Here is a 270,489-nt window from a genome sequence, read left to right as displayed (position 1 = left end):
CCCCAAGACCAGAATTACTCCTCAGAGATGCTCATCTGTCTCCATTGGTTATACACAACATTTAGGAAAACTACAAGCTAAAATAGCTGAAACAGGCTCATCATTGCTCACCATAGCCCACACTGGCTGCAGCTGCTGAGGTTGTGCTGCTGGTGGTGGCAGGGGTGGCTTCTGTGGGAGTGTCCTGGGGCTGCCCGTGCCAGGCACAGCTGTCTTCAACCACTGCAGGGCACAGCTCAGCCCCTCAGCTGTGGCTGCTGAACCCAGGTAAAGGAGATTTTAGGAGGGCTAAAGAGACCAGTCAGGCAAAGGGAAAAACAGCTTTGCAGAGGCCAAGGCCAGGGAAGGAGAATGGGAAGAATGTGCTCCAGGTGTTGGAGCAAAGCCCACTGCAGCCCATGGGGACCCACACTGGAGAAGGCTTTTGCTTGGATGGCTGCAGCTCATGAAGATTCCACACTGGAGCAGGTAAAACACATGAGAGGGAGGTAGGGGCAAAACCTTTTACATGGGCCATAGCCCCTCCCCACTCCTGCTGTGCTGTTTTGGGGGAAATAGAGGAGTTTGGAGTCTAGAGGGAGGCTGAATATGGGGAAAGGGGAAAGAAATTTGTTATTTCAATGTTTCTTTTTAATTATTTATATTCTAATATATTTGATTGTCAGTAAATGAAATTAGTTTTTCACATTAGAGTTTTGCCCATTATGGTAATTGCTTACCAATTTCCCCATCTTTGTCTTGATCTATCAACTTTTGCATCACAGCTCTTCAGTCATGACAAGGAGGAGTGAGAAAGAGCTTGAGTGGGGTCTGGCTGCTGGCTGAGGTTAACCCACCACACTCCCTAACCTTTAAAGGAATGATATCAAGTAATAAATGGGGAAGAGGATGCATATCAGCATCCATTTAATGAAAAGTATTTGCATATAATTTTTCTGAAAATAAAAACTCTGTGCCTAAGATTAAGGCAAGCACTGAATAATTTCACTATTATTTCTGATTCTACTGCAATCAGGAAATACAACAATTCTTTACTTCTGCTAAGGCATTATTTTCCATTAAACCCATTTGTGTGATATCCCACTGAACATGAGATGCCACAGGCCAAGGATGCAGTACAGGTGTGCACAGAATCACAAAGCCAGAAGACTGACTTTATCAGTTCCTTACTCGTTTAATTTTGTTGAAAAACATGATTCTGACTATTTGTACATATGCATGCTAGCAGAAGAAGAAATAAATGAGTTTGTGCTGTGGTTGGGCACATTCTACTTAGATTACATGCTGGCCTTGAGATCTGATGGTCTAAATAAGTAAGACTGAGCCAGTAGGACCCCTAATGTAACCACATACTTAAAAATGCTGAAAGGCCAAAACAAGACCCTAGCTACAGTCTAGGTCACTGCTGCTCTCCAGGTTTCCAAATCAGCTGTGTCTGTTTTCCCTTTAGCAATGATACATGCTCTTCTACCAATATCTGTACAAGATAAAAGGCAGAGAGTCTTTGGAACTGTGGTGTGTTAACAGATGCACAATTAATTTAGTCAGATTTCTTTTCCTTAACTTTTCTTGATAATCTTAATGAACATATTGCTGCTGCTACATTCCTCTGATTGCCTGTCTCATTAAGTATGTACTGAGTAACAAGTGACAGCACTAGCTAAGATGCTTTATGGCATAAACACACGAATATTTAAAGAAGCCTTTTTAAGTGCTCCAGAAATTATTTTCTTCACTTATTCACTTTTAATTAAAGATGCATCCACTTATAAGGACATTCATCATCATGTTACTGGCAAAGAAATCCCTCATTGTGAAAACTCTGCCCTTACTAATCAGTTCCTCCTGGGACAATTTGAGGAGAGGTAACTAGAAATGCATAGAAAATCAATTCCTCATAACGGGTAAAGTTTGATTTCAAAAATTTCATCACTCCATATTGGGTTTGTCCTGAAACTTTGTGTCCCTTTTCACCAAGAAAGAAAAAGAACAAAACTACCACATTACAAAGTGCCTCTAAAAAGGATGGACTTCAGTCCCTGGTATCTGATGTATGTGCTCCTGAGAGAACACACTGGTACAGCTTAAAGCAAAATTGCATGCTCCCAGAAAACATTTTTGTTGTAATGAACTAATATGCATTGATTAAAAAAACCAAAAAAATAATTCCATCCAATTCTCAAATTGATGCATCCAGTGGTAAATGAGGCTGTGGAGTGCTAGGATGGACAAGATGGGGCTGCATGTGTTCTGCCCCAGCACAGAGTCACTTTCTAGGGAAGGAAACTTTTCTTCCTGCAGACTCTTCTGTGGTGAGGATGGAGAATCAAAGGCCCTTTCTCCTCAGTGTTTCCATCAGCCAAGCTTTAGGTCAGCCCTTCTAATGCCTCATCTTCCTGGGATCAGTTTTGCTGTGAGAATGGAAACGGGACTGCTAACATTTGAAATATTTTATTTTTAAATACAGAATCTATCTGTAATGCCATAAGGGTTTGTAGGGGAAGCAAGAGCAGATAAAATGCTTTCCAAGACAGTCCACCAAAACATTTCACTCCATGCAAGGGCCAGTCTGATCTTAGCTATTTGTACTCAGCTCTTCTTCCAGCTGATGTTATACCGTGAAACCGAAGTTTGCAGATTTTATGTTGGTGAAGTTTGTTCCACTGACATTTTTCTTGTTAAGGTTATGCAAGGCCTGAGCTTTACAGTGCACACAAGAGCAAGCACCAGCATACAGCTGGAATCAGTAATGGTGCAGAGAGCCATAAAGGTTTATTGCCACCACGTCACTCGTGAGTTATGTAGGTCACCCCAAACAAGTGGCAAAACAACTTTTACAGCAACGTGCACTGTTATATTTCAGCCATGCCACCCAGAGTATATCTCAGCAGCATTACAGAAAAAAGTTTAGCAAGCTTTTAAAATAAAATGTTGTTATTGAAACTGCTTTTATGCGACCCTCCACCTGCAAAGTGAGTTGCCTTCTTTGCCCACAAATTCCAAAGATTTAGGGAACTCTTTTCCTGGCTTAAGCTATGCATATATTTAGTGCACATATTTACTGAAACTATAATGCTGTCTACTTCTTTTTATGTTTGCTACCTTATCTTTGTTGCACAGTTAAGCTTTTAAGATGTGTAATTATATATCCATGTTCATAATGACATAAAATCTTACTTTGATTCCTCACAAATCGAAATTACTTTTTCTGCCACACTGTTATTTGCAGTTAGGCTTTAAATTTTACTTGCTGCCTTGAGCTAAAATATATGTGAAAGGAGGTGTGAGGTCATCTACACAGGATATTAACATTTTTACAAAACAGGAACCATTTCTACCCATATCACACTATTCTTCCAGCCCTATGGTATTAATAAACCCTGCTTACACACTGTAGTTATATCAAAGCCTATTAAAATGCCAAGGATCACTTATTCAAACAGGGCTTTTATGGTTAATCAGGAAATTTAGCATTGATTATACTGCATCTGCTCTTAAATAAAGCAAATGAAATTTGCCCACTTAAGAGTCATAATCAATCCCTTTGGGACACCGAGGGGAATTAGCATATTTAATTACCCTGCAATGGATTCTTTTTTCACTCAATATTTAAGAAATATTGAATTACTGCAAGAGGTGACTACCTGTTTATGAACTGCACAGGAGACCTGGTGTGGCTGTGAGGAAGGGGACTGCTTTCCTTTCACACAGCTACAGGATGATGAATGCTCTCTTCTGCCTATTCAAAATCAGAAAGGCAGATATTTCACCTTAAGGAGAAGCTGTGGCACAGTCAGTCTGCACATCAGTGTGTGTGTTTCACCCTGTCAGCAGCTCAGCTGCTCTGTAGAAGTGGAGGGGGTTCATGGCACAGCTCTGAAATGTGGGAGTGTGTGGATTCAGCCCTTGGCACTGCTGCCTCTGGGTCTCCCTGCTCCTCCAGAGAGCTTTCTGTGCTGAGCCCTTGGTCATGGTCTTATTGCTCATTTTTCCCCCCCACAGAGGCTGATTAAAAATGAGGGAAACTGTCTTTTCCTCATCTACTCCCTGTAAAGAATTTCTTAAACAAGGAAAATGGATTGGAGTTTTCGCTGGTGATTATTTCTGGATTATTAATTACCTTTAATTACCATGTAACACCAAGATTAAAATGCATTCTAAAACTTGACACTTCAACCTTATTAGCTTACTACAAGAGTAGGGTAGCTTCTAACAATTCTATTTATCAAAGGTAAACCGCTTATTAAGACCTTCTAATTATTAAGGTAGTGTAATCAATCTTCAGTAAAATTCCATTAGAGAGAATAAGCCCTTGAGGAAACTGCTTGTGACTCTTATGAACTTGACCAAGTCTGAAATGTATAAGAAATCTTTTTTAACCACCGTGAGTTTCCTATATTCACATTTTCTACCTTGACTCTATAGAAATAAAGGCTTTTGGCTGATTGTTTATATGCCTCTGGAGTGCTTTAATCATCTTGTAAATGCTGATGTTCTTATTATTCATTCTTAAAAAAAAAAATTATTCCACAAGCAGATAATTCGATGGCAGGGAAGATAATTCATAAATGCATTAGAAAGCACAATCTTTCCCCCAATGCATTTGCTGTATCAATAGTTTAGAAATACTATTCTGCCTCTAATTTGCCTCTTTACTGCATCACCCGGGTATCATCCCCCTCACATTATCAATCTGATTGTGTATTCAGATATATACTATATTCAGTATACAGATGGACTTTTTTTACTTAGGTCATTCACAAATTCTGTAAAAGCCTTCAGCTCATCAGCATTTTGAGTTTTTCACGTGTTGTACCCTGTATGGTCTGTATTGCTGGACTGGAATTCTTTTCCATCTGCAGGTGTGTGCCTTACTTGCCAGATGGGATGGGAGGCAACCTGGGCTTGCAGCTTTGTCCCCTCCTCACCCTCAGAGCCATGCAGAGCTCTGACCTGCCTCCCAGGCTGCTGGGAGGTTCTCATTTGGTAGTCTTTCCTATGTGAAAAGAAAGCAGCAGAATTTAAAAAAAATATGTCTGGGAGAAGGAGCAGAAGTAACCTGTCCAGCCTAAAAAAGATGGAAATAATCAGAGTTAACACTGATTATCAGTGAGATCCCAGATGAACTGTGACCTTCAGATTCACTACTCTTTTAAAGCTTTAAAGCTACTCTTTTAAAGATTTGGTCATCATGGTGACATGTTATTTAACACTAAGATAAAATGTTTGCTTTTGATTTTTTTCTCTTCTATTATCCAGATCAGTCTGTTTTCTTTCACTTTACACCATCATTCACAGCCTGTCCTCATCCCTGCCTGCTAGCACTTACCAGAGCATTCTGCATTTTTCCATCTCACCAACTTTATGCCTTTCTAAACCTCATCAGAATTTTTTCACCTTCATATATGCCTTCTAATAACCTGACTCAATTTATTCCTTATAATTTATCCTACAAATGAATGTTTGTTTAGTCACCCTCAAACTAACCTCCCAACAGCTTCCTGGAATTTTTGGTACATACACTTCAGCATTGTTAAGAAAACAAATGTTTTGGAAAAAGTTGAATGTAAAATGATACAAAAGCATATTACTGTTTGTGCTTTCTACAGCAAATTAAATGTGGAAATTATCTTTATTTTAGTGATTCTTTTAATAGGATTTTACAGAATAAATCTCCTGCTTAAAGAAGAAATACAAAATGAAAATATTTTCTAATTCCCCACTGCAAGAACTTGTGTCTTATTTTCAGATGACTTAAAATACATCAGGATTTTATGCAAAAACATGTAGTGATCCTATTCACTTGCTTCCATCACAGAAGCCTATTAATAAAAACACTCATTAAGCGTTAGAAAAGGCTGTCACTAATGGGATTTGGATTGGTTTTTCAAGAGAAATTCAAGTTCTGTTTTATTCTGGATACCTTTGGCCTGTTAAGCCCCCGACATCTGGAAAAAATTCAAATATTTATTTGCTCCCTAAGTAAATAGTACTTAGGGAGGGTATTCTGAACATAATAATAAAATTTGGGGATACAAAAGGATATTTGTTCATGCCTATGTGTTTTTATAAAAGCTTATTTCTACTATAGAGCTGGGCTTATCTTCCTAGTGTAGATTTTTATTTATTCAGAAAACTATTTTTGTAGTAGTTTTTATTTGAATATAGTAAGTTCAAAGCAAATAATCTAAATAAGACACATATACATTAAAGACAACACAAGAATTTCCATTCTGAGATAATCATAAATATTTTGAGTCATCCTATATATTTTATAACTGCATTTTTACCTTCCATGGTATAGAATTTAGTTCCAGTGAAAGCCAGCAACATAATATTGCAGATCTCATTAAGCAGGATCTCTCAGTACTGCATGCAAATATCTGCTAGATTTCAGCAGAGCCTTGCTTGGTACTCCCACACCTATTGCTACAGCAAGAAGCAATTAAGAAATCAGATGTATTGAATGAGGATTGTTTGCAAGGTAAAAATAGGTAACCTTTTCACTTTTTTTTTTTTTTTTCCCCACAGCTTCACTATATTAAAAAGCATGTGCTATAAACAGGAGTGAAAAATTCTGGACATGTTACAAAATAAAGACCAACAGTTGTGGTATTTTATCCTTTTGCATCCTCTGTCTTTGCTTTATGAGCCCCAGCTGGTACCTGTGTTCTTTCCCACTGACAAAGTGATGTATTCCTTCCCCAGCATACAGACCTCTTCAGCTTTGCCATTCATATAAGTAAGGTTTTCTTATAAGCCATTTTCTGCCAAGTTAATACACCAAAGCTTTAAAGGTGGAATACAAGAGCTTTTTAAAATGTTTTAGGGTACCTTTTTTCATACTGTCAAGAGTTACTGCAATCCATTTAAGTCAAATGCTTCATATAAAAAGAAGCATTTACAGCAGTAGGGTTGTTACAGAAGCAGTTTATTTTCTATAATGGTTTTGGCCCAGCCCTTTAGTTTTCCAGCATTTAACTCATAGACAGAAGTCTTAACTTTCCCCCTGCAAAGCATAAGTGACAATTTCTCATGTAACAGTCCTGAAAGCTTGGATGACTATAAATACATATTCAGGCCTTGTTATTTGCTTCTGACTTGCTTGTAATGACTCAGTATTGTGAAAATGCAATTAAATGCTGTGACTTACCTCAAAGTAATGGAACATACAATTGCCATGTGGTTTAATTTGTCTGTGGAATATAGCCAGTGCTTGTAATGGGTGCTACTATTCAGAGACAAACGTGGATTTTACAAATCACAAAGTGCAGGTAATAACTGAGAACATCCATTTTCAGGAATCAGATCAAAGAAATATTATTGTTATTATCCAATCAATTACATTAGGTTTTGAGCTGCTCTGGCATGACAGGCAAGTGAGATCTAAATGCTGCCATTTAAACTGCAAGTGTATTGCTTTAATCCCTGAGGCCCTGGAGATGCACCTCCATCTGGGATGGACTGGGGATGCAAAGCCTTTTCCCTAAATTCTGACTTTCCTAGGAAGGATGAAGGCACAAAGGTCTATTTCTGGCACCTTGGCAGGAGGCAGAGCACAGCTCCCACAGCACAGCCCTAGCTTTTACCACTGCAGAAATGGGCCTGATTTGATAAAAACCTCAGGTAACAGATGGTTTTCATCCCTCTATTTATATACTAAGATTTGTGTAAGGCATTTGATGAAGTCTTCAGAAACAGCTGGAAAAGCCCTGCTGTTCTCTTGACCAAGCATTGAAAAATTAAGTATGAATATTCCTGGGCTAAAACACAAATGTTTACATTGGCTTCTGAACCAGCTACATTTTGGGAGACATTTTTAATCAAATTTCTCTCTAGATAACTCTATTCATTACTGCATCCTTTGGCATTAACCTATCCATTTCCTTTTAAAGGAATGATCATTTTACCTGTTTCAAAATGTAAAAGTTTGGGTTTAATTCTTTTTCCCCAAAGGCATGTCAATTCTGCTGTATTTATTTGTTACTTTAGTAAGCTCTGAGTATATACCAGATGGGAAATGACATATCTGCATGTCTATGCATAATTCTGACATCTTTAAGTCTTTTTATAAAAACACAAAGTTATATTTATAAGGGTCTTTAAAATGAAAATATATCACTTTAGGCAAAATGTTTACAGTTTGCTTATCCACATTACAACCATTTCAGAGATCCCAAAATATTTATTTTCAATATTGAACTTCTTTTTATGGTCGATCCACTCTCTTTCAAAGCTGTTCAGTTTACACAACTAGTAAATTACTTTTCCATAATTGCTGTAATTACAGTCCTCCTTGTGTTCACTCTTATCTCAGAACTGTGCTACAGTTCAACATTCTGGTAACAGAAGACCTCATGTTTATTTAGGAGGTAACATAGAACACTTTGCAAGCTAAAATTTCTTGTTGAGAAGCTCTCTATAATTAATGTAATGTGATATTACTGCAATTTTTAAGGCTGTAGCATCATACCAGTTGTAAAAAAAGTTTTTAAAGACAGCCTATGGTTCAATTAAACCTTGGAATGCTAAATTTTTTCCTAATAAAAATCAGGCTGAAATAATGGCTTTAAAAAGTGAAGAGAAAATATGCTAATAGTGGTGGGGGGGAAAAAGGCATCAATGTAGTCTAGGTCATTCCTACAAAATGGGAAATCCCCATCTCCTGCTTAACCATCTCTGGAGAGATTATCAATGTAATTACTCAGGAGTGCACATTGTCTACTTTAACAAGAAATTGTGCTTTATCCTTCTTGGGTAAGTTTCATTGCAAATGGTATTTCCTCATGTGCATAGACTTGTGCTCTAGTTCTCCCTAATATCTGTGCAAAGAGCAACTAAGTTGTTTAAAGCATACCCATGAGGAAATAACATTCATTACCCAAAACAGTAATAATCTGGAAGATGGAGAGGACTTCTTACTAAATTATAACCTTTTTTCTTGTGCATTTAATTATAGTTTTCATCTTCAGCTCCTTTAGCAATGCCTTCACCCGGTTTTGCTGTCAGCACCAATCATCCAAACCTGCTATTAGGGTTTTGAATTCCTTACTACAACACCTCAAAAACAGAAGGAAAAAGGATTGTCTGCAGTTCTGAGATGGGCTGAAGCTGCATTTCACAGATTTTTCTGCACTGTTGACCTGAATTCACAACTACTTTGCTATTTATTTTGTAGATACAATGAAATGAAAATACATTAAAAAAGGCATTAATTTCAGGATCCAGATTAAAGCTGACCTTGTGTAATAAACTGACACATTTATGGCAAGGAGCCACACAGAATTTGTGCATCATATTTCTCCATTCCTTCTTATTTTTATTGTCTGCTTTATTTTTTTCTTTTCTTTTTGTTAGTGTTATTCATTCAGGAGCATTCTTAAGGAGAGATTTTGCCATCTCTGTCAGCTTTCCTACCTAACCCTGCTTAGCAGCCCACTGTTCTAAATCCCATAAGAAAACTTTTTCTGGTATCTTTTCCCATTATTTTAATTGCTCTTTTTCTTACATATTTCTTAATTATTTCCAGTTCATAAACATAGTTAGGCCTTTAGAACATTTTGATTAAAGACTTTAAAATATTTTTACCCATAACATATAGGAAGATGAAGTGTACATAATATTTGCATCTTTCAGTACAGTGAGAAGTCTTTAATGAGATCACTTGAAAATTAAAATAAAACAAAATCACAATTACTTCATACTAAAGCATGAAACAATACAAATGACAGAAATGCAAAAGCAGAAATTTATACATAAATAATTTCTCCTTTTTAAAAGGAAACTTGCGAATTAATTATCTAACAATTACTAAAATTAGAATAATGAAATAGTATATATAGTGAACACTTAAAGTATTTGACAGTTTATTTTCTCTAAGGAGATGCATGTTTTTTCACCATTATGCTGCATGTAATCTAATGAAGGACTAAAAGCAAGCCCTTAAGATGGAGCAACAGGTAAGAGCTTTTACTACCTGGTAGTAAAAGGCTAGAAGGACATTCTACTCTTACCCCACACCTCATCTGCTTTCCCTGTTATGGGCACCCAGAGCTCTTAATTTGGCCCTACCATGCCTTACATGGTGATCCAAAGGGGCAATAAATCAAGACAATTCACTGAAATCAAAACTGATTAAAAACAAAAACAAAAACAAAAACCAAAAAACCAACAACAACAGAAAAAAGAAGAAAAAGAGGCAGGCATGATTATTTTATGCTTGGGCATTGGTCCTGTAGAGAAAAACACCTATCAGCATCCAAGTGAGTGCAAAGGAATCAGTGCAAATATGCATGTGGGGTCAAAGGGATGGAGAAGAAATAACCTTTTCAGCAATGGTGACCACAGTCATCTCATGTAAAGTTAGGATTTGCATTTCTACTTGAGTTGTCCAGTCCTTGAATGGGTGCTGCTCTGGCTGAGAATTTCAAACAACCTTTCCCCTCATGGTTTGTTTCCTACCAGGTTAGTAGGCTGAAGCTTAGGAAGCAGGTCAGCACAATAGAAGAGAGGGAACACATGGCTGGGAAGGAGTTCTCTTCTTCTGACAGCTTCCAGCTCTTAGTCTGGCTCATCAGGACTCTGTGCCTTAAGGATGTTACTTCAAAATGCACCTAAAGATTTAGTGATGAGGGTGAAATCAGCATTCCGCTTCTCGTCCTGAATGATTTCTTTCTGCTATGAGTTGATATAGTGGCATATGAGTTACACCAGGGGCCTATCCCAGTTGAAAACCATCCTAGTTTTGTGGCTGGGTGAACTCCCTGCTGGTCCTGGTCCCAGTCAGCTCTCCCCAGGCTGGCTGCCCCACTGCTGCTGGAAAAGGCGTGGCAGAATCCATGGCAGGGACAGAAATGTGACTGACCTGTTCATGGCAGCTGCCCAGAGTTTCCTATCTCTGTAGCATCAAACTAATCTCTTAACTCACAACCTGGCTGGTATTTCATTGACACCACTGATTACACTGATTACATTGACATCTTTTTCTCTCCCTGACCCTCTCCCACCATCATTCCCACCGTGCTGCTCTGTGCTGGCAGAGCTGTTTGTTCCTGTGGAGGATCTCACACTCAGGGCACAGTCATGGCACAGAGGTGCAGTCTCAGCTGGCTGCCCTGTGGGGCTGCCTCAGCTGGATTAAACAGGGTGGGTGCCAAATGTGAAAGCATGACCAGATAGTGATTCCCAAATGTAGCTTGCTCACACACCACCTTCACAGGGCTAGAAGTGTTTTCTGTCACACCTTCCCACTCTGTGCCAGGCCACATGCTTAGCAGACAACAAGGCACCAGCCCCAGCCTAGTAAAAATCTAGGGGAGTTTTCGTTATAAATGAGGAAAACTATTAAAAAGCATTGAGAAAACAGAGCATTTTAGGGCATTGTTTCATTATTTTTTGATGTTTCCTAGCTCACCACACGTTCCCTCCCTTGCCATGGTGCCAGAACAGAACATGGCTCACAGAGTGAGACAAACTGGAGAACAAACTCAGCTGAGCACACTTATTGCAAAAGCAGAAAAGAAAGAATATGTCCTTTGATAGAGATCAGCTCTCTGACCTCCAGTGCTGGGACTGGAACACAGGAAAGTGCAGGGAAGGCTGCCTGCCATCACTGTTTTCTGAAGCAGCATCCTTAGGTCAGCTAATAATCAGCCACACTATAGGCAGAATTTTGCCTAAAAAGCATGTAAAAATGCACATCTACTCCAGTGCTTGGTCAGCAGCTGCTCAGACCCATGAGATCTGTACTGTTTGCTTCCTATGCTCTTTGGATCACTGCTACAGATATCATGTACACAGGGAGCTTCTGCAGGGAAGAAAAGTAATTCAGCTGTCTCAGGTGAGAGCTTCCTAAATATAAAATTACCCACTGTGATTAGAAAGTTCAGATGGTCATAATAATTTCTCTGAGTGCACATAGAAATCTAGAAATTATGGCCTTAAAAACCAGGAATTGAATAAGCCTTTTCAGATTGAAAGTCAGTGATGTAGAGACAGAGTTTGAATAATTCTGGTAATTTTGAGATTCCTTAGCAGCAGAACAGAAACCCTAATCTGTGATGCTTAATCTCTTTTCAGGTTTATACTTGCAGGAATTGTACATATTGGAAATGAAATGGATTAAGATTGTCATTCACCATCTCTTCTTGCTGTGTGGTTCTTAAAATGTCAGTCTCTGTAGCAAGAGGAAAGATGGTATTCTGCTTGGAAATATCTATTCCATCTTTACAGATAACAGATGTGGCTGGGCCATCAGTGAAATCAGGCTACAGGACCAACTTGGGAGCTTAGGGAAATACAGAGAGCAAGCTTAGGCTCAAATCTGTGCTACCATTTTATATTGTAATTAGTACGTAAACCATATTTCAGACCCTAAACTAAATAAAACTCAAGTTGCATCTTAATTGCAGTAAAAACATGTGGAAAAGCATCCTATTGATATCTCTGTTTACTGTTCTTTTACCAATAAAGCTTTTTTTGATGTGGCCTGAATTTTCAACCCATGCAAACTCCTCTTTTCCAGCAAGATTTTGGGAATTGATAAATTGATAAATTGATAAATTGTGTTGATAAAACAAGGTGCCATTCTCACTGGGCAAACAATCTTCCACTTAGTGTTCAGTAGAAATAGTAGGAAGGGATGTGTGGATCATCATGGCATTCCTAAATGACAGCAATTCACCCCACAATTTGCTGAAATAGTAAGAAAATATTTGTATTAATCCAAGTGCTCGGTCTGACCATCCAGATGACTCCATGAATGCCGTGAAAATTTTCTAGTTTGCACATTAGAAAAACAGAATAAAACCTGTTGTTTTACTTGCCTGTGGTCAATTAAAGAAAAAAAAATGTGATTCCTAAAGACCTTCTTTTTTCATCCATCTCCATTTCTTTAACTCCCTAAAAGGTGGCACACAGTACTGGCCATGGTGATTAACTCTTTCTTTCAAACAATAGTTTTGTAGAAAGATGTTTTGGTTGGGATGGGGCCCATTCACATTCTTGTCACTTCTCTAAAATGTATGAAGGCATTTGCTCCATTTCCCCCAAATAAACAAACTACAGCTGCTGTTCTTCAAGCATCACCTTGCTGTCTCCACTGAAATACAGCTTTTTAACATAAGAACATCTTAACATTTTAAAATTTTTTTATTTAAAATGTTGTGTAATGCTTCAGGGAGCTCATTCAGCTCTCATAACCTTTCACTCACTAAATAAGAAATGTAAATTAAATACATCCATGCATATAAGGTGGAATAGCTAAACTCTGCACCTTTTCTCTTACCTCTCTCATAAACATTACATAAATTCTCCTATTTATTCTTGAATGAGGTCACCTATAATTGTTTTAATTTGATGAGCTTGTTTAAATACTTCAGAGAAATATGCAGTCATCCAATAGAAATCAAACAAAATATTTTTCTGTGTTACCTGTATCTGTTTGAATTAGAGGAATCTGACAGATAACCAAAGCTTTGAGTAGCTATGGAATTCAGACTTGAAGGAATTTCAATAGCTACCCACTTTCCACTGAAAATATTGATATTTCATAACTAATCTATTTGCCTTGAATCCTATATGTTCTGCAAGGTGTTCTATGGCAATATAATACTTATTTATTCTATTAATTTCAATGCAATTTCAGTATAAAGTAATGTAAAGCAGAGACTGCACATCCACTAACTACTAATCCAATACCATTTCTACTTTTTATTTTACACTTTATATTTTTACAAGGATTGAAAAGCAATTTGGTCCACAGGAAAAGGTAATTAGCTTTTTCATATTCGTTTTAGAGATCTTCAATGCTTGGAATAATACTTTTATGCCCAAAGGTCTTTCAGTCTACCCTGATAAATACTCTGAACTGGAGGGAAATTTTTCAGAAAATCTACCCTCTTCCCCTCAAAAAATCCTCTCCTGAAACACAGTAAGTCAGAGATGTGAGTGTCTTTTGTCTCTTTTGTAACAACTCATCACATATGTGTAGGATATATTGAGAGTCAGAAAAAGATGTCAGCAAATAAACTGAATTGGAATAGCAAAATAACACACAAGATAAATGAAGACTCATGTTAGGTGGAACTGTTTATTTTGTATGGTATTCCCAGCTCTCTCAAACTTGGGTGTAGATTTATGGACAGGCATTCAAAAATTTGGGCAAGAAAGGCTTCTAATAACACACAGGTTTTGTGACCATCTTAAAAGCTGAAAGATGTATTACCCTTCCTCATAAATGCTTATTATTTCCATGCATAAGAAATGCAATGTTTTCTAGTTTAAACATTTGTTTCAGAAGTCCACAGAGGTGAAAGTGTCAACAAAATAGAATGCTTTTAGAAGAATAAGTGATGAATTGTGGCAAATGCAAACACATTTCCTACAATGCTGATGATGTTTTACTACAAGAATCCTGTGTGCAATATGCTTTGCATATTTACTTAGAACAGTAAAGAAAACTAAGAGGTAAACAAAATTGGAAAAAACCAACAAACACCACCAATGAAACTGCATATACTGGCATCAGCTGGAAAGGACTGCATTCTTGCCACTTACAGAGCACTACAAAGCCACAGGATTACACCATTTGGACCATTTGGACCAAATAAGACAAGAAAAGGAAACGAAAAGAAAATTCAGAGTCAAATACTCCGTGAAAACTCATTTGTAACCTGTTGCTTCCCTCTGAGATGGTTACTCTCCAAAGAGTGCAAGTTACATTGGTCTGATGGTTTCTCTCTGTAAAGAGAAGTTGCCTTTGGTTGGACCCTTTGGCCTTTTCTTGGAAAACCAACAAAGCCCATTGGCAGAGAGGTATTTCCACATCAACCCTCTCAGGACTCATGCTTGGGTTTCACATTGCCAGATTTCAAACAAATGTGAATCCAACTGGAAATGTTATACAAGACTACCCTTACCCTATTCATTGGACTTTATTCAGTAATTCTGCTTTAGAATTCATGGCCTATATAACTAGATATTATTACTATAAAATTTCTTTTCAGTAAGGGAAGAAAATTCTTCCACATCTTGAAACTGACAGACTTGATGAGGAGCTTGGAGGTGCTTTTACATAAAGGAAAATAAGTACTTGCCTTCCCCATCTCTCACTAACAAGTCACTTGACAAATTCAGTAATTTCAGAATTATTTTTTTATAGATACATTTAGTATAAGTGGAATTAGATCTTCATGTATTTTTCACTGACATACTTCCATTAGCAAATTACTTGCATCAGTTAAAGTTCTGCCACACTGTCCTTCTTGATTTTGACCTGAGTAATTTATAATCCTTTTATAATGCTTTTATAGAAAAGTTTGATCACAATGGAAATTTCAGAGACTTCTTAAAATTATTTGCATGTTACCATAATTTTGTTTCTTTTAAATTTTTAAAATATTCATTTATATTTACACTCTTCAAAACACACATCAGTGAGACAACTAGCCTCTGTTTTTTTCTAGTAGTTGCATTTGAAAAAAATACACTTGTATTAATGAAAAATTGAAAGATACTGTAAGAATTTATTAATAGTATATGGAGAAGAAAATCAAACTAAATATTATGAGATGCCTCAAAACTGACTAATAATTTAAAAGTGGTTTATCTGGGTGCAGTCAACATACTAAAATGAGAATATCAGTCATGAATACTCGTAATAAAAGATTGCTGTATTCCTGAAATGTGGTTTTAGCCATTAGTGTAACTTGGAGCAGCCATCTCTTATTACTTCCATGGAAACACTTTCCTGACAGAAAGCCTTCCAGGAAAAAGTAAAAAGGAAACACAAATACTTCATTTTCTAATTTTTATGAAAAGCTAACCAAATAGTAAAAGCAGTACAAAGAGGAGAACCTGATGTAAAGGATGTTGTCAGCTCTGCAGATACCGGCAAAATTTCAACTGACAAAATATTATTGGATTAATTTTTAGTTTGTCATAAGAATGACATAAATCCTTTCTTGTGAGTGTACAAATGAAACACAAATCACAGACTGTAGCTATGTGTGGCCAGAAGTGTCACTCCTGTTCCTACAGTAGAGAGAGTCTATATCCCATTCATTTGCTTCTTTTCATCCATATACAAAAACAAGGAAGCTGAAGTATAACTAAAAGCCAGTGGATCTGGTCCTGCATGTTTTATTAAAAGAGCTAAATCTACTGGAAGACCTTTTAGTATAATTTCATCACAGAATCTTGTGAGTGCTCTGTTTTATTGTCTCATGCTCAGGATAACTTCTTGCCTTTTTGGCACTGTCCATTCTCCATGGTCCATAATTTGTTTTGGTGATGGTTTTCATCTTATTCTACAGTTGAATTAAGTGCAAGATGCTGCTATAACCTGTACACTGAGAGTGAAGACTGACCATCTCATTTTATAACATTACAGTGAGATGCATTTCTTAGCTGAAAAATTGGACTCTCTTCTGAGGTCAGCAAGAAATATCCAGCAGAACCAAAATTGCATTCTTTATTTTTCAAGCTGCTACTTTCTCCCTCACAGTTAAATGTATTTTAAGAGTTAACAAGACAAGACAGATAAAAAGGCTCTTTGCTGCTGCAAATTGAAGTCTGATATTATGAATGTGAGTTCCTATTGACATGGAAAGTTCTGGTGTCTAAATGAAAAATACATGTTATGGGAGTTTAAACTCCCATAGGTTAACTTGCAATATAAATGACATTAAGGGATGTTGAATGTTATATTACAGGGCAGGTGACACTGAGTAACACAGAGAAATAAGAAATATAAGAGCAGAGTTTTTCACATTACCTTGTAAACACATTGAAATTTCCCAAATGCATCAGAACACTTTTAGATTCCACTCTTGCAAAAAATGTTTGGCCATACCATCTCTGTCATAGCACTCAGCATCAAACTAGTTCTCTTGACTTTAGAAATGGTAAGATCTTCTGTTGATAAGGCAGAGATAATGGTTTTGGAAAAAAAAAATCTCCTAGCATTTCCTGTTTCTAATAAAACATTCTTTACAAGAAGAAATGGACGGTTGGTATATTACAAGCAAGGAATCCATAGGACCCTTATCAGAAAGAAATAATTACTTCCTGAATTTTGAAATTCTAATCTCTCTAATGGCTTCAAGTTTTTGCTCCACTGAATCTGGCACTGGTATGGGCTACTACCTAGGGATATTTATCACAGTCTTTTTGCCAAGTTATGAGAAATTTATAGCTCAGCCACTCTTCACCTTCTTCTATTAGCTTATCTTTAAAAAGTCTTTCCAAAACAAGTAATTTGTGCCCCTGTATATCTGTGTGGCTTCATTAGATAAAAGAAAAGAACATTTTGGTTACATTAAGAACATTAATATTGTATTAATATTACATATTATAGTAGAAATTATACATATATATTATAATATGAAATATTAATGCAAGATTATACATTTGAGCAGGTTTTGTCACATTGCTAATAATGTTTCGAGTTTTGGGCAGCATAGGATAATATTTGTATAGCTCAAAAAAGACATGAATAAGCAGTCAAAAAAGAAAGAAAATTCAATTATTTAGACTGAGAGTGTCTACGCATTTTAATTATTTAAATTAATTGAATTTTGGGTTGATTTTTCATCTTCAGGAAACGTAAATTTGTAACTTTCTCTGAAATTCAAGAACTAAAAAAGCATAGGGAACCTATCCCAAACTTCTCATTAGTGGAATCTGGCAGATTAGTTTTAATCAAAAATCACTTTTTGTTTGTGTGTTGTTCATTTACAACATTAGAGTTTATTTGTAAGGAGAAATTAAGGCTGGTTGCCAACACTACTTTGTTTCTGTATTTCAAAAAGAACTCTGTGATTCTAAATGGATAATATGCTACCTAAGACATTATGATAAACAGATTTACCCTCAGCAAGCAAGGGCTCAAAATTATGATACAAAGCAAATCAATGTCAGATTTGCTTTGAAGTTATTGTGGTAAGGGATTACCTTTTAATAATAAACTCAGCGAAGTATTTTCAGATATAACCAAGTATTTTGATAGTTACTTATAGAACAAATAAGCTCTGAGTTACACTTGTCTCTCCACTGCATTTGCCTGAATAATGGAGAACGTAATTTGACATTTGTTTCTAATATATAGTTTAGGGAATCTGAAATAGTTAGTAAATTAATTATCAGGAAACACATAATTCAAGATATTACATCATTTCAAGTTTATTTTCAGCATATGAAAACTGTTTCTTATTTATGCAGTTTTCTAAAGCAGATGCAGATCCCAAGATAAAATACTTGAAATGTATAAAATGGTGTCATGGTGCAATCAATAATTTCCTCAAGTATATGATTTTAAATGCAGTGGAATACAAGCAGAAACAAAATGCAAAAAATGGACAGAGATAAATTTTATTTCAACTAAAGCTGAAATAACTCAGTCCTCCTATGGCAAACATGCTAATTATTGCAGTTTTTTCCCTTAAATATAAGGGTGTTTGCCAAACCGAATTCAGATTATCTCAAGTTTATCAATACTGACCAAGAAAAGTGATGTCTTAACTGAATACATGTTTTTAGAAATAACATAATTTTCACCCTTCCTTGTGTAATACAGCATTGCCTCAATTAAGCACAGCCAAAGCAGTAAGTTCAAATCAATTCAAATTATATTTAGTCCAATTTGCTTTGGGTAAAATGTTCTTCATTTGGATTTGTAATCCTTAAAAATAAAAAAAGCACAACTTCATGGAGGTAGCTGCTTCAGGTAACTGAACTGTAAGAGAACATCCAGGTTCTGTAGTCTGGGTGTGTTCTTCATTCACAGTCTTATGCCAGAGAGACCTGCTGCCCCAAATCCCCCAAACCAGAAGGGAAACCAGACCAGGTAAGAGGCACAATATTCTCCAGCTGGTCCCTTGCCTGAGAAACAGGAGATCAGCACAGTGAAGTGCCTGAGGGATATCCCCACAGGTAAACAGGAATTCAGCCCTATATAAATGCAATTAATTGAGACATCAAATCCTCCACTGAAGGGAAAACTCTTTTGAGGTGCTAATATACATGGTAACCTAGGACAGAAATAGCAGCACTGGTTACTGCTCTCCTGCAAGCAAGGTGTCCTTTGAGAAGGCATAGCTGTGGACTTGGGAAAGTGCAAAATAATAGTCCCAGAACCACAGAGTATTTGAGCAATAAATAATGAACATATTTCCTGTTTCTAGAGATGTCTTATGTAATATCCCTGGGTTAATTCATAGCATTTTAAGGGCAGTGGCAAAACAGCTTCCCCAGCACTTCCCCTGAATCTAAACAGAGAGAAATTTGCTGTTCTCTGCAACTTCCAAACTGTGCTCATGTATACTAGACAGACACTTCCCTTTGATGTGAAATAATATGAAGGAGTTGGAGATGAGGAATGAAAATGGAACTAAAAAGTCATCATTTGGGTACAATGGTTTCATTATAAAATCTTTTAAACTTTTAAACTTCTTGACAATGCTGATCAGTCTCGCTATTTTCAAAAGGAGCTGTAGCATCTAAGTGCTGCAGTCAACACAGGGCCTGCTGAAAGTGCTGAGTATGTGACTCTCAAATCACTTCAAGTTTTGGGAAGCTTTTTCCTGAATATGGAGAAATCATGCAGAGAATTGTGTTTGTATGCCAAAGGCAGAATTCTAGAATGGCTGAATTTGATCCTGCATTTGTAGCTGTCATAGGACATGATGATGGGTGACAGGCACTAATTTCTTTTGTGCCTTGAAGAGAATGGCATAGTTAATCTTCATGTGTGATTTCCACAAGACATGTCAAAGCTCACAGTCCTAAGAGGTCTGCTGCTATCATTCAACTAAACATTTGCATTTTCAGAAATCCACAGTCCCTCTTTAGGAGCTACAGTCTTCAAGAGTCACTCTGAGTGAAGCCTTTAGCACCCTTCCAGGATGCACCCCCAAGTAACAAGCTGTCACTGGCAGGATCAGGCCAGATGAGCCCCAGCTCTTTTCATCCAGTAACAGGAGCACAATCCCTGTAGTGCCACAGGAGGGAATCTCTTTCTTCAGTGACACATCCTAAAGCAAACATAGAGGGCAATGGATGCTGTGAGTTGCTTGTAAGAATCCATACTGCCCAGGGGGAGCATAGAGATTTGGCAGGATAAGTAGAGTTTAAGCAGCAGGCAAGTGCTGGTGCTATTTGCATTCTGCAGGCAGTCCACAACTTCAGAGAGCTTCTCTCAGGCTGAATTCATTTCCATCTGAGGAATTACACACCCAGGTTCCCTATCCTTTATACTTCTGAGGTAAGAAAAGCAGTGGGAAATAACAAATACTGTTCCCCTCTTCTACACATTATTTATCTTACTGAAAGGTGATGTCCCTTTTATTTCAGGGGTGCTCCTATGTAATCTAAACCATCAGATCTTGGTATTGTATTTAAATTGTAGGCAGTGATTTTACTATTTCTGGAAAACAAGAGGAAAATATGGGATCATGGAGGTTACTGCTTACCAGGGATTTTAAAAATTATACTACTGTAATCTTTTAATTAGGCATTTTCAAGTTAAATTCATTTTTCATTTGTACAATTACATATCTTTAACCTGAACTGACATAATTGTTAACAGATGTTAAGTCTGTGTTTTTAATAGCACTGCAAATTCCTTCATGTTGCTGCCTATGTATTGTGGAGACTAATGGGCCTGAAGCACACTAAAGTTGTTTTCATAAAAAACATTAGATTTGCATCTGCAAGTCTTGTTCTCAGCCTCTGAGCAACCAGATTTGCAGTTTATCACATATCAGAGTACTCTATTCATTTTCCCTTCTATTTGTAAAAATAAGCTAAAGTAGGGAAAAATAATTCTGAACTAGGGATCCCATTTTTTCATATATAATCACAATGTGGCTTCACACCCTTAAAGCCATCCACCAAACCCTGACACTTCAACTTAGGGAATAGATATTGGTATATAATAGCTACTGTAGTAGAGACAGAGACTTAAAGAAACTAGTACTTCTGCAAACTCTGGAGGTAATAAAGTTGTTTTAAGAAGTAAGTAGGAAAGATGAAAGGCATTAGGTTAACATAATTTTCCTTATTTTCATTCTGATAGTTAGCAAAGGTGGTTTCACTTGAGGCATCATGATAACTCTGGCTCAGGAAGAAGAAAAGATGATTTTAGCCTAAAATTTTAAATACTTTTAAAGCATAGAGTAATTGAAAATAAGTCTTTATATTCCAGATTTGAGTTTTAGGCTGTCTTGACCATGAATTCTATCAGTTTTTTTATCAGCACAAGGTGAAAATTATGAACTTTTAGTGTTTGCATTCAAGTGTCCATTCTATGCTCATCAAACCAAAATTGATGAATTTCCACCAGAAATTCTGAATTTGGAGTAATGGCACCCCAGGGCTGCAGGAATGTTTTGCAGTGCCTCTCCATGGTGGAAATAATGGAACGTAAAGTTTTCTCCCAGGGTTGTTGTGAAAGGCTAACATATAAAAAATAGCACAGTATACTTTCATATAATGATTAAGGAAGAGGGTGGTAGAGAGAAGATATTCAAGTTTCAGGTAACTAAAGTTGCTAAAAACTCTGATTTAGCTCTTACTTACCATGATTAAGCCAGAACAAGACTTTTTCCTACTGAGCACTACAATAGACTGCCAGCCTTCACTCTGTACTATGCAAAGATAAATAAAAGGGAAAGATGGAGCAGATTCTCCTGGAAACTATACTGAAACACATGGAGAGCAAAGAGGTAATGGTGGCAGGCAGTATTGCTTTATGAAGTGGAAATCATGAAAAATTGGCAGCCTTCTATGATGAGGCTACAGCACTGGTGGATAGAGCAGAGGACTCATGCAAAGGGTTTGACACTGTCCTGCATGACATCCTTGTCTCCAGGTTGGAGAGACATGGGTCTCATGGATGGACCACTCAGTGGGAGAGCTGTGGTCAATGCCTCTCTGTCCATGTGGAGCCCAGTGATGAGTGGTGTCCCTCAGGGCTGATATTGTTCAATTTCTTTGTTGGTGACAGGGACAAGGGGAGTGAGTGCACCCCCAGCAAGTTTGCTGGTGACACCAAGCTGGTGTGTGTGACAATGCCAAGCTTGCAGCAGGGTGGTGTGGTCAGCATGCTGGAGGGAAGGGGTGTGCCATCCAGAGGGCTTTGACAAGCTTGAGAAGTGGGTCTGCATGAACTTCATTAAATTTAGCAAGGCCAAGTGCCAGGTTCAGCACCTGGACCGTGGCAGTCCCAGACACACCTATGGTTTAGCAGGGGAGTGATGACCCTGCAGAGAAGGACTTGGGTGTGCTGGTTGATGAACATCTCAACACAAGGCAGTGGAACCCTGGGCTGCATTAAAGGAGCATGGCCAGCATGGGAAGGCAGGGGATTCTGCCCCTTCACTCTGCTCTTCTGAGATCCACCTGGAGTGCTGCCAGCTCTGGTGTCCCCAACATAAGGACATGGAATGGGTGGAGCAAATCCAGAGGACCACGAAGTTCATAAGAAGACTGGAGCACCTTCCCTACAAGGAAAGGCTGAGTAAGTTGGGGCTGTTCAGCCTGGAGAAGAGAGGGTTGCTTTGAGACCTCATAAAATCCACAAGAAAATAGTAAAGTATTAATATTGCTATTATAGACTGATTTTTCTCTGAACCAAAGAGAACCTGAAGACATGGTTATTCTTGTAATTGAAGTAAAAAAAAGTCAAATCAGGGTGGCCTCTTGAAGCATTAAAAGGAAAATGTTTATCCTTGTGCTTGCACATGGAACAGAGGGCACAGAGACCTAAGGATTTTGTAAGCAGTAAATGAAACTGATTTTCATCACTAAAACTTTCCTAGGAGTAAGTAGTTAAGGTTTTATTGAGTAGTTTATCTGAAAATGATCTAGCTGCTGTAAGTGAGACAGCATGGTACACTCTGCCTCAGGAGAACTCCTAAGGTAAGTGTCTGAGTCATACTGATGGGAAGAAAGAAGGGATTCTTAAAGCACAACAAGAAGAAAGTTAATTAGTAATGCAGAGCCGTTGTAGTGACAATAAGAGAAATCATTTTAACACTGGCAGTAGAATCTTTTGCTGAAGCCTCACAGATATGATTTTCTCCTCTGGTGAAGCCTGGCAGGATGGTGGCAGTAAGAGGTGTCTGGCTCTCAGCTTTGAATCCTGCAGTGTGAACACACTGCATGCTGATCTGCCTTACTACACAGGAGAGCTTGTCAAATATCAAATGCACTCAGAGCAAAGACACTTGCTCTGCACTCTGAGCAGAAGGGTGGCTCTGGACATAAACTCTTGGCTCCTTTTCACAGACAGGGATGCAATCTGTGCTACTGCATAACTTCTAAAATGCTTTCCATAGTCTGAAGTGTTTTCCACAATTTCCTGCCTATTAAACCATGGAGGTAATGTCGAGGTGAGTCTGATTTGAATAATCTGTAGGAAAAGAAAAGACTTTTAATTTCTGCTATTATAAATAGCCATGCAGTGTCACACCTGCATTTTATACACTACTACACAGGCATTACACTTGGTCACTAACTACAGCAACAAAGCATATATCAATTATGTTAGATTTCCACAAATAAAAAAGCTCAAATATAGTAATTGCTATGATTAAAACAATTACCTGGATTTTTACTCTGCTGTTGTGCTGAACTACTTATATAAAGATTGTCATATTTGGCCCACAATCTTGCTAGATTTTCAGGTTTAGTATCACCTGTGTTTTTACAAGACAGAAGAAAGTTAACTCTAATGCTAGTAGTGAAAGAAATCCTCCAAAAAACAAATGGGTTATGGCCACTTTGCCATCCTGAACCTGTGATTAAGGCAGCTGTCAGAACGAGATGCACTTGCTTCCATGGAAATAAACTTTTTACAGCTGAAGCTGAATGAGGATACTGAGAGAAAGTGTGGTGTCCACTGAGCTGGGCTCATCCCAGAGCTGACATTCTTGCTTGAGAAAAAGACCAGTTAGAGAGAAATAAATGACCAGTCATAGGGAAAGCTAAGGTTAAGGAAAGTCAAAGAATCTAAAGATAGGAACAGGGACTTAAATACAAGTTAGTAAGGAAAAGAGGAGCAACAGTATTGCTAAAATTGAATGCTGTTCCCTAAGATACAAGGTTTTAAAATTTTTGTTACTGGGAATAATTTTATCCATCCCTCCGGTTCCGTGACAGAACGAACAGTGAGATGCCTGATTCTTATTGCTGTTAATTGGTAAAACTCCATGGAGAGAAGGATAATTTTGACAATATCTTTTGGGCTGTGAGACAGAGAAAATCCCCTTTTCCCCACTCCACAGAATCAGTCAGCTCCTCCCCGAGGCGATCTCCTTCCTCAGCAGTACAGTTCCTCTGCTCATGCTTTTTATCTTGCATTTGCTAACTTTGCTTGAGACAGGTGCAAAGGAGATTATGATGGGTAACTGGCAGGCAAAACATCAGAAGTAAGCTTTGCAAAATACACATTTTCAAAGTCAGTGTGGCAGGTGTACTTTTAAATACCTTTAAATAATTTATATAGATACCTGGAAGGAGCATTTTTTCATTACAGTTTTATAGTTATAGTATAATATTAAAGACTGTCTTCCTTTCCCAGGCAAAATTCTGAGTTGCAGATGATCTGCTAGAATGAGATGTGCTGCATTTGGCTTTTATCACACAATAATTTAGGCAACAAAATGCAAAAAGCCCGTAATGAAACGTTACACAAAAAGGACACAGACTTTAAGGTGACAAAACCAGGAAATATATAATGCACCATGTGTCATGCTGCTGCAGCTGCTTCACCTCTTACCAATTTTCACAGTCTATAAAATCTTGGAAAGCACCAGATGTTTAGGGGAAGTTGTTCCACTCTTCCTAGTTTTGAAAGTAGAGGCAAGATTTATTATTGCTATATATATGTGATTTCAGTCCTGACTTCTGTATTTATAAACTAGGTGAAACATGCAACACATCCTGTTGTCAAACAGCCCATTTCCTTTCCTCTGCTCCTCCTCACATGCAAATCTTGCCTGTTGCTGGACCACTGCTGTAACTACAGAACAGTATCAGGATATGTTGTACAAACCACAGAATTTACCTAGTTACTGACAAAAAAGTTTTCTCCTACTATCAACTTCTGTCACAACAACCTTGCAATGCACAGATTATGAACTAAGCAAAACCATTCTGCAATGCACAGATTATGAGCTAAGAAAAACTGTTGGTGTATGAATATGCACTAACATTTGGGATTCCTGCCTAGGCAGAGCCTGCTAATGCACAAAATTATCTTTTTTTTTCACTAGTGCATGGTTCCTAGTATTGGAGCAGGGATAAAAACTGCTCATGCGTAATTTCCAATCTTCCATAGCTCAGTGGTGCTGTAAAATGCTGCTGTTCGTTTTAATTCACTGAGTAGAAGTTTTGTTGTGTTTACCACTGAGGGAATTGCATGTATTATTAGAGAGCCTCTGACAGCTGTCAGAGACAGAGACAACTTGCCTTATTTCAGTCTTTCATAAAGGAAGGACCCTCACCTTCAGCAAAGCTGTCAGAGGCCTGAAAAATGGGATAAAACAGAATACCTCTTCCAAACACATGAAAATCTCTGTACCTCCTGTATTTCTGCATTTTCTTCCCCATAAAGTTACAGAGGGAAAGTTGTATATTTAGAAGAAGGAGGAAATAAGATGTATTTGTATTGTATGCTGGCTTGTCATCACTGACCTGCAGGGATAACTGCACAGTAGCCTGCCTGACAAGGTATTTAACAAATCAGCACTATGTTTAAACATAACATGCAAGCTTTCAGGCAGTTTTTATTTCTGAGAGCAAGAACAATCAAAACCAGAGAGACATTGACGAAGACAAGGGCTTTGCAGCAAAGACACTGAAAGTCTGAGCCTGTAAGCATTTCCACACTTTCTAACACGTCTCACCATGCCCAGGACTCTCACTGAATTTAAAGCACCAGAAAAGGAAATCTTCTCTTAACACCTCAAACCTTAACTTCCAGCTCTTGGTTTAAACATGTGCTTGCCTTAATAAGAACTCTGTTGTTTATTTTAGTTCAAATGTTTGGGGGATGTTTTTCTTACAAGCCTATTTTTTTTTTTCCAAATCAGAATTAGTGACTTGCTTTTTATCCAGTGACAGGGAAAGTAGCTTATGCAATGTCTTAACAGGTTAGCATTGTTTTCCCATCAGCTTCTACTTAGCTTTCTGATGATGATCAGATTCTCCTTTTTACTTCAGTAACCCCACGGGTACCCCTCCCTGCAGCACTGTTTCTGATGTCAGCTCCTTTAACCAGTGCAAGAGACTGGGAAGGCAAGTGTATCTGCATCATTTAGTTAATGTTGTTGTTTGCATGCTATTTTTATAGCAAGCTCAATGCTTGTTTTCACTTTTCATACTCTGATTCATTTTTCATCCTGTTTTCTTCTCCCTATCCATCTTGCACTGCTGAGTAAAGCAAAAATCCATGAATGAGTCAGAGTCGAATTTTCAAAGTCACATTGGTCAGTGGGGTTTGAAATTAAGCAGAATGAGATTGCTTATGTTTTATCTTTCCAAAAATAGAAAATAAATTTCCTTTCTTCAGCTGCAATAAAAAAAGTTTTATTCCATTTTGTCCAGCTGCATTCATTTTTCTGAAATCTAGTCTAGGCTATGACGTTCACTAGTGTCTAGGCTAACTAGCTGTTCCATTCCTTCCACATTATCATCAGCCTTGCCTAATTGTCATCCTATCCTATCATCAAAAACAACTAAAAAGTAATAGTTCTTGTTATATGTTACTCTTCTGGGAGGGTTTTTTTTTTGGGTTTTGGGGTTTTGTTTCTTTTTTTTTTTTTTTTTTTAATTGGTTTTTGTTTTGCTTTGTTTTGCTACAGGATGGCTGAATGTCTCTTTAAGGCACGTTTCTTTTTTTATTTGAGTGAAGAATTATGTGAATAAACTGTGGGAGCAGTTTTTCTTGTGTATATATTCTATGCTCCATTCTAACATTGGGTTGCATGTTTGGTACTTTCTATTCAGCATACTGGAAGGGAGATATTAGCGTACTTTAAGCAAGAATAAGGAATTAATAATTTCTCATATATGCAACTTCTAAAGCTTTTTGGCTATGTACTACCAGAATTAAGAGCAACAGCTGTTGTGATTTAGGTTGACTGAATGTTATACAATGTTATTATCTTCTCAGCTTGCAAGAGCCCAGTTTTCAGTTGTAATAATACTATTTCTGCCCTGTTAAGCTTGTTATCAAATCCTCTACCAAATCTTTCTCAACATTTCTCATAGCATGTAATAATTCAGCTCAGGAGCTGTAGCACCACACCATTCCTTTGGAAATATGAAATGTGAAATATGAGTGGCTTAGGGCAGGATGAGCAGTCATTTCTTGCTGCAAGCCATGAAAGTGAGCTGCATCTGCAGTTGCTTCACTCTGAATATTGACCAACAGTGTCTTCTAACCTCACAGAACCCTGTAAAGGTTTGAATGACCAGAGTTTCCTTCCACTGATATTTAAACTCTTCTTACCTATGAACAGATTCCACTCAGTATCCAAATCAGCCTGATTTGCTAGGCAGCCCTTCATTACATTGAGGCAATAGTTGTTGCAAGGTTTCACAGTGGGAAGTCCTCTGCAGTAAGGGCAGTACAACATCTTCATTAACGCCCGGATGCACCCTGGGGTGGGACTGACCTGCAGAGTTTGAGGCAGGGAAAGAAAAAGAAAAAGGAGGAAATCAATCTCCTGTTCTGTGAATTTTGGGATGGCTGAGATTATGCCTCTCAAGCAGTAAGTGCAGAAGGGGCAATTTGTGAAAAGAGCTCAACCCTCAGTAACACCCTCCTACAAAAGTAATCGATTCCTGCCAATTATCTTCATTTAGCACCGCAGCACTTTCAGGAATGCAGAAATCAACGCTCCCCTACTGACAGCAGGGCTTGCCTCCCCAGCCCTCCCACACAAAATCTCCTGGAGAAGCAAAGGGAAAACATCCAGCGAGTCAGCTGGGTAGTAGCAGACTGATCCTAGCGTGGAGGATCCTGAGGAGACTTCTCACTCTTCCTATGTAAGCTAGAACTGTCAGTCACACCAGCACTGGATTAAAATCTCCTCTTTATTGAAGCACAGTAAATCCAGGATAATCTCGACGGTTTCTATAAATTTATTCAGAAAGGGATATCATTCTGTTTTCAGACAAAAATGCCCTTCTTTCTTCTCAGACAAATTCATAAAGAGATCACAGAGGGTTTGTTTGAGGGTTGTTTTTTTTTTTTTTTGGGTGTGCTTTCAACATCTCAAGTGACAAAAAGCATTATAGACAATCTAATGCATTTCAGTTTTTCACATCTGCAAGATACATGTCTGCACATGTGAACTTCTGTACTTAGTTGTCTAATCTTAGAATTTAAAAGTCATATGTGCTAGTAAAATACACATTTTCATACACACTAGGGGCTCATCACATTAGCATCTTGTCATGGTGCAGTCAAGCACAAGTATCTCATGCTGGAGTGACAATCTAGAGCAATGACAAAGAGCTGCAGGTTCCTCAGTGATTTCAAAATTCCTGGACAGGAGATTGCAAAGCAATGGCACTCCTTTCACTCAGCTTGTCGGTTTATGAATTTACTGATATGAATTTCAAGGGATTAAATTATTTTTTCCATAATCATGGTAACTTGCGCTGAAAGCATGAATCTAACTTTGCGCTATAGTGATTGATGTCATTTGTATCATCAGGATTGTACTAAAATTGTGTTTCCTTTTTTTCACTCTGGAATTTTGTTTCTCCTTTTTGATGTTAAATCATTGATTTTTAGAGAATTATACAGCACATAGTCTTTACACAGAACATTTTAAAATTAAAATGGTTCTGAGATACAGCACATGCTTCTGAATATGCTCAGAAGGGATTTTTGCTTTCCTTTCCTAGGGAAATGCACTTTACTAGCAGAACACTGATGGCATGTGTGAAGGTATATTTATCCATCCTTTTCCAATAGCTTTTGAACTGTCAGCCAGTTTCAATCAAATTTAACTGATGGATTCAGGTCTCAGTACATTAAGATCCCACATGTTTTTTCTTTTAAATAGACAGCTGAGAGAAAAAGAGGAGAGAGGTTCTATTATTGCCTTTTCTGAGGAAAAGGGTGAAACATGAGGTCAGTTCCTCAGAGATATCAAAGAATCTGCATTAAAAATGATGCTATGGATGACCCATTGGTTAGAAAAATCACAAAGGGAAACTTCCACCTTATTGAACAGACTTTATTATTTTCACTGCTCAGATCTAGATTTTAGAGTCACTTATCCACTGCTGTACACCTCCAAACCTAGAACAGGTCAATTTTTACAAGAAGACTAACACCAAAGAAGGAAGCAAGCCGAATACTTATATTTATGGTTAACAACATAATCTTCAAATTTACATTGAAATAATTGCTTAAAGCCAGAGATATTTCCATCTGTAAGTACTGAGAGTTGTATCAGCCAGGTTCCTTTCATGCTTAAAGTTACGCTTCTTCCCAGTTCCAGTAGTCTCATTAATGCCAAGTTATCAGCACATAGTTGAGCCCTAAATTCAGCTGGAACCCACATGTTTTCCCATCCACACCTTCCCAAATTCACTTTGGTACTCGTGCTGACATATACCTATAAGATTTTGATCTCGCACAAAAACTTTCTGTCAATCTAACTCTTGAAAAGCATATCTAAAAGAGAGAAGGCAGTCCCTGTCTTTATATTATATATTACCTTTCTTATATTGTCTTTATATAAAGGAAATACCATCAATATTTATGTGAGTCTTATTTTATAACAAGAGCAATCTGAGAGGAAACTAGCTATCATACTTTAGTCTGCCAGAGATCCAGATCATGTCCCAGATGTGCTAGGACAGGACCCTAAAGGCCAGTTAGAGTAGCTATTTACACAGGCCCTGTGAATCTTCAATTCCTGTCACATTACACAACTAATTTAACAGAGCACTTCTGGTCACACTGCACTGTGAAGAAGTCAGGATAACTTCCAACTCAAAAAGAATGAGCAGGACCCAGGTGTCTGATGAGTGTCTAATGTCTCTCATACAATATGGTGGCATCATTAATAGTATTTTACAAGACAGAAAGGTGCTCTGCTTTTGTTAGGAGTGAAGTATTTTTGTTAAGAGAAGACTCCAAGAGGTGGGTCCAAGCAAAGAAGAGATGAAGAAGGTTTCTACAGAAGCCTCTGTCATGTTATTTATATATGCATGTGACTTCTCTATGTCAACTTCTGACAAAGACTAACACAAGAAGATCCTTGCTGATCAAGCTGGATGTTGCAGAAGTTGGTTTCAGAATATGCTGCACTGGTGACATAAAATACAAGCACAGATGAATTGCTGTGCCTGCTGGCTGACATTCACTTTGCTTACTGTTTGCACCTTCTGCCCAAGCTGGCCACATCCCATATACCACATCACAGACACACTCCTCTGGGTTCCACTTAGTGTCTGAGTGACTAAAACACACAATTATTATTTTGTGTGGTTGTTTTTCAGCTCAAAGTGTTTGGAATAATAGGAGCCAGTAATGCAGGCAATGGGAGTAAAAGGAAGCTGAATATAATGTGTGTTTTGAAGTGAGAGCAGAGGTTTCGTAGTGCTCAGACTATACTCTGCTCAGCATTGAAAGAAGGGAGGGGGCCACAAGACAAATAGCTCCATGCAGCTTTCTGGAGGCAGTGTCTGTCCTGAAAAAAGCATATTGCATGGAGAGACAGGTGAAGAGCTCCAAAACACATCTGAAAATTAATCTGTGACCCAGGCAAGGAATGAGTCCTGTTCTCAACCCTGCTCCATATTCATTGGTCACTTGCAGTATTGATGTGCCTTTAGGAATCCAAACTGTGGCTCAAGGAAATATTACCAACAGCACAGCTACTTTAGAAGTCTGAAGGCTAAAAGTTAAATACTGCATTACTGCAGTTAAGTGTTTTCTGAACCTAGTGAGCAGCTAGATTTCAGTTCTCAGCTTCAGCTGTTTTTTCTGTAGCTTGCTTTTCAAAGAATGCGGTTAGACATTCTTCTTCCCTCAATAACAGCTGAATTATCTCTCATGCAAAAAAAATAGTCAAATTCTGGTCTAAGATTCTGAAATCTTAGTAAGAACCTAAACATAAAAAAAATCCAGCTTAGAGTGTGAATACTTCAGAAAGCTGTGAGGTCATGAAATCTGGAAATTACCACAGAAAGCTGATTTCCAACCACCTTATTGCTGCTGGAAAATGTGAAGAAATGCACTTTGAAACCTCATTTCTCATTTATATATTAAAAAAAAAATATTCAGAATCTCTCAGACCTAAGTACTTTTCTGCAGACCAGCGAAAAAGCAGATATTAATTTCATTCAGAGGTATTCAAAACCACAAAACCTGCATTTCCTAAGGAGAACTGTTTCTCAGCTCAAGAGTTTCAATGTTTTTTCTGTAAGTAACATTTGTGGATGGGTACAGCTTGATTTCTTTTCTCTTTTTTTTTTTTTTTTTTTTGTCTTTTCAAGCACATTGCAATTGGCTCTACAATAATTGCAGCAGAGCAATTTGCATAGACTTCAAAGTTTAGAAATAACTGGTTCCTATGTAAATCATATAAATCAGTCAGATCACCCTGAATGACATAACTGGGGAAACTGCAACAGAGGAGTCATTAATTACAGTGTGCTGTCTCCCTGACTGACTAGGACAGCTTCATTTTAGTGTAAGCATACGTGGAATACAGCACATCAGAAAAGTGCCTTTCTGAGCTTTGATTGAGCCTAGTAGCTTCAGGACATGTTACATTACTGCATTTTATAACATTTTTCTGACAGCTTCAGCTTTACCTAAATGCATGTTTTTGCATACATGCAAAACCCCCTAAAAGCAATATTCTTAAGGGCTTCATTACTGAACACTTGTTTTCCCCCTTTGGAAAGTCTAGGAGGAATATTATTTCATCTAGAAGACAGATTTTACAATGGTGAACTTGCAAATATAAATAATTGAGGAGAGAACTTATTTGGGTAAAAGCCAGGAAATTTTACTCTCCTGTAACACTGCATTTGCAGACTGCTTTGTTCTGTATTTGACCTGTTTTTATAATCAAAATCCTTGGCTTTGTCAAGTATATGACCACAAATCTTTTTTTTTTTTTTTTTTTTTTTTTTTTTTTTTTCTGATACAAAAAAATCAGAGAATCTGATTAAACAGCTGGTTACCTTTAGAAGGATCAAATATGTTGAGACACAGTTTCTCTTTTATTTATAGGAGATTTCTTACCAAAGTAGCTGGTATACGTTGTCTGGTAATAAGGTAGAAGTGTTCTTCCAAAGTTATACTGAATGTACTTAAACTCACAGAGTAAGTGAATTTACACATACTTAAGTCCAGATCCTGTCATTTCTTGGTATAAAATAAAATTTGTCAAATATGAGCAAAATGAATCACTGCTGAGACCACATCAGGGGACATAAATATTTCCTTATGTTTGCTGTGCACCCAAAGGAACTGCTCCCATTTGAAACCACTGGGGAGCCTGTTCCAGTGCCCAGCCAGCCTCTGGGTGAAGAACCTTTTTCTAATATCCACCCCAAACCTCCTCTGACATAACTTGGGGTCATTCTCTCAGTCCTGTCACTGTCACCACAGAGCAGAGAAGAGTGCCTGCCTCTCCTCTTCCCCGCATGAGGAAGTTGTGACTGCAGAGAGGTCTCCCCTCAGTCTCCTCCAGGCTAAACAGACCAAGTGACCTCAGCCACTCCTCATGTGGCTTCCCCTCCAGGCTTTTCACTGTCCTTGTGTAATAAAATGCTTATGTATGTAGTCAGGTCAGATTTTTAACTTGCATACATTAGAATGTTTGAATGTAGATTCCTGTCCAAAAATCTTCCACATTTTAGTTCTAGCATTTCTATCAAATATTCCATTTAAAAATCAAAGGGGACATGAGGATTAGTTGTTCATGCTTGTGATTTTGGAAGAGAAGGAAGACGAAAAACCTTTAATTAAGAATTGCATTCAATGTGCTGGTGCTGAGGAAATTTCTCCTAAGCACAAAACCCATAATTTCTGATTGTTGGTCATAGCAGTGATGAAAGCAGGATCAGACTGAAATGTATCACAAAGCACACTTTATAGGACACACAATATTATTAGAAACCTTTGGATCACACATCCTAAGAGCTTTTTCTTCAATTTCATCTTTAATTTACTTCAGGACAATGACTAAACTTCAGCCCAATCAGTGGCTATTTTTTGCCATATACCTTTGACATTATCTTCTCTACATGTTACAATTACTCCCTATTGATTTTTTTGTTGTTTGTTTTTATTACTGAGAAAAGCAGGTAAAGCTTAGCTTGTAATGATGGTTTTGCTCCTTTTGCTCTTTCTTTTATTCATGGAAGATCTGTTCACTGTTGGATCCAAGTAATTAAATTTTCTTTTTGTCCATATTTTGGCTGTTTTCATGAACAGTGTGTTATTTCTGATTTAATTTAACAGTCAAGGTATCAAGAAAGTTCTTTTCAGTGATTTTCAGCTGAAATTATGTCTGTATGTATCCAATTAGAACTACACAGAAATATTAATAAGATTTTGAATGCTCTATTGAAGTAGAGCATTCTCATTGCTTCAGACTAGCTCATAGAAGCTGAGACCTCAGTTCAATGCTTTTATAGCACAATCTGATATAAAAATGGAAGTACTGCATCAGCCATATTCAGGAATTTATCTTAAAGAAGGTCAATTTGAGAATATTTGCTTATATCAACCAAATGTCTAGTCTAAAGGCAAAATTAGCTATATTTTTAACAATTTCATCCCAGATGACTGAAAGCTAAAAGAGCTGGTTTAATTACTGCAGCTTTGTACTAGTGGCTATGACTTTGTGCTTGAATTATATAAAACTAAAAATAAAAAACTACAGCCCTTTAAGCAGCTGCAAGACTACCACAGTCCTGGGATAGTATATCTCATTAATATGAGACGAAACATGGCCATTTTAATTTTAATATATTCACATCCCAGAAAATATTTTTCTAGCAAATGTTTAAGGTATAGTTCAAGATGCTCATTAAATAATTAGAAAAAAAATTAAGGCAATATAGTTGAACCCTAGATAAGTTTTATAATGTAACCAAAAAAATGACACATTTGCAATCTGGTAACAAACCGTGCAGCACTAAGAAAGGAGAGGAAATTTTAGCCATTGTTCTTGTCCAACTGAGATGTCCTTTTCCAGTACCCATGACTTTGAAATAATGAGAAATATGGCAACTACCTTTCTTTTTAAAGCCTATTAATATTTGAGGCATTTTTCTTATTTATTTTGTCATCTCGGTTGTGTATGTGCATAATTCTGGGAGGTGTACTAATATTGCCCCTCTGTTTGGCAGATGAAAAACCATGAAATATTCCAAGACATTTATAAAGGAAGTTAAGTATATAGACCTCTAAAAGTGAAACATCAGAATTTCTGGACACTGCCTATGGGTATCACTCTTATCTGTAATTTGCTTAAGTTATCACAACATGTAATTGTGAAAGTGGCCATATGAAAATAATGACTGGAAGTCTCTAAGAGATTGCAGCAGGAGGTTGAACATCAAATAATAAATATCTGTTGGAGAGGTGAGTTGTGGAATTTAATAATTTCCCTCCAGAAGTCAAAAGCAAAAAAAGACAAGGACAAAATATTCAGATGCTTACGTGGGTGAGACTGAAGCTCTATTTACAGAGGAAAAGTATAGCCTCTCCTATTTTTAGGAAAATAGGAAAATTACTTATCAGATGATCTGAATACAGAAAATCTAAATTTAGAAAACTACTTGAAAAGTGGCAGCCACAAGATATTTTTTGTAAAGCTTATTTTTTAAAATGTCAATTCACTTCTAAATGACACTTTAAAGATTTTTTTTTTTACCAAATAAAATGTTTGAACACCCAGAAATAAATATTAAAATGTTCTTAAATCCCGTTTTACCTATCAGAAACATAATTAAATTCGAACAAACTGGGTGGAAATGAAAATTTATTTGGCTTAAAATCATACAAGCTGATGAGGATTTACATCTCATGAGATATCACTGAGCTGAAAAATCTGCCCTACAAATTTTGTGGAAGAATATTTATTTTTCTCATCTGTTTTTAGAGTAATCCCACATTAAACAGAATTTGAGGTGCAGATTCCATCTGTTACTTTCCTAGCATTTCAAGGACAACACTAAGGTGAAAAATCGCTGAAATAATTTCTTGCATCCACTCCTAGAAGATGAAAAGTTTTCTATTGCACAGAAACAAAGAAGAAATCTCACAGCTGTTAGGCTTTCAAACCCCGCCATTTCTTCTGGAACCTGAACTTTAAGGCACTCTCTTAATAAAAAATAGCTATTCTGCTTTCTTCCTAGAGAAAAAATCTAAACTGCCTCTCACTTAAATGAGAGTGCACTCATTTCTTTCAGCCTCCTGCTCCATGTGTGGAAAAAAAAAAAACCTGCTGTAGAGAAGTAGGTTAAGTATTGCCCAGGTACAAATCATAAATAGAAAGGGAAGTCCTTGATAATCTGAAAATCAAACCCCCAGATAAGCAGAAGGAAAAACTCAGAGAGAAAGAGAACTGTCACAGCAGGAGATAATGATCAAATCGTGCACTTAGACGTTTTGTGCAGCAGTATCTGGATGAGAAAGTGATGTGAAGAATGGTCAAAGTCAGTCCTACTTGCAACACCCACGAAGCTGGAAACACAGACTATATACTGAGAGCATTCTTGCTGATTGCCTGTGATTCACCACGCCAACAAAAAAAGCACCTGAGAAGAAAAGCAGCTCTCTCAGAGAGAGAGCGAGTGGCAAAACTGCTCTGATCACTCACGAGTGCTCACAAGTGCCTCTCCTTCCCTGTCTACTGAGGTGTGAATTGTTTCACTGACTTCAAAAGGGCACGAATCAGAGGGGTGGAAAGGGCTGTGGGATGTCTTGTTTGTGCAGTGTCAGCAACAACACGCTCGTGAGAAAGAAATAAATGCATACATAATATTGGCAGTCTCGGTGATGATAAGTTATGCAATAATTCGAGGCGACAGGTGACGACAGATCGACCCAACTTGTTCCTCCTCCTTCCTGCTCTAAGAAACCTGGAGTTAAGATGCAAAACTCACCTTAAAGTTTACAGTAAGGTGGTCACTAAATAGTAATGTTACCAATGGTAATCTTCTAGTAAGGATATGTAGATTCTTTCCAGCTGTTTTCCTGTGTAACTGATGAATTGTCTGTGCAGCATATTCACAGTGACAAAAGGATAGGAACTGGGTTGATTAGAAGGGTATTTTTACTAGAGAAAGAGATCAAATTGTAGGAGTAATGAAGCAGGAAAGCCCAAGTTTTATGGCTTTGCCTACTTGTTAAGCCTCATTCCTATACTGAACATTTTTCAGGTAAATTCAAATGGCAAAATTTCATTATGAGCCCCAGGCTATTGGGAAAAAAAGCTAAGGAACATCCATATAAATAAAAAAAGATTTTTCATGTTGCTCATGTTCTTGGTCCTTCTCCATGAAAATCAAAAGACTAAATAGAGTGCTGAGTTTTCAAACAAATATCCACTCTGATTATTTGCAATAAGCTGGTCACACTGTGTCAGAGACAGGTTAGGTACAAAACACAGTCATTAAGGCACTAAGAAATGTAAAACCTACTTTCAAAGGGACTGTTTTCTGAAGGCCCCACAGCCCAGTACAAAGCAACATGTTAATTTTCTGGGACACAATAGAATATAATATTTTGCTTATTCTCCTTTTTAATGTCATGATGTGAGTTAAGCACAAGATGGGCTGCAACAGACAGGACAGTAAAAAGAATTCTGTGTGAATCATATGCAAGTACAGAGATTGAAAGGAAACATATTTAACTATTTTTTTGAGTTCTAAAGGGAAGAATGATGTCAGATCTTTAAGGTATCCCAGCAAGGATCTACAGATACATTTCTGGATTCCAGTAATAAACCACAATGTCTTGGTAATATATTCAGTGTAGCACAGAAACAGAACAATACTTTAAAAATAGTCCACCATCTGTTTATAAGATCCATAAATGCCCACCACATTACGTGGGCCCAAGTCATGTGAGATCACCCTATGGCTCCATGTCAACATTTCCTCCTTTATGGTCTTTCAAATACTCTTCTTAGGTTTTCAGGGAGCTACTTGTAACTATAAGTACCATATATAAAATATTTAACAGATGCTCAAGTGCATCTGGGATGAGGACTATGGTCTGGAATGACCTGTTTATGGGATGTGTGCTCAAATTTCTGCTGAGTATTGAACTTGTAGTTTTTAGAACTGCATAGCTGAGAGTAAATCTCCATCTCATCATTTTAGTTTCTTTAATTTCCCTTTTAATCCCTTCCTGAAAACTCCATACCTATAGACACAAAACATAAGAACAGAGGGATCCTCACTAGTGTCTGTGTGTCCTACTTCCAAGACACTGCAAGAGAAACATAAGGAGGTGATTCAAATGAGAATGGTTGGGGGAATTAGTGCTTCTAGGAAGAACAATCCTTCTCAGGATTTTGTCTTTGAGTTGTACACTGCAGAAAAACATGGTCCAAAGTACTAGCAATGGATGACTACAAAGTCAAGTATATAATTTCACAGAGAATGTTTTACATATTAAAGCAAACTTTTCCTGTGTAAATGCTTCAACTTTCTTCTTTCTTCATGCTCAGATCCACATAAACATAAGAAAACCTGAAATTGTGCATGAAAAAAACTAAAATTAGACACATTGTCTCTTCCCTGATAGCAGAAGCGTGAACTGGAGCAGCAAATTGCTTTTATGATATCTAGTATTATAATATTATACTTTAGATAATTAAGTTTTTGGGAAATAATTCCAATTGAAAGTAAAGACATTGTAGCATTGGTTCAAAAGAAGCAAGTACAAATAAAAGATAATTTGTCAAGTTTAAGCTGGTTATTTGTTCATGCCTGCAGGAAGCAGATCAAACCTAATCTATTAAGATATATCTGGCAATCAGATTTACTTTTTCTTTCATTTAGAGATTGTATGTGAAATTTGCTATTAAATCTTCATTTATCCTACCATGAATTTTAGGTTGATGTACAAACCAGAAATAATGTCTACAGCCATATGGAAATATTTTTAATATCTTGTTTCTCATAAATTCTCAATAGGTAATATGTTATTCAGATTACTTTTTCCTTTACCCAAAACTGAGTGAGAAAATTCATTTGTGTAAGGCTGACTAGTATCTAAGAGGCAGCAGATGTATAAATGAGAAAAATAAAAGAAGGTATTAAGGAAGTAAACAATATAGCCTAAGATTATTTCCTTTTGCTCAGAATTTTTGCCAGAGTAATTTAAACCCCAGCAATTTCAGTTATGTCAATGAACTAGTGTAACTGTATTGATTTACAGTTCTTACTTTCTCAAGTGAAGAAATCATTCTTTCATGTGTCATGTTTTAGATCTGCCACCAGCCCTTGAAAGTGCTGACCCTGTCTCATCCTCAGTGGGCAGGAGTGCTCTGCATAGGCACTGAAGCCCCTCTCCCAGATGCACACTTCCCAGCTGTTGGCTAAGATCATCTTGTCTTATCACTTTATTATCTGACACACCCTCAGCTTAAAGATTTTATATTGAGTGGATTTGGAAGGCATGGGAAGGAGTAATCATTTCCTCCATCCACTCCATGCCTCAGCCCAAAAGTGTAGTGCTCCCAGCTATTGTGGTCACGTTGTGACCGCGTGTCAGGATGAGGTATCTGTGCATAAAACCACCTGCTGTGCTTCCACCTTTTATTAGCTGGACTCTGGATCTGTCCTGCTTCCACAGATGCTCTGGGGATGCAGTCAATGGCCAATACCACTGCTCATCTGAGGTCCTGCTGCAGGCACTGCAGCTGTGCTCTCCATGGAGAACTCCTGAAATCTCAGCCTGAGACACAATGCCTGTGGGGCAAGGTTTGTAGCAGAACTGCCCTTGTGCCTGCTGGTGTCATCCTTCCCAACTGACTGTCAGTCTTTCTGAAAACAAATAGGGCAGCCTTGATTGTCCTGTTGACTGCACTGGTCCTGAGCACACCTGCAACTGGACAAAGGAAAGGATTTTTGTATTTCTCCCTCAGAACACCCAGTTCTCCTTTAAGAAAGTGAAAGAGGCTCTGCAGCTTGTAAAATAAGATGTCAGTCCTTGCTGGATGAAAGAACCCCACATTAATCTTGAACCTCAGAAGACCACACAGATTGGACTGAATGACAATTTGACCCATGTCTCTAAGTGAAAAATTACTGAATTTATTGCTGGCTAAGCCAGAAAATCCAGTAAAAGGAAAATATATATAATGCTTTTTAATGGCTACCTGGCAGTAAATTTGTATTTAAGCTATTCCATTGCCATTTGTCTTTATTTGATTAAGCCACCTGATTTATAAAACATGCTGGGATACAATTTATGTATAGCAATATAATCCACCTAGTGGTCTGGTTTCCAGAACCACAAGGATAAACACTCTCAGGCCATAAAGGCACTCTCAGTGCCAGATACCCATTTATAATGCCTGCAGAATGATGTCTCATCCTCACCATCTCCGGTATGGATGAGCTGTCAGCTTCTCTACCACAACCTCTTTCCAAACCTTTTAAAAATAAGGAAAGTCTGTTGTGTCTAAAACACAAAGGTATTTCACAAGATGGGAGAGATGTCCTCAGTGCAGCAATGTTATTCACCTCGAGTAAGAAGACAACAGGAATAGCACGGTGAAATCAGCGCTGCTTTAAAAAAGCTTTGGCAAATAACATTGGAACTAAAATGTACAAAAGAGTGTTGCAGAAATACTCCCTTGTAGAAGATGACTCCAGGAAATGGATTCTTACTATAATCAGCCTTTTACAACCCATATATCTAATTCCCATCCCTATCTCTTGTTCTACTTATAATATTCCTGACAGGCTGTGTGGACATACTTGTAAAATGGTGAGATGAGTGACATTGCTGCTGCTAGAGAGGGAACAAACATAACTGCTGGGCACCTATTATGATGAGAAAAAGTTAAAGAAATGAAAGAAAATGACAAAAGAAAACACATTTAGCCAAGGCTGAAATCCTGAAGCACAGGAATCAGCCTCTCTTCACACTCCTCTCCCTCACCCTACAGTTGTCAAGGACACTGAAAGACAAGCTGAACTAGAAAGAATTTCACTATAGTTGGATTTCTTAATTCACAGAAAAAGCATTAACAAAATGCTTTGCATATTATCACTCCAATTTAAATGTATATATTCCCTCTGCAGTAGTTGAAAATGTGAAAATTTTAACACTATTACTTATGGACATAGGTGCACAAGACAGAAAAGAAATTTCTTCAATATTACGGGTTTCACCATAACGATCTTGCTATAGTATCATTTAATGGCTAATCATGTGCTGCTGAATATGCAAGCAAACCCCTTATGCACTGCATTTTATTTGTTTATTTTTTGAATGCCTAAATACCAAGCAACAACTAGAGATGGTTATTAAAGGAAGCTATTTCATTATTTACTCATCTAATAAGCTGGGGTTTTTCTCTCTCTGTCTTGTAGGAGAAGTTTTAAAATGAGAATAATGTTCCAAGGAGAAAAGTTCACAATCTGAGCTAAGTAAGAGTTGGATATCTTACTTAGAGTACAGTCCAGTCTTGCAGAGGCTGGGTTTGTTTCATTTCATATTTATCTTTTATGTTCTGTAAATTATATAGTTTTATTTTCTTTTATTAAAAAGACAACAATACAGCATAAAAAAAAAAAAAAAAGGAGTTGCAGAGACGAAGCTTTGGTAAATATGGTGGGAAACAATGAAAATGAGACTAAATTCTGCAGATTTATTTTACTCATTGATTTGATCAAAACTAAAAAGTTAATTTTGCTCCCTTTATATGATTAATTGGAATCACCATCTGGTCAAGGGAGGAAATTGTTCTGCTGTACTCTGAGTTGGTGCAGCCTCTCCTCAAACCCTGTGTGCAGTTTTGGGCACCACAATAAAAGAAGAATATAAAGCTGTTAGAGAGTGTCTGAAGGAGGGCAACAAAGATGGTGAAGGGTCTGGAGGGGAAGCCACATGAGGAGTGGCTGAGGTCACTTGGTCTGTTTAGCCTGGAGGAGACTGAGGGGAGACCTCTCTGCAGTCACAACTTCCTCATGCGGGGAAGAGGAGAGGCAGGCACTCTTCTCTGCTCTGTGGTGACAGTGACAGGACTGAGAGAATGACCCCAAGTTATGTCAGAGGAGGTTTGGGGTGGATATTAGAAAAAGGTTCTTCACCCAGAGGGTGTTTGGGCACTGGAACAGGCTCCCCAGGGCAGTAGTCACAGCACCAGCCTGGCAGAGTTCAGGAAGTGTTTGGACAGTGCTCTCAGGCACCTGGTGTGACTCCTGGGGTGCTCCTATGTGAGACCATGGGCTGGATGTGATGGGCCTTGTGGGTCACTTCCAACTCCATATTCTATGATTCTAAATCTCTCACCAACTTTTTATGGAACTTTATTCCACTGAGTTGAGATTTTTGTCCTCAGTAAAATTACTATTTATGTAAGTTTCCTGTTTTGAGCAAGACTGTGTTTTCACTGTATTATACTAGCACAGAAGTAGATACTTCCCTGTTCTAAAGAATGATAAATACAATCCTTCATTTAAAATATGAATTCTGCCCCTTTTTACATGCTGCTTTTCAAACAGTAGCACTACACTAACAAACAGTCACATTTTCATGGCATCCTTAGATTGGAAAAAATGTATAAGAAAAAATGTATAAGAGTCCAACTATTAACACAGAACCACTGCAATTATTTTTCTCAATTGTTGGGTCTTCAAATTTGTACTTCTGATAAAAATATGGGGCATGGTCCACAAGACAAATTAAACTTGAACTAGTTGCAAGCTTTTACTAGTCAAAAATTTGCCAAACAGATCTGATTCAGAACCAAGAGGATCAAATACAAATATTCAATATGGATAATTGATAATATAAAATAGGGAATCAATGCAATTTTGACTGTTTAGTTAATGTTGCTGATACTTTGTATGTTCTTGAGCTTTCCCATATAGATTTCTATAGCAAAGCCCTTGCTAGTGTATCTTAAGTACTTTTTAGCTTCTTCTAGGTCCAGTAAAGTTACCTCTTTTCATATAAGCAGTAAGTTTACTCTACTTAGTCTACTTCTAGGGACAGTATAAGAAAGTATTTTATATCACTCAAGAAAAAAAGGAAAACCATTCAAACACTGATTTTTAAAATAATATCTAGAGAAATTTTGGTTTCACAATCTTCAAAAGCTTCTGTACTCAGAATTATTTGATATCACAGACTGTTCTGAATGGAAGAATCAAAATGTTGGGAAAATGTCAGCATGTGAAGTACAATAAATGAAAATTTTGTGGAGTGCTTATATTCATTCCTTATGTATGGTCACAAAAGAAAAGTGAAGACGGAGCTGCAGACATCAAAATCAAGTGCAGTCTATTCTGGGAACAATTTATAGTGTAAGTAAAAGTATAATTAAATAATGACTTCATTTCAGCAGGATCCCATGATAAGAATCAATAGTCAGGCCACTGATCTTGCATTAATTTGGCCTCACATTGTCACTAAATCTTGTCACAGCCACACTGTCATGATACCCTGAATTAACCTCGACTATAATCTTCCCTTTAAAGTAGAAGTTTTTTTCCTTCCCCTTTCCAAAGGCTTCAGTGGCTGCTTCCTGGGATTAATGGTATACAATAGAATTAACATGTACAAGACATGATATTCTGTTTTAAAATGTGGAACGTGTAACAAGCCTTGCCCAAAAGTATCTTCCACATAGAACTACTAAATGAAACTCTTACATGTTTAACTTATCTAAGTCTTTACTGGAAAACAATTTCCTCTTACTTTAAGCCTTGCATATTCCTTGGAAGTAAATACTGTCCTTTGATTTCAGTCATAAATCCACAAAAGTGTTATTAAAAAAAAATACAGAGAAGCAGACAAAATAAATGAAACATGAATAACATGCTGCAATATTACTTTCAAACTTGTGGGCCTGCTGTTGATGTGTATTTTTTTCATGTGCAAAGAACCTTCTGATCTTTTCTAAGTCAACGATCAGCACCTGCAATGCATTTTCCTTTTGCTTAGATGGTATTTGCTGCCTGAGACTTTCTGCTCCTGCAAATACAAAAGGCTTCCTACTCCTTACAACTCTGTACAGATTTAGTAAAAAATGAAATGCCTCAGAAATTTTTGTGGATACTATTTTATGGCTTTAAAACCATATGAATGTGAACATAAAGCAGCTCCCTGTCCAAATGATACAGTAGGATTTATGGAGAGGCATCGTTTTCACTTCAGGGTTTGTTAGGAAATGTGAAGCTGCAATGAATCCTTACCATTCTGGAAATACAAAATGTGCTCTTTCAATCTTGTCTAAAGATTTCATATTATGTAATTTCTTCTCTGGTGATACTTCATTAAATTGTACAGAAAACTCATTGTGTGCCCTCTCTGATAAAGTCGATACAATAACTGGATCTTTTATAAAAAGGATCAGTTTCAGATTCTTTGCTTTCCTGGAGGTTTAAAAGCACTCTGGCTTTTGAAGCTCAGTGTGTCCTTGCTGCCTTCTTGGTCCAATATGCAAGGAGGGTCTTATCCTGCACATTACAGCCACCTTTAGCCTGGTGCCAGAACTGTCCCCTCTGAGATACTGGATTGTTTTATGTCTTTGACTGAGCAATGGCATAGCCAGCTGACTACCAAAATGTGCTTTAGTTTTAAGACTCAGCACTGTCCCTGAAGCTCAGCATTCAGACTGTGAAGGTGGCAGCAACAGAGGCAAAGGGAAATTGAAGAGTTTTGTATTTAATTGCTCTTTTATGTTCCCATATCTACATGTTGTGGAAGTGCAAAACCTGCTGATGCAATTTTTCACATCATAATATCTATATCAAGGAACTCATGGGTTTTTTCTCAATGGCTTGGTTTGGATGGGACCTTTGGATGGGATCATCTCTTTCCAAACTCCCTGCCATGGGCAGGGCACCTTCCACTTCACTGGGTTGTTGAAAGCCCCATCCAGGCTTGCCTTGAACACTTTCAGTGAAGTTTTCTGGCAAGTTCTCTGTTCCAGTGACTCACCACCCTCACAGTAAAGCAGTTCTTTCTTAGGTGTAATCTAAACCTACCCTTCTTCAGTTTATAGCCAATTCCCTTGTACTATCACAGGCCCTTGGAAAAAGGCCCTTTCCAGCTTTTCTGTGGATCCCTTTTCAGTACTGGAAGGCTGCCCTGAGTTCTCTTGGAGCCTTCTTTCTCTAGAGTGAGCAACCTCAACTCTCTCAGCCTGTTCTTACATGGGAGATAGTCCAGGTCTCTGATCATCTACCTGGCCCCTCTTTGGACTTGCTAGAGCAGATCCACATCCTTCCTATGTTAGGACCCCCAAAGCTGGACACAGTACTCCAGGTGGGGTCTCACAAGAGCAGAGTAGAGAGGAAAAATTACCTCCCTTAAGCTGCTGATCTCTTGTCTTTGGTGAGAAGTGACAGGACCTGAGGAAATGGCATTAAACTCTCTTAGGGGAGGTTCAGGTTGGATATATGGAAAAGGTTTTTCATTTGATTCTTTTGATGCAGCCCAGAATGTGTTTGGTTTTCTGGGCTGTGAATGCACATTGCTGGCTCATGTTGATCTTCTTATCCACAAACACTCCATGTTCTTCTCAGCAGGGCAGTGTCTGCCCAGCCTGTATTTGTACTTGGGATTGCCCTAGCCCAGGTGCAGGACCTTTAACTTGGCCATATTGAACTTCATGAAGTTCACACAGGCTCACTTCTCACACCTGTCATTGTCCACCTGAATGGCATTCTTTCCCTACAGCATGCTGACTGCACCACTCAGTCTGGTGTTGTAACACAACCTTCTAATTACTAGTACTATATTCCTTGCTAATTATATGTTTTGCTTTCCTGGATTCAAGATCACTCAGATACGAGAGGAAGCAACAGCACAACCAGAAACTATACAGAATACACAACATTCTTCTTTTTTAAGAAAATCATTGCCAGACAAATCTGCACTTATTTCTGTCTTAATCTTCATTCATATGGATTAATGCTTGAGTTTTTATGACCAAAGAAAAGGTTTATCCTTGTTACTTATCTGGACAATGGTTCTATAAAATTCAGTTTTAGAGGTTCAATAAAAGAGTAATAGTGAGTAGTAAAGCTTAATCTACAGTATTATCTAACATCCATATAAAAACATAAGAGAGCTTTAGGGAGAGTTTGAGTTGACAAGTCAACTTTACAATCTGCTTTGTCCATTTTCTCATTGCCAGACATCCAGAAAAGGACAGGTTTTCTCAGTACTTAGCTGACATTCAGTTCTTGTAATAGACCAGACAGGGCAACTAAATAAAGCAAAACCAGATGACATTGACATAATGTTAATAAACTAGATTGCCTGCATTTTCATCTTCACAGCAATCAGGGTAACACTATGAAGAACCAAGCAAGAACACAATGGATTTACTGCCACTAAAGAGGTACCACAAGAGTATTCCAAAAGGTGCATTGAATCCCATTTTTTTTTTAGTTTTCACATTATTGTATGGTAGAGAAGATACAGATAGGGGGATATATTTGTACACAGAACTGCACTAAGACTTAAAGAAAAAATAATCCAAGTTCCATAGTGGCAAACTAGCTACATTTTTTTTCCCTGTAAGCTAATGAGATAAAGCTAATATCTACTTGTCCTTCATCCCATAATGCACTTATTATAAAACCACTATTCAAATTACAGTCACATCTTATTAGACAACAGATGGTCTTATCTAAATTGGTTGGTTAATTCAGGTTCATGATTTTGTATTAATAAAGCCACAACAATGAATCAAACCCTCCTAGAACTCTTCATGCCGTCAGCCATGTGTGTGGCAGACAGTGGCTGCTATTCAGCAAAAAAGCAGCAAACTTGCTGAAAGGCCACTTGTACCAAATGTGTTACTCCAGTTCATTATGAATCCTCATTATTGTGCCCTTTAAATGCATTTCTTCTACCACTGGTAGGTGCCAAACTCTATTTCCCCATTGCTATGTATGCACTAACTCCATGAAAAGCAAAAGAAGATAATTGTAATAGGAAAACCTGTGAAACTTCTGTTTTATAGAGAAGATTTATGCTCATAATAAGGATTTAATGTCAAACAAGCTTTACTAAATGTATATAATTCTTCTGCTATAAACTTTCAATTAACAAAATATTTTTAAGAAGATGAACAACAGACACCTAACTACAATAACTTTCCAATTGTCATATGTGTAAGTTTAAAGTTTTTGCAACATGCTTTTATTTTTAATCTGAGCATTTAAGTGAAATTGAGAACAGTAACTTATGTTTCATAAACTCTATTTTTAAATTCTCATCCTTATCTCCATTTTTGCTATTCTGCAGGTACAAGACTGAACTACTCACTGAAGACAAAATGGTGCAAATCCACCCATTTTCAGGAAGCATTAAGGAAGGACCTGATTTCCAGTGTCTCATAAGCTCTTATTCTTAAAATGCCTTTTTGATCAGGTTCTGAAATAGTTGCACTGGCCTCTTCACATACCTCTCACACACCTCTGGCTTGCATACCTCTGCCATCTAATTTGCAGTTTCCAATGCCTGGAAGCTATTTAAGGAGAGGTTTCCCTCTGAAGCAAATACAGTAGCTGGTAACCCATCACAACAGCAGATTTAAAAAAGCTGCAAGCCCACAACAGAAAACTGAAGGCAAACACTGCCAGACACTGAAAAATAAGATCAGCAATAAGCCTGGACTTCTCACACCTGAAGAAAAAAAAAAAAAAAAAAAGGCTTGTTCTTAATACTAGACAATATTTTATTTGTGCTTAGGGAGATCCCAGACAGTGATGAGATCTCACTGTGGAATTGTCAGCAGTTTCCTTTGGTGTCAATGGACTACTGCCTTGAGGGAGCCCTTTCCCTAGGATTAGCATGACCTGTTGCTGAAAGCTTGAGGTTGAACATAGGTAGAAGTTAATGGCAAGAGTGGTGATGCAACAGTCTTCATTGGGTCTGGAAAATAAAAAAGATGTGATTGAAATCACACCTTCAACATCCAGTAGTATTTCTTGATTCAGAGAAAAGCAACCTGTCAGCAATTGCAAAAATAATTGAGACATTCTAAGAGAAGAATTAGGAAAATGCCTAGCAGTTGGTCCACCCAGAACTTCTGAGGACTAGAAGTATTAGAATCCTAAGTGGCAATATCTTCCAAGCCATAAAACATAATAGCTATGATATACACACATACAAAAAATTACATCTCATAAGCATCCTGTGCAGAACAGAAACAGCTGTGATGAAAGGGGATGCAGGTTTTGAAACAGAACTGCAACCCTGCTGGTATCACTTCAGTGGTACAGGTGTAACAGGAAGTTCTCACACTCACAGAAGCAACAAAGAGTTTCCAAGAATTAAATTGACCCATGTCAATTTGAGAGGAAGACATCACCTGCCTCAAGGGCCAGACTGCCTGGTCCATTTGGAAATTTACCTTAGCTGTTAAAAAAGAGCTCTGCAGTTAAATAATTAAAGCAGAAGTCCCTCCTGAGTCAAATGGGAAGAGATCCTGAGAATTGAAAGAAGCAGTGTTATTTCTTAAACTCATGAAGATGCACATTCTAACCACCTACACCACCCCTACCACTTTTTTTTTTTTGTTCAGATTATTGGTTTTCATTGACATAATGATTTATTTAGATTAGATTTCAGAAGCGAAGTTGTCATGTGCATGAAAGAAAAAGGGATTTTGAGCCCGCATGGTACAATTTTTCACTTCCATTAGACAATGCATATGACATCTAATAAAGAAGATAAAAGGCACATCTCTTTGTTGAAGTGAAATACACTTACATTTCAAAGAAGAGAAAAAGGATTTGCAAATTTTGCACTTTGTCTGGAGGGTGCTACTGTATATATTTAGTTATCTCATTTAACAGGCCCAATATTTTTCAGTTCTCCGGCATGATAACAGTTTCCCTCTACTGTTATTTAATTTATATTTGATTTTCTTTACACTTGATGCCAAGTTTTGTGCTTTTTTGATTATCATCTGTAAATGATGAGGACAAGGTGGGTGTTAAGAGGAACAGACGATAAATTACAAACTATTCATAAAATTGCAACTCCTGATTTATGTGAAAAATTGAGATTGGTGTGTTGACCAAAGTTTAATAAGCAATCAACAAAGTAACTAAGAAATTTTAAGTTGAGTCTTTCACTAATTTTAACTGACTAGGATTGTAGTGAATCCTACTAAGTAGCATGGAACAGACTGCTTGCTCTCTCTGAAATCTAGGTAATCAAACTTAGGAATCCAAATTTGTGGTTAAAACCATCAGTCTTTTATAATAAAACAGGAAACTCATGAACAATCCCAACATTTTCCAGTAAGCAATTTTTATCCATTGGAAAAGACATTGACTGGTTTATAGAATTAAAAATAGGACTATCATTTAAAAGTGTGAGGAAATCAAAACAAAGAATGATGCATAGAAACTCCCCTGGACAACTGAGAAAACACTTTGTAGAAGTATCACACAAAGTTAGAGAAAGATTACTTCAGTCTAAATGATTCTCTGCTGTTTTATCCTGTAAGTGTACAGTGTCCAGTGCAATAGGCAAATGCAGCCTTAAAGAATCAACAGTCTGGAAAGCTTTTATGCTTTTAGGGTGCAATGAGCTGTAATATAAAACAGGCTACTGTAATGCACATAGGTAAAATGTTTTTGAGTGATACAATCATTTATGATGCCACAAACTTCATTAAAAAATCCCTGAAAAATGAGAGAAATAGAACAGTAGAAGAAGTGATTGCATAGACAGGGTAAGTATGGCAGTATGTAGCACTGTGGTTATGTCACAAGAAGGAAAAAAGTAGATTTCAGAGAGTGAAACTCTTCTAGAGCTGTAGGGGTGGTTAGTACAGCTGCAGTGCATGCAAGCTTCTGGAGTTGGCTGTTTTTTCTAGAACCTCTTTCATCTCCTTTTGTCCAAATCAAAGAACCCCACCCCTCTCACCCACCCAAGTCCCTGAAACCAAGGGGATCTCCTGTGAAAAGCCGTCCTCAGGTTCTCCAGCAGAGCCAAAACTTTCAAATGTTCTTTGTGACTGCTCTTTCCTTGCTGTTTTCACACATCTGGTGCACCCATAGAAGCTTTTGGGGTGAGGCATAGGGAGGTTAGTGGTCTTTATGCTTTAAGGTGGCAGATGGCCCCTTAGGCACCAGGCCTTCATCTACAAACATTCTGAGAATTCTTCTCAAACAGCTAAAACAAGTGTACAAAAACCCTTTCCTTGAGAACAAAGAAATTAAACTCACATGACAAAATTATTGCTCATAGCTTTCTTCATATTTTGAATCCACCCCCTGATGCCACAATATCTCCTACCAAGCTTCTCTTATCTTTCTCTTATGTTTCTTTGCTTTTGTTACATGATTTTCCTTCCCTTTTTAGAATTTCCTCATTCCTGCCAACACCTCATGCAAATAAGCCACTTAATCAACTTTCTTAACTTCAAAGAATTCATTTTTTTAAACATGTATTGCTCTTACATAAATGCAGTTTTCATAAATTGCAATTTAATTTTTCAATTCAATACTGGAAGTATCTGTGAAAACTCACTCAACATTCATCATAACATGATGTGATTATTAGTTTGAGGACAAAAGTAAAATCATTGATCCATAACATAATTTTTTTCCCCTTGTGTCTTTACAAGGCTATTGGCTGAAAAGCAATTAATCTTCAAATAAATGCATATAATTTAATACAAATCACATGATAATAAAAATAATAATGAAACATAAAATGAAAATCCTCTGCCATTTTTTCTTATTCTTGTATTCTACCCTGAAGTTCTATGATTTTATTATCCTTCCTCTTAAAGTAAAGATTTTAAAATAAAAGATGAAGTAATTGAATTCAATTAGGATTATTAGGATTAAAAATAAGGTAACAATGTGAAAATAATATGGAATGAGCTCTCTCTTTCCCTTTTTTATGAGTGTCTTAGTATGTCTGGCATGTCTTAGTTGATTCTTCTCCTTAACAAAAGAGGAGCATCAGCTTGACAAAATTCTCCAGACATTGACCATTTTAAACACTAATCCAGTGATCAACTTCTTTTTTTTCTCATTCTTATTCCATTCCTGGGGAAGAGTTATGTTGCACTGCAAAGAAAATATAACTGGCACTAAGTAATTCTGAGGGGTTTTGCCCTTCTGTCCCAGAAGACAGACCAATGAGCTCTCTTACACAGCAGGAATGTAAGTCTGACCTGCACTGCATGAAATTACACTTGCCTAAGCTTATTGGAGAAACCACCTGAAAATGACTTACAACTCAATTTCTTGGGATAAAATAGCAAAGAATTCTGGCATGGTGAAATGAAGCTTTCCTGCTTTGAAGTTTCTGGATAGCTTTTTTGCAATAGCCATAAAATAGAATAAAATAAACTACAGATCAAACTTCTCTGTAAAATAGAGATTTACAGATAGACGGTTGTTTTCTACTATTTCCAAATTGCAAATTATTAAATAGATACTTAGGATAATTTACTGAAAATACATTTTTTCAAGAAAATTTCTAAAGCTAAAGACCAAAACCTTTGGCCATCTAGCCCATGTTCTTGAGAATCCAGATTTTTTTCTCAGTCATAATCCACTTCATGACTCTCCTGCAGGAAGAAGTTTTGGGACATTTTTTTCTTTGCTGTTATTGGGAGGATATTTGCATGAATTTTGTTTGCAGACGAAAGCACCTATGAGGAAAAAAGAGACAAAAAGAATCCCCAATGACTTTGGGTATTTCCAAGACACAGACTGTTGGACCATGGGCCAGTGGATCATGTCACTGTTGTTAATAATGCCCTTTGCTTCGGCAAAAATAACCCAAATTGCTAGATTCAGGTAAATAATTTCACTTTCACCAAGTTTAGTGAAGATGATTAGAATGTGAAATGCCAAGGCTGTGAGGACAGCTCTGGAATATTAAAAAAGGTTGGTGTGATGTTCATGAATGCTCAGCTAAGCCACAGACAGCAGCATGTACGGGGGAAATAACTCTGAGGTGTTTTGATGGCATGATGTGTAAAATAACTAGATAACAGTAATCACTACCTTTTCCACATTAAATAAATCAGTGTTTTCAAGGCCATCTTTGTTTCCTTCTTATTTAACCATATTTTATTGGAATAGAATGCTAGCTATGCAGTTAAGATACTTGTTTATTTCATCAAAGTCTTTGTCCTTTTTATTCAAACTGACACATATGAAAAAGTTTAAATAGGAATCACAGGAAAAAATAATAATCAGCAGCTGCCCTCTGCAAAATAAAATATATACATTTGGATTAAAAAGTGTTTCTTCCCTACAGTGCAAAGCTACAAATGGCAAAGTCAGATTGAGTTGTAGAAAGAAAAGGCTGCTTTGCAAAGGAAACTCCAAATCCTGACCCAAGCTAAATAACAAATACTTCAAAGTGAAGGGGAAAAAAGGAAGCTTTATCAAATATTAACATTTGTTGCAGCAGCTTGGGTTTTCTTTATGTGACACTGAAACTAAGACTTGCCTGTGCACAGAATGCTTTTGTGTGGCTGGTACCTCATCACTGCCCCATCTGAATGATTCCCTGACACAGACATGGCCTTGTGCTCCAAAGCTGCCATCTCCTGAAAACAAAGCATTCACTTAAGGAGCATCATGCGCTGTGAAAATCAAATCAGATGTAAAAAAAGGTGTATATTTTTCATTGCCATGAACTGCCACCTGTAATGTGAGTTGCTGGGCTTGCATCACAGAACAAGGAAACCCTTGTTTTTTGGCAAAGCAAATGAGAGTGGTGGAAATAACAGCAAAGCAGCTATGCATGACAATATCACCTGCTTTTTGTGCTAATCATAGTAGAACTGCCAATTAAAACAGTGCAAAGTAATGTTTAGATGTTGATACTAATTAGTGGCAGAAGAACTGAAAAGTAACCTCTTGTTATAAAGGTCAGTGGTTGTCAATGATTGGTTCTCCTCTTCCAAGGATCAAAAGCTTCTTGACTCTAGTGCAGCATGGAGAATATTACATGGTGTTTTCAAGGAAGCAATTTCTCATACTTTCTTTTTTTTATTTTTTTTTTATTTTAATTTTAACCACAGAAGCAGTGAAATTCACTACTACACTGTATCTGGAAGGCTGAAATATGTTTACTTAGTAACAGATACTTAGATTCTGTAGTATCTCATCTTTGGTCATGCTTTATGACCTTAAGAAAGATTTTTTAAAAATTTGCTTCCTTTTCCTAGTCAGGGCTGCCCTTCCAAAACAGAATCAGATTATAAGAAAAGTTGTGCAATATTAAACATGGTACACTTAAGGGCATGTCACGACCTGACTCTTACAGGGCAAAATTCTATAAACAAATTCTACAAATACCTTGAAAGAAAAAAAATCCAATAGTTTCTAATTTGTTTGTTTCTACATAGAACAACCATTTCTATTCTTATTTTGTTTTTGAAAAATCCAACTCACCCTTCAGACGATTCCAAATCAGAATACAATCAGAACAAATTTCTATTGATCAAACCAAATGAATTGTCAGCTTACACATCTTTGACTGCAAGGCTGCCATGGAAAGGAGTAAAAAAATATTTTCTATACTTAATGGAGTTTAAATGACAATGAAGAAAAAGCTGAATAGGCTTCAATCAGAAGTAGCAATCCTAAGAGGGCCACCTGATGGTTACATTTAATATGCTAATGCTATTACAGTACATGAAATTTTCTATTCTTCCCATAAAGGTCTTGTTAACAGTAATTAAATGTGAAGACATTCAGTCCCGTGAAGAAAAGAGATATAGTGAATTTATTATCACTAGAATGAGTGGAAAACTTTTTTTAAATTAATATCTGAATAGCAAAAGATTGAATTCTCACTACTCAGGGACAACAAAGCTGATCTGTTAAACTGTGTACAATCATACCATCTTCATTAGAATTGAAATATAAACCACTGGTTTTGCTATGCAGCAGATGAGAGGAGTTGATGTTATTCAGCAGATGGCAGGAGTTCATATAACCCTCACCCCTTCCTACCCTCAGCATGTTTTACACCCAAGAGCAGTGAGTGACCTGTGCTACTGACTTTGGAGATGTGTGCCTCAGCCCCAGTGCTGGCCACCAGACAGTCCCTTGGCTGGGAGATCACCTGGGCAGTATGTCCCAAATGCTGAGAAAGCATTTCTTGAGCAGCCAAAAAGGGAACCCAGTGCAGAGTGCATGCTGCCAGGGAGGGTTGGTCTGCATGAGGTACAAGGAATGACTGTCCTCAGTGATACAACCCTGGATCTGCCTCTCAAACTGTGACAGTTTATGGTTTTCAGTCCTGGAGGGCCCTGGCATTCTGTCAAAATTACAAGCATCATATTCATGCAAACAGTTCTCCAGTTGTAGAAAGAACATTTCGATAACCTCTTGCAAGTATTTACTTTTTTTTTGTAGTAGTTGAAGTAAATACTTTACCAAGAGAAAGCACTGGAATTTCACAGCATGGTTTCTAATAAAGAATAATTGGATTCAGTCCATAAAACTAATTAAGATTGCCACAGCCTCTTTGGGATCCTAATGCTGGTTTTAATACTTGCTCATAGGATTTCAGAAAACATTCATTTTCAAAGACATTTATTTGCATATACAAATGTATATCAGCAAATTTAAACACAGAAAGAAAAAATGAGGTCCACTTATTACTTAAACTGGGTAGAAACTTAAAAGCAAATTCCTTCAGTTTAATATTTAATGAAGTCCTAAATCAAAACTGATGGGATAAGAATATAACTAGGAAAAAGATTGTCATGCCTTAAAGTCTTGGCCCCAGTTCCATAGCATCTACCATTGTACAGAAATACTTGCCAAATATTTGAAGCAAAACTCCAAGAAATTACAAAGTGCTAGATAAATACTGTAAGTCTTCAAGTTTGCTATGTATCAGCTCAAAGGCTCAAAATTTCAAATTCTGGTGATAGGTGACAATCTCATTAAATAATGGATACTGATGCACAGTTTTGAATGTAAAAAGAAGAAGGATATACCATGGGAAAACTCCTGAACATTAACAGTATATTTATATATTTCACTCCTCTAACTTTGGCCAAAGTGACACAGAGTTTCTATTCTGTGCAGATGGACAACAGGAGATTTTGGTCCACAGTTAAAAATGGGTCTGTTGCTAGCTTCCTCAAGCATTTCCAACTTCCAACATGGTAATAAATTGATTATACTTGGGAACAGGGAAAAATGAACCTATACTGGTACATTTTTGTGAATCAGTAGATAAATTTCATATAACACATCTTTTAATCTAACATGAACTAATGTGACTGGCATCAAAATACAATTTCTTCACCTGATTTTCGATTAGTAATGATAATCAAGATCCAATGAAACAGAAATGTCAGTGACGGCCATTGATCTTCTTCTAAAATTATCTGAAATACTCAGTAACTTTATTTACAAAATGAGATTAAATATAATTTGTGCAATGATAAGACAGAAACCTTCCTCCCCTTTTTTCCCACCCCATCTTATCTTTCAACATTAAACCTGGACAAAAAACTATGGCTTATGTAACTAGTGCACAATTTGCAACCAGAAAAGAAAATGAGACAAAATATTACCCAAGATTTTACTACATATGTTCCTTCCACTCCTGTAACAATTTCCTCAATTCAATTTCCTCATCTGTTTGCCAGACTTTTATGTCCTACACAAGCCACCATCAGTGCCACCTGACAGCACCTTTAACCAGGAACTCTCCAAATCTTGAGTGAAAGAAGGGGCACTGTGTCATATGTTAATGTTTTCAAAGAGAGAAGCTGAAGACCTGTTGAACATACTAAGTTTCCTGTAATGTATTTAAAGCAGTTTTTATTTCAGGTTGGTAGAGATTTGATGGGAAAAGACTTAGAAACACAAAAACAGCACTTTTAGGTTAGCTGATTAGGAGTTATGGAGCAAGGTAGGAAAGCTGTCTTATTTTAGAGTTGGAGTTAAAATATGACCATGTATAACACAAATTAATAATGATTAATAATGAAAAGCCCAGAGACTCTGATATGTCTCATAACGTTAAATGTCTTTGAGTTCATCTTTATTAAATATTTTGTCGTACTACTCCCATCTATGGAAAACTGAAAGGACTTTTAATCATCTTCAGTTTTAGCATTTCTATCACTGCAGAACTTGTTTCTGGAAAAATATCACAAAAATGGCATTCTGTACAAATCTGGACAGAGCTTTACAAGTGTTACTTCAAGAGTCCCTAAGCAGAAAATATGGAAACAACAGAATTATTCGTCTAGACTGATGCAGAAAATCCAGCACATGTTCTACAGATTCCCATTTTTCTAGGGCATTGAGAACTGCTCACTCTTCCTGGAAGACCCAAGCAAAATAATTATTTTTCTAATAGCAAGGAGACTGAAAAAGGAAGCAGTGCAATTTACAGTGCCAATTTCTGGAAATGTTAAGGTCTCCACACAGAGCCTAACAAGCTTTGCAGAGTTAGCTGATGGTGAATCTTGTGCCATTTTCATAATCAGTCTCACCCTGAATGTTGTCTTAACACTGCTGAGGAGGTGGATGATGGGAAAGCCAGAAAGTTATTTCTTATGTCTCAGCATCAAGTCTGGGAGGAAACGTACTCATGTACATTTTATACAAAACATGATAATTTAGAGGGTGCTAAACATGTTCTAAAAGAAATATTTTCTTCTGGCTCAAGTCACATATTTGCTGACATGGAGATCTAGCATTCCTGTTTGCTTCTAAATCCAGTATTTTGACTGTGTTCCAGTTCCAATGCTAACACAACATACTTTTAAGTGAAGATGAATGGAGCTAGAAGGGAAGGAGAACTACAATTTGCCTTTTTAAGTGAATCCAGGCTGCCATATATCTTGGAAAAATACTGACTTTGTTCTGTCTTGTGCCTCTGATCTTAGACCAAACTGATCCACACCACAGGAAATACCGACTATATGGACGATTCACTTACTAACAGCAAAAAGTAAAGCCTTTCTTCTCCTTCATAATTTGTTTCACAATCTCCAAGCCAATAAATGAGACAGTAATTCCTCTCCCCCTCCTATTTTTAATATTAAACAACAACTTTCTGACCCACATCCTACCCTCAAAAAAATTGACCTGTGATTATAACCCATTGGCTACTCAGAAGTACTATGTCACTCTCCACAAATTGTGATGCTTACGGTACCACTACGTAATATAAAAATTCAGGCCACATTTCATTTTTTTTTTCTCTCCCCAAAACCCAGGGAAATAGGAAATGCAAAAGAAAACTTCAGTCAGAATGATCAACATTTTGATGTTCTTAGAAAACTCTACTGATTGAAAATAAATTTGAAAAAACCCTGAAGCTGCTGAAGTCAATAACTCAAAATTTGTACAGGAGTTCTTCAGACATCAGAGAGATTTCTTAAACAGGTTTTCTTAAAAATACATGACTAGTTTAAAATAAACACCAAGAAATTTGAAAAATCCTCAAATTTGGAAATTGGACTAATGCAAATAGTGTGTGCTCAGAGAAACAACTACCTTTCATATTTGCAATAAAATGGGATTTCTCACAGGCTTCCTACACAGCATAATGTTCATTAAAATTTTCATTATTTGAAGTGCTAATAAAACTTCTGTTCAGTTAAATCACTCACTCAGACCAAGCTTCATCTGTGGTAAGTAAAATTTAAGTTTAATGTTCAGTTTTTCTTGAAAGGCAGTCCTGGCGACAGCAAATACCGAAAACCCACAAGATTTCACCTACAGCTGTGCAATTCTTGTAGCTAACAATAAAATAGATGGCTGAAGGTTTTATATTTTAAAAGTTCAATTCATATGGATAAGAAATTGTTGATTTTCCATATAACAGTCATCAAGCTAAGGCTGCTTGGCATTTCCAATGCTGGAGAGTTTCTGCCTTATCATCATATTGGTTTTATTTTTAAATTATAAGCTTAAGATTTATATCACCTTTTCCCCTTGGTTTTCATGTATATGGGCTCATTTAGCTACAGACCATAAAAGTGCTCTCAACTTACTGTGCTGTACATTGGTTTGGAAAGAAAAATATAGAACTTTTTCTTTGATGCATTCTTTGACTATTAATATCACAAATATCTGTTGGTGACATCCCTATCACTGATTCAGTCAAATCCTGTTGAGGTTACCCAATCCTTGACACTATAAATATATTTCTGGATTTAAAGATCCCCAAAAGCAGTCTTTTGTATATTTCTATTGCTTGTGTATAGTACCTGAAATCTGGGAGAGATTAGAAAAATATCTCTGGCTATCTTGGGGAAAATCTGTTTGGATTTGACTGAGCTGCAAACAGGGCAATGTTATCATTTATTCTACTCAGCAGTGGACTTGCTAAACTACTGGGATAGATTCTGTCTGAACAAAACATGTTCCAGTCTCATTGAGGCTTCTGTTGCCATATATCCATATGATTCATGTAACATATAAACTTTATCACAGAAAGACCCTGGATGTCTGAACCAAAACTCTGCTGTACTGTAATAAGGATTCATGTACACCATAATTTTAATGCATACTGAAGCCTTAAGATAATTGAAAATTACCTGAAAATTTAGTCACAAATCACATTCTGTTACTTTGGAAAAGGTAGATGGATATATGGTAATCCTATGGATAACAGACCCCACTTTTCTTTTAAGGGAAAGGGAGAACATAGTAAAACACCCATATATTAACATTGGATAAATAATTTGCTGACTTGCTGATGTGTATTGGTGCTCAGCTTTGAAAAGCTGATTTTTTTTTTCCTAAGCAGGTTTGAGACAAAAGCAAAATCAATCAATTTTGACAGTATCAGTTCTGAGCCAGATTCTGTTACCCTGGATGCAGGTGGAATGGTGCCTTTTTTAGCAAGTGGTGCAATTGATTTTAATGGTATTAGTTGCCAAATAAGAAGCTCTTCAGACTAAATGGGATATCAGAAGTCACCTTCCATAACTGAAAGACAACAAAAAAAAAAAAAAAAAAATAAAAATTGATGACTACTAGACATTTCATATATGCTGAAATACAAAATGGGGGTTTTTAAGAAAACATAAATGCCCTTGTGTAAAGACAAATATTTTTTTAAAGTAGCCTTCTAGTCATTTTGTTGCTTTATTTCTTTTGAGCACTTCAATAAAAATGGATGAAATGACTTTTCAAAAAGCTACCATAGGGAAAAAAAAAAAAAGGAAAATCCAAACCCTGCAATTCATAGTCTTAAATGAGGGTACACTGAAAATATACTTCATATGAATCAGCAGTTAAAAAAAAGTAAATTTACTTTGGCTGGGAAAGTCTCTATTTTTTTTCTTTCATTCCTTAAAGAGATGTTTCTTGCAGAGGAATTGCTGTCAATGGTGTTATTACCAAAAATAACATCTCTGTAAAGTGGCATCAGAGTGTGAACCAATTAGCACTATGAGATGTTGTGGAAGTTTAAAACCAAATGTGGCAATAACCATCTGGGTAGACAAAATATTCTTTCTACCTGCAGGTCCTTGAACATGGCAATAAACATATGGCAGAGAGAGCAGGGCTTGTTCAGTGCATTTCTAATAAAAATCTAGGTGACAGAAATATGCTATGATAGGTGTCATAGAAACTAGTATAATGACCTTTCACATCTGGATGCCTCATTTCTAATTAGGAATGAATAAGATATAACAAGGTCAGGTGACACTGTCTAACAGAGCATGTTATTTGTATATGGATGAGGCATTTTGATGAAAAACTTTCAAAGCATTTTTGCCAATTATCTTACCTAACTTCTTGTGACAGCAGACTGTGTCCCCTTGAAAGATTCCAGATGTGAAAGGTCAGAACTTTTATCCTGGAGTATGAAGCTTATTCTTTTTCCAGATCTTTGTAATCTCTGCATTAATGTCAAATGAAACCCAAATTTGTTCCCTCTTCTTTACAAACCTTTTGAAATGCTGCCTTCAAAACATGACACTTGTTCAAGCTGTTTACACCTCTCCAACAGCATGAGCACGTTTCACCAGCCATAACACCAGATGGCCAGATCCTGGCTCCCTTATTCTGAGCCTATTTGTGCAGTCAGTCTCACTGAAACAATATTTTATCATCATCAACTTCCTTAGCCTACCTCCTTAGTTTATAACCTCCCCAAAAAACTACAAGGACAAAAGGGCATTTCTAGACTTTGCAAACCACCTGAATGGTCTGACCCCCAAAAAGAGAAGCAAATTCTGCAATACCACACTGTAATAGAGGAGCTTAGCTCTACCTGCTGTGCCAAGCTCAAGCATGGCAGGGGAAACAGCTGCTTCTTTGCAAAACTGGACAGCCAGGAGGCCACCCCTGGCTGTAGGGAGCAGGTTTGGGCTGTCTGAGGCAGCACTCCTGCCCCACAGTGATGCTCCTGCAGTGGGAAGGGAAAGAGGAACATCTGTGACAGGTCCTGACTCTGGGCACCAGCAGGTGATGGTCAGTGGTGCCTGGTTTCACGTCATGCACGTTTTCTGGGGGTTTTGGGGACATTTTGGTGTTTGTTCTCTTGAGGGAACATAGGTGCTACCAGGCAAGTGCTGCACGAGCTGTTTCCTCTGAGTTGGTGTCACATGCAGCTGTCTGGATTTTATGGATCTCTTGCACTGGGAAGTTTCTGATCAATCTTCAGTTACTTTTTGCTGAGAGATGTCAATTTAAAAAATAGACAGAAAGAAAAGGGTAAAAAAGGAAGAAGGGGCAGAGAGATGGAAATGGTGCTTTGAGAAATGCACCAGCTTGCCTTAAAGGTCACTCAAACAAGGTCCTTTTTGACTGAGAATGATAATTCTTGCTCTTTCCAGGTACATGTAGATTTAAACAAATCAGAATATTGGCATGTTCAACTCTACCTTATCTCCCATTCTGATTCATTTCTCACATGCTTTTTTACAGTTTAAGATCAAACACAAGTCACCTTAATACACAGCTGAGAAGTAAATACATTCTGGCAGTGAAAGAAGTACCAAAAAAGGAGAAAGAGGATGTGATACATTGAAGCCCACAGCATGTCCAGGATAACATGCAAAGGTTCACAGCTTCAGTGAAATCATTCTAATGATACATACCAGGAATTCTTCAGGCCCTCCTGGCTACCAGGGCACTGCTGACCATATTCACCTGCCATGGACCACGGGGACTCTTCAGCTAGAAGATAAACTCGGGAGCTGGGAGCACAGTGCTGCCATCTCAGCTAAATAACCTTTTGTTATAAGTGTACCAGACAGCTTCAGGTGACACCACACCAGGAGAAACAGAGCAGGCAGCACTCCCATGGCAGCACTTACATTCCCACTTGAGGACTAACACCAAGGAAAATGCAATATATTAAGGAGCTCTCTGCACCACATTTACACATACCTACAAGATAGGAAGTGTAGAGCTGGGATATCTCTCTTTTTAGATATTTAGTTTTATGAGTGAGTTTATGCACAGAAATATTGAGCCACTAAGGCAGCTATTTTAAAATAGATTATGCTTTTTTTAGGAGTTCCTGCTTTTTTAAGATTTACAGTATGAAGTTAGGGCTTTGGAAAAAATACAGACTGATGCATCCTTGTTTCCTTTACATCCCTGACTGTCACATTTCTGCCTACCTCTTTTTACTTCATTCCTTTTGTTTTTTTACTGAGTAATAGCTGAAATTTGTTTCACAGATTTACAGGACCAGAGATTATAATCATGAGGACGGTGAAGTGTCTGGCATATTGCATTCACTGCAAAAATAATAATAACTGCAATAACTAGCATTCTTTGTTGAAATCCTATTTCATTTCAGGTTCTCAGTGCAAAACTGCATTTTGGATATTTGCTTTTAACACATCTCTATCTGCATTTCTTCTAAATTTTCAGATTTGAGATGCAATGATGCTGCTGACATGGTTATCCTGCAAATGAGCCTGCGAGTCTCAAAAGGTTTTCCTGCCCAGACTACATAAAAACAGATTAGTAAATAACTAGAAAAGGGCAGATAAGTTCACTGCCCCTGGCATTGGCAAATACATCCCTTTGGTACGTGCATGAAGGGGAATGTTATTTTTACACAGACTTGTGTTATGGGCATACAGCAGAAGGTGGAAATGCTGCAGGTCAGACTGGAGCCTCTGTCTGTGGTGAGCCCAAAGGTCGATCAGGAGTTAGCTAAAGTTCTCCCCTCTATGTCACCAAAGCTTTGACCTATTTCACTTTGTTCTGAGCAATGACAGTTACTTCAAGGATTAACCAACAAGGGAAGACTTCTAATTTCACACAGTCAGCACCCCGAGGAGGAGAGGTCATGATCCAGTCACTTTTCTCCTCCCAGCTCTACCATGCAGGGAAAAAGCATCCTCAGCTGGTCTCAGACCATCAGACTGTGATGAAGGTTTTCCTTCCAACAAAAACGAAACTCAAGAAACCAAGCATGACGTTTGCCTTAACTCTTTATTTTTCTATTATCTTCTGCCATACTACACTGCCTCACAATTAAATGATCAGGATCATGAAGAAGATACAAGATGGAGTTTAAAAAAGTCATTCAAAAGCTATAAATATAAATAGAGTCAATAACTGTTCTTTTCTGATGAAGAGAATAATGCAAAGGAAAAAGAAAAAGAAAAATGATAAATGAAGCCTGATGATTTCCTGCAGATTTTAAAAGAATGATGTTAAAAAAAAGTATTTATTTCTTGGTAGATGAAAAACCCACAGATTTTTCTGTGCTTCATAAGACCAGAACAGCAGGTTCTGTGACTCAAAGTGATTCACATAAATCTTTTTCTGTTCCTAATAATGGTTAAAGCTTTCAAAATGTCACAAAATTGTAGTTCTAGTCCTTGAGCTCCTGCAAGGTTCCACCCTCACTGCAATTGTTTTTAATTTGCTATTAGAGGCCTGTCTGTGTTGTTTCTGTCTATGTGGACCAAGAGGGTGATGCACAAGAAATAAAAAAAAAGAAGGAGATATTTGAAAATATCCAATGAAAAATTCTACAAAACCATTCAGAATATTCTAAATCAAAGTCATTTAGGAATCTAAAACCTATTAAATTTTGAGAGATTAAACTTCAGGACACCAGAATATTTTTGGAAATTTTATTCAATGCCCAAATGCACCAGGCTAGTGCTGGATTCCCCCACAGAGCTAGTGGTGAAACACAGCACAAGGAGCATGAAACTATAGTGGTGAGCTTGCCCTTCCTTTGGCTTTTGGAAGTTCTTAGAGACAGGGATTATAATGCTGCACACAGTGTGACCTGTGGCTGTAGTAAAAATCTAATCTGACTTACATTCAAGATTAATTTTAACCCAAACCTGTTATGTATTTTTAAAATTTTAATGATACTTAATTTTAAACATTTTAATCAGTATGTCTGACATGTTTCAAACTCCATTTTCCAACTAATACTATAAAAAGAGGAAAGGATACCGTATATGTAAAGAGTTAAGACACTTATTTGGGGTCACAATAAATATTTCAGAGTAATTTTTACTAATTTAATCCTTTCTTCCTCCTCCTGAATTTTGTTAGTGTGCTGCCCCTAGGTGACTGTCATCACCCATGACCCAGTCATGACCACATTTACTTCAGTAGATCAGAAGATGTTGAACAGAAACTGGTACACTGTAATGATATTTAGAGATATCAGACCACTGTAAAGGATATTTTTGATGTCACCCCCTGTGCTGCAGAAAGGCAGAGTACCAGATCTGTTTTAAATCTTCATTTGCATTTTATGTATAAAACCATTATTTTTACATAGTAATAAACTGTCAGCTGTGAGGACTAGCTTTTTATTTGTTTACAGAAATTATACCACATATTAAACAAGTTTATACTCATTTTTATTCCTAATGTTGATTGTCAGTTTTGCTACATACCAATTTTTTATTTCAGATTCCCTTCTTACATCATCTGACTGCATAATACTGTCATTGAAATCCACTGCTTCCCCATAACATACTTTTTACCTCAGTCAAATTTGACAACATCACTTCTTGTTTTCTCTAAAAATTTGCATTCAGTTTTCACTGCTGCAATAAGGAGTATCAGTCAAAATACCTCAAAGAACAGGCTACTGCTGTGGTTGTGAAATAGAAATGGCTATTCAGCCCTTAACCTGTCTGTAGAATGTGCTAAATGCAGATATTAGTGTAACTTCTGATCTTGATGTTTATGCACTGAGACCTGGATGGACAGCAGAATAGTCATAGCTTATCAGAATAAGTTCATAGAAATATTTACTGAATTTACTAAATACTACTACTACTACTACTACTACTACTACTACTACTACTACTACTACTACTAATTTGTAAATGTAGTGGTCTCTTTTCAAAAGTAAATTGCATTGGGCAAAGAATCCAAGTAACACTTCAGGCTTCAGGCTGGTGTTGGGATTATTTTACCCACCACACTGAAATCTTAATACAACATGGGTAGAGTAAAAAAAAGAAAGAAAAGCTCTGTTCTCTTTCCAGTATATGGGTCCCACTTCATACTTTGGAATGTCTTATTGATCAGTTAATTGTACTTCATGGGGATGGGGATTTGGTTGATTTATATCCTTTCAGTCAATTGAATATAGTGTTGTGAGTTTGCAAATTCACACAGAGCATTTGTAACTCTTGATTTCACCCCGAAAAAGACCTGGAGAATTCACCAGTGGTACAACACAACAGAGAGCAGCTGAACCTGTAAGAAACTGAAGAGCTCCCTGAGATGCAGAGCCTGAAAGGCTAAGGTTCAAATCCCACATGACCATCAGTTTTATGAAGTAAGGGGGTTTTTTGCCTCTGCCTAATGACTTTTTAATCTTCCTTAGATCCTTAGAGCAGCTACAAAGCTAAGAAGCAGTGAATGTATTGTAAATCTCTTATTCAGGCAGTGGACAGTGAAATTTTGGTGCCTCTGAGCTCAGATTTAGACACAGCAGGTATCTCTGTTGTTCTTCAAAGTTACAGTTGTTCTTCAAAGAAGCCAAAGATGCCAAAGAAGCCTTTCGGTTTCTATGCCTTACCTTGTGTTATTTCAACAAAATCTTTGTCAAAACCAGTTCTGTTAGAGGAAAAAGAGGAAAAATATTCACAAAAAAAAAAATTCTCATCGTGGAGACACAAAAATACCTTTAGATAGAAATACTTTGTGAAATGAGCAAAACAGCTTCTCTCACAAAGCATATTTACTGCATTTCATTAGATGCCATAGCCAGACTACATTCCTGAAGATCTCTTTGGCATTTTTCAAGTGTGGAACTCCACCACTGCATATGTTGAGTATATTTGGTCTTGCTGTTCCCAGTTTTACTTTTGTTAACAGCACAACATAGGAAAATTCTCTACTAAAGCTTAGTTTCCTTCACATTTCAATGTCAGATTTGAAGTTCCTATGATTCCCTTATTGTATTTCTTTACTTCCAGTTGGGGATCAGGAAACACTTGGTAATAATTATTTGCAAAAAATACCAGAGAGAGTAGCATACAGGAAAAAAAAATAGGAAGAAGAAAAAAAAAATAAAAGAAAGAAAAACACAAGGCATAGAGAAGGATGAAAAATTGATAATATGCCATCTAAAATGATCAAGTTGTCAAGGATGACACTGATATAAATTCCCTTGTTATTGCAGATGAACCAGTATAATACCAGGGGACTGAACATGAGCCAGATTTGATTTGTCAACTTGTTGCTATTATTTTGACAACATTTCAGCAAAATTGTCACATCTGTCGAAATTCTGTTAGAAAATTAGATGTAGCAAAGAACACCAAGCAGCCTTATTTTCTCCTGCTGGGTGTGCTGGGATTTTCCTTCGGTGAGTCATCAGCCGGCAACAATGAAGTGTCACAACAATCACAAAGACACCATCTGGTTAAGGGAGATGATCCAGGAGCAGACATCTACCTTCCCAAACATAAAATTCATCAGCATAAAAGAATATAAACATATACACACACAAGTGTGTGGCTTTGCATCTATCTATCTATCTATCTATCTATCTATCTATCTATCCATCTATCATCTATTTATCTGTCTATCTATCTATCTATCTATTTATCTATCTATCTATCTATCTATCTATCTATCTATCTATCTATCTATCTATCTATCTCAGCAATTCTTGCAATGCTATCAAAACACCAAGATAGCAGCAATTACCAAATTCCCTGTATGGATTTCTATCATCAGCTAAAGCCACAGATGATATTACTTGAACTTTGTATCATGAGAGCTCATGACATTTGGAAATATAGGATATGTTTTTCATCACATGGTGCCTGTCACACCTGGTGCAGGCAGAAATTAGGCTTTAATGATTAGAATGCTTCCATTTCTTTCCAAGTATTTTTAACAAATACAATGCACAGCTCTGCCTTGCCAAGAACACCTCCAGAGAGCAAACAGACTACAGGATGATTACTGCAATAGTACTTATCTAGATGACCTTTACATTTTTTTCCCTTTTCCCTTACTGTGTACGTGGAAGTTCCTGTCACATTTGAAAGTAAACTGTTAAGAAAATCTAGCTCTCCTTGCCAATCCTAGAAACAATAATGAATATCCAAAAATGTAATATTTTGATTGATGTGGTTCTACAGTGATAGAAAAACATTTCTGATGTATTTTCTAAATTCAAAATGACAAGGAATAAATTAGGAAAAAAAAAAAAAAACCAATGATAGTTTCCAAACATGTAAAGCTCAAGGAACCATTTGAATTGCAATTAATGAAAATATTGATGAGGAAAATAAAGAGGTAAAAATATAGATTACCAATATAGCTCCCTCAGTCTTGTTTAAAACAAATTTAATTATGTAATGAATGAATAGTAACACAAGTTTAGATAGAAGCTTAAAATTACTTTTCTTTCATTCATACAATACAGATCTTTTAAAAATAGCATAATAAAAAATAATGGTCATTAAGTGACAAATAGTGCATTGTTTCTAGTACGTACTCAATCTACTATCCATAATAAATTAGCAGAATGGACCTCCTGAAGTAATTCCAGAAGCACTGCAGGAATTTAGCTTCTCTGACTAAAGTATGTATTTCATATCTATTCTTTTGCCTTCTTCTGGAAGGTAAAATGTAGTTTAAGTGGCTTATGAAATGCACCTGTAGAGCCAAAAGCAGTTCCTCCAAAAACAAAAATTCCAGGAGGAGTGGTTTAATGACAATATAATAATTGTAAATATTTTATTAATTTAACCTCTGTGCTTTGTGCTTATATTTAATCAAAAGGCTTAGATATGAGCAAGACCAGGGCTAACGAACTTTTGCCTAAATATTTACTGTGTTTCCATTGAGATTGTCAAATGCAGCAGGAAATAAATGCTACTGTTTTCTGCTAAAATTGTCTAAAATATATGCCAGTTTTTCTATCTGTCTTTCATCTAGTATTCAAGTGATCTGTGGCACAGGAATGGAAAAATTATACTTGTCTTCACTTGGATATAAAGTGAAATATAAACATATGTGCTCACATGGATATATAGCATACAGGAGAACTTTATTGACCTACCCCCACCCCTGCAAAAAAAACCCCAAAAAACAACAAAACAAAAATCAAACCCAAACCTAAACCACTCGAAATCTCAACTTGTTGCAAAGGCAACAACATTTTCCTACTGTCTGTCCTACTTACACTGCAAATTGGTCAATTTCTCTGTTGTAACTTCTGATGAAACTTTTATTTTCCTGGATGGACACTCTGCCTGATATAACCTTATGCTGTGATACCAATTACTAACAAAATGCAATGCCACAACTAGTCCTTTTACATCTAGCATAATGAATTTCACTCATACAGACACTGATTACTATTACTGCAATTTGAATTTTGAGACTACATTTGATAGTTTTATTAAGATCAAATTAATTTTCCCAACATTAATTAAAAAAAAAGAAAGAAAAAAAATCCCCTTTGACTCTGAACACATGTACTATGAATTATTTACTATGAACATATAGCAAAATTGAAGCCTGTTTATGGTACCTAATGGTACCTAAAGCCCACTTGTTCTTGCTGAATTCTTTACAAAGGTTGCTACAGAAAATATTTATGATTGTGGTAAAGTTAGTCCTAAAAGAAAAAGATATTCACTGAAAATTAATTTAGCAGTATTTATTGTCAGTCAGATAGTGCACAGTAGGTCAGTTTCTGTCTCTTGCTCCCTGCCACATGTACACAAACATGCACTCATACAAACATGTTCTATTTTGAAAATTCAGCCCTAAAGAGTCTAGGTATAAAGAAGAAATAGTTGTAGATATGATGAAAAATGTAACAATTCCTTCACATATATGCAACAACTTCAACAATAGGCTACAACTTTAACAGTCACCTGCCATAAAGACCAGCAGCAAAGCCAAAAACCCATCAATGTGTAGTCTTTAAGTAAGCACATGAGAAATGAAGCACATTTAGAAAAAAAACAAATTTTAAAATAGAACACAAATCACGTTTTCAAATGCTTTCCATTGTTGGAGCTAGATGAGGCATAGCTGATGACAGAACTTAGTTTTCTGTATCCAGTCATCAGAACTATGGCATTACATCTGTCTCTTCATTGGGAGTGAAGATGAGTGTGGAATGAAAACAAAGCTTCAGATCAAAATGAAAAGAGAGGTGATATCACATAGATAAACTTGTCTTGGACATGTCAGTACTTGCTATTTCATTTCTCTGATATGAAGGATGGATGAAGTAAAACCAATTTTGGTTGTCAAGGGCTGCCACAAAATGAAGAGAAACAAGATAAACAACAAAAATATGTCAAAAATAGGTCTATCAATAACACTAACTTATTTTACACAGTAAAACCCCATCCAGCTTCCAATTTCACATAAATAAAATGCCATTTCATTTCTGGTGGTTACTGTACTTGCAGAAGATATGTACTGCTAACACCTTCTCAAACCATAAGAATTACTTATTTGAGTATCCTAACATTCAAATACTACATCTGTATGGTCTTGATATTTTTAACAACTTGTAGTAAAACATTCTTCAGCTAGGACCCAACTGATGGGTTTTTTGAAGAACCTGCACAAAGGTGCTGTTGAAGGCAATAGAAACTTTGGCAGCTCAGCATCTTTGAAAGCCTGTTCATATAATTTTATCACTCATTTAAATATAAGTCCTGTAAAAAGTAAGAAGGCTGTCCAGGCAAAGACTGTGCAGGCAAGACTGTCCATAAATAATTGGAACAAACCTATATAGGGTTTGGGAATTTATAGAAAATACATTTAAATTTAGCACACAATATGAAATATAGCCATAAATACCGAAGATAACCGTGAACTGAGCTGTAAGAATGACTGAAGTTGTGACAGAAGAAAAATTAAAGAGCCTGTAAGAGAAAAAATGGGAGTGTAGGGAAACAAATTAAACCCTTACTATGTGGAAAATCTGCTGAAACACTGTTTCTATAAAAATTTTAGTGTAATAAAATACTGTCCTTTACCTTCACAGTAAATCTTATTTTGGAAAAAGTATAAGCAAGTTGTTATTGCACGGGCCAAGATTCTCTTTAATTCTTGTTTCATCAATAATTGATTAAGTAATACTGAATTGCTTTATGAATTAGATCTATATGGAATGGGTCTTTAACATATGTAAAACGCCTTACAAGTTACAACAGAGAACACAATAAAAACTGAAATAACGAGTGTAGAAAAAAGTACGTGGTTTAGACAGACTTGCAATAAAACCAACTGAAATGGTAGGGACAGCTACATGCAATCCGACCTTCTACCTGCCTATATTATGTGTTCATACTGATTTTCTCAGCAGAAGGAGTATCAACAGCTCCCATCAGTACCCACCAAAGTGATTCTGCTAATTGTTGAATCCTTGCCCACAATGGTTTGATCCAGTCGAGTTGGTGGGAATGAGGCATTCTCCTTCTGTGACATGTTGCAGAAAACTAAGCAACTGTTTCAAATGTTTTGCTCTTCCTGTTTTGATGTTTTCTTCAGGAAATAAAAGTAAGTTTATCAAATCAACTGCTCTCAGAAGAGATACAGTACATGAGCATATATCAAGAGCAAATGCATGTGTGATAAAGGAGCTCAACCTAGAAACTCTCATGATTTAAAAAAATTAATTCATTCTTACAGAGAAAATAAGTGTCCCTTCAACATAGGAATATAACAAGAGATATGGCTAAAGGGATAAACCTTCTATTGTCCTTGAGAATCAGGAAGTAAAACTAGTTTATAGTGTAACTACTACAAGGGGAATAAATTCCGTGATTAAGAAGCATATGCTGAATCACTGATGCTGTTTGCTCTTTCTAAATTATAATGTGTGTATCCATCCCATGCTGCCTAAATAAATTAAATTAAGAAGTTCCCTTTCCATCTGAGTGAGCAAGAACAGTATTTTCTCTTTCTTTTCTACAAGGAGAATGACTGCTGCTCTAGAGACCAAATGAAGCAGGGCTGTTGGAAAAGTGTCCATTACTCCAATAAATACAATGTATTGGGCTGGTAGCTGCCTCATCTTTCATTAGGTCATGCAAGGAAATTCAAAAGGCAGAAAGGCAGCCCCTTCAAATTTGAAGGCATAAGAGCTCTCCATGATAGGATATTTGGAAAAGCTTTAGAAGCTTAAGGTAGCATAAAAAGCTATTAAGACCATCTTGTTCAACTGTTTTTCCAATTTTCTTGAAATAAGGTTGTCTGATAACTGTCACACTCCACCTAAATTGCAGGATCAAATATGAATCTTTAACATGTGAGCAGGCACAATGGCCTTGGATTTTTTTCTGCTTTATCACAAGCTACACTCTTATTTTCCTTCCACTCTCTTGATCAGACGTATGGAAAGAATATAAGGATTGATGTCATTCTTCAAGAAACACAATTTGGAATGGAAATAGTAAATTGGACAACACTAGCTTTAATGTGAACCTTGATTAAATCCTCTCTGTCCTTGCCTGCCTCCCTTTTCCCAGATATTATCTTTTTCACTCTTTGAATTTCTCCATTTTCAGCTAAAATATTCTCAACACTAAGTGGTTTAGGTACACTGTATCAATGTTTCCTTTTGCCAACAAAATTTCATGCAATAATCAAGTACAATTTAAAAGCATTTCTTGTTGACATTTAGTTCAAGAAAATACAATGACTCTTCTTAAAAAACATGTTAGAGGGAATGTTTAAATACAAAATATTATTTCAGGGTAGGGAGCTTAAAATGGAAATGAGGCTACTTCATGGGACAACAAAGTGGAAGCAATCCAAATTTCATTTTGCAAAATCAGTGTGCTGATACTGCACCAGAATTCAAAGTGTTAATTCAGGCACCTGAAACTGTTTAAATGCCAAATGAGAGAGTTGGACATGCACAGGTTTGACATATCAGGTGGGTATTAGGACATCTAAATCAACTGAGAGAAAAATCTCAAGAATCTTCTCTAGGCTAAACAGTATTTCAGATTAGCAATTTGTTTGGCTACATGTTTTAGGATTTAAAAGTATTTGAAAACATATCTTATTTTTTATTGCTGTGTTAGTATATTTCAGCCTAATGATAAAAATCTAGGCTGGGAAGGAAGTCATTATGGATCACAGCTCTCCCATCTCAGAGGCACCATATTCTTTGGAAAATATCTTAAAAAGGAATTCCACTTAAAAAACTCTTTAGATAGAGAAGTATCTTAAATGTGGAAAGATTTACTTTCTACTGAATTTCGATTGGACTGAGACCTTACCACGTTGTTGGGGAATGTTTGGAGCTCTTACTCAAATTTGGGATTTTTTTTTTCCCAGTAAATTAACTTTTCTGTTGGGAAATGCTGAGTTATCAAAACTGAAATCTTCTGCTTTAGGTGATTATACTGGATCTGGCTGGGATGGAGCTAAAATTCTTCACAGTGACCTCAGAGACATTGGGAGACTGGCTGTGCATCAGTTTGCCTGTGGCATGGGAAGTGATTGTGTTCTCAATCTTCATGTTTGGTCAGTTTTTCTTAATATTTCCATCACCTATGAAATTGTCTTTATCTTGACCCAAAAGCATTCCTGCTTTTGCTCTTCAAACTGTTGTCCCCATTCTGATTGAGGACTAGTGGATGAGTCACTGAGTGGGTGGTGACTTAATGGCCAAGGTTAACTTACCACACTGATAAAATGGTTATAGCAAGAACGTTTTGAGGGCAAAAATTAGGTTTTGTAGTAAAATAAAAACAAGGATTATGCCTTTTCCAGTCAGTTCTGACATTCTCTCTCTTGCTGGTGTATTTTTTTAGTTAATACATTCAGCTAAACACTCCTTAGTGCAGAGAAAACATAGCATAAATTAATTCTAATTCTCAGAAGCTAGTTATCTTAAATTGTGGAAGTAAAGGCTCAAATGCCTTTTCCAGGAAAGGGTTCATTACTTATCCAAGGTGGAATAGTTCCAATGGGAGAGGTTGCAATTTCCTTTCCTCCCTGGTTACGTTTTTCATTTGGAATGAAGAAGGTGCACATGGATTACAAATCAGTCTTTCTCATTCATATAAATTCACTGGTCACTAATCTAATGAGAATATAAGACTGGAGAAAGTTTTTCACATCTTGAAACTTTGACTTGGCAGAAAACTATTTGCTCTTCAGCTATACTCTGTTATCCTTCAGCAAAATATCTCCCAGTTCCATAGTGGGGATATTGAAACTTCATGGGATTCTTGAGAATGAAAGGTATTATAAAACAAAATAATTACATAATTACCTGAACATAAAATACTCTTACTCAATTCTTATTCAATTGAACTTTGAAAAGTGTAAAGGACAGAAATGTGGACGTCCTTGGACCTGGATGGTCCTTGCATTGAAAATTTAATTTTCTTTGAAGGTCTTTCTTTTCCCTCAATGTCTGTCTATTCAAAGTTAATTTAAGGCATACCCTGCTGAAATGCAATGGTACAAGTACTATCTCTAATGGTGTCTTTGAAAGTTATGAAATGCTGCATAGCCCTCAGCAGTCTTCAGTAAATCTATTTTAATGTTCCCTGTGAAATTTATCATGCTTCACTTTGTCTAAATAGGTATATGAAGAGCTGAAACATACATACACAGAACTGCTCAAAACTTTTGCGCCTCCTGCAATCAAAATGCTCAATGGTAATAATCCAGACAAGTATGTGGAGTTTGCTTGACATACCAAAGTAAACAATTTACACTAAAAATAAGTCAACAGAAGCAAGAAAATTTTTACTGGATGTCACAGAATAAAAACTTTTAGATTGGGAATTAAAACTCCACTAAAGAGACAAGCTTACACAGATGGGTACAACATTTTTTTTAGTAGTTAAATATAGGTAAGGCTTCTTAAGAAAGATGAATATTTCACAGAATCATAGAATATACTGAGCTGGATGGGACCTAAAATGATCATTGATTACTAAGTCTGTTTAAGGTAATTTATTTATATTAAAAGTAAGATGAATGTGTGTCTTTGGAGATTCACAGATACGCTATCCCCAATGTGACCATATTCATGCTTTGGTCATACAAGTGTTCAATCCTGAATATCATAATTGTTAAGAGTAGAAAAGATCTGAGCTGATATTTAATGAAAATCCAATCTGAAATGGGCAACAATTTAGAAGTGATATAGATAATATTTTGATCTACATAAACAAGCAGCTGACAGTCAGTCCTTGGATAGAGATGAAATAGTCAGAGCTTTATGGGTTTAATATTTACATAAAACATGCTGAAAAGACAGATTTTCTCTTGGGTTTGCATGCTGTCTCAACCTTTGCTGCAAGAAAAATTTTCAGACTCAAAGTTTTATCTGATTATGTGGACCCCACATTGTTCCACTTTATTTTTTCTCTTCTTAGGAGTTCTGTATTGTCCAGAAAGAAAAGAAATGCCACAATTTATATCAGATATTAGTACTGAAGTTTTAAGCAATACATAGAAATAATTTATCTTGATAAGGTATGTATTGCACAATACAAGTGAAATACTGTGGGAAGAACACTGAATAACATTTAAAGGATCTGAGAACAAGGCTTGTAACAATGGGGAATTCTCATTGCCAAAAATCTAATGTAGTGCTATAATTTCCTCATTAAAACATACAATTTGTATTAAAATATCAACTAGTTTGAAACAAAACTATAGAGATGCCTTAAGAAATATCTTTGATAAAGTTTAGATTTTATCAAGTGAGAAAGTTTATGATACTTGATGTTATTTTCTCATCACTTTTGTTGACCCACAAATACCTTTGCAGAGCTATTTAAGCAGGAAAGATAAACACTGCCCTTTTAAGTTGAAATCAAAGTACTGCAAAGTAACTAGCTGTGTTTCTGACTGCATGTTGTCCCATCCTTTTAGTACAAACAGTATCCTACTGTAGAGTATCTAAATGAGTCTTGGCTGGGAAAGGATGTCCAAGGGTCTGATGTGAAGGTAACTGAATGAAGCAACAGCTTTTGGGGCTCCTGATGAGTAAAGAGCATGTGTACTACAGCACCAGCTTCAAGACCCAAGGCATGTTTTATTCATACACCTGGACAGAAATGCAAAACAGCATCTGCTGCCTTGTCTCTGTCCTTTCCCTCTTCCTTCTGGACTTGTGGAAACAATAAGCTGCAGCTCCTGGGCTGACAGGGCAGGAATAATCTGGGCCTTTATTCAGTTTCTGCAAGGGAGAAAATGAAGGGAGAAGGATTATTTTTTCCCGCATTTCTCCAGTTGTGGCTGAGGGAAAAGCAGAGTTATGTCACGCAGTGCAGAAGAGATGCTCCTCTGAATCTGTTTGTAGAGGGCTCTGTTGAAGGCAGCTGTGAGTCTGTGGGTGTCTATGATGAAGCACCATCAGGAGGTTTTTGCCACCACCAGTGCTGATATGTACTTAGTAAAACTGCATGCACAGATAATGCCCTTGAATTGCTGTTCAAGATGCCAATGTTAATACAAATCTGGAACGTTTCTAAAGGGTAATAAAAATGTAAAATGAAATAATTCAGCAGACTTCAGGTGACATCTCTGTCCTGTGTAATTTACCACAGGAAATAAATCACTGAGACAGAAAACATATGCAGTGGCAAAACATGGGCACTTGTCACATCAGTTCAACATCAATCCATATCTATCTAATTAATTCAAGCTTATATCCACTTTCCTTCACTGCAAACTTTCTTTTTGTTGAAGAATTTTTATGGATTTTTCAGAGCCCATAAAAACCCTTATATTTTGAATAACAAAATTGATATACATCTTGTTTATCTAGGAACATGAGAATATCTTATAATTTCCTAAATATGTAAAAAATCTTAATGCTTTAGGCTATAAAGTTACCTATAAAATGATGTATGTAGTGTTTTAAGTACACCATGCTGTCTAGAGCATAGAGATACTACTGAGACAGCACTGGAGGATCATTCAAGTGAAAATTTGTTTCAGACTTCTATTGACTGTGAACACTTTTAGGCAGAGCTTTCTCCCTGATGGCTTTTTCATGATTTCCCCACAGAATTTTTTTCTTAATACATTGGGATAAGTAAATAAGCCATTTCATTTTTATTTTCCCTTCCATGAAATGCTTCCTAAGTAACTTGAGTAATGTTCAAAACCAATATTTGAGCAGCCACATAATGTAATTAAAATTTCATAAAATAGCTATAATCATCCTAGCTTGGTAATAAGCAACCTTATTTATCACACAAATTATTTCTTTGGATTTTCAACAAGCACTTTATTTAGCTAACTAAATAATTTTTTTCTGCAGGAGGCTCATGTTTTAAAACAGACCATTGAAGTCACAGCCAGAATGCCTTGCTGTACATACCCAGTATTTAATCACAGGAGGTTTCAGCTATGTGCACATTGAAGTCAGCCTGATTCATCCAGGAAAGTGTGCTTGACTGAGCTCCATTTTAAACCTGTCTGCCCAAACTGCTTTTTTTATCTTGAAGTGATACTAAGTGCACAGTGATCCAGTATAAAGGTAGAATGTTATGTGAATAGGATTTATTTTTTTTTTAGTAATGTGCAGAACTGTATCTTTAACACCATATGGACCTTTGCTACCAATAACAGTGACTTTGATATGTGCTATGTGCTGGAGAACCTTAGAGCTGAAGAGAAAGGCATTTTAACTTTTTTTTTATCACTCTTTACATAATCTCTATCTCCATACTGTCCCTACAGTATAGTTCTATTTGACACTGAATGATTTAAAGTGCAGTCCTACTTTAAATGTGCTTTAGAAAAAATATGGTGGTATAAAATAACCTATTTGTTATACCCCAAAGATTTCCAGATCAAATTTTCTTAGCTTGCTGACTAAAAAGTCCTTTTTTCCTATGCATCTGTTCTGCAAACCTTCCAGGAGTCTGGAAAGCAAATGATGCTGTTTCTTACATGCACAATACAATCTGAAAACCCCTCTGCTGGGCAAATGCTTCCTTCTGGTACAACTGTGAAAGACAAAGCATTGCTTTCAAATCCTGCCCTCATTTACCTCCCTCCAGGTAGCCTAGGGCCCACAGTGGGCATGGAAAGGTCCTTCTTAGTACCTTTCTTCTTGCTTGCTTGAAGCTATAACAGAGAGGATGCTGCATATTTAACTGTTGTAGTTATGCTGATGACATAAACAGTAGAAAACTGTCTCACTTTCTACTGCTGAACACACTCAGTTTCTGGTTTGGAAAGGAAAGATGATTTAAAAAATTGTCCATTTTTCAGAAGTATATCCAGAAAAAGGTGTTTGTAGAGTGAAACAGTCCCTGTACACTACCAGTTTTTAGGAAAGATGCAGAGTTAAATGTTATTCCACAGCTCAGTATTGCCACCAGGAAGATTTTCCTTTGTGAAAACACCAGTTGCAGCAGCTGATGATTTGTGACATTGTGCTGTAATCCAGGAGGAACTTGGAATATGACCAAAGGGCGTTACTAATATTCTGCATGACTAATTATTGAACCTTCCTCTGGGTTCAAACATCCCAGTGTTTGCACAGATGATGCCTTTGTTCATCCATCATTTAAAATGTCTTGTAGCTGGAAAGCCAACAACATTCATAAAAGACCATTCATAAAGCCTGCTGGTGGTGGGGGAGGTGGAGTGACAGTCTGCATTTTTCTGGTCTTTTAACTTCCTTGCTGCTGACTGTGATTACAAACACTGTGTAGCCACAGCCACTGGGAAAGTCATATATTTTAGATAGAGAAGTTCAAATGCATTACATTCAGGCAACAGTCAACAGACAAACCCAGTTCTGCTAAAGAAAACCAGCTCCTGTCAAGCTGGAACTTGTTGGCTCACACTAGCACTTTCACCAGGTCTTTACAAGTGGAAACTGGAAAGGAAGGAAATGGAGGAAGGAGGGAAGCATGTCCAAAATTTAACTTGATGTAGAGCTGGGATGCAGACTAGGTATGCAGAGCTGGAAGTTGCTGGGTTCTGTCCTCTAGCTTTATTTTCACTGATTACCATAGCATCGAGGATAAAAATAGGTTTGGAGGGACCTCTGGAAGGTAATCTGAAAAAAAAGGCTCTCTATGTAGAAGGAACTCTATCCATCCCAAGATGTAAGTTCTATGGAAGCTTGACTCTAGGACCAATGCCCATTGATCTCAGTGGTTCCTTCTCACTCTGAGCTCTGTGAATTGCCTATCTAGTAAACAAAAATTCCTAATATTTTCCAGGCCTTATGCAAATCTCTTGGAGAAAGGAGACTAGATTTAAGGATTGGTCTTAAATCTCATAAAAGCATTCATAATTTCAGCAGATACAATAATCCCTGTAGTTTGAAGTATGTCACTACTACAAAAGCATGGTATCAGGAAAAGTATCTGAAATTTCAGTATTTATTTTCACAGACTTTGCTTTGTAAAAAATATTGGACATCAAGCTCAAAGCTCCAAGATGAATATTGCCTTCAGAAGAAGAGGAGGCACTAAATTTCCTATCTTCTTTCACAGTACCTTTCTTCTACACTCAATTTCCTTTCCTTTTTCAGAAGCATTCTGATTAGCATTACTCTGCAGAAAATCAATAATTATTTCATAAGAATGAAGCTGACTTTGAATTTTAAATGGAAATTGAACCTTACAAACCTTTGATTCCTCAAATATGAATCTGTTCAATGGACCCCAAAATGGACTCCCAAAATGCCTGTTTCTTCCCCCATTTAAAGAATGATGTGCACAAAAACATAGAAGGAAATCACTGGAACTCCCACACTTGCAGAGTAGATGAGAATTATCCATGAGTAAGTTCTGGGAAAAGCCTAATGCTGTGTTCAACAATAGATAATTATTGAACTACATCCCTCCTGATGTTCTTTTCTGTTTCTTATTTGAATGACACAAAATTGTATGCAGAGTGCATAGTGTGTGTTCAATGCATATATACATGCCTGCATAAGTGCACAGGTGTCTGCACCCATCAGATGGGGAGTCTTTATGATTTCTGTGTTGAAATTCTCTTTCTGAAAAGAGAAAAGAATAGCCTGCTAAAAATAAAATACTGCTCAATGAAAGACAGATACTAGACACAGGATTTGTTGGTATCTGTGTATCTATCTCAAAATGTTTGCTAATTTTGGAAATGCAGGTGCTGACAGTAGGAGCTGAATGCATGATTTTCCCTGACTGCAGAAAAATGGATTTTAGGATTTAATTCCACCATCTGAAGATCAAACACAGTCAGTGGTGACCAGTCCTTGCTCCTGCACATAATCCCATTGGTCAAATGTCATTTATAAGACAAGGCAAAAAGCCCCACACCCATGTTTATTATGTTTTTAGTAACTGGATATTGTGAGGCAGAAATTACAGGTGAGTGAACTGCTTCATTAAAAGAACAGAAACAACATAGCCCCTCTTCATATTAACTATATGACCATAATGTGTTTCATGAAGCTTTTCCTTAATATTTTTTTTCCTTGAGAAGTATGATCTCATCTCTTGACATATGATCACAGAATCACACAATCATTTTGGTCAGAAAATACTTAAAATGTTGAGTCCAACCTTTGAGTGAATACCACCATATCAACTAGACCAGTGCACTAAGTGCCACATCGAGTCATTTCTTGAATACTTCCTGGGATGTGACTCCACTACCTCCCTGGATAGTATTTTCAAATATTTAGGAGCAAATAATTTTAGCTTCTAGAGCTCCAGGAAAGCTGTTTTTCCTGATGGAGAAAGTCAGGGTCATAATCTCAGCCTTGATGAGGCTAAGATTATGGTTCCATGCCCATTAATACCAAGTCTAACACTGTCCAGATCCCTCTGCAGAGCCTTCCTACCCTGCAGCACATCAACAATCAATACTCCCACCCAGCCTGGTGTCCATTGCAGACTGAGCCTCACTCAATCCCCTCATCCAGGTGGTCAGTAAAAATATTAAACACTGGCCCCAATGCAAAGCCCTGGGGAACACCACTTGGGATTGGCCACCAGCTGGATGTAACAGCATTCACCATCACTCTCTGGGCCCAGACAGCCAGCCAAATTTATATCCAGCAAAAAGTGCACCCATCCTCCAGTCAACTGGGGGCTCCCTGGTTACTCAGGACTGCAGATAAATGATGGAAAGTGGCCCAGTGAGTCCATCTGCCAGCTCCCTCAGTACACTCAGATGGATCCCATCCAGCTCCAGAGAATTTTGTGTGCCTGAGTGGTGTAGCAGGTTGCTGACCATGTTTCCTTGGATTACAGGGGTATCACTCTGCTCCTCACCCCTGTGTCCCAGCTCAGAGGGCTGGGTACCCTGAGAACAGCTGGGCTTACAATTAAAGACTGAGGCAAAGAAGGGCAAGTGCCCCAGCCTTTTCCTCATCCTCTGCCACTGCTTCCCCATCTCAGCTGGAACAGACAATCACCCAGTCCAGCTGCCTGACCACCTCAGGCTGCCTGAAAGTTAAAGAGCATCACTAAGGGCCTGGTCCAAATGTCTCTTAACCATTGGCAGGTTTGGGGCATCACCAGCTCTCCAGGAAGCCTCTCTGGTTCCAGGTCTGACCACCCTCTTGGTACATGCAAAGTGTTGCCTGTAAGAAGGAAAACCTCATGCACCAGGATACACTGGGGACTAAGAGCTGGAAAGCAGCTTTAAAAAGAAGCTTGTGGCCCAAGCTGGGTATGAGACAATAATGTGTTCCTGGGGCAAAGATGGCCAGCAGACTTGTGGGCTTCATAAGGAAAATCACTGCCAGCAGGACAAGGGACATGACTCTTCCCCTCTAATTCCACCACACCTGTCTACCCCAAATTTGATGAAAGCAAAAAAAAATTTAGTCAAGGGAAGAAAATATTGGCAACTACACTTTCCCTCTCAATTTTGATTGTAAACCAGTTTATTCTGTGCCTTACTCTTATCTATTTTTATATCCGACTGATATATTAGACACTGTTCTTATTTCTATCACATTTCCTAAACAAGCAAAATTTAAACTGTAATATTCAATGTATTACCTCTTTCACCTTCCTTACATATATATATAAATGTCCATCAGTTCCTCAAGCCCCTCCTCATCCTTTTGGTTCTGATTAAACTGTTTTCTTATGTGCTAAAATATGGGTGACAGCACCTAAGAAGTAAAGAAAAACCTTGGTAGAGAACCATGGAGTCATATGTGACTAGTGATACAATCATCAGTCTTTCAATAATTCTGATACAGAAATCTATGTGTGCACTTGAGCCCAAGTAACAAACACACACCTTTGTCTAACAATTTGACAGTTTCTGACCTGCAGATGTTAAAAACTATGTATGGGCCAATAAATCTGGCTATTAAAAAGAAAAAAAGCTGAAGTGAAGCTGGGATTTTATTACTTCACTGAATCAGATCACTAAAGCTGAGTTATAGCCCATAACAAACCAAAAGGATGAAATTATGAAATGCTGGTTCTTTGCCAAAAAAAATTAAAGCACTATGAGTTTATTTTTATCTCAGAAAGTCAATGCTCGTTCACTTAGCAGCTTTCCCAGATGCAATGAAAATTTAAATGGAAAGCTCTAGGCAGGATTATTAAATGATTTCCTCACTCTTTGATAGGGAAACATGTGGAACACAGATATCTTAATACAGAGTATGTGTAGATAATGCACCCACATAACCTCAGTGGGATAGAAATGGGCTAAAGTGAGGAGAAACAGATAGCTGTCTGCTGCAAGAAACTTGGTTTCTGTCTGTCATTCCAGCTTTTGAAAGAAAACAGAGGAAACTGTGTATGTAAATCCTGTCTATAGTTAGCTTCTGTTTTTTGAAAACAGACTAAAATCTGTCACTTGTCTTTCATGTTTTCAGTGGAACTTCTCCAGTGAGACTTTAATCTCTAAATCCTGCCAAATATCATAGGATCTTCAAACATATATGAAAAAATACACAGGATCAGACATGTAAAGAAATAAATTTTTCTTCTGATTGAATCTTACAGTCTCCTATTAGACAGAGTTTTACTGCACTGGTGCATGGGACACACTGTAGAAGGGAGAGCAGAGAGGAAACTACAGAAACTTCCCCTTGCAGTAACTCTTTTTAGCATCCCTCAAGCCTTAATTTGAAAAAGAAATTTCTCCTATATGGACTTCTGACTGCAGTGTTATCTAGCAGAATATGACTCACAAGTAGTAGAACAGACTTTCCAGCAATATTCTTTTTTAGACATGGCAAGTAACAGAGAACTTGGGCCCAAAAATCCTCTTCACTGTAAAGGGAACTGATAAACCAGCCAACCTGCTGGAAAGATCATATCATGCAGAACACTTTCAATTCATGCTCAAAATCAGGAAGGAAACTGTATCCCAACCTCAATCATAAGGTCCCAAGGTCCAAGTCCATGCACTCAAGCTAGAAAGTGTAGGAGTTTGCCATATTAACATGAGAATATAAATAATGAGCTGTGAACTACTTGGACAGTTCATGGGAATGATTTACAGCATTTTAGGAATGCCTGTTTTGTTAGTATTTTTACTAAAATTAATTTATAATGTCCTATAAATTAGTGAAACAGAAAATTTGAAAGCGGGAGAGGAGAGGAGAGGAGAGGAGAGGAGAGGAGAGGAGAGGAGAGGAGAGGAGAGGAGAGGAGAGGAGAGGAGAGGAGAGGAGAGGAGAGGAGAGGAGAGGAGAGGAGAGGAGAGGAGAGGAGAGGAGAGGAGAGGAGAGGAGAGGAGAGGAGAGGAGAGGAGAGGAGAGGAGAGGAGAGGAGAGGAGAGGAGAGGAGAGGAGAGGAGAGGAGAGGAGAGGAGAGGAGAGGAGAGGAGAGGAGAGGAGAGGAGAGGAGAGGAGAGGAGAGGAGAGGAGAGGAGAGGAGAGGAGAGGAGAGGAGAGGAGAGGAGAGGAGAGGGTTATCTTTATCTGTACAAGCATTATTTTCCTTGCAGTTCATGTGTGAACTGTAGTTTAGTGCTGTGCATGTCCCAATAGACATTGGTCCAAGGTACATTTTTAAAAAATACTTGTATGTCAAAGATTGAAAGCAACTGCACAGAACACATGTACCTTACTCCTTAATGCATCAGGCAACACAATTTAGAGGTAAAACACTTCCACTGAGAGGACAGCAAAATATTTTAGCAAATCTCACATGCTTTTACTATGCAGAAATTCTATTCCCTTGCTCAAAACTGAAGGCTTCATTTCCACATATAAGCTTCAGTCTTTTAAATTCTTAAAAAAAAAAATCACTACTAGAGAAATAAAAATAAATCTGTCAAAACAAGGGTAGAAAAGCAAAGATTTTTATTTCTTCTTTAATTGACAAGTCTCCAACACAGACATTTTCTGCTTCATTTATCTATGGCTGAGCTATAAAAAAGCATTTCAAAGTGCTTTCAGTGACCTGTAAGAACAGGATTGTAGAGTTTAATAGTCACAGCATTTCAGGACCACATAATACTCTGTCACCCAGCAGGGTAATGTCAGAAAGGGACAGTTGTGCTTATTCTTATGGAAGGTATAGCAACTGTGATAATTCCTCCTTAAAATGGTTTCAGTTCCCATGATTGCTTGATCCCTGGTCAAGATAGCTGGCAGAAACACTGTATTAGCCTCCTATATACTAGTACTCAATTCCAAAAGTTACCTTTTCACTAGGAGATACGTCTGTGAATAATTTTCAATAGGTTCCTAATCTCTATGTGTATTATTAAGTAAATAATACCAATATTCTGAGTACATTATGAAAATAATTTAGAAAATTTTAAATTTTGTGGTTCCTTCTGCATCTTAGCACAGGGGTTTTTGTGGGTCATTTTTTTGTTTGTCTCTTTGTTTAGAAACTAATTTTAAATTAATTTAAAAAATAAATATTTTTAATTAAAAACTTTCTGTTATAAAGCTGCTATTAACTCTGAAAGGAATTCATAGGGAGAATCAGAATAAAAACTGGGTGTTTTTTCTTTTGGCTTGGTTGCTTAATTTTTTTTCCCTACAACATTTGGCCTATAGATATAAGCTTAAAACTACCCAGTCCACAAAGCAGAGAAATGACCTTGAATATTTGGTGTTGCAAGCAGTAGTTAGCAAGTATGGTACAAATTGCAGAACTCAAGTATGGGCCATTCAATTTAAAACGTGTCTCTCTTTGGGAAAGAAAAGGACAGAGCAGATCCATTCCTCAGAATGACTTCTTCACTGCTTTTTGCTGGTTTGTGGTTTAACATTTCCATGCATCTTTAAAAACCACAGGCATAAGACTCAGGCAAACTAAACACACAAAACACACCAAAGTCGATGTTTTGTGATTTCCTGCTTGCTTTCAGGGTATTGGAATTAATTAAACCTGAAGCTTCTCTAAAGCAATCATCCCACCCCGAAGTTAAGTACTCTATTTTTGTATCTGTTTGCAATACTCCTCCCACCACATTTGCTTGTTACGTTTGCAATGAGCTAACCTGTCAGCCAGAAGACAGGTCATACTCCTGGTCTTTCAGAGGCCCAGAGCAGCAGAAAAATACAAACTATATGGGAACCCTCCTAAATTGTTCATGCATCAAAAGAGCAAAACTGCTGTCCCTGCAGTTCTTCACGCCCCATTTGCTATCCCCATTTCCACCTTACACCACCACACTCCCTGAAGGTGTCTCCTGCTCCTGAAAGCTGGTCAGCTGTGCCACAAGAGCAGAAAGGCAGCCACCTGAGCTCTCTGGTGTGTGAAATAAAACAGGGCTGGGGATTGATGCTCCACAAGGCTGGTGGCCTCAGCTATCGTCCCAGCCCACTGACAGGAGCTTCAGTCAGGATGAGTGTCTTTGAAGAACAGCCTGCAGCTGGGGAAACTGAGGGATGGAGCTAGGGAAGTCAGGAGGGAAATACAGGGAATACTGGAATAGGGTGTCTGCAGAAATACAGCCTTTATCCCACCCACTGCTCCTTTGCATTTTGGTGCTAGCCCATTGGGAACATTTAGGTGGTTGAACCACTGCAATTGCTATAAAGCACTTGTATTGATAAGATATATTAGAAAATGTTTATCTAGAGTCATGTATTGGGTATACACTACCAATGAGAACCTTTAATTTTCAGCACATGAATTTTAAACTCGATTTTCCTCCTAGAGTGTAGCCACAGTGGGGTTGTTCCTGTTTTTTTTTTTTGTTTGTTTGTTTTTTTTTTTTGGTGTGGGGGATTGTTTGCTTGTTGCTTGATATGTTTTCTTTATTTTTTTGGGGGGAGGTTGATTCTTAGTTTTATTTTTTAAGGAATCCTCAGATTTAAGAGAGTGGTGAGTGCAAAGAAATCTTTAGATGGGCAAGCAAAATTATTATAGCAGGGAATTTAACTAACCAAAGAGTGCAGTAAGGAGATGACAAAAGTTATTTAAATGACATCTCTTTCTCTAAAATACTGAATTAGGCATTGCAATATTCTGACTGTGATATGAGTTTATATAAACAAGCCTACAGAATAAATGTAGTATTTATAAAAAAGAGATAAAATAGTTTATAAAATTTAATTTAGCCCATGACTAAATCAGTTACTTTTTTCCTAGATTTGGAGAATTTCCTGCCTTCAGTCTGCATGTGCTAGAATTATTGTTCATAAGTAGTTTATGAAATAAATGAATTAGCTTGTTTTGTCCTCTTCCAAGGCCCTGTAAATTCTGTTGTTTGACAACTTGACTCTGATACAAAGTGCCTTTTCATGGGTATTAAAAATGCCCGGGGGAAAAAAAAAACCTAGGAGGGTAAAGGAATTCTAACCAAAAGATAACACTGTGAGAAGGTGTTGCCTGTAGAAATCCAATTTTTTAAAAGTAGGAAAATAGAAAGAAAAATGGAATTGAATTATGATTTTAAATCAGATGTGGAGAAAATGAGTTTGTTCATTCCAAGAAATGGTCAGCCTATGATCAGACTATCTAACAATTACAGGTTTATGTGCCAAAACTTCAAATAAGTTTCACAGCTTCCTTCCAAATTTTGAGGGTGAAAAAACCTCTCTGATTTGATGGAGTAACCCATTCCTGTAAAGCAGCTTCAGTCATGGAGCCCTTCCCTGTGCTTCACAGGATATAAGATTTTCTCATTTATATTTTCACCTTGTAGAAATAATTTGAAATTAGTCAGTACTATTTTCCTGAAGAAATAAACCATGCAATTGGTAAGATTGCATTGTTATCCCTTTATGAACACAAGAGTGATTGTACAGCTTACACTGATTTTCACATCTGAGCAATTCAAATATTGAGAAACATATTTCTCATCTATATGGACTATTGAGTTTATGCTTCCTTTTCCAAAGTTTTGATTTAATAAGCATGGTTTCTGAATTCTGTTATTGAATAATGGTAATTCAGAAATAACTCTTTTTTTGACTGGAGGACTTCTTGCTGCACTATATAGCAATGCACACAAAAATCTAAAATATTCAAGTTATAAAAATAGAACACAACACAGCTGAGCTGTATAGAATATTTTGAATCCACTGTCAACCAGCCAGAGTGGATACTGCCACTTCAGGAACAATGAGGGTTGGGACAAATTTGTGATGTTGAAAGGAACATATGATCACTTTTAATCTTGCATGTTCTTTTTCAATATTATGAAGCTGCATACACTCCTTTTTCATTATTCTATTTTTCCTAACAGTAAAAATTTTCAACAAAATTTTTCATCAAGAATAATGGAAATACTAAGTTTTTCTGCAAACTAACTACAAATTAGTTTCTAGTCCCACCGTGTTAACAGTGTATCAATTTATATTACACCAAATCCTGCAGTTGATTCTTATTTTTCTTTCTTTTAATTAATATTACTACTATGACTCTAACCATAAATCAGGACCCAATAAATCAAGCTGTAAATAAAAAAGACTGGGAGAAAAAAACAGGAGAAAAGTAATTATACAGATTGAAAATTATTGTAGGGGAATGGATACAAGCTGTTGTTAAAAACAAGAGAAACTAAAATGGTGAAGAATAACAGACAATAGAAATATGTAGCACATGAATAGCACAGATGATGACAGTTTTTGCTGTTTCTTTGTGGACATAATCTCAGCAAAATGACAGAAGAGGTTTGCTTTAGGATGCTCCTAATAAGAATCAAGATCAAGAACAATGATGGATGCTGGTTGTGAGACAGTTGTCTGTTTGACATGACCTGATGTGAAGTAGGGATAAGCTATGAAGTTAACAGAAAGCTTATTTTAATTTAATAAAAAGGGATATCCAATGGATAGCTGCAAAGGAAAATTGAGGAAATTGAGGAAAAATAATCCTTACAGCATTCTGAAAACATTAGCAATACTGCTGAGCAGAAACAAGACTGCATTGGTCAAGGCCAGTAAAGGATGGCACATGATGCTGGAATAAAAGTATGTCAATGCAAGAAAAAGAGGTTTATTTGGTAAAATGTACAATTAGTCTAAAATATTTGGGTGTAACCTGCAGGAAATTGCAAACAGAGGCTGACATCTGCAGTTCACACAACACCTAAAAGGAGAGATGCTGATGGAGAGATAGGTAATGCAGGTGAATTTAAGAACAGACAATGCTCTTACCTGGAGGTATCAGAAAAACAAGGTTTTAGCTTGAGTGGAAGGAAAGAGGATTGGTATTGATAGTAAATTACATGCCTTCCCAGTAGAAAAAGAAATGGTACATTAGATTGCTGTTAGATGAGATTACCCTGAGGTGTGGCAGAGTGGAAGGTGGGAATGGACAGACTCTACAGACCCTAGAGGACCTTCAGCTAAAACTAGTATATGGGAAGGGAAATAAAGGAGCAAAGAATAAGAAAAGAACAGAGATGTGGGAGCAGAGATTGAAAAGATTTCTAGAAGAAGAAGAAGAAAATAGAAGTGCTAAGAGTGAGGGAAAGATAGGAGGTAAAAACAAATCCTTATAGCATAATTCAGCTTGGAAAAATTCTATTGAGGGCTGCTTCATTAGAGTGGGAGAGAGGTTACAGGAAAGAACAAGGCAATTGCCATGCATGTACTCTGTGATCTTGCTTTACTGTCAGCATTAAGTGAGATTCAGCTGCTCAAAAATTAGACACCTAATTGTGAGCGACTTACCTTAGGCTCTCTTTCTAGATAATTTATCAGATCTATTTTAAGAGATAATGAATCACACTCTGGAAGGAGCTTCAATTGACTTGAAGTGGAACATAGACAAAGAGCAATTATAAGCACAAATTAAGGCAGAAATCCTACCACAAAGATCTATGCAAATCTAGCTTTGGGTTATTGCTCTCTCCTCTTCCATAATATTCCATGAGTTGGCTTTGACTATAATGTCTAAGGGAAGTGGACTAAGGAGTCTGAGTTTTTTTCCAGTATAAGAAAATTTTTTTTCACCAACTTAAGCACAGGTTTCAATAGCTACATTATTTTTTTCTATACCCTTGGTCCTAATATTTTTTTACCTGCCTTTCCTCTTCATATAAGGAGTGGCTGTAGGGCAGAGGGATGAAATACCTGTTGTGTGCAAGAAAAAATCTTTAATCCTCAAAAATGGTGATAATTAAAAAAGAGAATTTGTAACAATACCTACATTAAGCTATCACTCTATTTTATTTTAAAAACTATCTGATCACCTGGTGCTAGAAAATTCACCCAGGTCTGCTCTGTGTGTCTTGACCTGATCTATTTCGGACACCAAAGCACCCTTGCTGTTCACAGCACACTGAACAGTAGCTGTTGCAGCGCCTGCAAATTTTATGAGCACTTAAGGGGCTGTTTCCTACATTATTTTTTTATTACATACCATTTTTGTACAGAACTGCAATGATTTTAACTGCATAGCACTGATTTTCCTAGCACAGCACAAGTCTGACACCTGAGTACCATCATATCAGCACCGGTCCACTGCACAAAGCATCAACTGCTGTTATTAACTGGAACTGTCATACCTGTTTTGCTTTTATCTCTGCCTGATCTGCACCTGTCCAAAAAAAAAAAAGGAAAAAAAAAGGCTCTGAACATTGCCCCTGTTGCAAATGAAGGGCTAAGGTTCAGTATTCCTCTCACAGTTCTGCTGAAGCATTGGTCCATGTGACAATGAGAAGACATTCAAAAATTTGCAGCTTTTTTAAAGCTAGGGTATTTCTAACCAGTATGTGTGTACTCCAAAAATTTTGGGTTTTTGGTGTAATATATTCCTGTCACTTTGTTCATGACACCAGGTCTCTTCATTCAACAAAGCTTTGCTTTTTGCTTGTCTTAGAAAATCTAGAATTTTCAAAGCTAAATTAAACAAAAAGTTAATTTGCTTAAGGTTATGACAGTTTCCATACACCGTTGCAATTATTGAATCCAGTGAGCAAGAAACCATTGCCTTTGTATTTTTCCAGAATCCATAAAGTTTGGTCAGAAAGTGAATTGTGTGATTCTATAAAAACTTAACAGTGGTGTTAAGTTTCACTGATGCAACCACTCATTGATATAATTTTATTTTATCAAGTATTTGAAACCTCCTTACTTCTATGAAAATTTTGAGAGTACCAGTACTTTGAAGTGTGAAGGTTTTAAAAATGTAGCTGACATACATCTTCAAACCTCTGACTGAACTATGCAACCTTTACAGTTAAGAATGTCTTTCTCATTATGACTGTACTTTTTGGTAAAGATGTAGAGAATCTTGATTTTCAGCTTTTAAATTCCATATGCAGTTCTTTTTCATAGTGTTCTTCTAAGACAACTTTTTTCTTTTAGCAATATAAACCAAATTTCAGATTTTGTCTTCTGCATCTACAAATACATGTTCAATGACAGACAACAATATATTTCACATGGGTTTACATTATAAGAACTTCATTTTGAATGAAGAACTATCAAATTTTCTGCAGCTGATATGTAAATGAAAACAGCATTATTTTCTAAAATGTTGTAACAGCCTAGGTTTTACTGCCAGGGAAAGGAAATTGAGCATCTGAACCAAAGGATAGTGGAAAACAAATTCTTTCCTTCTATGGCTCTGATTTCAACAAGCTCTTGCCAAACTGACCTGTGGCTGATCTCAGCCTCACTGTACTGCAGGTGTGATGTGTATGCACACAAAAATCTGGCTGAAGGCCATTCAAGAACAGCTTTGTGCAGCAAGTTCCTCTTTGAGAGACTGAGGACACGTTGTGTAAACATCAAACTTGTAGCAGAAAACCACAGTTCTTCCAGAAGACTAAGGAAACTTAGTAGGTAAGCAATAAAAAAGCTGTTGATTATACTCAATGCCTGCTCACTGATGGCTGGCATACAAAATTAATTAGTAAGAACAAATCACATTGTTTTAAAGCAGGCTTTAGATGGTTTTTGTCCATACACACATTTTTATGACACATTTCTAATGAGAAACAGTAAGAGGCCCTGGTGAGCAGTTACCTCATCTTTACTTTCTAAGACCCTCCAAGCTGTAAGCAAAGACTGGACTGAAGAGGAGTTTCTGTCACAGCAATCTCAGTGTGATGTTAGAGTCACACATCTCCAGAGAACAAACCTTCATGACACCACGTAGAGGTGACTTTAGCTGTGTTTTTCTGCCAAATCATGAAATGCTTTGGGGAATACAGGTGGTCATGCACACAGGCAGCTGGGTGGAAGAAAAACAATGTTGATTCAATTGTTGAGTCAGCTTCTCTTGTGCCTTTCTAAAACACGCCCACGTGCTCAAAAAGGCAACAAGCCTCAGGGAAAGATTCCTTGGGATATTTTATTTTTTTTTATGATAGTAAATGAAGTGCAGTTTGAATCCTGAAGTCCTAGTGACTCACATATATGAGCACAGCACTGCAGCAGATTGACAGCTTGAATGTTCATTTGCAACTACCCCAAAGGACAATCAACTCTACAGCAAAAATATTATCTAAGGATAAGGACCGTTATTTAGGACATACCAAGCCATCTGTTCTTGTGAATTACTAACTAAAAAGTGACAACAAAAATAAAGCAGTTGATTTTTGCAAACAAGATTTGCAAAGATCAGAAATATTTTTAACTTTCTTTTGCCTGTTTGTTGTTTTCTACAGTTGCTGAATGGCACATTGGCCATGATATATTCTTTTGTCTCCAGGTTTTCTTCTCTCCTGTCCTTGCTTCTTGCCTCATATTTCTGAACAAAAGGTTACTTCTTTCCCAGTTTTGCACATTCAAGATTGTACAGCAATTTGATTTTCTGACTTTATCTATGCAGCATCTTTGCCATTAAAATGTTACCCTCAATTTCATAAAAAATACATATATTTCACCTGTCAGGTGTCAGCCTCTCAGCAGATGCCATCTTGCTCCATCACTAATGATGATTATACCAGAGGTCACTGTCAGAGACATACTGTCATTTCACTGATGTGATAAAAAATGTGCATAAAAGCTCTTCATTTATGCATTACAAATTCCCTCCTAATCTCACCAATTCCACTGTACAGTTATAAAAAAAAAGCATCAATAAATTTGTTGACTACAAAGTTAATTTGTCCTCATCAGCAGGGATTTCAGGCTGTGTATGTTCTATTGACAGTGAATTTTTGCAGAATGTGATATTTCACCCCTGTGAAATTCAGCAGGTAGCCTCATTTGCCTTCTAATTGCAGAGTATCAGTATCTGTTCAGTTTTTATCCTGAATCATATCTTTTCAGGCTCTTGTCCTTATCTGACCTTGATAAACTGATTGCATTTGTGAAGCCTACAATATGCTCTTTAGACTCCTTTTCAGATGAGTTATTGGTTGAGCAGTTGAATATAGTTGGTTAATCTTCCTGTGCCTTTGGGCAAGAAATCATCTCTGCTGAAAGCTGCTGTGATGAAACTCAGAAAATGTTCAGTTTTACTGGGGGAGGAAGAAAAGGCAGGGGATGGGGGATCTTTCAATGTCCTCCTATTAATTTTTATTTTGTGCCATTGCTGTATCTTCCAAAGAATTTAGAGTATATTGTTCCCTTCAGAATAGCAGCTTATAGGAATACATATGGTAAGTTCTTTACTAGATTTTTGTGTCCCAAAGGGAAAGAAACTGTAGCTGGCAGCTCATAATATTTATTCAAGTTATTGCTGAAGAAAGTTCTCTGAGTGGCAACTCTAGATGACAGAAAAGATATTTGACTATGGTAGCAGCTAACTTGCACACTTGACAATAATAAATTACTGGGTTTTATCTCTGATAAATTCAGATTCCTCTTTTTAAATCCATAGAAAATGCTGAGACTGGATTTTCACTGAACATTACTTTAAACAGTGTTAATATTTCTGAGAACAGGAAAGGGGATGAAGAGGCCAAACCCTGTGTCAGATTTCCACCAAAATGGTAATAGATGCCAATGGAGTGGGGGAAAAAACCAAACATGCCAGGAAACTGTACTGTGACCAGACTGTAACTTCACTGAGACACTGGAGTGGTTTTACCTCTTCTGTGTGTTGACAACACTTGTTTAGCTTGTCAGTAAAAAGTATTGTCAGATGGTAAGTGAATCAAACTCTTCTTTGTGCTTTGTCACTCAGGAGCTACGACTTATGGATGACATGTTGAATGTCTCTGTAAAACTCCTCAACCAGAGCAAGAATTATGGACATCACCCAGGATGCAGACAGCCCTCACTATGGTGCTACAAAGGCAGGTCTGTAAATTCCTGGCTGACTTGACAAACTGGGTTTGTTACTGTGGATTCACTGGGCATCTGGGAAAAAGAACACAGACAGTTTGTACTCACACCTTAGAGCACTGCAGGAAAAAAGCCTGCATCACCACCAACTAAAACAATGATGAAAAACAACCACTCTTTGAAATACAGTTCTTCAGCAGTTTCCTTCTTTGGAATTAATGTTGGAAAAGGATTTGTAGCAGCAGAGCACATGAGGGAGGTTCTCCTCTTCAGCAGAGGGAAGTATCTTCACAGAATGCTTTCTGTTGTTAGTTTGAAGAAAACCCACAAATGTCTTAGATATGAAGAAGAAAAAGAGAAAGAAGTGGACAATTAGCAGAGGGCAATGCCATAGCTCTGCCATGCTGCTAGGCTTAATCTGATACACAAGGGAAAAAAATGCATTAAGAAGGTGGTAATTGAGATAGATGGGTGATTCCTGCCATTCACAATGTAAAATGTTTCAGGAAAGAGACCCTGTCTCTGCCAGTATTGCCAATGTCTTATTGTAGCTAATTATTTTGTGCAAAAAAATTCCATAATCATAATTTTAATTATATATACATGTGCATTATCATTAATAATGTTTGAGGGGGGAAAAAATCCTACACTGCAACTGAAAAACACAATAATATCAATTGTAAGTTGACCTTTAGCAGGTAACAGCCTGATTCCTCTTCAGCAGGGCAGGTCCATCAGCTCCAGGTTTTTACTAATATTTCAGAAGCACAGCACTATCTTACAAGCAGCTCCAACATATTGGATGTTAAATTACTAGAGCTTGACTTTCACCAGAGACTCCCCCAAAGAAGACTGAGGTAGCTGGACTCACAGGACTACCAGGAAAGGGTGGAAGATGCAGAAGGTAAACAGAGAAGTAAGAGCAGAGGAAAGAAGATTTCAAGAGGAAAGGATCATTGCACACCTATAGCTGAGGGCCAATGCTTTATAGGAGTTTGTTCCTCAAGAATATCTGATTTGTGGAAAATCTAGTGATTATACAGATTAGAATTTATTGTGCTTTTTCCTAGATTGGTATGATAAAGACAAATATCCTTTTCTTTTTTTTTTTAATTGAATACACATGCTTTTCCCTCAGAACTTCAAAACATGTCACTACATTGTACCAGAGCTAATTTTCCTCAAAATGCTTTCAAGAAATTTTTTATTAATATTTTGTTGATGCTTCCTCTAATTAATTTAGATATATTTATGAATATCTGCAAATATTTTAGATCAGTAACTTTGAATACTTTTTTAAGGCTGCTGGTTACCTGCTCATACACAAGTGGTGGTAGCACATGTTTTCATTAGATGTAACTATGACCTTGCTGAAAAATGTATTTGGTAAAACACTGACTCCTGGGGAAAAGCAGCAGGACAAGAGTAAGATGAATTATCAGCCTGGTCATCTAGCAAAATACAGCAAAAAATCTTCCAACCTTACATTTAAATATTAAATATAATGACATTTAAAAAAACCAAAACCAGCCCAAAACACCAAAAAACCCTGCTCTCACACTCAGCAAAATACTAGAAAAATACCCAAAGTACCTTGCCTGTCCATACAGCCATCTTTTCCTTCATCAGTTGTGCTCTGCAGCTAAACAAACTTCACAGCCACGTAGGGGAAACAAACATCAGGGGAAAGCATGGAGATCTCAGTTAGCATGAAAGCAAGATGAAAAATGAAGCATTACAACAGCCAAAACAGACAACAAGAAGGTCTGTTGAGTGTCTGGCTTTCTGCTTGCAGAAAGACGTGGAAACTTTAATTATGATTCATGGAGTCATTATTTTTTCTATGCAGGAAAGTTAATGGAATAATGATTTTTAATCGCTGTGGGATGATTCCTGATGTGTCTAAACAGAAATAGTACTGATGATGTATAATGCATAAAGAGTGCTTCAAGAAAAGGAGTCTCACTGAAAGGAAAGGACACTTAAGGACTAAATGTTCAGGGATGCCTTTTACAGTTTCAGTTCAGGGCACAGGCACTCAGGACCCATCTCCCAGGATCACAACCAAAGTGCAGCTGAAAGGCCACTTTTGCTTCTGTCTGCTTTACACGAGCATAACAATTTGTACCAATTCTTTCCATGCTCTCTTTCCCCTCCATAAGTGAAATGTGGTGATTGTTGAAGGGCTTTCTGCCCTGGTGATGAAGACCATGTCATCAGGGGCAGCCCCTGCCTCGCTGCAGACTGCCTTTGGACTGAAGCACACTGGTGGCAGTGTACCAGTGAAATTCCACTAGGCTGATTCATTTCAGCAGTCATGTGTTCTTTCTCTTCTCATTCAATTAAAGTCGTTGCAGCTAATTAAAAGTACATGTTAGTTTTATTTCGATGTAGGATATAATATTTTCCAAAATGAGGTATGATTAAAATATATGAGACAGCTATGGAGCTTTGTAAAGAACAGCTCTACAGCCCACTTATATTTCCTTGTACTGTGGAATACAAAACTGAATCCTCTTCTAGATTATTTTTTTTCTTTTTTATTCTTTTGTGGAGCTTGTTATGTATATTATTTTGTACTGTTTGATCCAATAGTTTTAATTCCAGTCTTCCCTACTTCTGTCCTCTCCCTCCAAACTGTTTTTGGTTTGCTTTATGAAGCAAAACAGGCTGCTTGACACATTTGCCTGGTGCTTCTAGGGTTGATTAAACTTTTATCTATTTATTTCCCTTGAGTGTCAGTTTATTGTACCTCATTTCTGATGTCTCCAGTGTAGATACCTGCATCAGGTCTGGTGAATGGAAGGTCCAAAGCATCTCTGCAGAATCTCGTATTTTTCTGTTTGAGCCACTTACAACAGGATTATAAAGACAGCATGGGAAAGAAGAGGAAGGATTTTCAGTCCTTATTACAGCCACTGATGCAGAATCAGTGAAACCTGCACAGGATAAGCATAAGTACACTGAGACCAGCTTGCATCAAGGCTTGACCAGTGCAAGCAGGTTTGGAGTCTCAGAGATTGAGATAAGTATTATTGACATTACAGAAAAAAAACCCAAAACACAAACAAACCCAAAACAACCCTTCCTGGTTGCTTGAAGCACAGTTTTAAAATAGGCAGTAGTGAAAGACACAAAAAAAAAAAAAAATCCCAATTCTTAAACTCAGTTCAGTTTCACATGAAGAGCTGAGTTGCCACTGGCATTCCCTTGCTTTTGTAAACAAAGTTATGAAATTCCTTAGAATTGCCATTATGGCTCTAGAGAAATCTCACTGGTGGTGTCTGCCTTGAATTGCATTAGGTCTTCTGCTACTGGTGTGCAAAGGTGCTCAGCATGCTCTGTGACCCGATTTTGCTTCACCTCACCTTTTCTGTAAACGAAGTACTTAACATTTAATGGGGATAACGCATAAAAATTATGATTTAATCACATTGTACAGTCTGTTTATTTACAGTGACCTGAAGATAATCACCAAGCAGCAATCAATGAACTATTTAATTTCCAGAGAACCTCTGAACAAAGCCTGCTAGCTCACTTCTACTAATAAAATTATAATTTTGAGATTCAGCTGCTCTAGCTATTTTGTAGAACAAACTCCTAAAAATACTGCCTGTAGAACTGAAGATACAGCTGTTATGTCACTAAAGGTGACATAACACAATTGGGGTGATTTAAAAATATTTATTTATTTTGAACATTTCTAAGAACAGAAATTCCACAGCCTCCAGAAAACCCTTTCTGGAGCTGACCTCCATCATGGGAAAAAATTTCTAATGCATAAATAAAATTTACAGCTGGGTTTGTTGCCTTTTGCTCTACTTTAAGAAGAGTTTAGCACCCTCCTGCAGCCACCCATAGAGTATTAGCAGACAAGAAGAGAATCCCAGCAAAGCCCTCTCTTCTCCAGATTGAGCAAACAACTCTCTCTACATCACATCAACAAACATAGTGGGTGAAATAGACAAATAAAAAAGCTAATAAAATATTTATTTACTTTTGCACTCTTGGATTAAAAAGTGGCCAGCTGGAAAACTACCCAGTGAATAAATGACTGTGCCCAGAAAATAAATGACCCTGCACATTTTCAGAATCAAGTTTGCCTTCTAAGAAAAATGCATTTAAATTTTTAATAGTGAAGAGGAAAAACTTCAAAAATAAGTGTAAATTCTTTAGTGTCTACTCATCTGGTAAACTCAATACTGCTTTTAGATCAAGTCACTTTACTCCTTCTCATAGGTTGTACTTTATGTGAGGAATTGCAATAGTAAGTTTGTTTTTTTTTTCAGCTGGCAGTCTAAAGCATTTTTTATTTTTGTTTAAAGGCACTGTAAATTTTTTATTTTAAACTCCCAGATCGAGGCATTGATCATACCAGAGCTGGTTCAAAGGAGATAATGAAATTAAAAAAAAAAAAAAAAAAATTTTTGTTTGTTTGTTTCCTAGCTGGTTTTTTACCAGCCAGAGAAAGCTGTCAGGTGGTACACCTTTACTGGACTTTATAATTCAGCACTGCCAGGATCAAATATGATGTTTAATAAATGGATTGATGGCCAATTAGAAGCACTATGCACAGGCTAGGACTACTACCAGAAAGAATTTTGGTCTCCCATCATGTGCTCCTACATGAAGGAAATGAAACTTTGGTATCTCTCTTGGAGTTGTGTTATATCTGTTTAGGGGGCTAAATGATCTCTAGCATGAATAGCATCTCCTCAATGGACATACATCAACAAGAGAAGAGAAATAACTGATCATCCAAACTAAACTGCAGTGAAATGATTTCCTTAAAATATAGAGATTATAGAAAACACTATTAAGACTGAAATATAAGTATCTGACTGACTGAAAAGCACACAGGTGGACACAAGAAAACCATAGATCTAGAAAAAAAAAGTTGTTCAAGTAATTTAAGTGGAGAATTCTAAACTAAAAATTGAAAATTTTATTAGGTATTGCATAATTCATTTTGCTATCTATGAGTTAAAGTTTACAAGTTGAAACTTGCAAATAACAGCAGCCTTTATGGAAGGTTCCTTGATCTTTACTCATACAAAACTAGCATTGTCATTATTTAATCTGTGTATTATTTTGCTCTTTATGCATAACATATTCACTATCACAGAAGACTGTGCAAATGTTCACAAGAATAAATTGTTTTATAAACAGATTTCTGCTAGATTTCTTTGAAATCTGCTTGTCACAGTCAGGATTTGTCAACCCTTCACTTCCACTGAAAAACATATCAGTTGTTACCTTGTGATTGGAGAGGGAAGGGACATTTTAGTATGGAGACTCCTACTTGTTTTAAATGGTAAGACGTATTTTTTTCTGTGTGAGAGAGTGTTAAGGACAATCCTTAAATTTTGTTGTTTTTTCCAAAGACTAGTATTCTCAGGGGAGTACATTTTTCACTGTACTCCAGTGTAATTAGACCTTCCAGGTCATCAAGAGAATGCTTGTCTGTCCATAGGCATAGGAAGGAAATGATTCATGTCTTTAACACTGTCCTCTTTCTCTCCCTGCTTTTAGTGCTGCTCACTGAGTGCCTGAAATGCAATGACAGCAAGGAAAAGATCGATCCTATTAACACCAAGAGAGGCAAACAGAACAGAAAACCTTTTATCAGAGTAAAGAGATAGAGAATACAATGGGGAATCAACTCCAGCCCTTGTGGAACTGTATATATGAGCACTAACAGGGAGTGTCTGCCTAAGTTAAAAAAAATCAGTATTTTATATACATATATATAATTATCTGTAGATAAGACAACAAAGCAAACAAACCCAGCAGCGTTTCTCTAATTGATGCTATGCCTTCTTTGAAAGACATTCTCCTTTCCATAGGTTAATTAGCTCAGAGTGTGACACCCATGCTGCTCCTGGATCCAGGGAGCCAGGATTCATCATGCAATGCAGCTTAATATCTGCCTTTAGGGTTTCTTGCCTTACTCAAAGAACCAATCCAGACAATTTGCAGGGCAATCCCAATCCTAAAGTGTATTTATAATACACAAGAAAAGATATTTTGACTTTAACATATGGGAAAAATATTCTCAACTCATCTGGGAATATGATGGACCATCCAAGCAGATACAATAGAATGGCTAAACTATTTAAGGCATAGATTAGGTGACACTACCACGTCCAAGATGGCAACTGAATTGATTCTGGGTTCCCTTATCTCTCATATTTCCCAAATTTGGTTTAATAGAAAGAGCATAGCTCCAGAATTTTGTAGCTAAGTGCACTGTACAGACTCTCTGCTGACTGAATTATTTTTTCAAGGCAATAGAACTGAAAGAAGCAGCCAATGAAGATATTTGATTTTCATCCATGTTCTGTATGCCTCGGTATCTCTCACCTCTTGACCCGACCGATCCATGCTGCTAAGAAAATCCTACACTCAGTAATGAGGACTGCCAACTCCTTTTTCTGAAAGGTCAAACTCAGAAACGAATCCAACTCCTAGTTTTCGGAAATGCTGGAATAAAACATTCCTTTCACTCGACTTCAACCCCAGGGCACACCTGATCTGGAGAGAATAACTGCAGGTTAGGACTGGTGTAAGAGACTTCCAGCATTCATTATTCAAGGGATCTACCAATAGGCCCAAATAGGAATCCTCTTGTCTGAGCATTCAAAATTACTGAGCAAATCACTGTTTCAGTGATAACACCAGGTATTCATTTAAATGCTGCAGTTTAAAGCTGAACTTGCACCTGTACACTTCCTCTTTTGTGGGGTTTCTTCCTTTATGGATAGGGCAAAAATATATATATTTTGCCTGCAATGTAGATATATATTTCCATGCCCTAAGGTACAGAGATCTAGGAAGGAAATGTGTGAATTAGCCTGCCCTGAGATCCACGGCCTATGGACTAGGGGTAGAGAAAAAGAATCTTTGCACTAAACAGTGTCAACACAGGGACCATTATCTGCAGACACTATATTCTCCATTCTCCCTAGTACAGTTAGTGCCTATCATTTCATCCGGGTTTTAGCCTCAAGTTAGGCTACAGGTATTCTGCAATATAACACTTACAGCATTCTTGAAGATTTTGGGTCAGATTTGCCTGTTTGCAGTCATAGTCTTTCTTTTTGTAACTAAGCTGGCAGCAAAAGGCAAAATATACTGAGGGAAATATACTTTAAAAAATCTGCAGAGGTGTCAGAAGGAGAAATCTTATTCCCTTCATGCATCTAATTTCAGCTGAGATAGACAAGGACAGAATACAGAATTACTGCCTTTTTTCACAATACCAAACACACCACTTGAGGATAACCACTTGAACACAACTTGTTTCCCCTTAAGGAATTAATATAACCTTTAACCTTTAGAGTCTGCACACAGACACTCTCACACATAGCACTGTGTGAAACTTCACATATTGACAAATTAGAATGCTCTTTTTGGCAAGGCAGTGATATGTTAGGCTAAATCTAAAACTAGAGAAAACAGCCTTTGGTGTGTGACTGCAGGTATAATCTTCTAGTGTGTGACCAAGTCAAAACAACTCAATTTTATTGGCTTTCCAGCTCCATATTGATCTTTCAAATAAAGATACATGAAAGTAGAGCAAAGCCTTATTTATACTGGTAATTCTTAATGTAAGACAAAAACAGATGTTGGTTGAGGCTAGGGAGCAGTTGGAAAGTTTGTTTAAAAGTGTCCTTGTGGGACTCAGACCAAAGTACCACCAGCCTAGGGCAGCATGCACATACTGCACACATGCAAGCTAATGATCATATTCCCATGTGCACTTTCTGACCATCATTTATTCAGAGCTGAGAAACACTGTGTCACAAAAAGTTAAATTTCAGCAGTTAACTGGCTGTATGCTTTGTGAATTCTTTTAGGAGGAGGAAGGTGGTACAGTTGCACCACTTCTTAATGGGTTGCAATCCTGAGTACTAAAATGTACTGGATTTATACCAACAATTCTGGGGTTGTTTTTGTGATCTCTTTATTCATTGAGAAGTCAGAATTCCTTCAGACTGAAATATAAAGTAAATGGAGAAAATGTAAATAATTAATGACTTGAAACAGAAGTAGGCAGTATTTTTACAACCCCCCTGACACCAATTTTAAATAAAAGGAATGTTAATACTTGGGGGGAAAAAAGTTTCTAAGGTCCTATTAAATGTTTCAAGCCACAGATTTAAACATCTGGATAGAAGAGCTTATATTTGAGCATGGGAGGATTAGGTTAAACAAACCAGTCTCTGGGGACTTGAACAGTCAGCATACTGCACACCTGAAACACAGCAAGGCATAGGAAAGAAGTTCCTGGAGAAGTTCATATGCTAATACATATATGTAAAGCTGAAAATAAAACATAAAGTCTGAACATCACATTAAAGAGGAATGCATATCTATTGTTATCAGTACTTAGCTGCCTGCTACTGAGTTCAAAAACAGATTTTTTGCTATTGCCACTCAGCCTTCAGACACCTCTTCCAGACAAAAATGAGAGGTCCATGGGCAGCCAGGGGAATTGGGAATACTGAGGGGAATCAGCTAGTCATGTCCAAGCCTACTGAAAAAAACTGAGAGCAAACCCCATGTGACAGCAAAACTACCAGAAAACTGTAAAACAGTAAGGGAAAAAACAACCCCCAGGAAGAAAACCTCACACCAATGAATACCTTAGTGTTCATCCACACCCACAGTTTTCACTTCCATTCTTTACCACCTATTTCAACTTCCTATATTTTTTAGCTTTTTAAAATATCCAGAACAGGAAAGTGAGTTGTCTAAAAAAGTCTACAAAATATATTCTTAAAGTTTGCCTCTCTAAATCTTTCTCTTCTTTCCCAAATGTCTGAAAACCCATGTCTAAAACTAAGCAGTATGCTCACAAGAATTTTATGCCTTTTGGATATATACTGACTACAGGTTTTGAGGGGATTATTCTCTTCCACTTGCAGATATTGTTTCTCTTCACTGTTGTGTCACTTCCCTTATTGTCTTCCGTGTTCCATGAAAAATTGAGCTAAAAGATATAGAACAACAACAAAAAAATCCAAACAGAAGAGCAATTGCTTCAAAATGCTTTCACTAAGAATATGAAAACCAAAATCTAAATCGACAACAACAAGCTTCTTTCCCTTCAAAAATACATTCACAATTATGTGCTGTAGTGGTACCATGAGAATCTAAACTGAAAAATATGTGGCCCATTCAAGCTTTACATTGAATTATTCTGTAGGGCAGAAAAAATCATAACTACTGCCTCATGCAGTGCAATGAATTCGAATAAATCCTGTGGAATAAGGCCTTAAGGTTACAGATGTAAATTGTTTGCAATAGACCTAAAGCATCTCTCCCAGACTTTTTAGTGTAGATATTGCTGATTGATTTGCTGTATTAAAGTGCAGCAGAGATTGTTGTGATATGAATTAATATTAACTGGTGAATAACAGATATATAAGTGTGTCATGACCTGTTCAAACCACTGGAATCCCCTCCCTTTCAGTTAGATCTGGCAATCTCCAAACATATTATTTTAAATAAGAAGATGATAAGCAACGTACAGAATGAACCTCCTGATTTTTTAAAGTCATTTTAACTGCTTCAATTTATTTATTTTTCTTAAATAAATGTGAAGTTCAGTTGAAGATGATAGGTCTTGGCTATTGTTGAAAGTCATTTTCTGTGGTTAAAGTTACTAATAAAATGTTAATCAGGCTTATTTCTTGCCCTGCACTATTAGCTACTGCTTCAAAGCAAAGCTCCTAAAATTAAAAAAAGACAGGTTTTGTACAGTCAAGACCTCCCTGTGGCATTAGAAATTACACTCACTTTTTCTTCTTCTTTTCCTCAGATTGCTTATTCCATCAGGAGTGATTTACTCTAATTAGAGTCTATGTGTTCTGAAACTGCAATGGTTTCTCCAGGACAAGTTAAACAACATTGTCTCGCTGGTTGCTATGCCCCTATCAACTTCATAAGCAAAGTTTAAACCTGAATAAATTAAACCTAGAGCACAGCATTTGTCAGACTGGATCAGACAACTGGTCTGTCACAGTGCCCTGGTGCCACTGGCAATATCAAATGCTTCATGCTCTTGAGCAAGACAAAGCATGCCTGGTGTACCCAAGGCAATATTCTTCACAGCAGAGGGAAAATTCCTTCCTGGTCTCCAAAGGTGATGGATTATTTCCCTGAAGCTTAAGATTTTATTACAACTTTGCTTTTGCTTCTTTAACTAAAGAAGTAATAGATATCAAGTCAGAAATTCTTATATGTAAGAGCAGACACATGCTCTTTATTCAACCTGATTCTTCTTTCCCGATGTGGGAACGAGTGCTGTGAGGTGGTTCATGCATAAATTCACAGAAATCAAAACCACTCATATGATGAGTGCAGGGTCTGAGCACAGTCTGCAGCAAACTGTCATCTGTGCCTTCCTCTTAGCCTTCACTATGTCCTTATCAAGTTTACCAAAGGGTTTCTTGTTCTTTTGGTAGGGTAACAGCCCCATTTCCCACTCAAGAAAACAAATGAATCATTTTTCTCCCTGTCATTTTCCATAGTTCTGACTGCTTTAATAATGTGAAGGGATTTTTTTTTTTATTTGACTTTTTTTTTGTTTATTTGAATTTAGTCTTGGTTTGGTTTTCTTTTTTTATTTTTTTAAGGCATATAATAACTTCTCATTAGACTTAGGCATTCCTGGATGGTATTGTTTATTTTACATACATCTTTGTGAGACAATCATTTCAGTCACAGCAACATTTGCCTTAAAATCATAGGATCAAAGTTATAAGACATAATGAAGTAAGAGAGCAATATTACTTCATTCAATGTCATTGTTATGACTTTATCACTTTCTGGCTTTTTTTAAAATTTATGTTCCTGTTTGAGAAAATCCCCTGTGGGTTTTTTTTTCTTTTTTTTAGCTAAACTGTCACAAACAGCATGAGTTATGTCAAGCAGATAACTCACACAAGAAAGCTTTTTCCCTAGAAAAGCCATTCTCTCTATCCTTTCATGGTTTTTCATCTTTCAGATTAAAAAAACAAGAACCCAAACCCTACATAACAAACCCACAAAGGAAGAGTTATTTTCAGTTATTTTCACCCATGAGCATTATACTCTGTTGAATTTCATAGGCATCATGCTGCTCAGGGCCAGGGTCTCTGCATCTGCATAGCTCTGGATTTTAATTGCCAAATCATGCTAATTAGGTAAAAAACCTTAAAGACTGTTATTAGCAAATATCCAACTCATTGCCTACCCTCTCATCCAGATCATTAGCCTACATGTAATGTAGCACTGACCTAAGCCATTTTCTCCAAAATCAAAATTCAAAATTGCCTTGTTCTCCTTTCTTTCACTTAAATATTCTTTTGTCTTAAGAAACAATTTATTATCTTTAATCCTCAATTTTCCTTTGCACCAACAGTGCTTTACAACAGGCTTTATAGTCTTATTTGAAATAAAAATCAAAAGCAATTTTATTTTTTGATCCCACCTTTTTTTTCTTTTAAATAGAAAACTGAAAAACACATGATCCCATTAACCAAATTAAAAGCAATTTTTTTGCTACATAAACTTAGCACACTATATCTCTAAAATATCAGTTAGTGTCCAGTGATCAAAACAGAAACAATGTCTTTAATTCTTCAGTTTTGCCTTACACCTGAGCTGCTTAAATACTGACTTTTATTTCAGGCTTTATGTTTCTGCTTTTCAGGTGAAGTTGCTTAAGTCTGAACTTGGCAAAAAAGAACACTTTTAGAATAAGAGTTGTCACTCTCCTACTTTTGCTCAAATGTGAAAGTAGGAAGTTTAAACGTTTAGTTAAGAAAAAGAGAAACAGCTTTCAAAAACATTAATATCTCAATAATAGCTGCAATCATTCCATATAAGAGAGGTATAATTATGACTGGTCCAGAAAAGAGCATAGTGGCAGTGGAAAGTTATCAGTGGGACATTTATAAAGAAGAAAACAATATTTCAGAATGAAATAGCACTACACTGAAACAGTTGCAATGCTCCATAAAATCGCTGGAATTGAGCAACATATTAAAAATGCCACGTATCTCTTTTTCTTATGACAAGAAAATACATCTAGCTTTGAAGGATAATGGCATCTTTTATGGCACATCCTTGGTGCACACAGTTGCATCACCTTCAAGAGTGCAAAAATTCACTTTTTAAAGTCTGTGCAGGGCCTTGAAAAACAGAGTTCACATTCCATGCTCCTGTTGTAATTCTGAGAGGGGTGAACAATAATTTGTAGTATTACTGGATGAGGCTAGAACCATCTGAACTCATGCAGGTGTTATAATTTGCATTAAAATGCTCAAAACAGATGTTAAGGGGTTTCTTAGCATATAAGGAATGAAAAGCATTACACACATTTAGGCTTTCTCTTACATTAATAACTTTGCTTATATACATTGGAACACATCATTTGAATGTATACTTACTATGTTCACAATCAATTTTTAGGATAAAATTGTATGGAAAGAATTCCTGCATTGATAATGCATTCAGTCCATAAATTATCACTAAACTCCAGTTTTGGGAACCCATATTTGAAGAAAGTAACCCTAAACCAGACATACTATGTATTTTAAATAAAAACTAAACATATTGTCATATTGTGGATGATAGATATATTTCTAAGCATGTCAAGTTTGCAAGCACAGAGCTTAGGCAGCAAGTTTTCCCTAATGCCAAATATTTTCTTGTGTTTGAATAAATGTGACCCCAAAGGAAAAAAAAAAAAAAAAAAAAAGAGAGAGAAAAAGGAAAGAAAACACTCAGTCTAGCAGTTACCCTTTGAAGTCACGAGAACCTTTAGGCAAAATGCAGGAGGCCACATCTTAAAAGCACTGTCTGTCCTTGGTGAACCCAGTTTTCCCTTGGTTAGAAGGAATAGTGATTCCACACACACTGCAATATAACACACTCTTTAATAAGGAATGAACTTAGTAATGATGTGAATAACAAAACACAGCAACAAAGACAAAATTCACAAATCAAATTTTGCAGTTTTAGAACACCAAAAAATTTTTGAAAATACTTAGTTTTTCAAAATCCCAGTCAGTGAAACATTCAGCATGCTTGAGTGTAATTGAGCTTTATTGTTATCTCTGGTTATTAGCTTGATGGAAGCTGATGTATGTTAGCATCTTAACAATTTGGTAAGTTCATGCTGTAGCACTGAACCACAGAGGATATTAATTCACATGGTGACTTTTGAGACAGACTATACAACCTCATAAATATTATATATTCCATCATTTGCTTCTTATAAAGAGGATTACCATATTAAAACCCAAATATTGGCTGCATGTAGAGAAAAGGAATTAGAGTATGAAAAAGACAAAAGTTTTTAAATTTGGGAGGCTGAAGAAGGAAGAACACATAAAGGTGATATTTCATGATTTGCTGAAGGCAATTCATCCCAGGCAGAAAGCAAGAGCCCTGACTTGGTGGATGATTCCCATCATATCTTTGGTACTGCCATAAGCTGGTGTGGCTGTATGACCACAGAACTGCTCTTCCTGACAAGCAGCCCTGGGGAAAATCTCAGCAAGGCTGGGTTTCCAGGTGGGACTGCTGCCTGCAGCAAAGTGCAGCAGTGCCAACATGGGGCCACAGGCTCTGGAGCAGCACTGGCCAGTCCAGCCAGAGGCTTGCCCCTGCCTGCTGGAGAGGCTGAGCTCATGCAGGTGGAGGAAGGCACTGCATGAATGCAGGAGCCCTTTCTGCAGCTCTGTTACTGATTTAGGCACTGCTTGCCTCTAACAGCTGCCTGCATGTTTAATGCTTGCACTTGCAAACAGAATAACCCTCTCTCCACTCAAAATTCACACCCCCCAGAAGATATATTGGCATTAAAGTAATAAGATTCTGTAAAAGTTGAATTAATAATTCGGCAAGTCCCCTTTCTGTTTGAGTGGAGCATCTCTGAAAATGTTACCCAATTATATAGCTATTAATGCAAGGGTGAGCTGAGCCTTAGAACTTCAGTCTCAAATAATAAACCTCAGAATAACTACAGGCAAGGTGTGTATGTGAGTGTGTTTGTGTATCAGTGCATGCATGTCTGTCTCTGTATATATTTAAAACTAAAAAATAGCTCATGTTCCACTGTTTGCTGATTAATCTCAAATCAATTAAGAAATAAGCAACAGAATACAAATTATTTTAAAGTCAAATAGACCAGGCTCATCCTTCATTTGGTCCAAATTCCATCCAGTGACTCCTAGAATGAACCACTGATTAAGGGATTTTTTTAATATGTTTATTTTAGCACATTTCTTTTTCTTATCATTTCAAGCATCACTGAGGGTATTTGATTGTCCTTTCCTGAACTGTTCAGATAGCATCATTATCTTCTCTGATTATAATTCCCTGCTTAGCTGACTGTATCACCTTCAAAACTTTATTTGAGAACTTACCTAATTAGCCTTTGAACTGCTAATTGGCTATTATCTGCAGATCTCTTTGCTTTCTCTCGCACAGAAGATTTTGTTCCTGTCATTATGGGAACACAGAAATTGCCATCCTGGGACAAAACAATGGGTCACACAGTCTCATATCCTCTCTCTTACCAGAGCAAAGACAAGACCTCTTATGCAGGTGTTCAGCACCCTGAGCTTGCTCCTGTCATTATCTCATCTGAAAGGCTTCCACTGAAATAAAAGGCACAGAACATTTCTCCTTTGGCTGCAGGTGGGCACTGAACAGATGTCTTCATTGAACTGTCCATGGTGACACTTTATTTTTTTCCTTCCCTGAGAGATTACAGCTAATTCAGAACTTAATCACATGCACAAATAGTGTAGATGTCATTCCCAAACAGCTCATATATACTGATTTGGGTGCTGTGCCCCTTAATGCTGCTAATTACAAGTTAGGTATGCAGGCCTATATCATCTTTTAAAAGAAGCAAATTTAAGTTCTAAGCCTTTTCCCAACCAAGATGTCTTTTTTGATTTCAATGCAAAACTTGCACTTTTTAGGCTTAAAAGAAAGTATAATTATTTTATCAAAACAGCCTTATATATTTTGCTCTATTTTTAAAAAGAACGTTTCTCATATTTCTTCAATGATAGACCATAAGAAATGGCAAATCATCCTCTTTGAAACATTTCAAAAGCTTGATTCCCAGTATTGCCAAGCTTATCCATTTAAACTTTTTGAACTAGGCTCCAGAGACTTCCAATCCACATTAAAAAAACCCCAAGACTTTTAACAAGTGTTCATCAGACCGCTGAAATAATGAGGGGATGGCCTTATTTACCCACCTTCAGATATTTAAAAGTCTGAGTTATCCCTCCAAAAAGATAAAACTAAAGAATAATAGTCAAGTACGGCTCTTTATTTCAGTATTAAAAGGAAGGGAAATAAGCAAGAGGAGTACCGCTGGAACACTGACCCCACAATTCAAGATGTGTACGGACTGGAGAGGGTCCAAAGAAGGGCCATGTAGATCATCAAAGCACTGCAGAACTTTCCCTGTGATGAAAGACTGAACGAGTCAGGTCTTTCCTTCATAGAGAACAGAAATATAAGTCAGGACCTCATCACAGTGTTGTAGCATCAAAGGGCAAAGCTGGCAGAGGCCCTCTCTCCACATGGAGTCTCCTGGAGAACACATGGACAACAGTAGAAATTGCACCAGGAGAAGTTTCATATTGACATAAGAAACAAATTTTTACAGTGAGAAGAGTCAGTCAATGGAGAATCCTCACCAGGGATGGTGGAGACCCCATTGCTGGAAGTTTTCAAGATCTGCTTGCACCAGGTGCTAATTAATCCCATCTAGGCTCCCTTTCCCACAGATTTCTGGACCAAATGATCTACTGGGGGCCCTTTCATTGTGGGTTTTTCTGTGATGGATTCCATGATTCTAGGAAAGAGTAATGGAAAAGAGAGAAAAAATACAGAGGAAAAAAGGAAAAAAGGAAAAAAAAAGGGGGGAAGGGGGAAGAGCAACACATTTTTCCAATAGCACAAAGTGGAGCACTGCAACAGACTCTACTCATATAAAGTTCTCCACAATGCTCCCTCCATGAAAAGCATGAAATGACTGCTACCAGTGCTTGGGCTTAATTTGAACTCTAGATAAAATAAAACCTGAACACCTTCTGGTTGCCAGGGCTGAATAATTCCAGAGACCTTGACGTAGTTTCTGTAGGTCATTACACTAATTTAAATTCACAATGCTTTCATCTCTGCTTTGAATGTAAAGTACCTCGCACTCATCTGTGCTGCATTTCCTTTTCTATGCTTTCAATGGATAGTTTCAGTTATTTCCCTCTCAAGTACCTCACAATTCATTCTCTTCTTAACTATCATTTTGTTCTCAAAAGAATGCTGACCTACCCTAGTTTAAGATTAAAAATAAAGAAGCTGCAGGACTAAATTTAGTGACCCAAGTAACTAAAGTGATATCTTTTGGCTTGAATTGAATTTGTTTCCATTTATGACTGGGAAATGTTGATGTTAATGCAAAATAAATTACATTTAACCTAAGGAAAGCCATACTGCTGTTTCAGCTACCATTATCACTCCATGTGCACGTGTGCACACTCTTGATCTCTAGCACATACAAAACTATATGACTTGCTTTGTTTAAAGGTCAGTTTATCTCAGCTGATCTACCAACTGGGCAAAAGGTATCTTAACTGGTGAAACTCCAGCCTTTTGTATGCAGTCTTCATGCCTCACAAAGATGCTTTCCCATGCTTTTTTTATACAATGTGCTTTGGCATAAAGTCATTCCTATACCTGTAGGAGGACATGAGACAGTGAGGGTTCTGATCATGGTGTTTTAGTTCAGTCATCCTCAGACCAAAATAACCCCTGCCTAATCCTCAGCTCCTGTTGCAGTGTTCTGGTATAACAACAAGAGAATCTCTGTTCTCCCTAGCACATAAATCCTTGTGGAGCTTCATTTTCCCTGCCCCATGTGGGCTGTGCCCATGGCCTTTAACTATGTCTGAACCAGAAGACAGGCTTAAAATTTTCAGTATGTGGCTTTCAAATAAGGAAGGTTGACACTCTTCCTCAGGTCCCGTTCAAAATTATCAAGTCTGTAGGACTGGAAAGATGCTAAACTAGCCTGAACAGAAAATACAGTCCCACATGCTCAATAACAGTAACATAGATCCCAAAAAAATTCCAGAGTGAAAGTATGTTGAAAATAGGGTAGAAAACTGGGCAGAGGAACAATCAGGTTTGGTTATCAGAGCTCCTAAGAAACCACCCTTTCATTAGCAGAATCTTGAAAAACAAGTGAATACCCTCAGGAGTCACATCTTTTCTTCAGAGAAGAGATGACAAATGTGAAGAAAACATAATAAGAAAAATGGAGTGAAGCATCTCTGAGCTATTTAACAGCCAAGAAAGAGAAATGGCACAGAGAAATTCCATTGAAAAAAGAATCAAAACCAAATGAAGACTAGAAATTACCATTGCAGGAGTGAAGATTTGAAATAGCTTTCAATAAAACTTTTATATCTTCCTTTCCCTTGCTTTTTTTAACTTTCACTCTTGCATTTTTTATAACTTTCCCTTTTCTTTTTTTACTTATATCTTTTCTCCAAATTCCCTTCTCACACCATTGCATTTCATAACAGCATGTGTTGATTTCAGATTCGTATTCCTTCCCTGTGCTACTTACTGGTTCCCACACTGTGTTCCCAGTGAACAGTGGGATAGTTCTCTATCAAGCCTAATGAGAAAACAAAAATGTAAAATGATATATTGTGCTACTTGCCACTGAATCAGGACAAGCTGAGCATACAAATTATTTTTTCAGAGGGCCCTCAAAAACTGCTTATCTTTTTTCTTCCAACTGTCAGGTTTTATCCTTTTAGTGGAATTTCTTAGAGTACATATAGCAGTCATACATATCCAGCAAATAAATGAGCTTTGAAAATAGTCCCAGATACAATTTCCTATAAGTATTATTTGCATTGTTCAATCTCTCCCCATTAATTGTTTCTGAATACTCGACTTCTGAGGACTAACAACAAATAAAAGATGTCTGCTTTCCCCACCATAATTCTGTCACCAAGATCTCCTCACTTTGTGATTTCTGTGAATAAATAGATACGTTTTCTATTACATAATTCTTTCAAGTTGAAAGATTTCAACTGCAGTTGAACTAATTCCTTTAAAGGTTTTCATAAGCATTTGTTTCAATTCCTGTAAGAAAGCAAACTATACTTTAATTCCTCTATTCTCAAATGGTCTCCATAGTAACATATACTACATTAATTCTCATTATGAATAATTTTATTTACAATTTACAAAACTGCTGTTCTCAGAGGAGTTTTTTGTTAAAAACTGGAACATTTTTGGTCAACTGAACATCAGGGTTTTTTAAAGCTCTCTTATGCAAACAAGATTAACCTTCTGTTTTTCAGCTCTGCACAGTGTACTTTCAAAACCTACCACAACTTTTTGAAGGAATGCAAAAGATTTTAAGATGGCTGCCACCTGTGTGATATGAAATACCTAAGCATTTGGGTGTTCCATTTTTTAAAACAACTAAATATCACTAGAACACTATGTTACATGTGTATGGTTCTAGCAACTAAAATTCCTCATTTTTCTGATATTAGAATATAGGAAAACAATTTTGCTTAGGATAATCTGAATAGATTCAATTACAATAACCAGTTTTGTAAACTTTAGAAGATTACGTACTTTTCTATATTGCAGTCTTGCAAGAAAACATTTCCACGACTGAAAGAATAATTTCTTAATTTAATTCTATGACCTGAAACCATTGTGACTTTTGCACTACTTAGAAGAAGAAAGAAGAAGATGTACCCATGTCCTACAACTGCCTCACATCAAGGTGGAAGGTAAATTGCTGGAAACATGATAAAATGCAAAGACATATCTTGTGGGTCAGTTGTGAGGCTAAATAATTTCATTTCAACACTTTAAAAGAGGTAACTCAGATTTTTGACATCCTTTGAAATGGATATTGGAGAAATTCATTACAAAACAAAAATGCAACTCTCCTTGTATTTCTGAGACTTGGTTCCCAATTTAAGCAATATAAACCCTCCCAAAACCAAGGATATCTGCAGCAGACTACAAAATGTGCTTTAATTGTGTTCCATTCACATGAATGTTGAGCTGTCTTAAGGCTGTACTTCATCTGACTGAAAACTTGAGAATCGTTTAAAGGAACAAACACAGCAGTTCTATGATGTTTAACATGCATTTATTCCTCCATGAAAAAACACTTTTCATGGAGTTTTGAGGAGCTGTCCCCTCCTATCTACTATTTGGGGTCTTCTGCTCTGCTTTGCCTGTCCCAGTATTGCTCAAGGTTGGTATTCAGAGAACGTGAAAGGAAATTTGTTTGTCTGCAAAAAGCCAGGAGATGATTGCATTTTCCATGTTACTCACTGGAAACAGAAGCTCCTTCCCTTAGTCAGCCCCATCTGTCCCTATTGTTCTGAAGTTATTTACACATAAGGTGAAAAGTACTTCACTGAAGCATTTAATGTTAGAGCTTACTTGTATGCAGAACACACAGTACTGAATGAGGTGCACAAAACATTGCTCTACAAGAAATATGCTATGGGAATTATGGTGTCATCTTCAGAATCTGACAAACTGGCCAGTGTATGAAATGTTTAGACACTGGTGGCTTACTTGGGATGCACATGAGTGGCAATAAAATCACAATGTCTCCAAGACAAGGCTTGAATTCTGATTTGATTGCAGAAAATTTCTGGCAGGCATCTTTTAAAGCTGCAGTTGATTTCTTTAGTTAGAATTTGGCTTGTAAACAAAGAGAAGATTTTGCCATTTATTCCATTCCATATTTTTGGATTTCTGTTCCATCTCCCTGATTATAATTTCTCTTTTTTCTTCACTCACAAGCTGCTCATTTCTGCAGTGGCACCTGGGATGGATGACAGACTAACATGAGAAGTCCAAATGCTTTTGTGGTTTTTTTTTGGTTTGGTTTTGGGTTTTTTATAATGCAATATGACAAGGAACATGGTCTTAGTTTCAGGAGTGTAAATTGAGAGATATTCTGCCTGAGCACGAGCATTTCATGGTTTTAATCACCTACTCCACATGAAGAGATAATAGGTGTTCATAGGGCAGAGTAGGGATTAGCTTTTAGTTGAGTGGTAAAACACATAAAAAATATCCTTTTTGCATTTTTTTTAATAGTAACTGCAAATTTAATTTGGGGTGTAGTAGTTTTCATCTTTCTTCCTTTCTAAGAAAATATAGTAGGCAAAACAAAATGTTTGCATAGGTGTCTAGGAATGTTCTCCACTCCCAGGAAATGTACACAAAAAAAGTTAATAATTAAAAAAAATCAAAAAAATTAACTATGAAGAATGCATCTCAGTCTAATCTACATGCAGCACACCACTCTAGTCTCAGTCCATAAAACAATTAATTGTTGCATTATCTTATTGAAATCACTAAGACAGTGTTGGCTCTTACTATTAAACTCCTATTAACATTTTATTGTCTCAGGGCCATTAAGTGTTTCTTTAATATGACTGTTTATGTCACTCAGTCACAAAAATCTGCCAGCATCATTGCAAGCACCACAACATCCACTGAGCAGTGACTGCCTTTGGTTCACTTAAACTGAAGAATCCTCACAAAATACTCACTAAAAATAATAAAATTGCAAGACCCCTATTTGTTGCATGAGATAGGAATTCATAAATGACAGCATTTTCACAGCCAACCAAAAAAAACAAGCTCTGCCAGCCTGGAAGTCATCTTTTCAGTTGGACACTGAGGTGTCAAAAAGATGGTCAGACATTTTCTGTTAAATTCCAAGGACAGAAGGATTTTCAAGCATGAAAGAAAAGACTGAGTGTCACAGGCACCTATAGGATTTCTCATGAACAGATAAAACATTGGCTTTATCTTACAGTTTTATCACATTTTCCTGTGCCTTTGGGATTATGTAATGTTAGCACAGTTTTATAAAAGACCCAGTGGGATGTCTGATTCTTTCCATTTCACCAGGGAAGCACAGTGCTGGGAAGAGAGAATGTGATTAGTGGAAATTCATATCTTTATTCCTGTTCAGTGACCTGGGCTTTTTGCCTTAATGTGATTTTGAATTAATATCTTTCAGAGAGTGCAGACAGGAAAGAAAGTCTCTTTCTGGATTAAAAGAATAGATATTAAAGATGAAATGAAAAAGAGCTGAATGAGAATGTAGATTGGGAATATGCTAACAATCATGCAGTCCTTTTCAGATTCTTCTTTTAGAAAGGCTACAAAGAGGACAATATGAAAAATTTTGGATCTGAAGTAGGGCAATAAATAATGCTGTAACTTATCATTGACAAGGTTAGTTCTCTCATGATATTTGAGAGCAAGGCATGTTTGGGAACATACATAAAATTATTTGATGGTCTCAGTTCAATAAATCAGCTTCTTTTGTTTCACTAAAAAAAACCAAAAAACAGGTGCAGATGTGTTTTTCAAGTGTAAAAAATAAACATCAAACCACGACTAGATACATGTGTTAGCAAATGTGGTGACACTGATTCTACAGAAACTTTTGTGGATAAGCAAATGGCTTCATCTTCTACTGCTGTTAGTCTAACACTCTTTCAGGAGTGGTACATTTCACTCAGGGAATGTTAGCAGAAAACTGACTCAATCTGTAACCTTAAATGATGCAATTCAGTTCCAGTGAGGGAGAAAACAACATTCTTGAATAACAACACGATGGATTTTGAGAAACAAACACCAGATTGCAGCCCTACCTGAGTGCTGCCCTCCAGACCTGATGCTAGTAGGTACTAATGAGAATTTCTAAAGTGCCAGTCCAGTGCACTATCCATCAGCAAAGCAAAAAACAACTTCACTGCAGCTGACAGAAAGTGAATAGAAGTGTGCTTTCCAATCCACATCCTTCCAGATTTCCTAAATTACAGCAATGTCAGACACATTTTAGGTGTTTTCTGGAACATGAGTCCCACCAGGTTTGTGTGAGTTCTTTCACAGACTGCTAAGCACACATTTTTCTGGCACCTATTCCAGGTGACATTGCCAAACAGGGGCCCTGTTATTTCATGCGTCACCTGCAACTATATCACAAGGTACATGGTCACCCATGCAGTGCATTTGGCCTCCCAAAGAGTGTTATCCACAGATATTAAGCATCTTCCCAAGGGATTATATTCCAGCCAGAGTATCAAGTCCTAAGTGTTGAGTTATTTAAAACCCTGATGCTCCATGGTTAACAAACATACAGGTGTTAGTCTTAATAAGGATTGATCACATGGTTAATTATCAGTTGCAGCTGTGCTATGTCATGCATTACAAAAACAGCAATGCCAGCTATTTTATGTTGAGGTTCTCTTCTGAAATTACTAATACCATAAGTTAATGATTTGATAAAGTTCAGATTGCTGATATAATCAGATCACAGCTGCTCTGGTAATGAGTGCTATAGAGATGTCTATAAGTAGGCTATCTAATTAAGTATTAGCATACCCATTGCAATATCCATCTTTGTGCTCTAATGCTGTCCTTCCCAAATACCCATTTTGGGAATCCTTGTTAATATAATTTGCTCTGGAGCTCACCTGCAAAATGAAATACATTGACACTGACCTAGGAGGAAGCCCAGTGGAGCATTTTCAGGTTCTGCTGGTACCACCACACAGGGAAAACAGTGGCAGTGGGCTAACTGCACAGCAGGAGCTGCACTGCAGCTGCTCCCCCTGATGCCTTGACAGCCAGGAGCCTTCAGCAATTGTGGGTCAGTTCCTACAAAATCAGGCTCATTTTTATTCAACAACTTTCTATGTTTTTACATTTGGGTAAAATCATGAGGGCTTTGGGGTCTTCCTCTTTGGGTTTTGGAATATCTGGGTATTACAGAGGTCACAATTTGTGGTTTGGGGCTATTTCCTTCTCACCTTCTCCCATTAATTACAAAGGCTAAAAATATGTTTTCAGGTGAAACCTAACATTCTGACACACCAGTGGGTTTTTAGGAAACACACCAGGGTCAGAAAAGGGCACACAGAGGAATAAAATATAATGCAGAGCACTACAGAAACAAAAATATCAACAAATATTTTTTCAAATACATTAATATTTAAAGGCAGTGTGGAAGTAACATCAGACCAATACAGGATGAGGTGTCCTTGCAAACAGGGACATGGTTTTCCATGACAGGAAAACCCACTTAACTGATCAAGGGAGGCCAGTAAATATAATGTTTTTGGGCTTCAGCAAAGCTTTTGATATTGTGTCTCACAGGATCCTTCAGGACAAAATGTCCAGCACACAGCTGGACAAACACATGATGTGATGGGTGAGCAGCTGGATCATGGTCAGGCACAAAGAGTGACAGTGAATGGGGTGACATCAGACAGGTGACCTGTCACTAACCTATCCTAGTGGGGTTCCACAGGGCTCCATCTTAGGCCCTATGCTCTTCAAAATATTGACTAATGACCTGGGTGCAGGACTGGAAGGGATACTAAGCAAGTTTTCTGACAATACTGCTGGGAGGAGCTGTTGATTCCTTCAGGGACAGAGAGGCCCTGCAGAGAGACCTTGACAAATTAGAGAGCTGGGCAATCAGCAACTGCATGAAATTTAACAAAGGCAAGTGCTGGATTCTGCACCTGGGGTGGGCAACCCAGGCTGTGTGTACAGACCAGGGAAGCAGAGGCTGCAGAGCAGCACAGTGGAAATGACCTGGGGGTCCTGGCTGATGGCAAGAGAGATGAGAGTGAGCAGTGCCCTGGCAGCCAGGAGGGATAAACGTGTCCTGGGGGACATCAGGCACAGAACTGACAAGGGAGGGGATTGTCCTGCTCTGCTCTGGGCTGGGACAGCCTCACCTTGAATCCTGGGGGCAGTTTTGGGTGCCAGAATATAAAAATAACATTAAACTGCTAGATAGAGAGTGCCCAAAGGAGGGCAGCAAAGATGGTGAAGGGGCTGGAGGGGAAGCCCTGTGAGGGGTGGCTGAGGTCACTTGGTCTGTTCAGCCTAGAGAAGAGGACACTGACAGAAGGTCTCACTGTAGTCTTCAACATCCCCATCAGGGGAAGTGCAGGGGCAGACCCTGATCTCTTCAGTCTCATCACCAGTGACAGGTTCAAGGAAAGGGCATGAAGCTCAGCTGGGGTAGATATAAGCTGGATATCAGGAAAAGGTTTTCTCCCAGGGAGTGGCTGAGCACTGTAACAGGCTCCCCAAAGAAACGTTCAGAGCACCAAGCCTGTCTGACTTCCAGAAGCATTTGGACAATGCTCTCAGGCACACGGTATGGCTCCTGGGGTGTCCTGCTCAGGGCCAGGAGTTACACTCAATGATCCTGATGGATCCCTTCCAAATCAGCATTTTCTATGATTCTATGCAATAATGGTGCAATAATTGATATGTATGAGTGACATATATGCAGAGAGTAAGAGATCTATGAAAATGTTTAGTGTCTTGGAAATGCAGAGTAAGAGAGGTGGTCTCTGAACCTAATGATGAAAGAGCCATGGCTGCCCTGCAAACAAGCAAGAAGCTAAAGTGGGGAGAATACAACAGGTGCAAGGCTTTTTTTGTTTTGTTTTATTTTAAACAGAGACACTGTCTTTTCAGAGCTTCTGAAAATGTGGTGAGGGAGCATAGCAAGATTTGATTTGAAGAGACATTCCTTGGCTGATTCATATTCTCTGCCTTCTGACTGACCACCAAATGGCCTGTTTTATCTGCATTTTTGTTGCATGTTAAATAATGAATATAGTAAGTGTTTAGCAATACAAAATAGCATTAAATCCGTGGAGGCTGGTGAATAATGCATTAAGAAATGTAATTTCATTAGTAGAATGTTTTCTTTTTATTATATAACATGCTTAATAGCTGGATGAAGAATAGAAGAGTGCGTGACTTTCTCACTAATAAAGTGAGCAGAATTAAGGGAAAAGAAAAAAAAATAAATTACTGTTTTGGCAATTTCAATGACTGTTCTTGCACCACAAGAATCTCTTAGCAGTGAGTGTGCTTAGCGAAAGATATCCCCAGTAGCAACTGGAAGCATCAAATTAACTGAAAGGGGATCTTTGTAGATAATCTGCAAGAAGTCAATGAGAAAACTACACTGGGAGAATTTGAAAAGGATTTGTTATTTACAGGAACAGCAGTAAGTTCTGAAAATATTACACTTATTCAAAAGCTACAGAAATGAATTCTGAAAGAAGAAGCAATAATGGATTGCATGGATGATCTGAGGAAGAATTCTTTTTGTCAGAAGTTCCACAACTGGATAGGTGCATTAGGCAACATTTTCTTTGAAAGCATAAGGTGTAAACCACCTAGTGAAGGAGAATAGCAATTTAAAAGCTTCACTTGTCCATGTAGGCAAGAAGTCAGTACTGAGTCACACTCTAAATACATCATCCTGGAAAAAATTCACATCCCCAAAAGTACAATACCTGTCATCAAGCACCCACAGAAAAGTATTTTATCTTAATTCCATATGTTGTTAACTTCATCTATCTCAGAGTTTGGTTTAGCATTTACCATTGTAACATCTTAGAGATATTTGGGCCCAATGTACCCAGTGTCAGCCTTCTGACAGAACACCTTCCAACTGAAAAAAGTAATTCATTTTTATGATACATCTCAGAAGGAGGAATAAGAAAATCTGGGTTTAAGAGATTCATTGCACTGGATTTGTTTTAGTGTTTTATAAAGAGAGGAGACTTTTAAAGAATTCTCCTTTGCAGAATTTTCACTATAATTGATTTTACAAAGAGCCATACGTTTAATTTAAAATTACTGTATGCTTCTCCCATTGCATATAATCTGTTTTTACTGCTGCTTTTGGGTTTCTTTCCATTCTCCAAGGAAAGCTTGGCTGGAGAAGATTAAAAAAAAGAATTTAAAAAATGTGTAGGTACAAAAATAACTAGCAGAAAAAAAAATTTCAACCACTGATGTGCTGTTTGAAACCTCAGCAATTCCCAGCATTGCAACACTTTCTTGTAAGTTTTTTACTTAGTGAGAAGGTGGTACATTCAAGAAAGTTTAAATATTTTCCACCCATGCCCATTAGAACGTTCATTGTAGGTCTGTACTGGATGTTTACATGACTTACATCTGTACCTGTGTATTTGTATCAGGACCAGACTGCCTCCCTGCAATAATGTTCTAATATAAACCATTTTTTCTTCATCAGACATCAATTTTTTCACAAATTAAGGATGCAAAGGATGAAAACTACTATGCAAATAATGTTTACTGAGAGGAAAACCAGGGCCAGATACTCTACCAATAACTGTCATCACATACAACATACAGATGTTTCCATCTGCTTTGTTACTTCTAGCTAAATTTGTATTATTTAGGATATTACAAGTCCAGCATGGATATGATTTCTAATAACAAGACACAGGTGTTCCCTTTAATTCCCTCTTTCACTATTTGCTTGACAACACATTTTTCTTCAGCTGTTGGCTGTTATTGCTGTGGGGAGCCTAGTGCTATAAAGCAAACATAATATATAAATTATATTTTGAATATGCTGAAGCAAACAGGCCTTTAAGACGTGCATTTAAATAAAAATATAATTTAAAAAAATATTTCCTGTTTTCTACATGGTTTTTATTATGTAAATTGAACTGGAACATAAAATTCATATTTTGTCTGACTGACAGTAGTTTGACTGCTATGTAATGAAACACTGCACTTTTCTAATATTATTTTGAAGCCAAGCTGAAGCAGCAGTTCAAGACCCTTCCTAACTACCCTGATCTCTGGCGATTAGTCAATTATTTAAACACAGAGATAAAATAGAGACATTAACTAAAGCCAAGAGGGCAAATGCTCTCTGAGATATGAACTACATCCAAAAAAAAAAAAAAAAAAAAAAAAAAGGAAAAAAAACATATAGAAAGTAGACAGACTGCTTCTTTTTTCCCTGAAGAGATTAACAGAAGCTTTTCTGTTCACAGCAAAGTAATTCATAGTCTGTTCCCATTACCCTCTTCCATGGAGCTCATTTACTCCACAGTCATTCCTCCCACAGTCTTACTGAACAAATTGCTTGCAACAAATTGGTTGACAAACTACAATTGCTCCATTTACAAATAACACTGTAATATTCCATAATTTGGGGAAGACTTTGCCTAAACTGAGCCAAAAAAATCAATATAAGGGATATAAATAGGGGAAAAATATGATAAATTATTTATTCTAATTCTAATTCCTGAGAATTTTAAATATGGCTAGGAATGTTAGTAGTTTTCTTTTAATGATTCATTCAAAATGAAAAAGAAGAAAAAAAATAACCAGAGATGTTGCTGAAAAACTGTCTGGGAGGTTGACAGTAAAACCACCACTCCTGAGAGTATAATAATGGTTCTGTTGTGGAGGTGAAGAGCAGAGCCAAATCTCACACTGTTTCAAGAAAAAATAAACTTCAGTCCATTTCCTCCTCAGAATCACTTGCCTCCTTTCCTCTACATTTTTGAATCATTACCACAATAAAACCAGATCTTAAGCACAGCTGTATGGAGTGAGCTCTGCTTCCAAAAGCAATCCACCCCTGGAGAACCAAAGCTGCAGTTTCTTCCTGGTGTAAACCAAAGGTCACCTCTAGCAAATACAAGCATTTCCTGAGGCTTGGCTTTAGTTAATCATGATGGATAAAATTTAAATATGCCCTTTTGTCACATAAAAGGATCAGAAGATATCATTATCATAGAATAAGGCTCCTTTTCAGCTGTAAAAATGGAAGAAGTGTGAGCTGCATTGTTAAATGTGTAATGACAGTGCTATGTCTTTCTGCCATATCTCCACATATTTGAAAAATAATACAACTTTTTTTTTTTTTTTTTTAAATTTCAAAGATTTTATTTAAGGGACTACTACATTTAAGAAGGCAATAATAAGTTCTCAGGGATCATAATATCTGACATGAGGTGTGAGAAATCCCTAAATACCTTATATGAAACCATTTCCTGGCAAAGAAGGGAACACTCCTATTAACTAGCACTGACTGTACAGTAAGCACCATTAAAGGGAGATCATCAAATTAAAATTGAATCAGTTTCAAGATGTGAGTTAAAAGTAGTTCCAAGGACTGCATCTGCCCATTAATTACCCTGGCAATGGGCCTGATATAGAGAACTTTATACAGAAATGTTATTTTTTGAAGCATGCAAATAATGTAACTTTCCTCAGCTTTTTTATGCTTACATTTAGACCCAGGTTTTGAAATAAATCTGGATCAAGGACAGAAAGTAAAGACAGAAAGACACAAAGGTTTTCCCTTTCAGAATGATTTTCCTCTTTGTTTTGAACAAGATCTCTACAACTAAAGGTGACACTGCATAGCTGGGGAAGCCACTCTATATGAAATGCTGTCACACATGCTAAGTAAACAGAAAACCAGGTGAAATATTTCAATCTCTATTACCTTATAGCTATCATATCTTAATGTATACCTTTAAACTGTAAAAATACTTTGATATGCAGGTGAGAACTGAAGTTGATAATGTCCTCAAGAATAATGCTTAAATTTATTATTATATCAAGTACTCATGTCAGTAGCACAGTACTTCCACCTATTTTTTAAATTAAACCCTTGGTAATTATACAATACATATACAATATGTATAATATTGTATATAATTGTATAATACATATACAATATATTGTATAATATACAATATATTATACAATATACAAAATAAACAATAGGCACATGTGTGCATGTTTTTGTATACACTGAACATGCACATTCACATGCTTGCACATGGAAACATCTGCAGTACAGTCCTCGAGGATCACTTATTTGGTTGCCAACAGCTACCATTCCTGAATCCCTTATCACATGCTTCAGGAGTGCCTGGCTTTGGCAGGTGACCAGAACAACATGAGCCTGCACATCAGTGCCCTTGCAGTTATGCACTTCAGCTCGTCCCCTCTCCAGGAAACTGTGCTTGGAGCCACCCTCATTATTCCTCAGAAAATCCTCCTGTGAGACTGTGCTTCCCCAAGCTTGTGTTTTCAGCCAGAGCTCCTCACTTTATTTCTGCCACTCACTGACTCCTCTGTGTAATCTTTGATACCCTACTGTGGGTTCTCCTTTTTTATGGTATTCCATGAAGTGTGAAGAATTCATTGTTTTCCAGGAGATCGTGTTCCTACCCAGCTGTGTTTTTATTTTCATTAAAACTGAGGGAGAGTCTCCAGCTGCAGGGGAAGATGAAAAATAAATCAAGAAATAATATTCCAGCAGAAATGTGTCTTGGAGGTCCCATTCCACCTATGCAGTGGCCACAGCAGTGTAACTTCAGATCCTGTGGCAGTTTTTACTAGCTATGTCCCAATACTCTGAGCTAGACATAATTTTCAAGCTTATTTTATAGGTCCAGTGCTGCTTTTGCTTAATCCCAGTTCTTCTGCTTGTAAAGTTTCACAGACTTGAAATTAGCACTGGTGTGCAGATGCTTCTCAAGAGAAGATTTAAAAGACTTCTTAAGCACTTGCAACATCATGTTTCCTGGCTTTATGTGACTCAGTGTAAACCAGAGCCAGACACAGCAGGCCAAAATCTCTGCTAGTGCCAGTCATGTCAGGTCGTTTAAAATCAATGGAGCCAGGCTCATTTGTCTCTGCACCCAGTTTTTTACTGATACAGAAAAATAGTGGGTTTATAAATATGCAAAATATTTAAATGAATAAGCTTGTTTTCCTTAATTTTGATGCCACATGAGCACTGACTCCAAAGATAGCTGGAGTTAGTGTTCCAGATGTCACAGCACAGGATCCAATCAACAAGCAAAACAGATAAAGTTTGCAAAAAATTGTTTCTAAGTTGGTGAGGTCCCCCTCCAGACTGCAGAAGTTTGACATTCAGTGAGTAGATACATGAGTGACAATACACATATGTTAAAAGAAACCATCACTGGAATTATTTTTTGTCCACTGTGGACATAAACCTTGCAGACTCAAAAATTGTCTTCCCTTTACTCATTACAGGCACATGCCCTTGCTATGTCACTCAGTTCAGAGAACTGAAAGGCTGGGACTGGCAGAATTAATTACTGCCCACCATAGGAGAAGATCAAGCTCCATCTAAGGAACCTGAATATGTACAAGACAGTGGGACCTGATAAGATGCATCTGAGGGAAGCTGTAATGAAGCTGCTAAGCCACTAATCATATTTGAGAAGTCATGGCATGCTGAAGTTCCTCTGATGGAAAAGGAGGAAATATAATCCCATTTTTATAAAGGAAAAAAGAACAGGCCAATCAGTCTCAATTCTGTGCCTGGAAAGTTCAAGAAGCAGAAGACCCTGAAATGATGGTCAGGCACAAGGCAAACAGAGGTGACAGGTTGGTGACAACCAACATGGCTTCACCAAGGGCAAATGGTGCTTGGCAAATTCTATGTCAAATTTTAATGACAGTGTTACAGCACTGGTGGGTAATGCAAGAGTGACTGATGCCATGCTGTAAAGCTTTTGACATTTCTCTGCACAATATCCTTTTCTCTAAAATGGAGAGACATGGATTTAATGGATGGGTTGATGCCCAGACCAGTGAGGAGTGGTGTACCTCAGGGGTCAGTACAGGGAACAGCACTCTTGAATATTGTTGGTGACATGGACAGTGGGACTGAGCCCACCCTCAGTGAGGTTTGCAGCTGCCACCAAGCTGTGTGGTGTGGTTCATACGCCAGGGGGAAGGAATGCCATCCAGACAGCCTTGGTAGCTTGGCACACTTGACAAGTGGACACCTGGACAGGTGAATTTCAAGAGTAAAGCTGAACTTCACCCATGAATTTCAACAAGGCCAAATGTAAGGTGCTGGGATATGGCAACCCCAAACATGGATACAGACTGAGTGATGGGTAGATTGAGAACAGCCCTGCAGAGAAGGACTTGGGGGTGCTGGTGAATGAAAAGCTGACCTAACAATATGTGCTCACAGCCCAGAAAGTGAATCAAATGAACAGTGACCAGCAGGGCAAGGGAGGACAGTGTCTCTCTCTGCTCTCATGAGACTCCACCTGGAGTACTGTGTCCAGCTCTGGGGCTGGCAGCAAAAGAAAGCCCTGTTGCATGAGTCCAGAGAGGGGTCATGGAGATGATCAGAGGGCTGGAGCACCTCTCCTACCAAGACAGGCTGACAGAATTGGGGTTGTTCAGCCTGGAGAAGAGAAGGCTCCAGGGAGACCCTAAAGCAGGGTTCTAGTACCTAAAGGGGGCCTGCAGGAGAGATGGGGAGGGGCTCTTTATGAGGGGGTGAAGGGATAGGACAAGAAGTAATGATTTTAAACTAAAGAGGGCAGACTTAGATTAGATTTTGTGAAGAATTTTATTGTGAGGGTGATGAGGCACTGCAGTAGGCTGCCCAGAGAAGTTGTGAATGAAGATGTTCAAGGCCAGCTTGGATGGGGCTTTAAGCAACCTTGGTGGAAGGTTCATCTAGCCCAACTTCCTTCCAATGAGGAGAAGCATCTTCAAGTAAACCAGGCTGCTCAGAGCCTCATCCAACCTGACCTTGAATGTTTCCAGGGATAAGGCACCTACCACCTCTCTCAGCAACCTGTTTCAGCATTTCACCACCCTCATAATAAAAAATTCCTTCCTTCTGTCTCCCCTGAACCTACCCTCTTTTGGTTTAAAACCATGACCTCTTGTCCTATCTCTACAGCCCCTACTAAAATGTTTGGCCCTATCTTTGTTGGAAGTCCCCTTTAAATACCTAAAAGCCTCAGCAAAGTCTCTTCAGAGCTTTGTCCTCTCCAGGCTGAAAAAACTCAACTCTCTCTCTCTCACCTGATAGGAGAGGTGCTCCATCTCTCTGATTATTTGCCTGAGTAAGTTCCTTTCATAATTTCATTGTATCTTTTATTACTTACTAGAAGGTTTGTTTCAACAGAGTTGTAATGACCATGATGTATTTCCCATTCTGAAAATAATACATCACATTCTGCCATTCCTGTTGAGGCAATCGGCTTTGCAAGTAGCACTAAGATAACAAATGGTCATGTAATGTTACTATAATAATTTACTGTTCTTCATGGAAAAAAAAAAGGAAAAAAAAAAAAAAGACAAGCAGACTCAATTTGCTCCTGATTTTCATCCCTTCTGAGAAGATGCATTTTGAACTGCATGACAGTAGGGGACAAAGCCATTATTTATCAATCAGGCAGTCCCATTGACCTTGAAGAAAGAAAGCATGTTATAACTCCAGGTGCAGCCCACTCACTTGCTTAATAGAGAAAGAGCAGCTCCCCAGGACACATGATTTCCTCCTGCTACTTTAATCGAGGCAAAGTGGGACAAACAATGTTAACTGCCACCTCCAGGAGAAATAGATGTTTTGGAGGAGGAAGGAATAACAGGATAGCAATACTACATTAGCTGCCCTTTCTCCTTGTGCAGAAAGGCAAAAAATGATACAGTGAGACCAAAAGTGTTTCACACTGATACTGTAAAAGTAGTTTTATCTTGAAGTTAAGAAAGATTATCTTCACTATTCTTCTGACTGAAATGAAGTAGCCTCAATTTTGTTAACCTTAAAAAAAGCACCAGACAGGAACCTGTAAACAGCACAGTGGTTTTCAACACAGGATAACCAGGAAGAATAGTCCCTCTCAAAACACTTGTACAAAATGTTCAGTGAGGACAGTAGAATTAGTTTTCTGGAAAGAGGAACTATTGCCAATTTACCAGATGAAATTCAGAGAAGTGAAGTCCACAGTTTATCTATAGATAATAGCAATTCCTTCTGTTTTCTTAACCAAGCTTGACAACCTATAGAGCATGAGGAGAGTGCATCTGTAGCACAGAATTGTGATCCTGATTTAAACTCTGAAGTGATAGCTGGTGTTTGAAACTAAGAGCAGAGTCCAGAACATGAGAATGAGGTTAATTCTTGAGAACTCCACAAGAAAGGAATGAAAAAAGTCAAACTTCTCTAAGTGAAAATATGTGTAGAAAACATGAAAATGGTAATATTTATAGTTCAAAAAGTAATTAGGAAAACATTGACATAAAGATTAGGTTAATAGTACAGACACTGGAAGAAGAAAAATCAGAGAACCTGTTACTGACTTTAGGATGTCCCACTTGTCATAAAAGCCACTCTGATATTTAATTGAATAAATGTATTAATGACCAATTACCAGATGGAAAGAAACAAATGGGAGAGAGGGAGAAAAGTCTTAATAAAAGAGGGATGGCAGAAAGGGAACAGAGGGAAGGTCAAGAACATAAATTATTCTGTGTCAAGGGACATTATGTTGGAAAAATCATGCTTTTAAAACAGCTTATTCACAGTGTGAAAGATACTTTTCCAACTCTTCAGTTGCAAACAGAAGGTTTGCAGTCAAGGGCAAGAGACAATACAGTGACAGAGAAAATAACAGAGGCTGGAGATAAGGCTGGGAGTGCAGTTAATGAAATGGGTAAGGAAAAGGATATTCTCAGAGGATTCAATGTCCAAAAAAATTCACATGAGAAGATGCAAGCATGCAAAAGGGGAAGGCGGTGGTGGTTACAAGGAAAAAAATATTTTAGAACAGATAGAGAAATGCCCTGATTGAGAACTAAATGCTATCTGACTGTTGCAGTATTATCATTTAGATAGCTATTTATATATATTTATAGTTTTACAATACTTATCACAGTATAATATATTTACAGTGGTCACAGCTTGGGCTCAGATCCTAATTTGTTAAGAGTGCACACCATTTGATTGCTAGGCACTTAAGCATCTATGCTGTAATGTCTGGAGACAAGAAGGCAAACCTGCCACCCCATCAAGCTCTGAGACACAGAGTAGATGCCAAGTCTCAGCTCTCCTCTGACCTCAGCTCTTATCTGCCTTTTCCCAGCAGAGAGGAGGACATGAATACAGGAGCATTCCCATTCATGGGAGACAATTGCTCACTGCCTCTTTAATCTGAGGCTACTGTCTAAGAGGAAGGTCTCTCAGGCACAAGGCAGAGGAAGAGTGGAAGTGTTGTCAGGCTCCTGTCCTGGGAGGGAGCTATTCTACAGCACCCAGGCTGATACCTCAGCCTCATTGTGCAAAGGTTTTGTTCCCACACTGCTGCTGAGAACTAACCAGCAACAAACCCAGATGCTTTAGCAGAGCCATCTGGAACCAGAGAACTCTGCAGGTCTGAGCTGAAAAGTGACAGATACTAATGGCTGCCACAGCCCAGAGAATCTGCTGCCATCTGCCTCCCTGCTGACTTTGGATGCACTTCCACCTGGAAGGGCCATAGCCCACAGCTGAACCTTTGCTGAAAGGCAGGATGTAAACAGAGCCACTTATTAGGGTAATGAAACAAAATTAGTGCCCCTGTCCAGAGACAGCTTAGGAGTGAACAGTCCCAAGGTTATATGAGAAAGTTCAGCCTGAACCTCATTAAGGACCCCTGCAATCACATCTTGCAGTATTGAAGGTTACCTGCTACTGTTTCCATGTCCTGCAGTGGACAAGGTGACAGCACATGGCAATTCTGCTTTTTAAGGTGCTGGTGTAATCCCCCACAAGCTCTGTGACTAGCACAGACCAAAGCTTTAAGCTTTATTTATAAGTTTGGAGGCATTTGCATCAAATCAGCCAGCATCTCTTCCCTACATTAACCTTTATTTCAGTAGATCTACTTTTCAAACTTACAAATGCTGAAGAAAATAAACAAACATATAAGGATCATAAATGTTTCTGAAATTACATTATCTGAGTATTTTAAGATAGTTACCTATTTGCATCTCTTCCTACCTTGTTTCTTTGTGGATTACTTAAGAAACACCCTGTAAGGAGCAACTGGTCTTTTACTTTGTTAATATTTAATGACATTTCAAATACTTGTCTGTTAAATGCATTGAAGAGTTACTGTTTTGAAGCCAACTGCATATTTTTCAATAATTTCAACCCTTTATTCTCCTTTATAATGAGCAGAGGACTGAAAATTATGTTTGGTGTTGCACCTAGAGCATTCACAAAAGCTTTAGAGAAGTCTGCACACAACTGATTATTGAGTATTTACAAATATATGATAATTCAGTGTCTCCCACAGAGCCATGTCTCTCTCTGTCTGGCTTTCAACTTTAAAAAAATCCTGCTGTTTCTCTGCAAACAATACAAATATTATCATTTTCTTATGATGTACTTTTTGTGCTAAAAAGGATAAGCAAAGAGACAAAGTTTTACATGCTTCCCACTCAGGCAAATGCAACAAGATGTTCAGCTTGGTACAGCATCACACATTGCAGTTTGGATTACATTTACTTTTAATAAACTAGATGATCTTTAATGTCCCTTCCAACTGAAACCATTCTGTGGTTCTGTGTATTTGCAAATGCAATTTACATAAGTAATTTTAATACCCCACGCAAGTTTTTAAATAAAAAATGCCTCGTTTAAATCTCCTTTATCATTACTGGTGCAAAAATAAGTGACCTGGTTTTCTGAAGTACCAAGGATGGTGTAATTTATTTAAATGCTCATAAGGACTTTCAGGCATACATTTAGGTTGATGTTTGTTTAAACCTTAGTGTCATAAATTCAAATTATTTTTTTAATCTGACATTCATAAATAACGAATTGTTCCTCTGATTCAAATATCCATGTTTGACTAGTCACCAATGCTAATTGCATATTCAAAGTATCTTTTAAACTAATTTGCCTTCCATGGAGACATTTTTCCAGATCAGTTGACTCTATAATCATTCTACCCTTTTAACTCCAGCACACAGTTTGTGCACCTAAACACTGCAAGAACTGACTCACTAAACAAGAAACATGTATACCTCAGTCAGCACAGGGGTTTCTCAAATATCAAGATGGATTTTCCAACACAAAGGTTTTTAACCAGCCCCCTTGAAGAGAAAAGGAATTTGAATAAAGACATTTCCCATTTGGCTGAACTGTTGGAAAGGTTTAACTGTACTGAAAGAAGAGTTATTGCTCTTTCTTTTCATTCAAGCAAAGGTTATATAAAAATCAAAAAAGTTTTTATTGTTCTAATGCTTACAGTACACTTTCCAAACCTGTGTAAGCTTTGAAACTCCCAGCAGGATATTCTGCTGTATAAATCTTGGTTCTGTTCTGTGGTACAGCTCCACAGGTCCTGTTCACTAAACAGGAAGGACCTGCATCCTATCACCAGGATTGCCCTGGAGATGAGGTCTTGGAGATTATGTTCTCCATGATCTAAAGAACTATTTTACATTATGAAATTAAAAGCAATAGGAAGGGATTTTTTATTTCATGGGTCATGGGCACTGCTGTTAAAACCCATTTAGCCTGGATGGAAAACAATACTCCTGAATGGAAACAGCATGAGTCATAAGCTTTGGTTTGAAGAGAAATGGTTTGCCCTGGTAGAGGTATGCAGACAAAGATGGAGATTTTTACCTTCACACACAGAGTTTGTGAAATATCTGTATTTGTATAGTACCCAACACATGGGGTCTGTAGTCTAGGACTGAAGTGTTATACACATAATAAAATTACACATTATCAGCATTAATAGAATTGAGAGAGTTGGGATTGTTCAGACAGCAGAAGAAAAGGCTCTTGGAAGATCTTAGGGCAGCCTTCCAGTATCTAAAGGGGGCTTAAAAGAAATATTAAGAGGCACTTTTCACACAGGCTAGTAGTGATAGGACAAGGGGGAAAGGCTTTAAACTTAGCAAAAGTAGGGTTATATTAGATATTAGGAAGAAATTCTTGATTGTGAGGGTGATGAGGTACTGGTTGCTCAGAAAACTGTGGATGCCCAATGCCTGGAAGTGTTCAAGGCCAGCCTGGATGGGGCTTTGAGCAACTTGGTCTAAAAGAAGGTGTACTCCTGTACCAGGGATGTTGAAACTACATCACCTTTAAGGTCCCTTTCAACCCAACCCATTATATATTTCTATGATTAATAATAATATTAGGCAGTCTACTCAGCTTACATACCTTCTACTGTATTACATGTTAAATTATTCTGGGAGGATCTTTCAGTTCCCTTGGGTATATGATCAAAACACTACAAAAATTACTTCAAGACAAATCTCCCTCACTGAACCTATTCTGTGCTGTCTTATCTAGGTGCTCCAAGAGGGGCCATACTATTTAACAAATTAGTTGATCAAACTAAGTTTTCACTTATTAAAGTTCAATACTTTCCCCTTTATATTGGTAGAATTTTAAAGCCAGAAGGGGTCATTGCAGCCATCTGATGTCAAGACTAGCAAAACACAGCCAAAAAATAACTAGGTTAAAAACACAGCAGAGCTTTTTGAGAAAACTATTTTAAAAATATCCAATTTAATATTCAAAACTTCAAGTGCTAGGGAGGCCATCATAGCCTTTGAATAGCTGTTTCTATGGATAATTACCCTTGCAATTAAAAACGTGTGTAGTGAATAGAGCCTGAATTTGTGTAGTTTCAGCTTCCAGCCAGAGGATCTTTATGTTTCTTAGTCAATTAAGAGAAAGCCTCTTCCATCATCAAAATGCTGTTCCACACTTGTGTGTGTAAAATCCATGATTAAACCACCTTTTATGCATTTCTTTTTTCTCAAAGAAATAGACTTCACTCCTTCACTCTCTTCCTATGGGACATATTTTAATTACTTTAAAATATTATTATGACATTCCTCATCACTCTCTTAGTATCTTTCTTGGGTTGTGGACACATGGAAACTGGGAACACTTTTCAAATCAATCTGGAATGTGCTCAAGTCTTTTTCAGACTGGACTAAATACAATTCAGTTACACCAACTCATATCTAAGCAATTTTATCCTTTCATTTTATGATCAATTAATGTTTATTTGTCAATAATCAATCCTTTTCATCTAGGGCAACCATTCTGATTTAGGAAGTTCTAACCTCTATTCTTCAGAAATAGAATTCTAATTTCTGTGCTTTCCACTTAGAAAGGGAGTGCCCTATGCTCCTTCTCAAATATATGGATATTGGGAATTTTCCAATGATTGATAGTAAAATACAGAGCAGGGGCTTCCTGTAGTCAGTGAGGATGGCAAAGCTGTAAAGGAGAATAAACTGGGACCCTTTTCATGTTGTTGAATGAGAGTCTGTGTCTTGGCTCATTTCAACCCCTAAAGGGAGGTCTCCTGCAACAGCAGCAGACTGTTTTTTTTTTTTTTTTTTTTTTTTTTAATAGGTGGAATAATTTGTAATTAATCAATAAGAATTCTAAGTTTTTGGCTTGATTCAGGAGAAACAAAACAAAGAAGCAGTTAGAGCGGGTGTATGTGTCAAAACTAGCTTTATTCTGAGATCCTCCCCCTCTAATCACTAGGCTGCTGGTTCTTAAAACACCCCAACATGGTGCCCATGTTACCTAATTGTTCTAGGAGAAGAATATTCTGAGACTGTTAGGTTAAATATACAAATAATTTTAAAACAAGGAGAAAGAGAATCATCCAAAGTATCAGGTCAGTATCAAGCCCTAGTGAAATAAATACAGAAGTATAGGCGTGGGTGTACTCTAGATAGTTTGTAAGTTCCTAAAATAAGGTTTACATATTCTAGGGAAAAAAAAAGTCACCTTTCTTTCCAGACAATAATTTAGTGCAATTAGAAGATCCAGATGCTCAGAGAATGAGCACTTCAGTGTCCTAATTTTTAGAAACTGAGTAGTTTCAGTATATGGGGAAACCTGCTTTAGTGGTGTCTCAAACTGAATCACTGAAATCTCTACCTGCTTTAATGTTCTTAGCCTTAATGGCATCTGTGTAATATCCAAAAGTGAATCTTGATTTTGGGATTGCAATATGTCCTGAGTCCAACCAGGACAGAGTTAATTTTTTGCAGTAGCCAGGAGGGGGCATGGCTATGACACAATTATTCTACTCCACCTCATGTTATTGACAGGGTGGGAGGAAGGGAGTCTCTTCCAGGAGAAGGGGCCTCTGTTACTATTCTATAACTATGTGTTATGAGATTTTCTTACCTCATTGCTATTTCCAGTAAGTTGTTCTTATCTCAACCCATAATCTTTACCTTTTGTGCCTCCAGTTATCTTCTCCAGCCACCCACAGAGGGAAGGGGGGACAAGGAGAGGGAGAATGCAGCACCATGGTTTTAGTGGAGCACTAAATTGAGGAACACCATTCATAAAGCATGCCACAATGAAAGAGCAAAACCTTGTATTAGAGAGGTGCAGGCTTCTCTCAAACTCTAGAAAAATCTCATTTTTAACAAAACATCAGGTTACATAATTCAATCATGTATATTTGAAATAATTTTATTGCAAGCATTATAATAGTCACAATTCTTGAGCAAACTAACCTCAAAAAGAATTGTTATAGTTTAAAATAGGAGGGATTTAGACAGGGTAATAGTTTTTCTTTTTATCTATATAATAAAAAAAAAATCAGTACATTCTACCCTTAATCCTTACTAATCAGCCATAACCATGGACATGACAGCACTCAATGAGTGCTAATTATTTAACATTACTTCTGATAACAATACCATCTTGCAGTGGCATGCTAAAAGACATGACTCACTGGTTGTAGGAAAAAAAATACTTATTCTTTCTATATGTTTTCTGCTAAATAGGAGTGAAACATTCCAAAAGCACTGTGTAAAAGTAATAAATCTTATTCTCTTTGAAGTGGAAAAATCTATTTCTGCAAATTCAATATTCATATTACATTTTATTTGTGAAGACTCTGGCCCTGATTTAGGGAAGTATTTAAGTGGTGTTCTTGGTTTTTGAATTAGTATCTCATATTTAAAAATGAGTATGTTTTTAGGTCTTTTGCCAGGTCAGAATTCATGTACAAAGTCAACATACTGACACGTCACAAACAGTAACAGAACAGCAAGCACAAAATGCCACAGAATCATCAATGGATAGAGCAATAAAATGTTTTGAATGATATATTAAGAGGCTATTCTGTTTCTTTTAAGCTGTAAGTTTGTTTCAGACATCCACCTGAGATTCATAATACTGTTTTGCATTGATTGTCATGCCTCTTGGTGTGCAATAGATTGGTTTCTCATATGAATATCATCAGGATCTCTTGTATACAAGTGCAATTTTCCAGGGAAATAAAGGAAAAAAAAACCCTACAAAAAGAAATTTACATAGCCACTGAATACAAATAGGATTAGTGTACAGTTAACAAGAACTGCATTCAAGAGGAGTCAACAGCATTTGCAAGACGCTTAACAGCCAGAATATGAAGTGATGTTGAGATGCAGCTGCATCTGGATCATTTTGCAGTTTCCTTGTTCTTAACAGGATTCTCTCATACTACTATTTTATGTGTGACTAATCAGCCTTAGAGGTCTTGTAAACTCATCATAACAGCATTTCCATCTATGCAGTGGATCAAGAAATGTACAGAGAATCTCATCTCTCTCTCCAAAAGATGAAACAATTGACATGTAGAATCCTTTCTGTGTGAGGATAGCGTGGACAATGCCATAAAGCCATACTCTAACTTGCTTTAAAATGTTGCCAGAGTTATTCATAGGCATGATGTCTCTCCTGGAGGAGGGGCTCAGTGGTCCAGACAGACAAGGATTTATCATGATGTGATCAGAGAATGTTTAACCTTCCCATTAGAATGTGGAAGAGGTACCTTCACACAATATCACTCCCACGTCTCCTTGGGTGCACAGCCCCACTCCCTGCAATTAGCACCATCTCTGCTCCCTGAAATAAAGGCCTGGAAAGCTTGGCAAACAGTGAATGCTAACCCTCATTGTGAGTTCACCTTGTGAGCTTAGGAATGTGGGCTGACTTTATGAAACAAAGGGGCATAAACCTGAGCACATCCACCTACTAAATGTCAGTTATTTTCCAAAAATTACAGTCCTATGGTTTTTAAGCCTGATTTCTCACAACCTTACAATGCGCTTTGAGCAAAGTGCTGACAGAATACCCTTTCCTTGTCAATTTGTTGCTTGCTGGAATGCCCAAAGATTTCATACTGTTTGCAGTGTTTGTGAGAAAGCTGCAGCTGGAGAGACTGCACTCCAGAGATGCTCAGAGCGGCTGGAAGAGAGCTGCATTTCGGATGTGTCCTTCCACACGGGGTTCTTGTGCACTTGCCCACCCTGCTGTGAGCTTTCTCAGCCCAGCTGGCAGCCAGCTTATTGAGTATCACTACTCTGCTGGCAGCTACAACACAAAGCCCAGCTGAAAGTCAACATGATGATCCTGATAGCATTTTGCTGAGAAAGGACAGAGAGGTGCTGAAAACTGGCACATACCATTCCTCCCCACTGTTTTTTTTTTCCCCCCTCTGGATCCAAGGTTACTCATCCCTATTAAAAAAAAAGAAATTTAGTTTGTGCTTAAATGTATAAGACATGGTACACTCCACATGGTGACAGGGGCCTGCTAATGTGAGTTAATTTATGCCACTTTGAATCCAGGGTTCAACCCCCCATCCCTTCTTATTTATCCATGTACCTTGGCTAAAATTACCTGGGGAAAAATGAGGCAATGAAAAAAAAACCCAATTAAAATGTTCCAACAATATTGAACAATTGGGGTGGGGAGGGCTCTTTGTTAGCCTTCTTCACAGTAAAACTATGTGAAGCCAGTTATTTAAAACCAACCTCAACTTTCATATTTTCTAACGAATGCCATGTCACAGGGAAAAGAGACTTTGTCAGCTGCCCAGGGATAAATGGAGGTAATATTTAGAAAAGGTCAAATAAAATTGCCCTAAAAGCTGTGTGATAAATCAGAACTCATTTTTAGTCTGAGAATACAGTATGCAAAAATGTCATCATGGTATTAGCATTCCAGCCAGCTCTATGCATTCAGTGTCTGGCAAGAAAAATCAAAGACCAGTCTTTTTCACTCTTCTTATCCTTACAAACTGCACAGAAATATGAGAATGAATTCAGTTTTATTCTTGCTTTTAGGTCTCCATAACTGTTCAGTGTACCATCCTAATCTTTTTTGCAAATGTCCCATTCAGCTGGAGACAAGACAGAACTATGTAGGGACCCTGGCTCATTAAATCTTCATATGAGCCAAACTGAGCTTATTTTAACATTCAGGTTTGCTAATTCAAAGCTCCTTCTATTTTATTTTAGGAAACCTTTTAAAGTATGATAAATAAATCTATGAAAAAAATTAATTCAAAATGTCTCCTGACACATTTTTCAGGTCAAAATCACATTTTAAACGGTAGCTAAGTTTTCCTAATCTATGCTTTTCATTGCATTAATTCATTGCACTATCTGATTTCTTGCTTAAGAAAGGTATGATCTGCACTCATGACTATGGGCAAGAGTCAGATCATTCATTTCTGTCCTACCTTTTGTTCTGAAAAGACACTTGCTATAAAACATTCATTTATTAACTTTGAGATCAGTGTAGTTCAGTACTGACCACAGACTGCTTCTCAGAGCATGGGTAAGATATGATATCACAGCCAAAAATGTTCAGTATATTTTCTGATTTTTAATTAAAAATATTCCTACATATTCATGAAAGAGCACAGATATCTGTGCTGTAAATATTGTATGGAGAATTACTCTTCAATTTAGACTTATTTATGGGAAAGACAGCAGGCAGTGTGCAATAGAGACTTCTGCATTAAGCAATAAATAGAATAAAGACTTCATGCTTCCAGCCAGCCCAAATGACTTGGAATCGGTCCTTGAACGTTAACAGCTGATATTCATTTGTGATCATTTTGCTGCCGAGGTGCCTGATTGTCTATGGATGGCAAGGTGCCCCTTGCAAGGGAATGTGCCAGTTTTCCAGGACACAGCTGCCAGCCAACTGTGGGCTGAGGTGGTGAGAGCACACTGCTCTGCCAGGGCCATCCCATCTGCATCAAGAACGCTGTTTTCTCAGAGCGTGGCAAGCCAGTGCCAAGGGCCCCAGCCAGAATGGGATTCAGGAGCAAGGGAAGAGAGGATGATGTGGTGGTTTCAGACACTTCACTCTGCCAGAGGGTGAAACACTGTAGATACCCTGAGCAGCCCATAAGAACACTGGTGTCCAGCTTATCCAGCAAAAGGCACAATCTTCAAAAGCTCATGCATGTATATTCATGGGAGAAAACTGTCTCAAGCACTGATATGCTATAGGAAAATAATACAGGATTCATATATTGTATCTGCTTGAAAAAAATTTCTAAGCACATGCTGTGACTGATTATGGCATACTAGGTATCAAAAAAGGCTTCAGTAGATACAATATTCACACCTTAGTCATGTTTCCAGCTCCTGTTGGTCATGGAATTTTTCTGTCAACCAAAGTTACGTATCCTTTTATGTACTTACATAACTTTTTACATAACTCTTTAAAGTTGGGTTTTAAAAACCTTTCCAGCAATATAAATTCTTAAGTCGTACAGACACGAGCTATATTCCCAGGACATGTAACACTCATGCAAATGTTCTGCTTTTAATGTAAGTGCTGCAAAGACCTCTGTGCTAATTGCAGTGTTAACCACGAACACAGCAAAAGCCAGCAGTAAAAATAGGAATAAAATCTAAGCACATCCAATGTGATCAACAAGTGAGGTACTGCAGCAGTTCTGCATAAACTCACGTCTTGAGCTTGATGTACTTCATGACTTACCTGCAGCATTGCTACACGTGCTTTATATCCATACAGCTGATGGAGTAACTGAGCTTCCAGTCAATAAACCATCTAAAATTGTTTCAATTATCAGGTCCTTTCTTAAAAAAAAAAGTCAACTTAATTACTGTGAGTCATCTTGTATGTGGAAGAGCAGCAGGGAGAATGTGAGTTACAGACTGATAAAACAGAAAATATATTACTAAACAACTCTCATGGCTTGAACCACACACAAACTCTACGTCACAACCCTTATGATATGTGATTTTAGGATATGTGATCAAATACCATTGCATTGTACAGGTTATAAGATTCAGGAAGGAGTTTTTTCTAATGCTAATAATTTTTTATTTGTGTTGATGTCCTCATTATTAAGTTGTATTTGCAACCAGAATTTAGGAAATTATGTTTACAATTAACTTATTTAGAGGCTGTGTATTTTAATTAGATAATTTTATGCTTGACTAGTTAGCCATGTATTTAGATCTCTTATGTAAAAGCAAAATTCTTTAGCTGCTGACCAGCTAACAGCAGGTTCCTCACATAAATACTGTGATTAACTCATTAACAATTTACAAAACTGAGCATTTTCAGAAATACTAATTTACATAAAGGAAAGTTGGTCTACTTTTACTCAAACATGTTCAACAATCTATTTTCTATTATTCAGTCAACTCTATTAATATGCCAGAACACTAAACTGCATTAAAACTGTACATTTGTTGCCTTTAAAGCATCCAGTTTCTACAAAAAATCATTATCTTGGTCTGCTCTCCCTGCAGAATAATTTCCACAATGACTAGCCAATAAATGCTGAATTAAATTCCTTAAAAATTGTATTTAGGTCATTTAATTAAGAAGGAGCAGCTTTAATGTAAGTACCTATGATAAAATCCTAACAATCTCTAATTTAACAATTACAAAATACTATATTGCTCATTAATATGGACAGACTGGATTTTTTCCTCATCTAATGTCATGCATATACATAAAGAATGTAAAGAAGAGTTATTTTCTTCTCTATCACTGCTAAAGAAAGACAGCAAAGTCCTAAAGTTAATCCATGTGACTGGAGATGAGAGCTGCTTTTTGGAGATGCTTAACCCTTCTCATTGCTTATTTGAAGAAGCCTATGACAAATGCACTCCAAACATAAGGTACCTTGGTTCAATAAAAGTAAAGATCATCTGGAATTCTGTTACCTAAGATAACTTAGTGCTTTTCACTTTGGCTTAATGGGCTGAATTCTGATAAAATCTCTACAAAAATAAACAGCTAAGGTCAGCTCTCAACTACAAGTCTTTGTTTCTCAGCTTAGTAAGGTCGCTGAGATATTTTTTTTCCTTTGACTAAAAATATGCACTAAAACTAGAATAAAGCATATAAAACCTGTACAAGAGGAATAGGAATGCATTTTTCCCCCTGTTATAGAAACAAAGAGGTAAGAAATCTTTCAATTTGTGCAATTAATCTCTAGCTCAGAACGTAAGTTTTGGTGCAACGGTAAAGTTTTAGTCCCTTGAATAAATGATTCAAACTATATTATTGGACATATACAATAGCAATTAACCAATGAAAAATTTTCTTTTTAGTTCGGTGCATTAGGAAATAGGATGATTGATAAGGTTTGGAGGTGAGACTACAAGATCAAACAGATTCTTCATTCTCACAGTATGGCCAAGCTAGTGTTGGCTGTTAGCTCCAACTACAGCTGCCTTTTAAATGGTGGCTGATATCCCACAGTCTGTCATCTCCATGGCTTTCAAATCTCCACAGAGATTTCTCTCCCAGTAAATCAGTTGACACCTTTCTGACTAAGCCAGAATACAATTTATGGAACAATCTGAAGTCAATTCTTTCACATGATTTGAGATGAGACCCACTAAAATTTCCAAGAACGTCCCAAAAATGGCCATTCAAATTTACTGAGGCAGTAACTCCTTTGCTAGGTTCATTTCATATTCTGTAAAAAAAGGAAAACCCAGCAATCTATCAACTCTTATAAAAACAAACAAACAAACAAACAAAAACCCAACCCAAAATCAAAGTAAACAAACAAGAAAAGAAACACCAAAAGGAAGTTATATTCCCAAGGTGAAAAACAACCAGTCTCCTCTAACTGAATAATATTCAAAGGCAAATCTACCAGGCTAAATGGAGCATAAGTATTTGGAAAAGACAAAATACCAAGGCAGAAATGTACTGATATTCAAGTAGCTCATTTATCTGCACAATTTTTTAGTGTGTATGTTTGCTTTAAAAAACTCTTACATTTAGAAAAAAATTCTTCTTACTAATAGTTCAAATTACACCTCTTTTCAGATCCTACCAGCAGCAAACACTACCATTTGAATATTTACAAGGACAGTTCTTGGCTGCTTTATGTCTGATACATGCCAAAGTCTATTTCTGACCCACTTCATTCACATTAAAGAGATGGGAAAGTGAGATTTTCACTTTTTCCTGCTGTTACTCCTCTCTGACCACTATTTAAGCTGATGTGATGGCTCAAAAATCCTCCCTTTACCTCATGCCAAAATATCAGGAAATATTTTTGACAGCAATCAGAACAAAATTAGTCATGTCCTAGGATATAGATTCCTATTTTTGGAAAAGAGTAAGTAAAGAATATTAATGCTGAATAGGATTCTATAATCAGGCATTTCTCGTCTCTGAAGTTGCAATCTTTTTGCCTATTACATTTGTAGTTACGTTTTGATATCACCAGTTTAGAAATTCTTTTCTATAATGATTATTAAGAAAATCAAATTGCAATTCTGTCACAGGTATGCATAGCAGCTGAATTCTATAAGCCATATACTTCCCTCCTCTTTTGTGGTGTTACCTGTTCTTTAAGTTACAAGGTCTCCTTATTCCAGTAATGAATAATCTACACACACCAGAACAACAGATTAAAGAGGACATTTTCATTTCAACAGCATTCCCACTTTCTAAGTTAATTATGAAGTACCACATTTTACAAAAAAAGAAGTTAGGGGATTCTGCCTTATTTAATCTTTATCCATCATCTTCAAAGTTAACTTCTGATCCCTGAGATATTGAATACTTGGATGAATAGGGTTTATAAAAAAAAAAAAAAAAAAGTATAATTTTTAGTTTAATCCTATTTTTTTTAATAAGAATATATCAGTGTACCTATATGTCAGTCAGAAACTAACCTTCTGGGCTTTTAAGAAATGTGTGAACACTATTCTTGATTTCTCTGATGAAATCCTAAGCATAATAAATAGCTATCAACTTACAGAGTAATTTAAAAACATGAACTAGAAGTTCATTTAAAAAAAAAAAAATCACAAGTTAAATGCACAGGTGTGTTTTCTACAGTTGTGCAAAAAGGAAAGGAATTAATTTAGGACTTCTGTGACAAATGGAAAACACCTAAGGCAATTCCCATCTAGCAGAAGTTTTGTTAAGTTCTTGGGATGTCCACATTACTGGGCAGTTTTACCTTGGACTAATTAAAGGCCAGTCCATGCATTAAATGGTCTCCCTTGGCTCTCTGCTCCCTCTCCTTTGCTGGTGAGAGAATGTTCACTCTTGAACATGACTGAACATGCACAAAATGTGATTTACCCACGAAGATTCCCAATTTTCTGCAGAGATCATAGAAACAGTATCAGGTTACTCTATTTTTAACTCAGTTACCTCAGATAAGGGCTGACCCAGGGTGATATGAATTTCTGGCTATTAAATATTATGCTTGATCTTAGCTTCCAAGAACATCTCTCTTCTGGTTTTTCCCCATCAAGTTTTATGTTTCTTAGCAACTTCTCAACTTATACAATACTCTCTGAATTATAAGCCCTTAACTTTTCTTAGTAATAAACACATTTTTAAGCATTTTCATCTGCCAAAACTCCCATTCTTCTCCACCCCTGTCCATTTGCCACTTTCACATTAAACATAGCATCATATTTGAGTATCTTAGAGCATTTAGGAAACATTTTACTACTGAGGCTTTTTGGATCACGCTGCAGATACATTTAGGTGAAAATATAATAGTGAAAAATGGCTCCATTAGAATGCATTTGTTTATTCTTACTGTTTTTACAGGATATCAACTTGACAGTAAAGTATAATTGAGTCCTTAGTCACTGATAAAAATGAGCAAGAAAGTGTGACTGAACAATGCTTCAGCTTTGACCCAAAAAGGCAAAAATAAATCTACAAAACCCAAAATCTACATAGTACAGTAAAGCTAGAGTGTTTTTCTGTACTTGTTGACTATATTTTTTCCTCTCTATTAAGATTACCTCCAAAAATACTGAATGAAGTAGTGCTTTCTGTGATCTACATATAGATATATCAACATTTAATGATATATCCACAAATAGTTATCAGGTGATGATAACACAGCCATTACAAGCTCAAATAGCAACACTTGTATGCCATTACCTGCAGTTAGTTTGGGTGCTCATAGGCTGATATGCACTTTAGTCCCCTCTTTCTATTAGTAATTTGAAATATATTTAATCATAATCTCAGGTGAGTGAACCTCAGCAGCTACAAGTTTGTGCAAAGGAAGATTATCCAGTTCACCTCTCCTACAACAAGTACAAGGACAGCAACTTCTCTCACTATAGCTGCCAACATGACACCTGGGAATCTGCATGTGTGTGTGTGTGTGTGCAGGAATGTGAAGACCAGACAAGAGAAAGAAGTGATGAAATGGATTATCTATTAATTAAGCAGTAAGCTCAACTACTCCATAGAAATCAAACATTTCCTGGATAGGTACTTCTCCTACTAAGGACTCATGCACAGTCATCAGGAAAATAATTTTGATAGTAAAAAAAGAAAACAATCCAGTACATTTAGTTAACATGTTTCTTTCTCCTGCTAAGTGACCATCTCTTCCATGTCATATCTTAGTCAGCAGCAAGAGTAACTTAATGCTTTATATAACCCACTGCATAAGTTCTAGCTCACAACATCAGCACTATTAATGCAATATATCTGTCAAGGCTTATTAATTTCTTTTTTTCTGTGTTTGTGTGTGTATGGAATGATAGAATCATAGAATTGTTTAGGTTGGAAAAGATCTTCAAGATGGTTGACTCCAAACATTAAATTAACACTGCCAAATCCACCAGTAAACCACGTGTCTGAGTGCCACATCTACACATGGTGACAGAACCACTTCCCTGGGCAGCCTGTCTCAATGCTTGAGAACCCTCTTCATTGAGTTTTTCCTGATATTCAGTCTAAACTTTCCCTTGTACAACATAAGGACATTTCCTCTCATCCCATTGCTTCTTATTTAGAAGAAAGAACTGACCCCCACCTGGCTACACCCTCTTCTCAGGTGGTTGCAGAGGGATCCCCTGAGCCTCCTTTTCTCCAGGCTAAACACCCCCAGCCCCCTCAGCTGCTCCTCACAGGACTTGTGCTCCAGACCCTTCCCCAGCTTCACTGCTCTTCTCTGGACTCAGTGCAGTGTCTTTTCATAGTGAGGGACCCAAACAGCACCTGAGGTGTGGCTCAGCACTGCCAAGCACAGAGGCACAATCCCTGCCCTGGTCCTGCTGGCCACACTATGCTGATACAAGCCAGGATGCCATTGCCCTTCTTGGCCACCTGGGCACACTGCCAGCCCTTACTCAGTTCACTGGCAACCACAGGAATTGCCCTGAGAAACTGTGAACACTGTGCTCCCCCTATTTGGGGCATGGTCCTGGTGGTAGATAAGGCTATAAGCTTCAGAAATGTATTAAACTTCTATGGTGTGTTAAACTAAAACATCACATGAATGAAATTCCACTCATGATTATTTTATGCAAATTATACTACATACAGATAGTTTATAAACATTTTATGTTTACATGTAGTGCCGTTCTTATGGCTTTGAATGGTCATTTCTTAACTGAAAATCTCTTATTCTGCCCAAGTTTCCTCGGCAATGTTTCCACCAGCAAGTTCTTCAATCTCCCTGTAAAGACCTTTGCCTTAAAACCTTTGTTTGCAACCTGATTTTATATAAATCTGAACAATCAGACCCTAATCAAGTTCACATTGAAGTCAATGACTAAGGTACTTTTTACTGATTCAGTCAAAAGGAGTGAAAGTGGGAGGAAGAGCAGGAGGCACACACTGAATCTTAAATAGAGAATAGAATTTTACATATAAAAATATGCATTTTAGGAATATATGTATGTTCACAGTTCTTCAGTACTAGTCTAAGCATAGAAGACATTTCTCTCAAAAGCAGTTTTAGGAAATCAGACTGAAAATATGATATGGCCATTGGATGCTTTCTTTGGGGTCAGGATAACAGCAAGACAGTTGAACCATTTTGGTATTAGCATTTCATTCTTTGGGTCCCTACTCCTCTCTCTCTATTGTTATTTTGAATAAAATTTATTTTATAAATTATTATTTCATATTCATAATATTTTTTAGTATATTTTTGTAAATATATGGAAGAAAAAGTATTTGCATAGTGGTAGAGCCTGGCAGCCAGCTTCCTCTGTTAGCTTTGGAGACTGCAAGGTATAAATAAATCTGCAAACATTCTTCATCCAAAATTTTAACTCTGATTTAAGTGAAAAACTGAATTACATTAATTTCCATTTGGCATATTCTATCATAGTTTTAGATGTTGATGATATATAAAAATTAAGTGACAATAAAAATGTTGTACTAAGAGATTTCTTTAACCTTTCACTTATGGCCAGGAAACATTCAGAGAAAGAACTTCAGTTTTGAAGACCAGTGTGAAAGTCTGACAGCAGTTTGTCCTGTGTTTTGGTTTCTATACAATGTCCTTGAAAAGCAGATGTGCATTGTTACAAACAGATGTGGGATGATGAAAGATACACAGTGGCTTATTTCTCCTATAAAACTACACCTTACATATGATGGGGAGATTTCCAGGTGCTTTCTGAACGTTTGGTTCTGTCTTCCTATACCTTATGTGGTATCAGTTTGCCTTGAAATTTACCTTAAGATCTCAAGGACCAAAGGCAGCAATGTGCTGTGAGCTGCCTCTCTGCTGGATTTCAAGCTAAGTGTTAAAACAGCCACCACTTATTCAAAGAAGATGTCAGTGTAAATTCAAAACTCAGTTTGAAGGAAAACTGATTTTTTTTCCCCCCAAGTCATGCTATCCTTTCCTCTGCAGCACAGAAAATTAGTTGTTTCAAATAAACAATGGATTGAATGCCACTCTAATATGATATAATCAGGTAAAGCCAGCAACAACAAAATATAGATTTAGCCTGAAGAAATCAGACAAATAAATACCTCTAATAGTTCTTTCATTGACTTGTAAATAGGCAGATATAAAAGGCATTATTGCCAAATCCAACCTAATTCCCACAGAAGGCCTTAGACCTAGAAAGAAGACCTCAGACCTCAGCCATTGAGCTGAGCAGCTTTTCCATTTGAGTTTCCATGGCTCATAGGCTTGAGCTGGTGTGAGTTAATGCAGCTTGGGTGCCACAGACCAAAGTAGGTCAATTATTGCACTCCCCAGACAGAGATGACCAAGCACTTAGATCCATATGCATTCACTTGTTTTGGGACATGTCTGAAAAACTGATTGGTGTTCCACAACATCAACAGAGAGTTGTGATCTCCTGAATCAGCAAATTGCTGGAGGGAAGAAGAACACAGTTTGTCATTTCTTGCTTTCTGGTACTTAAACACTTAAGGCTACTTTTGTGAAATTCAGTTAATATCTTTGGCTACTCAGGCTTCTCTCTACCAATTAATGCACAAAACCTCAATTTGAAACAGGACAATTAGATTGGAGTCTTCTCTGTGGAGGGAGCTGCTCATGGGTCTGTGTAACAACTCAGCGTGCAGAGAGCTTACTCAGGAAATGTGGATTGGAGTGCACTAACCCTGCCCAGCTTGGTCAGCTTGCCAGAGACTGCCTTATACACACTTGCTTCTGGATCCACAGACAATGCCAACACAGGAACATGAATGAAAGAACTGTGGGGTGAAGAGCACAATAGGCAAGTGTAGATGCAATTCTGTTGCTGATTGATACTGAAGATCATGTAAGTGGGGGTTAAGTGGAGAGTCTGTATGTGCTTCCTGAAGAAATTTCTTCACTGGTGTATTCATACAAAATTGCTAAACCATCTAAAATAAAAGACCAGAAGTCAGACTTGCACAGTATTGGCACAGTCCAGAATACCAAAACATCTCTGGCAGTTTTAAAAGAAAAAAACATTTTCAAGAATTGGGAAGTTGTTGCAGGCTAAAACAGCACTGAGGGGTTGGGCAGCTACAAAGTCTTTCACACCAGTAACCAAAGAATGCTAAAGCATTATGAAGGACAAGCAGGCATGTCTTGCATTAAAATCCTCACTCCATATCTTAATTTCTGCTCTTGACACTTAAAGGTCACAGGTGTTCATGTGAGGTCAGCTAAATCCTCTCATCTTATTCAATGCTCTTTTTATCTGGTAACTTTAATTTTTACTGGAGAATTCAATTCTTCTTAAGGGCTTAAATATAAAACAAAAGGAGAAGGAGAAAAGAAGAGGAAGAAGCAAGAGCAATGATGTTCTTAAACATGAGGACTGAATGAAAGTGCATTTTATCTTTTCCAGAAAATATTATGGAAAAAACTCAGCAAGCTTGCATCATAAAATCCCCCATAAGAAGAAGACACTGGAGTGTGTGGACAAGTTTAAAATTTCACAGATGACCAGAATTATTTTCCTGACAATTAGATTCTTCATTTTGTATTCTTATGTTCACATCATCTTCTTTTTCTTTTTGTCTGAGATATACTTTGAGATGCAAGCAGACGATGAAGCCAATTGCAACTGACCCGTGAATAACTGAGAATTGAACTTAGGTCCACATTGTTGATTTCAGGCTTAATTATGTGAAAGTCTCAAAGAAATTTGACTTCACTATTTTGCTGATGACTTTGTTGACTGCAACACTAAGTAGATATGAATTTAAACTGCAGTTAGTATTCCTGATGCATTTTAGGTAAATCAGATAGTTTCTTGGCTAAGGTTTTCCATAGAAACCTAAAGAACAAATAACCTATTAGGATTTGTTTTCTGCTCCTGGCTCACATGAGAGGTAAAATTAATTGCTTTTCTTAAATCATGATTGAAAAACAGTACCTCCATAGGCTGTTTTTGAAACAGAATTAAGACAATCTGTAAAAAGAGTCATTCTAAAAAGTCAGCAGGCTGTAAGATGATCTAGATCTCCTTGCATTGCTTAACCTTCAGACTTTTTAATCTCCTTCTTATTTCCATTTGATTCCTCTGAATTTTCTTTCACTTTCCTGTGCTAAAACAGCAAAAATGTAAAGCCTGCTGTAAGATTAATTACAGACCTTCTAAATATAGTGGGGTCAGCAAGCTCCTAGATGAGTTTTGTTTCTTCATCATTATTTTTATCATGACTTGACCATATATCATGATATGCATTAGGATGTATCCTTTTTTTTCTAGGAATGTCTCTGAAAAAGTTCTAAATTTTTTCTTAGTATATTTTCTTCAGATGCCATATCAACATCTTTTGTAGGTGGTAAACACATCTGATGTGAGAACTTTGAAGGTTGTGTGTAAAGTGTGCATTTCAGCAATCCTTCAAAAACCTGGATTAAAATAATTAATTTTCTAATGGGCCATGACACTGTTTAATAATGTTGTTAAACTAAAATACTATCATTAGTTCTTAATTTATAGTTAGAAGTTTCATGCAAAGCTGAACTAAATGGCATTTGCTATGCAGTAGTCATTGAGCAAAACCCCAAATAGAAACTGAGCAGAAGAACTGTAATCAGATCTCTGTTTATGAATGATACAAAAAGTCCAAAAAGACAGGACTGCTTCAGACTCTGAGATGTGATGTGGCACACAGTAGGAATAAACCCAAACAGCAGACCTACCTGGAGGGATACTCAGCAAGACTGGCTGTCTTATGAGCAACATGGCTCAGTTAAACTTGGGTTACTAAGTTCAATACCGAGGTAGCTGAATGATATTTAAAGACCTGTGGAATGGAGAGGCCAGGCTGGATTATATCTGACAATTCTCACAGATAGGAGATAGACCAGAGCTTTTGTACTCCTCCTACTGCCACTTTCCTTTTGTTGAAGCTGCTGTTTCACTTTAGGCCTTTTCTCCTGAGCTGCTCTTCTGGAACATCTGAGGATTCCAGTGCACACAAAGTGGAAAATAGATCAGTGCACCTGCAGTATGTCTGGGATATCTGGAAGGCATCTGTTTTATTTCTCCATGAAATGTGTGCAATTAACTGGATCAGTTTATCGCCTTTTCATTCCAAAAAAAAAAGGAGGAAAGATATTCAGCACAGCTGAAGAACCTCAATTCAAAGGATACTTCCCAGAAAGAGCTCAAATGTGGATACAATTCACCCCTGCTTTTGTGCCACAGACACATTAAAGCCCTGAAAGTTCCCTGGCTGAATAATCCTTGGACTCCCCACCAGAGGAACATTAAGGGAGAGGAAGAGGAAAAAAAGAATGTGGCCCCACTCATGTCAAGTGTGATCCAGTTCTTGTAAATACATGCTAACTCAATGAAAGCTCAAAGAACTGATGACTGAAGAAAGCCTTAAAACAACAGACAGGGATGTAATCATAAAAGCTATGCTTGCTCAGCTGGGCTGCTCCTAAACCAACAGTTTGAACTGAGGATTAAAGTTTGCTGAAAACCATAGTCTTTTTAGATTTCCTTTACCTCTGTGGCTTTAACAAGCCAAATCTCTTCAGCCAATGAAGTTAAAATATACAGGACACATAGCTCTTTATCTGTCATACCCTACAAATCACATTTTCCAGGCTTAAAGTACAATTTGTTTTGGCTTTTAATTACCTGACTTATCACCATGTCATATTCCCTCCCCCCTGCAATAATTACATTCTGAATCACTGTGTCATTCAATATTGGCCTTTATTTATGCCTCTCACAAAATGTTGAATGTTTATTTATAAACCATGAAAAGCAGAGTTTGTAAGAATATTGATTCAGCATATTAGAAAAGCAGTGGCCTGGCATTCTGCAAGTAGAAGTAATCACAGGCAATTACTAGAGACTGCTTTTCACTACTAATCTTTGGTTTAACCTTATAATTGTATTACTGAATTTATTTCACTTTGCTCATATATCACCAGGTTCCTAATAAGAAGACTGATATTAACATAATTTAATAATATACAGGGGATGAATGTTTTTAATTGGTTTAAAAAGAAGGAGATATATAGTCTATGCCATACAATGAGAAAAGTATTGTAACAGCCTCTTTTTATTTTGTAATAAATGATAATTAATATTTAAATGCATTAATGAAATAAGTTCTTAGTGGCTGGGCCACAAATCTTTGATGTTTATGCCACTAACAAAATCACTAACTGTTCTTAATGATGCCCCTGAGCTAAGCTTCACTTTACTCCTGGTATAAAAACTACTTTGGTTGCTGGTAGGATGAATTTTCCAGTGTGAAAGTCAAAGCCAAGCTCAGAACAATTCTTCTTGTCCTCATCCCAGAATACAATGGGAAGAAAGTTCTCAAATTCAGACAAAAACAAACAAACAAACAAACAAACAAACAAAAAAACAACAACAAAAAAAAAACCACAAAATGGCTAAACTTTGAGGAAAGTAAAACAAGCAAATAAATAAACCCCTAGATCTCTGTAAATAAAGATATTCTGTTTGAGTCTGAACTCATTTGCTGCTCCTGGTGAGGCAGGTCTAATGCAAGAGGCAATGGAGGTGCAGCTTTCTGTCTGGGATGGAGTCAGAGCTTGGGCAGCACTGGGGTAATGGCTGTGCTTTTGGACAGGACTGACCCCTTGTACTTCACCATGTGTGTTTTCCTACCAAACTCACATGTTCTCAGTGTTAATTCAGCCAGGTTAACACATGGGATCAGCACAAGTCACAACTGAGAAGTTAGCCTCATGAAACAGAAAAAAAAGTGGTTTTTTTAAGTTTGTTTTGTTAAGTTTTGTTTTGTTTTCTCCTACTTTCTATAATATACTTTCCATTTAAAGTATATGGAAAGAGAATATTTCCAGGAAATATTTCCTTTGGTTGGAATGCCAATCTGAGGGAACATCCATGCTAGAGTATTGCCCTTACCAACTAGTACAGTATTTTTGGCAATATTGAAATACCCTTAGCTTTGCTCAGTCTTTCCTTGGGAACTGGCTCTGTTTTACACATTCCGTGTTTGGTTCAGAACTCTTCCTATTTAATGAAAGAAAGAAATCCCATTACAATTAGCTTTTTAATTGTTGTAATTCAGCTTTTAATCTATTTGGGAAAAGCATTTCAGGAATCACATGCTCCTGGAAATCCTGGACCCTCTGGTTTAAAAATTTTAATTCCTCATGTGTTTTTCTGCTTATACCCTCTGCCACTCAGTGAGGTTCAAAGGGATTATCATGATAAGTGAGAATGCTTTGTTTACAGAGAATACCTAAGAATTATCTTCTCACAGTGTCCAGAGCTCAGACACAGTAAAAGATGAACATGAAAAGCATGCATATGTCTTTTCTGTCACATTATTGGTGATCACAGCTAAGAGCAACTTCAGAAACATTCTCAGCACCTTCTCCAGCTTAACATTTGATACTAAATCACAGCTTGTCAGGAAGGCTTAGGGTTTGTTTTTGTTTTTGTTTAGCTTATCTATTTCTTTTATCTAGGAAAAATGTTGAGAACAAGTAAATTTAAGAACAATAGCATGTTAATATGCTATATTTTTACAAAGGAACAGGGAAGGACAGAATATTTTTTTTTTTATCAAATGGTTTCAGAAAACAGAAAAGCCAGGTTTTTAGAACTTAAGAAAGTACTGAAAAAACAGGTAGTAGAAAATTTAACTAATTATTTCTGAAACTGTAGTTCAAAATATCCATACACATCTACTACCTACAGCTTAAGAAAGCACACTGCTCCTACAGCTTAAGCTCTGCTCCTATACTGACCTTTAAACTACTGCCATGAGGTAAAATCAACTAAGCAGACCTTTGACATACCCAAAATGGCAGTTCTGATGTTGCATATTGAATATTATATATTGAAGCTGCATCAGGGCAAGTTCAGATTGGGCATCAGGAAAAGGTTCTTCCCTGAGAGGGTGGCTGGTAACTGGAACAGTCTCCCCAGGAAAGAGGTCATGGAACCAAGCTTGTCAGAGTTCAAGGAGCATCTTTTAGTCATATGGTTTATTTTTAGTTAGTCTTGCAAGCAGCAGGGAGCTGGATTCAACCATCTTGACAGGGCCCGTCCAACTTGAGATATTTTAGGAATTCTGCTATATTAATGAATAAATTGGTTTAAATTTAGAGTTGATTTTCTCACTTTAAGAAATAATTACTTTTTGCTCATATGCCTATACAACTTTCTAGAATATATATATAGAATTTAGCAAGCTGGTCCATTCAAGTCAGTGGAGATATACTTCATTGAGTGGAGCAGCATAGCAACATAGCACTGACAAATTTAATGCATTAAAAGAAGAAAAAATAAAAAGAATTAAAAATGTCTGAGGATTAAAAACTATAATTAGATCTAGAGATCATGAAAATACTGTACAACTAAAACAGCATGACAAAACTTCAGACAGATGGAAGCCACTCTCTGCTTGCAACTGAAATATAATATTAGAAAAAATTGCAAAAATAAGATGTTCTAACCACCCTCCCTTCCCATTCATCTAAATGTGATTTACTAAATTATAATGTCACTGGCAAGCAAATTGGTAAAACAGCAAAATTCTATTGTAAGAGGAAAATGTTGGCAATATGTGTTGCCTACTTTGAGTGTGCTTGAGTGCACACTTCATTAAAAAAAAAAAGGAAGTGTAGCTTGCAAGGAATACACCAACTGCATTGCTTTCAGAAATTACAACCTCTCTGAGGAAAAAAAATCTTTAGAAAGGATATGTCCTTGACATTAGAGAGGTAACAAATCCTTTGTGTGCAACCCACCAACTCCTCTACAGAAATGGTCCAGAAGATGATGAGAGTAAAGGCCCAAAAGAAATGTTGTTTCCAACCTTCTCATTAGTCACTCTCTCATGGTGCTTAAGGTGTAGGCTCAACATTTTTCTATGTCACTGGTGGTTCAGTGAAATAATGGGTCCACAAATAGAAAGCAAAAAAATCTTTTAAGCTTGTGATGTTGAGGTAGAAGATTCCCCTCTGTTCCCAGCCAGTGGATAGAATGGACAAAGGATTTAATAGAAGAATTGCAACACTTCTTCCTTTCATTTTCTGTCTTTATTAATTTCTCTTGAATTACCCAGATATGGCATCCTTATCACAGAATCTCTATCATATTAGAGTACAATGAGAAAGAAATCTGTCCTGAGTTTGGATGACTTTCAAAATAGCAACAAAAGATGTTTACCTGCCTCATTTTTGGCTGCAGTTATGTGCTAACTCTAAGAAATGGTTGTAGTCTTTAAAAATCATGTTTAAAGAAAACTGACTTGTCATTTTCTACACTAGATAAACCAGCATAAAAGTCCACAGGTATGGTATGACAACAAAAAATTCATTTTCAGAGCAATCACAGCTTTTCCACAGGACAATTATTAATCTTGAATAATTGGTGCCACTTGGGGTTCTTCATATCTGCCTCACCAGGCTGCATGTAACACAAAGTCCCTAAGGCCAGCAATTGTTTTGCACATGCTGTGGGTATGAATACAACCACTGAGATTTTAATACCAAAGAGAGTCATGCCATCAAAGCATATTCTACATATATGCAAAAATGTTGATTTTATTAATATTTAATAGGATCATAGATAATGATCCTAATGAAATCTGACCAGCAGTTCACCTGCACTTTGCTCTCAGAAGACCCCACCTCAATTAATAAATCCAGCTCTGGAATTCTCAGCATCACAGGAAAGATGTGGACCTGTTGAACTGGGTCCAGAGGACGGCCACAAAAGTGGTCAGTGGGCTGGAGCACCTCTCCTGTGAAGACATGAGGGATTTGGGGTTGTTCAGCCTGGAGAAGAGAAGCTCCAGGAATATCTTATTAGCAACCTTCTAGTACTTGAAGGGCATTGATAAGAAAGATGGGGATGGGATTTTTGTTAGGGTCTGCTATGACAGGACAAGAGGAAACCAAAAAACAACAGAAGCACTATTAAACTACTGTTATCATCTTCAAGTGACACTACAAAAAGACCCACTGTATGATTGCAGTTCTCATTATAGGATCATAGGATCATTTAGTGATCTTGTTATAAACCCTTTTCTTGAAAGGGCTTATTTATCCAAAGCCCAGAGGCTGAGAGGAAAACATTTCCTGGATTTGAGAGTGGAGACACCTGCACATTCTGTACAGTCATGTACATACATGGGGAAAGTGACAGCAGACAATCCAGACCTTAATCTGTGAGGGATCCACAAATCATGCATCTATCACATGAATTACATAGCTTAGTCTCTAAGGTCTGATCCAGCAAGACCTGATGCCTGCTGACAACAGTGACATCAGAACTCTGTACTTTCACTTCAAACCTGACCCACAGGGACATCACTGCTCTTCAGAGGAAATCCAGGGCTGCAGATATATGCATTCTGTACACTTGCAGGCTAAAAAACTGCATCTGCCCCCAGCTAGGCTAGGCTGGGGTGTCATAATGATACCCTGCCACCATTCAGAAAGATTGCAAGAACTGACAGTGCCAGAAATCAGAGAAAGGCAAGCTCAGGAAGACACTTGGAGGAAGAGGCTTTGGTTCTGGCTGACTAACAAGGATCACACATCTCATCCACAGAATTTTAAGTGCAAAATGACCTTTTTCTCCCATGCAGTCTCCTACACATAAAATCAGGCTCTCTTGCTGACTACGTCTGGCTCCATGGCTTCTCAACTTGTAAATGCAAAATATCACATAATGCAGGTTAAGAAAAGTTTAAAAGCCCCATCTTGTTGAGTACTTGAGTCTACTGTACAATGTATCTACTCCACCTCACCTTCTGACTGTGATTTAAATGAAGCAAATGAGACAGTCCTCTTGAGGCAGAGATGTGGCTCAGGCTTGTAAATGTGGGAAAGTATTGGATGGGCCAAGCATCCAAATCACTCATGTACTTATTGTTCAGAAGTGAGCATTTGAGCATTTCACAGTGAATCTCATGAGACTCTTTTAGAATGCAAGGTCCAAATACACTACAAGGACTGTGAAATAGCTAGATCACAGAGCAAGTATCTAGCTGGAACACCAATTCAGAAAAATACACCTGATTTTGAAATACTGTGTAAAACAAAGTCATTCAGGTACATTTGTGACACCCAGATGGGTTATTTTTGCATGTGTTTTTTTTTTTTTTTTTCTTTAATTATGTGAAGCCCACAGGGACTATAATCGTCATAAATATTTGCATAGATAAATAATTAAAACCAAAATCAATGTGAGCCAAGCCATCCTTTGGGAAAGCTCAAGCTCCAGAGGTGTCACTGTTTGTCTATTTTCTCATCAGAAACATGAGTAGACATTTCTAACAAAATCCATCACCCAGCTGCATGATGAATGAATGCTGTGAGGGCTGTACTTTCCCAATGCAGCAGAATAAATTTGCTTGAAACATTTAAATTCTGATCTAATCCCCATCTTTTATATATGTAGCCAGTTTTGAATTACAAATGACAATCAGTACCATGCTACAACATTGATGTATACTGGTATTTCACTGTGTCCGAAGCACAGAGAAATGTTTTCCAGTCAGTATTGCCTTAATGTCCCCAGAAGGAGCTGAAAACAATTGTTGCCCTATTTATGAACTTAGGATGGGTATATTGGTAGAGATAAGAACCAAACAAACACACCTCCTTATACTGAAAAAAATAAAAGAAAGAACACAGACAGATTTCATTGTCTGGCAAGCTGAGAACGAATTCAAGCTAAAAAAACCTGAAAAATTTAGATTACCTTGGAAACTCTGTTTGCAACCTCTCTGCCTACTGTGAGCCCCTGCACAAAGGTCCGTGCAGCAATGAACGCTCTGGTCACTTGAACCTTCAGTTTCCTGGGCACGTCTCCGAAGGGCTTCAGCTGGTCTGTGTACTTGCTCACGCACTCCAGGTAGTCCTCGCTGAAGTGGTACTGGGGGTTTATGAGCTGGAACATGCGCTCCAGCAGCCGCGCCCAGAAGTCGTTGAGCATTTCCTCCAGGTTGACGTTGCCTCCCGTGTAGTAGCGCTTGAGCTCGGTGAAGAGGTCCTGGAACACCTCGGAGTTCTGCATGTACAGCATGCCGTAGGTCCGCACGAACATGTCGTTCAGGGAGCGCTCCGCGTTCTCCAGGAGCTCGCGGAAAAACTCTGCGGGGAAAACGAGCAGCAGTTAGCGGCCGGAGCAGCAAGGTGCCAAGGGTTATTGCTGGGACACTCAGGGGCTCTCTGTATTCTGGTCTTGAAGTTGTAGTTTATTATTAGGGTGTATGAGGGAGAGAGTGCAAGAGAGAATAAGAGAGTAGAGAGAATAGAGCGAATAGAGAGCTGTTGGAGAAGATGAAACTGAGGAATCTTGCAAATATGAATGCTCAGATTCTGGGAATTGTTGGAGAAGGTAGAACAGGAAAGCCCTAGTTACTGAATTACCATAAACACAATAGGATGGCTCACCGAAACTAATCCACTCTTAACTAAACAATGCTTTTGGCCAGAGGGCAAGGCCAAAAGACACAAAAGACTGACCCGCACCCAAAGACTAGATCTTAGAGTTTAGAATGTCACATGCTATGCTAATGTAACATTTCCTATAGGCTGTATGTAAATGCTATAGAATTAGTATTTTGTATTAGATTGGTTCTTAGGGATTAGAATATTCATGATGGAAGTGGATTTATTGTGTTACAAACGGGAAGTCACTCTCTTCTCTTCTCTCTTTCTCTTCCTATCTTTACTCCTTGCTCTTCTCCCTCTCCCTTTACCCCAATACCCTTTTATCCCATTACTCTTCTCCTCTTCTTCCTCTCTTTTCTCTTTTCTTTTCCTCTTCTCTTCCCCTCTTTACCTTCTTTACTCTCTCTCTATACCCTCCTTCTTCTCTCTTTCTCTCCCCCTTTTTATCTCTTTAATCTGCATGTGGCTGTGCCGGGCAGCTCCTAGCAGGCTCCCTTATAATAAACTGCAACTGTAGCTTTTAGCATTTACAGAGCGTCTGAGTCTTGTCCCTCGCGTCCACCCTAATACAAAGAATCCAGGAGTCTCTCGCAAGAGCGATTTCCCGCTACAATACAATAAGTATTCTTCTATGCTGAATATTCTAACTTCCATCAACCAACCTACTGCAACCACTGTCAACAGTGTCACCAATGTCATCAATACTAATTTCCTAATATTTGCATGCAACCTATAGGAATCATTAAATCACCATATTTTATGGTTTTCTTATCTATAAACCTTATCACTAAACCTTTCCTGCCATACTTGGAACAGGATGCCTGTTGGTTCTTTGGTATTTGTGGCATTTGGCATTATCTAAACAAAGGAAGAGGCCTTAAACCTTCACATGGCTGCTCTCAGCCCCACAGTCAAAAATTGCTATAATTTCTATTTCACTTATGGTTTAAGAATCTTTTGCCATGCACTCATATTTATAAGTTTTTCTATTTCCTGGTCCCAACAGCAAGGTACGAAGGGTCTTCTTGCTGCATTCCTAACTCATCATAATTTGTCTTAATAGGTTGTTACCACAGCACTTTACTAGTGAAATTCATCATTTGGATAGGAAACAGCCTTATTTAAAAGTAAAGAAAAATAGAGTATAAAATGAATTCCCTATCAAGATGTAGAACCTGTAACACCGAGCAGAAAAACCTATTTAAAAGAATTTCAGTGATGGTACTTCCACTTCCTCATGCACTATTTGAACACAGCAATCTCTCCCTCCACAGCTATTATACTAAATCTTCTTAGCTAATAGTAAAGTCACTAATATGATGATTTAACTGAAAAATTAATGATCTTAGAATTTAGATTCCACTTTGATCGAGTCTTTACAATGTAGAAGCAAACCATGGAAATAAATCTGAATACTTATTTGCATATATTCCTGAAGAGAACTTGAAAGAGCCTTGAGTGGAAATGAGAAGAATTCTTCTTAAAAGTGCCACACGCCTAGGTAATGGTAAAAAGATGTTAGTATTTTCAATAATTTTTTACTCTACTGAAAAGCAGTGCTAGAATTCTCCACCAGTCATGTCACAACCATCCTACTTATTCCAGTCTGTGCTAGTTGTTTATCTTGGAAAATCAAGCATTAATGTTTTCTTGAAAGGATTTCAGACAGCTGCTTTGGTGTCTTTTATCTACTGAGGTCTAAACCACAAAATATTTCTAAATTTTCGCTTGTGGAAATTTTTCTTACTGGAAACTCAGCCCATGGTATGAAGTAGAAATATATAATCATTTCTCCTGTTCAGATTTTTAAATTGTAATATGGTACTTAGGATTTCCCAAAAAAATTCACTGAGAATGTACAACCATTCTTTAAACCCAGCTGACTGAAGCAGACATAGAATCTCCTGGCTTTCAGAAGATCCCATCTTTTTACAGGGCTTGCTGTCAACATTCTTAAATCACCTTTGGAAAAGAGCCCTGTAACTGCTGTGGCTTGTAAATGAGGCACTGCAGAGAGCAAGGCAGAGATGGCAAAACCTTTGGCAAAATGTCTATTTGCTGCAATTATATGATTTGCAGTGAAGCAGGATTTATCACACACCAAGTCTGGGAAACCAGATTCTTAATTTGTGGTCACTGCCCATAGACACATCTGTGTGTGCTAACTGCAGGGATGTGCTGACTTCTCACACTCTGGGCTAGTTCTATCATGTGAATTCTCCTTTAACACAGAGCCCTGTTATAGCTACAGTGACTTATAAAATGCAGAACCACCTCAGTGCTAAAGACAGGACAGAAATTAAGATTAAGTAAGAAAAAGTCAATACTAAATTTGAGGGTTCACAGCTGTGATCAGATGAAAGCATAATCCACTGAACACTGTGGGCCAGTCTGCAAAGACTCAGTAAGAAAAAAATCTCTTATTTTTGACAGAAGTTGTGCAGAGCTGCAGCCTTTGGTCTCCCAGATAAATGGAAAGGGGTTATTATGAAAATGTATACACAGAACACTGAGAACATACTTGCTACATCAAAGCATTTATTAAAAGGAAAATACAGTCTAATAAATATATCAAGTCTAAACTGTCATTAAAACTGCAGCTCTTCATAAGGAATAAATTACATTCAGAAGAGAATATGCTTTTGCCAAAAGAAAAAAAAGCACAAAAAAAAGCACCCACAATACAAATTTTGTTGCCAAATATTATACTTTGATGTCCACAATATATAGGCTTCTGTTTAAGGGAAAAGTGAAATAAAGCTGTTTTTCACAGCTAGCCCTGATCTAGTGGTGTCTTTGACATCTAAATCACCATGATTATTATTTTGTACATTCAGCATTTCTTCTAGAAATAATGCACCCTGACTTTTTTGCTGAATACATCTAATTCTCTAGTCACATAATCCAGAAAGCAAAAACATGGCAGAGAACCTGGGGCTCAAATTAGAATTTGCTTTAAGGCTGGAGCCAGGTTTTTCCACCAGTGCAATTGAATGACAACAGGGAAAGACAGTCACAAAACCAGTGAATCCAGGCCCCCTGACTTCTCTCCAGTAAACCAATTTATGCTATAAACAACTCACATGCTGGCTCCTCACAATCCATAGCTATACTGGGAATCCCACTCTTCATCTTAAAGGATCATGCCACTGCACAAGTCAGTCACAGCAAAGCTGAACTGAGCTTGCTGACAGCTCCTCTTGTCTGAGATTATTAGCTTGCTCTTTCTTTGTGTGGGTGGATCATTTAGCAGTCTCACAGTCAGCTGGTTGGAAGCCAACCAAACTTTTCAGGGAGGGGTATATATTTTTCCAGTGTGATCCATGCTGGTCACAACTTTATTTGTACTGTGGTACAAATGTAGTACAAGCTTAAATTTCATGCTAGTCCTAAATGTGATGCCATACATATTAATTCTGTAGGAAAGCTAATTTCCTCTAAGCAGCAGAACATTTATTCAATTTTTAGCCTTCTTACAGGTCTCTAGTCTTCAAGAGCTACTGCTAAAGGTAAATTATGCCATTAAAAAGCTGGAGTGTTAGTCTTTTGTACACTTTGACACAAATGACAGTTACTTAAGAGAGTTATCTGCATCAGTAACTGCATGCAGGATCAGAATAATAAATCAACAGCAACTACAAAACTGGTTACCTTTTTAGTTCCAGACAGAAAGAGATCTCACACATTGTGCTAATTTCTCAATCAGCTTCCATCCACCAAACTGAATGCTGCTGTGAAGGATTGCTTGCTGTTTTAGTCTGCAAATCTCCCATATATTAAGAAGGTAGCCTGCTTTGCAATGCTTATGTATATAAACTGTGTCCTGGCATAACTGAGCACTTGTTCAGTTACATCAGTAGAAGCAGTATATGCTTCTTCAAAGGTTGAATTTTGCCATGGTCTTCACAGTAAAGTAAAAATTTTATGTTCATTGCAAAGATGATATTTTATCAACTTGCAGGCAGTTTTTGAAAAATAATGTAATTTTTTAGTTTCAAGTAAAAGAATTAAGATGAGACAGACATTAGTCATGTAGCTTAATGTGCTTCTGGAAGGCATTCAAGTACTAGGGTGGGAGAGGAGAATCTATATAAGACAGAGCCATGCACTGTTTTAAAGTATATATCTTGTGAATTTTTTTGCTGCCAAAATAGGATGTCATGAGCAGTGCTAATGCTGGAAATAATTTTTCCTAATTTTAAGTGATGATTCATTCATATGACAGTATATGTCCTGGTTATGTCTTTTGTAGCCAGCACATTTTTATACACATTTCATTTATTAACCAGAGGGTGTCAGGAAGTCTGTTCACTTCTAGGAGGTAGTTGAAAAGAATAAGGTCTAAAGCACACTGAGATACTGAAAAGATGGAGAGAAGATTGCTATTGCAAGCCATTACATGCTCTGTATAGGCTTAAATGGTGGGTTTCCAGTCTATGGATCACACTTTAGCTAGCTTTCATTTTAAAACATTTTTTGTAACCTTAGGATGCAAGATAGATAGTAACAGTCTGAAATGGAAGCCTGAATTGTTTTAAAATATTTTGGCCATGATAAGACAACTGTCACAAAGTGGAAGGGCAGAATTGCGAGAGTCCATTACTGAAAGGTAGGATCAGCTCACAGATTAAAAATAATGTCTTGTTATCTCTCACAGTACTTTGCCAACTGCAAGTTGCCATTCTCACTCTATTTTGACATAGGTAAACTAGTGTCACAAGGCAATTCAACATGGGAGCTGGTCTATTTCCAAAGTGATAACTACTTGTAACTGTAAGTCAGTGGATCAAGATAATATTGCAGCATGACTGATGTAATAATTGCTTTTAACAAAATATTATATAAAAATAAAAATATGCACAAATACCTAGAGGCAATTTTTACAGACACAATTTTTTATGATGTTGGAGTGGATATTCTATGCTCATTCCCAGCCTGATAAAGTTCCCTTGCATTTTCTTTTCCTCTGCAATTTAAGCAAGAGCAATGTCTGACTGTAGGACAAGGCAAAGCTAGAAACAGCTTGTTTTCTAAAACCAAAAAAATATTCATGAGCTGAAAGACCAAAAAGACAGAAAGATAATTTCATTTAATTATCATATATTCTGCACAGCTTTCCTTTTCAGCAGACCTTGAGACCTGAAGCTGTACTATGGTGCATCTGATACACTGGTCAAACAGTCTCACTGTTAGCTGAGGAAAAAACAGCTCAGATGCAAAAGTTCTGGATTGCAATATATGCCTGATATTACATCAGTCTTTATATAAAACACTGCTCAGGGTGACATCCTGATTTCACCTATCATTGACTAACGACACCCAAACCCCACTGGCAGTTCCCCATCACAGCCTTGCTCTTCTTGTGGGGGCATTGCTCTTCCAAGAGCTCCAAGGATTTAGATATGTAAATTCTACAGGTCTTTACCATTCTACCATGACCTATCATTTACTGTGAAGATGTGCATGTATTTACAACCTATGCAGACTTGGTGTACCCAACTTTATTGCAAATCATTGAACTTCCCAGTCCAAGGCTGATGGTAAGAGAATATTAGAATTCATGTAAACAGACTATGCTTTTTGAGAGAAAAATTCTTTGGGGGTTCTTTAGGTACAGATACTTGCATTCATTACAAATATCAGTGTCAGCCTTTTTCTGCATCTTATTTCTGTCTGTCTTGGTTCAGGAAGTTATTAAGGAAACAAAAAGATTTATGTGAAATCTTCATCTTTTTTTGCTGCAAAGGCTTTTTTCTTTTCTTTTCTCTTTCTTTAAAGATATTCCTCAATGGCATCAATTAGTGAAAGCTGTGATTTATCGCAAGGAAATTCAAGTGAAATTAACCTCTGTGGGTTTTATGCCTTTTCATTTTCCAACTGCTTTTAGGTTTCTGGAGACTTTCTTTAAACAATAACTAACCTTACATAACAAAAAGAACTCAATTTAACTTCCTGATTGAGAAAAAAATTTGCTGTAGGAGAATACTTACAGTATATGATTTTTCTCCCCTAGTTTTGACATTACATTTGTTTTATATTCAAGAGCAAACAAATTGCTTACATAAGGCTACCAGTGCACTGGTATTACTTTTTAGTCAGCCTGAATAACTAATTTAAAATTTCCCTTACAGCTTTGACCTTTAAAAACACTCAACAGTCACAACTGGGAAACAAATTTCATCTCCCATTAGAAAAAACAATGGCTATAGTGTGATGAGATATGTTGAAAACATCCTTTTAAACTCATTTTAAATATATATATATAAAATGTGCCCTAGAATTATATATATCACATATAATAAATAGAATATAAATATATAAATATATAAATGAATTATATATATATATATAATAAATTTCAGAATAGGTGATTTATATACTCTAGTTATGTTTTGGGTATGTGTGAAATTATCTAGCTGCTAATAGATACCTTTCTAGTCTGTCCCAGACCTGTAAATATTATGATATTAAAAAATCTTTTGGATTATACTAAATTTTTTAGAAGCAGTGCAGTCTCAAAGGTTGTGAGTAAGGATGAGAGTCTCTCCCATCTTTAACCTCTCCATTTCTCAGACTATTGCAAGACTCAGTAACAGCAGATAATTCACTGTGATCCTCCCCCTGACTCATATCCAGAGTCTGTGACTTGTTCCCCCTTATGGGTCAGGATACTGCAAGAAAAGAATGAGGTACAGGGGAGAGGAAACCACTGAGGCTTCATCCTTAACCATTCCCCACTGTGGAGCACAGAGATAATGCAAACAGGACTGTCCTAAGCTAAAATGAGGGACATGAGGATGGGGAAGGAAGACAAACACATCTATGATGGGCTGGTGCAGGAAGAAAGCTGTGCTTCTTTTTATACACCAAATGGCATTATCACAATGGGAACCTAATTTGACAAAGAATTTAAGGCATCATTAAATGCCAAAGCACAAAGGATCTATTGTACAAATGAACATTAACACAGAGTTAAAGGATCTGTCATCTACTCAAAGCTGATTACATGCATTGATAAAGGCTTAGAAGACTTTATTCTGCAATGCCAAAATCAATAAGAAGATTATCAACAACTTCAGGGGATGCAGGTGCAACCTTCAAATGCTAAATCTGGTGTTACATTGCAAAAGGTCATTTGCCAACACTTGAGTATGCATGAAAGGGAGACTTCATCCTGCTAACAATTCTGTACAGACACTCCTGCAACTAGCTGAAGCACATAAGTTTCACATGAGGAATATTAGACACTATATATACTTTTTGAAGTCTTCACTGCACTCTAGAATCTCCATTCTGTTGCACGTGGTACTTTATAGTGATCATATATCCTTGGCTATAAATATGAAACCTGAAATTCCCAAGGTGCCCTCAAAGAATTCATTGAACTTAAAGCAATAGCAAAGAAAGAAAATGCTAGGAATAAAAACGAGATAGTTTTACACATAATTTATATATACACCAATAACTGTCCCTGAAGGTTCTGCTTTCATTATCAAGAGGAAAATGCCCAAGTAAAGTATTCATAAAACGTAAGCAAAATGTTACATGGCATCAGAAGGTTACATTCTAGAATATTTATGAAAGGACATTTAAATGCTTACAGAAGTAATATTGTCATGAATATCCATGGCCAAAGAGAGGCGTGTAGCACTTCATGGATATCTGTGAATTTCAGAATGATGAATTTTACATCATATGTTCATAAAAATGCATAACACCTCATGAAAGATTCACGAGTCACCACAGTTTCTTCTGAAAAACATTTAAAGCTTTCATGAAAATATTAACAATATATAAACTAGGGGACTCAGTGCAACAATTGTTTTAAAATATAGAGACTGTACCATTTTTCTCTACATCTCACTAGAGGCTATTAAACACCCAGTTCAATAGTTAAAGAGATTTAACATCTAAAATTCTGTATGAAAACTCCTCGCCATGCCTATAATCTACAACCATCTTCTAAACATATTAAAAGTTTGCTGACTCTTAATACAGGGAAGTATAAGGTGGACCAGAAAACATATGGGAAAGTTAACAACAAATTGCCTTGCTACAATCTCGATAAAATTTAATTCAGGATAATTTATATATTCTGTCAAAAAAAAAAAAAAAAAAAAAAAAAAAAGGCAATTTTTTGACAAGCAAGTCTGGAACCAGAGGCAATCTTTACTATCACCAGACTGTGCTGTTCAGAGGTCACAGGTGTTGTGCTGGGGAGGAAGTCACTGTGTGCCTTCACATCTCTTCTCAGAGTAGACTGCAGGAAGGAGTCACACGTGAGGAAGGAGCCTCTGGCTGGGCAGAGGAAAACACTGAAACCTTCCTAGACTTTTATTTATAGTGGGGTGATCAGCCACAATTTGACAGCAGTGACACCAGGCTTTGAAGGCAGAAATCTCAGCCTGGGTTTAGACATGTGTGGGATTAAAGAAGGCTTGCTCACCTCTTTTAGCATAGGGTCTGCTTTGTTTTCTTCCTCCTGCTTCAAAGAAAATAGACTACTGTGCAGAACTGTCATTGAGGTTTTTGAAAACAATTTCTTGAGCCTTACTCAGCTTCAAGAAAGAGGTGTTTTCTGAAGCATCTGGTGGATTAGAGCCATTCAGTGAAGTACCCAGTAGGAAGTGCAGGTCTGAATCCCAGTGTGGAAATGTGGGGTTTAAACAGGTCAAACTGGCTGCATCACAATATGTTTAAAATTAGAACTGCAGCTACTCTCATGTCACAGTTGCAAGTGTAGAGAGCTAAAACATATTTGCACAGTTGTATTTATAAAATGTAACTGCTGTAAATCTGTTGCAGTTTGCCTTTCAATCTCATTTCACCTCGTCCCCTTTTTGAAGAAGGCTCATTTTGGTATTTAGAAAGAAATAATTTTATTCCATAAAAACCCCCAAAATCTTTAGATGTTTGACCTGAGACAGATACTACTGAAATAACTGCAAAGACTTCTATTTGAGCAAACCAGCAGAAGCCTGCTGTAAGAGCAAATTGAAGTTTGACTTCCTATGGAAATTATTATGTACATAAAATCAATTTTTTATATAATTCTGCAGCTTAAGAGGTAATGAAGTCATGATGATAGTTTTTCCAGACACCTCTGGATGCAGCTAATAAGTTCTGTTATGGTTTAGCACTACTAACTAAAAATATAAAACTACCTTGAAGAAGATTTACCTGTTTTTGAGCTTATCCAATTTTTCTACACCTACACTCAAAGGAACCCCAGGTACCATTAAGGTCAATCAGTATTAAATCCTTGGTTTTCCAGTTGTTTCTTGCTATTTGGACACTAAGCACATTACTATTTGTTACTGACATAATGCCAATGTGATTAAATTTCTTGCTTTTAAATTGTGCTACATGTTCAAACTTCACTGAAGAAAGAAACCTCCTTTTAGTTTTATGGCAGCAAATTAAGCTAACTTAAATATTCTCTGTTAGAGGGATGATTTTACCTTTTGTCTCAAGGCAATAGTAGGAAAGTTAAGGATCAGCAATGGTCATAGAGATCAGATTTGGGCAATCAGTTACCTAAAAGAAGGCAATGTATAAAATCCTAGATTAAGGATAAGGTTAAGGATTAAGGTTAAGGATAACAGAGCTGGCTTCATATAAGCTACAAATGTAAAAAAAAAAAAAAAAAATTGATATATTACTTTTAGAATAAAACAGTCTTCAGATCCTGGATCTGCATTCATGTGCTGCTAGAAAGACCTTGGGTCCCCTAAGGAGCTTTGTGAAGTCAATAAACTTTCCTACCTGGGTGTTTCAAAGATCAGGGATTAAAAAACAAAGTCAGTATTTGAATAGCTCTAAAGCCAACACAAATCTTCATCTACAGACATCAGTTCACTGGATCAAGATGCTGCATGATTGATTTTTATCTGACCTACCTTCTCAACAGAAAGTTTTTTTTCTCTTACAAGGCTGTCTAGTGGGAAAGCTTTCCAGTCATAAGGAAACATATCTAAGATACAGCACAATGAACTGAAAAAACAGCTTTACAAGATTGGTATGTATTTAGCATTATGTTAGCTTTCAAACAATATAATCTACTTTTTATTGACTGAACTACACAAGATTGGCCTTAAAACCCCTAGGCCAGGTTTATTTGAGGAGCTGTTTCCATTTTATTAGCTGCTGTGCTGCATATGATGTTTCCACCTAAATGGATATGTCCATTTAGTGACACCAAATTTTGTGCTTCTCTACTTGTGTGCTGATAAGTTGCTGAACATATTGAACATAATGAAGGAATATTTCAATGAACCCACAAGCTGTTGACTCTCTAAGCAAAAAAACTATATACTTGACTACTTCCTAGGGTTTTGTGAGAAATAGGGTTGCTCAGTGGGAGGCAGGAACTTTAGAAACTATTTCTGGATTTTTGTATATTTTTATTTGTCTGTTGATAGGAGTTTTTTTGTGCAGAAGTCACTGGAATTCCAGGCCTTCTGCCATTTACTGCTTCTTCCATCTCTGCAATCTTGAGACCTTATAGTCTGCCTTCTTTGCTATATAGCCCTCATCCCTCTCTCTCAGACATATGTAATCCTCACATTACATGGTTTTTACCTGACAGCTTGGTGGGGAAGCACAGGCACATTTTCCACATTAGTGTCCAATGCTTCCTCCTGAGTTGGAAGTGGAGACTCTGTGTCACTTCTGGTGGCAAGGGCTTTTCATTCAGTTCCTAGAACTGCTGCTGGACACTATTTCCTTGTAATATTTGGGTGTTACCCCAGCTTGTTTGGCCTCAGCATTAATGCTGTGGTGTGAACAGTTGGGAGGAAAACCCCACTAATTGATTTTCTCATATAAATCTTGCCAGCTGAGAATTACAGCCCTCTGAGATGAGATTTGAAGAACAAGTTGAAAAGCTGATCAATCCTACTGGGCTGCAGGCTAGTGGGGCCAGAGTGACCTGTGCTGAGTAAAGCCCTTGTACTTGTTTTCCTGCATTACACAACTGCAGAAATCTTAAAATATGGGAGGATAACTGCAAATGAGGCAGTACAGGTGAAACAAGAAAGCAAAATTAGAGAGGACAATAATAGTTGGAGAGAATATAGAGGAACAGGGAAATGGCAACTGAACGAAACAGACAAAGTGATAAGAAGAGAGCTCAACTTTAGTTTTCTATGTATTTCTCAGACACAGTCTATCAATACTGCCAAAACCATCACCCTTGAATACACAAGCAGAATAAAGGTCTCAAAAACTGAATGTCCAGGCTGCACCTTCAGGCTTCAGATACCCAACCTTGGCATGAAGCCTTGCTCCAGCTCTGCCTCTATGTTGTCCATGGGGAGAGAGAAGGATTTAGATTAAAAGTCTGGCTTGGGCTTTAAACTGAGGGCTCCCCTTCACATCCCACAGGAGCCTGTCCTTTATATCAACCCCCTGTATTAAGTCTAGTATTTTCATTTAATGCATGTACGAATATATGTGTTATTGCTGATAATGTGATTTTAGGTCTTCCATTACTGCATTGTCTGAAAGACTAAAGTTTTTAGTGGTCTGGTGAGATACAGAAGCAAAATGAATACTTATTTTAAGAGATTATTGTAAAATATTTTATCCAATAACTTACTTCTTTATTAGTTTCCCTAACGTTTATATGTTAAGTTATTTGGGAGAAATATTCAGATATCGTACAGAATAAGGGTCCAACAGTACAGCTTGAAGAAATGGGGATTCCATTTGAAAAGGACATAAGTGACAATGTACTTCCTGTTTTTTAATTGAGTCACCATTCAACATTCTTTAATGAGTACCTTAATAGTTGTGGAAGGACTTTCAAACTCACAATAAAACAGCAATAACTTCTGAAAAATGTGAATGTTAGGGATGTTACATGTTAGGTGAAATTAATTACCCTGCTTCTCTGCCATATAATAAACTTCATAAGTACATTATAATTTTATGTAGCCTGGATGGTCTTATATTTTAAGTGCTTCCATATTTACAAACCATATAATTATGTGTTTTCAATAGGTGATTTTTATATTTGGGTTCAGCATTAAATTGTATACCCATTATCTAGAAAACATTCTCCATTTTCACTGATGAAGCATTATTTTATTAGTCACATGTTCCTTTCTTGCAAAGACCATATGTTCACTCAGACTTGCCCATAATATGTGCATATATAATACATTTTAATTATTTTTTTATGTTTTAAAGCCACAGCAACTGCAGTAAGTGTCATACTGTCTACCTAATACATATTTATTCATTATGAACATTAATTAATATAATTTATTAGGTATAGTATATACTGTAAGTCCCTTAATACACTGAAACTCAATTAAGTAGCTGAAAATGTAGTGAAAAATCTTTTTTGTTGATTACACAGAAACAGCAGCATTTGTCTTTGGAATCAGTTCAGTCTCTGGAACTAAAATATTTCATAACACATTAATAGCCTGATTTTTTTTTTCTTCTTATTGCTGCTATCTGGTTTTACTTTAAATCTTGCCTCCTCAAAACATTTTTACTTATTCTGAGGAGCCATATAATTTGCATATCTGTCACAGGATCTGAGTAATTCTAATCTAGCTGAAAGTCATGATTTCTTGTACTCTGAGCATCAACATAACTTACTAAAAATGAAAATTTATTTTGGCATTATTTTACTCTGCTTTGTTGATTTTGGGGGGGATTTGTTTGTTTGTTTATTTTTTTTTTTTTCATTTACTACACTATGGGTACTACCTAAGAACTAAAATATTCCAATTTTGCAGAGCAACTATTTCTACTGCTTTAACATACCTCTGCCTCTGGAAAATCTCAGACCTACCCTCTATTTTTTTTTTTTCCTTTGTGATGTTATGAAGTTTGACAGGAAATAAAAAATTCAGTCTCATGTTGTTTTGCTGCTGGCTGATACATTGGCATCAGGTCCAAAGGGCCTCTTGTTATCCTTCAAAGCCAAATGTGAGAACATAAATACATGGTCGGCTCTGCACGGATAGAAAAGCCAGAGGCACAAATCCAGACCTACCAAGAGGAACTAAAGGATTAGAAAAATATACACATTTTAATCCTTTGAATTACTTCTATATTCTTGAAGCAATGCATAGACCTGGACTTGAAACAGAAGAGTAAAGAATTTAATCATATTTCTTTTTTTAATACAAGAACTAAGGTCATCACTGTTATTAACTTAATCACATTTATAATTCAGAGCATAATATAAAATTTAGAAAGTTCAGGCAAACAAGGACATGGAAAAAAAAAAAAAGATGCCTGGTTACTAAAGTTTTTTCCAAAATGTCAGGTAAGCTTTAAAAAAACATAAAAGTAGAGAAACCATTTTTTAAAAAGATGTAGGAGAGGGAGAACTTCTGAATTAATAAAAATGAAGCTTTCTTTCTTTCTTTATTTTTTTTTTAATCACAGACTCTGCATTCTTCACTTCTATCTATGCATATGAGGGCCACAAGCCCTGGATCTTTTTATTTTATTATTGTCTCATTTATTCCTTTAATCTTAGCTTTTTCTTGAGACATGCATTGAGAAAGTGACTAGCATTGCAGCCTAGTAGGGGGCAGCCATTTGGGTTGGCTAATCTGTGACATGGAATAAAAGGATGGGAATAAGGTAACACTGCTTCATTTTAATAGGAATAATCTTTGGTGATATTCTGCTCCTTTCATTTCTGCCATCCTGACCTGGACTGTATGTGGTCTATAACACAAACCTGCTTCCCTGAGCATGTTTACCCAATCTTTCGTTGAGCTGCTGGTGGTAATGAATCTCCTTCCTCCAGCCCCAACTGCTGCATTCAGTTATCACCAAGCACAGGCATCAACTAATGCTCTAATCTTGCTCTGATGGATGGAATACTAACCTTTCACAAGATTAGAGACACAAGGTGCTCTAGAGATAATAAAATTCAAATAGGTTTATTTCAAAGGGCAACTCAATCTCGATTTTGTTCATGGGTCACTTGACAGATCATTTGCCAATGTAGTTTTTGTGTTCTTCTGCATCTGCCTTCTGTGCAGTGCTCCAACTATTTCATATTAAGTGGGCACCAACCAGCAGAGTTCAGCCAGGGCCTGGCTTAGCAAAAATAGCAAGGGACTCATTCAGCTGGCAACTTCACTAAAAGTTCATCTTCTGAGGGTGGTGCTTGGTGGTGGGAGAGCTTTTCTTAGCATTTTCAGGAAAGCACAGAAATTACAATCTTGATAAGCACCTTGAACACTTTGAATTTTAAACTCCTGTTAGATCAAAGAGCAAAAAATCTTGCTAGCATCATGACAGCCAGCTGTGCAATATATGCAGTAGCTGTAACTTAAGAGATTTGTAGCTTGTGAGCAACCATTTTTAATGTGCTTGTCAAACTCTTCTATGCAAAACTGTTTACAAATCAAGTATTTAAGTCAGGTACCTACAGGCATGAAGATAAGGCTCTTACAGGTGCTAAAAAAAGATTTCTCCAGATGACAGCTGTGGTGTTACATACAGGAATTAGGATCCCATGAAGGCAAAATAGGTGAAATTTCCTGAAACTTTTATGCTTGTAACTTTCCCCTATTAAATACACCAATTGACCTAGCTCTGTGGTTTAATGGAGCAAAATTAAATGATTACAACTAGACTTCTTAAAGAAAAAATATAATTTAAGCCAGTGACCATAATGTCTAGACTTCATTTAGGAGAAGGATAAAAAAATAATTAAAAGGCTCATATAAACCAGACAGCTAAAGCTGCAGGTATATAAATTGCACACAAACTACAGCACATCAGTGAGTGAGTTAGAGAATTTGGAGGCTGGTTTGTGTGCACAGATGCTAGCAGCTGGACTTGTCTCCAGGAGAGAGAGAGAGAGAAAGAGAGAGGGGAGGAAAAGCATCATAAGCACACATAAAGAGAAAAGGGAAAGCTCAGAGAAAGTCAGGGGATGTTTTATGCTCCAATCCAGGACAGCACTGAAAGAGAATATGCTCTAGGAATTTTAAAAAAATATTGCTCAGAAATATTAAACCCTCTCCTTATTTCTTTTTCCCTACAGAATATGCTTCTTGCATATTTGTTATAGGGGTGAGAGTTTGGAACAACAAACCTTTTGGAGGTAAGATTGTGTGCTTTCAGTTTAACCAAAACAAGGATGACTACAGTGTATTTAAAATTCAGTGGCTGATGAGTTGTTTGCATGATAACTAAGTAGGACAGATTTCATGGCATATGCATCTAAAATGTGTACTGAACTAACTCTGAAATCTGGAAAATAAAGTTCAAGTGTTTTTTACTGCCTTAGAACTACATGAAAAATGTATTCTCATTTTGGATGTTTTAGCTATGACAGCTCATAAACTAGTCTATTCCTAGAATTGCAATCATCATTCTGGAGTCCATTTGCAATGTTTAAACTTCATAATTGAGTGAGTTCTTAATATTTTAAATCTGTTTCTGTTTTCATTAAGTTTTCAGAAAGACAATTCACTTGTCATTATTGTCCTTTATAGTAAGAAGCTCTTGAAACTAATTTTATAGTAGATTTTTCTAAAAATTCCAGAAATATGGGCTATGTGATTGATTCAGCATTTATGAGCTTCTTTCTCTTGCCTCAGTATTAGGAATTAGGCATTAATTTTCTAGAAATATATTCAAAAATAATCTTTAGGTATGCAAGGTGGAATCCGTGCTTGAGGATTGAAGTCTTTTAGTTAGAGGATATGAATTTTTCAGGTAATCATCTGTCTTTGCCACTTCACTACCAACTCTATCAACCTGTACATAATTTTCTATCCATAATAGATGCAAAATGGGCTATTAAATTGCCACAGGATCATACAGACCAGAGAATAGAGAATTAAGTTCTGTGTTACCTGAATTGTTCACACAAAAGGGGACTACAGCAAATCAAGACCCCTCAGGAGTATCAAGGCTCCCAATCAGCTGCTGTGGAGATGATGTGACAACTAGCAACCCAGGCTGCAGGCAGATGCTGAACTCTCCATCAGTGAGGGGCTGGGATGGAGGAAGCAGAGATGGGGAAGCAGTCACTGTGATCAGCCTGTCAGGCTAATCCCTGATTTGCCTCAAACTTTTAATTAAGGATTTTTTACTGGTATGTTTCATCCTGATGGCATGTCTGCATACCATAGGCTTTGAACTCTTCAGAGAGTCTATGTGGGGGAGATAAAAAAGCTGAAAACACATAAAGCAGGACAGGGAAGTGTGACTGTGGAAATAATTTTAAATTATGTCTTGAATAGAGTGTGTATTAAAACTTGGAAGATTTTAGCTTTCAGAAAAGCAGTCATTCAAATAAACCAGGTGTTTCTTCTCCCAAGTTTTACACATAAAGGAATAGCATATTACTGCAAATCAAAATACATCCCATAAAAGTACCAATACTAGTCTGGCAGGCTGTCAGGAAATATAGTATACCTGCAAATAAAAAAATTACTGAGGATCTCATCCTCTGGTTCAAAGCCAGGACCAGCTGCCTGGAAGCATGAAATCTAGCATCAGACCTAGATCCAAAGATAACTGCTGAACTGACTGCTCAATAATTTTTATTTTTATTAAGCCTGATCTGTAAGCATGCACAAAGAAAAGTCAAAGGACTTAACTTGATTTAAATGCAGCTGCCCTAATCACAGAGAAACAACCACAATAGTCAGAAATAGCCAGACTAAGCTCTTTTCCAAAGAACAGCACTTGGCCCAAAACACATAACATTACCCTCTTCATCGTTAACTTTGAATTTTCTTGCTTTCCTGGGATTAAGTCAGACCCCTACCATTATGTTAATGTAGCTTTTTGTGGTTTAATTACAATGTTTCCTCTAGAGTGTACCATAATAACAATTAATCAGCTAGTTCTTAACTTCCACAAAAGGAAACATCATCTGTTATTATTTGTGCCGCTATCCTGCCACAATGTCAGCAGAACTAAAAACAATTATACCACAAAAGCTACATGCAAATAGTATTTGCAGCTAGAACAAATGAAAGCCAAAATCTCAGACTCGTCTCTGAAATTGTAATTGTCCTTTATGCACTCTATTTTATATAAACAGAACACCACTAAAATTATTAAAACTAATGCCAGGCAGCAGGGATGTCCTAGCAACACACAGACTGACAGATGCAAACTGTGGATGGGAAGTCATCTAAAGAAGCAGAATCTGAAGCTGATGCTATTTCAGGATTTACTGCCTTCTTCTATGATATCTAGATGTAAATTCTCTGGTATATTTTTAGGTCATGCTTATTTGCAGAGCCAGACTGATTATATTTGGCAGAAAAAAATCATTAATGGATGCAGATAGTAATCGATGTGATAGATTAAAATACTGCTTTTGAAATACATGAATGTGAAACTCAAGAAATGTGTTAATAAAAAAAATGGATACAGGATATTGAACATTAACAGCAAATGGAGAAACAAAAAGTCAATGTAGGCATTTAGCTTTTAAAAATATGAAAGACTCAATCCTATCAGCGGTGAAACATTTCCAGGTTAAAATTTTCTCCTCAATTTGGACTGGGTACAGAGATAGAAAATATTTTTATGTGGCTGGATGGCAGTGGGAAATGAGAAGTGAAATTCTGCTGCTGTTGTTACTTCTCTTCTTCCAGAGAGTAGCTTTCTCTAGGGTGCTGTTTGACTCTCAGAAGTCACCACAAAAACTTGCAGTTTGAGTCAACAGATTTGTTCAATGACAAAATATGTTCTTAGCACTCTTTAGTCCTGTTAGCCCTGCAGCAATAACATGACAGAGGGGGCAAAGAACACACTAGTAACTTCTGTTAGGCATGAACAGTCTCGCCCTCCCTCCCTCCCTCCCTCCCTCAAAAAACCCCAAAACAACTTAAAAAAAAAAAGTGATTTTAAGACATAGCTGGAAAAGTATGGGCATTGCCAGGAACTGCTTCCCAATCCTAGGTATAGCTACTGCTAGCAATGTGCATAACATTACCTGTGCAACTATAACATTGTACCTGTGCAAGCAGTTTTATCATATGTTTAATTATTTTAGAGAAGTTATGGTCTTTATCATTCATTATATTTAATTTTCTTAATTATTTATCTAAGTATTAGGTGGGGTTCTAAAATTCCTGTTTGGAACATTAGCAGATACCTGTAATGGATGGACCTTAACACATGTTGTTTTGCATTCTTTTATTTGTAGTTACAGCAAGGTTCAAAATTGCAATTCAGCTAACAAATTTTATTTAATATTCCCTAACATTAACTCTGGTATTACAGATATAAAGTCTAACTACAACCTTTCTGTGATGTGGACTGTTCATACCAGCTTTTCAAAGGTAACCCATTCTCCTCTCTCCTGCACAAGTCAGAAAGAAAGATAAATGTCACATCCCAAAACCAGCTATCACTTCATTCATTAGTAGCAAACACCTGTAGCAGCAGGAGCCACATACACTTTAACTTGGCTTGAGTTTGCACCTTTAAATTTCTTGTCATCATAAAGAAATGACAGCTGCTCAATGAGAGAAGAGTAATGCAGCAAGAAGGCTGAAGCCATTTCCAGTGTTTAATTGCCATTAAAAAAAAACAAACAAGTGATTAAAAAGATAAATCAAAAGTTTGCAGAAAGCCTAAAACACCCAGTCAGTTTTACGGTTTCATTTCAGCTACAAACACGTTATACATCCATTTACAAAACAATGAGCTCTTACAGTTTATGAAACTTTAATCTCTTGGTTTATTGCTTTAATATATCTAACATTGGTAAGGTTTACTTTAGAATGAGCTGTATGACTATATGATGTTGATGTTATTTTTTACATTCAGTCTGCAAATGGAATGAATAACATAATAATTGTACTAATCTATGAAACAATTAAAATAGGGGTAATTGCTGCTTCTCTCATATCTGCATGTAAAATAAAAGAATTAATATTTTATCATTTGGCAATGTTTCTTGTTAGCACAATATTCTGAGATCCATTTTTTGCTTGGCCACAGGCATTTGAGCAAAAGTTATGCAGAACCAAAATGCACATTGCAGATAAACTTGTGCTTAAGGAAGATATCATCTTAGGCTCAGATGACTGCTAAAATTTTGGTAAAATAACATCAATAAGAGAAAAAAACCCCAACCCAAACCAAAGAACCCCAATCATATTTCTTAAACTAATAACCTCATAATTTCAGAAAATAAACAAACAAATAAACAAATGGGGATTTGATGATGAACTTCTGCCCCTCAAATGATATGTTTATCCTAGACTGAACTACAAAATGACAAAAATCCATTACTGTAAGAAGTAATTGTAGCAGTTGTTATTAAAGAGGATTTTAAACAGAGGTTTAAAAAGCTCAGAAAAGAAATTGTGTGTGCTTTCAGTGTTGTAAATTATCCTGCCATTTCTGAAGGAAACCAAAAACCATTCTGAAAACTATTCCTTTTTCTTTCCTACTGTGTTTAAAAACATATTGATCTTGGCATGTGAATTGATTTTTATTTTATTTTTTACCCACTATTTCAGGAAACTGCTAATGACATGCTTTTTAATTCCTGAGTGCATTTTAATGATGTGATGTGGGAGATTGTCTCTTATGCACCTTGGGGATTGGCTTGGGGGGTAAAGGAAGATCAGAGAAGGGAAAAAGGAAGATGCTGGTCCTCTGAAGTGCCAGAACTGTTTCCTACCTTTCAAAGCTGTCAGATCTTTTACTCATTTGCTGTTCAATTCTGCTTCTCATTTGCACATCAAGTCCTGCATCCTGAATTTGGTTATCTTTAATAGAAGTGCCACAGGGTCTGCAGTGTGAGCCAAAGCTTCTGTGGTCTCCTCAACTCACCATGTGGACACAAAGCAACCATTGCAGACCTCTGGTAAGATTTATTCTCCATGCAATGAACAAGACAGAGTTTCTCTTCACTTTGTCTCTTAATGAAATGATGGCATTATTATGTGTGGCTTTTGGGCTAAGGGCTACCTCAGCATAATAACTCACATGCACATAAAAAATCACAGAATCATAGAGTGGTTCAGCTGGAAGAGACCTTAGAGATCATCTAGTTCAAATCCCCTTGCCACAGGGGATCATATAGTATTAATTTTGAGTAGAGCACACAGGGTTTTTTCCCATGAAAGTTTGCTAAGATCTTCTTAATGCAAGATGCACATAAATAAAAGGAGAAAGAAAAGCACTTAGAAAATAAAATGCAATGTTTATACTAAATTATAGAAATAATATCATTCCCACAGTTCTTTTGGAGCTGGAAGTCTGGAATCTTGATGGAAAGATTATACTCATCCCTATCCAAACCAGTGAAAACCTCAATTAGGAAGAATTATGATTAGTTTTTGTACTAAGCATGTGACTGAACCTTTTCATACAAGAAAAATAATCTTCACAAAACCTGTGCAATAAAGAGACAAAAACCAGGAATCCAGGAACTGAGGAAGAGGCTGAAATCAACCTGAACTGTGCAGAATGACAGAATCAAAGCAGTTGATTCTTTCTCATTTCCCACTCAGCATGACTCCTAACATATAACTTACCCCAGTAAAGTCAGTGGTATGAGATTATGTGGCTCTAAAACTTTGGGGAAAACAGATAATATCCTACTGATCACCCTAATATTACTGTGTATCTTCCATGATATGCTCCCATGTGTGGATGCTTATGTGTATGCTAGAGACATAACTTTTAAAATTAATATTATACATTTTTATAAACATTAATGTACTTAACCATAACAATCTTTAGTAAGTGAGCATAAAAACACAGAACTGTGCATCAATCAGAATATTTCTTGATATTTTTCATAAAACCTCAGAAATTAATAAACCTATGACTGGTAAAAATAGACATGATTACCAACTCATTGACATATTTTAAGTGTTCCTTGACACCACACTTGTAACCTTTAAGTGCATACCTGTTTATGATAAAATAAAAGTAGCCATAAAAATCTTAAAGTGACCACCCTGGAGTAACACACATTCCAGGCCTCTTCTAACTGTATAGACTAAAAAATTTTAAAATTAATTCCTTTCCATAAAAGTGCCTAAATGGCAAGAAAATGCTTATTTTTACAAATATATAATCAGAATTTCTGACTGATTTGTTATTTCCAAATTGCCCTTTTTCTTCATTCATCATTATCATCAATTGTACTTTATATCTTTATAGTCAGCGACTGAATGTTAAATTTTCATTGAGTTCCTAACCTCTTATGACTCCCCTTTCCTTTCTTGTTCTGAATATTTATTTCCCTAATACAGGACTTCTAAACTAGCTCTGGTGAAATACCTAAGGAGAGTGATAGAAAATAAGATTTCCCTGTGTGCTTATCTATTATAGCTACAAAGAATCCAGGTTACATTGATCAGCTTGTAAACAAGAAAAAAAACACTGATAAAACTAGTAGAAGTAAAAGCTAGTAAAAATATATTTGTTTTAGTAATAAAACTAGAAAAAAAAATGCCCAAAATTTCCTTTGATTCTGTCTTTGGCTAACATAAACTGTGCAGCAAGGGGGACAAATGTGCATGTGTGCTCACTTTCACTGGTGAGGTGTAAAGGTGGGTGAAGCTTGTGCTGATTCTGCATGGTTCAGTGAAGATATATTTCCTCTCTAATCTGAAATTCCTACTTCCCTTACTTTGTCACAATTCATGACACAGGAGCACATACAATGTAGCACTCATTTCAGCAAGCCCATGTTTATACTGAAAGGTAAAGAGTGAGTTTGGGAAAAGGTTTGATTTGTGAGTTAATTATTTAAAAGATTGGTTTCACATCACCTAACTTGGCATGCCATTAGTGCTGATACCTGTATCCAAATTGGTCACAGAAGAGTCCCTACTTAGTCAGTTTAGCTAGTGCTTCTTAGAATGCAGACATAGAATGCAATTTAGAGACATAGAAACTGCACCCTGAAGTGCTTATTTGTCTTAATTGACTGTAAAAATACCAAGAGTGAGCAGTGCAGCTGTCCACAATGCACATGGTCATGTGAATCCTACTCAGTGTTTGCTCTTCCTATTTGAAAGCTAAGGTAATGATTATCTGTCAAAGTCTTCAGCCCTTTTATTTACTTGCTCTATCCAGAATTCTCAGATAAAACTTGTTCTGATGTTAAGAGTCCAAGTTAAGTGTTCCCAAATTTCCATTTCCAAGGGTATGCAAGTATATTAAAAGGTATTTTCAACTATGGGAGCTTCTGAAGCCTTCCTATAAAAGGAAAAAACCCAAAAAACAAAACCAAAACAAAAACTCAAACCAAATCAAAATATTAGCTCTGCCAGAGATTTGTACTTTTTATGGCATTACCATTGGGATTTTGATTCTGGAAGTCACACTTCTGGTCAACTTTTCTAAAAAAATGACAATCACAGTCTTGGAAACATGTCTCAAAATAACAGGACACTTTGCAAATCCTGGGGGATAGGACAGGCATGTAGGCATGTGCTAATTGGTTTGATTGACCAGCAAATCTGCTTTTGTGACATGAGCCATTCCCTGCAGGGAACATTGTTCATAACTTCAGGCTGACTATTAGTTGTGGGATTTTCCATGAAACAGACTTTACTGACCTGTAGCTGGAAAATACAGTAGGTGATAGCATTTTGGGAAACAAACTGTCAAGGAATTGTTGTGCTGGTGCTGGATTAAAAGAAGGTGAAACTTGTACTGGAGTTACATTTGTGTGAAAAGTTCAAGCAGTTGCTGGTTTGATTGCTGATAAAGAGAAAAGAGTCCCAGTAGGCAGCAACAAGCTGGTGAATCACAGCTGCCTCCTGATGTTCATTTGATTATAACCACAGCTTATGAATGTCATAATTGTGCAGGGGTTATTTGCTAGTTAGGGAATCTGGTTTTCTATTAAAATAAGGACAGGCAGAAAGGTCAATTGAAAGGAATGTGCAATGAATAGATTTAATTTATCTGTGGTTGTCTTCTCAATACTTTGGAAAGAAATATAATAACAAATCAAAATTATCAGCAAGGGGTTCATTGGTCATTTTCATGTGATCATTGGGATAAGCAAAAGAACAGAGAACCTGTCATAGTGCAGGACTCTAGAAGAGCATGTCATGTTTAACCTGACATGAAGGTTGGGTCAGGGCCAGATGTGATTACTCTCTAGTAGATATGAGTGTTAAACATCAGAGAGAAAACAGAGGTATTTAAGATAATGGATAAAACAAGCATAATAACAAAAGTCCATTAATACAACTTGTCTATGAATTAGATTATTTTTATTAAAAAGAATAGAGAGTTTTTCCACAAAATTTCTAGTCAAAGCAACTGAACAATAAGGCTGAGGAAGAAGAGAAGTTTGTCCTGGAGATATGGAAGACCTATGGTATTTTGATTTACAATGAAAACTGATGGGTATTATCTATACAAAATATTCCATTACAAATGGCTAAAAAAATATATCCTCACCCATTAATATAGTGATGTTTGGAAAACCCTGGCAACACACATAAAAGAAAGACTATTTTTCTGTCTAGTTACCTCTCCTTGAGTTAGGAGAAGACAGTGATCCCTTGGTAGACAAAACCAGATTTTTTTTACTCATTAGATTGTCACACATGAAATATTTTGTCTATTCCTGTAAATATTTATAACCATTTTCAAGATAAATTATTTGCCTATGACAACAAGAAATATGCATAGAATTAAATTAAGCCAGTTTTCTCATTAAAATGGAGCCAGTTTTCTAAGCTATTACTTAGATGTTAACACAGACTTTGTTTACACTGTAATTGTCCTTATTTTACATAAGACATTTCACATATTTGGTTCACAGACAAAAAAAAAAAAAAAAGAAAAAACTCCACATTTTTGTTGGTATGAGGCAAAATACATTTTAGAAAATTTACCATTTCATAAAATATTCTGTCAAAGTACCAACTAGTTTTTCAGTCAAGTTGCACTGTGCATTGTCATCTTTTTGTAATCCCTTTTGAATATGAGATTCAAGCTTCCCTGCCCTACAGTATTTATTTAAGACACTTTCTGACATAACTTAGCATACTGATAGCAGGCTCAAGGGGTCTCATCCATATCTCCTAGGTGATGTCAGGATCCCACTTTCCCATCCATCCCAAAACAGCACTACTTGTGATAGTCTAGTAGATTCCAGAAGAAGGAAGCTTGTGTCTGTCTGGGGACACTATTATCTACATTTCAGGGGAAGATCTACCTTAGATGTTTTATTTTGGATCAGGCATATTTCAATACACATACCCACACCTTCTTTCACATGGCAGGATGGTCTTGCCTGACTGTGCAACTAGAGTCCTTGGAAATAAGACCAAACCAGAAGATGTTCTCTGTGAGCATAACTAACCTGCTCCAGCTGGTAACTGGATCTCAGCCAAGAAAGCAGCCTTTTACTTATTTTTTAGCTATGTGACTGAATTTGTGTATTTCCAGTACATTTTTGCTGGAAGATGTAAAGTTCCCACAGAATGCAAGAAAGAAAGAAACAAAGAAGTTGTGGTAGCAAAAAATCACCATTTAGCTTCAGGAACTGTGAAAAACATGTGTAATTGGGATTTTACAACAGTGTGATACCGTACGAGAAATCAACAGCAATTGTGATGCAACATCTGGTTCTTCCAAAAACATACATCCCAAAACAAAAGCTACTAAGAACTAAAATGCAGACAGAATAGCAATGCACAAGAGGGAAAAGAGATATGTGTTAGCTGCTGAATTCTACATTTGTTTGTTTGTTTGTTTGTTTGTTTTTAGGTTTGGTTGTTGTTTTTTTTTCTTCTATAGCAAAAAGTCAAAACTTAGCATAAGAAGTGTTTAATCCTATGCAGATTTTCTCTTTTAATTTTTTTTTTAGCTTGGTGATGCACAGTATAGACACCTATTTATCATTACTAAGTATCTATCATGGGAAACCAAAAGCCTGGATCTCTGACTGGGTGGTTAAAAACAGAAGCACTAAGGCAGCCCATGTAAGCAGTGGTGGCTTAAAATTTAAGGAAATGGTGACAAGTTTGTTTCAGAAATAAGCTGTAATTATAGAAAGGCCTTTTATGATACAATTCTATATGTTATTTCACTTACTGTTGAGTAACTATCTTTGGAGTAGGTAGTGACTTGCTACCATACATAATAAAAGTGAGTGAGATCACAGTAACCAGAGAGGAAGAGGATGTTTCTGTCCAGTTCCAGAGCATGTACTGACCATAAAAGGTGACAACTCATCCCCTTAATGCATGTAAGTATGGAAATCCCATTATATGCAGTATTTCATATTGCTGCCCTTCAGTAATATATTACTATTTTTATTGTTGCCTGTGGCAAGCAAGTACCCCTGTCTCATTTTACACAAACCAGAGGAAGAATATCATGTAGCCTCAGATGTAGGTGTCCAGTGGTGAAATCCCAGTTCTTTGATTTTCTCTGCAGCTTAGCACACAACCTCCTGCCAGCAGAGACAAGTAGTGTCTGTCTGTATTCTGCTTCAGCAGCTGCCAAAGTGCTGAAGTACATTTTCCTAAAGACTTTTCCTAAAGATCCAACTGAGGAGATCTGTACACAACTTTATGCTTAGTTCCTCACCAGCATAATGGGGCTAACCAGGCTGTGTGAGTCTCAGACAGGATTTGAAAGCTTTAACAACACAGCCAACCAGTCTATGAAGTACTTATGTATTATAGTGAAAGAAATAATAAAGTATACTTCAGGAAGTTAAAAGTTAAGCACTATACAAACATTTACTGCAGCCAAGCTTTAATATTTTTAATATAGCTCAAGGAAGGAACAGCAAACAAATTTGAGCCTTGAAGTAAAATGCAACACCACCATGTGTTTCTTCTGTTGTAAAATCTAACAGAATTGGATTAAACATTATCACTTGCTCTTTAATCTTGGTTTTACAAGGTGTTGGTTCCTTGACCTGATTTTTAAGGATTTAAAACTCAAACCTGTTATCCTTAATAGCAATTCTAAACTTCAAAGCTTTGAAGGGTGAAGAGAAAATAAGATCTGCTGCATAGTTGTTAAGATTAGAATTCTCAGTGAGTATTCATTCCTGTCATGTTCAGAAAGACCTATATGGCTGCATGCTGGGAAACATGACATGCTGTTTGTGTAATTGAAAACTGAAAATTGAACAGGTAACTAGGAACTTTGGCTGTCCTGCTTGAAATTAGATGTGTACAGCAATAGTAACGCACAGATCTCAGGTTCAGATTGGAAAACAGAAAGAATAACACAGAACACTTAGCCCAATGTTTTTCTGAAATGCTTCTTAAAATTACTGTGGGGAAATAACAACCTGTCATGGTTAGAAAGACAGGTGTCTGCTAAGGAAGGCAGGTACCCCTCTTGAAATGGAAAATGTAAACCCTCTCAGTCCAAATTATGATGATTTCAAAATTAAGGGACTCTCGGGCAAAGATATGGGAATAGGAATAACAGTTCTTTACTAGGAAAATTAAAATAAAAATACAGTAATACAAAAACACCCAAACCCAAAATACTGAAAGTCAGAATACAGCCTGACACCCCATCAGTCAGTCAGGGTGTTGGTATCAGTCCCATTAAATGGTGGCTACAGTCCTCCTGCAGTGACAGAAGTGGTTCAGCTGAAGCAGTGGTTTTGTAGAAGGGTGCAGGTTTTTTTTGAAGGTCCAGGGATTATGTGGAAAGGTCTGGTTATCCTCTGGGAATCCAATGGAAAAAGTCTGCTCCGATGTTCCAAATTCAGTTTTTATCTAGGTAGGAAAGGCTTTGGCTCCTCCCCTTGGCTGGAGCATCTCCCAGTGGGATGATGTAATTTTATCAGTCATGCAGAGGGACCCAATGGCCCATTAACGGAAGATATCTCCCTGGAGGAAGGATGGGTTGTGGAAAAGATAAAGAACACTGCCCCAGCTGGCTTTAACAGATGGTAGGATATATACTTTCAGTTACATCCTGCATTATAACCCAAGAAACAACCCTGCCTTGATAGTATTCTTCTTTTCCATTTTTCTCCTACTCAGTAACCAGAAGCTAGAGGTGGTTATTTAGGACTTTTGTTCTTACTAAAAGGGGTTAACTGTACCCCAAGGTGGAGGGGAATTGTTATCATTAGCAACAAAAAACTACGACATATGCACTAAAGCCCTGACTGTTGTAGACAGAATTATAAAAGAAAGGCCTTATGAAATCAGGCCTTGCTCTGCTACAAGTGCCAAAACTGGCCTGTCATTTCTTCTAAGTGCAGCTAATAAGAAATTTGCCAGTTCCTATGTGAAGCTATTTTGAGAATTAGAAGTTCCTTTAAAACAACAGTCTATTCTGAGGGTGAAAAACAAATGCATCTGTGTAAACAGTGTTTGTCCCATAAGAATCCACAAAGGAAAAATGTAAACATATCTAGAGAGAGAAAATTTGATAGACATATACAATAGCCCTTGGTGACTAATGAACTGAATTTCATTGTATTGCTGACCAATTAGTTTTAACACAGTGCCTTCTGATATTTCCTACAAATATGAACTTTGTAAACAAAGAATTTGCTTTCTGAATAAAGAAAATGGAGTTTTGGCTGATTTATTCCAACACCTGATTAGCTGGATGTTTTTAGATACATAAAATTTCTTAGCTCTTTTAATCATAGTAAATCTACAGTGGGATACAGGAAGAGGAAACATGATTTGGCACAGATTCTTAAAGTAGACTAGGAAAATATTGTGTCTTTCAGGAAGGTAAATAAAGGGGTTACTAATCTGTTGCATATTGCTTCTTTATTTCATTTCTCAAAGAACATGGGTCTGGTGCTGAGATACCAGTTTTTCTATATTGTAACCTCTGAACAATCTTCTATACTCCACAAGGTATTACTTTACAGAATCATAACCAACATTCCTAAATAAAGAAATGTGATGGAAAACACCAACAAAAAGCCCCAAACCATAATATCACAACAACAACAAACCAAACTAACAAAAAAAACCAAAAACAAACCCAAACCCAAAACCAACCAAAAGAACCCAAAATAAAACAAAACAAAACAAAGAACCAAACCAAACTCAAAAGCAAAATAGGTCTCCAAGTCCCCAAAATGAGTCTGAGAGCTTTGTGTTAGAGTTGGCTCCATATCCAGAGCACTTGTATTAAACATTTTCATATAATGTCGAAAAGAAACCTAACACTACACAGAAAATAAAATGCTATCCAGTGCACATTTCACCAGTATTAGGATATTTTCTTCACAGTTTTTGTAACCTTGCAGGCATGAAAGACTCTGAACTTCTACTTTTGTCAACTTAAGGCCTATTGTTTTAACAACTAATTTCTCTGTATTTTGTGTGAACACGTTTTCCCAAATGTCTTCAGTTTTTTATAATTTCATCTTTTGTAATTTAATTTTTGAGCTTGTTCAGCAGTCAATAAAATATAATTTGCATTATGACTCTTCCCTCAAATTCCTGAAAGCTAACCTTTTCCTTTAAAAAAATCAATTTATATGTAAATTATCACACATCTTTCTATAGCCCTAAATATTTCTCCATGCAAACCTTTTTAGCACAGATCCTCAGTATTCCTGAACATACTGAGAGAGCATTGGTTTTGATAATTCCATTTTTCTTCCTTTCACCAAGACTTCCTGAGTGAGGGAAACCAGAAAATTACCAAGGCAAAAAACAAAACAAAACCAAAAAAAAAACCCCAACAAAACACTTCATTTTTTTTTCTTTAATGTTAATACTACTGAAACGTATGTACAGGAAGAAGTGAAATGGACACTAAGCCCCCAAAGTAGCTATTGATGCTAGAATCCTATGAAATAGGAAGCACAAAAGGATTCCCAGTTGTACATCATATCCCACATCAAATGCTGGATGACAACCAAACTTGAGAGCAAACCATCTAACAAAGTAGCCCTGAAATGAGCTCCCAAGGCTGTGCACTCAGAGATGCTCTCTCCTTTACTGTGAAGAAAAGGGCTGATTTCTTTGATTGCAGCTGCTCAGACTCTACTTTCTAAGGATTTGAGAACTTACTAGGGGTAGAATTTTGACTTGTGGTAAATCACTAAGAGTCCACTTCAAGATAAGATATAAGGTTAGAATTTTATGTTTTCTTAAAAATATAACCTTCAAATAACAGTACAACATACACAAAAGTACAAAATAACAAAGTGTATTACTAGAAATATAATAGAATCATGGAATAATAAAATCAGAGATTCATAGAATGGCCTGGATTGGAAGGAACCTTAAGGATCATCTAGATCTAGCACCTTTCACTAGACAGGCTGCTCAGACCCCCAACAATCCTGGCCTAGAATATCTCTTGGGATGGGGCATCCACACCTTCTCTGGGCAGCATGTTGCAGTGCCTCACCACCCTCACAGGAAAGAGCTTTTTCCTGATATCTGATTTAAACCTCTTCTCCTTCAATTTGAACTCATTAACTTGTCCTGTCACTACATTCCTTTGAGATACTCTCTTTATATTTCTTTTCTCTACGTTTCCTTCAGATACTGGAATACCACAATTAGGTCACCCCAAAGCCTTCTCTTTTTCAGGCTAAACAACCACAATTTTCTCAGTCTTTCCTCATAGGAGAGGTGCCTCATCCCTCTGATTAACCTGGTGGCCCTTCTCTGGACTTACTCAGACAGACCAATGTTCTTTCACGTGCTGAGAATGCATGACTGTAGCTGAACCACATAGCATCTCACATTGTCTACTCACCACTGTAATTCTGGCCACTGCAGCGGTGCTGTAGGTAGCTGTAGCTATTCTGTCATATCTGCCAATCCTGCAGGTGCCCTAAGGAGCCTCAAATGGGCACAAATGGCCAAGAAGGGCACCTGAATCAAGTCTCAGGTCGCTTCTGATTAAAATCAGGCCACAGATACAATGTCACATATAGACACCAACTTCTAAATGCAGACACATGTAGTGTAGAATTGAATGTTACCTGGAAAGGTGACCAGGGAAGGGGGGACTGTTCTGTGTTTGGAAAGGGGGGGACTGGCATCGATCAGCAGGTGGGGAACAATTACATTGTGCATCACATGCTTTTTCCTTCTATACTACTACTACTACTACTACTACTACTACTACTACTACTACTACTTATTATTATTATTATTATTATTATTATTATTATTATTATTATTATTTACCATTATGTCAGTATTTTGGTTTATTTCGAATTATGAAACTGTTCTTAACGCAGAGGTTTTACTTTGATTCTTCCCCCTACTCCACTAGGGTGGGCAGAGGGGTGGGGGTGGCATATAAAGGGGGGATAAGTGAGTGGCTGCACAGTATTTCATGTCTAGTTGGGATTAAAACTATGAAAACTTGTCACCAAGGAAAGTTATGGTGCAAGGTGATGTTTTCTGGAGATACTCATCAATCTGTTTCCCTCACTGCTTTGAATAAAGTCTCAGCAGAAAGAGATCCAAGATTCTTGATATAGACAAGAACTGATATGGGCTGCAAGAGTAACAACCATTTCCATTATATTAGTGTTATGTGATATAGCATTTTAAATACATTAATCTAATGGGTTCAGTCTTGGATGTCAATATGTTTGTCTGCCCTACAGTATTCAATATTCAAATAACTTAAATATTCCTTCTTGATATGTGATTGGCAATATTATAAAATATCTATAGCATCAAAAGGTAAAGACATAGAGCAGTATTTCTTCTTTCAAAGGTTCAAACCAATTGTTCTAAAAGAACATGACAGAAAGTGCTTGGCAGTGACCTTTTTCAGTCTGCCTCTTCATTTCATATTCATTTCCTTAAAATACATTTAAGGGGGTAAAAAGAACAATGAAATGAACTTTGAAGAGGTAACCTACTTAAAAACAAAAGGAAATTGTTTTACCTGGAAGCATTTCTTTGTACTGTCTTCCTTATAAGTGGTTCTTCACTGTCAATGTGCAAAAAAGTTTTAGCACCAAAGCTAGTTTGATCTGTCTTCAAAAGTAGCACTGAATGACCTCTACAGTGCAATACTTAAGCAATCAGCAGAATGGCTCCAAGTGAACAGAGATTTCCATATTCTCATCAGTAAAGTGAGCAAGAGAGGAAAAGATTTATTTTAGAAACATGTTTCCATGTCTTAATAAATACATGCTGTAAAGTCACAACTGTCTGACATACTCAGGAAGAGTATCCACATTAAAGAATACCTGTTAAATGCTTATCATGGCAAAGCATTTTTGAAAGATAAGAAAGGGTGCTAAGTACTAATTTTAGTTACAGTGTGCTCAGGTCCCTTCAACACAAATTGCTATCAAGTATGAAGAACTACCCTTTCTCAAAAACAACCTAAAAAACCAAACCCTTAAAGAAAATCCCAAATGCAGTCAAATCCTCATAAAAGTGAGCACTTCTGGTTTTCAGCCCTATGGAATACAGAATGCACTAAATAGAGGCTTTTTAAGAGCTGGGTCTTGTGCAGGTTGGTGGAGAGATGCAAAATCCATCTACTCACAGTGGGAGAAGTGACACCTGTGGTAAATGATATGCAAAACACATATCCCAATTACCTTACTCAGCAGCAGGTTAATCAATGGCAAACCCAACGGGCAGTATTCATCTGTCTTCTGAGACATCTGAGCCAAGGCCAGAAGACTGAGTACAGGAAATTTGGAGTGGGATTTCTGACACCATTAAACATTACATGAGAACCCTATAGTTAGGAGAATGTTTCCCAGAGTAATGATGTTGAGGAATGAAAGGAGGCTGAAATGTCAGTCCTTTCCTATACCTCAGCCTTCCTATACAAAGGTTCCTTTCTCTGGTTTCTCTGTACAACCAAAGAAACGCCAGTTCACTGGAATTGAAACACCAATATCCTCAGGACCTGAGCAATACAGAGCTGTACCTATGTATGCCAAAATAGGAGCAGAAGGTAGGTTTTTCTAGGAAGGTGCTGCAGCTACCAACAGTCACAGCAGAGGCACTGTGAGTGGAAGCAGAAATCACCATGGCCTTTTTGGGAAACCATATCCTATAGGTTGCATTAGGGATGCTCCACAATTAACTATTATCTGCAGCTTCTGGTGATTTGGAGAAGTACCTATGATTCTGATTTAATTAAAAGGTGAAAGTCAGAAAGTGAGGTCTATGTGATGGAAGATCTATTTCTCCAAATACAGGGCAAAAAAATCATGTAAAACCTCAGAATCACAATTTCAAAGGCACATGTTTAAATGCTCTCAAATCCTTTCACAGGATCTTGGTATAAAAACCACCAAACTATCTTACAAGATGTTGCATCGGCGGGTTGTGACTATTCATATCTTTTATAAGTGGGCATAGGGCACTATAATGAACTTCTACCAGTGGATTGGTATCTTCAAGGGAAAATCACTTTGTTTTGCTATCCTTGTTTGACACCATCAAATTAAAAAAGAACTAATGTAAAAAAGGACTAGTTTAAAAGAGTAATGTGAAAATTCAAAAGGCATAAAAAGTTCTTCATAAGTATAAAATTTTTTATCAAAATTTGGAGCTTCTTAGGCCTCTGAGACCTCCTTGACCTGCAGTACAGTCAGCAAAATAGAAATGTCAGCAAAAAGAGTACAGTTTTGTATTTCAAAAATCTGCTGACAAACTCCAGCATCTTCTCCTCGTTGTCTTTTGGAATGGCTCTAGACGTATTTTGCCTGCTTCTCTGTATTCCTCAAATATCACTTTCATCATGGAAGTTCAGACAATTTTTTAGTATAAAATTAAGATCTAGTGACCTTTACATTTAAAGATACAATCCATAGAATTCCATACCTCTATTAACAGGTCTGTCTGAATGCTTGAATTCTCACCATGTGTACGAAAAGATTGAAATGAATTCTTTGGTTTACATGAAGTCTTCTATTCCAGATGAGTCATTTTCGTATGATCTATTGTTATTCACAAGTAAGAGAGCACCTTTCAGTACTTCTTAGCAATGTACAACAGCAGGAAGCTGATTTGGTGAATTGAAAATATTTTACCTGGACTTAGTCCAAATGGCTCAGAGGCATATCAGAGCCAGAGAAGATACACATTTCAGAAGTTAACCAGGAAAAAATCAACACTCCTTCTGCACAATAAGTAGTTTTGAAGTACCATCCATGAGCAACAAGTACATGTAAGATTCCCTGCTGCATAAATTAGTCACCAGCTAACAGTTGATTGGTAGCTGCAGACTAGCTCCTAGCTATGAGTCAATACAAATTCCATACAAACTTTAAACACCCTACCAAGAAATAGTTCTGTATTTTTGTTCTTTAGAGTACACATAAATAGCATATATGTAGAAAGTAATATATTTACAGTATATGGATCTATACTTTTAGAGAGGGATGGAAAATAATTATTTAATCTTAAATTCCATATTGGTGCAAGCCCAGGAGATTAACAACTGAACATATATATGGATCTGGAAACAAAAAAGCAGCTAACTGTAAATGCAATCAAGGAGCAAGGCTCTGTTTGAACCTTCCATCAGAACTGGGAGTGGTAAAGGGAAGGGATCATCCTGCTAGCAGCAGTTTCCTGGAGGATAGAGACTGGATTTCAGGTCACAGGTTTCAAGCATCTTAGAATGTGGCCATGAGAAAAAAATAATAATTCCCTAGTAAATAAAATAGATTACGCTATTTCAATTGGAAGAGACCTACAAAGATCATCTAGTCCCAACTGAATGTTTGCATGGCTGCAAGAAACCTTTTCCTTTTAATTCAGTGGAAATTTTCACTCACAGAATGGAAGGCATTTTGAAGAACTAACCAAAACTTGAACTTTGCTATGAACACCAGAGCAGGCTCAGATTGTCTACAGAAAAAACAAAAAAGCAACAGTAAAATAAATTTCAGTCCTGTCTTCTAGATAAAATAAAGATTTTGTTCCCCTTACCATGGGACTGCTTCCATACTCACTAGCTGACTTTGACTTCCTCATAGAATTACATTCCTGGTCTTTTTGATTATTAGTAATTTAAGAGCACTCAATTTAGTTCTGAACTAAATGCCACTGGCTTGTTTTCACCTTAATATTAAACTTTGCATCTGATATGTGACAGTTACCCCATGATAACAACCCAACTTTTGACAGTGAAGCCCTAAATTATATTTACAATCTCTGCTAGAGAGAAACTAAATACCAGACTAGCCCTAAAACTGTCCTCTTCCACAAAAACAATGCACATGCATGAAAATGTGCTGTCTCAATTCTCTTTTTACAGAACAGGAAAGAGTTTTCTCACAAAAGTAGTGCACTCAATATTCAGTTTTAGTCCTATTTTTCTCTTTTTTCTATCTTTTGAGTAATTCCAGCAATCTAGTTTTCTACGATGGAAAATGAAGACTGAAAAATATTGAAAACACATAATTTTTGTCCAAACTCTCATCTTAAGTCAGCAATGCAAAGGACAGCTGTTTTCCCAAAACTTAAACAGCACAATAGCTGGATCTGAGCAGTTACATTAAATTTGGTTATTTGCAGTATGAAGACCAAAAAGCTTCCTGCCTTCCTACAAGCTTTCATGCAATGGAATCCCTTGGAGAGGACTCTATTCACAAAGTACAAAATTGAAAAACTTCTATTTTGGATGGAATGTAGCTGCCTCTCTTGAAAAATTAAGCATTTATACAGACTTTTGTTTGCTGCCTTGACATCTATTTTGTTTCATTCTTTTCTATAACCAGATCAAAACCTTTATGTACAGGACCCTTGTGTCAATGACACACAGACTATGATAGCAAAATAACTAGAGGGATCCTGACCTCTCAGTGAGAGGGTTGCATTTTTAATTTCTTCCTCAATCATTGTCCAAGAAATCTTAAAACCAAGTAATTACTGATTTTCCAGAAAATTTTTATTTTAATACTGTAGTTTCATCATCTCAGCTGCTGGCCAAAGAGTAAAAGATTCCTGAAAATGATGTAATTTTCTGATATTTGAAGTCCTGCTTTAACTGTCCCTTTCAAGTCAAAGGTCACCTCAAAAGATGGCTCTGAAAGGAGATTCTGAAAGCTTTATCTCAGTTATTCCAAACTGAAATCTGAGAAGTGGAAAACAAAAGACTTTGTGGGTAGCCTCACTGTGAAAAATTTACTGTGTATGCAGGTCAGAAAATCAATGTAGCCCACAATTTACTGCTGCTAACTTTCCCTAATTTAACTGTTTTGTGTTCAGATTGAACATTCATTAGGGATGTTCCACTGAATATAAAGATTCCTGTAAACCAATGGAAAACAAATCTATTCTTTCAGCAATTTATATTCCTACTAGTTGTCTATGTAGAAGCCTATTCATTTACAGGTGAAATATAGTTAGATATTAACAATGTTGTAATGACATTTAATTTCACCTTAAGTTTCATCTTAGCCTCATCCTGAAGGGCAGATAAATACCTACTGCTTTTTCAGGAGCATGATTGAAGTTTGTTCTTTATGTTGTATACCATAATGATCTCATAATCAACAATTTACACTTATTTGTCATCTGAATCCTACAAAGCCCCCAGGTTTTAGCAGCATATACTGTCTTAAAAAAGGAGTAATTCAGACACTAAGGTAGTCAGATTTTCAGTGAGGGTCTCTACTGACCTCAGCCTTTCTGTACTCCTAGGCTGAGCACAACTGAGATGCTACCACACCAAGCCATGTGCTCCTGTGAATATAGGCAGCTGTTCCCCTCTCCCTCCTTTCTCCCATTCTTCTTTAAAGAGAAGCTTTTAACACCACAGACTGCCCAGGGAGAAAGCACTGTGGTTTTGACTCATTCAGTGTTCTTACACAATCCTGGGCTGATACCCAGTGTGTCTCCTCTCTCAGAGATCTCTGTTAGCACTACTCCTATACATAACTTTACATCAGCCAGTGTGCCAGCCTGGTTCTCTCACCAAGCCCAGTGCTTTTCTTTATTAAGTCAAGTCAGGAAAAAAACTTAGACACGTTATTTTCTTGAACAGCATAACAATTTACTGTGTTGGGGATATTCAGCCACAGGCATACAAACTCTAAGGATTTAAGTTCTTCCTGTTAGGTTTTTTTTTTTACTTTACTGGGTCAGTATTTCTGTTAAAAATGTCATCAGCAAAGCTTTTCGTGTGTCTGTGAAGCTAGTCAGTGCAGTTCCTGCAGAGTTCACTAGTGATTGAAAGAAATTACAGTCTCAGACATATATTGTCTCCATTTAGCTTAATCATAATATAGGTAGAAAAAAGGGAAGACAACAACAACAACAACAAAACCCCCATGCACAGCTACTGAGCTTGTCTTTTTCCACAGCTGTACCCTGTTTTTGTGAAGGCTGCAGTTTTGGTTAGAAATTTACTTCAATTTGTAATGTGTGAAAGAGAAGGATTTTAATCCTCCTTTCCATGAAAACAGAACCTCAACTCCAGAGTTGAGGCCTAACTTCTATAATCCTTTGGGTTTATATACTTCTACTTTCCTAAAAAGAAAATATGTCCCCTCAGCACAAACAAGATCCTGAAAAAAATCCTTAACTTGAAATGCAAGAAAGTGTAGTGATAGAATTTGAAGAAAATACAGAAGTTTTAGAAAAAGAAAAATCCAAACTTTTAAGGTATATTTCTCTAATATTAATCTAAAAAATGCTAAAGAACAGACAAAATGCAGTATATACATAAAATGAAGCAAGCCTTCAGTGAGTGAGACTGGTGCCTGACTGTGTTTTTGTGTTGCTGAAGCACCTTTGCTGTGACCATTTATTTAGAAAGTAATTAAAAGTACACTTACAGGATTAGGTGAGTTGGCTGTCTGTCCTGAACTCCTTCACAATATGTTGGGTTAATATGCCAAATTGACATGGATGTTACAGTAAAACACACATTTCTTGATGGGAGATGCAGCCGATGTGTGATAGATTTCATTCTCCTTCAGTGCAAAGGTGAACAGCTTATTTTAAATTCTTCTTATTTTAAAATCTTCTAACTGTTAGAAATGGCTAGGATCAGCCTCCTAAATCTCCAGTTATAACTCAAAATAGCTAGTTTGACTTAGCACCAAATGGAATTGAAGCACTCTTAAGTCACGGAGATGGGATTTATCTCATCTACCTATAGATCACTGCAGACATCTACAGCAAATTTAGTTTTCCAGACCTCCTTATTTTCTTTGTGTTATTGAGAAGTAGGAACTTTATAGAGCTATTAAAGTGCTTTGTACCAGATCTCTACCTAAGAAAAGAGGGGAATGGCACTCCAGAAGTACCTATTCTTTTTCTATAAAGAAACCTTGAATGACTACTTCAGATACTGCCAACACGTTAGAGATGTCTACATGGATGAGAGATCTCTTTCCATGGATTTTTGTTGGAAGAGAAAAGAGAGCTTTTGAAATTTCCTCCTACACTTTCCTGAGTGAATGAGTATTTGCAATACTTTTCACAGTAGAGTCAAGCAGGTTAATTTGAACAACTGATTTCGGGAGCTGCTCTCACTTCACCAGCAGTTCACCACCAGCACTCTCCAGCTGACACTGGGGACTAGAAATTGCAGGTACTGACTCTCTAGAACTGATTTCTCATCTTCCACCTTTCCTCTTCGTGCACTTGTCTTCAGTCTTAGCATACAACTCACTGTTATACCAGAATGTGCAAAAAAAATCTGAGTGTAACTCAGAATCATCCATACCTGTATGGATACACACCTCCTAAGCCTTTCTGATTTGGAAGAAAATGTCTAGAACCAAATAAAGATGGCAGTGTCCATTCTTCTCTATTATTACTAGAACATCACTTCTACCTGTTAAATTAGAGCTGAGTAAAGAGTAAAACTAATTATAAAATAAATATGAAATGGAGAAATATTATTCTCTTTTTTTTTTTTTTGAGTAATTTCTCTCTAAATTTCTGATTCTGGCTCAGCATTTATGATTAGACTTGTACTAAATATGTACAGACAGAATGTATTTTAAAATCATATGCAAGCAGACAGTTCCTTCCACCAATATAATACTATATTGGCAACTTGGGAATCAAAGGGAATCTTGGGTAATGATCATTAAGCATAGCTTTTTGTTTAGAAATGCATCTCTTGATTCAACGAGGGAAAACAGACAAAATGTGATAAATCTCTATGTTGGTTTTATTTGGCTTATTTATTTTTTTATGCAGCCTTCAAGTTGATTTATAACATTACATTGAAATAACTTGTTGGTGGCAGTCTTTGTTGCAAAACAAATGGATCAAATTAACTATCCTGTGTACTACAACTCTGGACAGCAAAGTGCCAAACAGTACATGGGGGGGATTCAGCCCATTTAAAATGTTTTGTATATACCTTAATGCTCACTTCAGCCACTGACTGATTAGACTATAGTTATCATATAAGAGGACTGACACCATTACAAGGAAAAAGAAGAAAAAATGCCCCAGCTATCAAGTACTTGGACCTCTATTAATACCATCTGAGAAACACTCACTATAAATGAGAGCCTGAAATGAGGGACAAAGGTGAATTTTTTCAATGCTAGTAATTAATTCTTGCTTTGCATAGGGTAATTGAGGGCAATCACAGAATATTGCATGTCATTTCATTATTGGGCCATCAGATGGACTTCTACTTGCATAGCCTGGTAAATGTGTTAAATACCTTTGCTGTTGTACCCATGTTGAAGATAAAAGCCTCCTTAACCTTCCTGTCAGTCCCATCTTCCTTTTAAATGGTGTCATTTCCATTTCACCCTTTTTTTCCTGACTTAAAAAGAATTAAGAAACAAACAAACAAACAAAAAAACAAAAAACAAACAAACAAAAACAACCCTCATGCTTTCCTTTGCTTTAATATGGAAAAAAAGTGTCAGAATAACTAAAATAAAAACATTCTGGAACAGCACTAAATATGAACTTACATTGTAATGAAATTCCCTGCCTGGGATGTTCATGCTGTTGTGGTCACTGCTGTCATAACCCTTATCTTCCTTTTCCTATGCAAATTGCTTACCCAGCTGCCCAGCACTCACAAGTAGGCTGTGATAAAAAAGGCAGTGCTAGATAGAGCTAGAAAAATATCCTCATTTCTTCATTAATTCCATGAACCCACCTAAAGTACAATTCCATTGATAGTTTAAGTCGTTTGCTCTGAAAAGTTTGACATACACATTTTTAAAATGACCTTTCCTGTTAGTGATCACTCAGTTGTGATACTTTCAAGACCACCATACATTGGTTGACTGAATATACATATAACTTTCTTCAGTGCAATTTGTGAGACATAAAGATATGTCTGCCTCAGAATTTTGACACAAATCTTGTGTTCAGTGTGACTGAGAGTACCTTCAGTTGAGTCCTACAAATTATTTCAATTACTATAATTATACAGACATGGGTCTTCAAAATACATCATTATGCAGTGGCACCAGATTCACCAGTGGCACCCACCTTTCAGGAGTTTAAATGGAGAACATAACTTCTGTAGATTTCTTGTATGAGTTTCTGCATTCTGCTGAAATATAAGATCTGAATCTCTGGAAGTGCATCTCCTTCTCCTCATTGACTTTGCAGATTTCTAGGGAAATGATTTTCTGACTTCCCTATGCTGGAACTGCTCCAATCTTCAGAGATCCTCCTTTGGCTGCTCTCTAATAGCTGTATATCTTTTTTTATATTGTGGTATCCAAAACTGCACAAGAAACTCAAGGGTGCATGAGCACAGAGCAGAGCGGGACATGCAGAGATCTGCATGTGTCCTGGGTTGGTGTTATGTCTGCTCCTCTCCCGCTCCCACACCTCGCTGTCTGCATGGAGCTGCCGCCGGTGCCCTTTCTCCCCCCCTGGGGGGGTGGTGCCCCGGGGCTGTGCTTGCTTGGCTTGCCCTGCTGCTGCTGCTGCTGCTGCTGCTGCTGCTGCTGCTGCTTGCTGCTACCCCAGCCCCGCTGCTTTTGCCCTATTGCTTCTGCCCGCTGCTGCTGCTGCTGCCCCGGCTCTGTCCCGGCTGCTGCCTTCCCCTCCCCCTTCTCTCCTTCAGCTCCAAGACCTGTACCGGCTCCGGACGGGACCTGAGCATCAGAGACTGCCTCCGGAGCCTGCCCAAGAAGCTTCTCGCCCTTCCCAGCAGCGACCGTCTCTCACTTCGGTGAAAACAGTTCTTTTGTCATCTGGGATTGTACTTTCCTGTTGCTGGGAAGTGTTTTTTTTCTTGTGTTTGTTAATAAACAAGTTTTTTCCACTTTTCCCCCCGAGTAAAATTCTCTCCGAGCCCAGTGGGGGGGAGGAATTGTGAGGGGGGTTTAGTCTGGGGGGCTCCTTTGGAGGCTTTTCCCCAGTTTTGTCCTAAACTTGGACAGCATGTTTGTGAAAGCAGCAGGTAAATTCACACTTAGGAAAGAAGTTACAGAACTGTTATACCAGTGAAAGCCATGGTCACAATACCCTGTTACCACTGTCCTGCCACTAGCTCCTGGTCTGGGACCTTCCCTTACCTGCAGCAACATGCTTTGAACATAGCCTTTGTTGTAGGCAGCACTCCTTCTCACTGAGGACAGTCCTCATCAGCCAAGAGGCTGATGCCCTCAGTTTGGCCAAGAATAGGCAAAAGAAAATTTCATCAAAACCAGTCACAAGGCAAGTGCACCATGAGATGGATATTTTTGCATTTATTGCACCTTTGCTGAAAATGTATCATGTTTTCTTGCTGAAAATGTCATTTTTGCAGATTACATTAAATACATGCCTATTCTCAATGGGTTTGGATGGCTTGATTGCAGACCAAGCCATCCAAAATTGCAGATTGCATTCTGATTTCATTTTGTATATACAGCTGCATATTTACCTGCTGCTTGTGTGATAACTGTGTATTTTACTACATGGAATACAGTTTGATGCATATTAGCAAAACAGCAGGATTTAGGTACTAATATATTTGGCTTAATAATGATGACAAAAAAAATTTGCAAAATCAAAGAAACAAACAATCAATCAGGCCACTCCAAACTAGCTTATTCCTGTATTCTTCTCATGTCCCACAGGGCAATTTGAGAATCAAAAAACCACACAAATCAGAACAGAAAATCAGGTCATTGTTTTTAATATTAGCAACAGCACATTTATTTCATCTTCAGTTAAAACAACATCCATTTTTTTTTATATATAATGTTAGAGGTCTTTTTGTTTTTGTTATTATGTAGATTCATGTAAATAATTTCATTATTCAAATTAAACCAAAAAACTAAATAAAAACATCTTAGCAAATTTCCCATAAGGGAATTATTTTGCAAAATTATTAACATATCCTACATATCATACATTACATATCTTGATGATTTCAGTAATAAGAAAGGGAAGTGAATTAGTTTCATTTTCAGCACTAATCTCTTCTATTTGCTTATAAAAATTCACAGTTTTGAAGATGTCAGGGAAGATTAACCCACCCCATTTATCAAAATTATCAGAGAGGAACATTTCCTTCCTATAACTGACTCATTATTTTTTTCCATCTACTGAAGGCTCTTCTCCTCAAGCCTCACTAAATCTTCCACATTGTTTTTCTGATACTTCCAAATAAAAGGTATTATCTAAAATGATATCCTGTATTCTCCACTACAATTTTTAGAATCCTTCATTCCCATCAGATTAATTTTCATGTGCTCCAACAACACATTCTCATACAATACTAATATATTTTTTTTCCCATATAGTAATGTCATGGACTTCAAAAGAAACTGCACTTTTTAAAACAGAAAATGGGATTAAACACTACATGTTTTTCTATGAAAGAAAAAAATTGCTATTTCTAAAACATGACCCTAATGTGTGCTTATTTGTTAAATGACATTGTGTTCTTAGTTATGCTGACCAGAAAGGTCTTTTGTTTGAATGTATAAAAAACAAATTGATCTCTCAGACTTTGAGAGTGTAAGATCTTATAAAACCATAATACCCCTAGTACACTAACTTCCTGGGACAGACTCTTGTTAATACACTGCTGAAAGATTATTTTAATTTATTTTTAAACAGATCTGTCATCAATGAAAGACAGAGGAGCAGGAGTAAGACTATTTGATTCAAATGTTTTTTATATCACAGGGATTTTTCTGATGTGGTGGGGAGGTATGTGTCTACAAGAAGAATACAAACAACTTTCAAACATCATCGTCTCTGGTATGCCTCTCTTTTGTAAATTATACAGGAAATCGATACTGAAAGTGAGGTTGTCAAAATTGCCTAGTACTAGCATACAGGTTACTCTAAATTAATCACAGATTTTCAATCATCCCATCACTGGAGCAGCATCAGTAGGGAATAACCAAATAGTTTGGTTTGTCATCAGTTCTGAGAAATGAAAAACTGGAAAACACACCTATCAAATGGACCTTGAATATAAATCCTTTCTGAGGACCTGCACATTATTCTCAGCCTGACAAGCCCGCCTTCACTGAAGGTTTATAGAGTGTCTGCTTGCAGCAGAGGCAACAGAGCATAATTATCTGGATTGAGTATTGCTCTAAAGTAGCACAATGGAGGATAACATTTATGAATCACAATTAGTATGAACCTTTCCACACAGGGGGATCACAGAGCTGCTGTTCATCAGTGCCACCAAATAAAGGAACAAAATCATCCAGAGTATTGCAGGCCCTCTCCCCAGTCTGAGAGAAATGAGAATAAATTACCAGAATTTTAGTTGAAACCTAGGCTCTAAACTACATCATTAATTGAACATCAGCACTAACCACATGCAACTGTCAATTTTTTAAAAAATTGTTTATGAGAAAAGGAACAGTACCTATTACCAAACATTTCTTTCCCTGATGTCAACATAACTTAGGAGGGGTAGGTCATGTTTGACAACCTGGTCTCTTTTTATGACCAAGTGACCCACCTGGTGGATGCAGGAAGGGCTGTGGATGTTGTGTACCTGGACTTCAGTATGGCCTTTGGCACTGCTGCCCATAGTATACTCCTGGAAAAGCTGGAAGCCTGTGATTTGGACAGGAGCACTCTGTGCTGGGTTAGGAACCTGGCTGCCCTGGTGGCCAAGAAGGCAATGGCCCCTGGCCTGGATCAGGAATGGTGTGGCCAGCAGGAGCAGGGAGGTCATTCTTGCCCTGTACTCAGCTCTGGTGAGGCCACACCTTGATGCTGTGTCCAGTTCTGTCCCCTCAGTTTGGGAGGGACTTTGAGACCCTTGAGCACATCCAGAGGAGGCAACAAGGCTGGTGAGGGGCTGGAGCACAAACCTGTGAGGAATGGCTGAGGGAGCTGGGGGTGTTCATCCTGGAGAGAAGGAGACTCAGAGTGACCTTATCACTCTCTACAACACCCTGAAATGTGGTTTTAGTTAGGTGGAGGTCAGTCTCTTTCTCTAGGCAGCAACTGACAGAATGAGAGGGCAGTCAAGCTGCACCAAGGGAAATATAGGTTGGATATTAGGAAAAAGCTTTTTTACTGGAAGAACAATTAAGAACTGGAATGGTCTGCCCATGGAGGTAGTGAAGCCACCACCCCTGGATGTGTTTAAAGAAAGAATGGATGTGGCACTCAGTTCCATGGTCTAGTTGAGGTGTTTGGGCAGGGTTGGACTCCATGATCTTGAAGGTCTCTTCAACCTAGTCATTCTGTGAACTGAGATAAACACATGGATATTGATTTGTGTATGCACACATATCTGCACATAAATATGTGCATATGAGCACCATTTAATAATTAACAAATTTCAATTCAGTCATTATAGATGGAATTAAGAAATTTTCCTTGTAGTGTTCTTTGAGATCACATGGAAGAGACTTATCAGATATCTTTTTCTAGTTTCCTTGCATAGGAAGCAGTGACAAAAATAGCCTGGGAGGAAATAAATATGTGCCCTTCAGCAATGACCAGAGGAAAGACAGTCCTGGCAGCAACTCAATTTGTCATTTGCCAGAGGTGTGGTGTTTCTCTCACATAATAAATAATAAGTAACAATATTACTGTGAAGATTGCATATACTTCTTCATTTGTAAGAGTCAAAAGAGTTATCATCTGTCCCTGGCTCCACACAAATGATCTAAGGAAGAGCTTCACCTCCTCCTTCTTGTTCTCTGTAAGTAATAATTTCAAATGTAGAGAGGCAATGGATGTCACACAAAAGAGATGATTTTCAGGAAGCTTCAATAAAAAAGATGATTAGACAATGTATGACAGGGCATAGCTGAACTTTAATAAACAGATGCACAAGTAGTCTGATGAACTGACTGCACAGCTTCTGCTAGTTACTTCTACTAAAATATCAGTGTTTAATGAGGAAAGAAAAAGAAACCAGTTGCTGCTCTTAAGTCTTGTGGTCACAACCTAAGATTGCCAGAGAGAGTTAAAAAGTTCCTAAAGAAATCAGAAGACTACCCTAAAAATAAATGGTGGGGATCAACATGGATTGAATACTCAAACTGATTTCCTGGGTCTCTTTTATTCAGCAATGTAGATGTCTTTGAAAGTGAAGGCTATGTCTAATAGCATTCAACAGCAGTATGTAGTACTATGAAAAACAAGATGTATTTTATTTTTATGTAAAATTGGATATTTCCCAAACAGAACAAAGTATTAATTGCATTTCAGTCCAAATTTGATAAGAAAATTAACATTAGCCATGGAAAAAAGTACCTAGAATAAAATTAAATTATTTTTCAAGAAATGGGCTCAATTTGCTCTTTTTGTTAGACAACAATAATTTTCATTTGCATAGAGAGAAAAAAATATAAAACCAAAGTAATATCAATTAAGAAATTTTAATTTTAGTTAAAAATATTTTCTCTTTCAATTCCTTTTTTTTTTTTTAAGTTGAGAAAAAGAGAGGGCTCACTCTTTAAACCAAAAGAAAAACATTTATACTATATGACCTGCTATGACATCTAACACTGTTAGCTACATAGCAGCCCCTCTTTTCCTGTTTAGAGATCCAAAACTCTTAAGAATAAGAATCACACCTCCCAGTACAGCCTGGGGTGTTCTAGGACTTCTTCCAGCCATGACTTTTGTAGCCTCCAGAGCCATGAAGGGCCCTCCTTGAAGGCAGCAGGAGCAGGTTTAGCTCCCAGGACTAACACCTGCTCCTCATTATCCCCACACTGAGCTGCACTAATGAGTCACTTTTTGGGCTAGCCTGAGCCATCTTCCACACTGACTTGAGCTCATACAGCTGGTTTGCCCTGAAACAGAGAGGGAGGACTCCCACAAGCTGTCACTGGGCCTCAGCTGTGGGGGCTGCAATGATTACCTAGAGAGGCAGCAATAATCAGCTGTGAAAAGTAAATTCAAACTGCTCTAGCTAGATCTTGTTTCTTTCTGCACTAACTTAATCAGCATCATCCTAAACACTGATGAGTTCTTAGGATTTCACTCATCCAAAACTGGGGAGGCTGGCCTGACCTTTCTTAGTTTATAGAACACAATGAGATCACAGTCTATTGCTTCAGGGGGAAAAATAGCAAAAGATTAGTTTTGTGATGAAGATTTAATAGATTTGACATGGCTAGAGGGCATACCTGGTTCCTAACTTCCATCTTCTAGCACGTTTTTTTCTTTACTTTAATAATGTGCAACTATAAAAGTAAATTCTTGGTTTTTAAAGCAAAAGGCAGATGTGAAGCTGCAGTAGCAACAAGTTGCTAGAAGTCCATGGAGAAGATTTTGGAAAGAAACATGAATTCCTTAATTCATACCCTAGAGAAATCCCAAACCTCAGAGTTTCAGGACCTTATTTGTTAAAAGCACAGAGAAACAATAAACCTCAGCAGGGAGGAAGAAGCAAGTTGTGAAACTAACAAGATCTCCAAGGAAGCTTAGACAAAAAGGTAAGAATTGCTGTTGCTAAGACTTAAAAAAAAATCAGAGGTAAAGTTTCATTTTCCTGAGCTACATCTGAACCCTGGATAACCTGGCCAAATTCTTGAGTTTTCAACAAAACACCTTTCTTTAATTGGACAAGTTTTTAAAAGACTGTAATTTTTTAGACATTGTATTAATCAGAACTTAAAAAAGCAGATGTAGAATAGAACATGCTATAAATTAAAATAACTGAATTCTGTATAGACCAGTATGTTCTCTTATTCTTACTGCAGTAGTTGATTTTTTTTTTTTAGGTATCAGTTGTTCCTTCTATGCTCCTTCCTACAACCCTCCCCAAGCCAAATCTATCAGTGTCAGTTAATTTGTTAGCATTAGTATGGCTAGCAGGACCATGGTATTTAAATGAGGCAAACCAAAGACAAAAATATCTATTCCTCATAATAGTATTTTACATGCACTTAAGCTCTTGGAGTTTGCCTGGAAATATAAACATTAATGCATTCAAAACCAAATTTAAAAAAAAAGTAAAAAATTATGTTGCACTATTACTGTAGGATGCACTAAATATTTTGTGACTGGAGCTTGGCAAAAAACCCTTTGTGCTTTGCTGGCAAATCACATCAAAAAATGAAAAACATATTTTTACTGAATATTTCATTAGTATTTATTCAAGGAAAAATATACTTCATGTTGAAAGTAAGATCTAATTAAAAAAATTAACTCTAAATTTCAGTTAATAAAAATGGAAGTAATTTAAATGAAAAATGATCTTGGAATAAAGATTGAAAACAATTCAAAACAAAAATTTTCAGTTTAGGACCAGCCCTAAATTTTAAGACAACTTAATGATATATTATCTATAAAAAAGAGAACTAAGTCAAATCCACTCTATCATGTATGCTTAAGGTGAATAATAATTCATTTTTAAAAAATTGTTTTCTTTTGTTTTGTTTTATTTTATTGGTTAAGATGCTTTTCATGAAACTCTGTGCATAGACAATCCTATTTACTCAGACAGGAAGGTTGGTTTAGAAAACTTTTGACTAAATTTCCATCCAAATTCCCATAGGTACAAGAGGACTTCTGGATGCATTCAAATTTTAGAAGAGTAGAAGGTAGATAAACTCTTTCTTTACTCAACCTCTCCCATTTTCCTTCTTGCTTTTAAATCTTTTGCTTATCAAGAGTTAAACAGAATTTTAACATAAGGCAATCAGTACAGTGTGTCCTGATCTGCTCAGGCTGAAGGACAGTGACTCTGATTTCCACAGCCCCACCAAGATTTTCAGACAGATGAAAGAATCTTCCACTCCCTGTGATGCTGGGGAGCCTCATCCTTGGGATTCAGCAATAACTAAACATTAAAAACATCTTTTCCCTTCTTAGTCACCTCTGGCTGCTTACAGCACCTGAGGAAATGTAGCAGGGGCCCAAAACAGTAATGCCCACACCTGCAAATGGATTTCCTGGTGTAAGACTGGAACATGGGGAGCACAAGAAACAGCACTTGGGAGACTTTTCCTCTTGCATTTGCTTTTTGAGAATTGGCTGAATCAATATTGCTTACTGCACTGTCAAAATGTGTATCCTCATGCACATTAGACATTCTCAGAATACTGGATTTCTCGATTTATATGTCATTTAAAAAACTTGAAATGATGGTATTTAAATGCAGAGAGACACATAAGCAAGAAAATACATCACTGGAGCTGTAACAAGTTTTGTATATTTTTCTTAAAAAATTGTCTTACAGGCAACCTATTTTTATGTAACTCTCTTATCATTTTTTAGGCCAGGAAAATCATGTTTCTCCTTTCAGTATTAGACATCTGCCTTCTAAACAGAGCAAATATTTTTTTTTTCTCCATACACAAAAGATCTTAATCAACCCAATATTTTAGACTGTTATTTAGAAAACACTTTGTTCAGCTACTTGCTGAGGAAAGCAGAGGAATGCAGTGTTTTCTTTCCCTGCATGGTCTTGCATTGATGACTGTAGAAGACTTCCATCCTTTCTCATTTCAGCTCTTCCTGTGCCAATTTTTTTGTGACTCAGAGCAATTCCAGATGATGTTTCTAAGCTCAACTACCCAGTCAATATCCTAAGTGGGTGAAAGATTAATTATTCCCACTGAGATCAACCATGTCAGGATATCAAAGGCCAATTACAGACAAAAGCTATCATGGAGTGGTCACTTCCAACATCCTGCCAACACCAATCCCAAATGCAAAGGAAAAGAGCTTCCTGCTGAACAGAATAAGCTCTAGTTTTAGTACATCCCATGTAGCCAGCATGCTGGTATCTCTTTTATTCATTTCCACAGCTGCAGTGCATGCTTTGCTGAGCTGCATGACTCATCTTGCAATGTGTGCTGCCCAGAGCAGTGGCACTGCTGGGTGGGAGGGCAACAGACAGCACATCAAACATGGCTCTGATATGCAAAGTGAGCAGAGGCTGTTGACTAATTGTGACTTCAAAAATCCCAACTCTTTTGCACACTGCTTGTTGACAGCTGTTATTATGACATTTAATCTATAGTCATTATTCAGGGAAGCAGCTCAGCCAGAATACAGCAGCCAGTCTGCTAAACCCACTGAGTGGATTACCTCGAGCTTCAGTTCCCAAAACTCAAGTTCCTTCATATTTTGTTGTGTGAGAGCAGAGCAAAACCTTGATCAATTGGGTAAAAATGCCTCAAACTTAAGAAAGGAAGGAGAAGAAATAAAGTTGGGGGCATAATAAGTGCCAGCAATCCTTATTAGAGCAGTCATTGCTGAAGGCTGGAAAGGCATTGCATAGGAATCCAGATTAAATGGACTAATTTTGAACAGTGTCAAATTGAGTTTAATTTTTGCTGTCTCAGGCATCATACTGTATTATCTCCACATGAGTTAACTTCTCTGCTTTACTCCTACTGCTATCACTGTTCTGATGCCTGCAGGATGTGTCATTTCCAGCCATCAGTATGATCTGAGTAATACCAATGTTTCCTGTAGCCTCTGGCTGGCTCAAGTCCAGTTTTGTTTTTCCAGTCAGAGATGCTCCATTTCATGAATTACTGGATTTGGATCTGCCTTATTTATTATGTCTGTCCCTTTTTGAAAAATTTCTATGCTGGATAAACTTAGGATAAATTCAGTAGACAGGGAAGTTACTTCAGATATTGATTCTGGTTCAAAAAATAATACCTGATTAGGCACATGAAGTAGAACAGCTCCAGCAGAAAAACCTGGAAAAACTAATCCAGAACAACTAACCTGTTCATCGTGGTACTCTCTTCTCATGCTGGAGACCACAATCCTACACATGAAATTTGTTTTCTCTCTCACTACTGCTTTTGACCAGGAACTCCACTGTGGAGCTGAGAAGACTTTGCCAGCAAAAGCCTTTTTATAATGGCACAAACCAATAATGAGTTTCTGTTTTGATTAATTGGATTTTCCAGCTAAAATAAACAAATAGAACTTTGTCATGAACTTCCTTCTAGTACGTACAAAACAATTCCTGGACCAATTCCATCTCAAACATTAAGACCAGATGCAAATTAATGTATTAGAGTTTACTGCATTGATTTGAGCATTAATTCACAGATTTCTGCAGCAGGTTTGGAAGGAACATTGCCCGGTCATAATGTAACATTAACAGTCATAATGTAACTGTGTCACTGCAAGTATCTATCTTGGCAATAATTGTCACGGTCCTTGATGTGATTGGGAATTATCTATTTTCCTGTTCTGGGCCCTGAGAAGAGAGAGAAAATCACCTAAAATTCCTTTTCAAACCTGATCAGTTCTTTTTCACATCCAGACCTGGAATGTGAAACCGACTTGATTAAGGATTCTTCAGCAGTGCAAGTCAGGCTATTCACTGAATAACAATTAGCTGAAGAAAACTTAGTTTCTCTACAGATTAACCTTAAAATACCATACGAAAATGAAGTTTCAAGATGCAAATGCTGTATGGTAATGGCTGATGTCCTCAAAAATATCCCAATCACAAGATCTTAGACAGATACAGGCTCTCTCTTTTGTAACTAATATGGGGTTTGTTCAACATGAAATCTGTGACCTTACAACCTTGACTTTCTCAAAGAGTGCCCAGGTGAGATTTTTAATATATGTCTAATAGAATGTAGGATGACCGCAGTGTAAATGAACAATAGTCAAATCTTTGTGCTTATCATAATGTGCAATAATTTGCCCAAGAATCACATAAGAAGATTTACACTCAAGCTCAGTGGAAGAGCTTGCAAACAAGGAATCCATTGATTCACAAATATTTACAAGTATCAGTGTGATTGGACCAGGTAAACAAAAAAGAGCAAACAGAATTCTGTCCTTTGGCAGCTGGAATGCTAGGTTGTAAGAAGCAGATAGTTTGTGGTTTAGGGAACAGCCATTTGATTGGAACTGATTATTAGAAATAGTGCCCCTATGCTACAATATTGCTGTGGTGAATTTCTACCAGCTGTATAATAGACAAGCCTCATGCCAATTCAGAGAATAATTAGACGAGCTCCCTGTTGATAGGCACAGCAGTGACTCAAACACAAGGCAGGAAACAAAAGTACTGTTATTCCTCCATGAGAACAAGCACCAAGCCTGATGTTATGAGTACACTCGTGTATGCCATCCAAACTTTGAACACTGCAGTTTTATCCACTGCAAAAGGTTCTACAGAGTCACATCATATAGTAAAATTCAATTTCAAGAAGTGTAAATACTTTAAACTTACATAAATGACACTTGATTTGATGTGAAAAGGGCAAAATGGCAAGTGGTCTGCAAACAATATCAGAGTTTCTGGGGGATATCTTAGTAGGAACTGGGGAAAACAAATTGGCAACAAAATTACAAATATTTAGATGTGCAATTCAAGCCAAACAATGGTTTGATCCAGCAGGCACTTCAGCCAATACAGAATTTATATGTGTGAGTTGCTGAGCTGAATTCAGTTAAATGTTTTTGGGCATTAGAGATTACACACATTGAAGTCTGAAGGACAGATGTCACCATTTGCAATATAATACTGCTATTTTAGGGTAGCTTTCAAAATCCCTCACACTTTGAAATACTAAATACTTTATTCAATTAATGAAACAATATGGATAGATTATGTTGGGAGTCAGATCCTCTTAATACACATATGTTTGTCTTGGTTTATCTCAGTGGCAAAATCTGTGCAATTTTTAATGTCATAAAATATTTAATTGAATTTTAAAGATGATGATACTGGTCTAGATGCTAAAGTAAGGTAGATTTCACAGTCCTGATGTTTTCAAATCCCAGCTGAAAATAATTTCATATTTCACAAATATGTGAGTGTTCATAAATTACTGACACATAACGCCTTAATTACACAATAGTATTAAAATGTACTAATTGAAAGATTTTTTTTTTTCAGTGTGTTGAACAGAGACAATAATAGCATATCAAAGTTTTTTTACATTTTTTCTCTCTCTAGCCTCTTGGGGTACGCATGATATGAAGTCAACATCAAGATACTGTCCTTCTACAAAAAAACCAAGCCAAACCAACAACAAATAGCAAAGAACTATAACTTTAGCTGTGAGCAGCTACACATTAATACAACTAGCATGCATTTATACTGAAATGTATGAAAAGATACTGCCCTACACCAGTCATGCACAATACAATTGTTTCAAAGAAATAACAGAAGTATTAAAAAATGTTGAGGTTTGTTTTCCATCTATTTATAACACTGAGCAAGCATCCAATAAAATTTTGACACCTTTGAAAAGGTTTTAAAACTTATAATGAAAAGGAAATTATGCATTATGGTTGTTATGATTCTGTCAAAATTGTGAGGCATTTACAAGTACAAAAATATAGCCCTGCTGTGAAAGAAGATGTAGGCTGAGGCAACTATGCTAAGCTAAAGTTATGAAAAAGATGCAGTTTGTTGTTTTGTTTACTTTTTTTTTTTTTTTTTTTTTTTTGTCTTGTTATAATTCTGAGTGTTAATCATTCATAGCAGAAGATTGTTTAGTGGTGTGATGGTTTGTTCCCAGCAAAATTGTCACAGAAAGAGGTGATCTCTTCCAATCTAAAAGAGCTAATTAATTATACATTTCATTCACTAATGGACATGGAATAGACAGCTTTTCCAGTGGCTCTTACAGAAACAGGAATAAGCTATTACTGACTTTTACTTCTTTTTCCCAAAATCTGTTTCTATATGTTTGCTGGGGTAATAACTCTTGTAGTGAGCCAGAAATTAAATAATTTCATTCACTTCTCAGAAACCAGAAAATTTTCAATTCCTATTTACTCTGTCTTTTTACTTTTTTGATCCTGGGCATTCTCAATTTTCTTCTTTCTTTCTTTCTTTCTTTCTTTCTTTCTTTCTTTCTTTCTTTCTTCTCTTTCTTTCTTTCTCTCTTTCTTTCTTTCTTCTTTTTCTTCTCTTTCTCTCTTTCTCTCTTTCTCTCTTTCTCTCTTTCTCTCTTTCTCTCTTTCTCTCTTTCTCTCTTTCTCTCTTTCTCTCTTTCTTTCTCTCTCTCTCTCTCTCTCTTTCTCTCTTTCTCTCTTTCTCTCTTCTCTCTTTCTCTCTCTTTCTCTCTTTCTCTCTCTTTCTCTCTTTCTCTCTTTCTCTCTTTCTCTCTTTCTCTCTTTCCTCTCTTTCTTTCTCTTCTTTCTCTCCTTCTTTCTCTCCTTCTTTCATTCTTTCTTTAATAGAGAACATTTTCCTTCCTCAAAATCAACCCTTTAAAAAACTTGGTGAGAAATCCTGATTTATCCTTGGACTTCAGCATGAATCTCTGCTTATAGATTTCACCTTATTGTCCACAAATCTTACATGTCTCCATAAAACAGAAAGAGTCAGATTGATACCTTAATGACATGACACTTGAAGTTGTTGAGATTTAAGGCAGTGATACACAGGAAAACAGAAGGACAGGGTTCTTCATTGGAGTGAAACATGGATGATGCATCTTTGCATGCATCCTTTATCATTATTGATTTTACAAAGGGAATTTAATGCTGCTTGCAGCTGGAGACATAATATCAAGGAGAGCAGAAAGATCAAGTGAATTCCTAAGCAAGTCTCAGGCTTGGGTAGAGAGGGATTTGATCAATTGGGATTTCAAACACAACAGGCCTAGAGTGTGTTTGGGGAAGAGCTAAAAGCTACATTTAATCCCAGCAGACTCCTAGTCTTAAGAGATTCTTGAAATGGTCATGAATTATCCTGTCCAGAAATAATTGACCTTTTTTTTGTATTTTTAAAATAATATTATATGTACTAATGCAATGACAAGGAGTATATACACCCAAGAATCATTGCATAAAATATTTACAACTAATAGAAACAAGAATTCAAAAAGCCCAAATAATTTTTAAAAATAAATATAGGATGTCGATGTTCAATTTCAGACTCTCTTACTGACTCTTAGTTGGAGGGGAATAACAATTAAAACATTTCTTCTTCAATTTCAATCCTCCCTCTGATAGTTTTTTTATAACTCTTGCAGGTTTCTATTAGTTTTTTCTTCTCTGCAAATAGTAGTCTATCCCTTCTCTGCATTTTAGCAAGTACTCTGGATTTGCTTGCAAATAAACTCTCTGGGGACCTGTGGGATATATCATATAAAGTAACTAAAATCTTTTTCCAGAGGTAGACAGTCTATCTCCATCTCCAGTTGACAAAGGGGCTTCTCTCACATTATTTGATGAGAATTCCCTGCTATTTCAAACAGAGGGATTATAATGGCAATAACTTTTCCTGAATTTTTCCCCTGCCATGGCAGCAAGGCCTCCTGCAGGACTTGGTGTCTTGGTGCTTCAGAGTAGTGGCAGAATATTCTAGGTGTCTTCAGTTTCAGCAGGCATTCTTCTGTTGGCATGCTTTTCTGTCTTGAATCCAATACCTAGGGGCTGTCATTATGCTGTGTTTGTGTCAATTTTGCATTGACCTAATTATAATGCTAAACTTGGGCTTATTTTTTGTTCAGTAGTTTTATCTTGCATTTGCTTGGATTATTTCCCAGTCTTTCAGAGAGACTACAGAGGAAATGGTGTCTATCCTAAATTTATTCAAATGAATCTGTAGAGAAATTCACAGCAGAGAAATAAAGGAGACCATATTTCTGAAAAATTATTTTAGTTGTCCAAAATAACAGAAGTTGCTAAGTCACCTACTTGCATGAAGTAATTTATAGAGTCAGTAAGCAATTACAATATGAAACCAAAGCTAAATTTTTAACATCTATCACCAAACATCTATGAAGTTAGTTACTTAAAATTGATATAAAATATAGGATCTAACAAGTGAACAAAGGAGGAGGGAGTGTACCAGTCCTCAGGTTTAATAATCTGACAGTAAAGGAATGAGAATTCCCCAGAGATCCTGACTCCTTGTGGAGTTTCTTCTCCTGTCTTTTCTCCTACCCAACCTAACACTGCTCCTCCTCACCCTCACACTTAGAAATGACCTGATCAGATCTAAACCAAAAAAGCACACAGGGGGTTGCTTTTCTTTCCCTATCTCAGTCAGATCTCCAGCTTTATTTGAAATGTGACACTTAGGTTCCTAACTTCACTTGCTTTCCTGTATCCTTTTCATATTTACTTCATATTTCTCATCTTTAAACTTTCCCAGTTGCAGAGCCACACTACCAACACTTAATATATATGTATATTCCATCAGCGTGAAAAATACTGCAGTGGAAAACATGTAAAATTACGTGCAAGTAAAACAAAAAGGGAGAAAGAGTTGGCCAGAGCTCTGTACAACTGTGTTCACCAATTCAGTGACTTACTGATGTGATAAACAATACAATACTAAAAGACTAGGAATTTCCTTCGTAGGCCTGGGGGCTAGAAACACTCAGCACACAGAAACACTCAGGTTTTGCTTCTTGCTAATGGCTGAAATATCTCTTTTTTTGCTACCACAGCTACAAGCTGAGTGGTCACACTTTGTTAACAGACAATGTCAAAACAGACGTGTGCAGCAGATTATGGGCTCTAATCTGTTTCATTGCAAGTCTGCTAGCCTTAGCCTCTCAAAATGTTCTATTTTTGTTCAATTGCAATAAGCTTATCACTAGAAAGACAGCTAATGATAATATCTCAAAGAGTTTGACACTACCACAAGTTTGTCATGTGTCAGACTAGCTGACTATATTGTGTGTAATACCTGTCTTTCTTTCTTTCAAAAGCAATGATGCACAATTCAGCCCTCATAACTGAGGCTGTATTTTGTGCTCTGTTTCTCTCACTTCTGCATCTGTTTGATTATTTTAGTCTTCTAGGAAACTAGACAGAACTGGAGTAGTGAATGCTGCTGTCCTTCTCAGCTAACCTTTTACAGTAATGACTATCAACATTATTACCCAAAAAATGTGGAGGAGAAAGTATTTTTTATTCTAGAAAATCTGTAGGACACCAGAATTGCAAGACTTGAGGTTTTATACTTTCTTCCATGTTTAATTAAAGGTGAAAGGTGGTTTCTATGATGGCAGCTTATCACAAGAGACTTAGGCCTTGGTATTTGAATCTGAAGTGGGTGTAGGTGCTCAGTTGTGCAGGCACAGCTGTGTGAAAAGTGGTTTGATGCTGAGCCCATTCCTGCTATCACAAACTGTGGCATCTTCTCATATACTGGGGAGTTCTGCTCTAACAAGTGTGCTGCCTATAAAGCTGTTAAGTGTTTTGCAATATATTAGCATGATGAGGGCTGTAAATGCCTTAGGAAAATCCCCACCAGCTGCACTGGGTTTAGTCTTTTTATGTTAAGACCCTGCAGCTTACATGAACTCGTTTGTGCCTGCAGTTGAGTTATGCTCCTGTGTTTGTGGTGGCTCAGGTACTGCACCCAAAGGGAAAGCAAACCTCATCTGGCAAATGCAGATTCACAAGATGTGTTTTGAAAGATTTGCACAGTGTTACCTAAATATTTCATTGGACAGATCAATGCTCTCAACTTCTTCTGTCAGGTAGATGTGGAAAGAGAAAGCCATAGCTTAATTTGGAAAAAAGAATATTTCATAAGACTGGTTTCAAATCCAAACCAGACCAAACAAAGCAGTAAAACTAGGACACTGAGATATTTGGAAAAGACTTGAAGACTGGAATGCTTTCTGTACAATGTATCCTTCACAGCAATTAAGAAATCAAACATTTTAGCCTGACATACACTACTGTGTTTTGTTGTTGTGGCATTCTTCAGATGAGAACTCCAAAGGCATAAATACATGAGGTAGGATCCATCTTCCACTTGTGATCTGACTATAAGAAAAGCAGTGAAAATATTTATATTTACATAAAATCCTATCACACCTACTAGAATCAGAGGAAATCTGCACTGAGCTTTTGCAGCTCATGTTTCTACATATGCTTTTGAATCCCTCTAATTATTTTCAAAATAAAAAAATTAAAGGTATTTTGCTTAGTGGCTTTGGGGATTTAGGAGGGAAATTGAGATGAGGAAACTGCTAGTTGCAGGTGAGAATGGACTGTGTGATTGCTTTTGTTGGGTAGTGGGTTGAAAACACTATCTGCAGGCTTTAGCATGCAAGAATGTCAAGAGTGTGTTAGCTAATGCACAGCTACTGTTCTCCAAACCTATGGCAAAAGGCAGGAAATTCAGTATCCTTCTTCTGATATCACTGAAAGTAAAGTGCATTCAGCCTTGAAGAGCCAACTCACGTATTAGCAGTGAGACATTTGTCCTGATTGTTTCTTTGTAATTTTATAAGTTTAGATAAGAAATATTCCAAATAATTATAATGCTGATTTCTCTCCCTTTGTTTGATGGTGTTCCTCCAGGCTGTGTGAGCTGACAGCTAAAATTTGCCAGAGAAGCAGCAAAGTCTAAAGAATGGAATGTTTCTGTCTCATTTTTCTTCAAGGTTTGCTACCAGGGCACATGAAGTGCACATTTTAATAGATTCTTCTTGCAAACACTTATGCAAATGTTTAACCTTTTATGTGAGAATAATCTGCAGTTTCTTACTGGAAATAAGTATCAAGTCCTATGGATATGATGATCTAAAAAGATCTTTAAGGTCCCTTCTAACCCAAAACATTCAATGATTCTATCATATGCAGGTCACTTTAACAGCTAATGGCCTCAAATTTCTTTTTATGGAGGAAATGACACGGAAAATGTGAAGAAGTGTCACTACTTTCTTATTTCATTTTTCCCTGCATTTCATGAAACCATTAAAATATTCTGAAGTTGCATTGGATTACAACAAGTATCAGCTAAAAATTCAAAGGCTGAAAATTCAAAGTATAACTGGTAGGGTTTTTTTTCCCCAAATGTATCTCATAAATGGTAGTGTAATTAATTGTTTAAATAAAATGTTTTAAAATTATTATTGATAAATATATGGTTTATTCTACCATATACCAAAATGGTGCAGTTGGTCTGTGAGTATTTGCAGGTTTTCACATAAATGGAAGACTGCATTTAATCATAATAAATACATTTCTCAGATTAACATAGCCATAGGGTAAGATTTTCTTTTACCTCAGTGCATGGAGAACATCAAAATATCATGTTCTCCCTACTTTCATATTTCTATCTTACCTACTTCTTGCTGACATTCAACACAGTTTCTAAATTCAGCTTATCTATCTGCATGCTTAAATGTACTGCTCTTCATTTTCTGCTGAGACTCAAGAAATATGATGAGACGACTCTTATCTGGAAGGATCTGCTCTGCATTCTGTGTCTGATGCACAACATCCCAGTGGAGTATTGGATTGTTTATCTACTTGCACTCAGGCTTATCTTTCACATCTCACAATGTAGTACATTAAAACAAGGCTGCTGCCCCATTTGTTTGTTACTGCTGTACCACTGGCAGTGCCCTGGTTATGTGCTGTGCAATGGCTGCACTGTGCTGTCTTAAGCATACAGCTTCTGTAACTACCATGAATAACTATATAAATTCTCCTGGTGCTTAAATACCTCCAGAGTAGGGGCCCTGACTATTATAGGCACTGTAGTAATGGTGACAACTGAAATATTAGTAAAATTATAGAATCATTTGGGTTGGAAAAGACCTTTAGGATCACTTAGTCCAACTGTTAACCAAGGACTGACAAGTTCATCACTAAACCATGTCTGCAAGTGCCACATCCACACATCTCTTAAACAGAAATGGTGACCCAACCAGTTCCCTGGGCAATCTGTTCCAGTGCTTGACAAATCTTTACTTGAAGAAATTTTTCCTAACATGCAGTTGAAACCTTCCCTGGTGCAACTTGATGTCAATAGTTAAAAAAAAAAAAAGAAATTAAGGAGTAGGTCATTGTTATAACTAGACTTCTTTCAGAAAGAAACCTGTATTTTAACTGTAGCAATTAAATTGCTTTACATTATATACTCTAAGAAATATAATTCTGGATGTGTATTATGGATCTTTGAAGTGTCTGAACATTTTAGTAACTTTAAAATGCAAATATAAATATATATATAAAAATACATATCCTTGAGCACAGTGTATTGTTCAGACCCTTATTTGTTGGCAACCAGGCAAATTTCTAAGTTTCCAAGGTAGAATAATTATTGGATGCCTATAGAACCCTTCACATATTTTGAAGGTATTATGCTAATGTCTTTTAGGTAGTGGCTAAAGTATGTCCCCTTATCAAAAACAGGCAATATGTATTTTTATTGTTTTATAGCAGTCCAGAAAAAACTTGTTTTCTAAAGTGTCATTTTGTGGAAATTTTGTCCTTCAAAATAATCATCTAGGATATGAGTCACTTCAGGCTTTACTGAACAAAGAATAATATAAGCATGAGTTCTAATTCTTTCCCAATTAAGAACTTTTATGAAAAAAATAAGCCTCAAAAATACTTCTTTGCCTTTTTAATCATCAGCAATACCATAAAAGCTCCAGGAAGATAATACAGACAGCTTTTTATAGAAGATCATATTTTCCTACTATCTCCTAACTCTTTATGACAATAACAGGATCAGTGTACCTGGCATTTCATTAAGGTGGCTATACTGGATTAGATCACTTTTGAAAGGTGAAAAAGCTACCCATTCCCCATATTTGCATATCATATTTAAATCCCAAAGTGTGATTAGGAAAAGGCAAAGCTGCAGTGCACCCAGGCAGTACAGTGGGTGGGTTAACCAGGAGATGGGATGTGTGAAACTCTGCAGAGTACAGGTGCTGCCCACACCAGAAAGCTGAAACCTGCAGGGAATTGTTCGTGGTTACAAATTCATGTGATTTCATAACCTTCCTTTCTCACCAAGTCCGAGATTTTTGATCTTTGGGACTCATGAAATAAGTGAAAGAAGTGATGGTTTAACTTTGGGTGACAAGTTAGAATTTTCTTTGGTGTTGGGAAGTATTTTGTTTCTGTATTTTGGCCACTCATACTACATGCTAAATGACAGGTTCAGGTGTGTGCAGATAACACAGCACAAGGTGTGCATTGCTCTAGCTGGAGATTAGGACTGGGAACACCAGTCATGGGGCAAGGGAGCAGTGACAGCTCTAATGTGGAGGATGGCTCTCCTCTCAGAAGATAAATAAAGTAAACAAGCTCACTAAAAAACTGTGTTTTTCTACAGAGCAGTTGCATAAGCAAAACCATGGTGGACAGGTGTGCTCCAGAGCTACTGAGGGCTCACCAGGCAGAGAACTTGCAGCAAGGCTGAGGGATTCCTTAGCCCAAAAAATGGAATTTTCCTCCCAGCAGAAAAGACACGTGTTCTCAATAAACGGAGAAACTATTTCCTGGAGTCAAAATTCAGCAGCCATCATGATACACAACTATGAATATCAGAACTGTTAGATTCAAGTCATAGCTCAATCCCTTCTCTAAACTAAAAAGAAATTAATTACAGCTCCACACAAGAGCCAAAAAGAAATCTTTACAAATGTCCCCTTACATGAAGTACAGACATGTTTCCCTAATCAGCCACAGCATTCCATGGTCCCAATATCAGAGAGCATGTAATATTTTGCATCTCTCTGTTACATATGCACTATTTTCACGAAAAGTATTGACATCAAGAGGTAAAAATGGTTTGCTGACATCCAGCTGTGATTTTTTTTTAACTCCTACTAAAATGACTGTCATTTCATCCACATTGTGCATGTTTTTGTACTCCTAGAACTGGAAGCCTCATGAAAATCCAGCCCTGACTTATGCCTGTGTTTTCAGTTTCAGAACTCTCCTCCTGTCCTTACTACTTCTCCTTCTCCTTTTGAAGGCACCAGCAAAGCACACTGGCAAATTTTTCAGTGACATGAGAACCACTGCACAGGCATGGCTTTTGCCTTACTGGCTCCTTTTTACAGTAGTGCTGCTCTTCAGAGCTAGGGGCATTTGTGTGGAAGAAGGGATAGTATGGTACTTGTTTATTCCCTATATAGTAGGTTATTACTAGTTTATGCTTCAAGATTACTAGGAAAACTTATCAGAAGGTAAATGACAGATTGCTGGCTTGTTAACATTCCCATTGTGTAATCTCCTGTCTGACAGTCATTCCCTTACACTTGTTTTAACAAGCTGTATAAAAATCTCCCCTATGCAAATTGCCACAGCAGTAGACAGCAATAAATTGTGACTGGAGTGACCCACATGAAATCCAGCTCCTCAAAAGCTGTTCTCTGTACAAGAGCACTCATCTCCTCTACTCTGTAGAGGTTATCACTTCCATCTTTCTACCAGTGGATTGTGGCAATCATGAGAGGTGAAGCAAAGTAGAGGTCAGTGATTTGACTCCTTATGCAAGTTAATTGTCTTAATCCATTCCTGGCAGTGTCATTTTCTAAAGCCCATTTATCCCATCCAGGGATAAATTGTAGTAATGTCATGGGAGTGAATTAATTCTATCAATTTTGCTAGATCTCTTGGCAGCTAACAGCTAAGCAAACAAGAGATGTCTTTCAAAAGCTCATCTTTAGTATTTTTATGTTGTTCTGCTCAAAATAAAGTGTAAACAGAAATAACTGGGTATTAGAATTAAACACTTAATTTCAAACTTCAGTCTTTTTGAGAGTGACACTTTTTTTTTTTTTATTTCTCTAGTTTAATAAGACCACTTAGAATTTTTGAAATTGACCTCTCAGAATTTTACATCTAAAAATCTGGACACAGGAACATTAGTGTATATTTCTGTTTGTACCTTGCTTGAGTCAAAGCAGACTGAATCTCTGATCTCTACATAGAGTAAGAACATTTTGTCATTGGAGCTTTTGGCTACTCCCCTTCTCATTCAGATATTTGTTCCTTGAGTGACACAAGGAGACAGAGACTTGATTTCAGAGCATCAAAATTTTTGGCAAAGAAACAAACAAGCCATGACAAAATGCTCTCTTTTGGGGTGGCAGAATATCAGTGGTATTGGGGCCTGTATCTGCCTGACAAATGTCAAGCAAAGTATGAGCAGAAGGGCCACACAGGGCAAGAACAACCCTTGCAAAGAAGAAGAAAATCCTGTTTCAATGTCAGAACTCTCTTCTTTAATGGGAATAAAATTACTGCTACTTTCAGCATCACAGTGTTCTATGAGCAGAGTGCACTCCAAAGTCTTACCAAAGCTAAAGGCTCTCTCCTCTCTCACATTCTATCTTTATGACAATGAGTATTTTGAGTTGCAGCAAATGTTTTTGTGTATAGATAGTCTTTTTTCCATTCCTTCACTCTTTGTTTGAAGCACATATGATTTAACAAAAAGGCTGGTCAAAGCAGGGGAAAAACATTACAGGACACTGTTAAATAAATTAGTAAAAATGCATGATACTGATAGGACATTTTCAGAGTGGGAAGTGTACTCAGAAGAGATAGGAAGAAAGCATTGCAGCAAATCTCTGAGTAAGTACATCTGCCTTTTAATTCTTACAGCCTTGAAAACTTCTGGGTGAACACCAGAGAGAGCTCTTTAATATAGGGGCATTTGCTGAAAAGCAAACATACATACATAGGGAGGAAAAAAGTCACAAAACTACTTTCCTTTAACAACTACTGGTTTTCTCTAAAAATAAAAACCTTTTAATTTGAGAAATTGTGAAATTAAATATATGTATGTAGTTTTGTTTTCTCTTGCTGATTTTCTGTGGCCTCATGACAAATTGCTACTCCATATTTGCATAAAATATAATGAAGCTCATCCACCAGACAAATAACATTAAGGAGTGGTGCTTCATAAAAAGATAGAGAAAATGTATTTATTAGAAAGCTGTTTTCACTTTCTTCTAGCCTATCTTCTTGTATATATGTCTGTACACTGAGGCATACCTTGTTATCCATTTATTAAGATTATAACTGGTGTGATTACCTCAACATTGGGGAGATAATGACTTAATTAGGCTGTTGGCAATAACAGAGTCATCTTTTTAAATCATGCCAATTAGCATTAGAGTTTCTTCCCTCAGGTGTCCCAGGGATCCCTTTTGGCTGCCTTTATTGCTTGAGATAAACAAAATCATTGTTTTTACCTATATCTCTAATAATTTGTTGTTGTTGTTATAGGCATAATGAGCTGGAGCTGTTGATTACAATGTGAGCTGGTTTTGACTGGGACAGGGTGGATTTTCTTCACAGTTGCTTGTATGGGGCTGTGTTTTGGATTTATGTATGGGGCTGTGCTGGTAAGAAGGGGATGCTTTAGTTATTACTGAGCAATGTTTGCACAAAGTCAAAGCCTTTTCTCTCCTCACCCCACCCACGAGGAGGCTGAGGGTGCATAAGGATTTGGGAGGTGACACAGCTGGGACAGCTGACCCCAGCTGACTAAGGGATATCCCACACAAATGACATCATGCTCAGCATATAAAGCTGGGGGGAGAAGAAGGAATGGGGGATGTTTGGAGTGATGGAGTTTGTTGTCTCAACTCACCACGAGCTGTGATGGAACTCTGCTTTCCTGGATATGGCTGATCACCTGCCTGCACATGGAAAGTGGTGAAAGAATCAGCTGTTTTTCTTTGCTTGTGCACAGCTTTTGCTTTACCTATTAAACTCTCTTCATCTCACCCCATGAGTTTCCTCACTTTGACCCTTCTGATTGTCTCCCCCATCCCACTGGTGAGGGGGTCAGCAAGTGGCTCTTGGGCTCAGTTGCAGGCTGGGGTAAAGCCACAGCACACTGCCAGCTGCAAACACACTTGGAAAAGAGACTCCTATCCCAGCTGTATACAGAAATACCAAGTTTCTAAGCTGTAAAGTACTGCTACCCTTCCTCCTGACCTCAATTTACAGCAGCATACTGCCATGCTATTTAATAAAGTGTTCTGGAGTGTGTTAAAACACTGTGCTGTACTTTCTTCTTTGATATTAAAAGCTGACAGTAAAAATTATTAATAGTAAAGTTTCTGAGACATAAATTTGAAGTATAGCTTGGCTTGATCACTGACCCACTCTCCACACATTGACGGCAGCTCTTTGTGTAACTGACTTTTTTGCAATAGGAGGCAGAGACTGTTTTCCAAACAACTGGTGCTTCACTCAGTATGGCAAATCAAACCAACTCAGAAACAGCATATTTACCATACCACAAATAACTGCTAGTACATCAATGTGCACGTTTTTAACAAAGACAAGGGAATATTATTGATTGGTGATTGATGATTTAGTTAACTGTGGGTTATTAAAAATGGAAAGCAGTGTACTGAGACCAGTGTTTCAGAAACTGTGCAACAACAGTAAATATCAATAGATACAGCCATTGAAAATATGTGAGGAATGCATTTTGGGTAAGGATAGATACCATGCCACTCTTATTCATGCTACCACCTGAAATCAGAATGGATGTGGGACTTCCTGGCATCAGTTTTGCCAGCTAATGTGAATAATTCATCAATATAATGTAGTCCACCCATGTCAACAAACTAGTTCCTAATTTTTATGTTTTCAAAAAAACCCCATTAAGAACAAAGGATCATTTTAAATTTAGAATTTTATTCCACTCAGAAGGGATAGGATCTGATCCACTGTTCTACATGCCAATGTTTACTTATATATATGGTAAACTTCCATGAACCTTGCAATGCATTCAAGCAGAAAGAAAAGAAACAAACATTAAGTAGTACACTATTGTTACTATAGGTTATTTAAACTTCTGCCTTTCTAACTCAAGTGGGATACCCAGCAATGAGAAAGATCCCACTAAAGACAAATCCTGAGAAGGAAAAGTTTCTCACTCTAGAAAAAAGAAAAAACACAACTCCTGACCCCACCAGTTCTCCTTCTCCACTGCCTGAAACCCATTTCCTATGAAAGTCTCTAGACAGGCAGACCCTGAAGAGCATGATGCCCATATAAAGCTGGTGCTCTAAAAAATAGAACAAAATTAATACGTGTCACTTTTCAAAAGATAAATTCTAAAGTTTTTCATAAGAATGTCCATAAAGTCAGAGGAATGACCAGGATATAAATGCAAGCTCCCAGTAGCCATGAAAGAAAGATCTAGGTTTACATCACCCACTGCCTCAGTAAATGTTGGATTTTGGTTATTTCTTCTATTCTCTTCCTCTAATAATCTCTTCTCACAGAAGCACATATGCAATGTCACTGCTAAACCTTTAATATCAGCTTTATTTGATATAGCAGAAAGTCCAACAGTACTGTGTATAAAGCCTCACCTTAGCCCCTGTGCAGTCTGATCTCCAGTTTAATCCCATTAGAAAACAGAAATGCACCCACCAAGCCCAGCTGGCTGCAAAGAACAGCTTGCTGTTGCATGCTGGTTTTCTACAGGAACACAGTGGTGTCCTGTTAACCCAAAATCATACTAGTGAAAAAGACTGAAAGAAACCAAATGAAGAATTTTTTCATCTAACTGCATTATACTGATACTTTCTACCTCACTTTCACTAAGTTTTTTTAAGATAAAAAATTACAAAGGGAAGTGCTAAAAGCTGCTCTACAAATTTTAAGCCTGGTTATTTTAAGCCCCTGTAGCTAATTGAAATTTATTGATCTGTGCTGTAAGTGCCGGCTGCTGCAAAAAAAAATTAAGAGAGATTCATGGACCAACCCCAGGATTCTTATGTGTGGTTGCAAAGCCTTCATATCAGATCCATGAAGGGACTTGTCAGTTCATCCCTATCCCAACAAAACCCTCCAATCCCCAAGTCTGAGGTGGGGACAAAATACCTTGCATGAAAGGAGTGTGGAGACCAGTGGTTTCTGCTGCCTGCTGTTCCTTCTTGGTCTGCTCTCTGAAGACCTACCAAACAACCAGGAGTTAGGAGGCTGCTCAGACTGCACATTCTACATCCAGAGGGCTTCCTATGAAAGTCACTGTGCCTCCTCCCCATGTGCAGGGGAAGGCAAAAGAGAGAAAGAACACAGAAGAACACAGTTGCCAGAGCTGTGCATGGAAAATGAGGAAAACTAGAGGTGGTAGAAGAAAGCCTTGCTTGGGCTGGTGCAGCTGTGCCAGAAGAAATGTTAAAGAGAATCTATGCTGAAGATTAATTTTGCCATTAATTGTATTCACCTCCTGTTATCTTGCTCTGCATTGAGGAAAAAAAAAATCGTTAAATCTTGCTGTGAAGCCAACCTCTTCAAGGTCAATGGCCCAACACAGGTTTCTTGCTAGCTGCCACCAGGGTTTTAAGTTAATTGGACCTGACCCTGAAAGTCTGTTAAGTGTTAAACAGGCACATGTTCCTTGCAGAGTAATGTCCATATTGTCCTGATGTACTCACAGAATATCTAATGAGCAGGATAGGGTACCCAAGCTGGGCAGTCAATATATTGCCTGAGCATGGCATGGACCTTCTGTCGTGGAGGAGCTTCAGCATCCAAACTTGTCCCTTTGGGAAAAAGAAGCTTGCAGCTGGCCACAGCTGTACATCCCTGATCTGGACTGCACATTTCCACTGTATTTACAATCCTGTCAATATTATTGAAATATCAAATATATGTAAGACATGCTAAAAATTAGAATACTTCAATTATTTTTCTGTATGCAGAGTTGTCCCACAACAGTTGCACTTAAGGAACCAGACAACAGACTGGAGGTCAGATTTCAGATAGTTACTGTGGTCCATTCACAAGATGACAAATACTAACATCTATGCCTTTCACATCAGTATTAAGTTGTACTTTCAACATGAGTGGAAATCACAAAGTGAAAGCATGTTATAAATATTTCATGTAAGTAAAATCAAAGGAGGCAACCGTGCTGCATTCTATTTTTCTCTTTCAGCTCTTCTAAATATACTCTCTTTGGTATAAACAAAATCAGATAATGCTCTCTGCTTTTACTTGGACAACTGAGGATGGATGATAAAGTAGAGATATATCAGAGTCAGCCTATTTTTTTCCCTGATATCTTCTTAGATGCTGTGCTTCACAGTCCTTCACTGAAGAACAGACAGATCTGATGTTACATACAGGTAGTCACCACTAAAGGAGTTCAAACTCTGGAAAAAGTTTTACAAGTAACATGCTACAGCAACTGGAAACACATGCTTGTCCTGATACAACATTTTTGCTCCTTTAACTTTTCCTTTATTTTACTTTCTGGAGGAAGCTATTGTACTGGCAGTCTCTTTGCACTGATTTCTGTAGCAACCTTCACCTGCAGAATTTTCTCACTAGATTGACAGCTGCAGTTTTGCACTATGAACTGCACATTCAAATGGGGGCACTAGGTCTTTTTCTTTGTCTTCCTGTCTGTGAAAAGACCTTGAAAAAGAGCCTGAATCTAGTTATTCACCCTCAGACAGCCAGCTTTTAAGGTAGCTTGCCTATGCAGGCAGGAGGTGAAATAATCTCTTAAATACAAAGGGCAGCATCCTCATCTGCTGAAACTTCACAGAATGTCATGAGAGTTTATTCTCAGTTCCCTATTGACACAGTGCAGGTCAGGCTGAGAACCAGAGAGCACAGCCTTGACTCCAGAGGTTCCCTGGGTTTCCCTTATTATGGATTAGCTCTGCCTTAAGCTCGAAGAGTTCAGAAAATAATCAAGAATTAACACAAAAAAAAAATTATAAGAATTAAAGGAAGAAAAAGTATTAGGCGTGTTTTGCAATATTTTAATGTGTGTATTCACCCACAGAGATGATCACGGACTTCATTAAATAAATAAGCTTATGTACACTGTGTGCCAATTAATGCACTAATCTGCAGAAAGGATGTGGTATTTAGGCTCAAGTCTCTAGGCTTCTAGGGTTTGGATGATGCAAGCTAATGATAAATTTATACCCAATGTAAACTCAACTACACTCATTATAAAAATATTATGCATAACTTCTTGAAACTTCACAGATAAAATATATTTTGCAATTATTATGGAAGCAATCCATGAATTATAACTTGATTTTCATTTTCTAATCTTTTTAAAATCAACTTGAAAATATTCACTACAGGTACTCAGAGTAGTTTCTGAGCCATCCTCTAGTTTCAGCTTTAATAACAATTTTCTGTTTTCATTAGGAAACATTTTAGTTAATTAAATCATATGCTTATTTAAGGCAGGAAAAGTTCTATAATAAGGTAAAGAAATTCTAGTGATATGGTATTATGTAACAATAAATAGAATGCATTCTCCATTAACCCCATTTAAAATATTAATTTCCTACACACAATATTGTGCTAATAATACATGTATGTAATTGTCACAGGCATGCAACTTCTAGTAGTAAACAGCACAAAAACATTGGTATGTAGTTTCAGGAGGTTTCTAGCCCAATTTCCTACTCAAAGTAAGGTCAGACACAAGGTCAGGTAAGGTTCTGGGCTTTATCCAGGTTTTGAAAATCTCCACAGATGGAGATGCCACCAAGATTTATGTAATTTCATTAAAGTTAGAGTGAAGAAGAATTATGGAAATAGGTTTAACTTTTTGGAGAATTCAAGGCATATTGATACTCATTTGAATTTGATTATTGGAAAAGCAGAAAACAAAGATTCTCACATCTAAAATGTGCCACAGTAGTATCTTTTCATGATAGGAGTGAGCAGTGCTACACAGAAGCCTTTCTTCAAATCTTGCCCTATAAGTTATTACATCTCAAAATATTATGCCCTTTGGAGACAATCATCAGGCCCCTCTGCACCTGAACTTCTTCCATCAATACTGCAGAATTAAGTTATTTATTTATTAAGTTAATTATCATGCAGGGGTGTTGGGACTTGTGCTTCATTAGCATCTTCAAGGCTCTTTGTCACCTTCAGGAGGAGAGCACTGGTACTGCCAACAGCAGCAGCACCACCTCAATATACAAATGAGGTCACACTGGAAGGGAGGATTAATGGCACAGTTTTACTTTTGCAAATGATAGTAAATATTTCTCTATGAGAGTTGGCAGACAGACCCTGCACTGCAGGTAAGAATGGCTCCAAAAACTTCAACTTCCAGCTGAAGTCTGGGGTTGCTGTGGGTAGGTGGGGGTGACTTTGGAGGTCTCCTCTGCATAATGCTTCCCAACAGACAGTATCAAGTTGGTTAAGATTTGTCTCTTTGCACAGTACAACAACATCAAATGTGCAAGCACACTGTATTTCACACAATCCTTGCAGCACATACATGCAGTGCTGCCAAGTCAGGCTTCCAGAGACATCACTTCATGGCCCCATGCACTTTACTTCTCTGATAATACAAAGCTCAGCTTCAAGAAGAATTTACTCCAGGCCTGGGAAATATGAAATTAAATTCTCATAGAATATGCAGGTAAGAGGATCCAGGTCTGTCACTTTCCATCACACACCCTAAATGCTAAATTTTTAGGCTTAATGACCTTAAGGACTTTTTCCAACTCAAATGCTCCTATGATTCTGTGATAAAAGACATCAGATGCCTCCTCTGGCATAATGGCTTTTTCAAAGAAAAGAGTGAGGCAGTCATTTTGAAAGGCATAGATTATTTCAAATCAAATGGTTTAAAACCTGTGATCTTTAGAAGATGTTTGTAGTCAGTTGGCATGCACTTCAAAGAAAATGTAATCCCACATGTTGTTTTAATGCCACTTTAGTTAAAAGTTAATAATTATAATCTAACTATGATTTTATGAAAAATTCAGGACAAACAAAAATTTCATTACACAAAACTGAGGAAAGTTACTGTAGATTCTGGGTTTGCCTTCACATGAACAAGAAAACATGAATTTCAAAGAAATAGTTGTTATTATTATAAGTAAAGGGACAAAATATTGCATTTCTGGTAATTTCAGACATATTTAAGTTTTCTTTTGCTTAATAAAGATATTTTTTCTGGATAGGCAATAGACTATTTGCAAGGACTTGAAAAGCAAATAAAAATGTCTGATATTCTATTCCACTGTTTGGAACTAGTATTTTTGCTTTACCGTGATATCCAAACCTTGTGGGTCCTGTGAGATATGCAATACATAGGTATGGTGTCTACACTGATAATTATCTTGATTGTCTTGATTCTTTCCTCTACTTTTCCAAAACCACAATCACGGACATATAAAGGTAATAACCCTGATTTTAACTCCCTGGAATATCCTGAGTGGGAAGGACACTTAAGGATCGTTGAAGTTCAGCTCCTGACTTTGCCTTCTTTGAAATTTACTCATAAGAGATCATTTTTCCATAGGAAAGTGAGCCTGTATGTCAGTTGTGTTTTTCTGTCCATTGTTTAACCCCAAATACATCATAAGAAGGAAACACAATAAAGGGCATTTCATGAGAGAAGGTACACTCAAGCTTTTCCATTGCCCCTTTTAGGCACCAAGCTGAGGAAACAGTGTGGCCAAGAATTGAGAAGAGGATGTAAGGAGTAAGAGAAGGGAGATGAGGAAAGCCAGAAGTATCTTTACAGTGAAGGTGTCCCTTGCTACAGAAAACACTTCCTATAAAGTGCCACCTTCACGTTTCGCTGTTTCAGAAAAAAACACATTTATTTTTCCCAGGTTTGAAACCAAAATCAATGAATTCTACAACAGCAGTGAGCTGAAATGCATAGGAACATTTCAAAGATGGTAAAAAACTCCAGGAATTTCAAGTGTATTCCCCCTCCAGAAATTAGAAAAATAAGAGAAGTGAATTAGAAATGTTCAGATTTGAGCAATGAAAAATCCTTGAAAAATTCCAGCCTAAATTCTAAACCACTTAGAACTTCAAAATAAAGAGTTATTTTATTTCATACCCAACAAGGCTTTCTAGTGAAAACTGGCCCCACTGTGAAGTAAATATTTAAAACTTCTGAAGTTGTATTTGAGATACAGCGATTGGCATTAAACTGCTGGTAAGTTACCATTATATATAACTAAATGCAGTTGCTTCCATCATACAGCTGGTTGCTGTTCCCCCCACTGCAAACAGGAAATGACTTCATGGAATCAATCGGTGACTGCTGACAACTTAATGGAGACGACTATAATGTAATTCTGTCTCTACACAGCACAACTGTTCCCTGAAGTGTATTTCCTATTGATATTTTGTAGAAATGCCTTCCATCCAGTATATTTCTGGATCTGCAAAGTGTGCTTTTTCACCTGACAGCTTCATGATGAAGTTGTAGGGTGTCTGACATAGCATTTCCTAATGTTTGCCAGGCGACACACGCAAACAGCAAAATGAAACTTAATCTTTTAATGAATGTCTCCTGCTAGCATGCCTCTATCTCCAACACTAGTACTTGCTGGCTTCATTTCTTGCAGCTTCATTTATTACAGGTTCTTCATTATCTCAATACTTCATGTGGAATCTACTTAGAAATGAATACATATTTGACCAAAGGATATAAATATGAAGCAACCAATAAGAAGTCTGACTTTGGAGAATATTACATTACCTGTGCAAAAATACTATGTAACAGCAGTAGTTGAATAGGGAGTCCCATTTAAATACACACATACACCCACAAATTATATATATATATATATTTATGTAATATATGTAATATATATATATAATGTATATGTAATTATATGTATAATTGGGAGCCAAAATATAGCCAGATAGGAAAAAATACTTCAGCACTGTAATTTCAAATAAAGCAAACACAGAAGCTCCTGAAGTGGTCTCCTGAAAATCTATCAATCCAAGCAGCTGTTTGGATTCACTCATAGTTGCCTCTGTCCATGACTAGTACTTTCATTAACTATGAATAGCACAGGAAAAAGGTCAAAGAGCAAGTTTCCAGGATATTCAGGGTAAATTGCAAATCATCACAGAACACTTACTAGAGATAGCAGTTTCTGCTTTGCTAGAAATAAGAATAATAATAAAAAGATTTCTTTTATTTTACTCTAAGATCAAGGCAAATGTACTGTGAAAAAGGACTTCGGTACAGTATTATATTAAAGGACATTTGCCTTTTCAATCTTAATTTTACAGGCTGTTTAATATTTTGTTAAATGAAAACTGACCCTAGGAAAAAAAACCCTAAAAACAACATATCCCAAAATAAATTAAGATGGATATAACATAGCATAAATCCCTGTTCCTGTTATCTCAAGTTACCATGGAAATAATACATAAAGCACATATTAATCCCATGGGCAATTGCTGAAGAACATCTTTTGAGCACTTCTAAAAGCATTTAAAGAGACTTGAAAATATAAACTTCTTTTCAAAAATGAGCTATAAGTGAAACAAAGAGTGATGAGATGATAATTACTTAATTGATTGAATGGTTATCTATCCGTCAAGAATTCCTGCAAGCCATCATGATTGCTATGTGGAACCAAATGGTACTTTATCAACTTTGGAAGAAGGAGGAAATCACTTCTTTGCCCTCTGAAACTCTCCCTAGTAGTTCTGATCCAATATAACACTTAAGGCCTTTTTAACATTAAGATCCAAACACTTTCAAAGGAAAGCTTCCAATCTGGAATACATTTTGCCTCTATCCTATGTGTAATTCCATAGAGTCATTCTTAATTTTATCCCTGGCTTAAGTGTTTTGTAGAACTGTAGATGGAGAGTGGATTAAAAAAAAGAAGCCGATCTGGACAGTAGAATCAGGTTTCATCCCAGGCAGATGAGAGCATTTCAGTATTTATGTATTTGTACATATGTATTTATATTTTACTTAAGAGGCAATATATATCCAGGTGGTGATGAAAGACAACATGTGAACCATTATCCAGCAGCACTCGGCCATCTGTGCAATGCTATGGTTTTCTTTAGTTAATTTTATGCTTGTTACTTGTAGTGATAGATGACAAGATTTAAGTTTTCTGAAATTCTGTTATGTATGGATAAAATTAAAGAACAATAAACAATAAATGGGTTAGCTATGGCCTAAATGACAACCATATGGATAATAAGATTTAGCATATGATAAGGAAAATTTTCAGCAGGGTGAAATGTAGTCTGATGTCTATTAACAAGGTGTATTTTTTTCACTGTCTAATTTTCAAAACAAGATAAGGAAGCTTAAATGAGATTCACACACAGTGTGGGCTGGTCTCCAACTGCTAAACTCTGTGGGGCATATGTGGGGCTAAAGTGTTGTCTAATTACTTTTGTTCTAATCTAGATTTTTATGTGTTTTTTTGTTTTTTTTTTTGCTACAACTTCCTACCCATGGTCTTAAGTACCTTAATGAAGTTTAGTAAATGATATAGCAAACACATATCCTGGCTTGAAGGCATGATATGTATTTTTGATTTTCTCCTGACCTGATTTCTGAACTGTTTTCCTGAAATGGGACCAATGATTCAAAGAACCATGAAATTTTGCCATGTTAACTGATACTGATTGAATTATAAATTAGCTTTAACTGTTTCCTTACCGAGGACTTTCTGTCAGCTGGAAAGTACTGGGCTTTCACAATTTTTTTAAAAATATGCAGCATCTTAGAAATAATACTTGTATTAAGAATCAAGTTGTTTTCATTCAGTGAAAAAAAACTCTGTACTTAGACAGCTGGAGTTAGACCATGACACTGGTAAAAGAGATGTAGGAAATCACATAAAGGAAAAGCATGCTCTTATGCCTAATTGGTTAATTCTATGGCTAACTGATATCATCTTCATACAATTCTAGTCATTAATGACTAGAACTTAATTTTATTATTAAGAATGGCAGACAACTCTCATGAAAATATACAATTTATTTATGAATTTGTATTATTGTTGCATAGTATTTACTTGATGCTTATTACATTTGAAAATGCCTTGAGTAGTATGGATGAAGTTAAGTATGCAAAGGCTAAGAAATATGATTAAATATATATTCAAGGAAGTTCCCTAGTCAAAAAGGGATGATGCATGTGCGTTTTTCCCCTTATAGACCAATGCTAAAAGAACCCAGATCTCAGAAAAACTTTGAATTACACTTATTTAAGAGGTATAGTTCAGTCATGTTAAATTCTGATTGAATAATAGAATAAACATGAACTAGAAGAAATTTCTTAAAAGCCATGAGTAAGGTGGCAGAGGAGTTTTATATCCTGAACAATTCCAGTAAGAAAGTGCAGTTTCACAAAACTCTGTAGTAACAATTCAAATTCCCTCAAAATTTCCAGAAATGTGAAAGCAGCAAAGGAAGACCTTCAGTGAGTTCAGAGAGGCACAGAGAAATACATGCTATTTTATCTTCCTCTTTGAAACTGTGTCTCAAAATCAGAAGTTAAATACTCAGGTATTTGTTGTACAGTCAAGTTGTTTTCACTCACTTTAGCACACAAGGCCATTTGAGAACACAAGGCAATCTGTGTACAAATAAAGCCATGCTGCAGCCACACTTCTTGGGCTTCTGAAACTCAAAATGAGCTTAAAAATCCTTGGATTTGGGTCTTGCTTTCTTGCTAGATTCATGGTTTGAGGCCTTGCCATAGCAAATCTCTTGATGGTTTTTGCCTTTTAGGAAGGAGCACATGGTGAACCTTTTTGTCAGAGCATCACTTGGCTTAGGTGAAGTAATCTATTTAATGCCTATTCTTTTGGTTTTAGGGAATTTTCATTAGGAAGATAAGCACTATGAGGATCTACCATCAATACCTTCCAGAGAAAACTGGAATATCATTTGCTATTGCTTGGAAGAAATTCTGCTTCCCAGTTGTGAAGATATAGCATTTGTTGTCTTTCTAGTCAGACTGTGTTTGCCATATGGTGTAAATAGGATTAAGGAAACTGGAAAGATCACCTTGTTATTCTGATGTTATGATTAATGTTATTGGGCCCATGGGGAAAAACACTTATATGAATAATTTTAAGTAGTTTTAAGCTGATTATCTGTCTGATTACAAAAGGCAATAAAACACTGCAGAATAATTTAACTGCAAAGATAATTGTAAATAAGAACTGTATGAACAATAATTTTGTTATCAGAAAAATAAACAGGTGTGTTTTCTTAACTCCGAGCTGCCTTAGCAAACAAGAGCTAATTTTTATCCTACTACTTCCAGTCACATAGAGACCATCTGTTCATTCTTTTAAATTCCAATTAGTGCTATTGACTGATCTTCTACAAATGCTTCTTCTAAGCTTTGCCTGCATGAGTGTTCTCCTTTGATAAAATAAACCTGGAGGAAATATGGCAGCCTCCTTGAAGAAGATAACTGCTCTCCCCACTCAGGTGTGCTTTTCAGCATCCCAAGGCATACAATATTAAGATATTTTTCTCAAACTTGTGTACTCCTTCTGCAAATATATTGTAGCTGTTCTTAAACATTCTTAAAAGGTGCATCAATAAAATGGATGGTTTGTTCAGTGCACAGCTAAGCACATAGATAAATAATGTACAAAATTCAAGGGTAGTATACCTCTCCAGGGAAGAAGAAACTGTACTTTTAGTTTAATGCCTCCTTCCACAAGCCCAGGCCTCCTTTCTTGTGGAACCTAAATAAATAAATAAACAATGCCCAGGAAGAGATGATGTTAACATGAAAAGAATGGTATACATACAGTGAGGAATGTGCTGAGGAAAGATACAGGGAAAAAACAGCTGCAGAATTATTGTCTTTTAGAGCGGATGTCCAAAACTTGTTAGTTTGATCCACAGTTTAGAAAAACTCAGTCTGCTCATTGGTAAAAAAAATTCATAAATGAATGAAAATATCACCTGCATTGCTGAGAAGAGTGTATTGAATGTATTCTGTTCTTGATAGATGATGATCTGACATCATCTGCTTGTTCCAAAATTCTCTCCACTGTAATAAAACAACATCTTTGTAGAAAAAGAAGCCTCTGTCACTAAAGCAAATCCATCAAGAATAAAGAAGTGGTAGGTCATGCCAATAAAATTTCTGTTGCTCTGTTACACGGGAGTAATAATATACATTACTGTATATTATGTAATTATGTATAATATAATATATAATTATGTATAATTATGTATATTATATAATCCTGATGTACAACTCTTGTGGAGGTTGAAAACAAAACTTATGCAACTCCTTAGCTGTCTTCTGGCAACAGGTGTATGGCAGGAAGCAATTTATTTTGATGACCAGACACTGAAGTTATTCTGCAGCTTTGACTATTAAAAAATCACTTCTTTTTTATGCAAAAGACCAACTTTTTTTTTGTCTAAAAGAACCAAACAGACATGAAAACTGCTGAATCCCCTTGTGCATTTTTTTTGCAAACTACTGTTAATCTATATCCAGTCTTTACACAACTGAAGATTTGGTTGCTCTTCAGCAATTTATGTTTCTTTTCTCCAGGCTAAAAGGATGTCTTGCTTAATCAGACATTAGAAATTTGCCACATTATTCCCTTTAGCCAAGAATATTTTAAAGAAAGACTTACCGTTCAAAAGAATGCTATTTAAGAATGATCAATATTTGTTAGACTTATATTTTCTATAATAAGACATACAAAAACAATACATCAAAAGTTTTAAAACTTGTCTTTTACCTGCTGCAGTAGTTTTGCTCAGGATTTATATATCATCACTTACATAGCACAAGTATTAGAAAATCTTTTACTTTTTGCATCAGGTTCAGTATTGAAATCTTTCCAATTTTTAAATTGATACTTAATTTAAATTTCATAATGAAGCTATATATTTTTCAGTATTTATTTGGACTAAGAAAAGAACACAGGATATTTTAATCACTAAGTCAAATACTTATAAATAAAAATATACAAAACTAAACTATAATTAAAAAATGTAGTAAAAATATTGTGTGTATGCAAAAATACATAGTAAAACTGAAAATTTTAGTATTTTTGCTTTTAAGGTATCTGCTAAATATACCTTTTCTTTATAATAATTTTTCAAAAGACCCTTGTACTTTCGAGTGCTTGATCCAACTGTTAATCATCTCTGTGCAAGCCATTCTCACCCAATGTGTCTTCAGACTACAAAACTGTTCAAACTATGTTTGTAAAAAACAAGGTGGACATTAGCATATCTCACAGGAGCATTGCTTAACTTTAATAACTAAGCTGTTTGTTGAACCTGAGACCACACCATAGGGGTTTATCTGCACATTTGTTCCAATAAGATAAGGTTCAACACCTGAGACAGTGCAGTTGGAAATTTGTTTTTTGAATTTCCCATTCTCAAGCAAGGGCAAACTTTCTTCTGCACAAACACAGAAATACAGCAGTTACTAGCAGACTCTCAGTATATAATGTACCTTCCAAAGGAACTTCTGAAACAGCACAGCTCTCCCAACAGGAGAAATCCAAATAGCTATTGTAAAGGACTGTATAAAATCCCTTAGGAATCCCACATCCATAGAGAACAAAAAACACAGAAAAACATACAGCAAGAGAACCAGAGCACCTGGAGGGGGACTGACCTCAACCAAACCCAGCTAATAGCCTCCCCTGCAGCAGAGCTCAGCTAATCCAAATTAGGCTTTTACAGTACAACAGGATTAATTCCACTGAGTGGAAAGAGTGAGCAAAGAGACAATTCCTACATTGCTGAATAAAACAAGGTCACAGAGAGTCCTCTGCCCTTAAGGACAAGTGCCATAAACTGACACACTGCATAACCCCATCTACTGGTTATCTGGCTGCTCTTCCCTTTACATTCCACTGCTGTTTGTAGGGGTGGGTTTTTCATTTCAAACTGCATGATATAGCACTCATGTTCCAGCATCTAGAGTGACATTTTTATAGCAAAGAATGGAAGTGAGGACTGTTGAGTGGAAGGTGTCCTGGTCTACACCAGGTGGGCTGGAACTAGATGATCTCTAGTGTCCCTTCTAACCCAACCATTCTGTTTCTGATTTGTTTTCCAAGTGCCAGGGGCAGCATGAGTTCAGGTGGGACACTACTGGTGTTGCCATGGGGCTCATGAGCTGTGCAGGCTATGGAAAGCCAGGACTGCTGCAATCCTCCTCATGCCATGCACTGGGAACTGCCCCCCAGGTGCTCTCCACAAACAGCTCCAGGGCACTGTCTTGTACAGAAGGGACATGGTGGTAAGGGCACAAACATGACAGGAATGTGTGGTAAGGATGAGCAGCATCCAGTTCTCACATCCACCCTGAGGCCATGCTTTATACAGTACAGACATAGTTACTAGTCAAAAATAGAATTTGGGTAAATCTTGTGGGTAAATCAATTAAAAAAAGCAGGAATAAACTTTTCTAAGAAAGAGGTAGATATGGGATGCTTGAAGAAATAGAGGGAAATAAGACACAGATAATTGGGAAACATATGCAAAGCCAATAAATCAACTCCCAGCATTAATCAGACTCTCCAAATCAATTCATGTCTTCTATGAGAGTCTCACGTGTGCAATACATGATAAAAGAGGGGTGCAAGTAAGCCCTTTACTTGAAATTGACTCTAGGTCCACTTGTGCACCCTCACTAGCATTTCTCATGTTTAGAAATGCAAACAATTGTTTGGATCAGACTTTGTGATATTTTATATATACTTTGTCCTATCCTCAGCTGTTTGAAGACACTAGTTAAGGCTGATTTCAATGTTTTCCTGTTCGACACCCTGAAAAATTTGGAAACTGATAAGAGATTATAGATTATTGCCCCTTTTTGATTAAAAGGAAATCCTCCTAAATGGAATACTCTTCTTTTTTTTTTTTTTTTTTTTTAATTTGGTTTCATTTAATTTTTTGCTGGCTCAAATAGCAATGAGAATCTTGTAGTTGTAACACAACTGATTGCGCATTTTCAAATATGAAGAAACAAGACAAAATCCACAATATGCAAATAACTAAAAAATGATGGGATTAATTTTTTTTTCAGTTTTCTTAACAGTACTCTTCTCTATTGCCATCATAGACCTGCACACAGCAGCCTTACAATCCCATTTGCATTTAAATCCCAATAAAAATTATAAACTGCAAATTACCAAGATGAGAGCAGCTTGAAAACTTGGTTTGCTTGGTTGTTTGTTTGTTTTTCTTTTTTTTAACAGTAAATACTGATGCTTCTGTAGTTAATCTCTGCAGTTAATCTCTTCAAAAGCTCCTGTCAGAAAGAGAAGGGGTGAGAGACTTGCACAAACTGCTACAGTGAAATGCACAAAGGGACACCTAGCAGATTTCACGTGCTCATATGTGTATGCAGAGGTAAACACATCTCTCTGCCAGTCTGTCTGTCATCTATCCATCACCAGACTTGCTCAGCCCTCCCCAGTCATGCCTTAAATTCTGCTTTTATTTATTAGTTTTATAGTACTGGTACCATACTGGGTAGGTCAATTTCTAGAAGACTTGGAAAGTGGCATTTCAGAAACCTTAAATGCTCTCTACTAAATGTTAACAACCCTCTTTTATGATGTCATACTTGAAGCCTTGATTGCAATTTTCAAAACAATGCATGGTTAAATTCAATTGAAGTTTGAAATGACAAAGGAGAAATGGATCCAGAAATCTCCCAAATGCCACTCTGTAATGATGCAGCAGCAAAGGGATAAGCCTTCTGATGAGCACAGTCAAAGGCAGTGTATGTGATACCAGCTCCATAAAATGTCACATTCTGAACATGCTGTCTTGATAAGCACAGTTTTCACCTTTCAAAAATTTGTTTACTCAGTAACAAAGCTGGTCTAAGAAAAAAAAAAGTCTTCTCTTTAACTGAGGATTACTTGTGTCATCATATATATCAAAAATTTTTCATGGCTCTCAGGACAGCTACTATTTGGGAGTAATATTTGTAGGTATGAAAATTTAAGAAAGTCAAGTGACCCTCTGGTCATTTATCTGTAGGATTGCCTAATTGAACAGGAAGCATTTGGCCAGCATCAGGATGGGAAAGAGAAATGGAACAAGTTTTGTCAAGGAAAACTCTTCTTAAATCATGAACTAGCCTCTGATGGCACAACATGGTTTGGAACTGAATTTAGTGCTACCCTGTTGAAAGACTCATCTGAGGGCTTTACACATTTTGGGAAGTTAGCTCCTTTCCATGCATGGTGTCAGTCCATAAAAAAAGCAAAATAAATTTAGTTCATTTAAGTGCATAAGGCCATTAAAAATGGCCTGGCATAGATTGCAGCCTGTGCTTCAGGCATGTGATGGTTCACATATCCTGTTTGGGAAAAAAGTTCATATGCACTTGAGTGTAAGGCAGAGGTGCACAAGCTGCCCTAAACCAGAGAGGAATTTACTGCTATGCTTTCACTTAAGTTGCTTCTAACTGAACTTCAAGTCAGCTTTACTTTAAGCACCTTTGCATATGTTTTCTTCAGTGGGAATGTCTTTCTAAATCAGGATATTTACAAGTACTGTGTTTCAAGCTCATATGGTAAATGGTCATCTTAATTTAAACTTCTAACTTCTAAAAATGTGTCCTTTCCACAAAGGTCATTAACAAACAAGTTCAATGAGTTAAGCTGTATGCAAAAGAAGAGTTTATGACTTTCTCAGCTATTCCATTAATCCCCAATTATTCAAAGTTTTCTCAGCAAGAGAAACATTTATGTCTCTGGGAAATAATAATTTCTGTCCTTTCAAGTACACTCACCATTTTCAGGAGGTTACAAAACTGAATTAAAGAACCTATGCTTAAGAATGAGTAATTTCCCTGGATTAATGTTCTTTACAGACTGCTCAGAAACTCTTACACCTTAAGCCTAGCAGCAAACTGCTGCATGCTTTTGAATACATTTTCATAGACAAAAGTACCTCAGCTTCAGTTATTAAAATATTAACAACATAAGATTAACATTTTTCATATGAATTTTAAGATTTTTTTTTCTTAACTTGCCTTTTTTAGAAAAATAGTTCCCAAACCCACCAATATCTACAGCATAAAGAAAAATGACTGTGTAATAAATATAAAAAAAACCTTTGTATTGTAGTGTGCATACAGATGACTGACCCAGTAAAAAAAAAAAAAAAAAAAAAAAAAGGAGATTGTTACATGGAATATCTAATAGACTCTGCTCCCAGAGTTGTATTTTTAGAATTTTCATGTTTATGTGTAAAAGAAACAGGAGCAAATAACTTACAACACAATCTGATGAAGATATTTATAATAATAAATATTTTGGGGTTCATAGACAGAATAAACTTAATTTTAAAACAACTCCAAATTAATTTTTTTTTAAATAAGGTGGGTTTTTTTCCTGTACCAATCACACAGAGACCAGTAAAATTTTCCTAAAACAGAAATAAGCAACTAATTAAACTTAGGTATGATTGAAGAAACAGCAAAAAGCAAAACTGGGGACCCAGCTATTTACTTTTCTTTATTATTCTGATTATTGTTTAAGCTGCTGTGAAAATATTTGGGTTTGGGTTTGGGTTTGGGTGTGGGGTTATTTTTGGCCTTCTTCTTTTCTTTTTTTTTTTGAGAGTTATTGAAATAAAGATGGAAAATATTGCAATATTCCACATCTACTGGCGGTGGGCCCCAGCATTTTTTCTTTGTGGACATGGAAAGAAAGAAAGAAAGAAAGAGAAGGGGGAAATTATATGTAAATGCACAGAGATAAAAACTGTAACTATGATGCAGGAAATTTTATCAGTTTCCCACTCATATAAAATGTTTTCAGTTCACATGCAATTTCAGTAAGTAATGGTGCTCTACTGTTAAAGCATTCTCATTTTAAATAAACAATTTATTGAATAAATTTAACTTTTCTTTCACTTTTCATTTATCTGCAAAAAGTTCATCGTTGTAAGCTGATATAAATATATGTGTGGACATTTATGGAAAAAAATATCTCTGTTAGATGATGACCTTTATTCTGTGCCATGCAATAAAAGTGTGCAGTTCTTTCTACTGGTGTGATGATGAACACTGCAGGACATTGCTACAGTTCCCAGGCTGGTAAACAAAAGAGACAGAAAGAAGAATTTGGGTAAACCACTGTGGGTGTGAAGATTTCTGCAAGCATATACACACAGTTTTGCAGTTCTAAATTCAGTTGCCCTGGGACAACATGAAAGAAAATGTACCTATATAGTTTCAAGGTTGAGAGAATGTTTATTTTTGGCTTCAACGAAGTGTTACTAATTTTTAAGCTTGTGACTTCTAAAGTATAGCACAGATCATTGTGTCCTATCCACAGTCTCTGAAAATTTCTTCATGCCTGTAGTCTACCTGTCTTTATCACTTCTTCCCTTCTCTTTGCAGAGTTTTAATCCTTTCATTTGCATGCTTCAAGGGACCAGCTATTTTTAAAAAATGTTTAAAAATTTTAATAGCTTTATCAGCTCTAACCCATTTCATTATTCTCTCTGATTTCTTCAATAGAAGTTATTAGGTCTTTTGGTCTCCTCTTTTTCCTGAATTTAAGCAATTAAGTTTGAGCCAGTTAAACACCTCATATATTCTTTAAGTAGATTCCCTAGTACCTCTCAGCAGTGAACTTATCTGAACCCATGATCCCATTTCCTTAATCTTTCTAGCTTCTTTTGAGGTTCTAGCCTTTTTTTTTTTTAATTTTTTTTTTTTTAATATATCCTGAATAATTCTGTATCACCTTCAAGTATGGAAATCTTTCTTCTAAATTACTAGTCAGACATCACTGGGGTTATTTCTGAATCTTATGCTTGACATCCTACTGTTAACAGCCACTTATGAAGGATGTCATTGGAGTCCCTTTCAAAGTGAAAATGGATTATGCCACCAAGTTTCTCCTCATCCACAACTTTAATCTATTATATTTTTCAAAACAAGCAATGTGACAATATTTGGTTTTGTTTTTCTCCAGCACTGCAGATAGCACTCTGCAGTGTAATGCTTATATTTTCATAATTTCCCTCTCCATCGACATTTCAACAATTTGAATAGTGCTTAATTAAGATTCACTAATCTGCTATCAGAAAAAAAAATACAAGTTTCATATGGAACATTTTATGAAAGAAATCTTTTTTACTATAGAAAACATCTACATATGTGTAAAATAGAAAAAAAATATCTAGTGAAATTTAAAGATAAATAAAATAAGTCATTAAGCTATGCATAAGTACATATGCAATAACATAAAGTTATGAAGCAAAAGAGTGATACCTGAAAAATCTATACCCTCACAATCAGAACAAGGCAGCCACTGTCCTAGACACTTTCTAAGGAAAGTCTATCCAGCCTTCCCCTCACTGTTTGCCTTCTAATCAAAATCTTTTCTCTACAATATTTTTTAATTGTTAGTACAGAATTTTAAATCAGTTTTATGGCAATTAGTGGTGATATATAGTGCTGTTGCTTAGCACTGTGTTTAAGGAGCAATATTAATAGTCTGCTAAGATTAACTGGCTAATGTTAGCCCTATGTAGTTAAAAGGAAGTGTATATTTTTACATTAATTTTGAAGCTTTTGCCAAAAACTTGCCATACTTGATCCATTGATAAGACCAATATCCTTTCTTCCAGAGAGATTATTTTCTCTCTAGATGTCTTAGGGTTGATTCTGGCCCAGCTTCCATAGATAAAACAAGTGCATCATCATATGTTAATGAATTAGGTGAAACTTTCATTGTTACCTTTGATAAGCAAATGAACACTTCTAACAGCAAAATCACAGATGGAAGGGAAAACATCTAAAAGTTCTCTAAAAATGTAAGTCACATTTATATTATTACTAATATTTTAGATGTCCATGAAACTGACATTTCAGTTTTACTGCAGGAAACAGAACCATTCAGTTCTTCATGCCTGCCACATTTCTAGAATTTGAAAGCCAAGCTTTGCCTTTCTGTCTATGAACATATACATATATATAGATATATTTACACATTTGATCATGTGATTTCTGTGATATGCTCCAGGGAGTGACCCTTCCCCTAACCAAATGAGTCCTGAATGATTCAAGCCCATCCTGCTCTTTCTGAATTAGTCTGCATGCATCTTCAGGCTATATATAATTTGGCTGTAATAGGTATTTCACAAGCCTTTTCAAGATACTCAGCACACCATGAATAGCATTTCTCCTGCTGTGTGACACCAGCTGTCATAAAGGACTTATCTGAGGTCAATTTAATTTTAGGGTATGAGGCATTGTAGCAGTATTTTTACAATTCTTTAAAAATTAATATTTCTATATGGAATGGACATGCTAAATTGCTTCCTTGGTACCTGCCAAGTTTTTGATATGATGTCTACAAGCTGAAAGTAACTGCTGTATACCAAAAAGCAAGGCAACCTTCCTGGCCTGCTGGAGCCATCCTGCTGATGCTTTTCTGCAGACAGACACAGTTGGTCCACTCCAAAAGGGATTCCAGGAGTGATTCTGCATGCATGGAGTGTGAACAACCAGGAAGAACAGGTTTCTGGATTGAAAAATTGAATGATTCAAACTGACAGTGTAGATGCAGCTTCTGTGACAGCAGCATAAATCCATAGCACTGGCATAATTGATTCCTCTCCTTGCACATCCCTCCTGCCTGATCTTGAAGGAAGGCTAAAATGTGTGACTCCAATCATAATTAAGATCCTATAAAGTCACCCTCAAGACTTCATTAGAATATGCAATAAAATATGTATTTGTCTATAATTTTCTTGCTGTTTGGAATAATTACAAGATCTCCTATGCAATTCACATAATATCTAAAAGTTTGCTACACCTCTTTTAAAAATAGGATGTTATAAATAAAGTTATAACAATATTTTATATGTATTCATCTTATACATGAGGGTTAATATTTAATTTATAACAAAGTTTTATTCAATCAGTTATGGTTATTGAAAGCACATCAATGTCCACATCTTTTAGCATTTTACATCTTTTTAAATGCCTCCCTCTCAGAAGCAGGATGATGGCAAACTGGACCTGTGGGGATAAACATTAAAAGGAAAGAGAAATCCAGTCCTCTGCTGCAGAAATACCTATCAACCACTCTGAAGAGCTAAGAAGTTCATATTAAGTAAAATACAGTCAACTAAAATGAAATATTTTCAACATTTTTGAAATTTTGAAGTGTTTTCACTGCTTGTATGTAAACTATTGATAACACAGAATGAAATGTGTCTAAGAAACAAGACATATGTTTAATTGTCCTGACAGCTTCTTTAGCTTAGAAGCAGATGCAGATTAGAAAGACATGTTTACATCTCTCATATTCTCTTGGTCTCCAACATCTTTATAGACATCTTGGAGCATGTACAAATTTTTGCACATCAAAGAAAAGGTGGCATTTAAAATTCACCAGGAACAAAAGTGTTTATTCATGCAAAGAACTGGAAATGTGTCCTTCTAAAACTATTGAATTAAAAAAAAAATCAATACTATTAACTGGATTTAAGTGAATTAAAAAGGTATCAAAAGCAATCAAAAGAAAATGAAGCACACAAAATTAGTCTTGAAGTCACTGAAGCACACATAGACTATCAATGTATGGGAAAGTTAGTGCTCTAAAATTTGAAAAGTAAAGTTTCAAGGAACTCTGGGACTAAAAGAATAGTTATTCAAGAAAAAAATTGAAAAAAACCTATCACAATAAAAAAATAAATATTGTATTTCATTGATCCAACTGACATAGTTTGCTTTGTTTCTGTAGCTTCTCATGGATCAGAAAGGAGGAACTTTTGAGGACTTAAGAAGAAATGCTAAATGAACAATCAAAAATAAAATCCTGCCAAAGAAGACAGACTGAAATACTTATTTTCTATTCAGTTACAACCTGAAGAATATCCTTTATAAAACCACATGTCTGGAATGAATATGACAAGCCTATAATTCAGAACAATTTAAAAAAAAAAAAGTTTTAAAGGAATTTTAAAATGTCTTCCTGTAATTAAAGTTTAAATTAACTTTCTGCCAAGTTGGCAACAGAAACTATTGGCCTTTTTCATGTTAATTTGGGAAATATAAATCATCTAAGTAGGAAATGGCACTATTTATTACAGCAACTGGATCCTGAATGTTGTTCCAGTGTGGAAAAGTTGCAATGATTCCTTTTTGTTTCAAAAGAGCACAAACATGAATCCTTACTCAGGGATCTTGAACACAGCCAATGTCTTTACATTAGTGTCTTCAGTGGCCCTCCTGATTTTACTTTAGGGGACAACATATGCTGTGCATATATCAATAATAATTTAGAGCAACAGCAAAAACTCAAATGGGTCTCTGGGTAGGTCACATAAAAACTAGCTGATTCTGGAAGAGGCTTAGCTGGTTTGGAGAAATTAAGAAGAATATGTTTCTGGTGTCACCAGGAAATTGCAATCAGATCATTTGTCCTGCTCTGTGCAGCAGCAGTGGGCTGCTAAGTACAAACACAGACAGCAATGCTGTTATACTGACAGAGCCCCTGGCATGGCCTGGGACCATCATTTTTAATCAGTCCCAAATTTCACAGTAAGTGTAAGGACACACGAGCTACTTTGTAAATGTAGTGCTCCCCACTGGATGTGAAGAAAACAAGGAAGAGTGATATTCAGCACGCCCTGTAGGTTCCATCACACAGCAGCTCACTCCTGCTCAATCAAGGGTGCAGAGAGGCATAGAAATTCTCCAGTATTATCTGTTTATTATTTCTATTTTGCTATCAGCTTGGCAACTCAGTGATTCATCTTTCATGGTCTTCAGGCTCTCTGAAGCAAAAACTGAGCAGTTTTAAGTCCTAAACTATGCCAAACCCAGAATGCAGAGAAAATCTGAATGGTTACTGGCAAAGGTCACTGACTAGATGGTTACACCAATGGTGGTGATGTCAATAAATCTGTCTCTCCTTCTGACTTCAGAGCATCCAAAGCACACCTTCAAAGCAAAGGCAGACACTGAAAACCAGTTTTACATTGCCCCTCACTTTTCTTTTCTTCACTGCCTTTCCTCCCCCCCAGATTTCCCATATCTGCCTCTTCTGCATGTTTTCACAACAGCTTGGGACCCCAGTCATTGGCATGTCAGAGTTTCTTGGCTCCTAAACATAATCATGTTGAGCAGAGCTTGGTCTTACCTGGGCTGCAGCAATTTGTGAATGTCATAGGCTATGAAAACTTCAGAGTGGTAAAAAAATGGTATTTTTGGTAACATGTTCCAGTTTTCTGACATAAAGTCACTGAAAAATGTAAGTTGAGGATGGTCAGCTTGATAGATCTAAACTTGTCATGTAGCAAACCAGTTAGCTGTGCTTCTCTCTTTCTTATATATTACAAGTACACATACATCCTTGTATTTTTGTATGCTAAATACTTAACATGACTGTTTTAAGAGAAAAACACTACAATGTGTTAATTTGCCTGACACGTGGCACATTTATTTTTCAGACTTCCCGCATTTTAATTTTGATATATGATTTTAAAATAAGCTCATACAAGAATCTGAAATCTGTACCTAATGGGCTTCAGGAAAAATTGTGGTGTCTTCCTAAATCTGTTTCAGCAGCTGTCTACACAGCAGGATGAACAAGCTTTCACATTCCAGTAACTGCTAATCACCACTGATGCACAGCCCCATCCTGTGGCACTGCCACCTCTTTTCAAAGCAGTGCAGGAGTGGCTGTGGACAGGACTCAGGTGGGTGTTATCTCTGCCTTTGGGGGGACCATTGTGAGTCCAATGAGTCTTAACCGGGGAAAATCTTTGGCTGAAATTCAGGAGTTTTGCCTAGTATGGGTAACAAGGTTTGCCTTCAGATTTCTTACCTTGATATTCTATGGATGTGTCATCTGAGTCCCACATGACCTTATAGCTCTTTTTAACAGAAAGGTATTTTTTCACTCCAATAAGCATTCTACTAGGGTTTCATGTTTAATACTTTACATTTAATATATTTACTAGCAGTCATGCTCTTTGGTGGAAAACCTTCGTTTGCAATCCAGAATGACACCAGCATGTGAAAGTCCATCCTGCACTGTCTTTCTCTTTCAACAGATCCAACATGGAGCAGTCAAAAGTTATTTAGCAATTGACATTGACATAACTTTGCCACAAGCAACTGAAGCAATTACAAGACCTGGGATGGGTGCAGCTGAAACACCTTGATAAGAGAACAATGAAAAATGACACATCACACAAACAGAATGGTTTCATCAGTGCAACACTAAATCAACATGTATGTTTCTGGCACTCCCCATTCTTTTGATAATGGAATAATCAAAAAGAGAGGAGGACTGATATCCCCAATTTTTTCTGACAGACTGGAAATGAGCTGAAATAAAGCATGCCTGTGCACTGTCATTTGCTTGTATTTTAGCAAAGACAGTTTCAATTTAGTGGTCCATAAAACACTTCATATTTTAGTCTGGCTTGCCTATGGCTGGTATAAGAAGATAATCTGTTTGCTGAATTTTTCCTCCATTCCCTAAAAAAATCAGTATATACCATTACCACCGAAATCAGGGAGGATATCACAACAGCAACAGAAGAACAAATGAAATTTGGAAAACAGATTGCCTGATGTTCTGTCCCTTGTGCAGACAGTATGCCTGAAGAGTGGCAAGAGTTAATGAGAGAAACACAGCACTGACCACTTGGGCAGAAAAGGCATCTCTATACCACAGAATGAGCTGTTTCTCCCTTCCTATAAAAAGAAAGCATTTATTTCTGGGCCACTTCAGTTTAGAGAATAATTTGGTATTTGTTAATTTCTCTTTCCAAAGTTAACCACAAGTATCATTAGATGAGTAAGCTGATCTCTCAGAAGACATTTAGTGTTCTTAATACTTCACTGTATCTTTCCCTTTTTACTTCCAGTATCAGTAAAGTCCCTTTGAGAGTGTATCCAGATGAAATGTCTTCTCATCCTTCCAATGCTGCAAGAGCTTTTGTGAAGCAGTAGGTTTTTTATTTTAACACAAAAGGCAAGCCTTACTTTTAATATTTCCATCTACTACCAGGTAAAGAGATCTTCCTATTTATGCATTTCTATTACTGTAACACTATGGAGCAAAATATCAGCTACAATAAATAGTGAAAATTCTTTATTAGAGAAGGTTTCCAAAGGTGTGAGTAGCAGAAGCAATTCACAAAGGCACTTGCAGTCATCCTTTACAACTTCAAGGACAGAGCCTGATGAACAGAGGCAAAACTAAGTCCATAGAATCTATTTACTGGGAGATAAGCATATTAAAAGAATGCAAGAGAGGGGAAAAGGGCATTAAGTGGTTTCTGTAAAAAAGTAAAAATTTGGTTGAGTGTGTAAATTATATTACAAGTCTTCAGGAAAGAATCCAGCAAAATATTCTGACACTGCAAATTTCTTAACAACAACATTTTTATTTTTATTTTTATTTTCTTTTGAAATCAATTGTTCTTGTTTTTTAGGTATTTCAGTAGGAAAGTGCATAGGAAACATTGCACATACTTGTGTTATCTATAATAAGGTATTTCACCATTTATTCAATTTTGCTGCTATTAAAATAAGAAAATAAGAAAACCTTCATCCATTCTCATAAGGAAAGTAATGCTTCAAATTCAAAAAAGGCAATGGAAAGGGCTATAAATAAAGCTTGATTCAACTTTTTAAAGGCTTAGTATCTGCCTTATCTGTCTCATAACTACTCAACTTACTGAAAACACTGATTGCAATAGGAAACTTTAGCACCACTGTCAGCTCTGACTACAACAAATTCAGCCAGAAACAATATAATTTCTAGTACTTACTTCATTTATTTGTAACCCTTTTTATATTTACCTCTGTATACAAAGCAGCTATTGATTTCTGCTGAACATTCACTCAACTAATATGCTCCCTGCTTGGGCACTAAGGAATATTAGATCTTAAGACTGAGCAAGACACAATCTCCATCACTGTTTATTGCATTATCAGTTACAGCCAAAGAATTTTTTCCTTTTAAAATGCTCTTACCTCATTGCACCAAACTGCTGTATAGGATTTATGAGAAAGAATATTAAAAGGGCTGTTGAGACAATACTTAACATCAGAGATTAAAATCATATTAGTTATCATTTATTCCCAAGGCTTCTTTTATCATCATTATCATCATTCTCTTTTATGCAATGATTATGATAATATATCACAGTTCTAGCTCAACCCCCTGAGATTTACACTTACCAGAAAGAGTTTGTTTTTGATTTTCAATGTTAATTTCTCCAATATGAAAAGAAACATCTAAAATGGCCATTTATGCTTTTTGTGGAAAAAAAAAAAATAAATAAATCTCAACTGATATAAGATGTTGAGATATTTGAATTCAAGTGCACAAAATCACTACTGGACTGTATACAGAACAGCAATGTTTTCCTTTATAGAAAAGGATCCCTGGAAATTATGCCAACTACTCTCAGCAGAAGAAAAGCAGCTCACAGTGAGATGAAGGTAGATAAACTTGGAAAGAGCACCAGAAAAAGAAAGAATAAACCCTCCATCCTATGATGGAGTAGCATAAGAAACTCTCCAATATAAACAATTGCCTTGAGGGGTAGTTCATGCCCCATTCTGGATAATTTACAACCCAGAGTTCTGTAAGCCTGATCACTTTGCTCTTGGCATAATTTTCAAGGTTTCCCAACTCAGGTTTGGAGAGGGAAGTGATAATACATATGAAAATGATTGTGGAGCTGACTCCTACTCATTTCAATGGCCTTAAGGCACCTAAATTATGCCTTAGGCATGCTATTTCCAGTGAATAGGGACATGGATGCTGCCCACTTAACAACCTAAACTCTCCTATACCCTCTGCAGACAAATAGTATAATCTGAAAGGAAATTAACTTACTCTTAAATAAGGGCTCAAATAGGGAAATTCTTTAAGGCATACCTGCCTTAAACTTAAATTCTAAACCTGAATACTTCCCATAAATTTAGAATAATACCTCCAAATCAGATAATCCTGGATACTGGATATAAATTATCAATACATTCATAAACACTATTAAGTGATCTGTAAAGAGTCTTCCTCAGTCTCTTATGATAAAAGCATGCTACTCCTCATAAAGATGATCCCACCCCTGGATCAAGTACTTCATCACTGGGAAGGTATGGGTGAGAAAAAAAACTGGAAAATAAAGGAAACAGCCCAGTCCTAGGTTACCTCAGCATAGCCACAAATCTTTGTTAACAGAGAAGTCATTCTTTAGTCCAGATAAGTGAATAGAAAAATCACACAGTCCTTCACCACATTTTTATAACAATTCCTCTAATTTTCCTACCTTTTACTGCATTTCAATATTATTATTAATATTACTATGATTGCAGACACTCAGATTCACTCAAGCTGACACACCTGAATTTTTGTAGGCAATACCACATTGACACAATCTGGTAGAGACATTTTGCTTTGAAAACTTCTTAACACAATTTGAAGAAAACCTAACTCATGTAAGAAAATGTTAAAAGTATTTATAATTTTTGGCAAACACACAGCAGGCATTTAATCATTATAGAGTTAATTAGCTATTTTGATGGCTACACTGGTTATTCATTATCACATTATTTCCAGGGAAACTCAGATTCTTGTAACATGTGTTAAGAGAGAATCTATTTTGGTGATTTAGAATGGAATTTTTGACTGATGATATGTGCAATGTAATTTATATCTGTGCTAGTCACTGTAGGACTCTTGTGTGGTTTATGGGGAGAAACAGGCAGTGTAATCCCATAGTCAGATTTAGAAGACTATTTTAGGATGCAGTGAATCACACTCGAGAAGTTCTGATGTTCTCCACAGATTGTAAGAGGAAGTAAGCACGATTAACCCAGATGCAGACATCTACACTTTAGATATCTCTGTTCAGTTACATGAATTCACCCACAAGTGGTGCACATACACATTTACACATCTAGGTGTTACTCCAGAGCTGCATAAATCAGCCAAAAACATTTCTCCTTTTAGTTAATGAACAGAGGAACTCTGTTTATTTGTTTATTTTTCTTAAAGCAGTATTTCAACATGCATTGATCTTCTAATCTATGACAAACATATTTGTGAAACTCATTTAATCCCATTTCCTTTAGCATATCTGTATTTTTAAATGGAGCATGGTAGTGGAGCATACAAAACATCCTTAAAGGAGACATAATTAATGAAATTAGTACAGCATCAGCTTGAAAAAAAAAATCTGAACACCTGACACCTGAAGTCCCAAAAACACTCTAAATTCTTTAGCATGGTTCTAGTTAACTTTGCTGTGTAGGAGTTTTGATGAGTTTGGAATGTTCTATACCAGCACAACTCTATTGTTTCCAGTTGTGGAACATGTTAAGTCAGTTCTACATTGAAATTCCCTGCTCCATAATTGGCAGAAGAAAGTTTAGTGACAAGCACAGCAAAACAGCCCCACTGCACCAAAACCTAGCAAGAGACAAATATTCTAGATGATACAGTCTGTGTTCATCAAATCTTTCTACACTCCTAAACTACAAACTAGCACATTCTAGACCTTTACTTTTATTTCTGCAATATTCATTTCATCCTGTAAAATATAGAATGCACTTTCAACTGTAAGTTTTTCAGCTGGAAAATTCAATTGTTGTAAGTCAAGATCTCTCTGAAGAGAGCTAACCAAAAGGGAGAGAAATGTGTGAAGCCAACAATTGGTATAACTTTAGCATAGCTCTAGAAAACTTGGCTGTGGATAGATGGAGGATGCAGGGTCAGATAGGATGATGCCACAGAACAGGGAAAGGAAATTGTTTGAGTAGTAGCAAAGGAAGTAGCTACTCTGATCTGCTCCTCATTATGAAAGTAGGTATGCACTCTGCATTTATGTGGGAACAGGATGATGCATCACTCTGCAAAGTCTGACCTTCCTCTTATCCTGATGCCATTTTCCCTTTGTCTCCCTACACACAGCCAGCAGTGGGGGCTGCCTTTTTGGAAAGGGTATTTCTGCCATTTTGTGGGTCTCTTTGTTCCCAGGGGCTTCCTGGGATTTAGCAGTTTTGTATCTAGCAATTATTTGCGTGTTGTTGTTTTGCATGTTAGGAAACTATTAATTTTTTCATTATATCTACTCATATTCATTCCTTATTGGTAAAAAGGGATTGGCTGAAAGTAAGGGCAGGTAACTCCTTTTAGAGTGCCCACCTCTGTAAATTGTCTGAAACCAACACAGACACATAGTTACATTTGTTTTTATCACAAATGAAAAGCATGGGAGAAAAGAAATAATGAGATTTCCCTCAGTAAATAAAAAAACTAAACTTTGTAAACAGTAATAAAAGTAAAGATTCTGTTATAATAAGAACTTTTAAAAGGAATAGCTTCAGTTCAAACTGCTGATACAGACATATGGTATTTGTCTTTTTAGAGAGCATTTTCATGATTTTCAGTAGATCTTTATCTAACTTGCATCTGTTCTATTGTATTTTGACAAGACCTCAGAAGTTTTCTCTATATTATACAAGTCCAAATTTAATTTGAAGAGAGAAATCCATATAAGCAAATTTAGAGAGGTCTGTGATCTTTAAACTTACCATTATGACTATACATCTGAGCAATTAGGAAGACTATTTTCTCAGAATAAATAACATAAAACTATTTTTCAAGTGGAAATTAATTTAGATTCATAAAATCATGCCCTTATATTTTATTAAATAGATTTTTCTTTCATGTTACCACAGTAAAAAAAAAAAAAAACCAAACCAATGCAAATCCCAAATCTACCTCCTACTATAGTATTTAGCCTGAAAATGGTCACAGAAGGATTGTCTAATTAAAGCCTGCATGAACTTTATTATAAGACTGTTTAAAGACTTCAATTACTTCTAGTATATTTTCTGGTCTCTTGAAAACTTTATATTAAACATATTCAGACATTTCATGATTTAGTCTCTTTTCCTGTACTTCTGGCACACACAGTGTTTTGGCAGTCCCTTTACCCACAGTGACTTAGTACATCATCTCAAGATAAAGGAAACCCAGAAATATTTCAGGAGACCCTATTTTGCAAAAATGAATTGATTGTTAAAATTGCATGTTTTATATATAAAAGAAAAATCTTTATCTGCAGAAAGGACAGGGAAAACCTCCTCTCTGTTTTTACCTCTGAGAACTCTTAGACAGAAAAGTGATTTGTCCTGTTCTCCCTCTCTGTGATCACAGAGTTGGTATTCTCAGTAGCTAATGTCTTACTATTGGTAGTCCAATTTTAAATTCCTTTTGATTCTTTTTCTTATTGAAATTTCACACAGTGCATCATGTTTGAAATATTTCTTTATCTGCATTAGGGCTTCAAATGAAAGCCATGCAGATGAAAGCAGGTATAAAGTGAAAGTGAATTGCTTAAGTGCATTTTTTAAAGAAATTTGATGGTGAACAAGTAAAATTCCATTGTGCAAAAACCCCACTTGGTATGAAGTCAATTCTTTCAAGAATCATGTTTTCTATAATTTGGGCTGGAAAACAAATTATTAGAAGGAGAGAAAAACAGCAAAACTATACCTCCTGAAATTTGTCCAGAATGTAGGCCCCTGTGCAGTTTTGTCATGTACATTACCCTTTTCTTTCAAGTGGCTTCTGAAACATTTCTAGGGATGCTTTCTCCACAACAAAGCAGATGAGTCACCTCTCTTCACTATAAGGGCAGGCTTCCAATGCCATTTGAGAAACCCTGCCACATCCTGAATGGTCACATGAGACTATGGTGCAAGACCTATAAAAACACCCTGGAGAAATATCAGGTGTGAGAACAGGTATCAAAGAACAGATCATGTGCCATTTGATCTTGTGGTTAGGTAACTGAACTGTTCCTGGATTTTGATTAACTGTGACACAGTTTAGATTTGAGTTAATTCAAAAGTGTGCATTTACCTTTTGACACCTCCATTTATCCAAAGTAGTGATGCATTACAAGACTGCAGAAGCTGTCACTTAGGTTTTTAGAGGCAGGCTGTATTGTCACAGAGGTGCACACACAGATGGCTTCTACTAGAGCATCAGTATGCTTAGAACCTAAAAATTAGGGAGTTTGCTTGCACTATGTATATATCATGATAGAACTCTCAGAATGTATAACAAAGCTGACTGCAGTTTATTGTTTATCAAGATATATTTTGAACAATCTTGGAATAAAAAATAGAAATCCCAAAATTTCATCATGTACAACATGCTTTTATATGTGTTTTGAAGTAAGATGAAGTCTTATATTTGTAATTTATTTTTGTGTTGGGTTTCAATAGAAGTCAGAACTTTAATTTGTAGACATGGAAATTAATTTCCAGGGCATGGAATTTCTGCTGAGTTTACAAGCAATCTGGAATTGTGATATCAGCCTTCTGATACCTGGCTTCACTCATAATTGACATGCAGCATTTATGTTAAATAGTGTACTCTTCATATACATTTAAATTTAGTCTCACCAAAGTGGGGTGGGCTATGATTTCATGTGAACAAAAAATGATAACATTCAATAATAACAATGAAACAAAATAGGATTTGATTTGTATTATCAAAGCACATAATGACAACATTTACATGTCTATAATTTTCCTATCTACAGTGTAACTGGATATAGCTGGAAAGGTCAAATATGTAGTCATTTACTGTTCATTACAAGAATGATATAGTAGCTGCAAGGTCCCTTCAAACTAAATGCCCATGACATTTTCATTTGAGTCCTGGCAGTATAAAGACAAACACTGATTAAATTAAAAGCCTACTGTTATTTAAAGCACATGATTTTAATCTGAATAAAGCGGTCACACAGACTGTCCCAAAACATACTTAGTGATACATTAATCATATACACATCATCATCTCCTTATCAGAGTCAGCATCTGTCTCTTGCATTTCCCCCTCTATAATCTGATGCACACCTGCATCTCCCTCTGGAAAAAGGCACCACCTCACAAACCACCAAGAGCTGCAGCATGCTCCTTGGCTATTGAGAGTGCAATTTCAAACAGGCTCAGAAAGGACACAGTTCTGTAGGGATGGTATTATGTAACCAGATTAAGGGACCTTACATTCTACATTTTAATGAAAATGAGTCCTACAGTGGCCATTTTAACTACTTATTTGCTGTTTAGGAAAATCTAGCATTAAGTCACAGATTATTGAATATGTATTATCAGAAAATAAAATCTGATTTTCACTTTTTAAAAGAAATTCAGAATTCCATCCAGTACTGATTTTCATAAGGCAGCTACTTTTCCCGTAGCTGTAAAATATTTTATGTTCAAACTTATCTCTGTGATCTAATTATAACTCCTTCTGTATAATGTTGGCACTTTATGATGTTCATGAGTTATGGCAGAGCCCCATAGACTCATTTATGGACTGATGGAAAAGTCTGTCACTACAATAGATCATGTAATTCCTTAACATTCTGAATTATTTTTCATAGTTAGAGAAAACTGCACGACACTGTCTCACATTTTGGCTGGCTTAATTAGCAAAAACATCCCAAAAGAATGAAATTATACCCAACAGGGAATATCTTATTTCAGTCAAAAATATTCAAGTGACTGAAATACCCAAATCAGAAATGGTTTTTTGTAATAATATTAAAAGTTTTTCCCATTTTAAAATCTTTTCACAAACAAATCTTTAAACTCAGACTCTGTGCTCACTTCCTACATTGGCTGAAAGCAAAACAGCAATAAATATTTTAAGACTTTAATAATTTCCAGACCCCTTACAGTATCAATTAGCATATTAATGCAATGGTTCATTGGTCTTATTCAAGAAGTTAAACTTCTAAATTACTAAATCAAAAGCTTCTATTATATGACTATGGGAAGACTGGTATTAATTGCAAAGGAACAGGGACCAGAGTGGAAAAATGAAAACCCTGCATTTGATTAATTGTTCAGTCAAATGATTTCAAAGGTCTCTTGTCTTTCTGTAATTAGTGTAGCAATTAAAAATTGATCTATATACTGAAAATTATATTTGACTTCATAATTATGTTTTAATCTGCTAGTATCCTATTCAGAAAGATAATTTAATTAATTTCTACATATACTCATTATTATGTGTGTCTAAAAACATTCAGTATGCTTTCACTGAGTTCTCTCAAGGAAAAAAAACAAACCAGGAAACAACTGCACTTGTTCATATTTGGTGTGCAATAGATTTTCCTGGCACAAAAACTCAGTGCTGGAAAATAGTATGGGCGGAAATAAGAGGAAACTGCTGGATTTCTTGATTTACTGGCCAGCAAAAATTGGCTGCAGTACCCATAAAAGTAATACAGTGTTCCTTAAAGCCCTGAGTTGCAGAAATCCTCAGGAAACTGATGACTCTTTGGAAGAAGATTCTGAACTTGTCTTTGGTTATACAAAATGCTCTACATGTCACCACCACCCCACAGGCAGGAAGTGTTCTGGCCAGTTTTCTGTGATTTCCCATAAAAGCTCTACATTGGCCAGATCTAGCAGGTCTTACTGTCATTCAGGGCTACAAAGCTGAGCAAAAGGGATGCTCTAAACCCTGCAGATTAATCAACTGCACTGTAGCATTTTTTTCCTGGGCTGCAGAGGAGAGATCAGGAACAGTGATGCTACCTGGAAAAAAATTTCCAAGAGTATGTGCTGTTCCAAGCACAGTACATGGCACTTGCTATGATGAGTATGTCAGCAACACAAAAGACTAAAGGGTAATGTCAATGTTTTAAGCTTAAAAGGTAATTTCCTGTAGCAAAGGAAGAGATGTAGTAGGGGAAGGAATTTTTCTTTACATTAGGGTAGTGCTGGTATTGAAAATGTAGAAGTTCCTTTTGCAGGCAGAGCTACATAACAAGATTTCCTCCAAATGGAAACCCTTAGTTCTCCCCTGACCTTTTATTACAATAGTTTAGTGGCTGATGAGAAACCTTTACAAGACAAGGGTCCTCATACAGGTCTCCATTCTCAACAGAGGTGAACACAGACTTGTAGCTGCAGAAAATGGTGATTTGCTTTTTAATAAGAGAGATGGGAAAGGCTTAGTAGGTTACCAAATCTAGCCAGTTTTCTAATGTGATGAAGTACTCTCTATAAAAAGAGTCCTTAAGACAACATAGCCAGAAGTGTGCATGCAAGATGGAAATGCACACCAGCAGGTATGCACAGAACCACAGAGGGTGAGATACATCCAGATACTACACAGCCTCACAAAATGAAATCACAGCTGGTACAGAGTCAAGCTGTCAAGGCAGCAACAGCCAAACTACTTCTGTTGAAACATGTCCAAGTACTTGAGGTAGGGATGTGCACCATCAAGTGATGTGATGGCAAAGAGACTGTCTAGGAAGAAGAGGAGGTTCTGGAAGGCCTGAATAGATGAGCCAGCTGCAGCTGCTGATACAAACATTAGGGTCCATCTGAGGCCAGGAGTAAGGGTATAAATAAAGGGTCAAGGAAGTCATGTCATCAGACTCCAGACTGTCTTGCTGCTATCAGTCTACTTTCTGATTCCATTTTGGACTGTTCAAAACAGCTTTTTGCAAGAAGGGAATGGTGTGGGAGGTAGTGAAGTCATAGGCAGTATAGCTGTGAGGCTGTCCATGTCACTTTTTCTCAGGGACAAGAAGTGCTTCTCTTTCTTTCAGACATCATGGTCTGTCTGTAAGGCCCAGTCTTGCTCTCCCACAGGTCAGGGTGGACACAGGATGGTTCATCCCTGTCATTTCTCACCAGTCCACCACTCATCAAGCTCTGGCCTGGATGTTGTTCTGTCCCTAAATCTGATAAAGAAGGGTCTCAGTGTGATAGAATTTACAAAATTCTATTCTCTTTGGGGCAGTTGATCAACTTCTCATGGGATTGTCATTTTACAGTTGTAAGAAAACATCAGTCCAGGATTACTTAAGTTTCTAAACTTAAGTAAACTTAAGCTTGTGAGGGAACACATGATTCACTTCTGGAAATCATGAATATGCTGAAATTACTTCTGCTCCTCCTCCTCTCCCCCACTAGCAGCAATGAAGTTCAGAGTTATCCATTCCTTGCAATAAACAAAGTATTAGCTCTGTCTTCATGTCTCTCCTAAGGATTTTTGTCTAAATGACTGATCTTTTTTAGTCAAAACCAGCCACAACTCTGGTCAGCACAATCTGTCTTAAAGTTTTCTCTAGTTAAGAATAGAGAACCCTTATTCTAGGCATAAAGTTGCATTACATAGATGAAATAATAAAAGAAAAGATAAATATGAAAGTATATTGCCTTTATGACAGCTTAATTTACCATAGAAGTTCAGCTCCTTGGAAGCCTGTGACCATAATAAAAAAAAACAGCTGGCAGATAAATAAACCTGAAAAATAGTTACATGAAGAGTAACTCATGGAAAGGAATCTATCCCAGGAACTAATTAACATGAAAAGTCTAAGAACAGCTAAACAGCAGTAGTTTCCAATATCTCTATGAAGTTACCAAATCTTTCAATTGGTGGGAATTTCTAAGTTTTTTCTGTGAGAAAATTCAAATAAGACACCAATTACTTTTTTTTTTTCTTTTTTTCTCAAGTGCTTTTTTTGCCCCTCAAACCCATAAAAATAAACTCAAGTTCATGTCTTCAAATGCTACTTATAGAAATGGAGTCTTGGGGGAGCTAGTCAGTTTTCTGTTAGTCTCTCATCCTAGTCTTTATTGGGTATTGGATCAGATCCTTAAAGAATAGAGACAATCCAATACTGTTGCCAGAACGAACAATTTTAAAGTACCAGATTAAAAAGAATTCAGGGTTACATGCTTAAAAGAAACATATCCCTTATATATACACCATACCTAATTAGTCAGCACAGCTTATTATCTGTTTTGAATTCTGTTAACATTAACTTGCATAAAATTTTAAATGTATTTTTCATGTCCCTATCTGTGTTAATTTACTTCAGAAACTGCCCAGGAAAACACCATATCATAGTTAAATATATTGAAGCAAGAAATTATTTGTTCATATATGTTATTAATCTTCAGACTCTTGTCATGTTCCTACTATTGGTACACAATTTGCTTGATGTAGAATTTCAACAACAAGCATTGTTGGTTTCAAAGGAGTTTGGCATTTGGTGTTTTAGCTATAACACAGAAACATCTGTACCAATCTACTTCAAGAAGAATACTAATTTTATCTCCCTTACATCCTGCAGAAATAACTGGCTGCAGCTCAGTGTACTTGCTCGACAAATACAACTCCACTGGCCAAAAGTCTGAGCTCTCTAGTATGTTGCCTACTCTTTCAGGAATATAATAAAAAGCAACAGCAAAGACAGAAACAAGACATCTGTGAATGCTACTGGCTGTCACAAATCTTGACAGCTTCCACTGACCTATAACATTAATATATCAGCTTTTCACTTTTTAAGACCTGAAGTGTAAAGAGCAGTTTCCACACTCCCTTTTGCAAAACGATAAGTTCTAGTCAGCCCACAGGGGAAAAAACGACAGTTGCCAAATTGAAGGTCAGTGCTTAACTCTGTAGCTTTGCATGACACAATTCAGCTACTGAATATTGTCTGTTTCTGTTTTATCATTACTGTAGCCAAAGCACATAAATAAAAAAACCTGGTGTGGATATTTCATTATATTATCCTCTGTCAACTATGCTTTTGACTGTCTGAGCCATTGAGGTAACACACAACTCCCCTGTGTCACAGCTACCATTCTTCATTGAATTGATTCATCTGGTTCTGTTCATCCATCTGTGAGATCTTATTTCTCTCCTTGGTCAGTAGGAAAAATATATAGGCTCATTGTTGCATTTAATTAAAGAGTACATGAAAATAAATGTAAAAAACAACTTTGGATACTGGTGTGTGCATGTTGCACTAAGGGCAAAGGGGCAGGAATTGGAAAAAGAGACTGCTTTAAGTTACTAGATTTTTAAATCTGAGGTCAGATAGCACACAGATTTGCAAAAAACTGTGTGGTTCCTCCTTGTGTGAATGTCTCACTCACATTTTCAATACACCAACCCACTGAGTTTAGTTTCAGAGGAGAAAAGTTGCACGAAAAGTTGTAATTTCTCATGAAGAAATGTTTAATATGTCAAAGACCTCTGGCCAAAGCTATCCTTCATTTCATGTTGTCTGGGCATAAGTATGTCCCCATTTTCCACTAGGTGATATATTTTCAAGGAAAACTGCATGATACTATGTAAATTTACTACATCTGCTTTGATGTGTGTTCAAGGTCATGTTGGTTCTTTCTGACTCAAGGGACTATTGCTACAAAAGGGCTGAGTACAGGAAGAAAGATGCATTCAAAAGGGCAAGTTAAAATAGAAGAAAAAATGGTAAGAATGATTTTAAAATTATGAATTCTCATCTCCAATAAAAAAATAGAACTAAAAGCCTTTCTAGATGTCAGAATATGTAATTTTAAGATCTTTTATAACACAAATTAACATGGACAGTGAACTTTTCATTAATCTTCAGCATCATTTGATTGAACAAGGACTTTCAGTTCTGTACTTTCCATGTTACTGTACATTTCATATATTTACATGCCTATATAAACAGCACAAAAGTGTGAGATTCTCTGAGGTGACACATAAACTGAGAATATGAACTTTATTTTTTTTATTGGCTAAACAGCTAATCTATTTGCCATCAATATTTACTACTACTCAGAACTGAGTAAAAAGTGAGGAGGCTGAAAGCTAAGACAAACTTTTCCAGTGACCATATTTTGAAGAGTTGGGATGATGAAGCACAGCCCTATGCCACTGGCTGGGGGAGGGGAGGGGTGAGTGGGAAAGGTTTTTGCATTGCTAAAACATACAAACTTCCTGTAAAGAGAGTGTAGGGTATGTAATTACATTTTCACAGAAGAAAATAAGATCAACAGACAGCAAGTTCAGCAACAAAAAGGTGTCAATGATTCTGAATGTGTTCAAAGTTGGTGGAAAGATGTGATTTCCAGCATCACTAAAGGATGTTCTACCTGTTGTTATTTTGCCATGGAAAGTAGCATTTCACTTTATTTCTGTCAGTTAGCACCTAAATCTGCTGATACTGATAACAACATAATCATACTTGCACTTATGCATTACAGAGCACAACTGTACCATAGAATGAGATTTTGGTGACTGCTGCAGATCAGCTGTTAGCTGGATAGAGAGCACATGTCACTAATTGGCAGAATCAGTCAGAAGGGCTCCAGAAACACAACACATAGCCCAGACCTCCATTCACTCATGTCTGCCTTCCTTCTTCCCTTTCTTATTTTTTCATTATTTTCTTAATGTCAGAAATCTTACAAAATAGAGGGTGGGAGCTAAAATGTCGTGTGCCCAATGATATAACTTTAAAGTAACTTACTCTCACCCTCATCAACCTGTTAAAATCAGTACCTGTTTTTGTTATTTTTTATTTTAATTTTGATTTATCTATTTTGATTTGAGTTTTGTTTGCATTGCTTTTATTCTTATTTGGAATGAAGATGTTAAGGATATATCCTTTTAAAAAACTATATTATCACCATATAAACAGAGATATTGATTTCACTGTAGATTTCTCTTGTTTCCTCCATAAGCATGGAAGAAATTAAAGGGTACTGTCATGTTGCTGGTGATGATTTAAAAACTCCTTCTAATGGATAGTGAAGTGAAATTACATTTTCTCTCCCTCTTCCTCTAAGTACTATTAACAGGTGCTTGATTTCTTTGGTAGGGAGAAAAAGGGCCACTATATGAACACATTAATTTTTTATCATCTAATTTGTTTTCTTGTTGTAAAGCTATGGTTTTGGCAATCATAAAAACATTCCTAGAAGTGGAGCACAGCTAGGGAGCATCACTATTCATTGGTAAGTACAAAGTTGATTATCACAGGAATTTAGATGTGTTTACTACACAAAAACATAGATCAACATAACTTATTTTCCAAATGTTTATTTACACTACTGATACTTTTTAGACACATTATATTGCACTAAATTTTATGAACATTAAATATATTATTCCAGCATCAGAACTTCTCAGAGATCATGGTATTTTATCTTCCTTTGTTCTGGAGATAAACACCCATTTTACTAAGAGAATTACACTGATCTGAAATCAACACAACAATGGTGCATTATATTTAAGGTCCTAAAACCTTTCAACTCTTAAGCTCTTTTAAACTGTTATCTGACTATAGGCAAAATGCAAACTAAACCTTCATTTTGTATTAGCCTGTACTTCATTTATGCTACTGCATGAATACAGCCTCTTGCTACGAAAAGGGAACTCACAAATCATATATAAAATTGGATAGTTAATTCCTACTTTTCACAGCTGAGAAAAATGTACATTAGTTAATGTTATATGAAATTTGCTATATCAGTTACTCTCTGCAATTTTTATCACACCTCCATTGATTATAGCATAAACTTGGTATTTCAAAAAGTCATGAGAGGCAGCTAGCAGACTGCTTCAAAATTATTCAAATGTCAAATTTCTGATTTACTGTAATGCAGATGATAGTTTTAAAAGTTGGTAGGAGAGGGAATTTTTACATGTTCATACATTAACAAGCAATACTTTGTACCTCTATTAACAGCATGTAGTACTTTATAGCCTCTTGAAAACAGTACACTGCTGCCTACAAGGTTCCAAATATTCCCAATTCAATGTTGACAAGACAACATTTCAGAATCCCTGCAAAAGCTATTAGTCTACAGATATTTGGTAGGAACTCTTGCATACTCTGAAACCAGCTAGCAAACGTTTCCAAGGGACCCAACTGCACCCATGAGAAAAGAACTGGGGTTACACCACCACTGACCTCATTCATCACTTACTGACAGTGGCCTAGATAGAGTTTGCAGTTTTTCCTGTAAATGCTGGTTTGGAAGTATAAATGCACCAGGTGTGGTGACTCAGTTTCAGACTAACTCATTGTTTCAAACCAGCAAGGAAGGTATATAGCTTTCAGCAGCTGCATGCAGCCTACATGAACATATGAAAAATCAGGCAAAGAAATCTGTGTATGTGATGACAATAACTTTGGTTTGGATCCAGAGCATATGATTATATGCTTCCATTATAAATTTTACCTGTATCGTGTCCTAGATATGTGCCCTCTGATCTTCTTTGAGCTGTTTAATTAGAACACACTTGGATGCTCTGATTTTCTGATTAATTACTCTATTTAATTACTTGGATAACTTGGATTACCAATAACTACAATATAGTAATGACATATTTACAAATGAAAATAGGAACAAAGCGTGTGTCTTTGCTCAGTTCCCCAATTACAATGCTGACTGAAGAAAAAGAATTTTCTTTTCTCTTAACCTCCCTATTACCCCAGAAATTGTTAATAAATTAATCCAGAGCTTCTTACATAAAGGAAGTGGAGTCCTTCCCACACTGATGGATTTTAACAGCAATTATATTTGTATTCTTAGGCTAATGCTCATCACAATATTATCTAAGTGTTCTCCAAAGATTCAAAGTGACGTATGAAAAGAAGTATAATTTCCACTTCTCTGACTCAGTATCTTCTTTGCTGATAAAGTATTTTTAACTTGCTTTCTATTTCCTTGTGCCTTTTTACTTCTATTTTTTTTGTGCATTTATATTTAGCATGTCTTAAAGGAATAAAAATAGAAGAGAACACTACCCGTTTTACAAGGATATTTTTGTACATAAATGTTCTCCATGCACAACTAAAAACACTTAAACCATAGGAAAAAAAGTGACTGCACAGGATGTGGAGGCAGCTTGCCAAACAGGATATATTCAGTTAGAGGTGAGACCATGCATGTGCTACAATTTTAGCCATTTTAGCCACTTGGTGCTAAAGGAAGATAAGCAGATAGAAACTTTTTGCTTCTGAAGAATTGTGAATACAGGGTTTAATGTATGAAATGAGTTAAGACTTCCTCCTTGCATGCTTTCATGTCTCCTTATAGACTACCTTGAAATACTGAATCATAACCACCATGAATTATCTGCTTCTCCCTTGCTATCTCCTACACTCCAGATAGTGGTCCCAGAGTGAAAGATAAAGTAAAATACTAGCCATGGTTTAGTCAGGATTTCACCACAGAAGAAAATGAAGATGGAAACTGTACTTTGACTGTAGAGTTTCCTCTGTGGGAAATAGGAAAAAGTGTAATTTTTTTATGCAGCCTAAACCACATCCCTTTCACTACATAGTGCAAACATTTCTGACAGATGAAATGTCAGTGGGACAGGACTACTGCTCCTGAAACATCCTCCCCTGTAAATCAGCATAAATGGAGCATGTATGAGCCACATTCTGAAAATGGAAAAAGAATGGCTTTCCCAGATAATTCCCAGCATATATTTAACTGTATTCTGTCTGAATTGAGCATTCTTCAGAAACTTCAGTGTGATGCCACTAGGTTTGTTCATTTTTGCTTCATTACAGGATTACAAAATGGAGTTGTGATTTTGTTTACAAACTGCTGGATCCTGTTATCTTTTTAAAAAGTTTTTGTTTGTTTGTTTTCATTTCCTTGTTCTTGTTTTTCAGCTGCTTTCAAGTTAATTTTTATTCAGTTTCATTTGAATAAGTGGTAATTGAATGGAACAAAAGCCATAAAAATATTTTTCTTCCTAAATTTCATTTTGCAAAGTGCTTTTTTTTTTAACAAGCACATCTAGAAATGTAACAGTTGCCTACTACTCACTATTCATGTGGCATTTTTCATATGAACCTATTTTTATTTCTATTATTCTTAGCCTTTTAAATAAGCCTGATTTCACAACTTTTGTTATTTGTCATATTGTCTTTCTGAACTGATAATTATCTTTATAGATTCATCTTTTGTATTGCAGGTTGGACCTTAAATTTCTGTATTCTTTAAACATTCAGGAATTCATATACCTATTAAACTCATCATGTAACAGTATTTTTCTTGCTCTTGTTTTTCTTTTAGATGTAAAATCTCTACTACAATATTGGAAGGGAGCTTCTATAGTTTCCAGCATGATATTGAACCATCATCTAAAGTTACTGTGTGGCTCCATGAAAGGAAAAACAAATCTTGAGAAAAATATATACAAAAAGAATTTTAGTGAAAGTCAAATGTGAACATCATCATAAACGTTGGGAGGTAAATCTCTATAATTAAAATCAGTGCCATAAAGTATTCTAATAGTATCTTGAGTAAAGGTGCCATATATGGATATAAATCATTCTTCTGAAAACATCATTGCCATGTGAGATTCAAGTTTCAAAATAATGCATTGGTGCACATTGATTAAGAGCACAGATTTGGATTAATTTTTTTGCTAATGATACTTCTCCTATAACTGACAGTAGTCACTCAAAACTGATCATGTAGAGTCCATATAGAGTCAAGAGAGAAAGACTGACACTTCCAGAGCAATTTTACACAATTGGCAGTATTAGAGAATCTGCTTTGAAGGAACAGAAAAGCTTTAACAACATTTAGTGTTTAGTTATAAGGCAGTGATTGAAAGATTTATATTGAAAGAATTCCCTGACATCTCAGATCAAAATGTTTTTTTTTTTAATGTTTCCCACTGACTTTCTTGATTAGATGTCTGTGGCAATCTAGTGCTAAAATCTTTCTTGTATAAAACGTAATCTGCAAAATTGAAGGTAAATATCCCTCTCACCACAATTCTATACAGGGAAGGTTTGAAAAAGCTAACATCTGATGAGAGCAAGCATTCCATCAGGCTCTAACTATGCACAGCCACAATAACCACAATGCACTGTTGGGTTTAACCTTCCTTCTATTGCTTTGTCTCACTGCTCTTAGCAGCTACTACGAGGAGAGAAAGTAATTTCAATCAATGTGTTTTACATGGTTTTTGCTTCTGTACTATAAGTATTTTGTAATTACACAGAAGTCTTTATTCTTTAGGATTATCATTTGAGGTCTCAGGAACATAAGGTTCATCGAAATGTGTAAATGGGGATAAATGCAGAGCAATTAAATTAGCTATGAATTTTACTTCTAATGAGGCTACTTGTATCCTGCTCATCTTTTTTCAATAATCATTGCCAATTTCAGTTGGAAAACAGATATGAAGACACAGAATTTAAAAAAGAAAAAGAAGAAGATAATGATTCCTTACCCCTATTAGAGCATAACAGTGGAGGAAATACAGTTTAATCAAGATACAGAATTCACAAGTTGAACCCCTTTGTTCCTGCCCAGTTGCTGCTTACCAGCTTAGGATTTTCAGCAGCACACAAGTTGTGTCAGCCAGATCATAAAAGCAAAATACGCAAAGAGAGGTATTGCTTACAGGAATTCCCTTCTCATTACAACAGCTATGATTTTCAATAATTTCCAGTCTGTGCTAATAAGCAGATCCTTTAAAACTGTTGATGGTAGCAATGTAAATGTATGTCCAATACCAAATTATTATTGTACTCCTAGGTTATTTCAGCTTGAAAGAATTGTCCAACAAGTTCAATGACAAAAAAGGATGTCTTATAAAGTAAAAACCAATTCAAAGTCTCAAACCTTTTCAGCAGAGAGGGACATATATTAAAATTTTTTACTGCTTCCAGCTAGCAATGCTCATAAAAATATCATATGCTAAACTACTAGAGGTCATCTTCAAATGCCAGAAATAGTAGTATTAGACCCTGATGACACCTTCTATGCTTCTCCTGGTGTATATAACATTACAATATAATTCATACTTCTTATTTCAGTGAGACAGATCTTGCTCTTCCTATTTGAATGCTACGAAAAGGACAATAATAAGGAATTGCTTTTGAAGAAGTTGTAGCTACTAACATTGCTATTGCAAAAGCGTTGTTCTAGAACTGGAGTAAAATTTCATTTTTGCAACAAGTTTCCTCTAAATTGCCTAAATACTTGACTTTCATAGCCAGTAATTTTTAGCATTTCCAAGCTTTCAACAGTTCAATAATTTCAATTATTTCACTTTTTGCTTGTTTTTTGGATATAAAAACTACAGTTTATTTATACTTTCTGGCTAAATGAAGAAATGCGACAAGTACAAAGAGACTGCAGAGAAAGAATGGAGTATAATTTATATTTTGGCTACTGAGAAAAATTCCACCACTTCTTCATACTTCCATTTCAAAAACAAGGGTCATAAAATTATTATCAGAACAGTAAGATAGCTCTGAAACCCATCTTCAAACCGATCTTCTCTCCCAGGGTGGTTAAAGTTTTTGTAATATTTGAAACCAGCGTAGTGGCACTAATTTGTAAATCCTTCCTTACTTTTGGAGGAAGTTCTGGATGTTGAAAACAATATAATGTATGAGGTTCTGCTTACTAGTATTCCATTAACTCAAAGGGAGATGGTCTCTTTAAAACTAGAAAGCAAATTCAGAATAAATTCAGTCTAATCAAGTTATCTTTGCACCTTCACAAGTCAATATCACACCTTCAGCTCACTGGGAAGAAATATTTCACTTTACTATCACCTCATCTCTCATCATCAACTGACAATTCATGGAAGGCAAGCAATTCCTGGGGGTTGTTTCATTGCTTTTAATCTCTGGATATTGTGGCAGCCTTATCTGTGAATTTTCCTACATTGCCTAAGTACTCAAAAACTTCAACATGATTTCAGCATAGATTTGGATTGATATTTTAATTTCCTTTATTAAAATATAATCTATTAAGGGAAAGGAATGTTTTAAGCTCCTAACCAAAAATGAAATTATACCTACATTGTCATAGGGAGCTAACTTCTTATTAATACAATTGTATTTGACATTTCCATTAAAAAATCTTCTAGTGTTATATTATTATGTCTGTGACAGCTCACTGTGGGTTCTATGGTTACATACTGATTTTGGATTATCACTTTACTGCATGTCTTTTAACATACATAAGAGGTTCACTTTAGAGGAACATTAATTTGTTTTTACTCTAAAGATGAAAAGATATTTACTGAATGCAATTAAACTTTTGCATAATAAGTCTGATGTTTTTAATTTAAAGAAATTTAAAGAACCTCATGCTTAAGGGAAAATTGAAATTAAGCTCTACAGTGGTATAAAACATTTTGCTAATTTTATAAGCCAGTTAAATGTAGGCTTTTGGACAATGTAAAGGAATACCTCTCAAGAGACACTATGAAACACAGGAAGCCAGGCATAAGTGGAAAAGGAATAGGCAAGGAAAGGTACTAGACTGGCCAGATAAACTCCCAGAAGCAGCTAAATTTTGTTTAAATTCTCAAGAATATGATTTCTGTCATGCTCCCATCATAAGACACTTTTAAGCACACATACCAGCACAGAAACAAAGCCTTAGGTTTCAAAGTAATGAGACCTTTATACATGTATAACAATATAATTTTGGACTTCAGTAGCAACATATGACTTCAAGTAGTACCTTATAAAGAAACTCAGAAAAAAATTTAAAGAGTGTTAACAGTAACATTGCAAGGTAGGGTAGGTATCTCAACAGCAAAAATTAGTTTTCATAGAGTATCATTAATACACAAATTATTTATTCAGCTACATGATATATTCTGTCTGGGAGCTTGACCTCTGCATTGCCATCTGGTGATTGCAAATTCCACGAAAAACACTGCGCCAGCCTCAGATTTTTGCTTGTTCAGAAGATTATCCTTTCTACATTATTTAACTACCTGTCATTTGACCTTGTCTTGAAAATCATTGTATGCTTCTCATGTCACTGCATTCACTGTTGACAGCTGGTGTTTATCATTAGAAGCTGTGGGGGGAAAATTACTCAGTGTACAGCCTAGCCCACTTACAAAAGCAGATCCAATAAAAAATAAATAGAAATGAGGAGTCCCTAAATACCAGCAGCTAACACTTTGCCAAACAGGGGGAATGTACAGTGGTTAGATCAGGTTTCAGTGTACAGCTGCTGTCAGCATTCCTACTGCTCAAGAAAACAGCTGAAGTGGTACCTGTGGTTTCTAAAGCACTCGCTTTAAAATATGTCAAAATGCAGCGTGTTATTCTGCAGTACAGCTATTTTCTGTGGTGAGCTAAAACCTAAACAAGGTAGTGAGTGATCATGGTTTGTCCCACACTTGTAATCATCCATTACTGGCAACTGTCAAGGCAAATTCTGGGCTAGGCAGACCTCTGAGCTCAGCTGTATGGCTTCTCCTCTGCTGTGATAAAACACCTGTCAGGTGCAGAAAGCAGCACCAGGGTGGTGATGTGGGGATGTCTTATCTCAGGTGTGAAATACAATCCCCGACCTGGCCAAGCTTGCTTACGTAAAACTACACTGCATGTTTTCATTTAAAGCCATCAGCTCTTGTATCATAGACAAATGCAGGAATTTAGCCTTTGCTAACTGCAAATATACCTGATTGCAGCTCAATGGGGTATCCAGATGAGCTCCTGCCAATCTCTACTGATGACATGAGATGCTGAATAGCCACATTTCACTGAAGATACAATAGATGATTATATTTCGTTTTCATATTTATATTTTTAGCTTATTTTGAAAGCTCACTAGTATTGTGTAGGAACAGAAGAGAATATTTTTTAAATTGTTTCCCTAAATTCTGCTTCCTATACTTGGGAGGTCCCTCTCCTTCATTTGCTCTTCTTTAGAACCTGTTGACCCAATTTCACCTATCATCAAAAGAACCCTATGGGTGGAAATAAAAATCTACAAAGTGACTTAATGCAAAGACAATACCCTCCTCTTATGTAGTACCTGATTATGGATCACAGGGTTGTTGGGAAACAATGTGATATATTGCAAAAGCTTGATCTAAAAGAGTATAGAGCAACTTTTAATCTTCCATGAATGTCCAATTTGTGACGGCTATGTAGTTCTTTCTTTTGACACAATAAAGCTTTTGACACATTAAAGAGAATGTGAAATTATATTCTCTCCAATAAGCTTTAGTTCCACTTTCTTGACTCATCTTATTTGTTTATATTACACCTGATTTAGACTTTCAAATTGTTTCTGACACCGTGAAGCCTGCCTCGCTTCTAGAGAACAACAAAAGACTAATTCTATATCCAACCATAAAATTAATTAGGCTTTATGAAGAATTCTTGGATTATCACACAAATAATTAAGCTGTGATGGGCAGACATTACTTTGAACATGCAAAGCTGCAAACTACAGAAGGGTGTGCATTTCATGGCTTTCATGTAGCAGTACTAACTCTGAGGGGCTCAGCCAGTGAAACAGGTAATCCTGTGTATAGCAATACTCATGCAGCACTCACTCCTAGCTGGGAAAACTAGAACAAAGAAGGGATAAAGAAATGATTGATGAGTATTCTTGCACATTAAAGGCTAGTGGGTTCACTCACATGTGACTTTCAATAGATTTTTCAATCTTGTGGACTGTGGGCTTGTGGAAAGTGAACACAGAATGCAATTCCTGCTGTAGGAAATAAATAGAAGTTTTAATTATTTTTTAAAAATATGCTTATCTGAATAGCACGATCTTTGGAATGAACCTATGTATCCAGTTCTGTCACTACATATGCTAAAAGTATTCCATAAGAGAGAAAATACCTATTAATTAACAATATTTTTAAAATATCATTGGCAAAAACATCCCAATGCCTTTTCATTTGCTTACAGAAGTTTTAGAAACCTGCGTCACTAGCAAAAAATCTGCATTTCATACAATGCTTCAAACATATTTTTAAAAGAGGAAATAACACTTGTATGTTTCCTTGAAAGGAATTTAAGTCTTCTCAAATAACATTTTGATTAATTACATGTAAATGAATTCTAAGTTTATAAAGGGATTTCTTCAGTTGTCAAGGTGATTTTCAATTAGCATAAAATGGGAGTCTCCTGGTTTGTATCAGTACTTAGGATGCTACTGGAGAAAACTACAGCTCACTTAATGCTTAAAGTATTTATGTAGTTTATTCAAATATAGAAATTAGGAAAATAAACACTACTGAACTTGTCTGTTTTTATGTAAGAAATACCAATTCACAGCATCTAAGTTCACGTTGGATGGATCATGAGCAATACAATAAAAATTTAGTTATTGTTCCTGTATAAACCATAACTAGACACAGCAGCAACACCATCTGAAAAGTGCAAGCTTGACCAGACAGCTTCAGCTTCCTGCAAAACCTTCAAATGTCTCAGCTCATCTTTCTAGAAAATTTTCAATTTGAAATTATTTTATTCTACTATTAAAAGAAAACCCATCGGACATCTGATAACTGCAATATTTTCTTAAAAATAGGAATCCAGTTTTGTTTTTAACTAACACAAGTAATAAAGGCAGATCTACAAGCAGATTTAAATAGATGGTAACATTAATACTGCTTATCTCTGCTGATCAGCAAAAAGCAGTCATTTTTTGTATGTATTTGGGCTATAATTAAAAAGCTTAGGCATGTGGGATGAAATTAGCAAATACAAGGGAATTTTTGTATACAAGGGAATTTTTGTACTTTTCAGCAGACTGGTATTTCATTCACTTCTTTTCATGGGGTTTAGATTCCCCTGTCAGTTCCAAAATCTGTGAACTCTCTCCTTTTAGTGCCCTCTTCACAGAGTTTTAAGATTTAAAGGCCGGAAGGAACTCTTACAGTCATCTGGTCTTTTCATAACACAGGCTATAAAAAAGCCATGCAGTAATTCAGGAATTAAGGGCTTCGTTTCTTAGAGTTTTTGTATGTGTCTGAGAATAATTTCACGGCTTGAAGTCATGGTGTAACTACTATATCCCTGAACACATTTTTCCAGAGACTTCATGTGAAAGTGCATTGCCTTTATCTAGACTGATTTTTTATTAAAGTTTCAGTTCCCATGTACATGCTATTTTTTACTTCTGCTATATTACAGAGCTGTTTATTGCCCAAAATAATTTGGATCAAATTCTTTTCGAGACTTAGAATGAGACACCCTTCACTTTCTATTTGTTAAATTAGAGAGCTTTTAAAATTCATAATATGAGAGATAATTATGAATTTAACCATTATTTTAATCCTCTCATAATTCATCTCCATCAACAGCTCTTACAGCATCATCACCATAACTGAATGTAGTACTTTACCAACAATGTCACTGATGCTGAATAGTAATAATTCTTCCTTAGTTCTAATTCTCAAGGCTGACCTTTTCCTTTGATCCTTTTCAGTGTCATTACATATGAGGATATATCTATCAAGAACAACATTTAGTGTTAATTTTAAGCAATTTTTAAAATATATTTAACTGCACTATAGTAGGTAACTCCTCAAATAAAACTGCAGTTCTAAGATAAAAGATAACTGATCATTCTATAGTTATTTATTCTCTTTATTTTGTATTTCTCTTTTTTTTTCCCTGTTTAATTTTCTCCCAAGTTAGGAAAAGGTACTGAATAATGTAGAATCACATGGTACATTATATAAAACATCATTCTTGTAACACCTAAGTCATCCAAATGCTATTTCCAAATTTATTAGTAAAAAAAATGTTGTTTTTTAAAAATAAACTCTGTTTTAGGAGAACCACTATAGCCCTTCTGCTTGTGCACTTCTTGGAAGGAATTAGACAGGATTCTCCATCCATGCTTTTTCAAAGCATGCTGAAACCCTCCTGCTACTGCAATATCTTCTTCTCCCTTGGAAAGAAGTCACAAGCCACAGCAACCTCAATCCCCTGAGCAAGACAAGTTTAGAAGCACATCCCTTGTCCCAAAATTCAGTGAAAGAATATTTTTTTCCTACATGGTGGATTGAGAGCTACTTGAGAGACCAGATAGAGATGACAACAAGATTCAAAATGAATGCAATTTACTAAGTACACCAGTCTGCAGCTAGTCTGGTTGCAATATCAGTGATTTCTTCTTACAGGAAGCAAGCCTGTGCCCATACACAGTATGGTTGACTTCAGTTATTTAAAGAACTGGGCAAGATTTCAGGTTTTATATAACTACCTTCCTTTATTATTTTTGTTTGATTTTCATAATAGTCATCTCAATGGCATTAAGATGCATTTTGTTACATTCAATCACTTTGCCTAACTAGGGAAAATCTTATTTTTCTTTAAAAAATACTCTGACACCTTTTACAGTTGTACCATGACAAATTGCCATTTGTACAGAAGCATCTCTATAGGGGCATCTATGTAGCCATGAAAATCTCACTGCAGGATTATGGTCCAATTCCATTATTTATTAATTATTTTTTTATATTTTCTTGTGGTTGTTTATTTTTTTAATCCACAGATCTCAATAGAAGTAATTATGTTTGTTGGCATAGGTTTTTAGATATGCCACCTGCTCTAGGAAATGTTACCTATCAAACAATGGTAAGATGACAGACAAACAGAAGATTTTGATACTTATATATTAGATATCATTATGTATTATTTCCTAAAGACAATTTCATGAGCTTTAATTCTTGTTATTAGAACATTAAAACACAAGGAGATCCAAGCAAGCTGAAACAGAGTCTTAACCAGGTTGTGGAAAACACTGTGCAGTGGGCACCTCTGAAATACATTCTCATCCTTTCTTGTATGGAATCTGTATGGATACCGTACTCTGGAAAAACTCTTTGTGCATTGGCTTCCACCAGTATACAAATATATCTTTGGCAAACATTTCAGAGAAATTATTTTTCTTATAAAATGGTTAGAAGTGGTTATTGGTTTTTATATTTTCTTCCATGACTCTTTAATGTAATACACAAAAGTTAATGCTGGCATCATGCACCACTAAAAGTTCTTTATTATAGATTCTTTCCTTAATTACTGTGTCACAGCTTCATGTTTCCTTTTATATTCTTTCTTTAGCTTAACAGCACTTAAGAATTTTTTTTAACAATGAGAGTACTCTAAGAGAAGGAGTGAAAATTTTCCACACCCTGCCTACATCCCAGTGAGCTTTTGTTCCCTCTCCTGACACCCTCATTGCTGCTAAGCTTCACTGTTATATAAAAGGTGCTACCACACATTTATGCATCACCAGTCATACCTATCTGTGTTTGAAATATATTCTGAGAATTTCTAAGGGTAGAAGGAGTATGGAGTCTCTGGAAAACATTTTGTTCTCCATCAGACATTGAGGTGAGGAGTATAGATATGGAGGAGATTCGTGCCTACAAAGACCCTGCTCTGCACGGTCTGTAAGGAACTAAAACAGACTGAACTGTTTCAGACTAGGGAGCCAGGTCAAAGAAGGCTCTCTGCTCTCTGACACTGAGATTCCTTCAGCTTGCCACCAATGTGGTTGGTAGCTCTTCCATGTGTCTAAAATACCAACAACTGAACCTCTCAGGAAGTCGGAGCTCAGAAAATTACTCGATAAATCTTCCAATAACTCATCTTCCTTGGAATATATAAGAAGCATAACTTTCTATACTTTTAGGGTGACTGGAGAAAAAACAAAAATTTTCAGTGATGTATTTATGTATTAAGGAGAGAAAACAGAACATAAATAAAAAATCCTTCATTGAACTTTGATTCACAGACTAGAATATCTCTATGTTAGAATCAATAAGTGTAGTAGTACATTTCAGAAGCTAATTTCAAATACATTTCTGGTGCAGTTGAGGAATGGGTTCTATGCATTAAAGGAGAGTAAATAAATTTTTCAATAAATGGACAGTTAATCCCTATTCTTTTAAATAGATTAAAAATATACAGACAGGAAGAAAGCAGATACTGATCAACATTAATTCTTCAAAATTATATTTAGAATCTTTATCTTTGAATTAAGATGCCATTTAACTGTAAAATACACAGGGACACCTCTAGTAGTTTTTATGAAAGGAATGGTGAGTTTCCAAATATTTTATAGTCTTTGGCAAAAGACATGAGATACCAAGCACATAAAATAATGGGATATTTTTCATTTGAAAATTCCCTTCCCTTTAAGTTCCTCTTCCTTTTCTCATCTTTTCCTTATTGTCCATAGAAGAAAACAGATATTTCCCTGCCTTCACAAGCAAAAAAAAAAACCAAAACAACAAACAACTTATGGGACTTAGAAAGCTTTGAGAAATCAAACTACATAAGATGCTTGGAAAAATACAGTACTTCAACAGAAAATTATGTCTTCTGAGGTTTGGAAATCCAAATTATGATTAAGATTAAACCATAGGAAAATTAAATAGAGAAAACCAAATAGTTAATTTTTTTTTATTTTGTTTTTTAATTGAAAGCTCACAGGGCAGTCTCTATGGAATCACACAGATAATTTAAAGCAAGAAAAAACAAGGTAATCCAATTCAGTCAAACTACTGGAAATAAAAACATCCTTGTGCTCCTCCAGATCTCCCAACTAAGTTTTGAAGGCTGTATGTTCAATGTTATTAAAAAAAACTAAAGAAAAAAATGTGTTTATATCACCCCCATTTTTATTCTGAGTTGCCATGAACAGAATCTGTCTTACTGAGTGCAGCATTACAGTGGTGCATTATCTTTAATCCATTTTTAAACATAAAGACTTTTAAGGTCATTGTTAATTAGAGGAAGGTCCCAATTCTTCCTAACTTGAGGCTGTGGATGCATCACTGTGCTTAAGCAAATTTACCTGTTTAGATTAATATAAACATTTGAGAATTAGACTAGCTTATCCCACTGGGTTTCCATCATTTAACTAATACTTATTTTCTGGGTAGGAAGCAAGATAAATATCTCTCATCCAAATAACGAGCAATGCTGCTAGTAAAACATAATACTGCAGGAAACTAAGAGGGGCAATGTGTTAACCTGTTAGTTTCTTCACAGAATTATAAAACTACCAAAGGGAATAAAATAAATGTCAGAGAAGGAAAATCAACAGTAACATTATAAGGACAGAATCAAGGAGAAAGAAAACGTCAAGGGAATGTTGCACCTAATATACTACCTTTTAAATTACTTCACTACTGGAAATTAGGCAATTGAACAATAACCTTAAATGATTTGCAAGAAGCCTGACTGTGGGGAATTTTGTTCTTCATAATCTGCACACCAGATATTCAGCACAATTTGAAGAGTACTGTTCTATTCTGAATCTATAACCTTACAGGTGAGGAACTGTCACCCAGCCATTGCCTTTCCACTCTCTAAAGTCAAAAATACTTCTTCTCTTCGATGAACTCCATTTTTTGTGATAAGGCATTTTATATTTCCTTATTCCTCAGTGCCATGGCTTTGCAAATTACAAATTCATTTATATTGGACAGTGCTGCCCAGCCACAGAGAATAGGTTTTACCTTTATTTTGCTCTCAGTATTAGTGAACATAGACATACATCTTAGCAAATATTTTCCTGTGCAATCTCATTTTCAATGCTCAGTGGCAAGATTTACTCCATAATACAAATCAAAAGTCAAGCTTAATAGGAAATTACTGGTTCAGTTGTGGTTCCAAAGCCTTTCTTTCAAATACTCACCCAGCCTAGCACATATACTGGATGAATTTCTCATTAGTTCTTGTCATTGCTACTTGCTGGAAAATAAAAATGGCTAAAAGAAGTGGACTTATGCAATGGAGGGAAGATAGCAAGAGTAAACATACTTCTCTAGCTGTTGTGCCCAAAATGGAAGATTCAATGACTCTTACAGCCTTATTCCTAAGAGGTCTTGAGCTAACACCCATTTAACAGCCAGAGCTTAAAATACAAGAAAATGTCAGCTGGAAGTCTGTGGTGCTAAATCTAACAGAGAAGGAAGGTTAATATAATGTTCTTACCCCAGATATTTCTCATGGATGACAGACCTATATATTCTTCCCCTCTGAATGATTGCACACTTTTGCTTTGACATTTTTACACTTGTGAAAATACACTTCTACAGTTCCTCTTAGTTTAATAAAGCACATATGGAAACTAGATTTTGTCTAACTACACTAAAACTTGCATTAATTTGCAGAGACAAATGTCAGGTAGATTCTCCTCTCCAAGCTGTTCCACAAATGAAGCAATTTGGATCAACTTCAACAGAGGATTGTTGAGTGAATTTCCTTCCTCGTATTACAGATAAACTAAAAGTAAATGTTTTGTGCTGAAGAAATAAAAGAACATTTTAAAAATACAGTGTGGATGTTTTTTCTTCCTGAAACTTCAGAAAGATTCTTTAAATATTCGTTGCCATGGATATTAAACCATGCAATTGAATATCTTTCTTCCAACAGAATGAATATGTTTCTTCTTTGCCATGGTCTTTGCTTTTCCACAGTGGTCATTCCCCTGACCAAGTTGATAGCTATAGTCTGTATCTTCAATTACCCAGAAGGATGTGAATCAGGTAGCCAGGAAAATGTTTATATTATATAAGTCTGCCAAAGAGTGAGATTCTGTAGAGAAGGGTGACTTCCAAGATATCCCTTACTGCTTTTTTTAAGTGTTTTAAAGACTCAATCCTGGTTTCTCTACATTCCAGTAAAAGCCAAGACAAGAAGTAAAATAATTATGCTTCAGTAACTAGATTTTTCTAGCTCTTTTGAAGTATATGTTCAGCTTCTCAGTAGCATTATTTTTCATACAGCATTAAAATGCTACCATTTTCTTAACCACAATAAAACAAGATGGACAGTTCCTATTTAAATAAAAACTGCCTTACAAGGAGAGAGCCTAAGAATGAAATGCCTTTAAAATAAAGTGCTCTCTTTAAACACTTTCTATGAACACCTAGAGACCAAGTAATAAACCACAGTTCCCACAGTCAATCTGAATTTGTTTTTATGTTCAGCATTGTTCAGTAAAAGTAGAAATCTGTAAGAACAGTTTAGTCTGTTACATTTTCCCCCCTCTGCTGTATAACTTGCTTTCAGAAATCATTATTATTTTAGAAAAAGTATCTATTTTCATCATTATTTGATGAGGAATCTTTCTATATCAGATAGAGTGGCTTTTCATCAATCAAAATTTTATTTTGATCCCTCTGACCTCTTTAGATAGCTTTTCAGTTGTGAAATACTGTTAAAATAATTATTTTTCCAGATTTATTTGTATTATTTTACGTGAACAACAGTTAACACAGTTCAGCTAGCAAAGTTACATGGACAGACTATTTTGTGTGAAGAGGTATTTAAGAAAAGGAAGAGGTTTAGCTTTAATAGGAACAAGGATGAGCAGTAAAACTCAAAGCCATTTCCATCTTAAACCCCAGGAAATTTACTAACATTACTGCCTCAGACAGTCAAGGTATAGCTTCAGCTGCACTTGTAATGCTTCACATCCAAAGGCAAAACTAGGACTTTGGGTTTTCATGTTTGTGGGAAATAACTAGCAAAAAAAATAAAAAAAATAAAAACAGCTATTGTCATCCTTCCAACAACATTTAATAAACCCTATTGCCTTACCTCTAGGATTTCAAAGTAATGTCACCAGCAGCACCACTGGGACATCAGTGGGTTCTGTGTTATGAATGTGTTGTGGAATTTACACTGAAGCAACACTAGCCTTGCCAAAATTAATATAGGAGCATATGGTTGCCCAGCCCACTGGAGTTGCCAGAATACACAC

General features: G+C 36.7%; 1 protein-coding gene across 1 annotated transcript; it reads right to left on the bottom strand.

The window, feature by feature from the left end:
• Window positions 1-27,514: 27,514 nt before the first annotated feature.
• LOC130266248 (glypican-6) lies at window positions 27,515-152,088 on the bottom strand (the record flags this gene model as incomplete). Its single annotated transcript, XM_056515581.1, has 2 exons — window positions 27,515-27,680; window positions 151,697-152,088. Coding segments are annotated over 2 exons (558 nt in total), but the record flags the coding sequence as incomplete, so codon positions are not given.
• Between the last annotated feature and the right edge of the window lie 118,401 nt (window positions 152,089-270,489).

The sequence above is a fragment of the Oenanthe melanoleuca genome, unplaced genomic scaffold (assembly GCF_029582105.1).
Source record: "Oenanthe melanoleuca isolate GR-GAL-2019-014 unplaced genomic scaffold, OMel1.0 S003, whole genome shotgun sequence".
NCBI classification, from domain to species: Eukaryota; Metazoa; Chordata; class Aves; order Passeriformes; family Muscicapidae; genus Oenanthe; species Oenanthe melanoleuca.
The sequence above is the reverse complement of the archived record's forward strand: the minus strand, read 5'-3'. Positions and strand labels throughout refer to the sequence as shown.